The 263,496-nt window shown below is 45.3% G+C and overlaps 18 protein-coding genes and 3 long non-coding RNA genes across 38 annotated transcripts in view; 10 read left to right on the forward strand and 11 right to left on the reverse strand.

The window, feature by feature from the left end:
- Positions 1 to 3,292: 3,292 nt before the first annotated feature.
- LOC101156769 (nucleolin-like) lies at positions 3,293 to 12,746 on the reverse strand. 2 transcript variants are annotated; one of them, XM_004078635.3, is made up of 13 exons: positions 12,618 to 12,746; positions 12,417 to 12,453; positions 12,220 to 12,297; positions 11,097 to 11,165; positions 10,891 to 11,014; positions 10,657 to 10,814; positions 10,453 to 10,579; positions 9,644 to 9,795; positions 9,445 to 9,562; positions 9,241 to 9,380; positions 9,025 to 9,151; positions 6,374 to 6,540; positions 3,296 to 4,007 (listed from the first exon to the last, which is right to left on the reverse strand). In XM_004078635.3, the coding sequence occupies exons 1-13, from the start codon at positions 12,630 to 12,632 to the stop codon at positions 3,952 to 3,954; spliced, it is 1,368 nt and encodes a 455-aa protein (XP_004078683.1). In that variant the 5' UTR covers positions 12,633 to 12,746; the 3' UTR covers positions 3,296 to 3,951. The 2 variants fall into 2 exon arrangements, with proteins under 2 accessions (XP_020566427.1, XP_004078683.1); XM_020710768.1 differs by lacking the exons at positions 12,417 to 12,453; positions 12,618 to 12,746 and having other exon boundaries at positions 3,293 to 4,007; positions 11,097 to 11,244.
- Positions 12,747 to 12,765: 19 nt separating this feature from the next.
- On the forward strand, positions 12,766 to 25,731 carry gk5 (glycerol kinase 5 (putative)). The gene is made up of 16 exons (XM_004078636.2): positions 12,766 to 13,323; positions 13,391 to 13,484; positions 16,131 to 16,206; positions 16,278 to 16,371; positions 18,624 to 18,755; positions 18,912 to 18,987; positions 20,681 to 20,742; positions 20,817 to 20,890; positions 22,153 to 22,213; positions 23,499 to 23,625; positions 23,713 to 23,817; positions 23,968 to 24,062; positions 24,722 to 24,825; positions 24,889 to 24,948; positions 25,032 to 25,165; positions 25,375 to 25,731. Exons 1-16 carry the CDS (start codon positions 13,198 to 13,200, stop codon positions 25,533 to 25,535), a joined length of 1,581 nt encoding a protein of 526 aa, XP_004078684.1. The 5' UTR covers positions 12,766 to 13,197; the 3' UTR covers positions 25,536 to 25,731.
- A 4,705-nt stretch (positions 25,732 to 30,436) lies between these two features.
- Positions 30,437 to 31,875, reverse strand: LOC105356114. The gene is made up of 2 exons (XR_910364.2): positions 31,754 to 31,875; positions 30,437 to 30,861 (listed from the first exon to the last, which is right to left on the reverse strand). It is a non-coding gene; the product is annotated as an uncharacterized LOC105356114 (long non-coding RNA).
- A 139-nt stretch (positions 31,876 to 32,014) lies between these two features.
- Positions 32,015 to 36,001, forward strand: atp1b3 (ATPase Na+/K+ transporting subunit beta 3). The gene is made up of 7 exons (XM_004078637.2): positions 32,015 to 32,314; positions 33,298 to 33,426; positions 33,619 to 33,717; positions 33,797 to 33,990; positions 34,074 to 34,124; positions 34,468 to 34,554; positions 34,627 to 36,001. The coding sequence occupies exons 1-7, from the start codon at positions 32,203 to 32,205 to the stop codon at positions 34,792 to 34,794; spliced, it is 840 nt and encodes a 279-aa protein (XP_004078685.1). The 5' UTR covers positions 32,015 to 32,202; the 3' UTR covers positions 34,795 to 36,001.
- A 7,259-nt stretch (positions 36,002 to 43,260) lies between these two features.
- On the reverse strand, positions 43,261 to 48,764 carry grk7 (G protein-coupled receptor kinase 7). The gene is given in 4 exon segments (NM_001104661.1): positions 43,261 to 44,768; positions 44,953 to 45,233; positions 46,810 to 47,265; positions 48,065 to 48,764. Coding segments are annotated over 4 exon segments (1,674 nt in total). The 5' UTR covers positions 48,662 to 48,764; the 3' UTR covers positions 43,261 to 44,428.
- A 4,591-nt stretch (positions 48,765 to 53,355) lies between these two features.
- Positions 53,356 to 64,835, reverse strand: LOC101158304 (arf-GAP domain and FG repeat-containing protein 1). Of its 3 annotated transcripts, none has more exons than XM_004078723.3 (12): positions 64,506 to 64,835; positions 59,768 to 59,861; positions 59,476 to 59,591; positions 56,162 to 56,300; positions 55,942 to 56,098; positions 55,722 to 55,820; positions 55,424 to 55,568; positions 55,232 to 55,311; positions 55,072 to 55,164; positions 54,771 to 54,929; positions 54,367 to 54,461; positions 53,356 to 54,275 (listed from the first exon to the last, which is right to left on the reverse strand). In XM_004078723.3, the coding sequence occupies exons 1-12, from the start codon at positions 64,670 to 64,672 to the stop codon at positions 54,228 to 54,230; spliced, it is 1,392 nt and encodes a 463-aa protein (XP_004078771.3). In that variant the 5' UTR covers positions 64,673 to 64,835; the 3' UTR covers positions 53,356 to 54,227. The 3 variants fall into 3 exon arrangements, with proteins under 3 accessions (XP_004078771.3, XP_020566429.1, XP_011484412.2); XM_020710770.1 differs by having other exon boundaries at positions 56,171 to 56,300; positions 64,506 to 64,738; XM_011486110.2 differs by lacking the exon at positions 55,722 to 55,820.
- Positions 64,836 to 65,527: 692 nt separating this feature from the next.
- LOC101157486 (probable flap endonuclease 1 homolog) lies at positions 65,528 to 71,860 on the reverse strand. The gene is made up of 10 exons (XM_004078638.4): positions 71,718 to 71,860; positions 70,165 to 70,231; positions 68,329 to 68,431; positions 68,200 to 68,254; positions 67,911 to 68,109; positions 66,940 to 67,000; positions 66,654 to 66,785; positions 66,437 to 66,576; positions 66,201 to 66,345; positions 65,528 to 66,069 (listed from the first exon to the last, which is right to left on the reverse strand). Exons 1-10 carry the CDS (start codon positions 71,797 to 71,799, stop codon positions 66,022 to 66,024), a joined length of 1,032 nt encoding a protein of 343 aa, XP_004078686.1. The 5' UTR covers positions 71,800 to 71,860; the 3' UTR covers positions 65,528 to 66,021.
- A 127-nt stretch (positions 71,861 to 71,987) lies between these two features.
- Positions 71,988 to 83,224, reverse strand: LOC101158557 (mitochondrial fission factor homolog A). Of its 5 annotated transcripts, XR_002875049.1 has the most exons (9): positions 83,058 to 83,224; positions 82,027 to 82,087; positions 81,716 to 81,934; positions 80,800 to 80,978; positions 74,161 to 74,246; positions 73,899 to 74,069; positions 73,711 to 73,786; positions 73,414 to 73,607; positions 71,988 to 73,350 (listed from the first exon to the last, which is right to left on the reverse strand). XR_002875049.1 is itself a non-coding variant. In XM_023964831.1 (8 exons), the coding sequence occupies exons 3-8, from the start codon at positions 81,927 to 81,929 to the stop codon at positions 73,476 to 73,478; spliced, it is 858 nt and encodes a 285-aa protein (XP_023820599.1). In that variant the 5' UTR covers positions 81,930 to 81,934; positions 82,027 to 82,087; positions 83,058 to 83,224; the 3' UTR covers positions 71,988 to 73,475. The 5 variants fall into 5 exon arrangements, 4 of the variants coding, with proteins under 4 accessions (XP_023820599.1, XP_023820600.1, XP_023820601.1 ...); XM_023964831.1 differs by having other exon boundaries at positions 71,988 to 73,607; XM_023964832.1 differs by lacking the exon at positions 83,058 to 83,224 and adding an exon at positions 82,709 to 83,041 and having other exon boundaries at positions 71,988 to 73,607.
- A 114-nt stretch (positions 83,225 to 83,338) lies between these two features.
- On the forward strand, positions 83,339 to 90,851 carry stk25 (serine/threonine kinase 25). Its single transcript, XM_004078639.4, has 11 exons — positions 83,339 to 84,229; positions 85,805 to 86,035; positions 86,149 to 86,205; positions 86,329 to 86,437; positions 87,543 to 87,700; positions 87,848 to 88,033; positions 88,780 to 88,925; positions 89,110 to 89,215; positions 89,291 to 89,362; positions 89,432 to 89,568; positions 89,651 to 90,851. The coding sequence occupies exons 1-11, from the start codon at positions 84,200 to 84,202 to the stop codon at positions 89,688 to 89,690; spliced, it is 1,272 nt and encodes a 423-aa protein (XP_004078687.1). The 5' UTR covers positions 83,339 to 84,199; the 3' UTR covers positions 89,691 to 90,851.
- Positions 90,852 to 90,940: 89 nt separating this feature from the next.
- Positions 90,941 to 100,372, reverse strand: LOC101157973 (septin-2). Of its 3 annotated transcripts, none has more exons than XM_011486111.3 (13): positions 100,207 to 100,372; positions 99,442 to 99,484; positions 95,182 to 95,293; positions 94,244 to 94,330; positions 93,640 to 93,763; positions 93,419 to 93,553; positions 93,225 to 93,342; positions 93,051 to 93,152; positions 92,821 to 92,966; positions 92,614 to 92,736; positions 91,908 to 91,968; positions 91,708 to 91,799; positions 90,941 to 91,632 (listed from the first exon to the last, which is right to left on the reverse strand). In XM_011486111.3, exons 2-12 carry the CDS (start codon positions 99,463 to 99,465, stop codon positions 91,734 to 91,736), a joined length of 1,098 nt encoding a protein of 365 aa, XP_011484413.1. In that variant the 5' UTR covers positions 99,466 to 99,484; positions 100,207 to 100,372; the 3' UTR covers positions 90,941 to 91,632; positions 91,708 to 91,733. The 3 variants fall into 3 exon arrangements, with proteins under 3 accessions (XP_011484413.1, XP_011484414.1, XP_004078688.1); XM_011486112.3 differs by having other exon boundaries at positions 95,182 to 95,296; positions 100,207 to 100,371; XM_004078640.4 differs by having other exon boundaries at positions 92,653 to 92,736; positions 95,182 to 95,296; positions 100,207 to 100,369.
- Positions 100,373 to 105,707: 5,335 nt separating this feature from the next.
- LOC111949029 (transcription factor Sox-14-like) lies at positions 105,708 to 108,166 on the forward strand. Its single transcript, XM_023964836.1, has one exon. The coding sequence runs from the start codon at positions 105,867 to 105,869 to the stop codon at positions 106,539 to 106,541; it is 675 nt and encodes a 224-aa protein (XP_023820604.1). The 5' UTR covers positions 105,708 to 105,866; the 3' UTR covers positions 106,542 to 108,166.
- A 664-nt stretch (positions 108,167 to 108,830) lies between these two features.
- selenof (selenoprotein F) lies at positions 108,831 to 111,696 on the reverse strand. Its single transcript, XM_004078641.2, has 5 exons — positions 111,594 to 111,696; positions 110,768 to 110,935; positions 109,828 to 109,891; positions 109,573 to 109,622; positions 108,831 to 109,489 (listed from the first exon to the last, which is right to left on the reverse strand). The coding sequence occupies exons 1-5, from the start codon at positions 111,639 to 111,641 to the stop codon at positions 109,358 to 109,360; spliced, it is 462 nt and encodes a 153-aa protein (XP_004078689.2). The 5' UTR covers positions 111,642 to 111,696; the 3' UTR covers positions 108,831 to 109,357.
- A 259-nt stretch (positions 111,697 to 111,955) lies between these two features.
- On the forward strand, positions 111,956 to 135,731 carry hs2st1 (heparan sulfate 2-O-sulfotransferase 1). Its single transcript, XM_004078642.4, has 7 exons — positions 111,956 to 112,509; positions 127,102 to 127,346; positions 127,415 to 127,500; positions 127,864 to 128,002; positions 128,253 to 128,350; positions 130,246 to 130,403; positions 132,503 to 135,731. Exons 1-7 carry the CDS (start codon positions 112,386 to 112,388, stop codon positions 132,724 to 132,726), a joined length of 1,074 nt encoding a protein of 357 aa, XP_004078690.1. The 5' UTR covers positions 111,956 to 112,385; the 3' UTR covers positions 132,727 to 135,731.
- Positions 135,732 to 138,904: 3,173 nt separating this feature from the next.
- Positions 138,905 to 189,389, forward strand: pkn2 (protein kinase N2). 3 transcript variants are annotated; one of them, XM_020710772.2, is made up of 23 exons: positions 138,905 to 139,532; positions 158,024 to 158,188; positions 161,705 to 161,840; positions 167,960 to 168,114; positions 171,438 to 171,567; positions 173,214 to 173,359; positions 173,453 to 173,666; positions 174,275 to 174,460; positions 174,532 to 174,641; positions 174,776 to 174,919; positions 179,381 to 179,456; positions 179,559 to 179,715; positions 179,800 to 179,929; positions 180,018 to 180,154; positions 180,414 to 180,489; positions 180,576 to 180,667; positions 185,341 to 185,517; positions 185,636 to 185,698; positions 185,770 to 185,846; positions 186,722 to 186,864; positions 186,933 to 187,040; positions 188,031 to 188,111; positions 188,200 to 189,389. In XM_020710772.2, the coding sequence occupies exons 2-23, from the start codon at positions 158,093 to 158,095 to the stop codon at positions 188,401 to 188,403; spliced, it is 2,838 nt and encodes a 945-aa protein (XP_020566431.1). In that variant the 5' UTR covers positions 138,905 to 139,532; positions 158,024 to 158,092; the 3' UTR covers positions 188,404 to 189,389. The 3 variants fall into 3 exon arrangements, with proteins under 3 accessions (XP_020566431.1, XP_004078773.1, XP_011484421.1); XM_004078725.4 differs by lacking the exon at positions 138,905 to 139,532 and adding an exon at positions 139,552 to 139,884; XM_011486119.2 differs by lacking the exon at positions 138,905 to 139,532 and adding an exon at positions 156,439 to 156,675.
- On the reverse strand, positions 155,196 to 161,711 carry LOC105356115. The gene is made up of 4 exons (XR_910365.3): positions 161,572 to 161,711; positions 160,142 to 161,459; positions 157,999 to 158,179; positions 155,196 to 156,443 (listed from the first exon to the last, which is right to left on the reverse strand). It is a non-coding gene; the product is annotated as an uncharacterized LOC105356115 (long non-coding RNA).
- A 1,485-nt stretch (positions 189,390 to 190,874) lies between the features above and the next one.
- gtf2b (general transcription factor IIB) lies at positions 190,875 to 196,851 on the reverse strand. Its single transcript, XM_004078643.4, has 7 exons — positions 196,756 to 196,851; positions 195,996 to 196,108; positions 194,145 to 194,278; positions 192,899 to 193,045; positions 192,455 to 192,584; positions 191,743 to 192,024; positions 190,875 to 191,568 (listed from the first exon to the last, which is right to left on the reverse strand). The coding sequence occupies exons 1-7, from the start codon at positions 196,770 to 196,772 to the stop codon at positions 191,435 to 191,437; spliced, it is 957 nt and encodes a 318-aa protein (XP_004078691.1). The 5' UTR covers positions 196,773 to 196,851; the 3' UTR covers positions 190,875 to 191,434.
- Positions 196,852 to 198,918: 2,067 nt separating this feature from the next.
- On the forward strand, positions 198,919 to 200,428 carry LOC110016807. The gene is made up of 2 exons (XR_002292144.1): positions 198,919 to 199,993; positions 200,157 to 200,428. It is a non-coding gene; the product is annotated as an uncharacterized LOC110016807 (long non-coding RNA).
- A 522-nt stretch (positions 200,429 to 200,950) lies between these two features.
- Positions 200,951 to 207,562, forward strand: lrrc8d (leucine rich repeat containing 8 VRAC subunit D). Its single transcript, XM_004078644.3, has 2 exons — positions 200,951 to 201,287; positions 204,267 to 207,562. The coding sequence occupies exon 2, from the start codon at positions 204,269 to 204,271 to the stop codon at positions 206,819 to 206,821; it is 2,553 nt and encodes an 850-aa protein (XP_004078692.1). The 5' UTR covers positions 200,951 to 201,287; positions 204,267 to 204,268; the 3' UTR covers positions 206,822 to 207,562.
- A 4,323-nt stretch (positions 207,563 to 211,885) lies between these two features.
- On the forward strand, positions 211,886 to 227,213 carry znf326 (zinc finger protein 326). Of its 3 annotated transcripts, none has more exons than XM_023964827.1 (10): positions 211,886 to 212,070; positions 212,278 to 212,378; positions 215,730 to 215,823; positions 216,012 to 216,405; positions 216,473 to 216,539; positions 216,591 to 216,675; positions 223,189 to 223,336; positions 225,610 to 225,670; positions 225,733 to 225,863; positions 225,947 to 227,213. In XM_023964827.1, the coding sequence occupies exons 1-10, from the start codon at positions 211,988 to 211,990 to the stop codon at positions 226,061 to 226,063; spliced, it is 1,281 nt and encodes a 426-aa protein (XP_023820595.1). In that variant the 5' UTR covers positions 211,886 to 211,987; the 3' UTR covers positions 226,064 to 227,213. The 3 variants fall into 3 exon arrangements, with proteins under 3 accessions (XP_023820595.1, XP_023820596.1, XP_023820597.1); XM_023964828.1 differs by having other exon boundaries at positions 211,887 to 212,070; positions 216,606 to 216,675; XM_023964829.1 differs by having other exon boundaries at positions 211,888 to 212,070; positions 216,609 to 216,675.
- A 2,853-nt stretch (positions 227,214 to 230,066) lies between these two features.
- Positions 230,067 to 249,733, reverse strand: znf644 (zinc finger protein 644). 2 transcript variants are annotated; one of them, XM_011486123.3, is made up of 6 exons: positions 249,599 to 249,733; positions 236,875 to 239,254; positions 233,653 to 234,243; positions 231,369 to 231,494; positions 230,955 to 231,057; positions 230,067 to 230,873 (listed from the first exon to the last, which is right to left on the reverse strand). In XM_011486123.3, the coding sequence occupies exons 2-6, from the start codon at positions 239,243 to 239,245 to the stop codon at positions 230,678 to 230,680; spliced, it is 3,387 nt and encodes a 1,128-aa protein (XP_011484425.1). In that variant the 5' UTR covers positions 239,246 to 239,254; positions 249,599 to 249,733; the 3' UTR covers positions 230,067 to 230,677. The 2 variants fall into 2 exon arrangements, with proteins under 2 accessions (XP_011484425.1, XP_011484426.1); XM_011486124.1 differs by lacking the exons at positions 233,653 to 234,243; positions 236,875 to 239,254; positions 249,599 to 249,733 and having other exon boundaries at positions 230,955 to 231,432.
- A 243-nt stretch (positions 249,734 to 249,976) lies between these two features.
- The window catches only part of hfm1 (HFM1, ATP dependent DNA helicase homolog), a 33,254-nt gene continuing 19,734 nt past the window's right edge, over positions 249,977 to 263,496 (forward strand). For 2 of the 4 annotated variants that reach the window (XM_023964812.1, XM_023964813.1), the window contains exons 1-8: positions 249,977 to 250,286; positions 251,070 to 251,126; positions 251,201 to 251,316; positions 256,476 to 256,773; positions 259,032 to 259,360; positions 263,122 to 263,157; positions 263,243 to 263,313; positions 263,395 to 263,496. The exon at positions 263,395 to 263,496 is cut by the window's right edge and continues 31 nt beyond it. In XM_023964812.1, coding sequence (XP_023820580.1) covers positions 250,285 to 250,286; positions 251,070 to 251,126; positions 251,201 to 251,316; positions 256,476 to 256,773; positions 259,032 to 259,360; positions 263,122 to 263,157; positions 263,243 to 263,313; positions 263,395 to 263,496 — 1,011 coding nt within the window. In that variant the 5' untranslated portion in view covers positions 249,977 to 250,284. Of the gene's footprint in view, positions 250,287 to 250,319; positions 250,480 to 251,069; positions 251,127 to 251,200; positions 251,317 to 256,475; positions 256,774 to 259,031; positions 259,361 to 263,121; positions 263,158 to 263,242; positions 263,314 to 263,394 lie in introns of those variants that run through there. The other 2 variants (XM_023964815.1, XM_023964814.1) reach the window with 2 other exon arrangements.

A 263,496-nucleotide genomic window follows, 5' to 3' on the forward strand; every position in this document is an offset into this window, starting at 1 on the left:
TGTTTGTAACAGTCACATTCCGTATTCTGAGCTCCTCTGGGGGGCATTGGAATCTCACACATTTAAAACATGTATTTACAATCCAGATGCTTACTTTTTATAACACAAACAAAAAATGTGCTGCTCTCAGTGGTGATTACTTTATGTTATTGGTGCTAGAATGCACATTTCTAACAGTCAACATGTCTGGATCCCCCATCAGCATAATTTAAGAGCTTTTTAATAGCAAAGCCTGTTCAGATAGTTTTAATCAAACATGTCCTATGGGAGTTTCTTCACCAATAATTCAAATTAATAGGCAATTCTCAGCCAGCAATTCTGTTCAGCCATTTGAAAATTGACCGTTCTGCTAGCCGTCACAAAAATTAGTCACTTTAAAGTTGGGGTAAAGCAAACGCATCTAAATATTACAAACATCAGAAGCTGAATGTTCCTCTGAAGCTTGAGGGACAACATATAGGAGGAGTATATTTTAGTCCAAAAAGAGAAGTTTACAAGATGTATGGATGAGAAATTCAAATCCCCTGACTTGAAAATAAGTCCCAGGATTTTCCAGGACAAATACTGGTTTGTTATCTTAACTTGTCCTTTAGCGGAGTAAACATTAAAGTTAACATTAAATCATAACAGGATGTGACATCCCATAAACATTTAGTCACACCCCATCATGTCCCTGTTATGACTGAACCAGCAAACCAGATGAGAAGTCCTGGACTCCGCTCTCTGTCTGAGTTTTCAGAATAAAGAACTGTTAGACCAACACTAAACATCTTAGTGTTTCAAGAAAAAAGTGCTGGGAATTGTTTGTACAAATATGTCCCACTGAAATAAAGAACTTCACAAGGAACGCTTAATGCAGGGGTGTCAAACATACGGCCTGCGGGCCGCATCAGGCCCGCCAGGTGGTTCACGGCCCACACGTGAAGAGTAAAAATCAAAAGGATGTGGCGAGTTATGATTTTTTTAAAGAAACAACCGAAATGCGCAATTCCGCCACTAGGGGGAGCAAAGGAAAAGCAAAACAGATGAAACAGCAAATATCTGCATATGCCAAAAGGGAAACCTAACAGCTCTGTGTCTGGGTAAGATGTAGTTTGGTTCCTAGTGAGCCTCACCACTGTTACATTGCTATAAGAATGATCAGTAGTGACACAATAATGAACAAAATGTTGTCAGAAAGATAAAATAAGGTTGAAGTGGAGTGCTGAGCTTTCCAGGAAAAATGGAAAGAGTTTTATTTGTTCATGGAGCTGAATGCAAAACCTGTGTGATTGGTATGTCATCAACAGGTCGCAGTGCTCAAAGAAGATAGCATTCAGCACCACTGAGACTCACCATAAAGAAAAGATTCACCGTTTGCAGTAAAGAAAAGAGAAGATTTACCAACTTTCAGCTGGACTGATAAAATAACCGTCTGCATTTGCTGCAGCCGTGACGTCTGTGATGGAGGAGTGACAGCTACCTTATTGCAGACAAGTTGGAGCAAACATCCAAACCATTTTCTGATGGTGAACTCGTGAAAAGATGCTGAAGGCTGCAGAAGTCTTGTTCCCAAAGAGCAGTTGACCTTTGCCAACATGAGTCTATCAAGTATTACAATTACAGATACATCTCTGAGGAGACTTGGGTGCCAAATGAAGGAATCCAGCCATTTATTGCATTTTCAGTCGCTATTGATGAAAGCACCAACATCACAGATATGTACAGCTGTGCCAATTTTTTAGAGGTGTTGAACAGACTGTGACAGCGGACACAACAACAGCTGATGACATAGTGATCTCTCTAGTTACTGCACTGGACAATGTTGGAGTGAACTGGTCGCGTGACGTCAGACTGGTCACGGATGGCGCCCTTTAAAGCTCAGGAAGAAGGCAGGTGTTATCACAAAATTAAGGCGGTAAACCAGGAAAGATTCTTGGACATTTCATTGTGTTTTTGCACACTTGAATAACAGTAAATGTGTTGCTGATATTGATGGCGGGGTGAAGTTTCAGGAGAGAAAGGAGGTTAACTCTGAATTCCTATGTTCACAAATGTTTGCAAGTTTAACTTAGTTTAATTTTTCATCGATTTGCACATTTACATTCTAGGTATCATTTTTTTCCGTAGCCCCTCTTGAGTTTATTATTAAGATTTTAAGACTTGAGTAGATTTATTAAGATTTTAAAATTGAGTAGACCTTTTTTAAGTGAAATTAATTTTATTTAAGATATATTGGCCTCTGTGAATGAATGTGTAATCATAAATGATTAGGCTACCACGTTGGTTGAGGCATTTTTTCCAATTGAGTAAATTAATGAAAACAAAGCTGCTTTATTTTGCTATTATGTTACTGGTCCGGCCCACTTGAGAACAGACGGGTTGAATGTGGCCCTCGAAGCAAAATGAGTTTGACACCCATGGCTTAATGTATTTATTTAAAACCCCTTTAAATACACCTGAAGCTCTTTGGTAAAGGTGATAGTTTGCGTTAACGATAGTGACAGAAACACTATACGGGCTCGTCTAAAGGGGCTAAATCTGCGTCCCACTGTCCACACAGCACTGATTTATGATCACGTCCATCAGACAGACAAACCCTTCACAACGGATTCAGGAGCATTCTGAAAACCTGATCCATGGTGACACTTCCAGTCACTTCATAAACTGTTCATACATGTTCACTACATTTATGACAGGTACGTCCCACACTTTATTATTCTAATACCTACGTTTTTTGGCAGCACCGTCATGCAAGCCTTCTGTGACACTCCCTAGCTCATTTATAAAAGGTTTACTGTGAACAAAAAGTAAGTTGACAGTGAGGGCCACCTCTTCCAGGACTTGTGGAAATTATATATTTTTCTGTGAAATATGAAAAAACTCCATCTTCTAAACCCGTTTTTGCCCCCTTTCAGGGTCACAGGATGCCGGAGCCTATCCCAGCCAGGGGACATCCTGGACGGGTCGCCAGTCTGACGCAGTCGAAATCATGTGATTGCCAAACATGCCAAGGCACAACCAAACCAAAACACTACAGCAACAGATGGAACATTTACTGTCATTTGCATAAAAACGTGTGTTAATAAGTTTCTGTTCCATGGAATGAAATAGAAAAAAATGTTCATTTGCATATAACGTTGTTAAAATAATTCTACTCTCAAACATTTCCTCCTCACCAGATCTGGCCTCATTTCCAAAACGTTTTTGTCAACTATTACTTCTGAATTTAGGTTGACCTTAAATGTGGATGTGTGGAAAACTAACACCAGCAGTTATTTGAATGTTAAGTAAATGACAACTTAAGAAAGAGAAAGTGACAGACTGAGCACCTTTATGAGCTTTACGCATGTTTACATTTCTTAGTTATTCTAACCATCATAGGAAGTTCAGTATTTTTGTTTTAATAACAGGATTTTAACAAAAATCTTTGCAGAATATGAAAAGAAGTGCAGATATGCAGCATTTAACTCCAGGTACAGTTAAACTGCATGATCATCTGCCCTTTGTTAGGGTTCCTGAAGACACCCTCCTGGTTCCTCCGGGGCCAAAGGTCAGTCTTCACCGTGCAGCCAGACCTTCCTCTGTCGTCCGTCTCACTCAGTGTTTCAATATTGCAGGTTGATTTCCCAGAGCTGGTGTCTTGAGAATGGAGTGGGGTCTTGGTTCTGCTGGATTCCTCTGGTGCTGCCATCTGGGTCACCGCGCTTTGTTTGGATAACCATTTTAAACAGGTGGAAACTTCAGGATGTCCTGTCTATTTTTTCAGGCAGAAGTGTAGAGTTCTAACTCATCCAGATAGCATCCTGGATTAAAAAAAGGGCCTCTGGTTTAGTCTGAAATTTCTCAGTTAAAGACAAAAAAACTTTTGGGGCGTTCCACCGTTTGGTTTTATAACATGAGCATTGAAGTACAGCAAAAAGGTCCAACAACTGAGATTTCAGAGGAATTTTAAATGAATCCAGTGATGCTTCAGGAGGCCATGGATGGTTGAGGAGTTCCTTTGGGAGCAGACCGCTTTCTTCGTCCTGAAGGAAAACATTTCATTTTTTTAACAACTGGTGTCCAAACAGTTTCACCAATATTAGCATTAAAGAAGAAGAAAATCTATTACAACCTAGTGATGAACCCGATCTATCATGTGGACTTGAATTCGACAGATTGAATCTAAAAGTTCACTGGAATGTGAGTGAAGTTTAGCTTCGCCTGACTTAACATTCTCTGCTGCAAGAAGAAAACAGTTTTTGACAAGTTCATAGAGGAAAACAGGCAGAGTTTAGGACATCTCCTGGATGATGCTCCTTCCCTTTTGGAATCAGGATCAGAATCAGGTTTAGAATCAGAATCAGAATTAGGTTTAGAATCAGAATCGGGATCAGATTAAGGAATAGAATCAGGATCATAATCAGCTTCAGGTTTAGAATTAACATCAGAATCAGGATGAGGTTTAGAATCATAATCAGAATCGGGATCAAAATCAGGATCAAGTTTAGATTCATAATCAGGATCAGAATCAGAATAAGGAATAGAATCAGGTTCAGAATCAGGATCGGGTTTAAAATCATAATCAAGATCAGGATCAGGCATGGAATCAGAATTAGGATCGGGATCAGAATAAGGAATAGAATCAGGTTCAGGATCAGGTTTAGAATTACAATAAGGATCAGAATCAGGTTTAGAATTAGAATAAGGATCAGAATCAGGTTTAGAATCAGAATTAGGATCGGGCTCAGAATCAGAATAAGGAATATAATCAGGATCAGGTTTAGAATAAGAATCAGGATCAGGTTTAGAATAAGAATCGGGATCAGAATCAGGATCAGGTTTAGAATCAGGATCAGGTTTAGAATCAGGCTCAGAAACAGGTTTAGAATCAGAATCAGAGGTTGTAAAAGTTGAACGCTGTAGGAGCTTCTGAGAGCAAAAACCTTCAAGTTTTCATCCGCTTCGTCTGATTCACAGATAAGAAAAAGGTCTTCCAGGGTTTGATGCTGAATTCATGTGTAGCTCAAAGCTCAGGAAAGTCATTTCTACCAAAAAGTGTTAGCAGGTGAGCATATGTGTGTCTGCCCCCCCCCATGCCTTATTACACCTGGATCCCAGAAAAAAAAATTCTGTTTGATTTGTTTTGCTGTCTGTTCAGACGAGTGTTCAAAGGCTCCATATAATGATGCCAGCATGATTTGTTCATTTGTTTTTTTTTAACTCAACTTTAACCTACAGTTGAATTTTGTGTGAATATGTTATTAACAGGAGAAGGATGTCAGAACTGAATATGAATTTGGATCCAAAAAAAAAAAAGGGATACACACTAGAAATAAAACAGATTCAAAAATCTGTGAACTGCTTTTCCTTTTATAAAGATGTTACAGTTATGAAAGGATGTCCACCTATGTAAAGACATTTTACATCTGCAAACAAAAACGTGCAGCTGTAAGAAAAAATGCAAGTGCAGCATAATGTGCACTTGCAAAACCAAATTATGTTTATGTAAAAAACTATTGACGCACGTATGAATCTGTTTTTTGCACACTGGTTGAAGTCTTCTCTATTGTAAAATCCTCCTCAGTGGGTTATTTTAAGCTCAAATCAAAACAGACGTAGCTTCTCCAGAGCGGCAGGAGCTCATTAGAAATTCACTTTTGTGTTGTGGGTGAGACTGTTGGCACGGAAGTTAACCTAGCTAATTTCCCAGCATGCCCTGGTTTACACTCTCACGCTAAAGACAAGCGCCTCACAGGCCCAAGCTAACGTTAGCTGATTGATTAGTTAAGATGCTGCATGCTGATTGGCTCATCTGCGTACACCAAATATGTTAAAGTCACAGGTTGTAACGTATGTTTGTGTCCGGTGATCAAAAGCACACGTGTGCGTGTTTATGTGCTGTTGTGACGACCTGTTAAATATGTCTGAAGCCTGAAGACATTTTCACAACACAAATGCTTCCACGGTTTTTACTCATAGATTATGAGGTTTTCCTAAAGCACATCGTCATGCATGTGTGAAGTGTCTTGACACGTGTGGACGTCATTTTGCAACTGCATCGTGTTTTTAAAAGGAATGAAATCTAAAAACGGCTCCTACAGAAGCTGTGAGTAACTCCACAGAGCTGCAATGGGGACAATCTAACCTCATATGTGTTTGGCTGGAATTCCAGACCGACTGTTGTAGCAGGACGAACATGAATGATCTTCACGTAGACAGAGATGTTCAGCAGCTTCTGTGCTCAGATGTGGCTCACTCTTCATCTCTGACGTTGTTGTCTCAAAGAAAGTCTGCCGATTCTGATCAACGGCTGCTTACCTGATCATCTTCAACCCCTGACCTGGAGTTTGGTGCTATGGAACTGGATTAGGAATACATTGGACACAGAAAACTGTTCTGGTTCTCTCACCTACAGACGTTCCAGTGGAGCGGCCTACAGAACCTCCGTGATGTCCCCGTTCTCCTTTGGAGTTTGCAAAAGCAATCGTCACTTTGCTGCCGTCTATCTCACAATCCTCCATGGCCTCTTTGGCAGCTTTACAACTTTCTTGACTCTCAAAGTCCACAAAACCGAACCTGTTGGAATAAAAATCATGAGTAACAGAACAGGAGTTCCTTTCTGGCCGGCAGGACTCTGCCTGGGTTGATCTTTGTCGTCATGCTGGTCCAGAATTCCTGCACAGCTAAAAGGTTTAGCTTAGAGAAGTGGTCTCCAACTCTCAGAACGCGGACCAGTACCGGTCCATTGGACAGCTGGTCCCATACGACCTACGGCTCATTCTTGACGTGTGTCAAGTTACTCGGTCGTGTGTCTAAAATCCATCCGCTACTTTAAAGCGGCTGCACTGACCACTACATTACAACCCTTAAAGGGTTTATACCGTGCGAAATCAACTTTTTGAGCTTTTAAGTGTATAATAATGTTCATTCCTCACTATAAACAACCCCAAAGTGGTATTTGGATCCATTCATGCATTTCTGAGTATTCCTCTAAAAACCTGCTCTCTGAGCACCAGCCCCTCCCCATCCACCCAAAAAGGAGTGGGTTCTCACATTGTGATGTCACAAAGTGAGGAACCGCCTCTTCCAGGAAGAGTCTGCACTGCCAGCCCCGCCCCCAGACTAACACACACGTCCACTTTCACTGTGGAGCTAGCGTTGATCGGCTAACTGCTTTCATTTATATGAACAATATGAACATCCATATTCTCCCTAGGATGATTTCATGAAATGGGCGGCACCCACAATGAGAGAAAGGAGGAGCCACAGAGAACGAGTCATTTTACTTCCGGGTTGGAAAATGAGCTGCAAAAATAACTCATGTTTCATAAAAATTGTTTTTTAGTGTTCCAAAGGTAGTATATGATCATCTATATGGATATAGTTTACTCTGAAAGGCTTAAGAAAAGCAGGGTGTAGGCACTTTAAGCAACCGCCTGTCTAATGTTACGAGAATGCTGCTAATGAAGTTGTTCAAACGGTGGATTCACTTTTATTATTACATTTAGAAAATAGCCGTTTCAGTAACTCTTCTTCTTTTATGTTTATCCATCAGGTCAGATTTTTCAGCTTCCACTTGGACAGTTCTGGGGAAATCTAAATCACATCTAGGGCTGCAGCTATCGATTCTTTTTGTAATCGATTAATCTAGCACTTAATCGATCGATTAATCGAGTAATCGGATAAAACGACTTGTGTGTGTTTTTGAACGACCAAAACAAATAATGCATAACAAAAATGACGTGGTTGTAAAATGAACAAGCATTTGATTTTAAAGATCCGCTCTGATGCAAATGTTACTTTTGGTATTTTTAAGTTGGTCTTGAGAAGTGGAGGATGGGGGGGGGGGGGGGGGGGGGATGCAGAAGACTTTGAAAGGGTGGCACAACACCAAAGTGGAAAGCCATTAAAAATAAAAGAATCAGAAAAACATATTTGATCATTATCATTGTTTATATTTCGTGTAAAAATAATGCTTTTGTTATTTTTGGAATGCTTAAAGAAGCCTCGCGGTCCGCCGAAAGGCGAGCTACCGCCTGTCCCAGCCCCTGCCTCTCGGCGCCCCCTCGATGCTCTTAGCTGAGTATCCCGCGGAGTCCGAAGCCTTTACTTTGAAAAAATTAGAGTGTTCAAAGCAGGCCCGGTCGCCTGAATACCGCAGCTAGGGGCTCTCGCTGCCCGTCGAGGCGGCCCGCGTTGGTCGCCGCGGAGGGGGCGCGGAGCGGCTGACGCCGCCCCTTGCTCGCTGCCGGCGGCACGCGCGGGTCCCGCGCCTAAGGCGTCGAGGTTCCAGCGGTCGCGCAGATGTCTTCTGTTCAGATGCTGAATCATGGAAGATGTGCTGTTGTGGTATGCCAGCTCTATTTTGCAGTAGAGACACTGCACCTTGTTCTCTTCTTTATTAAGTGTGTAATGATCCCACACTTTAGACAATTTCTGCTGTTTATTTATAGATCTATTCACCGCCATCGCGCCAACTAAATTCAAAAGGTCCGTGTGAATAAACGGTCCGTGTGACACAATCAAATCCCTGCGCCGCGCGTATAGTGCCCGTTATAGGAATTTAACGAGGCTTCGAGGCAGAGTTTTTGCCTCGAGGAATTTTTGTAATCGAGTAACTCGAGTAACTCGACGAATCGTTTCAGCCCTAATCACATCTTAATGGTTCCTACACCAAATCTAGTGAACAAAGAAATGTTAAAGCAGATCCAGACATTTCCCAGGGGAGCCAAATAAACGTTAGCCTAAAAAGGGAAGGGAAGCTGAGAGCAAAAAAATAAAGAAAGAGGACTTTAGCCTCGTACAGACAACTATGGTCTGACATTAAACTGGTCTGAACTGGGTTGCCTTAGAAAACCTGCCGTTGGTGACGATGTGGTCTCTGTGGCTTCCTAAACATCTTAGAAGAGCAGTTTGGGTAGAAGTGTGAAGCAGATCATGGGATAATAACCAGCACTTCCAAAAGCAAAAGACTGAGCATCTAAATTACCAATAAATGAGCCCACCATGACCCAGCAGATAAGTGTTTCAGAAATAAAATCCCAGACTGCTGTTCCTGACCTTTTGGAGAGTCCAGTGGCCGGGTTGACGGGGACGTGTGCCCTCAGCGCTCCTTCAAAGGCGCTCTGCAGCGTCCGGGCTGTGGTCTTCTTAGCGAGACCCAACACCACCAGAGTTTTAGGCTCAGCTGAACCAGGAAATAATGATTTATTAATGAGATCATTCACACTAAAAGTAAATACACAGTTAAGTGAGAAACAGGAAGGGGCTCTGTACCGTTAACCGTTTCTGTGCTGCTGGTGCCGGGGCAGAACTCCGCTTTGGCTGTTTGTTGGCAGATCTTGATATTTTGGGATGCCCGGAACGCTTCCTCAGCCTCTTCCACCGACGGGACCTCGACGCGAGCATCCCTGAGCCTGCAGACAAACGCTGGTTCAGTTTTCAGACGCTCCGCTTCAGTGGGCGGATCAGAGGCCTCACCCTTTTCCCGTGCTGCCGGTTTGCTGCAAGCGGACGCTCACAGCTTTCTGGAGATGCTTTTCCTCCACTGCATCCGCCAGGCTGCTCACAACCAGGACACTGCTGGGAGAAGGTGCATCTGTGGGAAGGAAGAGGAATGGCTGTCAGATAAATGGAGATGTGACCAATGGCGGACTTCGTCTCCACGGACGCCACTCACTCTCTGCTCTTTGCTGGTCAGCTCCGGCTGGAGGCTTGCCGGCGTCTCCGGCTCGAGCCACGACCAGAACTCTGCCGCGGAACTTCACACCTTGTTTTTTATCTCCCGTCCTTTTAGCAATGCGCGTATTTTTAAACTCCACAAAGGCAATGCTGTCAAAAGGGAAGATTTGACTAAATACATCTAATAGAAGTTCCTTCTAACACAGAGCAGTGATGCGTCTTTAGGCTGACTGAGGGTAAATCTGACATTCCAGACCCTGGACCGCTGCTTTAAACGATTTAGAGAAGAATTGGAGCCAAACTGACTGACAGACCCTCTGAAAGCTTTCACTGGGGGTGTGCATCCCTGCCAAACTCCTGAATCAACTTTAATGTACAAGATCACAGATGGATGGGTTGGCTTGATTCAATTCAATAATTAATTCCTTTCAGCAAATCTGTTTGGTTATGAAAAAGATGTTTCTTTGTTGTGATTCTTTTCAATTAAAAAAAAGGCAAAACTTGTAAATTGTTGTAGAACTTGATAGTGAGGTACCAAAAATACCACATCTTTTGAATCAAGATCAATTTAACCATTAAAACCTGCTTTTGTTTTCTAGCTCTAATCACAATGAAAGATGGGAGATTTAAGGTTTGACTACTTTCTCACATGAAAACAATCGGTAGTTTTGAATTTTTTCTTTTTGTGATAAACATGATTTTCCCTCAAAAGTCTTTGTCTGTTCCGATTTCCTAAAAATGACCAATATTAATCTGAAATAAGACAGCATGGCGCTCCGGCCCGCCGTCAGGGCGCCGGCGTCTCACCCTCGACTCGGCCGTTTGCTTCGACCGGGAAAGCGAACAGCCACAGCATGCTTGAAGAATTTCAGGATGTCTTCTTTCTTTGCGTTGAAGGGCAGGTTCTTCAGGAACAAACTGCGAGCCTCTTTGACTGACAGACACAGGACAGACTTTGGTGATTTTCTGGCTCCTTCTCAGCCTGAAGCACATCAGATTGTGGCGTTTTACCTTTCTTGTCACGCGGGGCGGCTTTTTTCTGCACCCTTCCCTCACTTTTGACCTTGGCTGTGGCGATCTTCAGGGGCACGTCCAGAACCTTTTCTCCGTCCAGCATCAGACATTTCTGAAGGTCCATTTCTGAGGCCAAATCCACAAACGCGTGTTTTCTGCCACAGAAGCAGAGCAGACGTTTCGGTCTGCAGCAGGCTCCACACAGTTCTGTTACTTTCAGAACATACTCACTTGGACCGGTCTAAGCGGACGTCTTGAAACAATATGCTCTGCGTCATCAAGTACGCTGCTAAGGAGTCTCTGACCTCATCACAGGATTTGGAGCGGTTCAGGTTTCCAATGTAAGCACAAAATTCTGAAACAAAGAGGGACAAGTGAAGGCAGCACTCAGGTAGGAGCTCTAAAGATTCCTTCTGACCGGTCCCAGGACTGCTTACTGTGGCTGGCCAGCTTTGCCGTCTTTGACAGGGAGGCGTCTGTGCTGGGCTCTGCGCCCCTCTTCCGTTCTGCGGCGGAAGGCAGACCAAAACAAAAAGACACGTTTGATTGCAGACAGAGTCCTGGAGCCCCCATTCGTTAAGACCACTGCACATGGAGACATGTCAAAACCGAGACAGAAACAGAGAGGCGCACATTTGACGGCAAACATCCCTACCTGCAGAGCTAAATGCACAGAAAATTGCAGAGAAACTATGAAGGTTTTCCTCATGTGTTAGTAAAAACAAACACAGATTACATCATTTCTGGCGATTTAACATCATTAGTTAAGTTAGTATTGACTTATTACAGACATGTAAGTGAAAAACCTTTATTTTGTTATCAAAGGGCCTATATCATGCTATACTCAAGTCTTCAGAGTAAACTATATCCAGATATATGACCAAATATTACCTTTGGAACACTAAAGAACAATTTTTTTATGAAATAATAGTTATTTTTTCTGAGTTCCTTTTCCAAACCAGAAAGTAAGATGACTCGATCTCTGAGGCTCCGCCTTACTCTCCTTGTGGGTGCCGCCCATTTCATGACATCAACATTGATTCGGCCTCAGCAGCGTGTCTGAGTTTGTCCCACAAAAAGAAACAACATCCTAACTTTTACAAAGACTGATGTTTACAGAAAATGAAAGCGTTTAGCTGATCACTGCTAGCTCCACTGAGAAAGTGGGCGTGTCTATTAGCCTGGAGGCAGGGCTGGCATCAGACTCTTCCTGGAAGGGGCTGTTCCTCACTTTGTGACATCACAATGTGAGAACCCACTTGTTGTGGTGGGTTGGGAGGGGCTGTTGCTCATAGAGCAGGTGAGTGAGGATTGAACATTATACTAAACATTAACAGCTTAAAAGCTCAACACGTTGAGTTCACATGATTTAGGCCCTTTAATTCTAAAAATCTAGACGTGATTTTTTTTCCCAACAGAGCTGTTTTCGTAAGGGAGGCAGGAAATAGGTTTTATGTTGCTTTTAGTTTAAGCACATGATAGTGTTTAATTCTAAAACTCTAAAAACTCTTGAAGACCTTAGCATCTCAGACATCTGCTGCTATTCTGTGGCCTCTATACCTTCTTGTCCGCTTTCCTTCACGTCTTGTTGCATCTTCATGTCAGGGGGGAGGCTGGGGGCTTCCTCTGTGGCATCAGCTGCAGACATCAACCAGGAGGAGCATGTAGCAAACGGTAGGAAACTGTCCTGACATTTTTCTACATTAGAACAGAGTTCAAAAGGAGACGCATTCAGAGGGCTTCAGCAGAATACTTACTGCTGTTCGGGGTCTCCGCCTTCTGTTTTCTTGCACCCTGAATCAAAGAATCGGCATTAATCACGTGACCAACTTTACGTCTTAAGGACAGATGCGTGATCTAACCACGTGCTAGCTTGTCTGCCTTAAGGCCAATACTAACGTAAACTCTGATTTTATTAGTCTAAGGTTTATTAATCTAGAATCATAAAGTACTCTTACGTGTGACTTTACCATCTTCTGTGTGAAAATAAAAGTAAAAACTCCGCCGCAAACACTCTCCTCCACCTCACTGTGGTAAACACACGTGCACACAGCTACAATCAACACCACGCATGCGCCAAACAGAAACTACGGGTCCCCGCAGGGAGAAATTGTCCAAAGCGCATGAATTGAAACTTTAGCAGGAAGTTTGATTTTGTCTGTAGCGGCTCCAATGTTTAGATAAAGGCAATAATTGCGGAATAAAGTGAAATTAACTGTTTATTTTATGTCATTTTCAGCTGATCCGTTCAGTTTATTGGTGGTCTCGTGTTAGTTTGAGTGAAGCTAAACATTTAATGTGTGGGCGAGCTCTCGAGAGGGAATTAGCCCCCCAATAATCTTCAACTGATTGGTAGAATCTCAACCAGGCCAACCCTCGAAGCCGTCTTCTGCTCGCGATACAACCTAAAGCCGATCGGGAGGTTCGGGGAAACGCGGTCCAAGGGTCGAGCCGCCGTGTCAGCAGCCTAAAGTCCTCCGACCGACTCGAGGCGGAGCGACCATGAACCGCGCGGGATCTGCCTGAAGGAGACGCGTCATGGGGAGCCGCAGGAACGGCTTCAGAAACGAAAGGTTCGTCCTGTCGGTGGACGTTGGAACGACTTCCATCAGGTGTCACGTTTACGACAAGGAAGCCAAGATCCGCGGGTCCTGCTCGGAGAAGGTGAGGCGTTCACGGACACCTTGCGCGGCTCGTAAACATCTGGTCATGGTCTCCATTCGTCCTCCAGGTTGTCCCTCTGTTTCCGGAGGAAGGACACGTGGAGGTGGACCCAGAGGCTCTGTGGAAGAGTTTCATCTCTGTGGTCAGAGGAGCCGTGACAGGTACACCGTGACCGTGGGAGACCGTGCATGCATCTGCTGTAACTTCACAACCTGAAGCTGTTCTTCAGAGATGTGAGCTCTTCCCGAGAGCATCAGCATGTCAGAGTGTGGCAGAAGGTGTGGAGACCCCTGATCTCCTGCAGAGCCCTGATCTCCTGCAGAGCCCAGGTCTCTGAAGCACAGCGGCACTAGGAACCAAACTACCAACCTTTCAGAGGAAAATTTTCTCATCCAGCTGCTTCTCTCTACTAAATCTGATTTTCCTGCAGAAATCCACATTTCAACCCAGTTTTCCTAATCCTCTACATTTGATACACAAACAAGATTGATAGTTTCTCAGAGATGACTTGAGGAGGAAGATGGTTAGCATTTGGCCTCTTTGGTGCAGGTAACCCTCCCAGTGTCTGTCTCCAGATCTGGTCCATCTCCACATGTCCTTTTTATCTGGAAAGACATGAAACAATAAAGAGAAGAGGCTAACCAATGAACGTAAAAGACGTTAAATGTTTGCGTTTCCGTAAACATTTCTGATCTGGGTTTGAAGCGGAACAGAAACCATCAAACACTATCAAAGATTTTTCTATTCATGTTTTGGGGTCAGTTAAATAGCAGCCTTGCTCAGAGGAACTCAAGTCTCTGTAAGGTTAGAGTGAAAAGAGGAAAAGAAGGTTTGGCATCTGCTTGATTTGCCAAAAAAGGGAAACACGTCAGAGGAGGAGAGAACTGATGTATCTGCTCCAGGCTTTTAATTAAATCTTGTTGTCTGACTAACCAAGAAACCTGGTTTTCTGAAGGTCTTGGTAACGTTGTCAGTGTTTGCAAATAGGAATTCTGATGTGCAGTAATCAATGAACAGAGTTGACAAAATCCCTTGTAGCTTTGACAAAGAGAAGTCGATTCTTGGATGTGAGTGGAAAAAAAAGGAAAACATCAAGAAACATCTCAGCAAATCTGAAAGAAACACGACTAAAGAAAGAAGAACAAATGTATTTGAAACAAATGTCAAAAGGATCCAAACTAGCAGGTCTGACAGGAAAAGGGGAACCAGCCAATGTTCTTGAAGTTACTGAAATGTAACAGTTTAAAAAACTCTAAAGTTCTTTTTATATTTTTGTTAAATAGATTTGACTTTTGCATGTAAACGTGTCGCTGTTGCAGCAGCTTTAGCCGTTAGCTATTCTTTTACAGTCAATGCTATTAGCTCAGAGACGGTTGTTATTTTTAAATAAATGAAAATTCACAAGTTTTACAAGTCATTAGGCCACCAAGAATGCTGCAGCACTGCCAGCAGCATTTGTTGGCTCGGTGAAAGTGGAGCGACCGTGATCCCGGCGGCTGAACTTCATGCGTGCTCCTGTTTCCCAACCTGCTGCTGGTGTCTGCTGCGCCAAAGCCTGGGAGAAGGCGGCGGCAGCAGAGCCTCTGGCGAGGAGCAGCACGCCCTGAATGTGTATACATTTACAGGGTCTGTGCATTCCCATTCCTACGTCCATTTGTTTTGTTAGGGGAGCCAGAGGGAACTCCAAACCAAAGGTAAAGGTGATTTACAGAGGCGAAGCACTCTCACCAATCAGGAGAGAGCTTGTTGGAAGTCCACACCTCTACCCAGACTCCAGGAGGAGCTGTCAGTCAAACGTTTTGAATGCTTAACGTGAGACGGCATCTGATTGGTCCGTTTATCACGTTATATGAATAAAAGAGGATTATCCAGAAGATGTTAAAAAGGTATCAGATCCAGAACGGTTCCTCTGACCAATAGAATGAGTGACCAACAGCTGTTTATTTCTCTGTAGAGTCTCTGGGATTTTGACTTCTTGGAGCCACTTCCTGTTTGGAACGCCAGGGGGAGGAGTCACTCAGTCCAGTTCTCATTAACAGTGAATGGTTGTAACGACATTCATGTCATTGCTGCGGTTACGTTGGGTGGCCAACATCTTCACTTCCTCCCTGAGGCTGGTTTAAACCAAAAGTAAAAACGGATGCAAAACAAAAAAACCTGTAACCACTTGGTGGTTTGTTGCAAACTCAAGCTTGTAAAAAATAATAATAGACCGACTTCCCAACAGAAAGTTCAAACTGTGGGTAAGATCACTTTTTTATTTACTGTTGTTAGAATTGGAGGAATTCATTTGATGTTTCAAATCAAAGCTGATCAGAATTTGAGGCATTTGATTGGCGTGTCCAGTAATCGGGTCCAAACGGACCCGGTTGGGTGTTGGTTCTGCATGATTCCCCTTTGGTCCAGCAGCTGTCTGCAAAACTGTGGGTTGGGGGTTTGACCCCCAGGCCTGACAGCAGTTCTTCACTTAGAATAACTGCCCTCAACTTTAAAAATGAAGGCCCTGTTTTGAAACTTTATTGACAAACAACAAAGTAACAAATTACTGGGGGAAAAAGCATCATAACAGCATCTTTCATAAAGAATTCACATCCCACAAATGTTTCAATTTAGTTTAAAAAGAACATACTTTAAAAGTCCAGAGTCCCTCATCAGGCAGACACTGGTGAACATCGGTGAACTGATCTGACCAGTCGGCACGTTTGGAACGAGCCCTGGGGTTAAGTGGGAGGAGTCTCTTGATGCTGCGTATCCCCAGCTTTCCTCTTTGGCGTTCTGACCAAACCATTTCGGTCTTTGCGTTCCAGATGCAGGCATACGGATGCACCAGGTTGAAGCTCTTGGCATGTCCACCCAGAGAGCGACCTTCACCACCTGGGACAGGTAAATGCTGCAGACGCTCCATGCTGCAGGTTCCTGCTCTGGGTTTTTGCTCATTTCTACCCCTTTAACAGGAAAACGGGGGTTCCTTTTCATAACTTTATCAGCTGGCAGGACCAAAGAGCTGCAGACCTGGTGAGGTCCTGGAATGCATCCTGCACCATGAAAGTGAGTCAGCCCAGCATCATCGTGCACTTCTGCACATTTTCAAAGGAATGCGGTTGAGAGTCTGGACAAAGTCCTGCCTCGTGGTCGTTCAGGTCAGCTTCTGTGTACAGCAGCACCTTTAGTGAGGCTGATAACATCAAATATTCATAGGAACTATGCAAAAAAGGGATACAAGCATCACATTTGGCATAGCAATTTTCTATAGGACACTTGTCAAATCTGCCCGACTGGCCATTTAAAAATCCAAGATGGGGGTCATTTATCAAGATGGCCACCAGAATGAACTTTTGAAGCCAAGTCGTTCATAGAAATGCATCTATTTGGTCATTTTGAGGGATCTGGGTGTCTAGCCACTGCTTTTTGGCATGTTGAGTTGAACTTTTCTAGCTTTATCACCCTAAACTAAATGTTAATGTATGTTTTTACTAATAAATTAACATTTTTCCTGTATTTTGGCTGTATGAACAGCTTTTTGTACTGGTTGCTGGTGATTTTAAAGCATCACTTACAGAAGTTACGGTTTGTGTTTGGGTTTGGGTTGTAATACAGGTAGTACATTTGTTTTAGCAGTCACCTACACCCCCACCCCCCCATTAGCTCACAGCTTAAGTAGGTGAGAGGAGCACACAGTCCATGTGTGTCATGGAAGTAGTCCAGTGTTAAATAAAAAGTGTGTTAAGAGAAGGAATTACAGCTGCTGGATGGAAATTCAGATGCATAAAAAACAACAAACATGAGAAACCAAATTAATGTTACATTTTCAAAACTAGAAAAGATATTCGACATGTGAAGGAACATATAATTAGACACTAAGATCTCTCAAATGGACCAAGTAGGTGTATTTCTATGACAAAGATGTCTTTGGAAGGCCATTTCCGTGGCCTTGTGGAGAAATGGCTGCCATCTTTTCACATTTTCAAATGCCCAAACGGGCAAATTTGACAAGGATTCCCTACAGAATCATCGTGGTTGTTTCAGGATCAATACTGTTATCTGCCCTCTGTTTAACATCACCATCTCCATGCCAGGGGATGAAGAACCAGCTCAATGGCAGTGTCTGCCCTGAGACTGGGAGGTTGTGGGTTTGAATCCACAGACGCGTGATACTAAAGAGTAGGAATGTGTCCCTCCTGTCCGTCAGCATCAAAGGTTGGATTAGGTGCTAGACCCCTTGATGGGCAGCTGTACCTGCATGTTCCCTCGCCCTGGTCCAACGGGGGAGAACAAGGAGAAACTGGCTCCTCCTCCAGTTGCGGCTGTGGAACGCCATGGCTGTCTGTGAGGCCTTCACAGACGGTCCAGAACTTTGCCTGCTGGTCAGTGAGGTCAGAAAGGCTCCCGCTGGCCTTGAACTGTCCTGGTTGGGTCGTGCCAGAAGAAAGGAAGCTCAAGAGGAAAACGTTGTCGTCCTCAGTCGCGTTCCAACTTAAGGAGAGCAGATCCACAGGAAGTAAAAGCAACGAGGCCAACAGAACCAGAACCAGAGCTGACCTGTGATGGTTTTAATCAATCAATCCATCAATCAAGTTATTATTTTTACAGCACTTACAAAAGCAGAGGCAACCAAAGTGCTTAACATAAAATCAAATACAATCACAAACAATATGACACAATAAAGAAACAATAACGATAAAACATCCCTCCTTCATGTGGAAACCCCTGAAGTTTCTTCTGGGTTTTTTTCCAGAATCCGTATTTTTAAGGAGCTTTTCCTTACAGAGGAGGGGGTTCAAAAGGCAGGGATGCCCAGTTTAGTTTAGTTTAGTTTAGTTTAGTCATTACCTGTTGAATTTTATGACTTGATATTTTTTATGATTCATGTTTATTACAGTTACCGGCATGAAGCCCATTGAGACGACTGGTGTTGTAAATATTGGGCTATTGAAATCAAATTGAATTGAATCTTCAGATCTTAGGACTGGACACGGACAATAAACATGTAAAAGCTCAGAAAGATACTGAGCTGCCAGACCGTTCAAACATTTAAAAGCCAGCAGTAAAATCTTAAAAATGATTCCAAAAGACACAGGCCCAGGTTTTGAAGCCCAAGCAGGGCTGTTGTTTAGGCTGCTCAGGTCACATTTCACTTCCATTCACAGTTTGATCCAGTTCCCTTTTCCTTCAGAAAAGCGGCTGGACTTTAATCCACTATTGAGGTTCACCAAAGGGTTACAGTCCGTAGAAAATCCTTTGTTTGGGATTCAACAGCAGTTTTCTTCCAGAAACGTCTAACGGGTTTCTGGCCCTTGCAGGTCATCCATGGTCTGATGAAGGTGGCGTATTTCCTGACTCAGCAGAAGCGCTACCTGGCGGCGAGTCTGATCGTGTTTTCCCCCCAGCACGTCACCATGCGGTTGCTCTGGGTTCTGCAGCGCTGCGCACAGGTGAATGATGGGAGCTCAACCAGCAACCTGTCGGACCGCAACCGACTCCTCCTGAGCAGGACGGCCTCATGAAAAACTCCGTCATGTTCTGTTTTCAGAAGCTCCGGCTCAGAACTGATCGGATGAAACCTTGTTTGCTTCTCGGCCTTTCTGCAGGTGCGTCGAGCGTGTGATGAAGGCACCTGCTGCTTTGGGACTATAGACACCTGGCTGCTCTACAAACTCACTAAAGGTGAGAAAACAGGCCAGAGCAACTCTGACCTCCAGTTTATGATCAGAAGGAACACAATACCAGGCAGAATGTCACCAAATAGAGGTGAAATAGACTTTTGTTTTTCATCACATATCGGAGATATAGATCATTTCTGTCCTCTTCCTCCGCCGCCTGTTTACCTGCAGTCATGTGTGGCTCTTTGAGAGAAAGAAGGAGAAGAGATTTTTCAAGTTTTTACCAAAAACGGTCCAAAAACAATGTCCTTCCTTCTCCAAAAGCCACAGAGGTGAGACCTGCAGGAAAATCCACCCTTCTTTATCACAGTCAATGATTCAAAAGCCTAACATCGTCGTTTCATTCATGCTTTTTAAGAAAATGGTACCATATTTTAAAAACACACCCGTTCCTGTACCATTTTCATTGTTTTTCGTTTCATTTAGTGAATTTTGCAAACAAGTTAATCCGCCTGTAAAACAAGTTTTCTATACTTAAGATACATTTCCTAAAAAAAAGACCTTTTAATAGACTAACTAATAATAAACCTGAATCCTGTTCATTAATAAACCAAAATGAGGTGTAAAGTTCTTTACAGAGTACTTGAAAGGTTTTTCAGTGCATGCATGTGGTGTGTGTTTGTGTGTGTGTGTGTGCGCGCGTTTGTGTGTGGTGTATGTGTGTGTGTGTGTTTGTGTGTGTGCGCGCGTTTGTGTGTGGTGTATGTGTGTGTGTTTGTGTGGTGCCTGTGTGTGATGTGGTGTGCGTGTGTGTGTGATGTGCGTGTGTGTACCCGTGGTCTGCATGCGTGAGTACGTACCTGTGTGTGGGTGCGTGTGGTGCGTGTGATGTGTGTGTGTGTACGTGTGGTCTGCGTGCGTGCGTACGTACCTGTGTCCGTGTGTGTGTGTGTGTGTGTGTGTGTGCGTGTGATGTGTGTGTGTGTGTACGTGTGATCTGCGTGCGTGCGTACGTACCTGTGTCCGTGTGTGTGTGCGTGTGATGTGTGTGTGTGCCAGCGTGTGTACATACCTGTGTGCGTGTGGTGTGGTATGTGCGTGCGTTCGTGAGTACGTACCTGTGTGTGTGTGCGTGTCCGTGTGTGTGTGCGTGTGTGTGTGCGTGTGGTGCGTGTGATGTGTGTGTGTGTACGTGTGATCTGCGTGCGTGCGTACGTACCTGTGTCCGTGTGTGTGTGTGCCAGCGTGTGTACATACCTGTGTGCGTGTGGTGTGGTATGTGCGTGCGTTCGTGAGTACGTACCTGTGTGTGTGTGCGTGTCCGTGTGTGTGTGCGTGTGTGTGTGTGTGTGTGTGCGTGTCGTGCGTGTGATGTGTGTGTGTGTACGTGTGATCTGCGTGCGTGCGTACGTACCTGTGTCCGTGTGTGTGTGCGTGTGATGTGTGTGTGTGCCAGCGTGTGTACATACCTGTGTGCGTGTGGTGTGGTATGTGCGTGCATTCGTGTGTACGTATCTGTGTGTGTGTGGTGTGGTGTGCATGCGTGTGGTATGCGTATGTGCGTACGTACCTGTGTGTGTGGTGTGCGTACGTGCGTGCGAGCAGCTTGGACAGAGCTCTCTTTGTCTCTCTTGCATCACTGATTTGCTGCTATTGTTCAGGAATGCTGCTGCTCTGCAGGAGGGACACAAACTGCCTTCATGGGGCTTTTTCCTCTGTTTGCCATCACACTAACGATGCCCCCCTCCCTCCCCCAGGCCGTGTCCATGCCACTGATTACTCCAATGCCAGCTCCACTGGGATTTTTGACTCCTACCAGGTTTGCTGCAGCTCCACTGTGAGCTTTTCCTGTTTCCTGCCTGTTTCCTTTCTGAATCCATTCTCGTCTCTCAGATGTGTTGGAGTGGTTTTCTCTGCTCTCTCGTGTCCCTGCCGCTCTCCATTTTCCCCACAGTACAAAACACCAGGTGAGGATCATTTATGAACAGGTAAATATTTGGAGAAGAGTCCATGGGGTTAACAGCCCAGCAGCCCTGCGGCTGGGTCCAGAGGTGCAGATAAAGTCTAGAAAAAGACTTAAAGCTCCTCAGACAGTGAGGATGCACAATGGGGAGCATGAGTGTCAACATGCAGCTTTTCCTCTGCACCCCGCCTCCTCCTGCACCTCCTGTCTTATTCCCTTAAACTTTGACTTAACTAAACGGAGTCAAAGTTTATTTTTCTAAACTTTGTATCAGTGAATCTGGACTCCTGAACCCGGCTGGTCCGTGCGTCGGTCCTGACGTTCTCCGTTTGTTTCTACAGCTGATCATGAGTTTGTTTTGCTGCTTATCAGCGACTGAGTTTGGACGGATGGACTTGCTCTTTAAAAACTGGACTTCAGCTGTTTTCATGAGGACAGAGAAGCACAGACTGACATCAAGAACTCCTTTTCCCTCCTAAAAACTGTCGGGCTCGACATGCACTAAAGCTATCAGGCTAATATCAGGGGGACGAGATGATTTACAGTGGGAAGTCCAGGCCTGAGAATGAAGCATCCTGAGGGATTGTGAATCAGCCTGAAGTTCTCCTGAAGTATCCTAAAAACAGCCTAACAACAATCGTAAAGATCCTAAAGCATCCCAAAACGCTCTAAATCAGCCAGAATCAATCTGGAATATCCCTAAACAGCATCAAAAATGCCAAAACATCCCAAACTGCCTAAACAATCTTAAACCACTTGAAGCATCCCAAAACAACCCGAGACGCTATGAAACAGGCCTAAACATTCGGAAACACCTTGAGAGGCTCTGAAACATCCTAGCTGTGCTCCTCTTTGCGGATGTGTGAGCTACTGACCTCTGGTGGTGAGAAGTGGAAGTCCATCTCAGCTGGACAGCCAGACTCACTCAGGATGCTTTTCTGTAACGCTCCAGCTCCATGTGACCGTCCTACTGCGGGGAATCTGTAACATCAACCGTCCAAATGAAGAAGCGTTTTTTTTTAATAAGCAACAAGGGAAGAATGAGAGAGGATCAAACCGCAAAAATACATCTTGTTAAAGTAGTTATTCTGATGCAAGACAGTTTAGAAATGACTGTCAAATGTTTTATCTTTCACACTAAAACTGTTGTCCTTCCGTCTGCTGTAGTGTTGATCTTTCTTTCAGAGAAACCCTAAAGGTTGTTCTTCAGACTAGAGACCTGATGCATGCTGGGAGATAATGTGTGTGTGTCTTCTGATGCATTAGTCATAACTTTGGCTCCATCGACCCGTCCATCTTCGGAGAGCCCATTCCCATCATGTCTGTGGTGAGTCTCTGCATTAGACGCTCCATCACCTGCATGACTATGCAATTTAAACCCTGCTGATGTTATCGTCAGGACACAGTTTTCCAATCAGGATGTCCAAAAGTCCCAACAGATCCACAAGAATGATTGGAAAATCAAACTTTCTCTGTGTGTTTCAATTGTTTTTTTTTTTTACATATATCATCATTTTTTCCCAGTCTGACTCATGCTGACTACATAATAATGAAAAAGCAGAATGGCCTCATGTACAAACTGAAAAAACAACTCGGTTTCATTCTTTTTATTTCTTAAAGGCCAAATCCAAACCTGGTTTGTGTCAAAGTTCTGCAGAAAGCAGGAAGAACCAGACAAAATGGTTGAGAGTTGTGTGCATGAGTGTGTGTGTCCATGTATGCATGCGTGTGCGTCATTTAACCTTTGTTCCAATTTAAAGTCTGCTTCAGTTTGATTCACTCCAGATCCGTTAAAAGAGGACGGAGTGTCTCGTCTGGACTCGGCCCAGAGGGGACTGAGGGATTTTAGCCCCGCCTCCTTCAGCCGAAAAAGCCCAGAACAGAGTGTGTGAGAGTAGAGAGCAGTCGACTCAAACAAACGGTTAGATCAGGATGCTGTGGAAGAAGAGAGGCATTTGTGGGCTGTAGGTGATCAAGTGGATCCATCTGACGACACAGATGTGGAAGGTCACTGGAGACGGCGAGGGGCGGAGCTAAGGGCAGAAAAGCTCAGCTGAGACTGGATCTGCAAACCCGCAGAAGGAAAGACACGTGTGACTGAACGGGTGCATTGGTCCACACCTCAGACCGTATCTGAGCGCTTTCTGTGTTTGTGTGAACAGTGGCGTGCATGGAAGGCAAATGTGCATTCAAGTGGTTGCTGACCCCCCCCACCCAAAAACACCATTTAAAGACAAGAAAAATATTGTAAAAATGAAGAGAGGTCTTTGATAGAAAAACATTTCCATGAAGGACAAAAGATTCTTAAAAATATATAAATGTTCAAAAAATCCTTTATGAAAAACTTCTATTTGCATAAATCAAATTAAAATATTTCTCTAAATAAATTAAACAAAGTTTTTTTTTAAAATAAATGTCACTTTTTCCCTCATAACCTGTCATACAGACATACAAACAAGGAATGAAATAACTTTAAAAAGCTTTAAAATGCTAAAAATCTTTACCAAAGATTCAAGTATGAAACAGTTGATTTTTCATGTTCCTAAGAACCAAAAACTGTCTGCCTCCATCTGTCTCTCAGCATCACAATGTGGTTTTCATCCCGTTTCTAGATGGCGGACCAGCAGGCGGCCATGTTTGGAGAGTGCTGCTTCAACGTTGGGGATGTCAAGATCACCATGGGAACGGGAACCTTCATGGACATCAACACCGGCAGCAAGCCCCATACATCAGTGGCAGGTGACAGAGCCGTGCACGCACACGTGCACACACACACACCTGCATCCATCTTTCCTACAGGATGACCGCAGCTCCGCCTCCCTGCAGGTCTGTATCCTGTCGTGGGGTGGAAGATCGGCTCAGAGGTGGTGTACCTGGCGGAGGGAAATGCAGCCGACACAGGCACCGCCATCAGATGGGCGCAGGAGCTAGGTGAGCATCGAGCTTCTGTGGTCGCCGCTCTGTGGTCGCCGCTCTGTTTCTGGGCTCTCAGGCTTTTCCAGTTCAACCAGTAGCTGAGCAGAAGCCTGGAGATGGCAGAGCTCTCTGTGGTTTTTGTGTGAGACGCCTGTGTGGTTGCAGAGCTCTTCTCGGACGTCAGCCAGACCAGCTCCATGGCTTACAGCGTGCCCGACTCGGACGGGGTGTGCTTTGTCCCGTCTTTCAGCGGCCTGCAGGTCAGTGCAGCTTCTCCTGGGTAGGATGCCGGTGCTAAACGTCAGGACATGATGTGGGCAGCATCGGCTCCACGCTCGGTAACGCTGTTGTCTGTTTTGTGTTTTCCTGCTGTCCCGGCTCTGAAGCGGCCTGTGTAAGTCTTCCTCCTGAAAGTTTTGTGCAAAGATGTGATCCCAGAACCCCTTTTTTGCAGAACTCAGACTGTGGACGTTTTTATGCGTCATAATACATAGTAATATGCAATTCTCAAAAATAGGCAATTCAATTTGAAATGAAGGTTTAGAACGTGAAAATACATTTTGTAATTTAGAATTCTATATTAAAAAAGTGACATTTCAATGCTTGGTTTGCCCTAAATTCATTGTAAAGTTCCTTAAAATCTCTAACATTGTAAAATACGGTGCTGTCAGAATTCAAATGAAATGCAAACTGTCAGATTCTCATGCTAACGGAAATTTAAAATGCTATAGATCGGCTTTAAAATGAATCAAAGGCAAACCATGTATTGAAATTTCATTTTTTAATATTGCATATTGAATTAAAAGTGACGTTTTCTGCCCTAAATGACCTTAAATTATGACTGAAAAAAAGGTCACTAACAGACCGGGGAGCATCTCATCAGACGGTCGTCAGTCTGACACGAGTGCATCTGCTTTAGGCTCCTCTGAATGATCCCAAAGCTTGTGCCTCCTTGATGGGCCTCAGACCCTCTTCCACCAAGAGCCATCTGATCCGGGCCATTCTGGAGTCTGTCGCCTTCAGGTGAGTCGTGCTGGCGTCAGGATTTCTCTCCCTGCGGGTTTAATCTGACGTTCATTCCTGCAGGAATAAGCAGCTGTATGAGACGATGCTGCGAGAGACCAACATTCCCATCACCAACATCAGGTGAGTTCTCGGCCTCCTCGCCGTGTGCCGGCTCTCATCGTGGCGGACGTTACTGAACCTACGCTTCTCCCTGCGTGTCTCAGGGTGGACGGCGGCGTTTCCTCCAACGATTTCGTCATGCAGCTGACTGCAGACCTATTTGGCAGGAAGCTGGTCAGACTGCAGCACAGAGAGATGTCCTGTCTAGGAGCTGCTCTGGTGGCCGGACTTGGAACAGGTACGCCGGCGGCAGACTGAGGACGCATTCAAAGTAGCACAACTGAAGATGAGAAGCAGCAAAGTTTCCGTCTCTTCTTTAAATATCCTTAGCTCTGGCAGCTTTTGTTTCAAGTTTAGATCGAATGTGCTATTTCTGTTCATCTGCCAGAAGCTTCTTTGATAGGAAGCACCGCTCATCTGGATCCTGAAGTCTGGATCTGTCTGCAGGTTTCTGGAGGACACGCGATGAGCTGAGGAAGCTGCAGAGCACAGGTGAGGTGTTCCTTCCACGAGGAGCAGCCATGGGGGGTCCACAGGGGGAGTACGCCCCCGTCCTCCAGCGCTGGGAGAGGGCTCTGCAGCGCTCCATGAACTGGTACAAGTCCTGACGACAGACACATGGAGGAACGGCGAGGAAGCGAGACTGAGAACAGCTCCAGAGACGGCCGTGGAGGAAGACGTCTGAACGTCGGCGGGAATGCTCCCTCCAGGAAGAAGAGCAGTGCGGTGCTTCGGCCTGTGCGGCTGCTCCGTCTCTTACATTCCATCATCCATTATAGAATAAAAACATAAACACTCACTTGAGCACAGGTGTGAGCTCACCTTGGCACTAATAGTTTGCGTGATTGAATGAAACTAGTTGGTCTGAATGCATAGGTAAGGGTGTGTGAACGATATTTGTATTGTGTACATGTTGACATGTGAACATTTTTTGGAGCCAACAGGTATGTTTATAACATTTGAGTGTGTGTGTGGACAGGCCCTGCCCTTATAGACCTGTATTACATCTGAACCTCACTGTAATGAGTATAACCACCCAGAAACTTGTTGCTTTATGCTGCTTCATGCCCCCCCTTTCTAACATCCTTCTCTCTTCTTCCCTCCTTTCCTTTTCCGTCCGGTCCAACACAACAGACATACCTCTGGTTTGTCAGAAGATTCATAATCCCTGTTGTTAAAGTAAAATGTGTCCAACAAAAGAGGCCTTCAGCTCTCATCTGTTTGCCCAGCTGATGGACAGGAGAAGTTAAAAAAAAAACAGGATGAAAATAACTATTGGAAAGCATAAGCCACAGCCGGTAGAGACCAAACTGCACTAAACACCTTCACTTCCGTTTTCTTTTTTTTTTTCATTATTCCAAATTTTTGAAGGTGGTTTTACTTTCTTTTTAACTCTTTCTAAACCTCCTGTTTTTTTCTTGGGGGGGCTCCAGCCTCGTGCTGTGTTGGTTGGTGTTGATGGTGCTCACATCTTCTGAACAAGAGGCTATAGATTAATGTTAGGGGTGAGACGATTCATCGATTTATCCAACCAGATCTATTTGTCTGAGGCAGAATCGACCTAAACCACTAAAAATCCTTTCAAAATGAGATCCATTGATTATCGACCTGTGAAGGTCGAACCATTTGGATTGAGGTGCTGTAGGTTTATTTGACTCTAAGGTAGAAACCACCAATCAGAGCAGACAACACTCATGTGACGTCATTAACACGGATCAGTCCATCATTCCAGTCCAATGTGTGGAAAGACTTTGAATAAAGTCATGTGACCATCCAGTGTCTAGAATGTTCCCTTTGGATTCTCTGGATGTGGAAAAACAACAGTGGGCTGTTTTTATTCAGTTGGTTTTTGAGATGCAGATTCTGAAAGTTGAACATTAAGACATTTCCTGATCTGAGTTTTTGTGTAACTCCTGCTGACATGATCATCGTGAAAACTTTTGTGCGATTGAACCCGTGTGACTCAAATGACTGCAGCGCGTCCAGAATCGTCCTCAGTGGACGGCTGTGCCGCGCTGTCCTCAGGGGGGGGGGGCCTCCTGGCATGTCCTTCATTCACACTTTGTCCTAAACCTGTGGGAATAAAAGCGTTTCTGTGACAGTTCTCCAGGTTGGATGATGGCGCCTCACACTCCTCACGTGCACCGATGCGTGCACGGCGAGCTGTGCACGACACTGACCTCCTGCTAGACTCTGGGGGCGTCTGGGGCACGGTCAGGAACGATGACTGTCAGATGCGGCCACAGATTGAGTCCCGTTGATGTGACCAACAGTTGCCATGGCAACTTATGGACGGAGTGACTGAGAACAAACGGAGTGTGTGTGCTCCAGCTCTCGGTGCTGGGATGGTGAGGGGGGCTCTAATTGAGAGCAAAAACAGGGTGGGGGGTGAGGGGTTTCCCCAAAACAAAGGGAGGATTGTGGGTCCGCTCCCAGCCTGTGTCGGTCACAAAGCGCCATACATTACGTCTCTTCTGTATAACCCCTCACTAACACAAACACTTCCTCCAGCTCTTCATCTGTGTCTCACTCAGACAAGGGTGCCCCCCCCCCCACCGGCCTGCAGAGAAATACCCCCCCCACCAAAAGATCCTGCATGTGGGGCCTCCCACTCTTATCAGCATGCTGCTTTACAGGATGTGAGTTCAAACGTTCAGTAAATTGAAGGTGGCAGCAGGACCCCCACCCCCCCACCCCGTTATGAAACTTTGTTCACATGAACTGACATGAAATGTTCCCCTCAGTCGGTGCTGAAAGTATGTTTGACAGCCTCGACACAGATTTACTGTATTGACACATTCCATCGTCACGGCAACAGGGACAGCAATGAACCACAGATACCAAAATTATGGTCCAATGAAACCCTAGCGGCTCCAAAAAAAGGTGAAGCCTGTTTATGACACGGAGGTTGGGTCAGAATTCCCACCCTAACCCCTAACTACTGAAAAACTATATAGTGCGGCACTATGTAGTGCCCTGAAATGAAAAAGCAATTCGGACACCAAGCTCACTATTTATTTATTTTTAAAAAGTGGATATGACATCATCAATTTCACTAAGTTAAAATCTAATTGATATGAGCGTTTTGCGATGATTATTGATGAGTCCACTGTCTTGTGAAGATAAAACCCTTGATGGTTTATTAAAAAAATACATTTTCTTGGTAAAAATTGATCCGACGCAATGCATTGTAGTCCATATTTGCCGATCTAGTGAGCATCGATGTACACTGGTTTTTCGCAGAGACTTCTGGGAAATCTCTTGGGGACTGGATTTTGGAATTGTAGATTCAGACAGGACTAGAAAATGGCAAATGCGCTATTTAGGGGTTAGGGTGGGAATCAGACACAGCCTGAGATGGAAAACGAAACAAAAAAAACCTTAGTTGACTCTTAGTGACTGATCCCCGTTTCTGTTCGTTCAGAAAAACCTTTTGGCTGCTGATGTTTGCTAAGTGCATCCATGTTACTAACGGCTGCCTGTTCAGACTGGAAGCTCCGGTGTTTGTGTGATGCTGTGAGAGATCAGCTGTCTGTCTGTCAGCAGCTTCCATTACGTGGCGCTTAACCCTTGTGCTATCTTAGATGACCCCACCCTTACATTGACGTGTTCTCCCTACCATGACAAAGGTGGATAAAGGTGGAAAGATTTCATGTAATCCATGGACACCAGTGAAGATCACAAATCATTGAAGAAAAAAGGTTCAGAGCACTGTCTAGTGGGTCTAGATGACCCAACTACCAATGGTAAAGTGCCTAGGATAGCACAAGGGTTAATGCATCCTCCTCTTTCTGATTCATTTCATGCAAGCCATTTGACAAACTCAGTAATTCCTCAATTTCTACAATGATTCTTGATAATCCATTGCTGAATTTAAGAAAAAAAGGTCACTTTTTTTAACTATGGATTTCTTACTGCAAGGCAAAGGGTGCATCTCTAGGAAACAAATACCTATTTGTAAGTTAGAACTCATGGAGAGGTCTGACATTTTCATCTTATATGCCGTCCACCGCGAGAGACATCATCTAAAATAATCTGGAAATCACATTGCATGATCTTTAGAATAATTTGTGTATGCTACTGCTGCAAATAAGTATGTGAGCCCCGTCTACCTGCTAGAATTCTGACCCTCAAAGACGTCCGCCTCTAGTTAGTCCACCTCCACTTAGAAGCACCTGTTGGAGGTGGTTACCCGCATAAAGACACCTGTCCACCCCAAGCAATCAGTAAGACTCCAACCACTGATATGGTCCTGACCAAAGAGCGGTCCAAAGACACCAGGGACAACATTGTAGACCTCCACAGGGCTGGAAAGGGCTACGGGGCAAATGCCAAGTAGCTTGGTGCAAAAACATCCACTGTTGGAGCAATTCTTAGAAAATGGAAGAAGCTAAACATGAAGTCCTTTCAATCTCCCTCAGACTGGGGTTGCATGCAACATGTCACCTGGTGGGGTCTCTGATCCAAAGAAAGGGGAGGATTCAGCCTAGAACTGCACAGGAGGAGCTGGTCAATGACCTGGGAAGACCTGGGACCGCCGTTTCCAAGGTTACGGTTGACATCATATTTGAAATCATGCGGCACAGAAGGTTCCCCTGCTTAAACCAGCACATGTCCAGACCCGTCTCAAGTTTGGGGGGTGTTTTTCTGCACATGGGATAGGACGACTTCTGTTTTAACCCTTGTGCTATCTTAGATGACCCCACCCTTACATTGACGTGTTCTCCCTACCATGACAAAGGTGGATAAAGGTGGAAAGATTTCATGTAATCCATGGACACCAGTGAAGATCACAAATCATTGAAGAAAAAATGTTCAGCGCACTGTCTAATGGGTCTAGATGACCCAACTCCCAATGTTAAAGTGCCTAGGAAAGCACTAGGGTTACGGAGAGGATAAGCGGGCCATGGACAGCCAGATTTGGGGGAACAACTTCCTTCCCTCAGTTAGACTATTGGAGTAGGGGCGTGGCTGGGTCTTCCAACATGACAATGTCCTGAAGCACACAGCCAGGAGAACCAAGGAGGGGCTCCGTAAGAAGCAGATCAAAGTTCTGGAGAGTTCTAGCCAGTCTCCAGACCTCAACCCAATAGAAAGCCTTTGGAGGGAGACTGTTTCTCAGCAACAGCCCAGAAACCTGACTGATCTAGAGGAGATCTGTGCAGCAGTAATAAACAAATCATTAAAAAAAAACATGTAATGTGATTTCCAGATTTATTTATTTTTTATCATGTCTCTCAAAGTGGACATGCAGCTAAAATGTCAAATCCCTCCATGATTTCTAAATGGGAGAACTTGGAAAATCACAGGGGGTTCAAATACTTATTGGCCTCACTGTACATCTACCACATAAATGCACACGTGTTTTAACATTTATCCAAATAAACTATCAGATCACCACCGGGCTGTTTTCAGAAATGGCCAATCAAATTGAGCAGTTGAGTTTCTGTGTCGTAATTACTAAACATCCACTAAAATAAACTGTCAAGAAGAAAGAGGGCAGAGTTGGTGAGTGTCTACACATAATGTATTTATTAAGGTTAGAGCAGTTCTGTTCCATTGCAGGAGTTATGCTGGAGCTAATTTTGACAAATGTTGATGCCATTGAGGAGGGAGGCAGACAGGAAATACTCTGTTTTCACTTTATCACAGAAAAAGAAGAGGGAAACCCCTTGATGCTTGAATTTATTTCCAATGCATTTATGTATTTTTGCTGAAATACTGCTAAATTGTGGTAATTTTAGAGCCAAAGTGATTTGCTGCATATTTGCATCCAGGGGTCCAGACTATGAACTCAACAGGAACTGAATCAAAATGAATTCATAGTGGAACTCAAGTTACATCAAAACAGAAAAGAAGAGGTTTGGGTGTAAGAAAAGGATCTGAACAGCAATAATTCATCCTCCAACACCGGACCTTCAAAAGTGAAAACTCCTGAAAGAAGTAAACATAAAGGTTAGTAGACACAAGTTCATCAACGCTTTTCCAAGACATGAACACCAGTTTTTAAATTCAAAAACTGATTTAAACTCTTAAAAAAACCTCAAAGACATCTTTTAATCTGTTTTCAAAGCGTTCCCAGTGGTGTTTGATACATGATTATGTCGTTTTTAGAGAAATTCACCTGAGTAATGAGTTTATTTCCCATCATCCCTTTGTTCACCCTCTCTCCCTCTAGCTTACAGCCCCTCACACTCCCAACGTAACATTAGCAGTGCAACAAAAACAGCAGCCACATCAGATCTATCCAGCCGTTCAGTTCTGATCCAGATTCCAGCTCAGACCAGGAGAACAAAGACGTTCATGGATCTGTTTGTCTGCAGGTGGATGATCAGAATGGAGCAGAGCAGGGAGCACGTAGCCCTGGTTATTGCAGTTTGTACCTGAGAGTTTTTCATAACAGCATTTTTTTGGTCTGCTCCTGGTTCACTAGAATTTCAATAAAGAAACACTCAGAAATGCAGTGTCTTCATTTTCTTTATAAATATCATCCTTCATCAGAAAATACCACAATAACACATTTAAAACACCATTTTCTTTGAATGGGTCTTTAAAAAACGTAGGAATTCCCGAGTTTTAGTTTTATCCACAATTTTTTTAAATAAGAGTTTATGTGTCTAATTTAAAGTTTCCAACCATAAATGCATTTTTTCATCATTTTTTTTTTCTTCTGTCATTTTTTTAATCTTGTTTGAACATTAGATAGAGATGGTTTCTACTTGAGTTGACCTATTTTACAGTCACACTGCTGCAGTAACCGTCACGGATAGTTTTCATTGGTGTGTTTTGTTATTTGAGCTCCATTCCTGTTGGTTCAGTGACTCACCTGTTCGACTCCCACGCAGTCAGGGCATTCAGGACATCAGGCTGTTGGTTGCTCCCGGAGAGCTGCCCCCCAAAGCCCCCCAAAGCCCCCCGGGTTCTGACCAGAAACCTTCCGCTTTTCTGGGTCGGATTCCTGCGCGTGCTGGAGCGTCTCTCTGCGCGCGTCTGCGCTCTCGCATCAGCTGCTGTGGACGTCACACATTCTTCCTCTATCCTCACCTCCTCCCTCCCTCCCTCTCTCGGTTTTTCCGTTACGCCGGAGCATCTCTCCTGCTCCCTCTCTCCGCGCCGCCCACTCCCTCTCTAGCATCGATCCGCCGCCGCAGCAGCAGCCGGTTCCTCCGCTTCATCCCATTATCGTCTTGCTGCGCTTTCCTCGTTTTTTTAACGTTTTCCTCATTTCTGTGAAGCAACGGAGCAGTAGTGGGAGCGAACCCCCTCCCCATCAGCATGGCGAACACCGAGGATAAAGCGCCAAGCAAGGAGAACAAGTCCAGCTGGAAAGACTCCATCTACAACCCGCGGACCGGGGAGCTGATGGGGCGCACGGCCAGCAGCTGGGGTAAGGACCCCCACTCACGGGCGCTGCCGCGAGGCTTCCCCCTGTGCGTAGATGTGTGTGTGCGGGGGGAGGGGGGGTCCTGATTCTCACAAAGATAGGCTGCTTCCGTTTCCCTGCATGGATGGATTGAATGGGAGTGCGCTGAGGAGATGTCCCAGGCCTACATGACGGTGTGAAGGAGAAGCCTGCTGCTGCTGCTGCTGCTGCTGCTGCTGCTGCTGCTGCTGCTGCTGCAGGGGTGCAGAATCCGGCAGCTATGGGTCGGTTTAGAGTCCTTTAGGTGAGGGGATATTTGCTGCCCGCTTCCTGTCAGGGCAGCAGACAAAGCTGCTCGTTACCTAACCCTATAGGATGCTGCTGCATTCCTCAGCTAATCTGCCGATGAGGATGATGAGGATGATGATGGGGCCATACATTTATGTAATGGTCCCCCGGCGTGGTGGGGCTCCTGCTGCAATCTGCCGGCTGCCCAGGCCTCTGTGCTGCTATGCAGCGGGATGCTCCACTGCAGTTGCATGGCCGCCCACATTAGCATGTCTGTCAAGGTCAAATGGGATTCCCTCTCTCTTCTTTCTTTAGTGTACCAGGCAGGTGCATTGTGGGATATGGTAAGAGAGGGCTGAGGGGACAGAGTGGCATACAGCAGGAGGCTGAGGGGTTCATCCCAGCATTTCTTGTCCTCGTGGGTGTGAGTGCTGGACCGGCTGCATGGCGGTAAAACCGTTCTGAGTGCGTAGTTAGTGAAGTGCCACTCTCCTCCGGATGAAGGATGCAGCAGCTGCTCGGAGCTCAGGCGCCAGTCTGATCTGAAAGTGCAGCCGTCTCATCAAAAATCGCCTCGGTTCGGCGAGCAGCGGAAAGAATTTCCTCCTCTGCTCAAAATGGTTTCTGTCACAGTTCACCCAGACTTTAGACGCTGCTGCTCTGACAGAGGAAGGACCGGTCCGAACACTCGTCTTCATCCCTCTTCTCTGTCTTTCCAGCGCTCATCCTGCTCTTCTACCTGGTTTTCTACTGTTTTTTGGCTGGCTTGTTCGCCCTGACCATGTGGGTCCTGCTGTTCACTCTGGATGATTACGTGCCCAAATACAGAGACCGTGTTCCCTACCCAGGTGAGCTCCCTGAAAGCCGGGCAGACTTTCCCCCTGACATGCATTACTCATGCCGGCACCAATAAGAAACTGCCATGATGTTGTTTCTGCTTTCTGCATCGATCCAGCTAGATGTTCACAGCTGCACTAATGTTTGATGGCTGCTTTGGCTCCAGACAAACAAACTCCCATAATTCCACATCTCATTTCCAGGACTGGTGATTCGCCCAAATTCACTGGACATCTCATTTAACAAATCGGACCCCCTGAAGTACGCGCAGTACGTCCAGCACCTGGAGAAGTTCCTTGAGAGTAGGTGCAGTAGTGATTGCATGAGCACCAGTCTGCCTTTAACCAGTTCACTCATGGGATGTTTGCATCTCCCTGTCAGGGTACAACGACTCAGCGCAGGAGAAGAACGAGAACTGCATTTCAGGAGAGTTCTACCTGCAGGACGGCCCTATAAGTATGGTCAGGAGGGCGTGTCCCTTTAGGAGGGCGTTACTGAGCTTCTGCTCTGGTCTGTCCGACACCAACTATGGATACCAGGAAGGAAAGCCTTGTGTGATCCTGAAAATGAACAGGGTAACCCACCCCGCCCCTCCAGCACCCCCCGGGTTTCAGCTGGACTGAGCGGTACATTTACAGCCGTTTGTGTCTCTGCACAGATCATTGGCCTGAAGCCTGACGGAGAGCCTTACATTAACTGCACAGTCAAAGTAAAAACACACCTCTCGTGCTTGTTTGTATGATGTCGTCTTTGATTTCTGTCAGGAGATTCATCGAGGTTTCTTTTCTGTTGATCATTTTTCATTTCTTCCTTTTTTTGTTCTTTGTGTGTCTCGTATCTTTTTGCATGCTGTCTCTGACGTCTTTAGGGTAAGAAGAACCTGAATTATCTGGAGAAGGTCACTGAATCCATGCTGTGTTTCAATGAGGGGCTCATTTCCTTTCCTTTCACTGTCTGTCCTGTGTCAGGGTCTCCTGAAAACCCGTTCCAGTTCACTTTGAATGGAAATGCTCATTACTAAGTTCATGCTAAGATGGTAATTGTCCTTGCAGAAAGACCACCCAATCCAAATGTACTACTCCCCCAACAACGGCCAAATCGATAAGATGTTCTTCCCTTACTATGGCAAGAAGGCCCATGTAAGTATGTTTACCTGCTCAGGTGAGTGGGTGTGAGTCTGCAGCTGACTGACCCACTGCTCTGTGCTGCAGGAGAATTACCTGCAGCCCCTGGTGGCCGTAAAGCTGCTGATTACCAAGGAGGACTACAACAAGGAGCTGACCGTGGAGTGCCGGATCGACGGCTCCAACCTCCGCAACAACGACGAGAGGGACAAGTTCCTGGGTCGCGTGACCTTCAGGGTCAAAGTGGTGGAGTAGAGATGAGCATGGGAAGAAACCAGACAAGGCTGCCCACGTCTACTCAAAGGGGTCGTGTTTGAGGAAAAAAGTGTCACAAAGGTGTCATTTGGGAATTTTGACACAGGCTTTGAAGCAAATGAGATTTGGGATGTGGCTTTGTGTCCCTTCTTTCCTCCATGATTTCTTGCTGTCCTCATCAAAGGTCCCCAGAGCAGAGCCGTCCTTTCTGAGTTCATCCGTCGCATCATTATTTATCCAGTATGCTTTGTTTTGTTTTTAGCATTGGTGTGATTTGATCGATTATAGCCACTGTTGGAAGCTGTCTTGTAAACCGCTAAACCCTTTTTTTAGACCTTCTTTTGTGGTCCACCTGCCATTAGGACGAGTGGGTTTCAGTTTCGTAGCCTCTCTGAGCTGCAGTCTTATCACCGGGAGGATTTGTATCTTGCTGTATAGTAGAACCGAGAAGGTAGAAAACGTCCAACACATCTCCAGAGTATTCTCTCATCGAAAAGACTTAATAGTAACATTCCTAATATAGCCACTGTATCCTGTATATGAAATGCCAATTACAGAGTCCCTCCATGTATGAATACATTGTGATCTGTACCATATTTAGGGAATTATATGTAGGTCTTTGTGTTGTGACTTGCAGAGCCACAACCTAGTCTTGTGCCGTCTGTCTGTCTGTCTGCATGTCAGTCTGTCCGTCTGCCTGTCTTCCCGTTTACTGACCTTTCTGCGAATGAACCTCCGGGACGCTGGGTGTCGATGGCTGAGGTGTCAAAATTGCTGGTAGAGTGGAGAGGCGCTGAAAAGGCGTTGCAAAAACAACAACTTCACTGTAACTATGTACTGTATCTTTACGTGATCAGTATACTTATCTGGGTCTCAAAGATTGTTTGTCAGTTAACTCTTCTTCAGCCTGTTTATCTGATTGTCTGCCAATCTATTACTCTTCGTTGTATATATATATATGAAACACTATCTACCACATTTACTTAACTCACAGTGTATTTTTGTCACAAACATGCTGTCTGTGCACTGTAAAGAAATAATTTAAGCAAAGATTTACAGGAAATGATCTTATTCAGAACTCTGTTTACACTGTCGTTGAAGGAACCCACATTTCAAAGAACAACGTGTACCATCTCTTCAGGGTGCCTTAAGACCTGATGAAGCAACATGTGGAATAAAAGTGATTTTGGAAAAACATTCCAGCACATTTTTAATGTCACGTGAGCATTATTTCATTGAAAAGTCCCTCCAGTCAAAGGAAATCAAAGACTCCCTGAATTTAACGCGTGATCAATCACTGTTTCTAGGTCATCAAAAATCACCAAAAATTTCAGAAAGATTTCCCGAAAGAGATTCTTCCAGTAAATAACAAGCACAACACGCAAGGCAAAACAATTTTAAAGTTCTCTGTTTGCATTTGTACACAAAAACACCAACAAAAATGTAGATGATGTTGGTAAAACCAGAGGAGAATCAGAAAAGCCTCCCCTGTGATTTCATCCAGTCTAAAAGTTGAAGCAACTCCAACAATCGGTTTAGATCAATGCTACAATCTTCATTTTTATTGGCTCAGCCTTTTATTAAAACATCACTGTGGAGTCGGCTTCAGGAATGATGTTCAAAGAATTGGATTTGGGGTCAACTGATTAATCGAAAACATTTAAAACTAGAAGAAAAATTACAGTGATAAAGCAAGAAAGTCAAATATGTTAAACAGCATATCAATAATGTGTTTCACATTCATAAATTTGGTAGATTCCTATCTAGTGTGGTGCAAAAACCCAACAGCTCCGCCCCATGTCAGTCACCCACTGCTATGGAATGGCACCCTTACCCAGCATTCCTCCTCAACCAGCATGGTTGTGTTGCTCACTCTGACACGAAGGTCATGACTGCTGGCAGCTCCAACTATCCAAGTAAATTGGTTCTGTCACAATTGCACTGAGAAGGTTCTAAAAAAGTTCTCCTATTGTTGGACTTTCTGGATGCATTATCTAAGGCTTTTCAGAAATAAATGGTAAATTGTATTACACCGCTTACCAACCTTTCTACAAGTGGAAAGGTAATAGAGGAAAGTGCAACAACCACAGTAGCACAGTGGGGCAAAAAAGTATTCAGTCAGCCACCAGTTGTGCAAATTATCCCACTTAAAAAGATGAGAGAGGCCTGTAATTCTCATTTTAGGTAAACCTCAACTATGAGAGACAAAATGAGAAAATAAATTGAAAAAATCACGTCGTCTTATTTTTAAAAACGTATTTGTAAATTCTGTTGGAAAATAAGTATTTAGTCAATAACAAAAGTTCAACTCAACACTTTGTTCTGTATTGTTAGCAATTACAGCAGTCAAATGTTTTCTGTAAGTCTTCAAAAGGTTTTCATAAACTGTTCCTGGTATTTTGGCCCATTCCCCCACGCAGATCTCTTTGAGAGCAATGATGTTTTGGGGCTGTTGCTGGGCAACACAGACTTTCAACTTCCTCCAGAGATTTTCGTTGGGGTTGAGATCTGGAGACTGGCTAGGCCACTCCAGGACCTTGAAAGGCTGAAACCACTCCTTCGTAACCCGGGCAACGTGTGTTTGGGATTGTTGTCATGCTGAAAGACCCAGCCATGTTTCATTTTCAATGCTGATGGAAGGAGGTTTTCATTCCAAATCTGACCATACATGGCCCCATTCATTCTTTCCTTTACACAGATCAGTCGTCCTTGTCCCTTTGCTGAAAACAGCCCCAAAGCATGATGCTTCCACCCCCATGCTTTACAGTAGGTATGGTGTTCTTTGGATGCAGCTCAGCATTCTTTCTTCTCCTAACACGAGTAGAGTTCTTACCAAAAGGTTCTCTTCTGGTTTCATCTGACCATAGGACATTCTCCCAGTCCTCTTCTGGATCATCCAAATGCTCTCTAGCAGACCTTAGACGGGCCTGAACATGTGCTGGCTTTAGCAGGGGGACACGTTTAGCACTGCAGGGTTTGAGTCCCTGGTGGTGTAGTGTGTTACTGTTGGTAGCCTTTGGTACTTTGGTTCCAGCTCTCTGCAGGTCAGTCACTAGGTCCCCTGTGGGATTCTGGGATTTTGTGGGTCTTTGGGAAACCAAAGAATCGTGTGTGGAGAAACAGACATCTCACTAACAAGACCAAAGTGAGAGCATGTGAAGCTTTTGTATCACTTTTCTTGTTGGACAACTAATCGTCATCTGGAAAACCTTCTCAGTGCTTTTCATGCTGACTTAGACTCCAAGTCATCTTGCATGAAGTATGGTTCTAAGTCTTGGAGCCATACTTTGGATCTCCTGGACGGACAAAACAACCAAGGAAGAACTCTTTCGTGTTACCGACTTCCATGTTACAAACCTCTGTCATCCCAGTTGAAACTCACTTGACTAAGATGGGTGGGTCATGTCCACAGGATGCCCAAAAGTTGCCTTCTTCGCTGCATTCTGCACAGTGTCCTGAAAGATGGCAAAAGACCAAGTGGCTGAAAAAACAACAGTGCGGATCGCATGAGGTGCTCATGTCACGTGAGTAAACAGGAAGTGCTGCGATGCTGCTGTGCTACCAAACTGGCGTGGCTCAGGTAAAACCAGCTTTTCTTTTGATTCATTATCTGCCAACTTCAGAAAAATATTGTTACAGACATTGAAATTGTTCAGTCTGGAGGCTCTGGAAGATTACAAAGGTTACATTGACGAGTGTTTCGAGGGGATGGTTATGAGGAAGACGCAAGCCGCCTCAACCCCAACTTCAAAGCGCGGATGTCATGATGACTTGCTTGGTGTGCCAGTATGATCACTTCAAGATACATCCTATCAAAAAGTTACAAAAACAAGCATAACATGCAAGTGAAGCTCAGCATGTTCACCAGCAACATGTATGTATTTGTTCTGTGATGAAAGTTTTCCTCTTCCGCCAACTCTTGACCAGACCTTTGACTCATTTCCCCTCTGCACATTGACGTAGATGTAGATCATTGCTGGCCTGCTGTGATCTGCTTCTATTTACTGTATGGTCATTTTTACATTTTATGAAAAACTAACCGAAACTGCATTTAAACATAAAACATTTTTAATTGTTTTTTTTAGGAACAGGATGGAGATATTTACCATCAATGTAAAGTTTTAATAGATCTGTCGACTTTGTGGGACTCAGGGACAAAATTGCAGGGAGATTTGCAACATTTGAAAGGAAAACTTCTGTGAGATATCTTTTAAAAGAGATAATATGAGTGTTTCTTGCATTCAGCGTTTGTCGATGTGCACAGATGTCCGTTGAGGGTTTTGACCGATGGGTCTTTATGTAAATCTCACGGAGTTGTGCATGATTTTTTCGCAATGCTAACGTAAAGTTGTGACTTTCCACGACCGTTTCATGTATGTCTAATGGATATTTGTTGCATTCAGCACTGATGTATATCGCTTATGCGGCACACATATCATGTCCGTATTACATAAGTGATGCACACATCACTGATGAATTGCACATAAGCAGCGCAATAATCCCGCACGGTTCATGTTCTACATTAATTTACGTGTTCTTTGCGTGGTTTATTCATATTTCTTCAGTGGTTTTAATGTGGTTCATTCGTGATACATCTGTGAATATTTTACATAAATATCACTTTCTCACTTTCTCCACGTAGATTCCACATAGATTTTCATCCGTGCAATATGTACAAAAACATAGTCTACATAGTGGCTGTGTGTCATGGCTTTTTAAAAAAAGAAAGAACGTTTTAAAACCAGTTTTTCTTCGTGAAAGGATTCTTTTCAGATAGTCGGCTGAGAGATGTCCCACCTGCTTCCATGAAGGAATTCACTCAAACTGGTCTTCTTTCCAGACAGTGTTGTTGTTAGTTTGTTTGTTTGTTTATTTGTTTGTTATGGTATAATGTTTTTCTTGATCAAATGTCAAGTCACCATAATTCTGCACAACGTCTGTTTTGGGGGGGGGGGGTTTAGCTCCTGCTCCATGGCTGCTAAGCCAGGACACGATGTGATCCTTGTCCTCCTGCATTTACCACAAACGGGCATCATTTCAACACCAGGTACACTTGGTTATTACTTCCCTCTAGATTCCGCTATCAATTAAGTCTACACTCATCTTTCCAATATTTGGCCTTTTCTGGCCTTTAACCACCATTGGCATCAAGGCTCCAGGGTTTAGTTATTTATGGTCGGAGTTTATCCCAAGAATGCAAGACCTCATTGGCCCAGAACCTAATGGACCCACTTCATGCACATAAAACAAGTGAGGGATAATGGCCGCTTAGGTGTCCATTAAGTAAGAGATAATGGTCCACAATGTCTGCATCATTAGAAATGAACCCACGCCATGGAAGCCTGAACCGTTTCTGATAATGCACACTTCCAAGGCCATTCTCCCGCTTATACAAAGGTACTTATAGAATCAGTTTTTAGTACTTTCTTTCTGTTATTTTCTTGGTTGAGAATGCTTTTCTAACAAAAAGTGGACTATTTGTTACATGTTGCAGTGTGTTGTCATGGTAACATGTGTTAAATAAAGCATCAGTTCAGAGAGAAAGTTCAACTCTTACCACTTGTTTTTGTCCAGATGATGAAGCTAAAGTTTGTGTGGTTTTCAGTATGGATTATCACTTTTTAATATTCACCCAGACCATGGTATTAATGAATATTAACTTACATTCTTAAGATCTCTCCGCTTCTGTCCATCCATTTATCCATCCATCCGTCCATCTGTCCATCCATCCATCCATCCATCCATCCATCCATCCATCCATCCACCCATCATCCATCCATCCATCCATCCATCCATCCACCCATCATCCATCCATCCATCCATCCATCCACCCATCCATCCATCCATCCGTCCATCCATCCATCTATCCATTTATCCATCCATCCACCCATCCGTCCATCCATCCATCCATCCATCCGTCCATCCATCCATCTGTCCATCCATCCATCCATCCATTCATCCAATTGTCATTCCTTCCGTTCATTCATCCATTCATCCATCCATCCATCCATCTGTCCATCCATCCATCCATTCATCCAATTGTCACTCCTTCCGTTCATCCATCCATCCATCCATCCATCCGTCCATCCATCCATCCATTCATCCAATTTTCATTCCTTCCGTTCATCCATCCATCCATCCATCCATCCATCCATCCATCCATCCATCCATCCATCCATCCATCCATCCATCAATCCATCCATCTTCTTAAATCTCCTCCATCCCTTATGGGACACAGGGTTGCTGGAGCCTTTCCTCGCTATCTTCAAGTGAAGGTGAGGAACACCTTGGACAAGTCACCAGACTGTTGCAGTGCATTGGACATACTTTTCTGTTCCAGTCTCCAAAATATGTCAGTCTTCTGTGCCCCTCCTGAGCTTCTGTCTTTCGTTTATCCATCTGATGTGTGGAATTCTCTCCCTCCTAGCTTTTGACAGTGTATCTTAAAATCTGTTTTACAGCTCTGATTTATTTTGTTTCTTTGCTTTCACTGTTGTCATGCAGTCATGGGTAAAGCAGATTTCAGATCTGGACTGAAAATGGATGTTTGTAGGGATGCTTGAGTCTTTCCATCACTAAGGGTCACACTGTGACAGCAAACACAGCTGCAGCATCTCATGAACATTCTTCCAAACACATCCCTGAACCTTCTCATATACGTAATACCCTCATGTCAGTGAGATGAGCAGAGAACGAGTCAGTGGATTACCGTGGATAAGCTCCAGCAAGAGGACTGAACTTCTCCACACCACAGTTCCATTTTCATCATGTTCAATCAGAAACATTGCAAAAAGAATAAAACTGTTGGTATCTGTCTTGTCTTGTTTCTGATTTCAGCGTCTTTTTGATCCTTCTGTTTTTCCGTAATTACATTAGGTCTCATCTGCTGCATTCCTTCCCGTTTCTCCTTAACATAGTGCCTTGCTTCTTGGTTCCTGTTCCCTTTGTAAGGAGTCATGCGGATGGTATTCTTCTGGACCATGTTTGGTGTTCTGATTGTTGTGTTTGTGTATTTGGACCTTGTTTCTGTTGCAGGATTGGGGATTTGAACTGCTCTCTGAACATGTTTGGTAAAGCTCTGGCTGCTGAGCTGAAGAGAGGCGTGTGGAGTGGACTTTTGCCCTCCCCTGTGGATAAGAGTCCCTCCAGTCAGATTATTTCACTCACCTCTCTGGAGGTGCGAGGGTCTCCTGTGGCTGTCGGCATCATTTTGCTGCGGCTGCAGTCCCTCCACTCGGCCTCCGGAGCCTTTTAATGACATCTGCAAAAACACCCAAAAAGTCAACAGATAAATGTTGCTCCCAGAAAAACAAAGCAAAAGGATTTTTTTTATTTATATAAGTATATTTTTTCACCCACATTTCAGTTTTTGTGTTCATTTGAAAAAAATATTTTCTCTCTTTAAATAATCAATTTAAACTATTAAATACAAATGACCTAAACTTACTTTAGTGGCTCGTTTTTTAAGCTTTATATTAGCAGAGTTTCTTAAGACTACTGCCTGTTTTAGTTCAAAACTAATCCTTCAAAAAAAACCTTTTCCTGTATTTTGGCAAACTTGGGCCTCTCAATGTGGTCCTGCGTGACAGACGCACCCACAAAGTCAGAAAAAGTCCCAACTGCTCACGCTGTGATACAGATCTACTGCCACAAGAGAGAGACAGAAACGCCAATCTGTCGGGGGCGGAAGTTGCTGACAGAGGCGCGTGATGCTCGCGATGGCGCCTACCTCCCCGTAAACCCTCTGAAGGTGTCAAAAGTTGAGTCATCTGTTAGACCCAGTTCTTCACCTGAGACTGGAGCGACAGTCGGATCGCTCACAGATCCTGATAGAAAACCTCCGGTTTCAGAGCCTGTGCAGGATCTGTGCAGGCCTCAGGCTGCAGCTCTCCCACATGACCAGCAGCAGCTCCTGCTAAACGTGAGATAATCTCTTCTGAGTTTAACTGGAGAAAGAATCCATCTTAATGTCCACTAAGCTCCTGTAGTCCTTGGGTTTGACAGCTATAAACAGGTGTGTGTGGGGATGAAAGGAACCCACTGCAGCACCATTGATTGATGGCGCTTTCCACAAATCTTCCTTTTTCAAGACAGGGCACCTTGGAGTTCATTTTTACCACAGGAAACGCTCTTGATTCTCACATGTCAGCATTTTTCTTTATTTAGCATCAACTTTAAGATGCTTTAGAGCGACTGTGACGCTGGTTTAAGCAACGACAGCTAAAGGGTAATGCTGGTTATCATCTAATCAGCCAAGAGTGGAACTTGCCAAATTGCAGAGGCCTCCAGCTCAGCCTGGAAGCAATCATCATCCCAAGAGGGATTAATGCAACTGATATTTTTAGGCTTTACCCCACAGCCTTCAGCGGTGCCATCTTCGAGGTTAAAAATAGGCCTGAGCGTGCACGGCGTTCCACGGTTTGAAGACGGAAGCAAAAGAAAGACGGACTGAAAAACCTAAGGAAAAACATTTAAAAGACATCTTTTAATTTCATCACATCTTCAAGCTTCCGGACCATTTACATCTGACACTTCTATGCTTTCTTTCTTTATATTTACAGGCTTTTGATAAGATAACCATAGAACACGTAAAAACTGAACTCTTCTTGTCCATTTAAAAACTGAAGAGACAAGTAAACGAAAGCAACAAGCATTTTCTGTCATCTACACCGAGTCTCTACAGACTCAGACTCAGTCAACCTGAAGAACTGTTTCCTGTTTCTGGCTAGTTTGAGGTTTTCACACTCGTCTCTCTAAAAAAAACAAAAAAGCCCTCAAGATTCTCCGGTGGTTCAGGGCCGGACAGAGAACTCCTGGTACAGGATTTTGTAGCCCAACTCCTCCAGACGTTCCTCTGTCCTGAGCAGGGCTGAACGGCTGTTTCCTCTCTGCCAAACATCCCGGGGCTGAACTCTGCACGACTCTCAGGATTGAGCTTCAGAGCAGCAGCAGCAGAGGAGCTGCTGGGTTTTCTCATTCAATAATTCTAAATTTAACTTTAATTACATCCATTTATCCATTTCTTTCTGTTTAAATATATATATATACATATATATGTGGATACATTTCTGTATGTACAGTACTTACAGTTGTTGTGTTAAGTTTTAAGCAAACTTTAAACCCAGGCGGACAGACAACCACCTTGACGTAAATGCTGGGATCCGCTATCCTTTAGACATTTTGGACCTCAGCATTTGGTCTGAACTCTTCTGCCAAACGTGAGAAGAAGAAATTGAACATCTGGATGAAAACATCACCGGATAAAAGACAGAGGACTAAAAGCCTAAATAAGTCTTCAACAAGGAATTCAGGTGGCAGTTTGGACAGTTTCTTCAAAAAACATCAACAATGAAAAAATTGAAAACAATTTCTAGCAGTCACTTTTGGTAATTCCTGTCTACAAACTGATATACGTCTTCAGAAGAGGCTGTGGACCATGACTTCCTTTTCTTTGTTTTATTGAAATTCATCTCACAAGGAGCTGCTCTCTAAACAAGAAGCCTCCGAACGATGGAAGAGTCTTCCTCAGCGGAGCTGCTCATGCTCGCCTCCCGTGAGGTGTGGTCCTTTTTACACCAGTGTTACTGTGCGTGAGGCTTAGAAGACCATGAGTAGATGTCCAACACGTGCACGCTCACAGCAGAGCACATGTGCCGGACTTCTTCTCGTCGTCGCCGCCTCCTGCTCCCTCTTTCCTGTTGGGATCGTTGAGCTCGTCAAACAGTCCGGTTTCGATCATCTCCTGCTGCCACTGGATGGGCACGGCGCCAGTGCTGAACTCCTTGAAGAACTTGTCGTCCTTGGCGTCAAACTCGATGCCCTTGATCTCAGAGAACTCTGCGATGTCGCCCGTGTCCTTGGCGTACACCACGTTGGGTTTGGGCACCCAGGGCGGGTCCACAAGCCCTGCCTCCAGGCGCGGAAAATTGATGGACTTAAACCACTCGTGTTTCCTCGGATCCTCCATGTTGTTCCTGAGGAAAAAGCAGAAACGCAGCTGTGCATCACATGTTTCCAGGCCTACAACTGACGAGCAGCTCACAACTTTGATGTCATTTATGACATGTTATATGTCCGCAGAATTTTCCGTTACTTCAAAAGTCCTAAAGACATGGATGAAGCAGATCCGGTGTGTGTTGGAGAACAAGAAAATCTTACCTCATGCCCAGACGTTCATCTATCTTCTTCTTGAGGAACTGCTGGATGACGTCCTTGGTGGGAGCATCGAAGCACTTGTGCTCCCACTTTGGCTCCTCGTTGAGAATGCGGCGCTGCACCTCCTCCTTCTCCACTTTCTCCTTCTTGCTCTCAGGGCCTTTGAAAGGAGTGTATCCAGCCACCATCTCGTAGATACTGCAGCCCAGAGCCCACCAGTCCACAGACGTCCTGTACGGTGTTTTGCTCAGGATCTCAGGAGCCATGTATGCTCCGGTGCCAGCCTGCACGGGGCGAATGCGAAATTTTCAGACGCTGCTGTGCCTCTATTTGTCATGCAAGTCCATCTTTCATGATAAGCACAGAGCACATCACAATATTTGTATTTTTTGACCGTCGTCATTCACCTTCTCTGCCTAACTTTCAAGCCTCTCTTCACCTTCACTTCAACCCCATTCTTCCCTTCTTTTCCCCGAGTGACCCTACCTACAGGCTCAAACCTGGAGCTTAATCCCCATTACTAAGCCTGCTGGCTGTCAAAAGTTGTGTGTGTCTGCACACTGAGCACAGAGCTGCCTGTTATATAAGTTTGGGCCAATTCTGGATTCGATGATTGGAAGAGAAAAATCCAGACATACTGAGGCCGCATGCAGTGCACATTAGTATTGATTCAGTCATACTTGCATCGCGTGAGTATGCTGCGATGACGTCATCAGAGCACCAACAGACGAGCAGAAATCCGTGTGGATTAGGAATGGGACGGCCTTCAAGAGGCCGGACTGTCAGTCCTGTCTGACTGAAGGCCTGTTTCCAGCTTCCCTTAAAGTCCTGACAGAAATGCCGAAGAGCTGCTTCGACCCGCCTGACTCGGGTCGCTGTAAAAGCATCTGTGTGATGGACTTAGCTGTTCCAGATGTGTGTCCAGCACACAGACCTCCTGAGTGCCCTGCACATATAAAGACAGCATCTGTGGAAACGACCTCGATCCGTATTTCATTAAAGAAACAGCAATTTTGTTTGCAAACATGCAAATTATGTCTGAACCTTTTCATTGTAAGTTTAGCCCGGGTCTGTGGATCTAATCAGGGACAGACTTGTGTAATGCTCGATAAGAGGATTACAGGAGCAAAGCCAGGCTTGCCTGTAGGAGGTTAGCCCAGTCACTTCTGCTGGTTGAGGAGCATCAGAGCGCTGCCTAATGAGATTACTGGACTTTCACAGAGACCAGTTTGCTCTTTGCTCCCTCAAGTCCTCGCCAAAGGGAACCCTTTGGAAAATGTTTCTACTTCTTTAAAAGCAAACTTCGGTGCATTCATGAGATGTCTCTGCACCTGCGTGATCCACAGACAAGATTTTGCAGTCCTTCGAATTCACCTTCATAAAAACACAGTGGAAGGAAACTGCAGACGGACTCCCACCTGATAAGACGACCAGTTAAGTCTCTGCCCTCGTACAAACCTGCTTACATCTGCTGCTGCTGCTTTAACGGCCACCGGCTCTCTGAGGTCTTTCGTGTACCCCAGTGCAGAATGGCGGCCTATAAATGGCAGAGCTAAAGTGTGACTACTGTAGGATCAGATGAGTTACATAATGGATTCAGAGGCTCTCATTGCAAAGATCTTTAAACAAACCAGTAATCCCTGTCCGGATTTAAAACTCTGTCAGAGGATGACTCCATGCCCATAACCTTAGATCAGCTCAACCTTGCCTTCAGCTCAACCTGTCCCTCAACCAGTGATTCCACTGATCCCAGTGAGGGCCCAGTGAAGGATTCTGGCTCCATGATATAAAGTCTCACAGTCTCTCGACCACTGACTGGATAAAGAGAAACCGAAGGCATGCGTGCTTGCTTGTACTCACCATCTGAGTGACCGTCTTTCCTGGAGCAATCTCTATGGCCAGACCCAAATCTGAGAGTCGACACTGGCCTTGGCTGTCCAACAGCACGTTCTCCGGCTTCATGTCTCGATATATAATATCCATATCGTGGAGGTGCAGGATACCGGTGGTGATCTGTGCCGTGTAGTGGATGATGCGCTTCATCTCGATGCCTTTATCCACCCCCTTGCCGTCGTAGCCGATGTTGTAGATGTGGTACTTGAGGTCTCCTCCATTCATCAGGGTCATGACAAGGCACAGGTGGGTCTTGGTGTCATAAGCGTAGGCCAAGTTGACCAGAAAGAGGCTGTTAACCTTCTCCAAGATCTGCTTCTCCAAGAGGGCCATCTTCTCACCTCCCTTCTTCTTCAGTCGTTTCTTACACAACTTTTTGCAGGCGTACATCTGGCCTGTGTTCTTGACCTGCACTGCACATACCTGAGGAGAGACAGGTTGGGGAATGTGAACAGGTCTCTAGCAAATGTTCTTGTCAAATCACCAAACAGACGCAAATCTGGGTCTCCTGGCATGAGTGGATGCTGACAGGCTTCCATATTGCTCTGGAACTGCATCCATCAAAAAGGCCATCAGTTCTATGTTTGAAGGGTCATTACACAAATACTAAAGATAAGATCAAAGAATCATGTCACTATGTATCCCATCATGTGACCACGGTCCAACCAGAGGGAGGTCGTCTGACCTCCATACAAGAAAATTAGATCAAAGAGCTAACCTAGGCTGACCCACCCAGCTGTGCCTTGACATCCAATTTACCACCTGTCCCACTCAAATCTTTATCCAACATCCACTTGTCCACTCATCCGTGTTCTACATGTACTGGACTAAAGAAGAAGAGCTGCAGATTAGAAGAACCCTAGTACATTATTGCTCTGTTTTAAAGCAGGGGGGCTCATAGACCCTGACAGCAGGGTCAGCTGCTGATATTCACAATAGTTAGCACACAGAGTTGCAGTCCATGTCGTTGAGTCTGCAGCTTACACAGCAGTCTCTGTTTGAAAAACACCCAAGCTAGAGACATTCTGGACAGCTTCACAGTTAAATCAGATTTGAGAGGAGCAGAAGCTTCACAGAGGCCTTTTCTGCCACTTTACCAGAGAAACAGCACGCCTCAAGGCAAATGAAGGGCTTCATCACTGTTCAATTTTTTAGTAAAACACGTTTGCAAGAAATTGTTGATACGAGTTCATGGTTCACAGCTGATAGTTGTAATTCTTACCTCTCCAAAGCCTCCTTTTCCCAGAGTCCTGAACTCATAGAAATATTTGTCACTGATGGGCTGCTTCTCATACTCTTTCCACTGAAGAAATTTATCAAAGTATTGGCTTCCCTGGTATTCTGTGAAAGGTTTGCCCTTCAGGAATTCTCTCACTCCATCCTGGACCTTGTTCTTCATCACCTCTTCAAAAGTGGCATCCGTGACAGACTTGCATTTCTCAGCAGGTTCCCCGGAAAGAAAAGTGAGAAATGTCTTAGAATCAGGTTTGCAATATTTGTTGATGATGTTTTGGCGTGCTTTGTCTTTCGCTGCGCCTTCCGCCAGATCCCAGTCGTACAACTCATCCAAGAACTCGGCTGCCAGCTTAAACTCAGGGGTGTTCGCCAGAAAGTCGCGGAACAACCTTTTCCCTATGGGCTGCCTTTCGCAGAGGAGCGTGAAATCCTTTTCAATGGACTCTCGCAGGGCAACACATTGCTCTGGTTTGGGGAGAGACAAGCTGCGGCGGCGCTTCTTCATCTCCTTGTCATCTCCCCCCTGGGCCTTCAGGTAGGCCGTGTTGGCCACCAGGTTATCCAGTCCCCCCATGTCACACATCTTGACGGCTGTATCTGGTCTGTCCCCCCCAAGTGACTGTCTTCTTCACTGGCTTCCTGAGGATGCCTGCTCTCTCCGAGGATGTGTGAGAGTTCAATTCCCTCCAAAGCCAGTGTGCAAATGAGCTCCTTCAACGAGCCCACCTGCAAACCTAAGACACACTGACACACCCAGTGTTCACTCATTTAGAATTAAATACCAAGGAGGGATTTTGGCTTAAGGATCTTTGTGTGGTCTATTCAAGGAGGCTGTGCACGGAAAGGGAATCGTAAGCGGGCTCTGTCGTAAGAGGCTTTCCAGCCCTCTAAATTTGTTTAAAGAGAAGTTCGGTTAACGTAAAGATCCGTACTCATGACAAAGAGATCTGCAAATGGCACCATGCACTCGGAGTGTTGGACGCCGTGCCTGCCAGTCGTCAGCAGGCTGCAACTTTTGCAGGAAAAAAAGCGTGGCACAGTAACCTCTATCATCTTGGTGTCCCCCCACCCCTGGGTCTCAGCAGAGCAGGTACCTGAGAGAGCTTACCCCTAATCGGTCTGCTTCTTTATCTCTGCTCACACCCTCTTAGCTCTGGTCAATACTCTCATTTATCACTCACTCGGACCTGTCTGAACCCCGTCAACTTCCTTTGTTACTGTAGTTGTTCGTCACCTCAACTATTTCAATGAAACAGACTTTTGACAGGATGTAAACTGAACGGGGAGGTGTGTAAAGAAACCTGCAAAATGCATTTGACAAATGTTTGATTTCCGAGCTAAAGCAGGTTTGAACAAGAAAGTAGTTTTCTCTTTTCACAGACAAATCGTATTTCTCCTGGTCAGAGCTAAGAAATCTAAAGTTTGGTGAAGATTCAATTAAAGGCTTTTCTCCTCCTCAGGCAAACGGAGCCAGGAGTCAGAACAGAAACGGGATTAGTAGAGTGTGTCACGTCTTGATACTGGGCTCATTTTTAAAAACCTGAGTAGTAGGTCCTGGACGGACGGACGGACGGACGGACGGACTGACAGACAGACAGAATTACAAGAAGAAGTCCAGGTTTAATGTTTCCTGACCTCGTTTAACATGTTTGGATAAACACACATACGCGCACACACATTTTGCAAGGAAGGGGGGGACCTGGGTCCATCTGTCCCCTACCCCTTCCCTGGTGGGGGGTGCGGGCCCCTTGGCGATTGCGGCTGTGTCCCTTGGGTGCCGGCTCCCTGGGCCCGGCGGTGCTCTCTCCGCACGGTGGGGGGGTTCATATTACACCTGAGCCGGGGGTGTTCGTGTCCCTAGGGGGTGGGTCCTGGTCCTTGCCCCTGAGCTCTGGGCCCCGCCAAACTTCCAACATGGCCGAGCCTGGTCGGGCCATATTTATAACACCCCTTGTGGGCCACCCTTTTTTCCCCGGGGTTCCCCCCCTCCTGGGCGGGGGCGGCGGGCCCCTGCCTTGCTCCTCCCTGGGGGGTCCTGGCTCGTACCTGGGGTTGGGGCGGGGGGATGCCCGGAACTCCTGGGTGGTGGTGGGGTGCTCGTCTGGGGCTGTGGGCGTCGTTCTCCGGTGGGGCCCTGCGTTGGGCTCTTCCGGCGCGGCGGGGGGGCTGCTTTCCTGGTTGGGCTGGGGCGGCGCTCTCTTTCCCTCCGCGCCTCCCTGCTCTCTGGCTCTGGGGGCCTCGCGGCGGTCCTGCTGGCCCTGGCCTGGGTGGCGGTCTTGGTCGCCCGGGGGGCGGTTGTTCCCTGCCTGTTCCCGTGTGGCGTTGGGGGAATTCCGGCTGCCGCTGCTGCTGTGGCGGGGGTCTGGGTGTGGGGGTGGCTGGGCGCTCCTCCTCCTTCTTTTCATATTCCACCATCCATTTTAGAAGAACATAAACACTCACCTGAGCACAGGTGTTAGCTCACCTTTGCACTTATAGTTTGCATGATTGAATGAATGAAAGATTTCACACTAGTTGGTTTAAAGGCATAAGTATGCGTGTGTGAACACTATCTGTTTTGTGTACATGTTGACATGTGAACATTTCTTGCAGCTAGCAGGTGTGTTGATAATATTTGAGTGTGTGTGAACAGGCCCCGCCCTTTTTGTACTACATTTGAACTGTACCGTAACGATAAACAACCAGTAAACCTGTCTGCTCTATGCTGCTTCATGGTCTTACCCCCCCTCTCACTATCATCACCCCCCCCCCCCCCCCCTGACATCCCTCCCTCTTCTTCCCTTCTTTCCTTTTCCGTCCGGTCCAACACCAAAGATTTTCAATCATGGTTGAAATGAATAAAGTTTGGCCTCAATTACAAAAGGGGTTTGTTCAGTCACACCTTTGGTTTGTCAGAAGATTAATAACCCCTCTTGTTAAAGTAAAATATGTCCAACACAAGAGGCCCTCAGCTCTCATCTGCCTGCCTAGCTGTTGGACAGGACAAGTTAAAAAAAAATAACAAAAAATAACATGTTTGGATAAAAAAAAAAAAAAAAGAGTCTCAGAGTCTTTGTGTCTCTGCCTGACTTGGGGGGTGTTGATGACCCGCTGGAGAGCCTTCCTTTGAGCCGCTGTACAGCTGCTGAGGCACAAGTGCTGATGCAGTATGTTAGAACACTTTCTATGGTGGCATGCTAAAAGACCACCAGCAGTCTTCGGTTGATGTTATTTCTCCATAGGATCCTGAGGAAATCCAGTCTCTGCTGGGCTTTTTTCAGCGGTTCACTGGTGTTTGTACTCCAGGTCAGGCTCTCCTCCATGGGGACTCCCAGGAAGCGGAAGTCTGCCCCCCTCTGCACGCAGTCCCCGCTGATGAAGAATGGCAGTATTTCCTTCTTCTTCTTGTAGTCTATTCTCATTTCTTTGGTCTTTGATGTGTCGAGGAGGAAGTTGTTGGTTGAAAACCATGTTGACAGCCGTTCCACCTCATCTCAGAGATGAGCCCCACCACTGTGGTATCATCAGCGAACTTTACGATGGTGTTGGTCAAAGACTGAAGAAGGAAGGTTCGAACCCAAGACCTGGTGGTATTTTGACTCCTTCTATTGTCCCTTTGTGGTGTTTAGACCCCCCCCCCAAGCAAAATGCTTTTTCCTTCGCATTTCAGTACCATGTGACCTCACATAGTTCAGTAAACTCTTTAGATGGGCCTGAATGTGGGCTAAGGGGGGGGGGGCTCATGGACTGGAGGTCAGTCTTTTAGGTGTTGAACCGACGCTTTACCTGATAAATGTTCTGGGTTCTGGGTTGGTTCCTCATTAGTCCCATGATCACTACAAATCCATTAGATCAAATCTTACAATTATTATTCCTCTCAGAGGAGGAAATTATTTTAAATAAAGGTTAAATAATTTTGGCTTACAAGATGTGGAGAAGCCAAATCCATCAAAACAGAGTACACGTCCGAAAAGGCAGATCACAGAAATGTTTCAGAAGATTTACATTATGTCTGTTATTAATGCAACAAGTAAGAACACTATTGTTATGGGCATTGATAAGCGAGCCACAAAAGATGTTTTTTTATTTACACAAAGTGGTAACATGAAGAAATTTAGAAAATCACACTCTTGGGGAGTTAACTGAACTCAACTAAATACAAGACGTGAAAGAGAATCAACAAGAAAACAAAAGTGCACTGACCTGAAGAACCATCAGCAGGTTTGTGTCCTGGACGACCAAACCTTCAATAAACCTTCAATAAATCCATGTTCTGCACTATAAGGCGCCTTCAAAAGCCTTCATGTCTCAAAAACACGACAACGCGCCCTAAAATCTGGAGCACCTTTAGTCTGGATTAATCTTGGTTGGGTTTACCAAAGTAGAACAGGAGCTCTGTCAAAATGTTTGGTCAGGTGTTATCGTGAATACACGGCTCACGTGTAGCATGTTGGATGGTGTGTTTTTACCTGTGCCAAACAGGGCTGGGAGTTACAGGTATTGTGCATATCCTAAATAAAATAAAATCAGTATTTGAATGAAGGTTAGGTTTACTCAAAAAAAGAAAAAACTCATTGCTATTTGCTTAAGGGTTAGGTCAATAAATGAAAGCCAACACAAACGAACCCCCCCGTTTGCCCTCTTGCCCTTCCACAGGGGCCGGGTCCTTCCAATGAGCTTCAGCATTGAAGCAGCTCCGTCCTCACAGAAGAACCCACCCAACCAAAAGGCCAACAGTAATCTCTTGAATCCTTTTCAATCATTAATGCTGTATGTTGGAGATTTAGATGGATTAACTCCTTTAATGTGTGTCTTTGCCTTTTCAGTTTACTTTTTTAAAGAGGTTTTGATTAAAAAAAAGAGACACTTTAAAAGAAATAATCAAGTAATTCAAATGGTTGTAAGAAGTTCAATATAATAAAACGTTTCAGCCCTAAAAACCAGGGAGAAAAAGATCCTTCCTATAGTTTAAGGACTTTAGGGCGGAGCTCAGTGAACGTCACATGGCCTTGTTTTTTGTCAATTGCTTCTTCCAGATTGTCGTGGTTACTTTCCTAAAAATCAAGTCATCTTGATCAAGATTACTATTGGCTTTCAGCAATGGGCTCAAAATCCATGAGTAAGGAAAAGACGGGGAGGACTAGAGTGGATGAATGGATTTGTGATGTCTGTCACTGGTTAGTGATTCAACAGAAGACAGAAAAAAAAAGGCTTTGCTGATTTTTAGTGACCACAGTTCCAGCTAAAACTAAAAGAAGAGCAGCTGAGAGCACTGCAGGCAGCAGAAACGCAGAAAACTGAAGTTAAAAATCTTTATTTATTTATACATGTATTCATAAATGTACATGATGGGGTGGGGGTGGAGGGCAGCCGGGCTCCCCAGAACCACAGTCTGGTTCTGCTGCTCCTAAACGTTTTCTTCTTCTCTGAAGTGCTCAAAGCGAGTAAGAAGAACCGCATCATGAAGAACCGTGTGTGTTCTAGTCCTGGTCTAACGGGATGGATCACCTTCCTGATAAAAGCTCCGCCCTCAACTCTGTCTTTTATCCATAAATATCATCTGCTGACGCAACAACGTGAGACCTCTTCCTGGTTCCCAACAGAAACCCCCGTGCCCCCTTCCACCTCGCAATGACATTTTCTTCTCTGCCACAAACAGAAGATGAGTCCGGTTCATGCCGTTGTCCAGCTGAGAGCCTCACTCTGTGTGAAAATGTCACTTTCACTCAGGAATCCCTTTCTGACCCTGAAGCAGACAAACGTCTGCCTAAACGGTGGATGTGCATGGACCCTGTACAAACCTTCCCACGGGAACCCTCACCTATGTGGAGTTCTGTTTGTTTAAACACAAGGTGTGCATACTTACCCTTGTTAATTCAGTCCTCGTTATACGTTACATGACCTTATCTGTGATTACAAATAGTGATATGCCCAAAGCTTACAGTTATATATAAGAAAATAAAAAATCAAAAGCATCCAATGCTTTAACAAAACAGTACAGTTCTTCCATAACAGTCCCTCAGTCTTCAGGATGCGCCTTTGTGGTGCTGTAAACGTCTGTCAAGGACACAAATCCGTCTTTTAGAAAAGAAGCTGCTGCTTGCTGCACAAACAGGAGCGTGGAGGTTGTGCTGCATGCTGCCCTCTGCTGGCATAGCCTGGGAGCCACTTTACAGGAACGGGTTGGTGGATGAGCCTCCTGCAGGGAACGAACCCGCCTGATGGAAGAGAGCCGCCAGAGATCGTCAGAACAGCCCGGTTCTGTTTGAAAGCCTCAGGCAGAAAAGAAAACAGCCGGAGCATGCTCACCATGAACGGGTTATTGGACATCCCAGGAACCGCCATTGGCTGCCCGAAGGGCGTGATGGAGGGCTTGTTCTGTCCATAGACAGGGAAGGCGGGGCCTGAGGTGACAGCAGGAAACGGTACAGTGTGAGCAAAACGGTTTTTATTAGAAGGATTTGATCAGAGCTAAGTTTACAACAGACGGCGCATCCGGGGACATCAGCGAGCGTGTTGCATTTAGGTGCCAACAGAAATGTGTCTGTTTGACCTGACCGTTCGTGGACTCTGCATCCTAAATGCAACCTCCAGTCGCTGAGCAGCGTCTGCCACTGACCAGTCAGACCTCAGCAGCTTTCAGCCGCGGTTAAAAGGAGCCGGACGGAGGGCAGACTCTGCACGGGTGCCACAGGAGACAGGAAAGCACTAACCATTGGACTGAGGGTGGTAGGGCCCGGGCTGAGAGTAAGGGAGGGGTGCCTGGCCAGGGAACTGCTGCTGGAAGTTTCCGCTGAAACTGGTCGGGAGGCAGTACGAAGACGCGTTCCCAAAGCCCGTGGGCATGCTCATAGAGCCCGTACCGAAGGGAGCTACGAAACACACGCAGCACACGTGTGTGTGCACGCACAAACACAGAGTCAACTCGGTTCTGTGAGGAATTCAAAACTACAGAACTACTCTTCAGTGTAACCGGGTTACATGGAGGTTACATGCGGGAGGACATCTTCTGACCTGCAGGGGGAGCCCTACCGTTAGGTTGGAACGGGTTAGTCGCCATGTCTGGAGCCATCGCCGTGGCAACAAAGGGGTTTGTGGACGGCACTGCTAGAAAAGACAGAATCAGCCCAAAGTCCAGAAAGGTTATTGATCAAAGTCAGAAATGAAAGAGCACCTCCAAAACCAGATGGAATGCTGGGTAACACAGGTGGGTTCTGAGCTGGAGATGAACCAAGCACGGGTCCAAATATGTTCCTGTCAGGAAAACCTCAGGCATCAGTGTGGGCTCATAACCTATGCAGCTTCACGGTGGAGTACGGGACGCGCTGCTCTGGTCCGGTTCTGATGGACCCGCGCGTGTTCTCACCCCTTCACGCCGCCGCTGGTCACTGCAGAGGAGCTGAGCTCGTTGTCTAACTCGGCCAGCGCGGCGTAGCGGTCCTCCGAGCACGTCCCGGTCCTGGACTGAGCAGGAACGGCGCTGCACATGGATGGAACGGGAACTCCTCCACCTTCAAAACGGTTTGCATGCTTTCCGTCAGACTGCAGGAAATCCTCTGTTTGTCCTTTTTGATCACTTTAGAAACGTCATCCAGAAACAAACCCCAACGCTGGGCACCAGAGCAGGTGTGGGTGAGATGGGGGAGTGAAAGGTGGGGGGGTACCTGATGAAAGGGGAGGTGAGGAGCTCAGATGGGATGGAATTGCAGAGTTCCCAAAAGCTTCAAAATTGGCAAAGTTGGTGTTTAACTGATCCTGAGGTGCTGCAGCCGACAACAGAACGTGGACACAAAAGCATGGGGGAGGGGGGTGGGGGGTGTGCATGAGATCACCATCAACCACGGGGTGGAACCAATGAGAATGCAGTGAGAAGCAGCGCCTCACCTGTCTGGCTCGGGAACTGTGCAAAGTTGGCAAAGTTGGTGGAGCCGGCCGTCTGGGACGGGGGGGCAGCAAAAATGTCCCCCCCCAGGTCTGAGAGCAGGTCAAACTTCTTTTCCTGAGCAGCAGCGTGAGCCTGGGGGCGGCTCAGACCTGGAGACTGGGGGAAGGACAGCCTTAGAGATTCCTACTGAGGCCCCGCCCTCCCCTCGTCGAGGCTTACCTGACGCACCGGCGTCTTGTTGAGCTGCAGGCTTTTCAGGGGGTGGACTTCGGGGGGGCTTCCGGCGCTGCTCATGGAGGAGCCGGACACGGACGCATGAACACTGGCCACAGCCTTGGCCTGGTCCGGAGGCACGTACCTGAATGTCAGAGCAAAGAAGCGGTCCGGGTTTGGATCACATGGTTCAGAGAGGTCAAACAGACATGTTGGGTCTCTCCTCCAATAGAAGCCACAGTAGAATCAGAATAAGGGAAGAAACTGGAGGACACCCACAACAAAACTGGTTTAAGCAAAAGACGGCGGTTTACGGTTCTGAGACAGACGGACGGGGAAACAGATTCCAGCTTTCACTGATTCGCAGGCAGAGGTTTGAACCCCAGATGCCCTTCCTGACACACCCCTGTACAGGCACAGGGGGACCGACCCAGACGTGGGGCAGTGGCCTACAGTGGATGAAGCTCATCACGGGAATCGAATCCTGATTTCCCATGTCCCAGTCCTGCACCTTACCAAAGGTCAAATAATCTAAATGCATTTCCAACAACCTCTCTTTGGGGTCAAAGGGTGGAGTTCCCGGTCTGCGGTCCTTCTGCAGCCCTACAGACCAGCAGTCACACCAAACCCGACTCTGACCCAAAACTGATCCACCAGACACCTGAGCCACCACAGGAACACAAACACGTTAACACACAAACGGCAAATTAAGACTTCCCGACTGAAGCTCATTTGAAGAGCAAATGAATGAGGATATAGTTCAACAAGTCACCACTAGATGGCAGCTTTAGAACCTCCTTATCTTATCCCTCCAATATGAGAAGATTCAACTTTACAACAGAAGTAACCAGAAGCCTTTTTCCTCGCTCAGGACATTTCTTTCCCAATAAAGTTGCACTGAATTCTGTCTCTGTTTTAGAACAAAGTGATAGAAATCTCACTGCCCAGAAAAGGCTGTTTTCTTCCCTCATCAGTGGTAAGCTGAGCATCAGTGGTAAGCTGAGCACCAGTTTCCACGTCAGGACTTCAGAAATGATCCTAACAGTCATTTAGTTTTCTCATATGGTGATTGAAACACTGAGATCCGCATTCACTCTTCCTCGACTACATGTAAAATTCTCATGGACACCAATAAAACATCATAGCCAAGAGCTGCTGCTGTACAAACATCTCCAGAAATTCATCCATCTGTTACTGATACTGAGGAAGTTGGGAAAAAGTGGTCGGTTGTGTACATTTGAGTGTTTTGAATTGTTCTTGCAGATTAACCCTTTAAATTATATTAATGCAAATATGCATCAAACCACTTCTGCTCCAAATTGACCTTCATTTAACATCTACATGAAAGTAAAACCATGGCTGACCTTCTTGTTTTTTCATAGCTGGAGGTAAATTCAGGCGTTAAGGGATGCAGGATTCTTGTCCTGTTCCCCCTCAGACCCTGGACTGCTTTTACGTGTCGGATGATCCCCCTTTTAGCAGGAGGGCGACGTTCTTTAGTCGTGGTTTTTAACGTGATCATCAGGTTTTCTCAAAGCAAAAGGTCTTAAAACTTCAAAGCAGTAGTGAAAAAGACGTCCAGATTCTGCTCTCAGAGGCAGAGTCCAGAAGAATCTCAGAACTCTGCTGAATGCTGCTCTGATGTCAGTGGAGGCGATGTCATGGTCTGGGGTCTTTCCATCATGGGAGGTGTTGTCAAAGCAGACAATGTTGAGATCAAATTCTGCAGTGATCCCAGACTTGAACGTTATTCTACAGCAGGACTCTGACATCAACAGAGACTTCCACCAGAAAGTCCTGACCTGGACTCCACCGGTGAGACCAGAACCAGCAGCACGTTCTCACCACAGGGACCAACCCAACCGTCTGATTGGTAACATGCCGGCTGAAGAGTGGGACACGTGTGACCGGGCCGGTCCCCAGAACGAGGAGGACCCGTCACCCGACAGGCCCTGGTGGTCAGGGATGGTTCCTCCGCACACTGCTGAGCCTCCATGGTGGAATGTGGCTCCATTCCAGAAGAAACAAACATTTAATGACCTTTCATTGTTGGAATTGACAGCTCAAATCCTTCGCTCAAAAACGGCCTTACTGGGCACGCTGCAACCAATGACAGGCCAATTTAGCCATAACTGATGTAAAGATGGAAACCTCCATGGAGCAAAGAACTGGTCTTTAGATGGTGCCACACTTCATTCCTTAAACGTTGCCATGCTAACCTTCTCCTTTTGTCCATGACAGATTCATGTAGCAAACCAAAGATCTGCCCAGAACATTCTTCATTTAGGTCAGAGGTGGGGACTGAGGGCCACATTGCTTGTTTTCCTGCTCTGGGATGATTTAATTGGCTACAAAATTTGGGGAAGAAAACATGAAAATGGTGAAGATGGCATAGAAAACAGCAGAGTACAGGAACCGCTTAAGGTTTAATCGACGATGCAGACAAGAAAACTCGCTTCGGTAAGTCTACATCTCCATTTAAGATAGAAGACTTGAAATCCAGAGGCCACGACTCTTCTTTAAGTCAACATTACCTTAAAGCCGCGTCACACAGCCTCAACGTACATGTTGAATGTATGAAAACTGGTCATCTGTAAATTTATATGGGAAAAGTGAGAAAAGTTGAATGAACCACATAAAAACCAAAGAAGTATGAATTAACCACGCAAAGAACACGTAGATCAACATAGAATGTGAACCGTGTGATTATTGTGCTGTTTATTTGCAATTCACGAGTGATTCGTGCCTCAATTATGTAATATGAACGGGATATGTGCGCCGTTTACGTGATATAAAAGATATACATCGGTGGTTCATGCGTGAAAAGTCTGTTAGATAACGTGGAACGGTCATGGAAAGACATAAAGTTGCATTTGCATCTCACAAAAATTACACATAATCGCATAAGATTTACATAATAATAGCATATAAACTATATAAAATTCGTGTAAACTGCGTAATTCTCAACCGACCAAAAATTCTGAATAGTTTAAAACCGAATCCACGTAAAGACCCGTCGGCAGAAACCCTCGACAGACGTCTGTGCACAGCGACTAACGCAAGAAACACGTATGAATGATGTAAATCCTGCATGGATCACGAAAGAACGAAAGTTCATACATGGAAAATGCTCAACCTGTGGCTGTTTGACACGGCCTTAAAGGAATAAGGGCCTTCATCTGCATATTTGGCTGGACACACCTGATCCAGGTAATTCGCAGAGATGTCGGGAAAACCTGCAGACACTCCAGTCCTTGAGGCCTGGAGTCCCCCACCTCTGAATCAGGTCATGCTTTCTGGAAGTTCTAAAAACGCTTTACCATCTCTTCTTCTCATATTTTTCTTGCAGAAATTCCTTTACTTTCTGTGGTTCCCGGAAATCTGGAACAACTAATGTCCTGTCGTCATAAAGGCCCAGCCAGATTTGTTTACAGACCTGCAGGGGGCAAACAAGAGGGCGGGGAGGCAGCAGAGCAGGACGGAGGCGAGACGGTGGAGGGGAAGGACAGAAAACGGGGAAAGACAGACAGAAAGAGGAGCGTCAGTAAGCAGAAGAAGCGCAGTGAAACACACAACATCTGAACAACACGAAGAGCTTTGTGATCACTGCACCTCGTTGCTGTGTTTCTGGAGAAACTCGATTTCCTGCTGCGTGAAGGTGGTCATGGAGATGGATTTGACTCTGTGTGGGGGGTTCAGCCCTCGCCTGTGAGCACAGAAGGTGTATGTCAGTCAGGATGCCATTCACACACGCGAAAACAAGCAATCCAAGAGTTCCTCCTGATCAGAAGGTCAGAAACAGCAAACCTCCTGGTTCAGTAAAGGAGAACCAAAACACTGACACAGATGTTTTGGTCATGACAAATGCTTTAAATTCATTTTTTAAATGCCCTTCAGGTCTTTCAGACCCTCCGCTGACTCATTTGCCCAGCAGTTAATCTGCACAGCAGCTGGTTATGAAGGAGGATCTTCTTTCTGTTCCTGTAACAGAAACCTACAAGACATTCAAACTTTGTTCACTGAAGACAACTCTGCTGCAGATCCCCCCTGATGTGTTTAAAGGGGTTAGAGTGCTCTTATCTAGGAGCGGGGATAAAGGCTGCTCAGCCGTCATGGACCAAATGTCAAATGAAAATGTGAAAAAAAATATCCTTTGTCTTGATTGGAAAGGCTTCATCTGTGCAAAGATCATTTGTTCTCTAGAAAATCTTCAAATGCTTTTGTGATATGGCCTTGCATGGTAGGGATTTAGGGATTTTATTTTTTTTAATTCGATTTCCAAATTTTAAGATCTGACCTCAACGGCTCTGCTATCGGTACTGGAGAAGTCGCTTTTTTTGTGTCCCACAAGATATAAACTAGAGCTGTGACGGTGTGGGATTTTTGATCACTGCGGTGAAGAAGTAGCAGGAGTTGCGGTCAACCGCACCCCCCGCCGAACACAAAATCCCCTGGCAGCCCCGTCGCAAATGAATACAATTCATAATTACATTGCAGTATTCTTTATTAACAAATAACAGTAACAACTAACTATATTTAACTAATGAACTAACTATATAGGTGTTGAAGAATGAGTATGTGTATGCGTGTCAGCGGGCTGTGTGTGTAAGAGGAATGAGCACTTGCCGAGAGTGAGAGCCTGCACAAGTGTTGGGGGTGCACGCGCGGTCATGTTTGGAGTTACGGAGTGAAGTGAAGGAGAACAGTGATAAAAGGTTTCCCCCAGGTGTTGGAATAGGTTTGTGGTGCTGCTGCCTTTGTCTGTGATGGGCTTTAGGCAAATGTTGCAGCGTGGGGGGTGTCTCTTCCTCCACGTCTGTGGCAGCAAACTAACCAGTTCCAAACAACAGATGATTTTATTCCTTTCTTGGGAAAAAACTTCCCACCCTCACCGGTAGCCATCATGTTGTTGCTTCCTGTTTCATGTGTGCTATGATGTTGTTGTTTGTCACTTGCCATACTGCCATGTAAAACAAACGCTATGGAAGCTCTGGGGAACCAAAAATGCGCCATTACACAAAAACTCGATTTAGTTATTTTTTTTAATTGCCCGTAACAAAAAATTTGAATTAATTCAGTCGATTTTTCGCCCAGGCCTACTTCATGGTGGTGTTGGAACCATCACAGCTACAGGGTTCCTGTATGAATCCCACTTCATCTCTGCAAGGGACGTCAATGATCTTTTTGGGCTTTGAGATGTTTCATAGGTTGGTTGATGACAGAGTGAGCATATGCGGTCGGTTGTCTGTCTGCCAGCAAATGGCCCGGCGGCCTGCTCAGCAACCACAGCTGGGCTAGGAACCCATCACACACACAGGAGGATGTGGGTACAGATAATGGATGTGTAACTAGTCTTCACCCGCCTTGATTGATTATTTTACATTTATTTCACCAGGAAGTCCCTTGAGATAAAACCTCTTTTCTGATAGAGAGACCTTGCCAAGATGCATAGGCACAAACATGCAAACATACATAAAACATGAAAATAAAACTAATTTACAATCAACTCACAGATAACATGCACACCTTTCAGTCCCAACCTCAGAAAGCTCTGGTTTAAAGAAACTTAGGGACATGTGTTCCTGCAGTGGCAGAGTTCTATTCCACGACATACTGGAGGAGCAGCAGAGGAAAAGGCAGTTTTCCCGAGCTCCATGTGGATCCTGCACGGATAGGAGAACCGGTGCGAGGAGCGGCAGTCGTATCCGCTATTAGCAGGAGACAGAAGATGGCACAAGGATGAGTGCAGTTTTCCCAGAACAGCCTTGGAGATCAAATACAGCCAGTGTCTTTGTGGTCTGAGGTTGAGTGAAGGCCGTGAAACAGTGATGGGTCCTACAGGCAGAGCTGGTGATGAAGCCGAGGGCACTGGGATAAACTGAATCCAGGTGGTGGAGGTAGGAAGAGACAACAGTCATGTACACAGAATGTCCAAAACTGGGAGGAACACGTTTGTTTCACACCAGCATCCAGACAGGCTTTGTTTCTGTAACAAAAGCCCAGTATTGGAGCAGATTCACAGCAGACTAATGGAAGAGGTGCAGATGAAGGTATCATCTGCATATAGATGGAACTTAGCATGTAGGAACTGACTACCCAAGTTGTTCATAAAAATGGGGAAAAGCACAGGGGTCAAAAATCTAACCCTTGCGGGACTCCTCTGCCGATGTTATACAAACACACATTGGGTTTCCTCTAAGACGGGGGTTCTCAAAGTGCAGCCAGAGCAGGTACCTTTGAGAAAAAACGTTGTGTTGGCAAGGAGAAAAGGCGCTTTCAAGCTAAGTGGACAAATGCTTACTTTGTCGTTCCACATGGGCTGGATAAAGTCATGTGCCTGATTTGCAACCAGGTAAATGCAATGCTCAAAGGATTCAATATAAATTGTTACTATGTTACAAATCATAAAGACTATAACAAATTTACTGGCGAAGAGCACAACAATAAGCTCCAACAACTACAACGAGGCTAAGCTGCACAGCAGATGTTGACAAAAATGGCTAAATCCAGTGAAGCTGCGACAGAAGCAGCGTAGCAAGTCCTTCAGTGACGGGGAGTTTGGAAAAGAATGTAAGCTGAAAGTAGCTGACATTGTTTGTCCAGAGCAAAAGAAAAGTTTGAAGAAATAAGTCTGTCAGATGATACAATTAAATTACTAGACGAGTAGAAGATCTGGGCAGCAACCTCCAACCGCAACAGGGAAGACATCTGGAGGGCCTGGTTAACTGGTGCTGATACTTTTTAAATATTTTGTTGCCAATTCTATTTTTTTAATGATATTTTATCTTCATCGCAATTTAATGAAGTTGCAAAACTGGCCGATCAGACTCAATAAAAACATGCGGTGCCCGCTGGCCCCCACCTCAAATATTTGAAATGTTTGATGGACAGATTTTCCAGAGCCGCTTTCAGTGGAAGGGGTGTGGACTTCCAACAAGCTCACTCCTGATTGGCAAAAGTGGTTGCCATAGAAACGTTGACTCAGATCAACTTGGACCAATCACAACTTACTGTTGTCGTCTGGCTCAAAATGGCAACGCCTGTATCTCAGGACAACAGGCGAGTGATTTGGCTTCATTTTGCTGGAGTGGGAGGTAAGACGTTTTTTTATGGGTGACGTCGTACGCACTCAGTCCAGTTATTGAGGAGATGAAGGAGGAGCTACATGGTCTGGACCCGAGGCAGGAAAAGCAGAGATGCAGGGGACAAAAAAGCAGGTGTGTGTGTAAACTGTACTTTGTGTTTGTGTGTGCATAAGTGTGGTGTACTCTGTGAGTGTGTATAGTTTACTTTGTAGGTGTTTGTGTATATAGAGTGTACTTTGTGTGTGGGGGTGATGTACTGTGTGTACATGTGTGAGTAGTGTACTTTGTGTGTGTGTGTATAGTGTACTCTGTGTGTGTATATGGGTGTACAGTGTACTTTGTGTGTGGGGGGGTGATTTACTGTGTGTGTTTGCATAACAGTAGTGTACTCTACATGTGTGTGTGTGTGTATAGTGTAGTGTGTGTGTGTATTTACACTTTTTAGGTATGTGTATTGTATAATTTGTGTATTTGAGTGTGTATAGTGTACCCTGTATGTATGTGTGTGTATAGTGTACTATGCGTTGTATGGTATACACTGTTTGTGCGTGTATGCGCATAGGTGCATGTGTATTTAGTATACTTTGTAGGTATGTCGTGTATAGTGTACTGTGTGTGTGTTTGTATAGTGTACTGTGTGTGTGTGTGTGTGTGTGTGTGTGTGTGTGTGTGTGTGTGTGTGTGTGTGTGTGTAGTGTGTGTTGTTGCTAACTTCCGTTAGCTCTTCTTGACCATTTCCTCCATATGTTGTTGGTGTTGGTTCTGCCGGACCCTGAATGAAAACTGCGCCTCTCCAGAACTTTAAACCCGAACCAAGTCCAGAGTTCTGCGGGAGGCAGTGACCGAGCAGCAGCTTCCATCTCTGACGGAGAACGATGAGCGGCTCTCCGCGGGTTCGAACCCTCCGCCGCGGTACTGACTGACAGCCTGCGGATTAATTAAACTGTTTACGTCCGCGGACAGAAACGTGCTCGTTCTTGGGGAGGGAGTCCGTCCTCCACCCGGCCCCGTGGGACTGTTTGGAAAGCGACTAGTATACAGCCGGTTCGGTTCGGACCTTCCACGGCCGAGAAGCGACCGGTTACCATGGGTTTGGCGCTGGCAGGAGCCCAGCCCAGAGCCGGCCTCAGACTGACCCGAACTAGGCAGCGTAACGTAGCCGGTCCCGACTTATTTAACCACAGCTAACGGTACCGGACCGCCTTCCCGTTACCCAAAGAACCAGAGAAGCCAAATGAGGGTGTTGAGGTCGGAAGGAGACTCACAGGATCCCGGAGCAGGTGGTGCAGACGAAGGAGCCCACCGTCATGTTGACATAGGTCGGGCCGCGCTGGTCGCAGTCGAAGCATTTTCTGTTGGCAGGCAGGCTCGTCATTTCCCGGAGCATCTTTAGGTGAGTCTCCTCCTGCTTTCGCTTCGCATTCGTCGCCATGGCCGAGGACAACAGCTGGTTGCACCGGGGGAGGTTCGGTACCGGAACCCGACGCGCAGGGGCAGACTTGCCGGGAAACACAGCGGTGGCCAGGGAGACACCTTTCTGAAGCCCAGCGGGGAGAACGGGCTGCTGCCGCCGTCTTCCTCTGCACACAATCCCCGCAGACTCAGTCAGCGCGAGGGCGCTGGCGCCACCTTCCGGCGGGTGTTGATTGAGCAGTGTCGTCCTCTGGTTTGTTTGACTCGGGCGGGCAAATGCGGTCCTTAAAACTATCTGGCCCATCAAACCCCAATATATTATATTGATAATCCTTAATATTTTATTTTCCCTGCAATTCTGTTGTCTACTCATATAGACGACGCACTAAAAATACATTGACATTTTTTAGGTGCAGGAATAAAGAATTGCTGTTTCTTAGACATTCGTATGGTTTTTCGAGTTGGACAGTCATTTTTCCCATAATTCCAATACTACATAAACGCAGCATTTATTTTTTTCCTGAGGAACCCATCGTTGCATTTCGCACTAAATCGTGGCACTAAAATGAGAACAAAATCTACAGTTTTGAAATAAAAATTAAAAACCTTTTGTTAACATACAGTATATTGATTTTCCATCAAAACTAGAGCATGTTTTTGTCCAGACTCCATATTATTTCTTTCTCTTATGTGGTTGATTCCCAAAACACTCCACGCCTGTGCTGCTGGTCTGGCCTCTCTATCCAATTTTGGAACACTTTGTGGACCACAGGTCAAAAAGTTTGACCTCCCCTGGTTTAATTCCATCAAACTGGTTATTGATTTGAAAAGAAGTCCATGTTTAGTCTGAACGACACACAACAGAAACCAGACAGAGCACAAAATCCTAACCTTTTTATAAAAGCCAAACAAAATCAAAAACAAAATTTGACATGAATTTTCTCTTTTTTTTCTTTAAACATGTTAACATTCAGGTCTCCAGAGTCCGCCTTGGCTCTCCACCCACCAGGTGCTCTGTGAAAGTCCAGAGAGGAGACACAGCCTCCTCCCAGTTCCCAGACAAAGACAACGCTGTTCTCTTTCAGTCGTCCTCCTGCCTCCTCAGGATTTGATGCTCAGACTGCCGGGGAGGCGTCGAGCTGAAGATCACACAGCGTCTTTATGACGTTTGCACCATTCATGCTGTGAAAACCATGATTCACGTGAAGACTACATAAAAAGCAGGCAGGTGTCATCGTAATATTTCTGTCAACAAAATCCAGCCTGAAACTGCAGACGAAGACCATGAGGGCATTAGAGAGCGGAGACCCTGCTGGTTAAATGCTTGCACTGATTTAAAACCTGCTTGGTGTTCCACAGCAGAAACCATCACTTTGACCTGGTTTTTTTACTTCCCGAGGATGAGGGCTCCACAGGCTGACGAAGGAAAGAGGCAGAAAAGGTCAACAACAATCAGCATGACCAGCTTTTAATCAGTAAAAGAAATGAAACGTTTCCAAAAGAAACTGTTGTACGTTTTGACTGCTGCTTCATCGTTTGTGGCTCACCTGGTTTCTCTTCCTTGTGATTCTGAAGAAGTCGACCATGCGAGTCTGCCTGCAGTGTCCAGCGGCCTTCTCCTTCTCCCTTTCCTCTCGTAGGTCTCTTCGCTTTTCTCGAAACGTCTCCATTCGATGGCGGACCCTCTCCTCCCTGTGACCGTGCAGACACAGAACGCCAAAGCCTCAAACATCCAAGCGTCTGCTGCATGTGCTGAACGTGAAGGCGGGGGCCGAGTGCATACTTCATGATGGGACGGAGAAACTTCACCAGGGCTTCTTCATCGGGCTCGGTCCAGACGAGCTCCGGAGTCGGGGGGCCTGGTGGATCCAGGAAGATCTGCCTGGACTCTTTGAATTTCCAAAGGTGCGGCACAGGATGAGTCTGAAGGAGAGAACGTTTCACAGACGGCGGCTTTTGGTTGAACCTGCTTGTTCACCTGGTGACCGGTCATTCCATACCTCTCTGTTGATGTTCAGAAGCACATTTTCAATGGTGCGGTGCTTCTGGATCAGAGCCAGAGCTCTCTTCGGACCCAAACCAGGTATCTTGTCACAGTAGTCGCAGCCCAGCAAAATACAGAGATCCACAAGCTGGAGGGTTCAAGCAGACAAGGTTTGATGGTTTTATTGCATTTGTCGTGAATTTCTCTGACCGCTGCAGGATCTCTTTGTGGATTAATAAAGACATTTGGAGAAGATTCTGATTGTTTGTAGTCACAGACTTTGTTCGAGTGCTTCGCCGTACCTCCTCTAGACTGATGCGGAGTGCCTCCAGCAGCTTTGGTAAGGAATACTCAACGATTTCACTGTGGGGAAAAACGGCATCAAAATCAGCAACCAGGAAACATGTAAACATTCTGAGTGAAGAGGCACACTAGACGTCTGTGGTTGGGGAAAGAGCTTCCAGCCCGGTGGAGGCTCAGCTTCATCACAGCCCCATCAAGACTGTAGAACAAAGCTGCTCTCCCTCCAGAAGCCGTGAGTGAGCCAGTCCAAAGACCGCAGAATCAGCCGGCTTGTCCAGCAGAAGGAAGCCGACATGTCAAGCCTCGGGAGTTTGGTTTCGAACATTTCTGAAGGTGTACTGGACCGGCGTGCGCAGCAATGACATGTGGTGACGACTGTCAGCTGAGGAAAAAACTCTGTCTGCAAGGAAGAGCTTCAGAAATGTTGCTCTGGGGGTCCAGACGCTTGTTATCCCGGCAGCCGACCCGCTGCCATCATCATTAGGACCTGCAGGCTCTTCTTCCCGTTTCAGATCAGCTGGTTTAAACCCATGTTGAGATGGAATATTTTTCAATTCACGCCTTCATTTAAAAAGGCAGCGGCTCAACAGCCACAAGTCATCCATAACATTAAAAACCTTTTTAAAAACCCCACAGAACTGTTGCAGAATCCAAAGGTTCTTCCACGTCCTCAGTGGACAGCAGTCAGTGAAACGCTAACCCGTGTGCTATCTTGTGGGGTCCAGATGACCCCCACTGGGGTCATCTGGACCCCACAAGATAGCACAAGGGTTAAAGAAGCTCACAGTGTCTCTGAGGCGACGCTTTCCTAACATTTAAGCTGCGTTTTCTGCTGTGGAAGGTGACAGAAACATGGACGACGTGAACGCGTGAAAGCAGGGACAGGGGCTGAGGACCCCTGAAGACCCGTCACATGATCTGCTGCCAGCTTGGAAAACAGAAACGCGCCGGGAGTCTCCCCTCTCGTCACCTGTCCTTCTTGGCGTTCAGCTGGCGGATGAGGACGTTGGCTCCGAACGGCAGCGTGTCCATGTCCTCGGAGGCCACAGCGTGGGCCCTCCCCTCCCTCACTAGACTGGCGCACAGCCCCTCAGCGTCCCCTGGAGCCTGGACGACAGGTACGCCCAGATGCTTCAGGACCTCCAGACAGTCTCTGGTCTGGGATGAGGCTGCGGCAGGAACAGAGAAGGGAGAAAACCTGATTGCTTGTTTTCCAAAACATCACAGAGACCTCACACCACATGCTTCTGCATTCACACCTATGCCTGTGCGCAGCGGACGGCTCCAACCGGCTGCCTCTGCACGCTTCTCCAGCTGCAGGAACACAGAGCAGAACATCTGCATTCAGCCGGAACCCAGGAGACCAACGTCCCACGAGTCCTTCTTACCAGAGGAAGCTTCTCCACCGGAGGCTTTCCGTCAAACACAAAGACCGGCTTTATGTCATGTTCCAGGAAGGTAAGCGTTCGGAAGAAGAGACCTCTCAGAGGGCTGCGAAGGAGCGGGAAACATCCCAAACATCAAACCAGACTGTCTTTCTACAACACTTTGGATTCTCCACAGAGCTTTTGCATTTTAAAAAAATGTTTTTGCGTTTGCAAAACAAAAGTTTTCGCTTGCATTGTGTCTCATCTCACTTTCTTCATCAGACAGCTGCTGATTGGTCCACATTCTAACCAATCAGGTGTCTCTGTCTCATATTGACGGTGCTTGGAGGCAGACACGGACTTTGGATCGGTTCTGTTCAACCGGGATTCTGCAGTTTTCAACCATTCTGGCCCGTTTCTCTCAGAGTGAAACGCAGAAGGAGCAGCAAAGCAGCTAAAATCAAATCAAACAGAGTTCAGTATTTATTCATATCAGTGTAGTGACCAGCGTGGTTAAAATGTCTGCAGCAGAAAAAACGTCCACGCCCTCTATTTTATTACAAGTAAGACTTACATCTGAACTACAGTTTTATTGTTTTTATCCTGTGTGACCGTGAAATGACCCAGAAGTGACCCGCATGCGCAGAGGAGTACTCAACGGTGAACGACGACGTCACTGTTGTTTGCGAAGTAGCTACGTCGTCTCGCCATGCTGTGTCGTTAGATCTTGTCGTATTCTAACAACACTAGCAACGGTTGCTAAGGACTTTCCGGACGCCGTAGTGAGACGGCGTGGGGAAACAACAATAATAAAGACAAATGCAACGTTTTAAACATAAAGCAAGCATAAACATCACAAAGCAAATACAAAGTAATAAAGAAGCATGGGCACGGAGAAGATGTTGCTTAGTAGGACATAGACATGAACCAATGGTTAATGAACTCCTTCAATAGACATAGACAGTGGATCAAAGACATAGACAGTGGAAGCAAAAACACATTTTTGGCACAAACCGAACCTCATAGGGATGAGAATAATATGGAGCAGCACAGGAGGAACTTATGGGACAGATATACAGGACTGACACAGGTGGAAACAATGAGGGCAGATGGGGACCAAAAGTAAAACTCCAACCAACAACATAACAGGAAACCTTTCAAAATAAAACAGGAAACTGAAATGAAATGGAACCAAAAACAAACTCAAACCGTTACAACAGATCTTAAAGAAAATCCAACTTTTTACTAATAATTTGCTCTGCAGGATTCACAGATCACACACAGACCTGTTCATTTAATGTCAGCAGATAAACTTTACAGGTTTTTTACAGTTTCAGGAGGTCCTCAGCCATAAATTCACAAATCTGACTAAATTAAAATTAATCAATGCTAAAAAATAAAAATAAAGTATGAATTGTTTTTAAAAAATGAAATTTTCTTCATCCAAAGAGACGAGATTAAGGGTAAAAAGAAGCTAGTTCAGCTTCTGAGCCTCGGTAGCAGAACCATGTGAGATAAATACAGCGATTTGATTGGTTAATCTGGACCAATCAGCAGCTGTTTGAAACTTGTGTGAGCAAAATCATAGATAGGAAAAAAGCGAGATGAAACACAACACATGCAAAAACATTTGTTTTGCAAACATAAGAATATTTTTGGAAAGCATAAAAAAAATTTTTTTTAGAAACAAAATTTAAAGCAAAAAAAAATTTTTAAGCAAAAAATACATTTTAAGCAAAAAAAAGTATTCGAAAGCAAATGTTTAATATTTTCATTTGCAACTTAGAAAGTTTTGTTTGCAATGTGATGGCATAAACATCACTTCATACAAAGGGTTCATTTTTGCTCCAAACTCACCTGGACAAAGGTGTTGCAGCCCGAAACTGGTTCACGACCACAGAAGTATCCAGAGCAATGACTTTTCCTGTAGATTTAAAAAAAAGGTTTGTTCATATTTCAGGGTTTTCTTGTTTTTGTTTCTTCCAGATGTTTGAGAAATCGGCTTTGATTCAAATAGAAGACAGCTGTTTACTAGTATGTTTGATAATCCTTCATACACTTCCTAACAGAAATCAATGTGGCATTTTAGTGCGACGTCCAAGCAGCATGAGACTATAAAAAAACAAGAGTAAACAATAAACGCGTCAGACAGGAAGGACCTCGTTCTACAGACAGAAGAAGAATTTAATTCACTTTTATTTTACAGACTTTAAGCTGAAAGCTATGGAGTCCTATACTGTGGAAACTGCTGAAAAAGCTCTTCATGAAATAAGTCACTCTGAAAAACACCAACATGAAATAAAAACAAAGCTACTTTGGAAAATATTGAATTTGAAATCCGAGGTTCTGAAAAAAGACGTAGATTTATAATTATAATAATATTCAACATGATTTTAAAATGCTGTTTTAAAATAATGAACAGGTTTTTAAAGCAAAATGAAATATATTGAATATAATGGCTAATTTAAAATCAGTGTGCAGGTTTTTCACCATTTCATGATCTTTTTATATATTTATGAGAGATTTATTGGTTGATTGTGTATTTGCATGAGGTCACATTTATTTATTGAATTAAATATTTATTTATTTAATTATGAACAGTATAGGACTCCATAGAAAGCTGTGTGGGAAACATAAAAGTGTCGTTTACTTTGAAGAATCTACATTTATTCTAATCATTAACATGTTTTTTATGGTATTTTGCTCCTATTTTCCAATATGAAAAGTAGTGCTTGAATTTCATTCTATTTTTTAGTATTGACTGTATAAGAGAGCTGGACTGCGCGCCCCCTCCCCCTGGCGTTCCAAACAGGAAGTGGCTCCAAGAACACAGAATCAGTCCATCATTCCAGTCCAATGTGTGGAAATACTTTCAATAAAGTCATGTGACCATCCAGTGTCTAGAATGTTCTATTATTGTTCCCTTTAGATTCTTTGGATGTGGAAAAACAACAGTGGTGAACTTTAGTAAACTAAAATGTGAATGGATTTGACATTCATTCTAGTTTACTTGTTTGTTTGGACACATATTTCATTTCCACTTGATGATCTGGAAGAAATCCAATAATCTGGAAAACTTCACTGTTCAGTTGCAGGAATTTCTGTCTGAGTCTCACTGCTGGAAGTTTGGATGAAGATGATCTGGATGGATCCATGTTAGGTCAGAGGATCAGATCGATCAGAATGAACGAAATCGCCAATGAATCGGATGGTTGTTAAAATCGTTTCTCTTCCGTGAACTAAGAACAAACTCTTGAAAAAGTTCGCTCTGCATATGAACTTAACGCGAACACATGATGATGCTGCTGCGTCGAGTAGCACTAGCAGCAGCATGCTAACGCTACTTAAAGGGAACAGAGGATCCCAGGTGATTTCCACGCGCCGAGTGGGCGCGTGCGCAGACCTGTTACCTGCATAGTCGCTTATGTCCCTGTGGGAGATCGAGTCGGGAGCCTCCGCGCGGATCAGATCAGCCAGTTTGGTGATGCCCATGATCCCCGCGGGTTCCTGCGTCTCTCACACTTCCGGGTTCCCACGGGGGCGGGGCTAGAACTGTCACGCCTTCAACTATTCCTCAAAAAACGGAAAATCTCTCCCGAAAACAGGCGGGGTTTACCTGCAAGGATGCACTCTGACTAACGCCTTCCTCCACCCAATCACAGCACAAACCCCTTCATGAGTAGATCTGAGGAGCACATTTATTCAACAAAACACCCAAACTACAGTTTCAAACTTTACAAAAAATAAATATTCACACACAGATACAGCTTATAGGTCACAGGAAACGTTGCATCAAATGCGACGAACCGGCCTAAAACAAAAGTCACCATAAAGGCAATAAATATTTCATTTTTAACAGGAAGTTCACAAAAACCTCTGATCCAAAAGAAAACCTGATTTCTAGCAAAAGACGGAACAAACAGCAGCATTCTCAAGAAACCCAAATGTGAAGAATAATTTATTCAAGTACTTACACAAACGTTTAGGTAAGGAGGAAGTGACATTACATTCAGGCTAGCGTTATGGCATCTGTAGATTCAGGTCCATTTTTGACACTAGAGGGACTTTATTTACAGATCGAGTCAGCTGTGCAGCTGCAGCCGGAGCTCTCCAGACATGTCGCTTTGTTTTAAAGCATCAGCAAAGCCCCCCCAACGGGTTTTTACCGCGGTGCAGAGTGACGAGGGTCTGTGCAACAGAGGAGGAAGAGCATAAACAGGAAGCTGTGGAGCACCAGGGAGAAGAGATGATGCAGCTGCAGCAGCTGCATCATCTCTTCTCCCTGGTGCTCCAGCCGCATGCAGCCGCATGCCGCCGCATGCAGCCGCATGCCGGCTTCACTCATCCAGCCCAGTGACCTGCACGCTGCAGTCCAATTGGCAGTGGGAGCAGATTCACAGGATGGGATGCTGTAGTGAAACTCAGCTCCATCCAAACACCACAAACAAACTAACTAAACCCTGCTTTAGAAACCACCTCTAGCATGATCCGAGTGGTCTTTGTTTCTGCGTGTAGATGGTGAAAGTCAGCGTGTTTCCAGGAACCAAAACCCTGAGTGTGTCCAAACCCAACCAGACAGCCCTGCAGACTGAAGGTTAGCATCTCCTGCACCTGCTCACCATTTCAACCTGCTGCAAAACTTTACTGTCTCAGTCCAGTGTCGCTGAAAAATAAAAAGGTGAATCTTCATGTTTGCAGAAAGACAAGCAGACCTCCTTTAACCTGCTGTGGTGAGGCCCAGGAAGTTCAGCATCCATTCATCTCTGGTCTACAGCACACAGCAGCAGATCCGGGTTAGCTAGACTCCAGGAATGCCAGACCACACTAGACCTCCTCTAACTAGTGTTGAACAGCCTAAACTAGGACTGTGCATTATTTTGCTTTAAAACAACCAGGCGCTGGCAACCACGTCACAGGTGGCTTTGAGTCCAGCTCCCAACCTCAGCTCGCCAGATGTTGACCTGATGGTTTTAGCTCTTAAAGCTCAGTTCATGTTAAAACACTGAGGATCCGGTTTTATGTCCAGACTGGAAACGGCGGCAGCAGCAGCTCCTCAAACCCTCAAAGGTGGGTTTAAGGAGCTGCTGCTGCCGCCGCCGTTCTCAGTCTGGAGAGTTTGGAGGAGCTTTCCTCAAACGAGCCAGGACTCCTGCTGCCGTTTCTCTACTTTAGCGCCGTAACCAGATCCAAGTGTTGATGAGCCAGAACGCCACGGTGGCCGAGTACAGGATCATCTCTCGCTTGGAGCGCTCTTTGTTCTCCTCCTCCAGGAGCTGCAGACGCCGGTTCAGCTTCACAATCTGGGCAGAGGAGCAGACAGCACCAGAACCCCGCTTAGAAAAGTCTACAAGATTTTCTTTTTGTTTGCCATAGCAACAGGTACTCAGAAACGCATCGCAGCACCTGACGCCGGAGCGACGAAGCGTCAACCAATCCCGACTCATCTGGATTTATGTCCAAGGTGGAGTCCAGGTGTGTCCTGTGGACATAAACACATATTCACTGCAGACGAATGACAAACAGGGAGCAGAGCAGGTTCCTCCTGGCGTTCTCTGCATCCACGGCGCCAGCCCGGCTGAGCGAGAAGGTACCTGCGGTGGCCATCGTCCAGAACCTCCAGGACCTGCTGGTACGCACGGCGAGTGGTGGACTGGATGTAGGACAGCAGCCCGGCGGCGGTGAACAGGTTGATGTTGGCGTCTTCGGGTGAGTAGAGGGGAGGACACAAACGGAGAGGAGGCGCGTGAGGAGAGGAGGTCACGCTGGCAGCGGGAGGGGCGAGAGAGAAAGAGAGAGAGAGTTTAAAGTGTTTAAAACAATAGAAGACAGTCAAGACAGCAGGGTCGTCCTCACCTTACATCCCCTCTGCTGATCTGGTTGCCGTGGCGACTGGAGACATTGTCACTGCGTTCCCTTCTGGCCCGAGCATGGAGGCTGGTCTGTTATTAACAGTCAGAGTATTACTGTTCGCTATTAGTCTACAATTAATAAAAGTTAAGAAACAAAAATCACAGTTATGTTAGTTTATCAACCAAAAATAAATCAATAAGAATAGTAAAAAATTTCTTCCAAAATTTCCATCATAGAGAAAGGTGGACCTGCAGTCGTTAGTTTCCATCCGTTTCTCTCACCAATAACCTGAGGATGGATATTAACGGCCTTTGGCTTCATCAACACCGACTTCCTGTTTGGTCTGAGTTACATCAGGATGAACCGTCCGCACATACATGACCATGAGGTTTATCCCGTATTTTACCTGGAATTTCCCTGGAAATCGACGGTATTGAGATAGAAAGAGTGAAGGTAGGTAAATGTCTGGGTTCATCATTGATCACCTGGAAATCCCTGATCAATAATATCAAAACAAAAGCAGTAAAAAAAACTGCTGTGCTGGATAACAAAGCTCTGCATTTACTGCCGAACTCCTTCTTTGTTCCATTTCTATATTAGTGCATTCAAATCTGGGGAAACGCGTGAGAAACCCCCTTAAGTTGGATTTTTATTCTACAAAAAAGGCAATAAGACCGATCGCTGGCCGTAACAACAGAGATGCATCCAACACATCATTCTGTCTATTGAAATTCAAAGATTTCATGGATCAAAGTGTTTTTAAATTAAAACGCATCAGAATTCCCTGCTGTAAAGCATACAAAGCAGATTTTAAAAAACAAAGTGCTTTTTGTTAAAAAGAGGGGACATTCAAAAACACTAAAAAAAGATGTGTTTTTAATTCCAGGAGTCAAGATCTGGAACAATCTAAAACAATCGATTAAAGAACCCAAATGACCTTCAAAAAACAGGTTGCTTCAAAAATACAACAACTGAACCTCGTTGACTTAGAACATTAGAAATAAGAGTTACTCTAAGCAAAATGCTTTGATGTAAACCACAAACATACTGCATAGATGTATATAAATATGTTTGGTCATTTTTATCCAAAACTTGTAAAAGGTCATTTAACTAAGTTTCCTCGTTCCTGTCATTTCCCCTGATTTAGACGTCCTGATGAACGTACGGCCTCCTGAACCTGCTGCTGGAGTCACCCGGCTCTGACGTGACGCTGAAGCTGAAGGAGCAGCGTTGTCTCCTCCAGACTATGGAAGCGATTCTGGAGCATAATTAAAAATTTAACTCAAAACCAGAAATGCTTTTTCATTTTCAAAATGAAGCTGCATTTGTTGACTCAAAATTAAAAAGAAAAAGCAATCCACCACACCGCTGCCGGTCCGAAGACAAAGCTAGTCTGGGGGGAAGTTTTGACGAACAACGGTGCGTCCGAAGGAGGACCGCAGAAGGCGGAAATGCTGCTACGTAGTCCTGAGAAGCTGTGTACGATCATCAGGGGAGCACAACCGTCACAAAGCCCTCTCCTCTGCCGCTAACGCAATGCCACACTGCTCCTAGCATGAGTCTCTTAGCAGCCGGACACACAGAGATAGCAGTGACATCATCCTCCCACCTCCCCTCTGGAAATGCTGAGTGGGACTGAATTCAATTCAATTTTATTTGCATAGCCCAAAATCACAACAACAGTCGTCTAGATGGGCTTTGTGCAGATAAATGTAGGTTAAACATAAAATAAAAAGGATCATGAATACATAAAATTCAATAGAAACATTCTAAACAGAACTAACTGACCTGGACATCCCTGCCCTTAGACCCTCCTATAGAGGAGTTATGCAACACCTTTCACAGGGTGGATGTGAAAATGAAAATGCAATCCCCTCTTTGCATTTGCATTTTAATTATGACACAGAATAAGCGGTTTTAAAGTAGAAAATGAAAAAGCATTTTGAACTAGGGCTGCAGCTATCGATTCTTTTTGTAATCGATTAATCTAGCACTTAATCGATCGATTAATCGAGTAATCGGATAAAACGACTTGTGTGTGTTTTTGAACGACCAAAACAAATAATGCATAACAAAAATGATGTGTTTGTAAAATGAACAAGCATTTGATTTTAAAGATCCGCTCTGATGCAAATGTTACATTTGGTATTTTTAAGTTGGTCTTGAGAAATGGCGGAGCTAGAACATTTTGTATGGGGGGGGGACAGAAGACTTTGAAAGGGTGGCACAACACCAAAGTGGAAATTAAAAATAAAAGAATCAGAAAAACATATTTGATCATTATCATTGTTTATATTTCGTGTAAAAATAATGCTTTTGTTATTTTTGGAATGCTTAAAGAAGCCTCGCGGTCCGCCGAAAGGCGAGCTACCGCCTGTCCCAGCCCCTGCCTCTCGGCGCCCCCTCGATGCTCTTAGCTGAGTGTCCCGCGGAATCCGAAGCCTTTACTTTGAAAAAATTAGAGTGTTCAAAGCAGGCCCGGTCACCTGAATACCGCAGCTAGGTGCTCTCGCTGCCCGTCGAGGCGGCCCGCGTTGGTCGCCGCGGAGGGGGCGCGGAGCGGCTGACGCCGCCCCTTGCTCGCAGCCGGCGGCACGCGCGGGTCCCGCGCCTAAGGCGTCGAGGTTCCAGCGGTCGCGCAGATGTCTTCTGTTCAGATGCTGAATCATGGAAGATGTGCTGTTGTGGTATGCCAAGGTGCAGTGGAAGGCCCTTCTTCTTTATGTTCATGTTCTTGGTCGTTTTATTTCAGACATGCTTTTAGCTTTTGAACCCCCCAGAGCCCTCAGGTCCTCAGGCGCGGGCCTGCTGAAGGTCAGAACTAAAATCCATGAATAGGCCTTGTTTAGATACTACAGGCCTCGTCTGTGGACCAGCCTGCCTGAAGATGTAAGGGCCTCACCCACTGTTGAGGTTTTAAACAAAAAAAAAAAAAAAAAACAAAAAATGAAATGTTATATTATAATTTATCACATATTTACAGTATTTGTTTAATGCTAATGTTGTACTTTTTAAGTCTTACCTTGTTCCAATTTATATTTTAGGTGTTTTAGACATTTTAATGCACTTTTTAGCATTAATTTATTTTAATTTATATTTTCATATATAAGCTGTTTTTTATATTTTAGCTCTTTTACTTACTACTTCTCTTCTTTAAGCTTTTTATCTTAATTTCTCTTTTATTTTTGTTTGTTTTTGTGTATGTAATAAGGTTCTATAGAAATAAAATTTATTTTAATTTAAGATTAAATTAATGCAAAAACACAGAGCCATATGACAGCCCCTTACATTTTACTCCAAAAAGCTTGATCCTGTTGCCCAATCTCTACCACCATGTGTACAGGCAGTTTGTGCTGCATCGATGGCTGTAACCTCCTCGGCAGATGTAATATTATTTCATCCTTTACAACTTTTAGTCCCTCATGCCATTGACGTTTTACTTCTACAAAGCAAAATGAAGCTGAAAGTATAGCGTTAACCAGAGCATGTGAATTAGCCAAAGGAAAATACCTACAGTGTACACAGACAGCCAGTACACTTTCTCAACATTTTTTTATTTATTTATTTATTTTTACCAAACAATGGGAACGCAGAGGAATGAAAACTTCCACAGGCAAACCCATCACCCACTCACAACTTTTACTTAACCTCTTACAAGCCATAAAGGCCCCATCAAGGTTAGCAGTTTGTAAATGTGCCGCACACACTACAAACATGGACACAATCTCAATAGGGAACAGACTTGCTGATAAAATTGCAAAACAAGCGGCGGGAGGACACCACAACACAGAAACATACTCTGCACAAACAGAAAACACACAACTCATAGACACTAGCATCTTGCATGACACGAAAAGCTCAGCTCCACTGCACGAAAAGATATTGTGGTTATCAAAAGGAGCAGTAATTTCATGCCGTATGCTTCCCATAATACAGGTCTCCACCCAGGCAACAACCAGGAGACAAGATTGCCTGTACGAAAGCAGCACACATCCTGGCTACAACCGATCTAACGGAGACGCATCTTCATGAATAACTGTCCCTAACCCTCACCCCGCACGACGGAAACTGGCTGCACCGGAGTTCCACATGAACGCCCTACAAATGACTACCAATACTGGAGTCCCATGGGAGTTCCGCAATTCGGACAACCACTCTTTCCATGGATCAGGGTGGCAGAAGTAAGGGACCACATCGAGATCAACAGGTACTCATTGCTGAGACTCCTTAACACCACCTACAAGTTTTCCAATGCATCAGCAGCAGAAATGTCGGCCATAAGAACTATGGTTCTGCAAAATCGACTCGTGCTCGACCTCCTAACTGCATCATCAGGAGGTGTGTGCAGAATGGTTGGAGACACCTGCTGCACTTTCATCCCGGACAGCACCAGTGATGGACAGGACATTTCTACCGCACTGCACGACTTAACGGAGCTGCAAGCCTACGTTAAGTCTGCGACTCCTGGCGTCAGTCCCACCAGTGACATCTGGTCCTGGCTTACATCAGGCCCATGGTGGCACCTCCTGCTGAAGTTATTGACCTATATACTCATCGTTTTGTGCCTGTTTTGTCTTTTTACAACATGCGCTCTGCCTTGTGTCATGTCCATGATCGCAAAGGCTACCATGCAGGCTTTCATTCGTTACCAGCTTGTCCAACAAGCTGAAGAGGAACCCTCCCCACGTGAATGCTCCTACTCCAGAGGCATCGTATGAATCTCTCACACTGAAAGTGCAAAAGCAAATGGTGAAATGATGTTGTGATCCCCTGTTCTTATGATTAAAACCATGTTTCACGTTTGTACCTTCCCCTTATGGTGTTTACTTATGACGTGTTTGAAATGATAAAAAGGGAGGGATGTTAGAGTTATATAATTATCATTTTCCTGATTGTCTCATTTCTATCTTTCAGTAAGAAAACAATGACCTGAAAAGTTCTGATTATACGAGAATATGATGTTCTTGTTGTTTCTGATTAAATGACCCACATTCATGTCTGCAACCTTCAGTTTTCAATAAAAGAAGGCTTCATGCACTAGGATGGCAGAACTGCCGTAACTTTGCAGATGTTGTGGCTCCCTCAACAAGCCAGACTAGTGTCCGTAAATCTTTTGTTTGGTCACCTGAATGCCAGAATGCATTTAACTCTGTCAAAGCTCTTCTTTGCAGTGCCCCTGTCCTGGCTGCTCCTGATTTTGAGTGTCCCTTCAAATTGGAAGTCGATGCCAGTGATTGTGGTGCTGGGGCAGTTCTGCTGCAGGAAGATGAACATGGTGTTGAGCATCCCCTTTGTTATTTTTCAAAGAAGTTTACCATTCATCAAATACGGTACAGTATAATTGAGAAAGAAGCTCTTTCTTTGTTGCCGGCACTCCAGCACTTTGAAGTTTACATTGGTTCCAATTCCCATCTGGTTACAGTTTACACTGACCACAACCCTCTAGTTTTTTTGGAACAGGATGCAAAACTCGAACCAGAGACTAATGAGATGGTCACTGATGGTTCAGGATTTTAATCTTCATATTAAACACAAAAAGGGAGCTGAGAATTTGGTAGCGGATGCTCTTTCGCGCGGCATCCACTCAACCTAGGCGATGGCTTCTGGGGGGGCAGAAGTTTTCTCTTAGGTTGGGGGGTGTTACGGCTGTGGCCGTAATATTGTTTTGTTTGTATGTTTGGACTGCTTTTCCCTCCTCTATAGTGCCAATTAGATTCCATCGTGTCCGGACCACCTCATTGGCGGAGGACTTCCCTGCGGCAGCTTTAAAAACTGCCACCTCCTCTGTTGAAGCCCCTCCCCCTCCAACTGGCAGCAGCAGAGCATTAGATCAAACATTGTTAGAGCTTTTTGGTCCTGGTAATTTGGGTTGGTTATTTTTGTATGATTTTGAGTTGTCATTGTAAATACATTCCCAGCTTAATTTCAGTCTGGGTCTGGTGAGAGTTTTTCGAGTCATTGGTGAATTTGGTTTTTCTTTTTACCTTTATGTTACTCCCGTTTACAAACTCCTAGACAGGGGTGTAAGACTGTGACAGTTCTCGCTGTCACAGACCGATTCTCCTTCTGCAGAAGTCTAGCAAAAGTTCTCATCTCCTGTGTGGTTCTTCTCTTTATTAAGGAAAAAGTCAGAACCCTGACATTAAGTGTGTAATGATCCCCATCGCGCCAACTAAATTCAAAAGGTCCGTGTGAATAAACGGTCCGTGTGACACAATCAAATCCCTGCGCCGCGCGTATAGTGCGCGTCATAGGAATTTAACGAGGCTTCGAGGCAGAGATTTGCCTCGAGGAATTTTTGTAATCGAGTAACTCTTGTAATCGAGGAATCGTTTCATCCCTTTTTTGAAGGATTGATTTTTCATTTTAATTTTGAGTCAACAAATGCAGCTTCATTTTGAAAATGAAAAAGCATTTCTGGTTTTGACTTTTATTTTTAATTATGCTACACAATCGCTTCCATACGGGACCTCTAACCAAAGCTCGGCTCCACAGAAGGCTGACCTCCTCTAAAGAGAAGCTCTGACTTTAGCAGCAGGTGGAACCGACGGCCGTCTGACATTTCTGTCTGCCGTTTCCACTTGGTGTTGTTTGCAGAAGTTCTGACTGCACACAGCAGGAGCCTCTGTGGGTCTTACTTACCGCGTTACTGGAGTTTCTTTGGGCGTTGGCAGTTTGGTCTGTTTCCAGAGAGTCCAGGGGCTGTTCCGTTAGCGTGAGGACGTTAGGCGGCGCCTTCATGTTCAGGAGGTCTGCAGGGGGAACTGACTGGATCAGATCCAGGTCCCTGGGACGAGGAAACGTCAGGTCTCCATCGTCGCCTGCAGACAAAGTGGAAAAAGAAGGTCATGACCCCTGCTGAGCTCTACAGGCTAGCATGTTGCTCATTCAGCTGCTTCTCATACAGACCCACTGAAAATGTCAACATGTTCTTCTGGAATTTTTCTCATGATGGAGGAGACACATAAAGAACTTAAACCTACACTTCTGAGTACTTCTTTAATGAAATGGTTGTGAATCAGGAGCCCAAGATGAAAAAAAGCCGTTTGAAAAGGAGTTTATTTGTGGTGTGGAAAATACGCTGGGCGGGGCTATTAAGCTCCCAGCTCTGCTCCATTCTGATCATCCTCCTGCAGACCAATAGATCCATGGACGTCTTTGTTTTCCTGGTCTGAACAGGAATCTGGATCTAAACTGTACGGATGGATAGCTACGATGTTCCTGCCATTTGTGTTGCACTGGCACCATTAGTTTGGGGTTGTGAGGGGCTGTAAGCTTGTGGGAGAGACTGTTAACAAAGGGATGATGGGAAGTGAGGCCACGCCTATTCCCCACAAGCAGCCCCGCCCACAACTCAGAGGTGAATTTCGAATGAACTCCTGCCGCTCTGCAGAGACGGTCCTAGAAAGCAACACAGTTTTGGGATTTTTGCTAAAAACGACGTAATGATCAAGAAAAGACCACTAGGAACGTTTGAAAACTGATCAAAAGATGACCGGAGAGGCACTTTAATGACTTCCCAGGTGCGCTTCTCCTGCACAAAAAACTAACGACTCACCTGCAACAACAATTCTCTCAGGAACTTGCATCAAAGTGGAATGAGGCGGCGGCGGCTCCTGAGCTTGCATGCGCCCCGCGGAGCTCTCCGGGCCGACTTTGAGGGTTTCGGGTATCCGCATGCGCTGGCTGATGCCCTCCATGTATTCCAGGTCATAGTGGATGCGGCTTATTTCAGTCACCTCACCAGAGGACATGAAGGTCGGCCCACTCATCCGGCCTGCAAGCATCAAGGAAGAGCACTTGGTGACGTCACTGGAGCAAATAAACCCCCCCCTCATTATTGTGGTTCATTTCCGTCCCTCCCCTCACTTGTGTGTCTCCAGCCACAGGCAGCTTAGGAACTGATGCTGGGATGACGAGATGCTTAGAGCTAAAAGTAGTGGGAGAAAGAAGCAGCAAAGCTGATTTCACTCTTCAGAAAACAAGAAATATTTACTGTTTTTGAAGAAGCTAATTATACATTTTCATCAACAGTGAACCCTTTCTTTAAAAATATTTTGACCATAAGATAGGAAACATTGCTCATAATTTATCACCAAATGTTTGATTTAAAAAATTCGTTTGACAGCATAAAAGGCAGATTAAAACATCTAGATGTGTGATGTTTTCTGGCAATTCAATTTGTTTTCTTTCCTCTAAATAAAAGGAATTTATGTTGAAAAAAAATGTGTGGTTTATTCCATACATTTTAACTGTTACATATGTTTGGATAGTTCTACTTCAGCCAATAATGTCCGGATGTATTTTGTGCAAACTTGTACTTGTCTAGATCTAAAGAGCTCCGGAGGTTTTCCTAAATTCTGACCTGCTGATAACATTCCGTTACGTCTCTTTGAGGCTGATCTAAACCCATTTAAACCTACAGAGCCGCTCTGGCCAAGACACACCGAGCGGGTTCGTTTGATTTTCGTTTACATGGGTCCCGCTCATGCCAAACAAATCCTGATTATTATATCCGCTGTTGAATAAAGATCACCCAAGCGGGTCTAACCTGATGCAGGAGCAGCAAAAAACCCGAAGCGTGCGTGCTCGGACCGAAACGCGGCGCGGGCTAACTGCAGCTGAAGGTGCGTTTGTTAGCGGACACCGGCGGAACCAGGTTACAGGTTATTACGTAAGACAGCCGAGGCTGCTGTCACCGGCACGCGCCTCCAATGTCACTAAAACAAACGGAGAAAAGGCGCCATTTTGAGGTTTAAGCTAACACCCCGCTAATTAATAATAATTAAAAAAAGAACGGTCTGTCTGTGAGGCGCCGGTGGGGCGGTGTTACGTAATCACCGTGAGTTAGCTGGGTATAAACCGGCCTGGCCTCAGCCTGACACGCGTTGAAAGCTTACCGTCCCGGGTTTTAGCACCGCTGCCTCCGGCGCTGCTCCAAACGCTCCGCTCCAGCTACAGCAAACAACCGAAAAAGCCGCAAACGCCGCGAGAGTCGGTGTTGCTGCCAAACGATGTTCGAGTTTGACAACAGGGGCGGAGCTTAACAATCATTGCACGAGAGGCTCCGCAAGCAGGCCGGTCGGTTAAGCAAAACGACCGTACACAAGTTACCCGACATTTATGTAAGAGCTGCACGCGCGCGCTCACCCAGAAACTCCTCTCATCGTTTGATTTGCATGGCGGGTCTTTTTTTCCGCAGTCTTAACTTCCTTTAATGCATGTCGCTTTTTATTAGTCAGTGTTGATTTTTTTTATTTATGATTTGCATTGTTCTGCGTAAATGTATGCCAGAGGAACTGCTGAGGGAAATCCTGAGTTCATGACCGTCTCTCAATTTTGTCTAACTCTCCTTGTCCGCATAACTGCTCCAGCAACACGTTTGCGTCACAGTTTCTGCAACATCCCACTTTTTTATTACAATTTAGATGCTTTTTAATCGGTGCTGTTTTAATAACCGCGAGCTGCACTTTAAAAAGACCTTTATTTTTTAAATAATCTAGCATTGAAACTTAACAGTTTAACAGGAACAAACATGAATTTTTATTAATAATCACTCAACAAAACAAATCTCTTGTGTAAATTGCTGTGTGACAGGGACGCAAAATAAACTACATGTCCCATCATCCTGGCTACTTCCTGATCACTGCGCATGTGCAATCGCTGTGGGCCGTTATTGTGTCCTCCTCAAGCTTCAAATGAACAACAGGCTAAGCCCTCCTAAAAATAAATTAAATATTTATTCCGACGGAGCGGGTTCTTTTCGCCCGGCGTGTCTCGGCGGACATTCATGGAGCGTCTCGGTCTGTAGCTCGTCGTTTCGCCGGGCGGGGTGGTCCTCCGGTGAACTCGAAGGCCAAAAACGGTTTTCGGAGTGACAGCCCCGTTCGAGGCAGCAGGCTGGCTGTTCGTGTAGCTGCTTAGCCTCCTAGCTAGTTTCCCAGACAGCTGCGAGCTGAGGGGTAAAAGCTCGAAGGCCGTCTGAGTGTTGGCAGGGCAGAAGAGCCGGAGCTGGCGCTCTGCCCCCGCGACCGGCAGAACCATGGCACACCTTCGGGACATGCAGAACCAGGTAGGGAGAACCTATCACCTCACTTCCCTTCCTGTCCTAGACCCGAACCCCTCACAGTTGGGCTTTTCAGGAAAACCATGTAGCTCTGGCTCTGCGATCATAAATCACCTGTAATCGTGTTCTAACAGGTGATACAAGTGTAAAGTTCTCAAGTCCATGTTTTTTATAAATCAGTTTTTTATGCGGGATGACATCCCGGTTTGAATGCAGGTGTGTTGTGTAAACGGGCTGTTCCGTCCACCTGTGCACAGACTGTACAGTTCTCCTTCACGTCCGCATGGACTCTTTTTACCTGGACAGCACCTGTTGCCTTTAGCTTTGCAGTAAAGCCTCTTCCTGGAAACCGGAAGTGTCGTCACGCAGATGCAGGTTACTGATCTCATCTCACCTCGTTGATGATGAAGCAGCATGCAGCCCATTAAACGTTTTTACTGGAATAGATCATATAGATCATCCTAGTTGGTTGAACCCATTGTTTTCCTGTTTCACTTTCTTTATTCTAGTATCTTCCACCAGCTTTTGGTGCTTAACCCCAACACATTTTCAGCTATTTTAACCATTCAACTATTCAAATGTTCAGCTTTATCCACCTATCACTTTGGTCCTTAAAATCCTTGAACCTTTCAAGATATTCCAGGATTTCCAGGATCTTCCATTGAAATTCATGGGGAATCCTTGGTGCAGAAGCTCGCTGGTTCGATACCGGCTCTGGCATTTTTTTGAAAAATATATCTTTTGTTATTGTGCTGTTTTTACTTTATTTATGGTCAACTTTGATTATTTCTTTATTTCTTTTGCCAATTATTACCCTTTAATTTTCCTTTTCATTCAGTAATATAGACTCAAGCCTGCGTTTTCTTCTGGAAATGCAGCTCCTTTAGTTATTGGATGAGGCTCCCTGCTACACGCCGTCTCCCCATAAACGCTGCTCTACAGAGACGTCGACCTTGCTTTAAAAAGTTTGTGCATTCACGAGTTGTTGGAAGGTTTGCGGTTTTTCTGACGTCGATGCGTGTTTTTTTCTAAGTCGGACGGGCATTTTTCCGACCATCCCAACACTACATGAACGCAGCATTTCTCTGAGTTTGTCCCTGGGGGGCATCAACCCACTCGTGGAATTAGCATAAAATAAAATAAAAAGTCGCAGTTTTCAAATAAAAACCCCCAAGATATCATGGTTTAAAATATATACATTATTTTTGAATCCTAATTATAGCATGTTTTTGTCCAAATTCCATATTATTTCTCTTGTCTCATGGGGTGGATTACCTTATCCCCGCACTGATCTGCTCCTGGTCCGGCCTTCTGTTTGCTCACCCCTGGTGTAACGTGTGACCTGCGTGTTTTTATAAATACTTTGGGTTCTTTTCCGTGTTCTTGTCCAATTCTCGGTGCTGTCGCAGCAGTTGGCAGTGCTGAGGATCACACGCCTGAAAGCTGGTGTTGGAAAAGAAACGAAATGAACCGTGACGGAGGGAGCAGTGTTGTGTTGCAGGCAGCGTTTCTGTGTCTGCATGCTTGTTTGAAAGGAAGTGCTAACAGCCAGCGGTGCTGCTTCTGTCCACCCTCCACCAGAACACCCACCTGGACCCGGAGGAGTACTTCACCAAGCAGGAGCGCATCGGGAAGGGCTCCTTTGGAGAGGTCTACAAGGGCATCAACAACCGCACTAAGGAGGTGGTGGCCATCAAGATCATTGACCTGGAGGAGGCAGAGGATGAGATAGAGGACATCCAACAAGAGATCACAGTGCTGAGCCAGTGTGACAGTCCTTATGTTACCAAATACTACGGGTCCTACCTCAAGGTGAGAGAAAAGCTGCAACTGCCTGCTGTTTACCTGCAAGCAAGGCTTTTATTTCCCACAGTTGAACTACTGTGTATATCCCCCCCCCCCCCCCACCCCACCCCACCCCCCAGGGGACCAAGCTGTGGATTATCATGGAGTATTTAGGTGGAGGATCTGCTCTGGATCTGGTAAGAAGATTTCCATTTTTATGGAGATTACAAATTACACAAGACGCCGCCTTGCTTACTTTTAGAGCCTGCCGGTTCTCTCGCCCTACTTCTGATGTCTTGGTTTACCCGCCGTCATCGTAGCTCCGCCCAGGACCTCTGGAGGAGACGTACATCGCTACCATACTGCGGGAAATCCTGAAGGGGCTGGAGTATCTGCACTCCGAGAGGAAGATTCACAGAGACATCAAAGGTAAAACGGAAGACCACTTAGAGAATCTTCACCCAGGAAACTTGTCAGGAGGGGAAATGGACTCACCCAATGTGTGTGCTGGTTCTGGATTTGTAACCCATCCATTTTGTCTTTAACTGAGGGTACTTGCTGTTGTAAACGAATATCAAAAACGTTCAAATCCAAAATACAGTTTACGCAGGCACAGCTTGAAATGACATCAACTTCAGACTAAGTACAAATTCAAAAAGTCTCCCAAACATAAAAAAACCCTTAAATGGTACGCTCCAATCGCTTGATACACACACTCAAAACCACACCTACACACAGATCAGAGTCACAAGAACACCAGGATGGATGGATGGATGGATGGATCTTTATTTGTCAAAGTCATACATACAATGAAATTAAAAGTGCCTTCTGGTCAGTGCAACATTCATCCATTAAAAAAAAATGTAAACAACTTACTACTAAAATAATACATAAAACTACATAAAAACCTCTGGCACCACCCCCTCTGACACCGCCCCCTCTGACAGCTCCGCCCTCTGGCACCGCCCCCTCTCGCTGTGCCAGAATGATTGAAAGTTTGAGGGGGAAAAATGGAAGATTTGAAACTCGAATAAAAAAACTTTTAATTATTACCAAATGAAAAATATTCTTTATAAAGTTTGTAGTTCCAGTTTAGAGCTGAAAGCACCAGAAGCGCTTTCAGCTGATGGGAATCATGTCACGACAGCCAATGAGCTTCCTTAACTCAGGTTCAGCAGAAAAGACTGAACGTCTGAATTCAAACTCTAAACGTAAAACGGAAATTAAAGAATAAAAAAAGAAAACAAAAACAACAGCAGCTGTTATGAATAAACAATATTTTTCATTTAGTAACAGTTTAAGCTTTAAAGTTTTGTTTTTTAAATTGAAGGTTCAAAATTAAAAAAAAACATTTCTTTTCAAATGTTCAATATTTTTAGACTTGAATCATGCTTAAGCCTGTTTTGAAGTGTTGACTTTTTGTCTTCCAATTGATGTGACCCTCTAGTTGTGCCTCTTTAGCCGTCCTGACCCGAGGCTGCAGGTCTTTCTAGCTAGTTAGTGGACACGGCAGTGACTGACGTCTGTCTCCTAGCTGCCAACGTGCTCCTGTCAGAGCAAGGCGACGTGAAGCTGGCAGACTTCGGCGTGGCGGGACAGCTGACGGACACGCAGATCAAGAGGAACACGTTTGTGGGCACGCCGTTCTGGATGGCTCCAGAGGTCATCAAGCAGTCGGCCTACGACTTTAAGGTGAGGGAAGTCTGTTCCAGAGCTGAAGAGCGTCTGTGGTGCTGACCTGTCTGGGAGGGGGCGCAGGAATGCTGAGCTTTTGAAACAGCCATTGAATTCATTTCTGTTTGGAAAAGCTTCATTTGGTTCACCTTTCCTTACACTCAGGCGGACATCTGGTCTCTGGGAATCACTGCCATCGAGTTGGCCAAGGGGGAACCCCCCAACTCTGACCTACATCCCATGAGGGTCCTGTTCCTCATCCCTAAAAACACTCCTCCCACGTTGGAAGGGCCGTACAGCAAACCGTTTAAAGAGTTTGTGGAGGCCTGTTTAAACAAGGATCCCCGTTTTGTGAGTGAAGCTGCATTTTCACCTCCAACCTTCTGTCATGTGATGGCGCTCTAGTGAAACCTTGTTTGTTGTTTTAAACCATCAGCAGAAAAAACGGATCATTTATGTATGAATCCAAGTCATGTAGGAGGAAAAGAGAGACATTTGGTAAATGAGGGAGAATGGCCTTCAAGTGTGCATAATCTGAATTTAACGCACGCCGAGGAAGTCTGGACAGTAAAGTGTGTCGCTTATACCTTGGTCACTTTCAAAAGAAATAAATATTCAACCAGTTTTTAGTCCTTTAATCTTGTTATTTTTTCAGTCTAGATCACTTTTTTTCACAAAAAGCGGACTATTTGTTAGGTGGTGCGGCGGGTCGTCATGGTAACATGACGGCACCAACCTCGACTGCAGCCGCAAAGGAAAGTGATAAATATGCTGATCGTCACGATGGGTTGAATAAAGCATCAGTTCAGAGAGAAAGTTCACCTCTTACCGCTTGTTTTTGTCCAAATGATGAAGATGAAGGTTGTTTTAAAGCCAGCGCAGTGATACAGAACATCTAAGCTTTGTGACCGGAACTTCTTTTTTAGGCGTACATTAACAGTTTTTAATGCACACCCAGCAGCCAATCAGAATCGAGGATTCACCCGGACCGTGGTATAACTCCTCATGAGGACCATGCGCGTCTGATCTTAAGGAAAACCCAGCTGCAGGGTTCTTGTGTGCTGACCCGGTTCTGTCGGTGTTCTGGCTCTTCACAGAGGCCCACCGCGAAGGAGCTGCTGAAGCACAAGTTCATCACTCGCTACACCAAGAAGACGGCTTATCTGACGGAGCTGATAGACCGGTACCGCCGCTGGAAGTCGGAGGGACACGGAGAGGAGTCCAGCTCAGACGACTCGGACATGTCCGTTTCAAATTTCTCTCTTCATCAGCAGCATGGCAGAGCGTGCAGATGCTCCGGCGCTGAACCAAAGAGGGTTCTGCTGCATGTGCACGATTGCTTCCCTGAGTGACAACAGAGCTGGGATTTCTGTGTCTGGAGTCTTCACGTCTCCTCCTTAAACACCCCTCTCCTGTCATTCCTGCAGGGATGCTGATGGGGACGGAGAGCAGTGTCCCGTGTGGACCTTCCCCACCGTCAGGCCCAGTTCTATGAGCCAGTTACAGATGGACTACGCACATTTAGAGTCGGGGGTGAGAACCGCAGCACAGAGCCTCAGACCTGACAGGTTTGCCGTGACCCTCTGACCTCTGTTCCCCTGCTTCCAGTCAGGAGACTCCATGAAGAGACAGCCCAAGTCCCAGTGCCTGTCTGCTTTGGTAACGCCCATCTTCAGAGAAGTAAGCCGAACGCATCTCAGTTGTAGAGACCGTACCAGAGCGGGCTCAGAAAATGCTTTTCCCGTCCAGCTGAAGGACAAGCGGCGAGCGAGTGGCGGCGGGGCAGGAGCCATAGAGGAGCTGGAGAACGCCTTCAACCTGGCAGAGGAGTCGTGTCCGGGCATCTCCGACCGCCTCGTCACGCACATGATGGAGAGAGTGTGCAGGTGAGGCGGCGGCCCCTGTGCGGCCCGCGCTGGCCTGTGCAACACGCCGCCCGCATTAACCCGCCATCCTGCTGTCTTCCAGGTTTTCTTTAAACGGAAACACCGCTCCCTCCTCACGGTGAAACCAGCGGGATGTGATGAGCCAGCCGCCCCTTTTCCCGTCACCTGTTCAAGTTGTCAGATGAAATGTGCCCCACCCCCTCAGAGATCTTTTCATTAGCTATGACGACATATTTTTAAAGGTTTGCTTCCAGAGTGGAGAGTATTTAAGAGGAAAAGCCATGACCCTTAAGAGCGTCGTCTGCCCGTTAGACTGAGAACTGCTACAATAAACTCCACAGAAAATCTTTCCTTGTTTTGGTTTTTGAACGACATCAATAAGATTTTGAAAGCTGCTGACTGTCGTCCCACAAACTCCCCTCATGAGACGATGCAGAAGACCCCAACCATGCAGAAGGGGGAACATTGTGGAAGCTCGGCTGCTAACAAAGGGAAACCCGCAGCGGTCTTCACATGACGTCAACAAACACGGCGTTACACTGATTAATGAACCGTTTTCCAACTAAACGGGTGAAGCCGCCTGAACAGAACTGTTTCCTCCAACTCTGCCCTCAAAGCGTTTCGGAGTCGACGTCTGTCTGCACACCGCTGCAGATGGCCGAGCTCCTCCCACTAAGGATGTTATGAGGACCCTTAGAAGGCAACCTCCGTTTTTATGAGTGACAAAGAATCTGTGAAGCTCAGCAGCACACTTTGTGAGATTCTGTGCAGCAAAGCAGCACCAGACCATAAGCAAACCTCCTCCGTGCTTCACAGCCGAGTCCTTTTCTTGGTTTGCTTCATGTCCCCATAAAGCTCCGGATTAGTTTCCTCGTCTCGCAGGGGAACTTTGGGCCTTGGAACAAATGTCCGTCTTGTTTCTGTGACCTTCAGCTGGGATGCTCCTATTCTTCTCCTCTTGCAGACACGTCCACGGAGGTCTGCAGTCCCGTGGAGCTTCATCTTCTGCTGGAATGAGCTGCTGTCGTCTCAGAAACATCACACTTGTCCTAAGCTCCTGAGGCGGTTCTTTTTGTGGTCCACGTTTCCACTGAACGGGAATTCTAAGCTTTGAGGCCTTTCAGGCTCATCAGCTGAGCTCTGGGGCCACCGGTCTGCATAAACTGAAGCTCAGAACTTTCTAGCGGACCCATCTCCCTCCGGTTCTGTTCTGAGAGTTTATGGGCTGTTCTTTCTGCTTCTGTATGTTTTGCTTTGTGCAGATAAAGGAAGCTGCAGTCAGAGCAGTTCGGTGCTTCTTTCATTCGGCTCGACCGTTCTGTCATTTACATTTCTAAAAGAACATTTAGGAAGAAAAGACTCAAACTCTGGATCAAGTTGAATAAAACCTTTATTATAATAAATGCATAAGAACATTTGGTACTTCAATGTTGGATAAAAACAGCAGACAGGAATGTCAGGAAGTGGCGTCTGGGCTGGTGAGGGGAAACGTTTTCCTTTTGGGGTTGCAGCGCTGCGGCACCCATCCTTCAACACTTGGCATGCAGAGGAGGAGTCGGGGTACCTAAACCCCACAGGGACTGCTCCTCGCTCACCTCCCACTCAACTGGAAAGAGTTCTGGGAGCTCATCATCACTGGAAGGCAGTTTCACATCTGAACACTGATCTGGAAATGGCACAAGTGAACAGAGGAGGAAGAACCGGTAACAGCAATCTGCAGGTCTGTGGAAGAAAAGCTGCTACAGAGCAGATCAGGAGCTGCTGACAGCTGAAACTGTGCTCGAAACCACAAACATGTGGGGAAAGGTTTGCAGAACTGATTCTCCCAATGAAGCAGCAATGCTTTATATATATATAAAAAAAAAGAGAAGCTGCAGAATATCCCAGTAAACAATTCATATTCATAAGTGGGTCTCATAGTCTGGAAAGGTTTAATACAAAAAGAAACGCTGCTACGTCATGATAGAAACAATACTGTTTGAATGGAAGTAACTAGGTATTAAAAATAACTTCAAGCAAGAGCGATGAGCAGAACAGGTCGGCCTGGTCCATCAGCGGCGCCACCTGCCGAGAGAACAAAAGCTGCATGTGAGCACGCTCAGAGGAAGCGGGCGCTTCAGCCGTGAAGACGCGTCTTACCGAGGACGTCCCACGCGCACAGCTGCTCATTCCTCGCCAGTCTTCTGCATCTTAGCCTGCATCTGTGCGATCATTTCCTGCATCCTCCTCAGCTGAACGACAGAAAACAAGCGCAGTTCAACTCCTCAGCCTCATATCTTTAAACAGGAATGTCATCGTCTTGATAAAATGGGGTTCCTGGCGTCTCAGAAACGTCTCACCTCAGCCTCCTTCTCCTGGAGGATCATGTCCTTGTCCATCTCCTCCGGCTCTGGGGCTTTCCTGCACCGGAGACACACATCCAGTCATGACCGCGTTTTAATTCCTGCTGCAGCATCAGTGAGGTGCAAAGACAAGGATGTGAGCTTCTGCACTGCTGCGCCACTTCAAGCACCGTTAGGCCAACGGGGTGAAGAAAGAGGACAAAGCGGTTAGCAGGTTAGTGGCAAACAGACAGCTGGTGGTCTCCAACTACCAAGAGGAAAGCAGATTAGAGAGGAAGCTGTGAGGTCAGGAGAGCGGTGCGCCTCCCCCACATGGACAAGTGCAACCATAAAGAAGTACCTCCAGCAGTCGTGGCAGGGGGCAAACTGCAACCATCACCGGACAGATGGCGAGGCAGTGGGGTGAAGGGAAAGCCCTTCCCCCTTTCCAGGTTGGCTTTAGAACAAACTCAAACCATCTTCAGTGTAAAAGCGATGTTAAAGTCATCGTCATCCTAATCTACACAGGAACTTCAGCTACTCCTGCTCTGCGTGGAGCGAAACGTCTCCAAACGGGAAACGCCGTCCGTCTAAGGCTGTTGTGAAAGTCTGGCTGCGTCTTGCTCATGGGCACGACAGTAAAACATCAGCTCAACCGTCCAAAGGGACGGCCTGAGCTCTGCTGTCTGTGAGGGGGAGGAGCTGAAAGCAGACAGGTACGTACGCAGGAGACAGAGGCAGAACATAACCATGGGAGGACAACCTGCCACCCCGCTTGAGGCGGTCCGAGCGGAAGTTCTCGTAATGCAGGTCCTGGGTCACCTCCTGCAGATCCTGCATGTGGGTTCTGTGCCGGCAGGGAGAAGCAGGCCCGTTAATGCACCGTGAGACGTTCAGGCTCAGCTGGACGGATGGGTTTCCCCGCACTCACATCAGCATGGTCCGAAGCTTGAGGAAGTCGTTGTGCTCTGGGTTCTCCACCTCCACCACCCCCCACGGGTACAGACGGCCCCTCACCTTCTTGCCTTTGGCCTCAATCTGCTGGTTGGAACCGACCACTGCAAAGGGGATGCTAGCCTGGAGAGAGAAGCCGCCGTTAGCGTCGCTTCCATCTCACACGCCAAACGGCGCTAAGGCGGTCTGGCAAGTGGAGACGGCCACCTTGAGGATCCTGGTCTGCTCTTTGAAGTCTTCATCTTCATCCGACTCAGCATCAGGAAGGTGATAGATCTTGATCCCGTGCTCGTCAATCTCATCCAGAATCTGGGAAATGACAAGGTGAGAGAGCAAAGGCGACAACCATTTCAGAGAGCGGCGTTACGCCGAGCTCCTCACCCGTCGCTTCAGCCTCTCCCGCTCTCTGAGGGTGAGGGTGTCCGCCTTGGCGATGACCGGAACCACGTTCACCTTGTTGTGAATGGCCTTCATGAACTGGACGTCCAGAGGTTTCAGGCTGCGGACGGGAAGCAGACGAACAGTCAGGAGGTTCGTGGACGGCGTGTGGGGGGGCGGCGTGTGTGTGGACGGACCCGTGGCCGAGAGGCGAGATGAAGTAGAAGCAGCAGTGAACTCTGTTGTCGACGATGTGTCTGCGGTTCAGACCGCTCTCATCGTGGAGGTAGCGCTCAAACTGGTCATCGATGTAACTGATGATGGTGCTGAAACTGAAGCAGGTGTTCTCAGGTAACTGCCCCAGCGAGCCCCCTGCCCCCGCCCCGCCATCACCCACAACACGCCTCCAGAGACATACCAGTCCTGGCTGTTGATGGCATCTCCGTAGCCCGGAGTGTCCACCACCGTCAGGCGGAGCTTCACTCCTCTCTCCTCGATTTCTACCGTGGACGCCTCGATCTGCACCGTCCTCTCAATCTTCTCTGTCGGGGGCAAAGGGACAAAGTTCTCTGAGCGACTCCAATTAAACCCTCCAGTGTGCACGTCCACACAAATACTACAAGATCTGGATCTTAATGGAGGAAAACTGAGTGGATGACCCATCAGAGTGAGAATACTTCAGACGGAAGGTGGAAATATGAAGACGTCTGCGATTCTTTCAGATCTGACAGAGTTCTGTTGAGTTCAGCACATGAACCTCCTGATGAAGAGCAGCACTGAGGGTTTCAGCTTTTTCTCATTCCTAGTGTTTGTCACAGAGCACGTCAGAGGCTGGTTAGTTTGAATCAGCGGTTTTCATGTGAAACACAGAGTTCTGTCTCTGGACTCTCAGGAAATGTTGGAACGACGAGGATCTGAACGTGAACCCTGGTCTGCCTCCAGTCTGTGTCGCTCTCGTCATCCTCCAATCGGAGAGGTGCGTGTGGAAAGGAAGGAAGGAAGGAGGGAAGGAGTGTGCGTACCTGCAGCTCCAGGGATGACTCTCTCGGGGTAAAGGTCTGTGAGGAAGAGGCTGTTGATCAGGGTGGATTTCCCGAGTCCAGATTCACCTTCAAACAACAGAACCAATCAGTGACTAGAAAGCGAACGTCCTGAGATCAGCTCAGACTGAAGCACGCCGATAAAGCTGTCTGCAGAAACTCACACCTCCTGCCTGAGGGACCAACAGAGTCTTCGTCGATCGACAAAATCAAAATATAAAAATGTCTAATCGGTTTTAGAAGGAAAATTCAGACATTATAATGATACATAACCCAGTTTGGAAAAGTTTCATCAACATCTCATCCTTTACTGCACACTCTGCCTTCATCCTTCTGGAACTTTGAAAGGACATTTTCTATTCACATCTCATTTTTACACTTTGTGTTGTTAAAGTTCTGGCCTAAATGAGTCACAAAACCCTGTGTTTATTTTAGAGAGTTCCCAGCATGTAGCACAGCTGACAGAGGGGGGCAGAAGCAGCCTCAGCTGTGACCCCACCCCTCCAGCTGGGAGTTTCAACCGTTGAGCCTTAAATGGACGGCGTGGATGTGGTTCTTCCAAAACGCTCCTTTGTCAAAGAAAACAGAGTCTTCTGAATAAATGTACGAGCAGCATGAATTCTGTTTATTGTCTTCTTTAGCATCGGAAAACAGGAAGACGCCGACTGAAGATCCAGGTCAGAGGTCAGATCAACAGTCAGGATGTGAATCGGCCCCCGGGGCCACACAGCTGACATTCTTCCCCGGTTAATTTTAGAGCAGAAAGCTCTCTGCCTTTCCTTTTTCAAACCAGAACTGACATTCACACAGTTGACTGCCGGGAGCCCCGCCCCCACGCTGCCCGCTTCAGCTGAGACCCCCCCCCCATGTGACGATTCACACCAGGCGCACAGAAATCAAAACGAGGACCTTTAACTCACCAACAACCATGAGGGTGAACTCAAAGCCTTTCTTAACAGACTTGCGGTGAACCTGGTTTGGTAGGTTGGCGAACCCGACGTAACCTGGAGTCTCTGGGTTGGTAAACTGGCCCTGCTGAGAAACAGAAGAGAAGCAGAAGACTTAAAACATGGATGAGCATCAGTCTACATGTAAGCTGAGACCGTTATTGCCTTATTTAATTCGTTATTTATGACCTGTACTTTTTCTTCCACCTTGTATTATTACTATTTTTTATTCTTACTCATTGCTACTTTGTTTTTCGTACCTTTCCAACTGTTATTTTTCTTGTTTTTGGCTGCTGTGTTAATTACCTAATTTCCCTCCGCGATCAATAAAGTCCTATCTTATCTTATCTTATTATACAAGTGTGCGAGTAGATGTACAACCTTCACCGCAGAGAAATGCTTACAACACCTAAACGTAAACTCAGGACACCATTCTTCCTGATGAGAGCTTTCTGTTTCCATGGCCGACTGTGTTCCTTATAGTTCAGTAAAAATCCTAAAGCATGGCGGCGGTCGCCAGAGCTGTCACAACCAACATTTAATTAAAGCTGTAAGTGGCGTGTATGGCCCACAGGCGCTTGACGCACCCGCTGGCCGCCTCTATGCACCACCTTCCCCAACGCTTTCCACCTCTTCGCGGCACTGCCACAATCAGCACCCACCTTTGATCAAGGCTAGGCAAACCTACATATGCTAAATATGCTAGTTGTGCTTATTTTGCTAAAAGTGCTATCATAGCGATCAACATCATTAACTGTCTCAGAAAAACACATTCTTTCATTGGTGAGAGCTACATGTGATAAGTTGATCGAAAATCCACTTTATTCAAAATGGCGGCTTTTCTGTTGATTTTATCTCCATAGCAACCGTTTTATACTTTGGTCACTTGGGGATAATGAACCGATCGACGTCAGTTTCAGACGAATCGGTAAAAGTAAACTTTTGGATGTCCTTAGCAACCATGAGGGTGAACCGCGCCCACATTCCTTTTATGGCCATATTCAGTGTTTTAATGTGTTCAGTTCCATCAATGGATGCAGGCATTCAATTTTCACAGTATTCAAAAGTATGAGTTATAACAGTACGCCTCTTTTGCAAACTCGCCACGCGCACGCCGTTAATCTAAAACTTCTGATTGGAACATTTTTTCCACAGTAGCTTGCCATTGATGCCCGAAAAGTTACGAGATGATCGATCAAAACCGGGACGAATTTTGCGCGCGATTTTCGCCAACGTTTAACGCCTCGTGACTAAACAAAGGGCACCAATGTGAGTGTGCACACCAACGCAAAAAAACACCACGCGTAAAAGCGTCATTTTTTAAAAACCGCCTCGGGTTCGTTTTTTTGGTTTGACAAGCCGCGTCAAAAACTATACGACCAATGAGAATGGCACTTTTGCACACGTGTTTGGAGCTTCTGAAGTTACAGTAAAACACAACTTGGGGGCGCTCAAACACACAAACTGTCTTGCTGAGCACACATACTAGGGTTGTGCCGATGGACGATATCATCGTCCATCGTGATGGGTGACTGACATCCCGATGGAGGGACCACCATCGTGATGCCACGCCCCCGCCACGTTGCGCGTCGACACCATAAGCCGCGGTTACATGTACAAAATATCTTGATGGGATCAATGGTCAGATTAGAATCCAACCGTGTACATGGGCCCAGAAAAATGTTTTCAGAATATAAAAACGTTCACTAAGGTCACACTTTCCGTCGGAATAAATCATTCGCACATGCGCAGTAGGGTTTGAAAAACGGAAGGATATAAACTCCGCCGAGCGGCTTTTTTTTTTTTCAAACTTTATTGAATGTAACAATTCAATACAAAACATTGTTAAACAGCGCCGAGCGGCTATATACATTGACATGTCAGCTCGGTAAAATACGAGATGATCTTCTAAACGTGCTTTTAATAATGTTACGGTTATTATGAAACACCTGTTCGCTCATCATTTGAATTTTAATCCGTGTGGTCAGTGCTTTTTCTGAACGAAGCCAGGATTAGCAGTATGCTAACACGGGCTAACAACATTAGCTTTGGGTGGTGCTGCTTGCTGGCTGCACGTAAACATGTAAGAATAACATTAGCCTTTATTTAGTCGGGACACGACTGGAAACACAAATCTGCGTGATTGTTTGAATGTTTTCTAAGGACTGAGCGACATTTCTGCTTTGAAGCTCAAACCGCTGTGTGTGTGCTGACGATCCGAGCTGTGCTCAGACACACGTTTAGACCCGGTTCTGAGTTCGGTAGGTAGTACCCCTAGAGCTGCGGGACGGATCGCAGTCTTAAATCTCCCACACATAGCGCTCATGTAGCAAAGCACCCCCCCCCCCTTCCCCTCAAACACAAAGCTGTAAGTCCGCACTCCGCCGGTCCACTTCACTAGTGAAGTGCGGGAGCGGACTACTTCTTTTCTATTTTGTTTGTTACTTTTTTTGTTAAAGTCACTTCCCTCAGTTTATACTGGATCATCGCGGATTAGTCATTAGTTGGGAAATAAAATGAAAAAAGCAAAATAACGAATAGCAGTTATATAAGAACGAAAAATGTAAAAATAACCCCCCCCCCCCCCCCCCCCCCGACGATGTCATCGTCCATCCCGATGGTTGACAGCAAACATCGTCAACGGCCAATTTAAGGGACATCGCCCAACCCTAACACATACGTCACGGCGAACAAGATATACGCCAAGTAGAGTCTACACTACCGTGAAGAAATAGGATGAAGATGCACTCACTCATGGAAATTCGAAAATATCCCAGAAAACGCTCATGATACATTTTCAGCTCTTGTACCAGTCGATAAAACTCCCCATGTTCTTCTCTTCTCGTAACTATGGGATGTACCCAAAATCGACGTCTTTTCTGTCTTTCATCATTCAACAGAAAAATAATTTCTTCATCGCTGGAACTGGAGCTAGAGCTACTGGTGCTTGAAATATTTGTTTTCTTTGTATGATTCTGACAAGCGCGTAAATACTTGCTCTCTTCTTCTGAATGAAAAGCGACTTTAAGAAGCGTAAAGTTGCGCAGCGCCACCTTGTGTACAGGAGTATTTCAGTTTTACATTAAGCGCCATCTATTGTCAGGGAATGAAATTGCATGTTCGCTCGGCTCATCGTCAGCGAAAATCGCCTGGGTGTGAACACAAAAAACGTGTTGAAAAACGCTGGCGAATAACGTGCGCCAATATTCATCCCGGTGTGTACGGGCCGGTCCAAAGTAGTTTTTTTTTAGGGCTAATCCTCACGGCGGAGGGCATTTCCCGCATTTCTTCACGTGGACGTGCTGTGAAAGCACAAAAGTTGACATTTAAACACAAGTACTTTTTGTTTCAGCACAACCTTTTAAAGTTATAAAACTCATGTTGTGTATCTGCGAGCGCTATCAGCTCCGTGCTAACGTAACTGACCAGTGAATATTGATGACATCATCAAGTGGGAGTAACATCCAAATCGAGAAATAATATTTTTCCACAACTCTTTTCGTTTTGAGGGCTAAATGTAGGCATGGGGGGCGGGGATCGTAGGGGTGAGGGAAGAATCTGGATTAGGCCAAAATCCATGTGTATGATAATATAGTTCCTATGACACAAAGACAATTTCTTTTTCCTAACCAGAAGTAAGACAACTGGATCTCAAAGGCGTTTCACCCACGGACTTTTACAAAGATGGATGTGCATTTGCATTTAAACTGAAAGCTTCTTAGCCGATCACCGCTATAAAGTGGGCGTGTGTGTTAGCCTGGGGGGGCGGGGCTGGCAGCATAGACTCTTCCTGGAAGGGGCGGGTTCTCACTTTGTGACGTCACAATGTGAGGACCCTCTCGTTTTTGTGGATTGGGAGGGGCTGTTGCTCAGAGAGCAGGAGCGTGAATGGATCAAAATACCACTTTGGGGTTGTTCTTCTTGAGGAATTAACACTATAATACATGAAAAGCTCAAAAGTTTGCATGCTATGGGTCCTTTAAGAGAGATTTCAAAGTTGACAGACGGACTGGAGAACACCCCTGATGCCTGACGTTGTTACCTTGTTTGGAGAACCTGCGTTAAGATTCGGTTCTGCAAACAGAAGCCTCAGCGAGCGTTTCACTGAAGTCAGAGCACATGACCCAACCAGACAGGAACTGCATCACTTTCTCCACCCAGAAACCTCCTAAAGCCGAGGTTGACTAAGACGCAGGTCAGCTGAGTGAAAGGTTTGGTTCCTCAAAGACTCACCTTCATTTTCTCAGCTTGAGACATTTTCTTTTCCTTGTTGAACCTGAAACAACAACAGCAGCATCAGAAGATGTGACTCTGGAGGGAGGCTTGCTGGTTTCCTCCTCCTGTGACAGGAAGTCTGTTGTGCTCCTCTCACCGCAAAAGCGGCTTCCTTCGTTCAAACAGAGCGTCACAGTCACAGCAGCAGCAGCAGCAGCAGAGAGTCCAGCATTCCCTGCTGCTGCTGTCCTGCGATGCTCCCTCCTGTCGTTTGGATCATCATTACCATTACTGGTTAGCAGTTTGAAGTTGATGTACTTTATTCACGACAGGCAAAACTATGAACACACCCACACAGCAAGAGCGAAAACACCACCGAGCATCAATGCAGTTTACTGCAAGTTATTCACAAACTAGTTCTCAAACTGGCGCGGTTTGGGCTCATTTATTCTTCCTAAAAATCTGCTAGCAGCTACTAGCTGTTCAGCGTCACCGTCGAGGGTTCAGTGAGACTAAAACGCAGAACGGATGCGGCCAAAACAGCTAAATTCAGGACACAAAAGAAAGAAACTAAGTAGAACTAAACCAGCAGCTCGTTAAACTGTCTGGTGAAACTAGCTTAAACTAGCATTACTAGCCAGGTAGCTTTATCTTCTTCTTAGGATGTTAAATGAAACGGCTAATGCTAACTAGCACCTCCGCTTCAGGGGGGTAAACGGGATTATCGCCACACCTAGACGGGGGTAAATGACAGAGGAATCGCCCCACGGGGGCCGCACTTACCGTCTTCCACGAGCAGGGAGGCGAGCAGCTGAGAGGCAGGCGGGCGCCGTTCGCTGGGTGTGCGGGCAGAGCGGAGACGAGCAGCCGTCGGTCGGGCGGGCAGCGGACGCTCGGATTCCTCACATTCCGCTGCAGCTGCTCACTTCAGCGCCGCGCGCTCCCGGCGGCACGAGCGCGGCTTCAGCCGCCAATGAGGGCAATTATTCACATAGTGGTGGAGGGCAAAAACCTAACTTAAAAAAATAACGGATCAAGTGCTTGTGCTTGAAAGCAATTAAAAATATAACAACAAATCACATCGACTTACTGCAGTGATTTGTTATTAATACTATGAAGACTTAAATTCAGTCACTAATAACCGACTAGAAAAGGAGTTTTTACAAAAGTCATCTTCTGCTAACATACATGTCTCTGTCATAACAAGGACATGGATGCACCGACGTCCAGGATGCGGTGACCTTTTGAACTCACACCGTTTGGGATAAGTCGTGTACGGTGGCTCGTTAGTCTGCCGGTGTGAGCCGGAGGAGTCAGTTCCTCAGATGTCTCTATGCTCATCATTTAATCAATTTGCAATTTAATTTAATCAATATGTACCACATTCATCTAAAATAATAAAAAATAGATTTAAACAAAAGAAGATCCCAGTCCATCAGACCAGTTGTTCTCCTTGATATTTGGACACACAATTTTAGGTTTCATATTTTGATGATAATAAATCAGTCTATTCTACTCTGTAAGGTTTTTATCCTGTTTGATTCATTTGTTGCTACCTTCACACTGAAAAAATATTCAGTCTTGAATGCTATTCTGCTTGCTAATGATTATCTATGGATTCACATTTTTAAAACACCAACAGAGGAACTCTGAGCATATCTGTCCCGTTCACATTACAGCTGTTTGGGTCCCAGAATGCCGTGGCTTAAATAGAAAAGAAGCAGAAGTTCAGCAGTCCTATTAATAATAATAATTTTACTTTATTTATCCCACAATGGGGAAATTCTTCTCTGCATTTTGACCCATCCCCTGGGGGGAGCAGTGGGCTGTAAACTGGCCACGCTTGGGAGGGGACAACTGGCTGTGGGAGGGCAGGGATTGAACCACCAACACTTTGGTTAGTGGATGACCTGCTCTACCGCCTGAGCTAAACTGCAGCCCAAAACTAGCTTTTCTCTCACTCAGCCGTGTTCACCAGGCCACTCTTAGAATGACACAAACGATTGTCTGATTGCAAATTCAAGTAATAATTTTAAACTGAATACATCTTTATCAGAAAGCAGGGAGAACATCCTTTGCTGACCTTTCTGTTTCCTGAATCTCTGATCCTTCAGGAGGTTTGGCGATGAGCAGCAGCCTCATTGCTGTATCTTCACAGGAGCCACTCTTTCCATCATTTCCATGAGCGCCTTTGTGCTGTGATACATTTGACTTTCTATTTTAAAAACATCTTTTTGCCCCTAGAAGCTGCTTGAAAAAAACAGTCATTCATGGTTTTCATTTTACTTGAATGCAGGCAGGTTGAAGGATCAAAACCATTTCAACTCTTTTTTTTTCCTGAACAGACTTCCATTATTTGATCATTTCCTTTGATCAGAAAACATGTTTTTAATGAAAATGAATAACAAGTGTAAAATGAAACAGTCCAGTTGGTTCATTATGACCCAATGAATGGCAGACACGACTTTTTTCAGTTCTTTCTTACTTTACTTCTCATAAAAATGAAACAGAGCTACGAAGAGAGATGTTCTGGTCTTTTCTTTGTTTGTGAAGGTTTCCTTGCAGAGCAGACAAAAACTGGAGCTCTAACCTGACACTCTCTGTAAACGGATGAAGCGGATGGGGACAGTCACAGCTCTCCCCATCCCAGCCTCTCATCATTTAAAGTAAGCCTGCTTAGCCGGCACCTATCACTTTTCAAACGGCCTTCGTTTCCTTAATCTCCTGCTGCTGCGGCGGTGCGGCGTCCCTGACAAATGCCCGGTTGCAAATGCCTCTCCGGCTGCTGACTCGGACGCATTCTGGTTGGATGGATGGATGCAGGGGTGGGGGACGATGTGGCCCCTAAACTTTATCCTCACATGTTGCAAGTGTATTAATTTGGTTTAGATGAGACCTCAGGACAGTGATCTGGCTGGTAGGGATGAGAGGAAGCCCCCTCCACCCAATCAGACACCCTCCACCTCCGGCTGAAGCTATCTGTCACTGCTTGTCCATCGGTGTGTCAGCCTGTTAAAAACAGCTTTGCTTTTCCTAAGTATCCCAAGAATAAGCAGAAGATTTAGTGAAATCCTCCTCAGGGAAGTGAGAATCTGGGATTTTCCCTCTGAAATGTGTTCTAATGGACTTCTCAGAAGTGTCACAAACTTCTTTTTCACTCCTAAGTGTTTTGGGATTTCTGTGGATCTGCTCAGAGCTGAATGAACAAAAATGAAATTGTGGCTGCATTTGCACTTTGCAGATGACACAATCTTCAAAAGACATTATTTTGGGAGGGTTTGGTGGCAGAGGGGCCAGACTTCTGCCTCCTCGCAGTCCAGCTGTGAGGAACGAACATTTGAATTCTCAATTGTGTTACTGTAGAAGGAAGTTCTAGTTCTATTTGGGTCAAGCAGTATTTGGTACTTGGAATTGATTTGAGTTGCTAGTACTCTGGATATTTGTTTGTACTCATCCCATAACTTGAGGATAACGTTGGGAGGGGCGTAAACGTAGTATTCTGAATTATATGCTGAAACTGTTGGGTCCCTTTGTTCTTCATGCAGCGCTTATAGTCGCTGTCGAGCTGTTATTGTCATTTTAACAGTGGTCATTTGGGCCGATCTTTATTATTGTCTTCATATTCATTCATTCATTCGTTCGTTCGTTCGTTCATTCATAAAGCAGCTTCCGCCACCAGCAGAGGAGGCCCAAAGAGCTGCACACAGGGAAACACAAACGCAGAACATTTTCCAATCATCAAACATAAAACCAGATTAAAAGAGATTCAAACCAGCATGATAGCAGGGCTAGGCTGATGGGAAAACGCTGAAATGGAGGAACAATCCTTTCTAAAACTCTGTAAGAGCCTGACTTCTCTTGATTGCTGGGGGCAACTGATTCCGTATTTAGGAGCCATCACAGCAAAGTAACGGACCCCCCCCCAGAACTCAAGTTTGGTTTTGGGAACCATGAACATGAACTGGTCTGTGGAGCGTAAGGACTTTAGGGGGAATATTTGAAAAGCCTATGGGGGTAAGAAATATCAAACTAATGATAATGATGTTTTTATTCATTGTTAGTAATATTAAAGGGAATTTGTATTTTATTTAAATAAAATATAGACCAAACAGCAACAACATCCAGAATGTTGTGAGTGCTGTAATTTGGTTTTCAAGCTGGTTTCCAGCAGTAAGTCATTGGCTTTATTTAGACAAACAGGGGGGGGGGCAAGGTTTCCAGCAGAGCTGGGCATTAAGTCAGTAAGAACCGGGAGGGTTGTTTTTGATTCATGTAGGGTTGACCGATTCCTGCCTCTTCAACCGATGCTGGAGCTCCTTCAGTGTCCGTCTGCCTCCCTGCATCCCCTTTCATTCACTTTTCACCCCCCAGCTCTTTACGCACCTGTCAACTTCTCTCTGCAGTGCGTCTCTTTAATCCACCTGAGTGCACAGAGGATAGTTTTGACATAAGAAGAAAAGATAGACCCCCGAGTGAAGGCCCGGTATCTTTAGAGCCGGGGGGGATAACCGGATTACCACGCCCGTTTTGAGCTGCTGGCACTTTTTCTTATTACCAGTTTCCCTCCTCATCTCTGCAAAGTTAAAGCGCTGCCCTTTCTTAGTAGCTGAGCAAACACTGACACAAGTCCTCACAGCACAACAGCCGTCCTGAAAACTGAAACAAGCTCTGAGGATAAAAGATCAGCTCGTTTGCTTCGTCCAAACAGAAATCCACCAGAACACGGCCCCTGTGTGGAAGCCATAATTGCCTCTGTCTGTCTGGGTCTGTGTCCAGCATGGGGGCCCGTCTGCCCCCATGCTGGACACAGATAACAGCCCAGCTTCAGAGGCAGATCAGCTCTTACCCCCGCTGCATGTCATTTTAGCCCCAGCCTGGGCACAAAGACACAGCAAACACCGTATCCACTGGATCTCGGCACCGTTCATTTTGCTTTGGGAAGAGCCTGCAGGGCCTCTGTGGGAGGTAAATGAAATAAAGACACCCCCCCCCCCCCCCCCCCCCCCGCCGCCATGGTCTATGGTATTTATCACTGTTACTAACATCCTGATCACACTGCAGCCACAGACAAACTCAAACGCTTCATCTCAGACAGACTGTCAGAATCGTTTGAAGATGTTTGATTCCGTAACAGAGCAGCCACTGCAGCACAGACAGAGGAGGCTCAGTGCTGCAAAACTTCTGTTGATGTCTTCAGGGTCACACCTGCAGGCTGGTTCTGCCCATGGTGACCTTCATGACTGACGCTGCTGAGACTCTGCTCCCCTCTGCTTTCATGTCTCCCCGTTTTGGATGAAGACGGCTGCAGACGATGATGTTTCCTCAGACTCCACACGCTCCCACTGTGCACCCATGACGGCCAAATGAGTGTGTTTGCAGATGTGTGTGTGTGTGTGCTGGTGTGTGTGTGTGCAGATGTGTGAGTGTGCATATGTGTGAGTGTGTGTGCAGGTGTGTGTGTGCAGATGTGTGTGTGTGTGTGTGCAGATGTGTGTGTGTGCACATTTGTGTGTATGCGTGCGCAGATGTGTGTGTGCAGATGTGTGTGTACAGATGTGTGTTTGTGCAGATGTGTGTGTATGTTTGTGTGCGTGCAGATATGTGTGTATGTTTATATGTGTGTATGTTTATGTGTGTGTGTGCCCATGTGTGTGTATGCGTGCAGATGTGTATGTGTGCAGATGTGTTTGTGTGTATGTGTGCAGGTGTGCGTGTGCATATGCGCAGATGTGTGTTTGTGTGCAGTTGTGTGTGTGTATGTGTGCAGACGTGTGTGTACGTGTGTGCAGATATGTATGTATGTGTCCACATATGTGTGTATGTGTTTTAGTTGCTTTTGTTGGTTTGTTGTTGTTTTCAATCTTTTATTTTGTGTACTGTTGCTGATTTAAAAGACGTGAATCAGACCAAACAGGAACAGAAAGCCGTCACAGCGCTCTGTCTGCTGCATCTCTGCTGTTTTCAGAGGCGCTGCCTTTGCTGCTCCACTGTCTGAAATGAGAAGAACTGTTCTGGGTGAGGATGAAGGCTTCCTCCTCCTCCTCTAAACTCTCCTCAAACAGACTGTAACATCCCAAAGACTCCTCCTTTTCTCGGTTTGTCTTGTGAGGAGCAGTTTTCCATCCCATCCTGATCCTGCTCCTTTCTCAGCAGAAAGCTGCCCCCCCCCCCCCCCCTCCGAAAAAAGTGTCAGTCTTTAATAACGGGATTACAGCTCTGCCTCGCGTCCATTGGCCTGAGCCGCCGTGACAGTGACAGGGGGATGACACGCTTTCTCCTCCGGACTTGGTCCTCTGACTCGCAGCCGTGGACTCATTTCGGCTCTGCGTGGTCTGAAACACGCACGCGCGTCTCCTGAGCAGAAGTAATCCAGACCTGTTGGTTACCTTTTACGCACGTGCGCATGGGGTAGTCTACCTGTGAGGTTACCTTCCTGTCCTGCCATGGCAAAGCCTGTAGAGCACATAAAGAGGCCCATGAACGCCTTCATGGTCTGGTCCAGAGGCCAGAGGAGGAAGATGGCCCGCGAAAACCCAAAGATGCACAACTCCGAGATCAGCAAGCGGCTGGGCGCGGAGTGGAAGACGCTCTCCGACTCTGACAAGCGCCCGTTCATCGACGAGGCCAAGAGGCTGCGCGCGCAGCACCTGCGGGAGCACCCGGACTACAAGTACAGACCCCGGCGCAAGCCCCGCGCCCTCCTGAGGCGGCCCTGTCCTCTGCCGGCCGCGTTAGGGGAGGAGTGCGGGGAGGGCTTCTGCGGGGACCCCTTCCTCCTCGGGGACAAAGCCAGAGTCTTCCTCACCGCCGGACCCTCCTCTTCTCTCTCGTACCTGGAGCCCATCACGCACTTCAGCACCGGAGCTGTCCAGCGGCCGCCGGATGGGCCACACTCTCTGGCCTCGGGCGTGCTCCCCTACAGCGCGCACGCGCTCGGATACCAGGCTGCGGGGTTCGGGGGTCTGGCCTGCGGCGGCCAGCAGCCCCCTCCGCCCCCCGTGACCTGCAGCTGCGGCGCCTGGCCCCCCTCCGGGCTGCAGCCTCAGGTGGCTTACATCCTGTTCCCGGGAGGGGTGGGCAGGGGGGACGCGTTTAGCGCAGCGCGCACGGTGATGTGATGACGAGCACGAGCGGAACCAACACTTTGATGGACTTCAGTAGATGTGGACAAACCCGCGGAGTTTGAACCAAAACTCTGAAGGAGAAGTTGGAGAACGCTTTCTTCGGCGGGAAACCTTTTCACATTTTATGAAAGCTTTTCGTTTTGTCGTCTCTGTACATAATTGTCCTTTTTCTGTCAGTCATTGAACTGAATCTCTTGTATTTGAAAACTTCCTGGCGGGAACGTTTGTCTCTCTGTTGGAGTTCCTGTTCCAAAAGTCTTCACAGAATCGTGTCACATAGAAATGCTGATCAATGTTTAGGTAGATCCCTCGAAAAGCGACTACAGAGCAAAGGCAGACGTCGGTCAAATCAGCTTTTCTCATTTCTGGCCCTGCAACAGACGGGCGACCTTGACCTTTCCAGGTGAACCCTGCCCTCGTCCAACAGGAGCCGGGACCGGATGCAGTGACCCCGAGACCCCCAAAGACATTTTTCAGAAGGTCTGCTAAAACAAAACAGAGCATCAAATGCTTCTCCCTGTTTGGTTGCATGTTGAAAACGTGAAACATGTGTCTGTGAAGGATCTTCGTCTCATTTCACACTTGAAACGGTGAAAACGTTTCGACGGTGGCTCTACAGGGACAAAAGAAAGGATCCATGAAAGTCTGGGATCACATTTAAGCTACAGGATCTGCTCTCTGAACAGTAATCATTGTTGGCTCCTTTGTTTGGACACAAACCTTCACATTTAGCATCCAAAGGACTCTTTTAAAGAAGCCCCGCCCTCCTTCATCATCCTCAAACACAAGCCATGAACCTCTCCCCAGGTTTTCTGTACGTTTGATGACTTTAGTGTGTGGACGGCCTCACAAATGAAGGGGTCTTTCAAACACAGGGAGCCCCGTTCAGAAGACGGGTCTGGAAAATCCTTCGCTCTAGTTTGTCCAGGAGAGTCCTGCCAGAGAAGATGAGTCTGAGTTGTGTTTGTATTTGTGTGAATGCCACATTTGAGCTTTGGATCGTGTCCGAACTCAGCATGTAGATCAGGATTTCTGAAACATTTGCAGTTCAGACACGTCTGCAAAACCAAACATAGTCCATCCCAGATTTTCATACAAACACACGCATGACCACATGTGAGTAGAAGAGTCTGCAGTAAAGTGCAAACCTTAAACGAAAGCCTGATGCCATCACATTCCTGTGTGAACACCTTTTCTCACACACTCCTCCCTGCTCAGCTGACCAAACAAGCCCGTCCTTTAGCCAATAACAGCAGACTTTGATAGCAGCTGCACGCCGCTCACACTTCTGTCATGACGGTTTCTTCTGAAAATAAGAAACAACCGAGTCCAGCGGACGGGATGCTCCCTCATCCAGCTCAGAGTAACGTGACCTTTTCTGAAGAAGCAGCTCATATTTATGAGAAGCTTTTCATCCAAAACACCCAAGATGTGTCAATAAGAAAATAAGGGGGCTTAAATATTTATTATATTTTATATATTTACAAGGATTAACCACTGCACGGTGGCGCAGTGGGTAGCGCTCTTGCCTCGCAGCAAGAAGGGCCCCGGTTCAAGTCCCGGCTGGGGACATGAAAAACACAACATCAATGGGGGACCTTTCTGTGTGGAGTTTGCATGTTCTCCCCGCATGCGTGGGTTTTCTCTGTGATCTCCGGCTTCCTCCCACCGTCCAAAAACATGCTACATAGGTTGATTGGCAATTCTAAATTGTCCATAAGTGTGAGAGTGAATGGATGTGTGATTGAGGATATTCCACACTGCGACAGACTGGCGACCAGTCCAGGGTATCCCTTGCCTACGCCCAAGTGGCCGGGATAGGCTCCGGCAACCCTGTGACCCCGAAAGGGAATAAACGGTTAAGAAGATGAATGAATGAACATATTACATCGTCTCCTATTGTTTTTGACAGTTGCGTTGATAACCTCCTTAAGCACTTGGAGATGCATTTAGTTTTCTCAGAATTTAAAACCAGCTTTGAATCAAGCAGATGGTTGAATTCCTCGTAGCTCACAGAACTATAAATGATCCCTGGTTCGGTTTCCTTCTAGCAGAAACAAAACATTTCATTGGCTGAATTAAAGTTATCTAAATTAAATATAATGCTGCAGAAAAGTGACAAAAATACGTTCCAATAGTCTTTGGTCAGATGTCAAATGAGTGAATTCTGGTTTAATCTGAAAACAGCTGAGGCGAGCTGGGCTGTAATACCAGTGACGGCCACCAGATGTCAGCAAAACCCCGTGGTCCTGAGAAGCTACAGTTTAACGAAAGCAAACGACGTTAAGAGAGAACAGTTTTATTTTTGCATATTTATGCCATCAATCAACTTCGGGAATATCAGCAATAATCCAGTTTCTCTTCAAAGCAGACCGAGCAGAAAGGCACAAAGTAAACATCAGAGTTCACACTCCATCAGGGTTCTTGTGAAGTCTTCACACATGTGTGCCCCTGCAGAGGCCTGCGTTTGCGGAGGAACAGGACGGAGCGTTACGTCTCCACCTGCTGAGCGTTACAAAAATGATCAGACAAGAAAATTAAACACTGCTTCTCCAGAACTGCATTGAAAATGATCTCCTGAGAGGACGCGTCAGGCCCCCACTAAACTAATTTGGTCAAATTTTCACAAAAATATAACATGGATAAATTCATATGGAGCAGAGACTTTAGAGACATCGTTCCACATTGGACAAAAACGTAAGAAAACAGTCGGCTGATCGGAAAGAAAATCCAGAGTTTTCCTCTTTGGGACATTTTTGTAATTCATGAAAACAAACAAACTAGGTGACAAAAAAAAAGTTTGTTTTTGTTTATATGCGTTCCAACTTTTCACCCAGAAACTCCTCGACGCTGTCGGTGTTCCACTTGAGGATGCTGAGCTCCTCAGCAATGTTCCCGTTATCGTCCAGGAGCTTGAGAACAGGATCGGAGCCTCTCACATACTGAGGAGAGGAAGCAGGAGAACATCAGAGGCAGATCTGCCATCGGAAACCAGAATCATAGTTTAATGTGTAGGGAAGACTACCTTGATCTGCAGACCCTTGAAGATCTTAGGCTTCTCGCTCCTGACAAAAGCTGCGGATAAGCAGAAGAGAATCAGGAGGGCCCAGTGCATGCTGGGGCTGCAGAATGCAGAGGAACCTCCAGAGACTGTGGAGAAAAGTCCTGAGGCAGCAGAAAGCTTCAACAAAGCACAGATGCAGAACATCCGCAGAACGGCAGCAGAACGCCCGTCTCTAAGAGATGAAGATGAGGAACCTCCTGGGTTCTAGGAGCTCACCTTGGACTTGAGGGAACCTCCCCAATTTTCATCCACACACCTCAAGGATGGCGCCTGGGTAGAGCTGCAAGACACCAGACAACCCATGAGTGGACCAGAACCAGGTTCAAACGCAAAGCAGCAGGTCCACGTTTTCCCCCCCCGTCACAAAAAAAAACATGGACTTCAACGGACCACCAGCTGAAGCTGGAACCTGAATTCCACCGAAAACTCCTCTGAAAGCAGCAGCAGCTCCTGATCGAACCGGTTCTTTGGCTGTTCTTTGAAGCTCAAACCCAGAAACAAAGAGGCTGAAGATGAAAACTCCTTTAACAAACTTCCTGTTTTTGGGAATAAAAACTAAAAGAAAACATAGAATTCCTCTTGTAGTAGCATCACACTGATGCTAAATTCAGCAGTTGGTAGAAAAGTGTGCTGAAGGTCAGAGTGTAAAGCTGTCAGGACTCCAGTCCAGCAGCAGAGGGAACCTCAGCACACAAAAACACGGATCAGAGCTTTTCCTGACATCAATCTGAAGAACGACAGTCTTCTGAGGGAGACAAGAACATCAGGGAACAGATGTCTCTGATCATGCACCAAGTCTGTACGACCAACTCAACTGGGTCCAGTTTGAAGTATTTTCTAAAGTACTCCGATTACTACTATAAAGGCAAACTACTTCACTGTTTTTAATATAGCAATAAAAATGAACTTTTCCACATTTCTATTCATAAAGCTGTTTAACAGAGTTAAAGAGAGCTGGTGACGGGTCACAGATGTTTTTAGAAGCAGCCCAGGACCCTGACCCTGCAGGGCCCGTCTCTGATGGACAGGTCCCCCCCCACACACACACACAAACAAACCACTACTACAATGAGAGCATGTTCCTGGTTAACCTTTCCAGCATTCGTCCGGAACGCTCCCCACTGTGAATTCATCTGAACTGTTCCCGCCCCCTCACCTTGCGTCCCTCCATCTGTGCTTCTTGCTGGCAGCACCGCCCGCAGTCTGGCTGCAGCTTCGTCAGGCTGAACTCCCCGAGGAGGTCGCAGGAGCTGCACAGCAGGTTGCTGGAGAAACCCAGGTCCCTGCAGGCCTCAGACGACAGCTCGGCTCCACAGGAGAGGAGCTGCTCATGAGGAGGAGGAGGAGACATATCACACACAGGTGTCGACTAAACAGTGAGGAAGGGGTTCAAGTGAACCAGACCTCACTCTCTGCAGCTAAACTTGCTTTGTGTGACGTTTAGTTCCTCCTGCTGAGGTGACTGAAAAACACTGAAACTGCACAGAAGGTTCCGTTTGTACATTAAAGCGCCTTAGCATCAGTGTTTGATCAGAACACAACAATTTCTGCTTTTACATGAAACGTTTTTAACTGAGACAGCCTCGACGGCAACTATTCTGCAACTTTATTATTTGTTTCTGACTAAACCAGAAAATGTAATGTCAGATGAGCTTCGTTATGGGTTCAACATTTCACGACACCGGGAAATTCATGATCAGCTTGGCTTGACTCTAATACATCCCTATTATTGAGTAATTTATTTATTTATTTATATATTTTTTTGCTGAATCTAAATCTGAACAAAAGGTCGGCGTTTAGCTTAGCTTAGCTAAGCCACGTCATTTATAGCCTACCGGCTGCCTGAAAAACAGCAACATCCGGCTTTAAAAGCCGAGCAAAAACCGCAGAAACGAGCATCCCGACAACCTACCAAGCGGTTCAAAATGCAAACAAAGTTTTAGAAAGACCTATAAAGGTTCAGAGTTTAATGTAGAAGTTACCGTTTGGAATAGTGAAAGAAGCCACAGCAGATACACTTCACCCGACATCTTGCAGTCTCCTTTGTGACAGCTTTTTTATTTTTTTAAATTTTTTTTTTGAAAGACAACTCCAACCCGCCTGAACAGGAAGGAACTCTAATTATAGTTACAATTATTTATTTATATGAAAGGATACAAATAAAGTGTAATTTAAATGTATTCCGGTTATTGTGAAATGATTATATATATATATATAAATGTATATACGTATTATTGTTGGTTTATTACATTCCGGCGATATCCAAGGACACCTAAATGTCTTCCTCTACACCGCAGTTCCCAATAAAGTGCGACACCTGCTGTTGAACTCAGAAAAAAAACGGTCCAATCAGGATTGAGCAGAGGTCGGAGAGGACCAATAATGGATCTCCGTGCCACAGCGGCTTGGTTTTCCATCCAATGAGCTGCGTGGAGGAAAAATGCTGTCCACTGTGCGGCGCATAACACAGTACATGGAACAAGGCAGTGGTACAGTGGGTGACCGTGATCAGAGGGGCTTGTACCACCTCTCGGAGATCTAAATCCGCCCCGTGAAATCCGTTACGGCCGTAGTGGCTGGCGCAACCATCAGTCGGATTATGGGCGTATCGCGGTAGAGTCAGCCGGACGCTGGGATCATCCAGGAGCGGGTTCTGGACTGGACGCGGGCCGAGGGCCGCCTGCACCGCCTCCTAACCAGCTGTCGTCGGCCCTGTGCTTCTCAGAGATCTCCCCCGCGAGCATGGACTGACCCATCCCGCCGCGGATGATTTGATGGGGCTGCTCAGAGTCATGATGCCGCCCAAGTTGCAGCTGCTGGCGCTGCTGGCGTTCGCAGTGGCCATGTTTTTCCTGGAGAACCAGATCCAGAAGCTGGAGGAGTCCCGTGGAAAGCTGGGTGAGTTGAATGGCTGCAGCTGCCGGGGCTCGGGGTTCCGTCTGGGTCATAATCTGCTGAATTTGCTCCCTTGGAAGAAGCAGATCGTCTCCTGTCTGACAGACGCTTGGCCCTTGGTTCTTTGTCAAAATGTCAGAAATCTGCACAGAAAATCGACCCCAGAGATCTGTTAAGTGCTGTTTGTGAACCGGTCTAGGTGGAGGTCAGCAGTGCAGGTTCTGAGTGGGGCCTTCAGGGACACCGTCCTCTTTTCAACGTCTCATAGCGACTATCAGGAGATGGTCCCACCAAAGATCTGGGACATCCCACTCTGGTTCAGGTTGTCTGAGGATGCAGGGCGCCATGGGCCTCGCCGCGTCCTTAGAGGAGCCGGCTGGAGTGAAGCAAAGCCGTGCAGAGCGGTGCCTCAGGAGGCCACAGATCTGTCTAAGCAAATTAAAACCCAGATTCTGACCTTTCCAGTCAGGAGTCATTAACACACATTTGATGTTTCCGTCTTTTAGTTTGAGGTGCAGTCCAAAAAAAAAAAAAAAACCTCAAATGAAGGAAAATGTGTTGACAGAATCTGCTGGCTCCAAAACGATGAACTCAGGTTTGAGTCATTTCATCGACGTGGACAGATTTGAAAATAAAGTTAACTGAAATCTTTTTTGTACCAGTTTAACCCAGTTTGAGCTTCAGAACCTCATATCATTGAGTCTTCAACCCGGTCTTATGGCGACAGTAGTTGCCATGGAAACGTTGACTCAGACAGACTCAGACCAATCACTGCCGTCTGGCTCCAACGTGGCCAGAAAACCGGCGACTGAATTGGCTTCATTTGGCTGAAGCCAGAAGTAAGGCGTTTCTACGGGTGACATCACACCCGCTCAGTCCAGGTCTATATGCAGTGAATGGTCCTGTCCAGACTGACAGGAGAGCAGGTTCATGATCCGTCAGAGATTTGATGTAATCTGATTACTGTCATGTGCAGCAGCTGTCAGCAGGTGGTGTACAGGGTCACAAAGGCTGTGGTGTTTCAACACACAGAGGTTCAAAGTGTGCCAGGACCACCATGAAACCTCCACCGCATGCCTGAACTGTTCAGACCGGCAGCTTGGATCCATCATTTCACGTAGTTTTCATATGTCTTCTGCCCAATGCTGAAGTCCAGACTTCCGGTCTGGCTCTACCCGACTGGTGATCTGGAGTGAACTGCACCATCACCCCTAATGGCGGTTTGACCTTCAGCAGGTCGTCTTCAGCTCCTCTGAAGGCCTGAAGACAGTTGCTGCCATGTGGCAGACTGACTACGTTTGTGTTAACAAGCAGAGAAACAGGTGCAGCAAATAAAGGGACCGCAGAGGGTGAAAATCAGTAAGAAAAACCTGCTGCAGAAAAAACGTGTAACATTTCTGTTTGCTGTGTTTTTCTGACCTCTGTCTTGGTTTGTGGGACTTCAGTGTTGACCTGGTATTGTGTCTACCAACCAGAGCTGCTGTCCCTTCTTATGGTTTCTGTAAAGTTCTTTTAGGAGTCTTCAACTGTGCGTTTGGATGAAGGTGCGGATCGGCTGTTGATCTAGTGCAGATGCTGATCGGCAAGCGGAGCAGAACAGCTCCTGGATCAGTCGGGGTTGGATGGCTTCATTGGTCAGCGATCAACTGCTGCTGCGTGTGCACCGCCAGTCAGGCAGTCAGGAACCCGTCTGCCCCGGGTCGTGTTTACGTAGATGTTCACATGCTGAAACAGAACCTCAGAGGCCACCCCCACCCCACCCCACCCCCACGCTCCAGGAATCTGTTGACTTGGCAAAATTCCTCATGATGGATGAGTGGAGGAGCAGACGTGCTGTAGATGTGGATCAGGAGCTGTGAAGCTCCGTCTGTGAGTCTCACAGCCACCATGCTGACTGTCAGAACGTCCAGGTACGTCTGCTGTCAGTCAGCACGGACCAGCACAGCACAGGACCGGGAAAGGGGCTGTCCAAAGCCGGACTTCAGTAATATTGTAAAGAAAATGAAAGTCTTGCTTGTACTCAGCTGATGTTCTTGAACTGAGACCCACACAAAACTCTTTGTCTTTCAAAGATATCCAGGCAGTCTCTCTCAGAGTGGTGCGGTCCACTGCCAGACTGATCCTTTATTCTGACTAGGGATGGGCCGCTATCATTTTTTCCATCCGATACCAATAACTGATATTTCCCCTGCAACTGTGGTCGATACCGATACTTAAGTGTCTACAGTAACACAAAGCTGAGATTTGCTTTTTTGTTTCTTTATCATAAATGCACAACTTTTCTTTTACTGGACAATCACATCGACCTTTTTAACAAACAGTAAAGGATCTCAGAGGAACACGTTTCACTTTAAAACTCTCATTTAAATACATCTGACAGCACTCAGACCATTTATTGAATATTGGACATAACTGTACGACATGTATCTCTGTCAAAAAGAACTTTAACCTGAAAACGGTCCATTACTGACCAGGACTGGAAACATTATCTTCCCAATCTGTTAGGAACAAGTTTACATTTCAAAAATAAAGTCTTTCTGAAAACAACCATGTGTCAAAGTGTCCTTGGGCAAGACACTGACTGAACCCCACCTTGCCTCTGGTGGAAGGTTGGCGCCAGCGTTCGGCAGCGAAGCCGCCACCAGCGTGTGAATGAGACTGTGGCGGTAAAGCACTTTGGGCCTTCCAGGAAGGTAGAAAGCGCTACAGAAGTATACGCCATTTCCCATATGCAACTCTGATGAAGTTTTGTTGAAAAATGCTTTCAGGAAACCTTCAGTTTCGCCCGCGGATGGGGAGTTCTTTGGCTGTTTTCAGCACAACAATGGCTCCAGTTTTCAAAAAGGTTTTTTCATTGGATGGATCAGTTTTGGTGATCCCTCAGCTTGTGCGGGAAGCATGAAGGTATTTGCGTGAATTTTCCCTGTAGCTCAGAGAAACAGAATGTTTGATAAGAAGCTGTTCTGCTAAACTCAATGAGGCTCACCCAGATCTAACACCCCACTTAATTCCCAGAAATCCTTGCTTCACGCACCGCTGATTGGCTTGATCAAGTGATTCCTGATTCTGATCGACTGAACACACCTGAACCAGGCAATGAGCAGCAAACAGGGTGGGGGTTCCCAAGAGCCAGGGTTGGGCAGCCCCGTGCTTAACTCCTTAGAGTAATTAAAGCATCTTAGCTGTTATTCAGGGCTGAACTGGTGACCATGGTAGATGGTGGAGACATGAGATCTCTATGGGAGAGCTGGTTAAGACTCTAGCAGATGAAGTAGTTTAAGATGATTTAGTAATCCACATAAAATAGCGTTTCAACCATCTGTTCTGAAAGTAAAAACGTCACAGACGTGTTCCTGACTTTGGCACAAATGACAGAAAATAAACCTGGAGAGGTTTAACATGTGACCCAAAAGATAGAAGTTAGTCAACATTGATTCCTGAGTCCTTACAGAGGGACCTGGGACCTTGAGGGCAGTTATAATCACTTTGGTTTTTCTGGTCATGGTTAGGAAGACGCTCTGGTTTGTCCTCGCCTCGATGTCTGACCCATCATGTGGATCTTTTTTTTTGTGGTTCATTTGAAAGACCTGCTGCCATCAACATAAATCTGTGTACCATCTGCATGAAAGTGAAAAGGACCAGGACACCTCTGGAAAACGGTACCTACAGGAAGCTTTGACCCATGAATAAAACACTTCCAGGTCCAGAAACACCAGAACTGGTGCTGGTGTCTGAGGAGACACCAGTCATATGAACTTTAAACTAACCAGTCATTGTTTTAAAAGCATTTTTATATTTTGAACGTTTGGTGATGGGTCGGTAATGAGATCAATCAATGGTTTGATTTCAGCCACAATGAAGTAAACATGGTCTGAATGGTGAAAAGGAGTTAGAAATCTGGTCAAGCTGAGGAACCGATCAGTGGAGGAACGTGGAACAGTCTGGTAGGAATCTGGGTCAACATCCACCAAGACATGAACTCTGACACCTTTTCTTGACTGAAGACTTGGTTACACCAGGCGGTCCGTTCTGATCCCGCGGTTGTTTGACTCTCCGTTCCAGGCTCAGGCGGGGATTAAATGAAGCAAGAGAGGCGTTCAGAGGACTCTAGTGCAGATGGATCTGTTGTGATTGATGGGTCACAAGCAGTTGATAGTGGGACATCCTGTAGCCCCAAAGGAAAGCAGTGCATAATTCCATGTACTGTGTTGTGTGTGTGGGATTCCTGCCCACACCCAGAGGATTATGGGAAACGCGAGCACTGACTGCAGATTGCTGGCGCTCCAGAACAGTTTGTTGTGATTTGGTTGGTTGACTAAATCATGGTTTGACTAGAGGAAACCTCTGATTCACTTGACTGACTCTTCCCTTTTTTTCTTAAATAGAAATTTTCTTCTAACAACTTCCACCTTTATGACCCTCTGTAACTGCAGACAGAAAGACTTCTTCATCTCTGTGCCTGCAGGCAAATCTGAGGGCAAAGACGTTCCATCTGCAACAGAAAAACACTCGGAACACTGAGCATCAATGCCTTGCGAGTGTTCAGCATGATTAAAGGAATTCAATTTCCATCTGTTGCATGGGGTTATCAGCTTCCACACAGAGGAGTCTCTGTGATGGGCTCCAAGGGAGAAGAGAGATGCTCTTGAACACAGGACAAAGGAGATGCATGCGTGCAGAGGGGAGTGTTTGCAGAGCTGACCAGAAGCCTTCAGGCATTCATCTGTGGCTGCAGCCGCTGGGATTGTCATGCAAGGCTCAACCAGCCCTAACACATGCGCAGACACATATGCACAGACATGCATACATGTGCAGACACACATGCGCAGACACATATGCACAGACATGCATACATGTGCAGACACACATGCGCAGACACATATGCACAGACATGCATACATGTGCAGACACACATGCGCAGACACATATGCACAGACATGCATACATGTGCAGACACACAGGCACGCAGAAATATGCACATACAAACACACACATGTATCGCATCCAGAAACACACGCACAGACTCAGACACATGCAAACATGTGCAGACATGCACACACATACACGCAGATACACGCAGACATGCAAAAACAGGAATGCAAAAACACAAGCACAGGCTCACCCACATGCACACATGCGCACACACACGTTATCGCACACACGCGTGCAGACACATGCACACGTGTAGACACATGCAGACATGCGCAGACACATGCACACGTGCACACGTGCAGATACACACGCAGACCCATGCACATGTACACAGACATATGCACACATGTGCAGGTACACACACACGCAGACACATGCACACGTGTGCAGATACACACACACACACACACGCAGACACATGCACACATGCAAAAACACAAGCACAGTCTCACCCACATGCACACATGGGCAGACACACATTATCGCACACACGCGCGCAGACACATGCACACGTGTAGACGCATTCAGACATGCGCAGACACATGCACACATGTGCAGATGCACACAGACACATGCACACATACACAGACACATGCACACATGTGCAGATACACACAGACATGCACACAGACACATACGCCGTAGACAGATATGTGCAGACTTCCTCTCAGGGATCTTCTCGAGCCTTGTTTCAGAGTTCTGCCCACTAAAGAGGAACAGCTGAATGTGTGGGTGCTGTGGACATTCCTGGCCACTCATCCACTTCTTCATCGATGTGTTCCGTCTGACCCCCCGCAGAACCCCCGTATCTGTTTTTAGATCCCTGTAAAGCCTGAGTCCATTGTTCGCACTCGGCACCTTTGCAGCTGTTGTCAGAAGCAGCTGGTGAACATTGGGTCTGAACAGCTGATGGAGGCATCACTGAGGAGGCGGGTGTACATTAAATTGTCATGAGATGGGGGGGGGGGGGTGTTCATGGGGCTAATGGTCATTCTGGGCTTCTGCAGCATTGTTTGACGAAGGCTTTGAGGATTTATGGCCTCTTGCACACGTGTCTGACACCAAATGTTTTCCTGTTAGGTGGTTGGCGGCGCAGCAACTGGAGCCGGCTGAGTCTGCCGCTGCAGCAGGATCCTAGCCGGGTTAATTGAAGGGTTGCGGACGGTTTTACAGCCCAGCTGTAATGTGAAGCTGTTCACGAAGAGCAGGCAGTTCTGTGCCACCGTTCAAATCCCAGACAGGATCCACACTCTTTATGGCTCCTCCTTTGGAGGACAGTGATGATGGTTTACTTTGAATGAAGATGAACTTCATCACCATCTGAGCTTCACACAGTTCTCTGACAGCAAAAAGCAAAAATGTTCTGTGTTTTCCCATTTGGAACAAAAGTGAAAAAGTCATTTAATGAAAGTGTGATTTAGGAAAAGCAGGTACAAACGTGAAAACATGAAGAGAAGACAATAATGTAGATGAACAAAGTGGAAACCGCATTCCTCCTCTGCAGAATAAATCTAACATAATCTGAAGGGTTGATGCTTTTAGTTAAAAAAAACGTGTATTTAGAGAAATCAAAATATGTGTAAACGTCCTTACCATGACTAAGACCTTCATTGTGAAATCCCACCAAGGAGATTTGCCTTATTTCTAGTCAAAATAACATTTGATATTTGACACAGAGTTACTAGAATCTACTGCGTGAACCGGCTTCTTGTTTTACTTGTAATGGAAAAATGCCACCAATTTACCAGATTTGAGACATTTAGAGTCTAGCTCAAAGGAGTGTTGCTTGTTAAGTGAATGAGTGTGTAAGTCTGTGTATGAATGTGTGTGTTTGTGCGTCTGGGTGTGTGTATTGCTATTATAAACTGGACAGGTATTCTTGGTAACATGGAGGAAATGTGCAGTCGTGTCACACAGCTTCTACATACATTTTATGCATTTCCCACGTATGAAATGTTGGTCTTTCGTGATCCATGTGTGATAAACGTCATCCATACGTGTTATGCGATCGTCATTCGTCGATGTAATCAGATGTCCATCGAGGGTTTCTGACGGGTCTTTACGTGAATTTGGTTTTGAGTTATTCAAAGTTTTTTGTCGGTTTAGAATTAGGCAGTTTACGTGTATTTTATGTCGTTTGTGTGCAATTATTACGTAAATCTTACACAATTGTGTGTAGTTTTTGAGAGATCTGTGTCTTTCCACCAGCGTTCCATGTATGTCAAACAGACTTTTCACGCATGAAGCACTGATGAATAACTTTTATATCAGGTAAACGCCGCAAATTTCATGTCCAAACTACGTAATTGACGCATGAATCACTAATGAATTGCAGATAAACAGCACAATAACGGTTCATGTTCCGTGTTGGTTTATGTGTTCTTGCGTGATTCATTCATGATACATCTGTGAAAATGTGCCGTAAAGACCCCAACGTTTCTCACTTTTTCCACGTGTGTTCACGTATGACCAATATTCATCTGTATAAAATGCGCAAAAGACGTGTGACGTGCGACACATGAAGACCTTCAGTGTGTGGGTAAAAGCAGCAGCTGGTCAGGAGGACTGCAGTGGTTGCTTTGGATATTTTTAAAAATTTGCTGACAGACATATTCAATTCAGTTCAATTTAATTTGTATAACCCAAATTCACAACAACAGTCGTCTCGATGGGCTTCTTATCGGTAATTGAAAAAGTAAAACATAAAATCAACTAACAAACTGACTAAACTAAACTGGACATCCCTGCCCTTAGACCCCCCTTTACGGTAAGGAAAAACTCCTTAAAAAAAACGGATTCCGGAAAAAACTAATAAACCTCAAGGGTGCCCACATGAAGGAGGGATCCTCCCCCAGGACGGACAAGTGATTTATCAGAACTCATAGAGAAGAATTAACTTATCTAACCCTACAACTACACATTTAAAGTCCAGCAGACGAGCTTCATCCAGCCGGAGTTGGGGGACAGTCAGGGGCGCGAGTCGAGCCGGAGACAGGATCCAGAGCCAGGTGTAGGAGCAGGAGCAGAGGCAAAGTACTGTCCCTCTTTCCCACTCCCCAGGAGGGGAGAGGGAAAGAGGGACAGTACATAAATCGCACTGCACGAAACAGAGGCATGGAGAACTAAATGATGAATAATAATCAAGAATAGAGGAGAGGAAGGGTAGAAGTAGATGAGAAAAGAGGACAGAACCCCAGTGCACCATAGTTACCCCAGCTTCAACTTCTAGCAGCCTACTAACAACTAATTGTTATTGTTATTAAATTTAATTTAAACACTAAGTTAAACACACATTAAGTTAAGTAATCTCAGATTACTAACTAGTCTGACAATAAGCCTGTCCAAAGAGGAATGTTTTCAGTCTAACTTTGAATGTAGAAACTGAGTCGGCCTCTCTTCCATGAGCTGGGAGTTTATTCCATAAAACAGGGGCTTGGTGGCTAAATGCTCTACCTCCAACTGTACTTTTACTAATTCTAGGAACCACAAGCAGTCCTGCATTTTGCAGGAGACGTATGAGACCCGCTTCAGACCCGCTGTTCAACTAAAAGACTGAATAAAACTAAAAGTCCACTTTCTTTCCTCTCTGCCCATTATTCTGTTGCACTGCTGTTTGTCACATTTCTGACTCGCTGTGTCCTGTAGACGTTCAGCCTGTTTCTAAATACATTTGTGAAAAATTTCATTTATTTATGTTTATAATAATCTTCAATTGACGAAGTTCTATGTTTAAAGGGTTGAGATATTGAAGATAAACAACAAGTGAACACGTGGACACACTAAACCAAACTTTAAAGCCTTTCAGTTTAAACAAACACATTGGAATCAGAGAATTTGAAGTTCTAATGATAGATGTGGTTTGCTGAAAGCAAAAATGGATGCTCCTAAAATAGCTGTGGCTAATGGACAGGTCAAGTGTAACCCTTGTGCTATCCTAGGCACTTTAACATTGGGATTTGGGTCATCTAGACCAGTGTTTTTCAACCTTTTTGGAGCCACGGCACACTTTAACCTTGACCAAAATCCCGCGGCACACCAGCATCCCAAAACAAAACAAAAAAGCAGAAACTCAGTCTGTTGGTCTGTTTTGATCTACACCCCCCCCCCCCCCGGCAATCTGACGTGCATTTTTGTGATAATTGTGGCAGAAAAAGCAGAAAGTTGCAGATGTTTTTTTCTAAAAGATGTAATAAAAGTTAAGTTACATACAAACTGTATGTTCGTTGTGGTTTCAAGAAGTGTAACAAGAATGACTCATTGTACGCTGAGGCGCTGTCCCTTTAAGCCAATGCATCATGGGAGATGTAGTGTGAATACTGCGAGAAAACGGCAGAAAGACTTGTGTCTCTGAGCTTCATTGTTTTGTTCACTTGTTCCAGTCTGATACCGGATTCTGTGGAAAGCTACACCGCTAAAGACGAGCTTTAGCTGGTGTTTTTGTTGGAACTGAGACTTTATGAGAAGAATCGGAACAAGGAAGTGAAGACTTTAAACACTTCTGATTGGTCAGACTGATGACATGTGATTTAGCCTTCAAGAATGATTGGTGGAGTCGTGGAGACGGTGAAAGCTGCGGGACTTTTCAGAAAACAGTTATAGCTGCAGCTAAATCGCGTTACCGTCATTCTTATCAAAATGTTTTTAATAGAATCAAATAAACACAAAGAAAAAAGTATTTTATGATCTTTCATATTCCTAACTACTCAGTGTTTCACTGACCTGTTTGGATGAACAAAGAGCTGATTTCCTGGAGATGGTAATTGTTTTTAGATCAGTTAATGAGGGCAGTTTTCCACGGCACACTTGACCATCTCCCACGGCACACTAGTGTGCCGCGGCACACTGGTTGAAAAACACTGATCTAGACCTACTAGACAGTGCTCTGAACCTTTTTTCTTCAATGATTTGTAATCTTCACTGGTGTCCATGGATTACATGAAATCTTTCCACCTTTCTCATAGTAGGGAGAACACGTCAAAGTAAGGGTGGGGTCATCTAAGATAGCACAAGGGTTAAAGATGGACAATTTTAGCAAAGATTTGTCTATGCATCTTGCAAAACTCACACACAATTGTGTATGATTTATGTAATAATTGTGTATAAATTACGTAAAATGCACGTAAACAACGTAATTCTTGACCGACGAAAAACCTTGAACAGCTGAAAACCGAATTCAAATTAAGACCCGTTGGCCAAAAATCAGGACAGACCGAAAATTTAATACATAGCAAATGCGTATTTTACATTTTGAATTAAGAATTCTTAATTTGAAACCGATTTCAACTTTCATGCATGTAGGATGTTCAGCTTCATTTGTTCTTCGTCCTTTCTAACCACATAACTTGCAGGTTTCCAGCACCTGTAGCTTCTTCAGGACTTGTGTCTGAGAAATGCACCTCACTAAACTAGGTTTCAGTAAACCCCACCCTAACTACCTATGTTCTTCTGTTCTCAGACACAGTTGGGTGTATGTGGGAAACACCCGACCGTGTCTGAAGAACATAATAAGTCGGTTAATAATACAGAGACTATGAACGTTAATGAACTAAACTCTACCCTGATTACATGAACCAGGTTAATGTGACATCCATCCATCCATCCATCTGGACCTGCAAAATCAATCAGGGCCACTGGACTGCTGGAGCCAACCCGTCCAGCGTTGGGTGAAGGCGGGGTTCGCCCTGACCAGGTCGCCAGTCTGTCAGAGGTTTCTGTGATATTTAAGGTGTAATAAAAGTCATGTTTACCAATGTCTGGCTCTGGATCCTGGATGGTCATCAACCTTCTTCTGTGGTTTGTGTAAAAGCCACAGCAGTGACTAAGGCTGTGTCTGAATTCATTCCCCTACATAGTGCACTAAATAGGGCGTTCGCCATTTTCTAGTGCTGTCTGAATCTACAATTCCAAAATCCACCACCCTAGAAATTTCCCAGAAGTCTCTGCGAAAAACTAGTGTGCATTGATGCTCACTAGATCGGCAAATATAGACCACAATGCATTGCGTCGGAACAAATTTTGCCAAAGAAAATGTATTCAAACATTTCTTTTAAAATAAATTATCAGCATTGTTATCTTCAGAAGACAGTGGACTCATAAATAATCATCACAAAACGCTCATATTATTAGATTTCAACTTTGTGAAATCGATGACTTCATATCCGCTGTTTATAAAAAAAAAGTAGTGAGCATGCTGTCTGAATTGCTTTTAAAATCCAGGACACTACAAAGTAGCACTATCTAGTTTTTTTTAGTAGCTAGGGGTTAGGGTGGGAATTCAGACACAACCAAAGTTTGTGAGTGTTGATGAACCCTCGCACATTGTTGTTACTCAGGAAATCTCCTGCTGCCGTTAGGACCTCCTCTAAGGACCAATCAGACCTGAGCTTTTCTACCTCCAGCTATCAAAAAGTCTGTAGGCCTTTCTGAGAAAGGTCCATGCATGTTTGTCTTCATCCAACCCCAACCCTCCAGACGTTGATGCTTACAGCTGGTGGATTATTATTACCACGTTTGTGGAAGTCTTCTCATCCAATCAAGTGCTTATTCCCTGACTGACCTAAATAGTGAAGTTCTGTTAAGTCCTCCTGGAATTTTTTAGTTTTCCATAACCACACTTTTCTATACGTCTAGTTTATCTGATATCTGTTTGTTGCGACTGATGTTCAAGTCTGACTCCATGCCACAGCGCCTCCTACAGTTACAGGTCTTCAGAGTCACAGATTTCAGTGCAGCAGCGGAGACACCAAAGCTGACAGACCTGGAGGCCTGAACGTCAGTCTGCTTTGAACCTACAGCCAAACCTGCTGCAGCATGAGAACTGGACCAAATCTGAGGATTATGAAAACTGCCAGCTCAGCAGCCTTATGGTAGAGTGTCTGCAGTGTGAGTTCAAATCCAGGTCAAGTCAAACCAAAGACTAAAAATGGGACCCAGTGCTCCCCTGCTTCTCACTTAGCATTAAGGGGTTGGATTGGGGGAATCAAACCACCAAATGTTTCCTGGGTGTGACTCACTGCTCCCCCAGGGGAGGGGTCAAATGCGGAATTTCACACACGGAGATGCATAACGGCTAATGGGACTTTAACTGGATGCACTGTTTGTGTCGTTTCAGCCTCCCATGATGGATGGATAGATGGGTTGGTGGGTGGATAGATGAGTGGGTGGTTGGATGAATGGTTGGGTTAATGGGTGGGTGGATGGATAGGTTGGGCTGATGGATGAATGGGTGGATGGATGGATAGATGAATGGGTTGGTGGATGGATGGATAGATGAATGGGTTGGTGGTTGGATGGATGAATGAATGGACAGATGGGTGGGTGGTTAGATGGATGGGTGGATAGATTGATGGGATGGTGGATGAATGGATGAATGGATGGATGGATGGATGGATGGGTGGATGGATGGGTGGGTGGACGGTTGGGTGGTTGGATGGATGAGTGGGTTGGTGGGTGGATGGGTGGGTGGGTGGATGGATGGGTTGGTGGGTGGATGGATGGATGAGTGGGTTGGTGGGTGGATGAGTGGGTTGGTGGGTGGATGGGTGGATGGATGAAAGGGAGAATGAAAAAACTAGATGAAGTCTTGACAGCAGGAACAGATGAAGTTGTATGTCGTGTTCTGTTTTTTTACACCACTGGATCCTGACGCGTGTTCTTCTGATAATTATATCAGCTTTTTCTCCCTGCGTGTTCCTCTGTTTGTCCATCAGCTGCTGTAAATGTTCTTCAGTGCCTCATTGTCTCCATGATGCCAGGTTTCAGCTCAGAGGTCGACGGTTTCTGTGTCCTCTCCTCATCTGCATGTCCAACATGTTGGACCAGACTGGTCCTTATGTGTCTTTTCTACTGTACCCCCCATCCTGCCCCCCTAAGCTGTCCTGTGAATGAGAGAGGGTTCCAAGAGAGCGAAGACACATCTATAGAGAGCTGATCATCCTCTGGTTTATCAGGTTTGACTCCACAGCAGCGATGGACGAAGGCCCGTCACGGCACGGAGACCTGTCTTAGAGATTGACTGATGCTTCCCGAAGCTGGATTCTAATCGGCATGAAATTGCTGCAGTAAAAACAAGTCCACGCCGAGCGGTCATCCTGCTGCCGCGCCGTGAATGAAACAGGAGTAACAGGCTTGTAGTTGTCACAGTTTAAGAACTGTGTTAGCGTCACGCCTCATAATTAGCTTTGAAGCACAGAGACGCTGGAAGGAAGTGAGGAAGAGGAGGAGTGTGGTGAAAGGAACCCTGCTGTGAGGCCACGGCCACTCTCCTCCCATGAAACAACCGCAAAAGGAGCCTGCGGCTTGAATGTGTGTGTGTGTGGGTGTGTGTGTGGGTGTGTATACCCTTTGGTTTGAAAGTTGGAGCCAAGTGTGTTGGGTCTGGTACTGGGGGGGGGTCTGCAAAGCCTCAGCAGCTTTCTCTTTGCTCCCTTCAGCTCCTTGTTGGTTGTTGGAAATTGTCCCAAAACTCTTTAGTCTCTGAGCCTTTTCAGAGTCAGGACCTCACAGTTCAGCCCCCCACACCCCCCACAGTGTTTTCTCTACCTCCGTCCCCTCTGATGTGGGGCAAAAAGAACGCCTGGAGGTTTCCTCTGAACAGAACCTGCGTCTGAAGACTTTTATCAGTTGAAAACCTTCACTTGCGTTAGCTGTGACTCTACGGAAGCCTGTGGCGTTCAGACTGTGTCCTCAACGGGTCTCTGAGAGTCACGTTGATGGTATGGGAACAGTTTGGATGCTGTTGTTTGTCTGAAGTGAGCAGACAGAGGCTGAAACCTTCTCCTGCAGAAACCCTCTGAACGTCCCAGGAAAAGATGACCAAACACTCCGCGTGTGTATCGATGACTCCTGTTGTAGTCCAGTCCATGAACGGTTCAGACGTTACTCAGTACCATCATGTCACAGTTACCTCGTGCACATTTAGGATTTCCTCTGCTGTTTCTGCCCTCGTGTGGTGAAGGTCTGTGGAGCGCAGCAGCTGTGCGTGTTGTTGTTGTGGAACAGCTGTTCTGCATGTCGCCAGCTTTCGCCCGTCGCTCGCCTCTGCTGTCGGTCCGGAGCGGCAGATGCAGCCTCAGCCGGCCTCCTGATCCGGTTTGAGGGACGGTGAGGCGGCAGAGAGCTGCTTCCTCTCTGATACAAAGCCTGGTGGTGGATGGAGATGTGGTAACCTCTGACCTTCTGACCTCACCTGCTCTCCTGGGGACGACTTTTGAATGATAACTGTGATGATACATTTGCATTTAGAATCGATTTACTTTATGAAATGAAAACAGGTGAACATGGATGCTCAGTTTGATCTAACTTCAGAGGATTAGTCATCATTTAAGTGGAAAATAAAGATGTTTAAGTAAAAGAGATACATCTCCATATGTATCCATATATTATAACTACTCTAAATCCTAAATTGACATACTTGTTCTTATACATTTATCCCAATTTATCCCAAACTATCATTCATGAGCAGGAAGAAATGACCTTATATAATCCCTCCTCTTATGCTTAACTTAACTATTTTACTTAGTTTTGTCCAATGTGGTTCAGAACAAAGGCAAAGTGCAGATCGAGGTCACATCTGGTCACAGACGGCGAGGAGGCGGAGCTTCAGCAGTGATGGGTTGGGGTTGCATTTTTCACTCATGGTCAATGTTCCCTTCGTCGAACCAGAGCGAGCCATCGCCCGGCACGAGGTGCGAGAGATCGAGCAGAGGCACATCCAGGACGGCCTGCGCGAGTCTGCGGCCGCGCCGCCCGACGGCGAGGACGACGTGGTCATCATCTACAACCGTGTCCCCAAGACGGCCAGCACCTCCTTCACCAACATCGCTTACGATCTGTGCGGGAAGAACCACTACCACGTGCTGCACATCAACACCACCAAGAACAACCCGGTCATGTCCATGCAGGACCAGGTAAGCGCCGCCAGAGCGCCCCAGGACGACCACGCCTCAGACCTTCATGACCACATGTCCTTGCTCAGGTTCGCTTTGTGAAGAACGTGACGGAATGGAGGGAAATGAAGCCGGCCTTCTACCACGGACATGTGTCCTTCCTGGATTTCACCAGGTATGTTCAGATTTATGCAGCTCCTCCTGTTTGCCCCCCACCTCAGTTCTGATCTGCTTACACCCCCCGGTGGTTGCTGAGAGCCGCATTCATGAGACGGAGAACAAAACTGTGATCAAACGGTGGAGGAAAGGAAGAGGCGTCGGCGGTAAGGAATGATCAGACCACTATTTGAAAGAAGACTAGCAGAGTTACTTTCTAAACTGTCTTTGACTCCTGGACTGTTGGCTCTCAGGTGAAATTAGCAGCACCAGTGGTTCTAATCCATCACCTCACTGCTCAGATCAAGCGAGCACCCGTAGAAACGCCTCACCAGCAGATGATGCTCATCCGTTCTGTGATTTCTGACCTGCTGCTCCTCAGGTTCGGGGTGAAGAAGAAGCCCATCTACATAAACGTCATCCGAGACCCCATTGAGAGGCTGGTGTCCTACTACTACTTTTTACGTTTCGGGGACGACTACAGGCCCGGTTTGAGGCGACGGAAGCAAGGAGACAAAAAGGTGATGGGGGGGGAAGGGGATGATGGGGGGGGAGTGATGGGGGGAAAAATGGGTGACTCTGCAGATGTTGCTCTGCATTTGAAGTAATTTCTCCCGTTGGGCTGAACCCCTCATGCCGTCACTACGTCCCATTAAATCCAGGACTGAAGATTTGTTTTGATATAACTGGGAATGAGGGGGGAGGGATAGTTGACCCACACGGAGGCTGCAAAGGAAAAAAAGTCTGACCTGGGATTTGTCTTTTTCTCAGACGTTTGATGAATGCGTGTCCGCGGGGGGCTCGGACTGCGCTCCGGAGAAGCTCTGGCTGCAGATCCCGTTTTTCTGTGGTCACTATTCTGAATGTTGGTAAGTTGCTTTTATCTGGACTATATGATCCTCCAGTGAAAATATTGTTTCTTTCGCATATTTGTTGTAGTTTCTTCCTTAAGCCTTCATTTGTTTATAAACCTCCAACAGACAAAAAGCTCCAAACGTGAAGCCTAAACTAGAGTTTTTCGCTCAGAGAAAGTGTCCTGGAGCCACAGAAGGTTCTGTTTGGACCTGTCCTCAGTGGAAGTCTGTTGTTAGTCTCAGGTGTTTGCCAATTGTTCCTGATAAATAGTTTAGGACCAGCAAGTTGACCCCACGCCCTCCATTTGGGTCTGGATCTCCTGCAGACGTTTGTTAGAGTAAAACCGGCCTGAAATCTCCACCTTGTGATGCTCTCCCAAGGAGGAGGGCCCTTTGAGTGGTTTCTCACGTTGAAACAGTATGAAGGTACTAGTAAACCCTTGTTTTTCGCGGGGGTTACGTTCCATAAAGAACCCGTGATAGGCAAAATCCTTGAAGTAGAAACCTTTATTTTTTTTACAATTACTATACACTTAAAAACTCTATTATACATTGAAAAGAAAGAACAAACGATTTTACAGGCTCAAGCATTTGTTTCACAAATAAAAGTACTTTAGAAACAAATAACTTCTGTACTGTACTGTCACATAATAATTTTAATCATCAATGTGAACAGAAGACTTCAAATTGCGGAGATTAGCCCCGCCCATCGCGAGCCGAGTCATTGGATTAAACAGGAGTAAATTTCAAATGATTATGAAAAAAATACAAAGTACAGTGGGACAAATAGTGACTCAGGTGTATTTCACTGATCTTCAGACTGAGCCGCTGCATCCTGACTCCGCTCTGCAGTGTTTTGTCCTATTGAAGCCCGCAGTGCAGGTGTGTTTGTTCAGGAGAAGAACATAGTGATAGGCAGTTGTTGTCGCTCTTTCTTCTATGGGTTTTAGAGAAACTCGAAACTGCAAGAGAATTTGCAGTATGTAATGTAAATTTGGCAAGCTGTTTTACATACGTGTACATATTAAACTGCAGCGTTATTGACGCACAAGTAGAGAAGAAGCGGATTGACTTTTTAGCCAATCAGAAGGCAGAACACAATGCACGACGCAAATCCGTGAAGTAGCAAAACCGTGAAAAGTAAACTGCGTTATAGCGAGGGATCGCTGTACACAAAACACACAATAATTGTTCTCAACTTACACACATTCTGTTGACTCAAACACTCCTTTACACTGTAAACAACTCAGGATCATCTGTCTCTGCCTGATCTCTGAGTGTAGCAACGGCGGATCATCGTTTGTAACTCATAGAACCACAAAATGTCCTACAGGTCTTACATTTGTTTTTGAGGATGTACAACATCTTAATAAAACCGAAAAAAGCTAATTTTTTAAGGTTCTTCAATGGTTAATGTTTAATGATGCGGTCAACAAAAAAATCCCAGGCCCTGCCCCGCCTCTCCATGCACAAACCACCACAAAGAACCAACCTACAGGTGGACAGGTGCACTCATTCAAAGCAGTCATGTGACCGGTGAAATCACAGCCACCTGATCCCGGTTAGGGGGGGGCTAAAGGATTGACGCGAGTGCAGAAGTGACGGGGGATGAAAAACCTTCGCTCATTCCTTTACTCTTTAGGGGGGGGAGCAATGACTCCCTGCTATGATGTCATCTTCTCATTGTTAGAAAGTCTTCATGACCTCTGATGATGACGCTAGAGGTCGTCCAAAACTGTTTCAGGTTCAACCAAGTCCCATCAGTTCCTGCAGTCTGTTCTGCTGCCCCACAGTCTGACTTGATGCAGGCTCGGGGGCAAAAACAGTCCCTGCTCCCTCAGGTCCCTGGACCATAGGTCTCCAGCCACCCCAAAGAAAAGAGGATGATCCAAACTGTCCTCTGTCTGCAGGAATGTGGGCAGCCAGTGGGCGTTGGAGCAGGCCAAGTACAACCTGGTGAACGAGTACATGCTGGTGGGGGTGACGGAGGAGCTGGAGGACTTCATCATGATGCTGGAAGCATCGCTGCCGCGCTTCTTCAAAGGAGCCACGGAGCTGTATAAGACAGGTCTGCTCCCGAAGGGTGGGATTCTTTCAACAGGAGGAATGTGCAGCTTCTGCATCCGTGCCTTTGTTGTTTTCCCAGAATCCAGGCGTCGGTGCTTGGAGCATGCTGCTCGTTTGAAAAACAAATGAGTCTCACATTTCTTTAAAAAAACAACAGCATGTGTTTCTGGAGCCTCCTCCTTTGGACCCATAACTGCCTGCTGCTTTTATGAGACGTGTTTGAGGTTTACACATCACTCTATATGAGTACGGTGGCCCTGAAGTCCAAATCACCAACTAATCACTCAATGCAAAAACATGCTACAGATCACAACAATTGAAACGTAAAACAAAAAAACACATTTAAATTTTAGAAATCAGAACAGAATTCCAAAACACAACTCCACAAAAAGGAAACAAATTAAAAATTAAACCTTTCAGAAAAACAAAATTACCTTGCAGGAATCAAAATGAAATGTTTAAAAAGGAAACAAAAAAGAAACCAATAACATTTTCTGTTCTTTTTTTTTCGTTTGATTCATTTGGATTTCTAGAAATTACTTTTGTTTCCTGAAACTTTTCTTTTTTTTTCTTTTTTTATAATTTGTGTTTTGGTTTCAGGAGTGTTGTTCTGATTTCTAAAATGTGTCATTTTTTGATTTCTTTTCCTTTTTTCCTGTTGTCGTTGTGATCTCGAATGATTTGTTGATGTGATTTGTCCTTCAGGGCCACCGTAGTTTAGAGATGTTTTGATGAAAAGCAAAGACCCTCTTTGGAAGTCCAAGGGAACCTTAAGCCAAAAAAAATCTTCTTTCATGAGGGGGATGTTTTCCTGCTCTTAAACCTAGGGTTGGGTTGATAAAATCAATTAATCGATCCAAGCTCAATAAATCAATAATCGATCCATAAAAGTAGAGACGATCTTTTATGCCTTTCCTTTCCCGGTGACCTAAAGAATAACAGCAATAAACCCTAAGTCCACTAGCTTGATGCTAACGGATAATGGAATTTCCCATAGGATGGCTAATGCTAACGCTCAGTCGCCCAAACATACATTGCTGACAGCTTTATAAACTCACAGGCAGGAATTCTCCAAACTCTTTTAAGGAAACATTTATTAAAAGTTAATAATTGTGGTCTAAATCAAATTTTTGTTCCAATTGTCTGGAATAAAGTGTAATGCTGGACCGCGAGCTCCACCTAGTGGACAAACGGAAACAAAATTGACATCAAAATTGAATAGATTGATCCAGGTGTAGGTACCGTAACCGTTCGGCCTGAAACAACCATTCGGGGTCCTTTCGACCGAAGGTAACGTCACACTACAGTAGCCCCACTTGGACAGACTACGCAGCGTCGAGATCTGCTTGGGCTCTACAAAGTTTCATTTCACGTTCCCTTTTGTAACCTAAAGTTATTTTCCCTCTTAAACTGTGTCTGACAATCTTCTTTGTAATTTTTATAAAGAGATTTTGCCACAATCCGCTTGTTATTCCAGTTTAAGTTCAGCCGTGGCTGAAAATGTTGTCAGCCTGGCTAAATGTTTTTCCTTCTGGTCCGTTCTGCCAATAATAAAGCACTGGGCACACGGATTAAAAAAACTATAAGCGAACAAGCATTCAATAATAATCATAACAGTAATAAAGGCACGTTTAGAAGACAATCTCTGTCTGTGTCGGAGCTGTGTTTGTTTACAACAGACTTTATAATATCCTGTTCTACGGTAGTGTAGTAATTTGTCCAGACCAATCACTATCTGACACGTCATCGGACCAACAGACAGCCAATCACATAATGTGACGTCAGCATTAGTCCCAGGACCCCAAACGGAAGTTCCAGGCCAAACGGTTATGCTACCTACCCCGGCTCTGATGAAACGAATCGATTCTGGAAATTGTTGATGATATTCAGCCATACTGACACCACATCGTTCTGTTCTTTGCATTGAATATATTCCGTTTCCTGATCTGACCTTCCTTTGGTGGCGATGGGCTGTCATCCTGTGTTGTGATGTGTAAATGAGTGAAGCTTGTGTGTTTGGAGTCTGCAGACCTCGTCTCTCCATGGTCACCACTGCAGGAACGACTCTGTTTGCCCTCTCAAGCTTCTTCTCTGCTACAGGAAAGAAGTCCCACCTGAGGAAGACCAGCGAGAAGAAGCCGCCAACGAAGGAGTCCGTTACCAAACTGCAGCAGTCCAACATCTGGAAGATGGAGAACGACTTCTATGAGTTTGCTCTGGAGCAGTTCCAGTTCGTCAGGGCTCACGCTGTCCGGGAAAAGGACGGGGAGCTCTACCTGCTGGCTCAGAATTTCTTCTACGAGAAAATCTACCCCAAAAACTGAAGGGGGCTTTTCAGAACGGTCTGACTACAGCTGCACAATGGGCCCCCCTCCAGCCTTTTAGAGCGAGCTAAAGTGCGACTTGGAGCGGCAGACTGGAGTTCTTTCTGATTTTACCAGCCAGCTGAATGTGGGGTTTGTGTTTCCCTGCAGAAGGGGGGGGGGGGGGGGTGGTGCAACTTGTGTAGTCTGTGCACTGTGTGCCAAAAGCTGCCTGGGGGGGCCTGAAAGACGAGCCCCCCCCAGCATCGGACTCCTGTTGGGCCTCAGGAGAAAACAAACAGGTCCTGAACAGGAACGAGAGGCTTTTCCTGAAACCAGCTGGATACTTTTTGGAATAATTTTCTTGAGTGACTGAACCTTTTCTGTAATAAAGATGGTGTGGTGTTTGATCCTTTCCCGAGTAAGAATGTGTGATTTATACTGATGATGTCGTCTGAAGCCCAGACGAACACGCTGCTTTTTGTCAATACTTACTAGGATGGAAAGAATCTCAACTTTTACCGTTGAAGTCCCTTTTGTGTCGTTGTCTGTCAAACGTGACTTCTGCAAACATTGTGTTTATGTTAACTACATTTAAGGCTGGAGACAGCAAACACATTTTTTTTTTACGCTGTAAAGTCACAAACCCGCCTTCATCTTCTTCCTGTTGTGACGTGTTTCCTGCTGAGGACTTTCTAGGTCGTGTCACACAGTCTTTATGTACATTTTGCTCATTTTCCACGTATGAAATGTCGGAATTTCATTAGCCACGCGTGATTTACGTCTTTCATGAGTTCTTGTGTACGATATTCGTCAATGTCCGTCAAGGGTTTCGGCTGACGGGTCTTTACGTTAATTTGGTTTTGAACTGTTCAGAATTTTTACAGAATTATGCAGTTTACATATTTTACGTACATATTTTACATATTTTATGTAGTTTATACGCAATCATTACATAATCTTATGAAATTGTGTGATTTTGTGATATGCAGATGCAAATTTATGTCTCTCCACGACTGTTCCACAGATGCCTAACAGACATTTCACCCATGAACCACCGATGTATAACTTTATATCACGTATACGGCGCACATTTCATGTTAAAATTACGTAATTGACACACGAACCACTAATAACTTGTCTATTAGTAATGCAATATTCACACACAGTTTATGTTCTATGTTGATTTACGTGTTCTTTGCGTGGTTCATTCCTACTTCTTCCGTGGTTTTAACATTGTTCATTACTGAGACGTGTGAAAATTTAATGCAAAGACCACAACTTTTCTCTCTTTTTTCACGTTGATTCACGTTTGACCAATTTACATCTGTGCAAAATGCATGTAGTGGCTGTGTGACATGGCCTTAAAGAAAGCTCATCTGCCGAAGCATCCTCCGCCCCTCTTCCTGTTCATGGAGCCAGTCCCTGCTCCTCTCAGACTCCAGAAGATTTCAGCCCTTTAAGGCATCAACTCAGTCATTCTTGGAGCATTAAAATAAGGTGGAAATATTTTTTTTGAAAAGTTATTTTTGGGCAGTAACGCACACATCCACTTCAGTGGAAACCATGCGTTTTAGGCTAACTTGGTAACACAAAAAAGGTCATGTAAAAAGGATTTACTATTTGGTCCATGGTTTATTCATCATCAGTTATATCTATGAGAAATGTGACGGAGAAAAGAAATCACCTTCTCACTTATTTCAACAATGCTAAGGCCACAGTTTTAGGTTTATTTAAGTCGGTGCACTTATAAAGTTCAAGGTTGGTTCTGCAAAAAGAAACCATGAAACTCACCTCTAAAGACCTTGACTGCTATAAACCCAGTTCATTTAAACACTGCAGATGGTTGTATTCCCGTTCAGCCCACATTTTAAAGAGCAGCAGGGGAAGTTGAGGATTTTTGGAGTCTGTGCTGTGCAGGTCAAATGTGACGATCATCATTAGACCAGCAGGATCAGACTCAGAGGGGGTGACCATCCGCCCTGACCAGACCCTCATTGCATCTGGATGAGTTGGGCCTTTGTTTTTTGAGCCAAACCTGAGCTCATGCTGCTTTGGTGGCTGCAAAGTGCTGTGCTGTGTCCTTCATCACCATCAGCATCCTTCCTCTGCACTGAAGCTCCAGTATCATGAGCTGCTGGGTTTCTGTTGTCCTCTGGCAGCCTTTCCTCCTGGTTTGAACCTCAGTAAAATCCTGGGCTTTAAGGTGACGTGTCCGCCTTGAGACGGGTACCCTGTGGTGCTTGGTCATCTGTCATATTTGCTGTTTCCACAACAACCAGTATGGAGCAGCAGAGAACGTCCCGGTGGAAACGACTGCCTTGAGAGGACAAACATCTCTACACAGCTGGAGGCTGCACTGTGTTTGCTGGAAGGCTAGAAGACAGGACCTCACAATCTTCTGATGGTACAAGTCCAGGAGCCTGAAAAACCAGCCAAATCATTATCCCTCCACCACCGTGCCTGAGAGTGCTCTGAGCTCTGTTGTGATGAGTGTGTACGTGAAGGCAGAGCATCTCCTTTTTGCTCTCATCTGTCCAGAGGACAGTTAGTTGAGTCTCATGCTCTCTTTCAGTCTGTCTTCTCTGCCGTCGTTCTTTGTTCCGTCTTTTTCGGTGTTTCAGCAAGTAAACTCAGGTCCATAAAGTCAAACTGTTTTCATTTTCCAGGCTGTTGGGATGTCCTGTCCTGGGACAGAAGGACTGACTGTGTCATCTCTGACCTTTGATCTAAGAGAGCCCTGCTGACCACTTGTGTAGAAATGTACATTTGAATACCTTTGTTTTTACACGCTGCTGTTTATCACATGTTTTTTTTATTCAATGATCTTATGTCTTCATAGGAAAAGTCATTTCTGCTAAAAGAAGACTCTTTTTGTTTTCACCACTTCTCTTTTCTTCATGACTGTTATCCTTTTGTTGGTTTCTAATGGTTGTTTTTCCTAAATATTTTTCCTTTTCTTGTTAGACATGAATTCTTATGGTGGATGAACAGTCGGACTTGAATAAAAGCAGATTTTCCCTCTCCGCCGCTGAAATGTTGCGCTCTCTCTTCAGCTTCTTGTTTTCTAGGGTGGACCGGAAAGGCGTCACATCCGTTTTAAAAAACTCAGATTAAAAATGTAAAAACTGTCATACAGTTGTCCCTGTGTGCTTTATTTTAGCATGAACATTCGTGCAGTGGCAGCCAAGCTGTTCAAAGGCACTCAGGTCTTCAGTTTTGCATCACAAAGTTAATACACTGAGAATTCAACCAGCATCTCCTCAACCCTTCAGGAGGTACTGCTGGATGTAGGAACGCCTCTGGAGAGGTGTTCCGGGCATGTCCCACTGGCCAGACGCCCCGGGGCGTCTGCCCAGTGGGGAGACTATGTCTCTCGGCTGGTCTGGGAACGTCTTTGGGTTCTCCCAGAGGAGCTGGAGGAAGTAGGATAGAGGTGGACTATATCACCAAAAGTATTGGCTCAGCCATCCAAATGATCAGACTCAGGTGTACTTGGTCTGGCCACAGGTGTTTAAAATCATCACTCAGACATGCAGACTCTTTCAGGAATCAGTGAATTCCAGCCTGGAACTGTCACAGGATGCCATCTGTGCAACAGATCCAGTGGTGAAATGTCCTTACTCCTAAATATTCCACAGTCAGCTCTATCAGCTCTATCAGAACAAAATGGAAGAGTTTGGGAACAACAGCAGCTAAGACACCAAGTGGTAGACTATGTGAACTGATGCAGAGGGGTCAGAGGATGGTGAAGCACAAAGAGGTCACAGACTTTCTGCAGTCAGTAGCCACAGAGCTCCAAACGTCATGTGACCTTCAGATTACAAGTCCAGCACGCAGAGAGCTTCATGGAATGGGTTTCCATGGTGAGCAGCTGCATCAGAGCCACACATCACCAAGTGCAATGCATAGCATTGATGCAATGGTGGAAAGCACGCCGCCACTGGACTCTAGAGCAGTGCAGACGCCTTCTCTGGAGGGATGGATCACACTGTTACATTTGGCAATTTGATGGACGAGTCTGGGTTTGGAGGTTGCCAGGACAACGGTACATTTGGGGCCCCATTGTGCAGAGTGTGAAATTTGGTGGAGGAGGTGTTATGGTGTGGGCTTGTTTATCAGGACTTGGCCCCTTAGTTCCAGTGAAAGGAACTCTGAATGCTTCAGGATACCAAAACATTTTGGACAATTCCATGCTCCCAAACCTGTGGGAACCGTTTGGAGCATCTCCTTCCTCTTTCAACATGACTGTGCACCAGTGACCAAAGCAAGGTCCATGAAGACATGGAGGACAGACTGGTGTGGGTGAACTGGACTGATCTGCACAGAGTCCTGACCTGAACCCCATAGAACCCCATTGGGATGAATTAGAGCAGAGACTGAGAGTCAGGTCTTCTCCACCAACATCAGTCTGTGACCTCACCAATGACCTTTTGGAAGAATGGTCCAAAACTATTAGAAACTCTCCTCAACCTCATGGACAGCCTTCCCAAAGAGTTGAAGCTGTAATAAACTATGTTACAAAAGTTTCGGCTCACCTGCCTTGACTGACACATGAACAGAAGTGCCGTCCCATTCCTAGATGTGGCTCCACCTTTTGCAGCGATTACAGCTCCAACTCTTCCTCAGCTTTGGCACTTCAGTTCATATGCGAGTCGAGGTGAGCCAATACATTTGGTGATATAGTGTATGAGTCTTCACTGCTGCATGAAACTGAACTTGATAGGAACCAAAACCTTTGGAACCGAGCAGTTCAGGATGGACGGACTCCAACCTGCAGGGGGAGACAGAGCTCCTCCCTTTTCCCAGGATCTCAGAGTGACGTAAGCATTTCTCACAGACAGTCTTTAGCATGGAACTGTAAACCGGGTTTGTTTGTCAGGTCATTGCTGTCTGTCCCTCACACTGATGCTGGGAGGGACCGACAGCATTGGGCAGAGGCTGGAGCAGATGATCATCAGCATCTTCAGGTGCTGGACTCACCCCAGTCATCTCTGATGGTTCTGTTCACAGCTGGACCACAATCTGGACCACAAACACCGACTCAACACCTCCACTGCTTACCCTGTTAAGGAGTTTGTTTGCATTTTTCTGAACAAAAACATACATTTGCTATATAACACATGAAAACGATGATGAATATTCAAGAAAATAAAATTTAAAAGTATTTTACTTGACATGACACATATTTTAAGGTAACTGATTATTGTTGCTCTACTACATTTATGTAAGTCTTCTCTCTACTTGGACTCCAAAGTCAGCTAATGAGCATTAGTCTACTTATTCATAATTGACATTTTTGTTCTGATTTATTAGCCTGAGTTTGCCAGAGGTAAAAACTCTGGCCAGTGTCTTTGTGGCCTCTGCTGTGGTCTGTTTGGTTCCTGCATCTGTTCATCTCCACGACAAACATGAAAGAATTGTGGGGAAAACATAAAAGGAAAGACATTCTCGTGCTTGAGTTCCTTTAAACTTTTTTGAAAAGTAATGACCCTTATTAAGGAAAAGTGGCTTGGAAGTTACTGCTCGTCTCCTCTGAGAAGGATCTTTGTTCATCTATCCATTTCCCAAACTCTCTTGGTCCCTTTTGGGGTCACATGGTTACCCAGCCGTTGTAGGGAGAAGGCGGAGCTTCAACTGAACAGTTCTCCAGTCCATCCCAGGATCACACAAACTCTCACATTCACACTTGGAGACAATTAAGACTCACCAGAGCGTGGTTTTGGACTTGGAGAAAAGCACGTGTGCATAATGAGAACATGCAAGCACCACACAGAAAGGACTGATTGGAACCAGGGCCTTCTCACTGTGCGTGCTGGAAAACACTCAAATTCATCAAATCAGAAAGGAGAGGAGGTCCTGCGCTTCCTTTATGGTCCCCTTTACTGACCATCCTCTCTGAAAGGACTCATCTTAATCCTGTCTTTTTGTGATCACAACACTAAACACAAAGACATAACATTTTAAACCCAAGCTGCACGTACACAACGCTTGAGCAAGATTATCAAACATGCTGTGATTATATATTTGTTCAAAAATTGCTCTTGCACAAACATAAAATAATATTTAAATATAAGTAACCGTTTATTCGTTTTTTTTGTGAGGTTACATGAAATTGTCTTTTAATAAACTGGAGGGAAAAACAACTACCAAGGCAAGTTTTTAAAATAGAGTGTAGTTTATTTTGAAAACTGAGAAGTACATGGTGATTTTCTAAAATCCTCTTTTCATGGGCCAATTTGTGTAAAAGTGGTTGGAATCAAACAGTGGGCCCTGAATCTTCATTCTAATGTTTGATTTTTGAATGGAAAAGTGGAAATTCAATCTTCCATGCTGTTGTTTTTTTTTTATTTGTAATTGGGAAAGGGTCTGAAGGTCATCACCTTTCAGGTGTCATCACCTGTTTTTAACAGGTGGGCTTGTCTGGAGACGTTAAACATTTAGCATCACGTTCAAATACTTAAACATAAACCTGTGAGGTTAATCTGAAAGTTGAATGTCACTAAATGATGAACTTTCAGCCTTTGGGGAGGCAGGACGCCGCTGTTGGTTCCCCCAGACCACCAACTGGACCTCAGAATCAGAACTTTCTGAGGGTCCAGATAAGGATCCAAACAAACGTCGCGTGAAAGTTTCTCCGCGTGGGTTTTCAGCCTCTGATGTGGACTCGCGCGTGACAGTTCCACACCTTTTGACTTGAATCAATCCAATGCGCCTTCGATCCGTGATCGATACTCGATCCGAAACGGGCCACGGAGGACCCGGACGGCTTTTCTGGACCGGCAGGCAAAGCTGGATCCCAGCACGGGAATGATTTCAGTCGGAAGGTATGAGCTCGGTTCTGGTCACGTGCGCGGTTCCGCGGGGCCGGGCCCGGAGCAGTGCAGCAGTGGGAGCCTCCGCGGCGCTGCTGCTCTGGGCGGACTCTAACCAACGCCTCTTTCTCCTGTCGGGACACATTCTCGGCTGACTTTTTCCGAGCCCGCGCGGGCGGCGTGATGTGAGCGCGCGGCGGGAGGCAATGCTCGGGACGTGGCCGCTGCTTCGCTCGGAATAGCTGCGTGTTTTCGGGGAACCTTAAAGCCAGGCTGGTCGTCGGACTCCCGCCGCCCCCCTCCTGCTTCCCCGTAGGATTTGATTCAAAGGCGAAAAAGCAAGATGGCCGCCGACTCCGTGCAGGTAGGAAAAGTTGACAACTGTTGCGAAAAGTGCGCAAACTTGTCCCGCGCGGTCACGGCGGGGTTCTGGCACTGGTTCCGTGGTTAAACTGGGTCTCCGGTCGCTTCTGGAGCAGTTCTTGAGTCCAGGTTCTGAAAACGATCCCACAGACGGTCGGGGATCTTCCCGGGATCGGGGCCTGGGAAAAACAGTCCTCCCAAATTCTGGAGTTTCCTCTCAAACTCCCGGTCCCAGCAGCGGAACATCCGAACCATGCCGCGTGCATCGGGTAAACGTAGTCACTAGTTTAACATGGGTTCAGACAGTCTGAATTACAATTTATAAATGTGTGTGGAAAAGAAAACGGTGCAACCGAAAAAGCGATGCGGACCAGATGTGTTTGGAAAAGTTCTGGTCCCCAAAGAACCGGGTTCTGCTGTCCCGGAGAAGCTGGTCACGTTTACGCACGCAGAGTCCCAGTCCATGTGGGTTAACGTGGGTCAAGCTGAGCCTCGAAGCATGTCCCGTCTGAGGAGCTGCAGTCAGTCAGGTGTGGAGGTTGTTGTGGTCCTGGTCCAGCCAAAGACAGCAGGATTTTCCATGTGGTCTTGGTCCAGTCAGAGGCGGCAGGATCTTCTGTGTGGTCCTGGTCCAGTCAGAGGCGGCAGGATCTTCTGTATGGTCCTGGTCCAGTCAGAGGCAGCAGGATCTTCTGTGTGGTCCTGGTCCGGTCAGAGGCGGCAGGATCTTCTGTGTGGTCCTGGTCCGGTCAGAAGCGGCAGGATCCTCCGTGTGGTCGTGGTCCGGTCAGAGGCAGCAGGTCCTCCGTTTGGTCCTGGTCCGGTCAGAGGCAGCAGGATCCTCCATGTGGTCTTAGTCCGGTCAGAGGGGGTAGGATCCTCCATGAGGTCTTGGTTCGGTCAGAGGAGCCTGGATCCTCCACGTGGTCTTAGTCCGGTCAGAGGCAGCAGGTCCTCCATGTGGTCTTAGTCCGGTCAGAGGGGGTAGGATCCTCCATGAGGTCTTGGTTCGGTCAGAGGAGCCTGGATCCTCCACGTGGTCTTAGTCTGGTCAGAGGAGCCAGGATCCTCCATGTGGCTCCTCTCTCTGACCGGACGGGCATTCTTCAAGTTTTACAGTCATCAGCTGACCTCTGCTTCAAACCCTTTGACCTTTTCCGTTTTTACCTGCTGAAACAGGTAAACGCACACCTGAGGTGGCCTTACCTGAAGCTGCAGGCCTCTCAGCTGTCACTTCCCTCATTCAGAACTCTGGGGCTCATTTTTGGACTGGTGGTGTTCTGTGTTCATAGGATGTATCAGACCTTTTTGGTTAGGAATGTCTGAATCTTCCCTTGGTTGATCTCACTGCAGGTCATTTGATAAGGTGGCTTATTTCGCATATACTGAACTTAAGAATATTCTTAGCGATTATCTTCCCGGGTAAAATCATTTCGTCTCTCAGTACCTCATTCAGACGAGTCTCCATGTTTCTGAAGGCTGGTAGAGTCACCACCCCAGACCATCCCTGACTTCCTATATTTGACCTCCACTTGTCCTGCAGTCTCTCGCTGGGTTCTGACCCACCTCCAGCCTTTCTTTAGACATCAGGGCCATTCTGGCAGGCCTACTGTTAGCCCTGATGCAGTCCTGACGGCCTCCAGAGGATGTGGAGCTGGTCTGTGGAGAACTTCTGTCCTCAGACGTAGACTCTTTTGTTTTCTAATCTTTTGCCAGTCAGTGTTCAGTGGGTGACAAGCAAACAATGACAGAGAGAAATTGATCTAAAAGTGGTGGAGGAAAGGGTGTGGATTAAAAAACACTCACAGGAAAACTTGACAGGCTTTTGAAAAGCTCGGAGAGTGGCTGCTCTACTCTGCTCTACTACTATTTTAAAAAGCAGTTTGGCCCTGTGAAAACGAGATGTTGTGAATCACGCGTGACCAAAGATTTTGGTTGAGTACCTCCGGCATCAGGCTGTTTGTACCTCAGTGCAGTGGTAGTGATGCTGGGGGGTTTATTGGCTGCACTCGACAAAATCCCATTAGAAGACAGAAATTCCACTTGAATGTAACAATTTCGTCTTTTGTTTTCACTGCACTGGTGAAGGACAGAGAATCATATTTTATACCTGCGTTTTACACCCACATTAGTTGGCAGTAAGGCTGAATCATTTAAAAGAATGCAATATCAATTCATCAAATCTATAAAGAGTCTCTTGTTAAAGGGCCTATATCATACAAAATCAACTTTTTGAGCTTTTAAGTGTATAATAATGTTCATTCCTCACTATAAACAACCCCAAAGTGGTATTTTGATCCATTCATGCATTTCTTAGTATTCCTCTAAAAACCTGCTCTCTGAGCACAAGCTCCTCCCCATCCACCCAAAAAGGAGTGGGTTCTCACATTGTGATGTCACAATGTGAGGACCCGCCCCTTCCAGGAAGAGTCTGTGCTGCAAGCCCCGCCCCCAGGCTAACACACACACATACACTTTCTCAGTGGAGCTAGCTGTGATCGATTAAAAGCTTTAATATTCTTTAAACAATATGAACACCCATCTTTGTAAAAGTTCGGATGATGTTTGTTTTCATGGGAGAAACACAGACATACTGCTGAGGCCGACTATGTGATGTCATAAAAGGGCGGCACCCACAAGGAGAGAAAGGCGGAGCCTCAGAGATTGAGGGATTTTATTTCAGGGTAGGAAAAAAGTCTGTGAGAATAACTCATGTTTCATGAAAAAATTGTTCTTTAGTGCGCCAAAGGTAATATATGATAATATATATGGATATAGTTAACTGTTTAAGAAAAGCAGGATATTGGCCCTTTAATTTAAATACTACTAAAGTTTTGAGAAAAATATTTTTCGAATGGAAATGCCAAAAATGAAGAAATTGAATTGTGTTGACACAAATAGAATAGTGTAAATGTGAATTGAAACCAGATCAATTGGTGTTAGTGTTTGGGGTATCATGGCGGACCATGAAGTGTAATGCTGAATTCATGCTGAACGCCATTGAGGCGGCGGGTTATACAGTTAAATTAATATATAGATGTAGCGAGATGTCCTGTGGTGTGGTGGGAGCTGCCTGTGCAGCCCAATCTGTGGACAAATGGCACGTTTCGGGCGGCGTTATGAAATGTATACAGTACAAATTTTCCTAAATTAGAAAATCTGCTTTAAGGCCCGCACACACCGGGACGAATTTCGCTCGCGATATTCGCCGACGTTTAACGCCTGGTCACTAAACAAAGGGCACCAATGTGAGTGTGCACACCGACGCGAAAAACGCCACGCGTAAAAGCGTCATTTTTAAAAAAAACGCTCGGGTTTGTTTTTTTGGTTTGACGCGCCGCGTCAAAATCTATACGACCAATGAGAACGGCGCTTTTGCACACGTGTCTGGAGCTTCTGAAGTTACAGTAAAACACAACTTGGGGGCGCTCAAACACACAAACTGTCTTGCTGAGCACACATACGTCACGGCGAAGAAGATATTTGCCAAGTAGCGTCTACACTAGGGTTGGCCGATGTCCCCTAAATTGGCCGTTGACGATGTTTGCTGTCAACCATCGGGATGGACGATGACATCGTCGGGGGGGGGGGGGGGGGGGGGGGGGATTAATGACTAATCCGCGATGATCCAGTATAAACTGAGGGAAGTGACTTTACAAAAAAAGTAACAAACAAAATAGAAAAGAAGTAGTCCGCTCCCGCACTTAACTAGTGAAGTGGACCGGCGGAGCGCGGTCTTACAGCTTTGTGTTTGATGAGAAGGGAGGGGGGGTGCTTTGTTACATGAGCGGTATGTGTGGAAGATTTAAGACTGTGATCCGTCCCGCAGCTCTAGGGGGTACGAGCTACCGAACTCAAAACCGGGTCTAAAAGTGTGTGTCTGAGCACAGCTCGGATCGTCAGCACACACAGGGGTTTGAGCTTCAAAGCAGAAATGTCGGTCAGTCCTTAGAAAACATTCAAACAATGACGTGGATTTGTGTTTCCAGTTGTGTCCCGACTAAATAAAGGCTGATGTTATTCCCACATGTTTACGTGCAGCGCCACCCAAAGCTAACGTTGTTAGCCCGTGTTAGCATACTGCTAATCCTGGCTTCTTTCCAACTCTGTTCAGAAAAAGCACTGACCACACGGATTAAAATTCAAATGATGAGGGAACAGGTGTTTTCAAACCCTACTGCGCATGTGCGAATGATTTATTTTGACCGAAAGTGTGACCTTAGTGAACGTTTTTATATTCTGAAAACATTTTTCTGGGCCCATGTACACGGTTGGATTCTAATCCGATCATTGATCCCATCAAGAAATTTTGTACATGTAACCGCGGCTTATGGTGTTGACTCGCAACGTGGCGGGGCGTGGCATCACGATGGTGTCTCTCCTTCGGGATGTCAGTCACCCATCACGATGGACGATGATATTGTCCATCGGCACAACCCTAGTCTACACTGCCGCGAAGACATAAGACGAAGAAGATGCACTCACTGACGGACATTCTAAAATATCCCCGAAAACGATCATGATACATTTTCAGCTCTTCTACCAGACGATAAAACTCCCCATGTTCTTCTCTTCTCGTAACTATGGGATGTACCCAAAATCTGCGTCTTTTCCGGCGTCTTTCATCATTCAACAGAACAATAATTTCTTCATCGCTGGAACTGGAGCTGGAGCTACTGGTGCTGGAAATATTCATGTTTTCTTTGTATGATTCTGACAAGCGCGTAAATACCTGCTCTCTTCTTCTGAGTGAAAAGCGACTTTAAGAAGCGTAAAGTTGCGCAGCGCCACCTTGTGTACAGGGGTATTTCTGTTTTACATTAAGCGCCATCTAATGTCAGGGAATGAAATTGCATGTTCGCTCGGCTCATCGTCAGCGAAAATCGCCTGGGTGTGAACACAAAAAACGTGTTGAAAAACGCTGGCGAATAGCGGCTGGCGAATATTCGTCCTGGTGTGTACGGGTCTTTACAACAGCCATTCAGGAACTTTGTAGTGACGTGCTGATGATGTGATCAGTGGGTGGAGTCCAAAACCAACATGTAGGAGAAGCCCTCTATTCTTGTTTTGTGGTGAAATCTGCAGACCAAAGTCATCAAACTGGACCGCAGTCAGATTGAAATGCCGTTCAAAGCGGTGACAGGAGGCACCAGCAAGTTCGTCCTCATTCATTTCAATGTAAAACACTCATGAAAAACATTCCAGTCTGATTTCAAACAGCCTGTTTCAGCTCTATCACTACCGGATTGCAAGGACATTTGAATAAAGCTCCTCATTTTATTTAGTTTGACTTGAAATGTGCTCTCCATCAGGGGCATTCTCTTTAAATTGACAGGTAAAACCATCCATTTAGATCTAGTGTTGGGCGTGTTCCAACTACTAACAGGCTTGTTAGTCCTGCCTACCTGCGCACTTTCACAATTAAGTTGATCTCAAATCCAACAGAGATGGCATTTTAAATGTGTTTCAAAACAAACCAGAAGGTCACTTTCCCCTTGCGTAAATTACCCGTGTTGGCATGGTCTGTGTTTTTGATTTTTCACATTTTTAGACTTTTATTTACACAGATAAACTCCACTGAGGGTTGTCTTGTGCAGCTACACACTCACGTGTTGATTCTGTGCTCTTCCACTGAAACAAATAGATCAAGGGCCTTGCTCAAGGGCAGTTCCATGAAAGAACCGGGGTGGGACAAATTCTGCAGGGCATCATGTCAGCAGACACCCTTCAGCTGTGGGATCGTATCACTAACCTCTCGTGGTTTTATTCTGCTTGTTATTGATTCTCATTTTAAGGTGCATAAAAAAACCTGTTTAAGTCTTGTTTATTGGAATAAATGGATGAAGTTGTCTGTGATCCTACCTTAAAATATAGTTGAAAAGCTTCAGTTGTTTTAAAAAAAAATTAAGACTTTACCTATGCTAATGATGCTTGTAACGTATTAAATAAAATCCGGCTGTTCTTCTGCTGCAGGTTTTAAACGACTCCTAACAAGCATTTAGTTTTAAAAAAATATATAAATATAAACTTTGTACTAATATAAAGAAGCAGCATGTTGTCATGACTAGACAGTTTTTTTTCTTTTCTTCTTATTTTGCTGTGGGTACATTTGGCCACTTAGTGTCCTCACTTTTTGTTTTTCTTTAATAGCAGAAAGCCTTAAGCTCTGAATTTTGGTCATCAAATTTCACCAACACAGAACTGTCCGTTTCTCATTCTTCTGTTGATTTTCAAACATCTTTTATGCTGTAGTGTCTGCAGGTGGTAGTCCACCGTTGATTTGCCTGCATATTAACGAGTCACGACAATAGTTCCACTAATAAATGTAAAACGATTAGTTATTGAATTTTTTGCTTCAATAATGCATGTCGTGTTCACAGTTGGGCTGGGTTTATCTTTATCGTCCATGTTATGCGAGAAGTTTAGGGGTTTCTGGAGCGGTGTTGTTCAGTTCAATTCAATTTTATTTTATAGCCCAAATTCACACAACAGTCGTCTCAATGGGCTTCGTACTGGTAATTGTAAAGTGAACATAAAATCATAAGGATGATGAATACATATAATTCAATAGGAACATTTTAAACTGAACTAACACTAGACAGACTAAACTAAACTGGCATCCCTGCCCTTAGATCCTCCTCTGTAAAGAAAAACTCCTAAAAGAACAGAATCCAGAAAAAACTAAGAAACCTTAGGGGTGTCCACATGAAGGAGGGATCCTCCCCCAGGATGGACAGGTGATGTACCTGAACTCTTAGAGAAGAATTAACTTATCTAACTCTACAACGACATGTTTAAAAAGTCCAGCAGATGAGCTTCATCCAGATGAAGTTGGGGGACGGCTGAGGTCACCAGACAAGCCAGAGGCTCAACTGTGTATCATCAGTATAACAGTGAAAATTAATGCTGTGTTTCCTAAGGGTAGCATGTAAAGCATATACAGGATGGGTCCTAAAACTAAGCCCTGTGGGACTCCGTAGCTAAGGTTTGATATTGGTCTATAGTTGGCCAGGTTGCTGGGATCTAAACTGGGATTTTTCAGAAGAGGTTTAACAGCTGCATGTTTAAAAGACTGTGGCACATAACCCGTTTTCCAGAGAGGTACTTATCGTTAATACGGAACCATTAATTAGGGGGAAGGTTTCTTTAAAAGGCCTAGTGGGAATTGGGTCTAACAGACAATTTGAGGTTTTAGAGGACATAACTGATTTTATTTCCGCTAGATCCACAGCAGTGAAGCAGTCCAACATTATAGAAGTTTCTATGGATGCTTTCACTTCTACCACTTCAGTCTGCTCTGGGCTGATAGTAGGAATACCTTGATTCGGCTTATGTCTAATATTTGAGATTTTACTATCAAAAAATGTAAGAAAATCATCAGAGCTGAGAAAAGCAGGAATATGTGGTTCTACCGAGCTCTGACTGCAAGTTAATCTAGCAATTGTACTAAAAAGAAATCTTGGATTATTTCCATTCTCTGATATTAAGGTTGAATAGTACTGGGTTCTAGCTCTACGCAGAATCCTTTTTTATAATTTAATAGGCTATGTTTCCAGGTATTCAGAGACTGCTCTGAACCAGAGCAGCGCCATTCTCTTTCCAACTTACGGGTTACTTGTTTAAGAGAACGTGTTTTTAGGAAGGACACTCAGCTGGCTGATCTCTATACCATGGGTTAAAACAAGGTCCAGGGTGTGCTTATGACAGTGAGTGGGTTCATTTACATTTTGGGTGAAACCAACATGATCTAATAAGCATTTCCTTGACAGTCACTGGGGTCATCAACATGAATATTAAAATCCCCTAATATTATAGTTTGATCAGAATCTAAAACAGTAGTCGATAGGAAGTCTGAAAACTCAGTTAAAAATACTGAATACGGACCAGGGGGGGGGAAATAAATAATTACAAATAAAACAGGTTTTTGAGTCTTCCTGTTTGGGGGATTTATAAACAATATGATGCTTTCGAAGGTATTATAAACATGTTTAACTTTAGTGCAGAGAAGTAAGCTGGACTTTGATATTACTGCCAGACCACCTCCTTTCCTTGCAATCCTGGATTTCTGATAGTTAGCATAGGTTGGGGGGGGGGGGGGGGGGGTGCTTCATTCAGTCTAACATAGTCATCCTGTTGGAGCCAAGTTTCTGTTAAGGCTAGCAAAATAAGTTTGTCATCATTAATTAACTCATTGACTAAGAGGGACTTAGAGGAAATGGATCGAATGTTCAATAAACCACATTTAATGACATTATAATTCTGCTTGTTACTGAGAGTACTGGTGTCTGTCACTTTAAGGTTTCTGTGTCTCACTCCTTTCACTTGTCTTTCAGCACATACGGTGAAGCTATGGACTGCTTGACTTTCCCTGCATGGGTTTTGCACCGGCACTAACCCTAAGGGAGGCTCAGAGGACAGTTTTACACTGCTGCTCTGCGCCCGGGTCTCGTCTCTGGGTTGTCAGGCACGACTAAAGCTAGCAGAAATGTTCCTAGAAAGAAGAGCGGCACCGTCCAGAGTAGGATGGACGCCTTCTCTCCGCATGAGACCGGGCTTCCCCCAAGACGCGCTCCAAATATCCACAAAACCAACAGTTAACCCAGTTAAACCAGCGGTTAAATGATGAAAACCGGCTGAACATTTCATCACTGACTAAGTTCGGCAGGGGACCAGAGACAATTACAGTCTCTGACATCGACTTAGCAAGTTTACACACCGAAGCTACATTTAACTTAAAAACCTCTGATTGTCTCCGTCGGGCGTCGTTACCGCCTGCGTGAATCACGACTCAATGGAACCTGGACTTGAGTTAACAGAGCTAACATCCTAAGGTTTCCCTCGATGTCACCAACTCTGCCCCCGGATAACACCTGACTGTAGCCGCTGGGAGCTCCACGTGTCTAACTATAGAGGAGCCGATAACCAGAGTTGAGGGTTCAGCGGGTGTGTCCCTGAGGGGGGAGAACCTATTACTAACGTGAAGTCTCGGGTGCTCTAAGTTTTTGCGTTTATCTACTATGCTTACTCCCCACCAGTACAAACCCGTTCTGTGTGTTTCCCGGCTTTTGGAAAGGTACTGGAGTGCTAACTGGGTTAGCACTGGTAGCGCGGCCCGCTTTACAAGTAACGACCTGGCTAGTCGGCTTAGCTTCCACTGTGCTGAGCCGCGACTCTAACTGCTCTAGCCTGGCCTCCAAGTCTAACATAAGACTACACTTTACACACCTACCGCTATCTTCATTGAAGGAGGCAGGATCCTTACTAAACATATGGCACATGGGGCAGGAGAGAGGGGTGAAATCAGAAGTAATAATAGCGTTGCTAAATGCTAAGCTAAGGATAGCGGTGTTTAGCCACATGGAAGCGGTTTACTTTGCAAACTTAGAATAAAGTGAACAACAAGCGGTTGATACAATAGTGTATTTACTACTTACTGTATACTAAAGATGCTAAATGTGAATGTGAATACTAAACCAGATAACACTCAAGTTATAGTAATCAGGCTAATACCAAACAGGAGCAAACAGTCAGGCAACGATCAGGCACTGGATTACGCTCACCTGGAAATGACGTCACAGGAAGTCTTTGTTGTTGGGAGATTTTTGGTTTGGTCAGTAAAATTCTTATAAAAGACTGTTGGCTACCTTTAATGCGATAAGCACCAGTATAATTCAGGTTCCACTTGAAGAACTTAGACCAAATTCATTCTGTTTTGTCCACTCATTAAGAAGAGGATTAATAATGCAGTGGTCACTGCTGGTAATAATTATATAAGTGACTACATCTGAAGCATTGAGGAAACTGTCATTATGTAGAGACTGATAGTTAAGAATGACCAGATAGCTGCTGCTCCAACAGAGGAGGCGTCATTAATCTAGTGTCTCACAGCGATGTATGTTTGTGATCTCGTGCTGCTATTTTTGACCACAGTGGCACACGAGGCCACAGCCCACGCTTTCTGCCGGCAAAGAAAGGCTCAGTGTCAGGTTGTAAACAGAGATAAGTCTTACTCTAAAAAAGCAAAGGGCTTGGCCTTTTAAAGCTGGAGCTTGGCAAAAGGCCTCTGCTTTTCCATTGTCTTACTGTCTGAATGTGGGGTACTTGATGCCTTCTCTCAGCACAGCCGTTGGCCGTTCTGTGCTGACAGCACCACCAAGGCTTTGGCTGCCTGTTGTTCCATTCATGAACTCTTTTTACTGTGAGTGCCCAGGTACAGACGGGGGAGCTGTGCACTCCTGTTGGCTGTGAGATCAGTCATGACTTACAGAACCACTGTTCTGCTACGAGTCCAGGGACCAGCGCCGTGGCTGTCAGGCTGGACCGTACTAGAGGAATCCCAGCTACCACACTTCTACTATGGAGCAGGGTGGACTCTGCTACGCCCAACCTAGCCTAGCTTCTTTGAAAAAACTCTACACCCCCATGGAAACTTTGGGGGTGAAGGTTGCTTTGCTGTGACAAATCAACAGGTATTTTGGTAGAGATTTTAATGCCAGATGCCCACACAACCCTGTATTTTATCCAGGCTGGGGACCAGCACAGGGAGACTCAGACTTGAGACCTCTTCTGGCTACAAAGTTAGGTCTTGCCCAACAACCCACACTGGAAACTCTTATCGCTTTAGTCAAATTGTTGTGAATCAGGAGCAGAAAACTTGTCATTGTTTGGATCTAAACTGAACTGCTGGATAGCTACGATATTGCTGCTGTTTTTGTTGCACTGCTAATGTTAGGTTGGGGTTGTGAGGGTCTGTAAGCTAGCAAGAGAGTCTAAATGAAGAGATGATGGGAAAGGAAAGAAGACTTACTCCGCACCAACAGTCCCATCCATAACTCAGAGGTGAATTTCTAATGAAGTCCTGCTGCTCTTCAGAAACTATGTCCTAGGAAACGAAACAAATTTTTGATTCAGTCTAAAACAGCATCATTATGATTAAAAAAAGCACTGGAAACACTTCTACAAAACAGCAAAAGATGATCGGAGTGGGACTTAAACCAAAAATCCTTTTAAGAAAAAAAACTGTTACCTCGGTTATTGCAGGAGTTGCGTTCTAAAAATAACCTAGGGTAGGTGAATTTATGTTTTACTTTGATTATAAAAGTGTTAAGACTGTAACCCATCAGTCACTACACACTTTACACTTTCCTCAGACATTTTCACACTTCTTTTTTTTTAACTTTCAAAATTCCAACTTTAATAAAAAACAAATCCAGTAACCAAAGATCCGCTCACGACTGAAGATCTATGTACGTACACTTGAATGCATTCTGTGGCATGAGGAACATTGACTGACAATAGCCAATCAGAACGCAGAGCACAATGCACTGTGAAAACAAAGCATGCACAGTTGCACTAACAAAATTCAAACAGCAAATGTGCAGAATGTAACAGCGACACAGCGAGGGAACACTGTATTCAACTAAACATCCTCCGACAAAGTTGCATTCCCTCTTTCTCTGTAGTGAACTTTGAACTGAGTGGAGGCACAGAAACAAGCATGCCATCATTTGTTGGGTCTTTTTTAGTGGGAGGGGAAACATTTGCTTACAATTCTTGGTCGTTTGTTCTCTGAACCTAATAAGTCAAGTTCTTGGCATGACGTCTTTCCCCACAGGAACCAAAACATTCAGGAATAGAATTAGACCTGTGAGTGAAGGAGCGACTGTCGCATGTACGGCTGCAACAAGCAGTGTTCCAGAGGAACGTAAGATATGCAATTAAAAAAATTTGTCAAATTAACCATACTATTTTAGTTTGCAGATGACAAGTTTGTGTTCTGTGCCACAGTCATTCAAATATCCTCTTACTGTTTAACCCGTTTGTTCATGTTGAATGAAGGCAAAGTTCTGGCAGGTCTTTAAACCTTTTCATATTCATTGCTCAGACCGGCCTTTCTTGGAATTGGTTGAACAGGTTCGACGGTGAAGTAGAAGCTTTTCCATGTTCTTGTGCCGCTATTGCAACACTGCGTGAACACATCTACAGTGCAAACAGGTTTGTAGGGCAGTGAGATGAGGGGCAGACGGCCCTCCCAAACCCTCCCCCACCCACCAAAGGATGACCTCTTTCCTACCCATGAATCATCGGGGGAGCCTCTGGAGCAGGATGTGTGCAGAAGGGGGATTGGTTTTTAAAGGGCTCCAGGAGAAAAAGACTCTTCTTGGGAAATCCTTAAAAAATTATGTTCAATGTTGATGCAAATTATGCATTTGTGCCTTTGAGGCCATGTTCTAGTTTATGGAACACAAAGACAGTAATGTACGTGAACCAATGTGATGAAACTCCCCGGGTTTGACGATAGTTTCTGTTGAGGTGGAGCGACTGATCCTGCTATCTGTGGTATCAGACAGTCCCTCCTATACTAGAGGAGGAGCTTTGACCTCAAAGGATGGCTCCTTTGACCTCACTTTGGGTGGACTGAGTGAGCCAGGCCCAAGCTGGGTTACAGAGGTGGTCCAGGGCTCAGTTTGGTCGACTCTGGAGCGGTATGATTGCTGACCGTGCTCAGGCACGTTTTTCTGACAGAATGGAAGCTAAAACGTCTAATCTTGACTCTGAAAGGCTTCTGTTTTCTAAATGTCCACAATTTTTTTTCATTTATTGGTTTATATCATTTTTATTCATAATGGTAAATGGCGTGTATACTTATATAGCCCTTTTCTACCTTCCTCCCAAAGCGCTTAACAGTCACAGTCCCATTCACCCATTCCCACACTTGAGAAACGCTGGCGCCAACCTTCCACCAGGTTCCTTGTCTTGCCCAAGGACACGTGCGATAGGTGGAAGATGGGAATCGAACCTGCAACCTTACGATCAGGGGTCGACCGCCCTACCACTGCACCACGGCCTCCCTTAATAATGAATGTATTAATATTGGAACGCATTTTAATCTTCTGGGCACACTGAGAAGCAATGCCTAGTGTCTCGTTTTTACACAGACTTGACTGTAACATGAGGTTAGGTTGAAAAAGATAGGAAGCATTGTGAGAAGTGGATTAATGAGGGTAAAAGGGGACTGATTGAACCAAAGTGCCACTTTGGTGAATTGTCTGTCATTCATAAAATGAGGTGGTGGGGGGGAGGTTGAGGATCAGGTTCTACTATAAAGCCTTTTCATTTTCAATAGAAATCTTAAACGACGGGAGCCTGCAGGGACACAGCAACAACCATAGACCCAAGAAAATACCTCCTTTTTTTATTTTTGATCTCTCTTTTTATTAAATATTTTTTATTAAAAAGCTACAAAGTAATTTTACTGCACTATCATTTTAACCAGGACAAGAAAGTAAACTGGTTTATCTTTCTGTATCACAGACATGTTTGATACTTTACACAATTTCAAGGCATTCAAAGTCAGAAAGCCTAAAGCTGTTGCCGCGCTCCTCCCAAATACTGTGGAGTTCACTTAAGGTCAGCATCACTTTCTTTCTCAACTCTAGCTTGTAGTTTTTCATTTTCAAAGTGGTTCTGCACTAAAAACACAAAAACCTTTACTTCTACATCTATTTGCGACTCCTTCAGGGGTAACAAACTGCTTTACAATTAAAGAAGGGTCAAAATTAGGCAAATGAACAACAAATATTCAAAAACTGTAAAATTACAAGACGCAACCAGCAGTAAAATACATACAAGATTAGAACACAAGAACATGAATACAAGAAAATAAAAATGCCAACAACTACTGAGTTTTAAAGCCGTTCTAAAAAGGTAAGTTTTTAGTTTAAATTTGTTCAGGTCAGATTTCAGGCGCAGTGCTGGAGGAATATTATTCCATAATGTAGGGTCGGCGGTGGAAAAGGCGGGTCACCCTGATGTTCCTGTGGTGACCCGGCACATCCAGCAGATATTGGTTGACAGTTAAGAGCTCGGTCAAGTAAACTGGAACAAGACCATGAAGAGCTTTAAACACAGACAGTCACATTTAAACAGAATTCTAAAATGAACAGGGAGCCGGTGAAGTGAACCGAGTACCGGAGTGGTGTTCATGCTTGTCGCAGTTGACCAACTGGATTACTGTGATGTTGCGGGCTGAGGGGCAGTACTGCAAGTTCTTTCTCTTGCATATTCAGCGACCTAGCTTGATTTTAGATTATGGATGACATAACTCTGACTTTGCTCTGTGTCTGTGGGAAACAGACAGGTGCAGCGGTAGGGCGGTCGACCCATGATTGTAAGATTGCAGGTTCGATTCCCGCCTTGCACGCCCATGTGTCGAAGTGTCCTTGGGCAAGACACTGAACCCCACCCTGCCTCTGGTGGGAGGTTGGCGCCAGTGTTCGGCAGCGGAGCCGCCATCAGTGTGTGAATGTGTGTGTGCACGGGTGAATGGAACTGTTACTGTAAAGCGCTTTGGGCCTTCAGAAGAAGGTAGAAAGCGCTATATAAGCATACGCCATTTACCATTCTCTGCAAGCACCACAGGTGAACCAGCTAAGCAACGAAGCTCACACTGAACTGGGTCTTTCTATATCAGAAAAACACAAGTGGGAGCAGTGGCCGAGCAAACGCCACTCTTCCCGTCTCCTACCCGTGTTTTTTTTCAAGATGAGAGGGAAGCACAGGCATGTTTTTAGTGAGAAGTTTAGAGAGAATTTCCCCAGAAGAAGGGAAAGGGAAATTTGTTTTAGAAAATTCCAACATGGTGTCACATAGTAATGGGCGGAGCCTGTTTAAAAGCTCCAGGGGATCAGCAATTACTCACAAGGTAACGCTCAACTGTTTAAACTGCAAAAACCTGATTTAAGTAACCGCATAATAATGCTTAAGAGTGGGTTGTGGCTGGAGATTTGTACTTTCAGCTGTTGTCGTTTTAGAGCTCTTGAGCTTAAAGTCCTACTCTGACTATCTTTTGATCTATTTCCAAAGCGTTTCCAGTGGTCTCTTCTTTATCATGATGCCGTTTTTAGGCAAAAAGTTTTAAAAACTTGTGTCATTTTCTAGGACAAAGTTTCTGCAGAGCAGCAGGAGTTCATTAGAAATTCACCTCTGAGTTGGTGGTGGGACTGCTGGTGCAAAGTAAACTTTCCTGCATTTCCCATCATCCCGTTGTTTATCCTCTCTCTTGCTATCTTACAGCCCTCACAACCCACACTTAACATTAGTGGTGCAACAAAAACAGCAGCAATTTCAGATCTATCCATCCGTCCAGTTCTGATCCAGATTCCAGCTCAGACCAGGAACACAAAGACCTTCATGGATCTGTTTGTCTGCAGGTGGATGATCAGTATGGAGCAGAGCAGGGAGACTTTGGCCCCGCCCATTGCAGTTTTAAACTGCAGCTTTTTATCTGTTCATGATTTGAATAAAGAAAAACTCAGAAATTAGGTTTTAATCTTAATTTTCATTACAGATGTCCTCTTATTATCAGAAAAAGGCTACAAGAACATGTTAAAAACACTAAAAACACCATTTTCATTGGAGTGGGTCTTTAAGATGAAGGAACATGTTGCAGCTCCGTCTATTTTCCAGTTTCTACACAACCTCCTCAGAAGCTTAACTGGAAAACCTGTTTCCGTTTTTGCTAATTGGGGGTAGCATTACATACTGGAAGGCCACTTTGAAAAGCAGTTTTTATGAAAATTCTTCGGGATTAGTTTGGGGCGCTCCAGATAGGTTAGAAACAAATTAAGTAAAGATTGTATAGATTACATTAGATATCCAACCAAAAGTTTGTTTTGCAAAATATCCCTGACATCCAATGGCGTCATGGTGAAGTAGGCATTTTGAGGGGATTATTAGCAATAAGGAGAAAATACAGTGTGATGTTATAATTCAGAAGACACAGCCCAACTGTTAATCTTATAAGTAACCACAAGGTGGCAGTACAGTTTTGTTATCTTTTTGTTAGTAGAAAATGTCGAACGAAGGAAGTGTGTGGTCTGGTTAAAATAATTTCTACCGGATCCAAGAAATCACTAATAGGAGTTCTGTTTCTACGACTTGCGGTAAAAGAAGCAAAGACTTCAACGTGTTATGTGCTATACCTGGCCACGTGGTGGCGCTATTGAGCTGATTTTGCTTTAGTTGAAGTAGAATATTTCAAAGTTACTGGTCACCAAATGACATAACATTGGCTTCAGTAGTTTTTTAGATACAGACAATCAAAATTTGGTCCCATTTTTCTCCTCTTGAGGGAGAAGATTTTTTTAAAACGTATAAATAATAACCCGTAATGACAGATGGTACATAAAGTTATGACACAATTTTAACAACAAGCTTTTTAAACTGGCTGGTTGCATGTTGATGGTTGACGTAACAATGAATCCAACAATCAGGTAAAATACTGGTTTCTTCCTGAAATCCATCTGAAAGTCTGGGTGGATTTGTCGTGTCCGATACTTCGGCGTGTCTCCTCCTTGGACTGTGAGTTGTGGTGATAAGAGAGCAGGTAGTAGTTTTGTGTGGGCGTTGTTTTTAACCTGCCGGTAATTTTAGCCCGCTCTCTCCTTGGAGCGAGATTAGGTCCCATTCTGGACCGCTCTGACCTCACAGGGGGGAGAGGCTAAGAGGGATTTGGCTGTCGCTGCTCAGACGGTTTATCTTCCTGTTTGTGTCAATGGTCTGTGGGAGAAAAAGGCAGGACACGAAAGCCATTAGCGAGCAGAAGGAAGGACTGAGACTTTGGAGCGAGCTTTGGCTGGCGGCGCTGCAGCCTCATCTTCCTGATGAAGGACACAGTTTCTTCTGTGGGAGCATTCGGTGTAAAAACAGGACAGCTTGCTAGCAGAACATGCGAGGACTTGTTTGTTCAACTGATTTAGAGATGGATTTGGCTGAAACGGAGGAAGTTGTGGTACGAAATAGCAGTTAGTGAAATCTAGAGCTTTATCCTGCGTGTCATGAGGAAAGCCGGATAATTTGAACCTAAATGTGGCTTTGGGTTGGCCCATTGCCGCGTCTGCAATGAACCTAGACGGCTCTCGTGTTTTCGAAGTGTTGCTATGACTTGTTTGTATGATTAGGAAATAGTTTCCATAGAGTTTCCTGGTTCATGTTGATCCTCTAAGTTGAACAGAAAATGACATTTAAAAACGTGAATTTCATCAGGATATTTCAGAAAGTGAAAGCCTCCGTGTGGTGAATGTGAACTCTTGCATGGAATCAGTTTCAACCCAATGAACATGCTGATCCATGTTCTAATGACATGGAGTGTTGTCCTAAAGGTCTAGCCAGAGGTAAAGCTGACATCTTTCTCAACATGTTATTCTATCAGACTGTGTTAAAACAAAGAACCGCCGTGAATTCCGGATGAGCTCTAAAGCTCCGGCGTTCAGGAAGTGTCTCCTAATCCCTCTTAAATGAAGGTGATGGCTTTAATGATGCAGGTCAGTGACTGACAGCTCCAGTGAAACCAGCATGTGAGGATTCAGGCTCAGGTTTTTAACACGCAACTATGCTGGAAACACGCACAAGACACGGACCGCCCAATCAGTCTCATTATCTCCAGATCTCTTTGTTTGTTTGTTTTTGGCAAATTTACAGTCCGAATTTGTATTTCCTTAAGTCCAAATGGTAGAAAGGAAGAAGTAGGATGATTTAAGATGCTATGATTATATTATGGTCTGGAACGTACAGTGAATAGTTTGCTTTATTCTAAATAAATGTGTAAACTTAAAGGCAGCTCTGCGGCTGCAGGAGCACGTCTCCCTCAGCTGCTTTAAAGCGAAGCTTTCTGAGTGTCACTGAAGAGTTCACGTCATTTCTCCAGCTGATGGGACTGATTTGGATGTTTTGTCGGCGGCTCTTGGCCAGGTCTCTCTTGAAAAAGAGATCTGATCTCTTCTTGACTTCATGCCCAGATAAAAGTTCCACTTAAAAGCCGGTATTCAGACAGAATGATGATTGACAGGACACTAGAAGGACAATCCTGGCCCGTCTTTAGGTTGACCAGCTTATCACTAAACATTTAATATAGAATTTTTTGTCATTGTTTTTACTGCAAAAACGTACTCTAACCATGTTATTTAGTGTTCATTTATTGAATGCAGCTCTGGGTTTGGCGTATACAAAAAAAGAAGCTGAAGATGAGTTTGCTCATCTGGATGTAACTCCAGCTTACAGCCGCTCCAGTGGAGGACTCACATTCACCACAGGAGTCAATGAACGAAGGACTTACCCTCTACTGTCATGCTGTCCTCCAGGGGGATGCCAGGGGCCAGCTGGTGGCAGAGCGACTCGGCCTGGGTCAGAACCTGGACTTGTCTGACTCCATGGTCCAGCAGAAGCTGGACGAGATCAAAGAGCAGATCCGCCGGGAGATCCGCAAAGAGCTCAAAATCAAAGAAGGTGCTGAGAACCTGCGCAAGGTAAGAAGATGAACATTTATTTGTTTTGAAAATCTATTTTGAAAAGCGATTTACAGGTTTGTTCCTTGTAACGACTGTGATAAATGCACTGTTCAGCTCCTCCAGGACTCCTGCGACAAGCTGGCGATCGGTGCAAGGTGTACCCACCTGCACCTGTTTGGATACACCTGGGTGCACCCAGCAGGTGCCAGGTTAGACTCCAGCAGCCCCATGACTGTCTATGGAAGCAATTCTGTTGCATAATTAAAAATAAAAGTCAAAACCAGAAATGCTTTTTCATTTTCAAAATGTAACTGCATCAAAGGACTCAAAATTCAAATGAAAAAGCAATCCGCCAAAATGCTTTTCATTTCTACTTAAAAACCGCTTATTCTTTGTCATAATTAAACGAAAATGCAAAGAGGGGATTGCATTTTAATTTCAACATCCACCCTGCGAACATTGTCTCAATATTCATTTCGAGAAAGCATTTCCAGCGAGGAGGCGGGGCGATGACGTCACTGCTTTCTCTGTGTGTCCGTCTGGTAAGAGACACACCAGGAGCAGTGGAGCTTTGTGTTAGCGCCAGAGACGAGAGCTTTGTGATGGTTGTGAACTTCTGATGATTTTACACAGTTTCTCAGGACTACGCAGCAGCATGTCTGCCTTCTGTGGTCCTCCTTGGGACGCACCGCGGACAAGGTTTTGTTCTTCGGACTGGCAGCAGCCGCATTCGTTCGCATAGCGGAGCGCGAAGCTCCAGATCATGATCGCCGAAGGCCGAAATGCTGCCACGATCTGAGAAACCATCATATGAATTTGTGTTTCCAGTGGTGTCCAGAACAAAATAAATGCTGATGTAATTCACACAAATTTACAAATTTATTTGCAGCTTTGCGCTGATTTTGCTGTTTATGACAGCTGGAGCCCCATCAACAGACAGCAGATTTCACCGTGCTAACGTTTGCTGGTTGGACCAACACTCACTCAGCATGAAGCTGCAGGAGACTATCTTCATAATGTGCTTTTATTACAGTTATGATTATATTTAAGGGTCTGCTCTGCTCGATCATAATGTTTTAAAATCCGTGCGGCAGACGACGCTGAAGTTGGCCTCCGATTCACAGCTTCTGCTTCGCAAGGGCACTGAAGGAACATTCCGCTGCATTAAGATCACCTAAAACCGAGTCCTGTTCTCAAACCGCTGGACCTGGACTGCTCAAACCTGGATTCCTGGATCTTAATGCGAAAAATGCAGCACGAATCTTCCTTTATAAGTGCCCTCGCGAATCGGAAGCTTTGGGAATATGTGGGAATTACATCAGCATTTATTTTTGTTCTGGACACCACTGGAAACACAAATTCATTTGATGGTCTCTCAGATCGCAGCAGCATTTCCGCCTTCAGCGATCATGATCAAGTGCTTCGCGCTCCGCTATGCAAAGGCAGCTGGCGGTCCGAAGAACAAAACTTTGTCCGCGGTGCGTCAGGAGGAGGACCACAGAAGGCAGACGTGCTGCTACGTAGTCGCTGGAAATGCTTTCTCCAAATGAATATTGAGACAATGTTCGCAGGGTGGATGTTGAAATTAAAATGCAATCCCCTCTTTGCATTTTCATTTTAATTATGACACAGAGTAAGCGGTTTTTAAGTATAAAATGAAAAAGCATTTTGAAGGATTGCTTTTTCATTTTAATTTTGAGTCAAAAAATGCAGCTTCATTTTGAAAGTGAAAAAGCATTTCTGGTTTTGACTTTTATTTTTAATTATGCTACAAAATCGCTTCCATAACAGTCAGAGGAATGAAGCGGGTTAAGAAAATGGATGGATGGAGTTCCTCCAGGATTTTATGAGACAGTGGTCCCTCATTTATGGGGCGCTACATTCTTACATTGCCACCTCAAACTGTCAAAGGTCAAACCTTCATCGAAAAATAAGTCCAGTTTTAAAGAATGAAAACAAAGATCCGCTCACTTTTGAAGATTCGTAGTTACTTGGAAAACAGAACGCATCCTGTATAGGAGACACCAGCCAATCAGAGTGCAGAACACAACGCACTGTAAAAAGAATCATGTAAAGATGCACAAAAAAATTCAGTGAAGTAGCAATAATGCTAAAGGTGAACTTTTACATTTACAGTTTATGCAATTATGTTATAATAATGACTTTATTAACAGGTGGAGTTATAAGTGTTTAGTCCAAGTGATTTTTCTATTTGACACAGTTTTTTTTTCATCATTTTCTTCTGTGTTGAATGATACGTTTAATTTCAGACTCAAAGCACCGAAGAGAAAACTGGACGTTGAGATGAAATACAATTAGATAAATAAATAATAAAAGAAAACAGAATTAATGCTAAGTATATTTACATTTTTGGTTCAAACATAAGAAAAATGAATCAATCCTCAGTGTGTCAACATCTTTTTTTATAGTTACAATTGATCTTTTCAACCTATAATGTTGGTAATTTAGGTGTAAATGCATTAAGAACGCTGCTATTGGGATCATGCTGTAGATTTACAGATGCTGTTAACCAATCATGAAGAAAGAGATCACTGAGATCAATGAGGAGTTTTGTCAGTGCTGCTTACTACCTCAGAAATCCTAAAAACACCCCAAAAATCGTGAAGGAACGGAACTATTGTCAGCCATCATCTTCCCACAGTCTTTATAATGAATGCAGTACATAATATTATGGGGTGTTCTGTATCTGAGCAGGGAAACTGGTCATAAATAAACCCCCAGTGCTTCCATATACTTGATGAAAATGTCAGCTAAAGTGTCACTTTTGGTTTAATCATCAGCCTCACAGGGATTTGTTTTTTTTTAATGCCGCAGTGCCAACATAAATGTAATATTGTATTAGGTCTGTTCTACTCACCTGAACGCCTTTCTGATTTTGTAAAAACGAAAATAAAATAAAGGAAAAATAAATAAATAAACATAATTTGAGAAAAAAAAACGAGTTTGTTTTTAAAAAAAATAAAAAAAGTTCATCCTGTTAAGCTGTCATCAAGCAGAGGCTTCCAACCTGTTGGAATCTGACAGAAAGTTTAGTTGTCGTTCACTTGAAACAGGTGCTTGTGTCGAATGAAAGCATCAAACTGTATTCACCTTAGTTGGAGCAGACCCCTGTGTCCGCTCATGAACGCTCACGTTTTCCCTGCGGTGCGTTCAGAACCACTGACAGAACCTTATTGGCTCAGCACTCCTCCTTTACGTTTGGGCTCCTCCAATAACCACCAGTTTAGTGGGAGGATTAGCATTTTCCGGGGTTTTATCTTCTGGGTGGCTGAAAAGATGAACTGCATCAGATTGCTGACGCCACAGTGCCGCTGGCTGCTTCTGGACCGCCTCTGTTTCAGCGCCGCCAGCACTCTGAATGGGTCAGGGCCTAAACTCACCAGCCTTTAAAGGAATGTGACGGACACATCATTTGTGGTCCTCCGAGTCAGCAGCCAGACAGTTGTGTATCGATGAGTCCTTCCCACTAGAAGCTGTTCTTCTCTCATGTCCACATTTCTCTGCCCCCCTCAGGTCACCACAGACAAGAAGAGTCTGGCTTATGTCGACAACATGCTGAAAAAGTCTAACAAGAAGGTTGAGGAGCTTCATCAGGAGCTCCAGGAGCTGAACGCCCATATTGTGGTCAAAGACCCAGAAGAACGACTAGGTAACTACAGAACCAGGAGGACTGAGTCCGTGTGTGTGTGTGGTGGGGGGGGGGTCATTTCTGTCCGCTCAGTAAACTCCCAGCGGCTCAGTGTGGCACAGTGCACCCCCATAATCTTCTGATCGGTTTCTCAAGCGTTCCCAGTCGTCTTTTGATAAAGATGATGATGTTGTTTTTAGCCAAAATCTGAAAAACCTCTGTAATTTATTTTAGGATAGTTTCTACAGAGCGGCAGGAATTCCTTAGAAATTCACCTCTAACTTGTGGACGTTGGCGAGGAAATAAACCTCTGCTGATATCCCATCATTTCTTTTAACACTCTCTCCCACTAGCTTACAGCCCCTCCCAACACCAACCTGACATTACTGATGCAACACAAATGGCAGCAACGTCAGATCTATCCATCCGTCCAGTTTCGGACGGAGATTCCAGCTCAGACCAGGAAAACAAAGCTCTGTTTGTCTGCAGGTGGAGGATCAGAATGGAGCAGAGCAGGGAGACTTTGGCCTGACGGTTGTAGTTCATACAAAACAACCACAAGCTTTTCAAACAACATGTTTTCATCTGATTCACAGCAAAGAAGTAAAGACAAATGCTATTTTATTGTTGGTTTACTTTAAAATCGTCCATCAGAAAAATTCTACAAGAACACGTTAAAAACACCAAAAACAAATTTTTCATTGGAGTGAGTCTTTAAATCAAAATTATTTAGAGATTTTCATAATCAATCATTTGCTTTCAAAGCGTCCGGACGGCTCACTCAGCTGCGTGTAGGACTGGCGCGTAGGAGATCAGGGTTTGATTCCCAGGGTGGAGCGATGAGCTCCTTTCAGTATGGGTCCTTGGGCAAGACTCTTCACGCTGCTGCCTCACTATGGGGCCCAAGTCTGGCCCCCCACAGTGGTGTGGAATTTTAAGGCTGGAAGTCTGTTATACTAAGAAAACATCATAAAGCCACTTTGAAAATACCTCAAATTGAGGCTTTTCACAGCAATTAGTAGGTTTGATTGGAAATAGATGAATTATTTACAGATCATGATTAATTAATCTCACAAAAATTAATCGATTGACCGCATTAGTAAAATCTTTGACAAAACCACCTGTGTGAATCAGTGAAAGCTGATGGCGACCCTGAAGGGAGGAGCCGAAAGGTGAACAACAACAACAACAATAGAAAAGTTCAGTGATACAAAGACACACACTGACTTGGGTAATGGCCCCAGAATCTGAATAGTTTCAGAAGAGTGCCCGTCATTTGCAGCCTTATAGGACTGTGTTTGTGTCGACCACATGATGACAGGTTGATGAATTTGGTAGGTTTGGTAAAAGTGTTGCTTCTTGGCTGTAAACCCGGCAGGTGTGGGTTCCAGTAGGGATGGGCCGCTATCATTTTTTCCATCCGATGAGACTGATATTTCCCCTGCAACTGTGGTCGATACCGATACTTAAGTGTCTACAGTAACACAAAGCTGAGATTTGCTTTTTTTGTTTCTTTATCAGAAATGCACAACTTTTCTTTTACTGGACAATCGCATCGACCTTTTTAACAAACAGTAAAGGATCTCAGAGGAACACGTTTCACTTTAAAACTCTCATTTAAATACATCTGACAGCACTCAGACTAGGCCTGCACAATATACCGCAAATTTATCGTTATTGCAATATCCACCTGTGCAATATCCATATTGCAAAAGTCAGCAAAAATCACGATAAATGGTTACCTTAAATGTGCTAAATCAATCTTATGGCAGCTTGAACTATTTAACGAATCAAATAAATCCATTTATGCATTTGACCAATTGGATGGACCCTTTCACGTTGTTGACCAATCAGATGGAGCTCTTTTATGTTAGATGTTTGCCTCCTATGTCAACGAGAGTCATTTGGATTATAATTCTTAAATTGTTGCAATGAAATGGTAATGATGTTTTTGGTTGTTTTGCTATTTGTACATATACTGCAAATTATATCGTTATCGCAACAATGATCACTCATATCGCAAGTTTTGCTCATATCGTGCAATCCTAACTCAGACCATTTATTGAATATTGGACATGACTCTAACCATAATCTCCCCATTACCAGATGAGGAATGACATGTATCTCTGTCAAAAAGAACATTTACCTGAAAACGGTCCATTACTGACCAGGACTGGAAACATTAGCTTCCCAATCTATGAGGAACAAGTTAACATTTCAAATATAACGTCTTTCTGAAAACAGTCAGAAGAATATCGGTAGACTTTTAAAGATGGGGCAGATACAGATACTTGCACTAGGTTACGGGTTGAAGGTGCTATAACCATCTAGCTGGTTTCACCTCATCCAGGCTCCCAGCTGCTGCTGCTGCTCTGTGTAAACCCATGAGGATGACTCTGCATGCAGCTTCCTCACAGGTGTGCCTCAGGCGGCAGACAGCCTGTGTGTGACCTGCAGGCTCCCGGCGGGCTTTAGGAAGGACGCAGGACCAACCTGAGACGCAGAAGCAAACAACGGCGTGTTTGGAGGTGGCGTGGTTGCGTTGCACATTCCTGGAATGGTTCTGTGAATGGCCGCTGAAAGCTCGCTCCTGTGCATTTGTCAACAATGGAATCTGGAGTTGCGCACGCTCTCTGTTCCGAAGCGAGGGGCAATGCCGTCTGCAGCCATGTTCTCCTGCCTCATCTGACATGAGGAGGAAGATGAGGGGAGGAGGAAGAGAGGCTGTCTCGGAGAGCGGTTATCTTAAGTGGAGACAAATTTAGCCGGACTTTTTGACCTATCTGGGGAGCGACGGCTTTCGGTCTGAATGACACAACCTTCTGGAATGTCAGTGACCATGGTAATGGCCATGATGACACACGGAAACTGAATGTTGCTCAGCTTTTTCAGCAGGAAAAAGATTCTTGTGGAATTTCCAGCTCTCTGAGCCTCAAGAGGCGAAACTTTTTCCTGAACTCCCACCAGAGTTTCTTTGTCTCTGGCTGAATGGGAGCTCCTTTTGTTCTGGGGAAGGTTATTCCTGGACTCTCAGCTGATTTCTCTAAAGCGCTGCTCGCTGTGTTTGGAGGTCAGGATCAGCAGCCGTTACGGCTGAGGTTATTTGGCGAGCACCGCTGGCCGCGTCTGTTTTCTCTCCCCGTTCCCCCGCCAAGCCTCCAGCGGTGACATCAGCCCACGGCGTTCAGGAGCTCAGGATCTCCTCCTGCCGCTCCACATGTGCCTAACTGCTCACTGAGGGTGGGGGGCCTGGAATTCCTTTGAGTTCAACAAACCTGCAGCTCTCAGTCAGTCACATAAATGAACTCACACCGTTCCAGTGGAAGCTTGTTTACTGTCTGGGCTCCAGCGCGACCTTCTGCTGCTGACCTCACATGGTTTAGATGTCATTGGATCATTCTCATTATCTAACTACCCCCCCTCCCTCCTGAAGTACAGAATCGGCTTTGCCCCCACTCCTCTGTGGAGTTCCCACCTAGTTCCACAGGCTTTTCAACAGGTTTATGACTGTTTTTCCTGTTTAGGCTTGTCTGCTTCACTGCCCCCCCCCCCCAGTGACAGCTCTGGCAGTGATACTCTCAGCTTCTTAAAGCCCATTAGATGAGTCACTGCTGGTTCACTGCTTAGGTTTGCTCTGGTTTGTCAGATGGGAGGTGTCTTCACAGCTACAGCGCTTTTTCTGTGTGGGTGACCGGTTGGTGCTCATTTCTGTGGCTGGTCGTTGAACTCTGCAGGTCTGTTTGTGTGCGACGGGCACATCCTGCTTGTATTCTTAGAACAATGCTGAGGAACAGAGATGAGCCACTGATCCAGGCAGAATCTTGACAGTCTGTTCACAGGAAGAGCCAAAGCCCAACAACAGACGGCCTCCCTGTCTGACATCATTTAAACACAAGCGGGGAGGCGGCGGCAGCTGTCTTCCCCCCCCCAGCAGACAGCTGCCGCCTCAGTATTCATAGCTATGAAAAGGAATCAGTTCAGGAGGTTTGTTAGAGAAAAACAAAAAAAAGACGTTAAACCTGCCAATAAAATGACACGAAACAAAGACTTGTTGCGTTCCAACAACATTCTAAAACCGAGATCTTTGAACAGAGTCTGTCATTTAAAATCCCCTGAATGTAAACCGATCCCATCCGTGTTCATGCCACGCATCACACCATCCAGAAAAACCTCAGTGTAAAAGTTAACGGCGGACACACCACACATTGCAGACCATCATACTTCCACCACCGGTGACTGTTTGAGCCGTATGAATGCTGGAGGTGGTGGATGTCCTCTGGATCTCTTAGATCAGTGTTTTTCAACCTTTTTTGAGCCAACGCACACTTTATCCTTGACAAAAATCCCGCGGCACTCCAGCATCCAAAAATTTAAAAAGGAGAAACTCTATAGTCTGTTTTGACAAATATATACACATATATACACAAAAAACCAAATATATTCTTTCTAAATAGGGATTTATTTATTTTCTTACTGTTTGATGTGTGTTCGTTGTGGTTTCAAGACGTTTAACAGGGAAGACTCATTGTGTGCTGAGACGCTGTCACTTAAACCCAATGCATCATGGGAGATGTAGTGCGATTGCAGATAGACTCGCATGTTGTCTGTTGAATGTTTTGTTCACTTGTTCCGCAGTCTGACACCGGTTTCTGTGGAGAGCTACACCGCTAAAGACGAGCTTTAGCTAGTATTATTGGTAGAACTGAGAGACTTTATGAGCAGAATCTGAACAAGGAAGTAAAGACTTTAACCACTTCTGATTGGTCACACTGATGTGTATGATGAAGCCTCCACGAATGATTGGTGGAGACAATTGAAGGGGCGGGACTTTTCAGAAAACAGAGTTGAAGTTGCAGCTAAATCGCAGTACCGTCATTCTTATCAAAATGATTTTAATAGAATCAAAGAAACACAAAGAAAAAAGTATTTTATGATCTTTCATATTCCTAACTACTCAGTGTTTTATCAGGGCCTGTTTGGATGAACACAGACCTTATATCCTGGAGATGGAAAATGTTTTTAGAGCAGTGAAAATGGGTAATTTCCCACGGCACACCTGACCATCTCATGGCACACTGGTTGAAAAACACTGTGTTAGGGTGTATTCAGACTGGAGGAGTCCGTTGGTCTGGACCAAGTCCTGAGTATTCAGACTGCCGTTAAGCGGTCTATTCAGTTAAAAACCAAAGCTTTCAAACAAAACCAAGTGACTAAAGATCTCTTCAGCCAGCCAAGTCCTGTGTTTTGCAGTCCTTGTCAGGATAGTTCACTGATTCATACTTTATATTTCGCTCATCAGTTTTGAACGTCTGGATCAACGTCGGGTTCAACACTTTTTACTTTGACATAAGTCATGTTGCAGGGCGGTTACTCAGGAGACAGCGTCTAAGAAAGTAAACTGACAAATGTTTATGACGTATAGATTGTCAGGAAAACAGTCAGAAGCAATGTGGATCACGTCAAAAGTTGTTTTAATCAACCTGCATTCTTCTGACCACATTTCATTGACTTGCTGTGTCTCATCGTTGCTCTGCTACTCCGTTTACATCCCATAATGACCGGCTGTGTTGGTCCAGTTGTTCCGTCTTGAGCACAGAGCCTATTCAGACTGAGGAATCCCAGAGAGAACCAAAGCTCAGTCCGATTAGAAACAAACCAAGACCACCTCCAAAGATGGGTCAGACAACGGTTCCTGGTCCCGGATCAGAGTCCACTTAGATGGAAATTTGTGCTGGATTATCGAGAGAAATGAACTCTGGTTCACTTCAAGAAACAAATGTGTCCAGGTTCTATTCAGCTTTTATATTTCTCTCAGTGTGGAGTGATATTTCTGCCACTATGTTGCACACAAATCTTTTTTAAGTTGCAAATGGAAATATTAAATATTTGCTTTTCAATTATTTTTTATTTTGCTTTCAAATTTGTTTTTTTGCTTTCAAAAAGGTGGGGGTTCTGTATGTGTTCAAGTTGGGACATGACTGTTTTTCCTAAGCCATGGTCTAGCTTCTACCTTTTACTGTGGCGTGCGTACATGTGTGTGTGCGTGCATGCGTCCATGCGTGCGTACATGTATTACAGGTGAACTGTTCATTCAGAGAAGCAGCAAAATGACAGAATTTGAACCTTTTGTTTCCTCCCAGAATCCCCAGTGACCCCGGACACGCCAAACAGCGAAGCCCGGATGACCAGCAGCAGCAGCCGCCTGGCGGCCCTAAAGCGCCAAAATGATATCGAGCTGAAGGTGAAGCAGGGAGCCGAAAACATGATTCACATGTACTCCAACGGGTCTTCCAAGGTAAGCCAACATTCACCTGACTTTCCAGTTCTGACTGCTTCCGTTCAGGCGGCCAAAAATAACAAATCCGCGTCAGCGCATGGACAGGTGATTAGCAGTCACTCAGCTGATGTTCAGTCATAGTCCCTCTCAGGAAGGGCCTGCTCCACGCTGGGGCACGCCTCCGTCCTGTCTTCCTGCTTTCTTGACACGAGCGTGTGGTGTGAAGGAGAATCCAGATGGAGATGTTTGCAGAGACCTTCTCCCAGTCTCTCAGTTCCATAGCTGCTGTGTTTATGCTCCAATAAACAGACAGAATTCCCGTCGTTCAGGTTCAGTTAGTCACACAGGTGGATCTCTTCAACTGCAGCTAAGCAGGTCAGGCTTGTTGCTGTGGCTTTGATCATAAGGTTGTGCGGGTGATGCTGTCACATTACCGCAACAAAAATGTTGACCTTTAGTTGATCGGAGCCTCGTTATGTTTCACTTCTCTTTGCGTCTCATTTCCTCCTCTTTCTGTGCTTTTTCTTCTTAAAATGAGATTTAAAATGGATAAACGGCGCTCTTACTTCCTGCATGAAAGACGTTCCATTTAGTGACAAATCGTAAATGTGAGCTTTGATCGTCCAGAGACTGATCATAGGATGGGAAAAGGATGGAAGCAGGAAGCAGATCTGGATTTTGTACAGCTGGGTTCCTGTAGATTCTGATGTGATCCTGGGTCTCTATAGCAACCGTCTTCCAGCCTGTGTACGGTGGAAAAAGGCTGAGCGGCCCGAGTTGCATGGTTTTAAAAAGGCTGTCGTTTTCATTGAGCCGTTTCGAACACATCGTCTGCACTGAAGACGATGCAGGCGGCCGTCACGTCTGCATCACGTCTGCATCAACGGATCCATCGCTCGGCTCTTCTTGATCTTTATTTGCATTTCTCGTTTGACTTTTTTTTGTCTTATCTTAGTCTTCAAACAGCAAAAACTCTGGTCTCAACAGGTTTTAGTTTTTATTATAAAATATAATTTTATTGTCTAGTTCACGCAAAATGTTTCCGTTTGAAACATGTTACGTGTTTAACTGGACGCCACAAACCTGAGGCACATTTGTTACAGAAATGTCAACAGCTCTGGCAGACTCTTCCTGGAAGGGGCGGTTCCTCACTTTGTGATGTCACAATGTGAGCACCCACTTGTTTTCATTGGTTGGGAGGGGCTGGTGCTCAGAGAGCAGGTATTTGGAGGAATACTCAGAGATGTGTGAATGGATCACAATACCACTTTGGGGATGTTTTTAGTGAAAGATAAACATGAAACACTTCAAAGCTAAAAAAAAAAAAGTTCATTTGACCCTTGACCATTTGACCAATGGGACCCTTTAAGTCCCATTGGCTGTCACTCACACTGGGTGTGTGACATCACTTTACCTCATTTGACCCTCTGCTGAGGAAACGGTGAGTAACCTCCCCAGCTGGGCCCGTTAACCTTTTAGCGGTTAAAACTGCTGCACCTTAATGCGGAAGCAGGAAGGCATCCGGTAACGTTTTTATAGTCTGTTGCAGTGTTACAGTTTCTCCTCTGAGGACAGACACTGTACCACTAGGCCACTGAGTTCTGGATTCTAAATGTGGACAGTGTATAGCCGTTTCTTACTCAAATCCGTAAATTGAATCAGAATCTGAGTCCAAACAAGTGGGTTCACCAGACAGAAAGCCAGCCGGCTGAATGGTTAGAGTCTGTTTAGGTGATCGTCATGTCAGACAGACGGAGACTAGTTCCAGTCTGGATCAGGTTTCCTGCTGTCTGTCAGGAGGAAACGTCCGCTGGTCAGACGGGTTTCCGTCAGCGGCTCGGCTGAACCGTCACAGGAAGTGGCGTTTGCTATCTGACCTGCTTCTGTGAGAAGAGCCAGAAGGGCATCAATGATGAACGCAGCGCTCCACCTGATCCAATGCGTTTGATCCAGCTGAGAAGCTGAGCTGCTACACAACCACACATTTAAACACACACAGACACACAACCACACATTTATACACACATTTAAACACACATAAACACACAACCACACATTTATACACACATTTAAACACACACAAACACACAACCACACATTTATACACACATTTATACACACAGACCACACATTTATACACACATTTAAACACACACAGACACACAACTGTACATTTATGTACAGACTCAACCACACATTTATACACACATTTATACACACATTTAAACACACAGACCACACATTTATACACACATTTAAACACACAGACCACACATTTATACACACATTTAAACACACACAGACACACAACTGTACATTTATGTACAGACTCAACCACACATTTATACACACATTTATACACACAGACCACACATTTATACACACATTTAAACACACACAGACACACAACTGTACATTTATGTACAGACTCAACCACACATTTATACACACATTTATACACACATTTAAACACACTTTGAAATTCACATTTAAACACACACAGACACACAACCACATATTTATGTACACATTTAAACACACACAAACGCACAACCACACATTTATGTACAGACTTAAACACACATTTAAAAACACATTTAAACACACATTGAAATTCACATTTAAACACACACAACCACATATTTATGTACACATTTAAACACACACAAACGCACAACCACACATTTATGTACAGACTTAAACACACATTTAAAAACACATTTAAACACACATTGAAATTCACATTTAAACACACACAGACACACAACCACATATTTATGTACACATTTAAACACACACAAACGCACAACCACACATTTATACACACATTTAAACACACATAAATACACAACCACACATTTATACACACATTTAAACACACACAAACACACAACCACACATTTATACACACATTTATACACACAGACCACACATTTATACACACATTTAAACACACACAGACACACAACCGTACATTTATGTACAGACTCAAACACACATTTATGCACACATTTATACACACATTTAAGCACACTTTGAAATTCACATTTAAACACACACAGACACACAACCACATATTTATTTACACATTTAAACACACACAAACGCACAACCACACATTTATGTACAGACTTAAACACACATTTAAAAACACATTTAAACACACATTTATGCACACATTTAAACACACTTTTAAATTCACATTTAAACACACTATTGCACACACTTAAACACAAACGCACACACATTCACCTGCAGGTAGTTGCAGAGAGAGTCTTGTTCAAAGCTGTCGATTGGTGATGTCAGAAACAAATGGAAATCCTCTCGGCTTCTTTTCACAGGATCGTAAGTTACTCGCCACGGCTCAGCAGATGCTTCAGGACAGCAAGACCAAGATCGAGTTCATCAGGATGCAGATCCTCAAGGCCAGTCAGGAGACCGAGCTGAGCTTTGAGACCAGCGAAGTGATGGGTGAGCTCACTTCTCCGCAGACGCTCCACCTTCCCACATTCACAGCTTAATGGAACAGAATGAGCAGACAGTAAAGCAGGAAAATCCTCATGGAAACCGATTTCAGATCAAAAGTTTATTCCAAAGGATGTTTGGTGTTGATGTCTTCTGGAAGAATCCCATGCAGTGACATCACTGCTGCAGAAAGGTCCTCTGTAGCACAAAGTATATCAACCAACCTGAACTTACAGAAAATAAAGACCATTTTAAAATAAAAGGATGAAACAACCTGTGCTGTTATTACACGCCCTACAGGTGAAACTTTCCACTGAGGTGCCATCTGGAAGTTATCAAGAAAAGCTTGATGATTGGAGAGGGAACTCCATGTTCTAAATATAGAACTTAATTTGATAGTTAATCTTCAGAAATATCTTCATGTTTGTTACAGCACAAAAACGTTAAACAGGAAGATGTTACAGAGCTGGGTCTGCATAAAGCACAGTAGGCTGAACGTGAACACATGAACACAGACTAAAACGCTTTAGTTCGTCTACAGGAGGAGCTGTAGAGCTCAATAACTGTTTGGATCAGAAATTGAAATGCTTTCAGCTGCAGGAAAAAGTCACACAATTGTCAGAAAATGCTGTGATTGTGCTTTTATTGGTTAAACAGTTGTTACCATGACAGAAGGCTCTCAAAGAGATGGTCACATTTATCCTTAACCTGCTATCAGGAAAAAAGATGCAAAACTCAATCCCAAGTTTTTGTAAAAATGATACAAGTTATTTAAAAAAAATCACTCTTCAATTCCTTTACAATTGAATTATAACTATTTAATTTAACATCTCCATCAAAAAAGCTGTTCTGTTTGGCTATTAAAAACAAAGTATTCTGAGTCGTTTTATCAGATTAAGAAGAACCTGTTCACCAATGAAATGATAAAGTATTAAATTTATTAAACAGAAAACTGTCCTCATTAAAAATCTATACCTACTTTTGATTATTACAGCAAATGCGTTTTTTCTAAGTTGGTTCGGATTTGTACGTCTTTTTTTTTTGAGCAAAAAAGGTGTTTATTTTTACAGTTAAATTACTTTGTTTGCTGAAACTATGTCTGAGAGATGGATGGATGGAAGGATAGATGGAAATATGAATGGATGGAGATATGGATGGACAGACAGATTGATGGAAGGATATATGAGTGGATGGGATGGATGGATGGAGATATGGATGGACTTATGGACAGAAAGATGGATGGATGGATGGATGGATGGAGATATGGATGGATGGATGGATGGCTGGATGGATGGCTGGATGGATGGCTGGCATGGATGCATTATTTGGTATAATTGAAAAAGTGCTCATTGGTTAGTGCATCATTATTTTATTGCAGTATCTTTTCTGACTGAAGGAGAAAGAGTCCATCATTCATTACAAATAACAAGTAATTAATTACAACTAAATACAGTTTTTTTTATTAGGATAGTTTGGTAATATTAAGGAACTGTGGTTTTGCTTTCTTAGCACCCAATGGTTACCACTTCCCTCTCTCAGACATTAAAGCTCCAACCCATCTTCTGAATGAAATGATTCCATTTTGACTGAAATGAGCATCTTAAGAAAGTCTGTCTGGCTTTGAGACTAAGAACGGTGCATTTACCTTCCAGATAAGCCCATCATCAGCCCTTTAGATCTGCGGGTGGAGGAGCTGTGCCACCACGCCAGGATAGAGTCTGCTGTGGCTGAAGGAGCCAAGAACGTGATGAAACTGCTGGGCTCAGGGAAGGTCACAGAGAAGAAGGCTCACTTGGAGGTAAACGCCACGTTTTGGGAACTCTCCAAACAGAAGGGAGTGCTGAACGCCTCCAATTCCGGTCTCTCCCTTTTGGGACTCGTCTTTTTTCAGGCTCAGGCCCGGTTCAACGAGTCCAGTCAGAAGCTAGACCTCCTGCGGCATTCTCTGGAGCTGCGCCTCAACGAGTTGCCGAAAAGCGACCCTCGCAGCCACAGCATCATCGAGGAGCTGTCCCTGCTGTCCTCACCGGCCCTCAGTCCCAGATCCAGCTTCATCTCCACACAGAACCAGTACAGCACCGTCACCAAGCCCGCCGCGCTCACAGGCAAGCATCACCCACCCCACAAACCATAACCAACCAGTAAAGATTGACCTTTTAAAAGACCGGTGGTCCTTTTTTCAGGTTTCTATCAGAGAAAGTCTCAACCAGATTTTATATTATCAAAATAATAAGGATTTTCCCACCTTAAAACTGTAGTTCTGGATTTGATTTGCTGTGTGGGTCAGGGGGATGAACATTCCCAACATTTGGTTTGTTTCCTCGTAAATAAATGAGCTTTTGGACAAAAACGTTGCAGAAATGTGTGAAGGCAGATTTCAGCCTGAATATTTAGTAATAAATGATTTTCTGAAGACGTTCTGGCTGCAGAGCTCAGGTTGTTCATCATCATTTATAGTTTAAAAACAGGAAAATAACAAAGTAAAGCTGTTGGCGAAATGGAATAGATTTGTTTTTACTTCTTAAAATGTAAAACAGCAAAAGCAGAACCATAAGAATTCTGTGGCCTTCCTCCTCCTCATCATCATCAACACTCCTAACATGACAAACGCTCAGTGCCTGATGTTGTGACCTTATGACCTCTGGTTATATTTGTAGTCTTTGTACCAGAATGGTTTGAGTGAAATGAGTCTGTTGCCTTCCTGCTCCTTCAGGAACGTTGGATGTCAGGCTCATGGGCTGCCAGGATCTTTTGGAAAACATCCCAGGACGCCTTAAAACGGCGTCTGTGGTGCTTCCTGGGTGGAGCCCCAGCGAGACGCGCTCGTCCTTCATCAGCAGGGCGAACCGGAACCGCAGCGTGAGCTCCAGGAACCTGGCGAAGAGCGAGGAGCTCTCCAGTGAGTGTCCAGCCTCTTCCCGTCATTTGAAAATAAAACAAGAATAATCCTAATCCGTGTGCTTTCTGCAGATGAGATCAGTGCTGTACTGAAGCTGGACAACACCGTGGTTGGACAGACGAACTGGAGGCCTGCCAGCAACCAAGCCTGGGACCAGAAGTTCACACTGGAACTGGACCGGGTAACAGACCCTGAAGGCCCTGCAGTCAGCAGGCCGCGCTGTGCTGCTGTGCGGTGATGCTGTGTTGTGTTGCTGCGTTGTGGTGCTGCGTTGTGCTGCTGCGTACTGGTGCTACATGTGGCTTTGTCCTGCAGTCTCGGGAGCTGGAGATCTCCGTGTACTGGAGGGACTGGCGCTCGCTCTGTGCTGTCAAGTTCCTGCGGCTGGAGGACTTCCTGGATAACCAGCGTCACGGGATGTGTCTGTATCTGGAGCCGCAGGGGATGCTGTTTGCGGAGGTACACAACGCATTTACACAAACACACACACAGTGTGTACATGTTAGGAGACTAGCACGTGTGTAGCATGCTTTCTGTTCGTTTACTCATGTTTATCTCTAGAAAACATCTTGTTTGGTTTTATGGAGATTTAATAGAGGCCAAAACTAAATGAAGAAATTATTTCCTACATTTTTCACAAATGCATTGAAATTTAACACGAATGTGTCAACACTATCAATCATTTACCATGTTGTCTAGTTGGTCATTCATCTCCTTTAAACAAACAAAAAAACAACACCAAATACATCATTTCGATTGTATGAAATACTTTGACCAAGAAAAGAAAAGGACGGCGTGATCGCTGAGGGTCATTTCACTGGCCCTGCGGTTCACGGCCAGCCGATGGCGCTGTTTGACCGTATCAGAAGCCTTGACAGGTGTCCATACTCTGCAGTGCCAACTTGACTAAGATTCACGAAGCCTCATTTTAACATCCCTACAAGACCAAAGGAGCAGAAAAAAAATGACAGATGACCTGGTAATGAAGAGCAGACCCTTCTGTACACTGAGTAGGGATGGGTACCAAGCCCCGGTATTGAACGACCCTCGGAGCAACATTCTTCAAGACCGTACTGTCGTTAAGATCTGACCTCAACGGTTCTGCTATCGGTACTGGAGAAGTCGCATTTTTGTGTGTCCCACAAGATTTAAACGTTATCTGCCATATTTAACTCACCAAATCAGTAAATTGTCCGATAATTAATGATTATATTAATTTTGCTATTCTCGCTGAAGAGGAGAGGTCTGTCTGGCTATTTGTGTGCACGGGGGGCGGGGCTGTTATTCAGACTGTACGTGGCGCGCGCACAGGAACGCTACCAAAGATATACGATGGCGGAAAGAGCTAAATGGTCCAGAATGCGACTCTTTCCTCCCTGTGCTGTGGCTCTCTGTGGTTTAGTAAAATAACTATCATGTTCTCAGTTTGTCGTGGTGCCTTTAACACCGTCAGATAGGGCGAGCAGGCAGGAGGAAGAGAGCAGCGTGAACACGTGGAGGGGGCGTGTCTGCAGCCATGAACGCCGACCAGAGTCTGTTATGGGATGGAAAGTTTTTCTGGAAAGACAGTCAGTGGTGATCTTGTAGGGGACACATGAGCGCCCAAAAACAAAAAAATTGTTTTATCCCCCTAGACTAAAACCACCCATTTTCACGTAAAATTCATTACATTTTAAACACTATCCTGTCACCTTGCTGCTACGATGACCATGAACATTTAGAGAGGCGAGGGCGGGACTTAGACACACCGCTTATGATTCCAGACCCGCAACAAACTAACAGCTGCTTCCTAATAAAACATAGTTGTCATCCATGAAATTAATATAATTTATTGGGTTTACTGGATTTAAAGAGAAAAAATAAATAAAAATGAGTCTGCATCAAAGTGAATTTGTTTCCATCTTCTCACTCATCTTAACTCTGGGTGTTTGACAGATGGAAAAGTCTATTCAAGGTTGTGGAAAATGGATAAAAGATCAAAAGAAAAACACATCACGCTCATAAAGAATACAAATAATTAAAATAAATAATTATCCCTTGTGCTATCCTATGGGGTCAAGATGAACATTGACGTGTTCTCCCTACCATGACAAAGGTGGATAAAGGTGGAAAGATTTCATGTAATCCATGGACACCAGTGAAGATCACAAATCATTGAAGAAAAAAGGTTCAGAGCACTGTCTAGTGGGTCCAGATGACCCAACTCCCAACGTTAAAGTGCCTAGGATAGCACAAGGGTTAAATAAATATCCTGACAGCATTTTGAATCAATACAAGTATGGCCAAATGAACTATCGCGATATATCGGCAAAAACATTTTTTCTAACACACCATAGTGTTGCGGCTCCCTGTGCCTTCATCTCAGTGGAAACTGATCCAAATGACTCTTTGAGAGGTTCAGGTTGCTGACCCCTGGTCTAGCACATCCTCGTGCATTCCAGGTTTGTATTGTAACATCATGTATAAAGTAAAATGTTTTGTTAAAAAAACAATGCTGTTGTCTAATGAGTACCGTAAATTCCGGGTTATAAAGCGCACCCGATTACAAGCCGCACCCACCTATTTTAACCGCACCCACCTATTTTAACGTGCTTAAATATTTTTGTACATACACAAGCCGCATCAGTATACAAGCCGCTGCCTCGACAAAGCGCGTCCTGACTACCAGAGTGTGCATGGCTCATTACCACACTGTGGGCAGGTACTGGCCTTGTCTCAAGCTCATGTATCTAATTACACCCACATCTGAAACAGCATGGACCTCTATTCTGTTCACAAGTTCCTCAGTTATGGTTTTTTTTATTTGATTTATTTTTTATTTTTTTTAACTTATTGACAAACTAGGTATCATACATAAAATTACTAACAGTAACCATATAATCAACATTACATCCCTCAGTTATGATGAGGAAATTTACATCCGCGATCCCCCATTTCCCATGAGTCTTAGGGGCTAAACGCGGGGGCAACGCCCGGCTCGCCACACTGTTGTTCGTGTTTAAGAATGAGCAAGGAGCAGCAGTGCATGGAGGGGTGAAAAGGAACAGCTCTCCTTCCACTTGTGTCGCGGCAGCATTATGGTACTAACGGGGCTGGTTAAAAAACATCAGTAAAATAGCGCGCGCCTCAGCGCGGCGCGTTCGTCAGAAGCTTCCTTTCACAACAAACACTTGTTGCTCCCCGGACGCCTCTGCGCTCCGCGCTCGCCAAGCGGGCTCCTTGTCTCCCCTTCCTATCCGAAAAGCTCACACGGCGGCTGTGAGCTTTTCAATGCAAAATTCCGCTCAGTCAGAAACCGTAAAAACGACCAAATGGATTTGTGTTTCCAGTCGTGTCCCGACAAAATAAAGGCTGATGTTATTCCCACATATTTACGTGCAGCCAGCCGAGTCACTATGACTCAGAGGTAAATACACTTCTGAGCATGCGCTGTTCTCTCCGTCACGCAGCTGACCGGCATTTCCATTTACTGATGGGGGATTTTTTCACGCTGCTTTTTACGATTGCTTTTAATTTGAAAGCCTTATCATATTGTAGCGGCGATCAAGTGCACGTTGGGTCTAATGGCACCAAAGGATTCTGGGATGCGGCCGGGCATGCGTGTTTCTTTTTGTTGAACCATGACTGAAGTGTCTAAGACCTGAAGTGACCTCCATGCTGTTTGGCTGCTTAGAGGTGTGTTAAAAAAAATGACTTGTGCTTGGTGGTGGATGGCGCATACAAAACCATTCACCGAGCCCGAATGTACGTACATGGCGGCCGCCAATCAAATCCATAAATTAGCCGCGTCACAGAATAAGCCGCAGGGCTGTGAGCGCAGGAAAAAAGTAGCGGCTTGTAGTCCGGAAATTACGGTAAATAAAACACTTTATGCTCTTAATTTGTTATTTATTTATATATTTTTCATGCTCAAAAAGTATCGATAAGAGTATCGTTAAAATACTGATCTATAAGCAGTATCAATAAGAGTAGTAGTACCATTAAAACCTTAACGATACCCATCGCTAGCACTGAAGGTAATGAGCAGCAGCGAGGTTGATGCTGGTGAGGCACCGACTCCTCTAGAGTCACATTTACAATTGTAAGAACTGAATATTTCAGCATGCATCCAACAACAAGTAGCATATGAGATACACACAAGAACATATATGTTCTACATAGAATATTTCTACTTAAAGACATGCATAGAATTCTCTTGTTGTGTATAAATTATTCATAGATGAATGTAGACGAGATAAGATAATACTTTGAAACGCACAACGTTGTACATCGCACCGTGGTCATCATCCCCCCACACACACACACATGGTGTAAAAAAGAAGTATGAACAACAGGAAGAAATAATTACAGGTAAGCGTAAAAAATCCAGATGAAAGGAAACATAGGCTAAAGAAAAAGCCGTGCTCAACCCAACTTTGACTGTATCCCACAATCCCTGCGCTGGGAACGCACCAGTACAGCTACAAAGCAGCTGTTAGCTCAAATGTGTCTTTAGCACAGATCAGTGGAAAACAATATTTACTTCATGTACGTTTTTCTATTTGATCACGATGGCAGGTGAGGCCGAGCCTCACTGGTATTGAGCATGAATGAAGACAGCTGTGGAGGATCAACGTGAACCTGGTGTGACGCGGATCAGAACGGGAAATATCCCTACAAAGAGAACAACAGCGGCACCAGGCCTTCAGACTTGTTGTTTTTCCATGATTCGATGAAACCCCGGGGTTCTGAAGTGACCTGGGTGAAGCTAAAGCCCTAACTAAACCTTTAGATGTTAAATAAACCTCTGCTCCTCTTCCTCATCCTGTTGGGTCTCATGCGTGAAGCTTTCAGAACACCCCGGTTCATGAAGCCCACTCATCTCCCGTTTCCCAGTTCTTCTAGAGTTTTCTTCAGATCTCTGCTGCTTGTTCCACTTAGGTGACGTTTTTCAACCCCGTCATTGAGAGGAGGCCGCGGCTGCAAAGACAGAAGAAGATTTTCTCCAAACAACAGGGTGAGGTGATCCGCAGGCTGAGCACAGCTTGAGCGTCGGTTGAACTCCGCTCCGTTTCCGACAATCTTCTTGCCTCTAAATCTTCGTTTTTGTCTCCTCCAGGCAAAACCTTCCTGCGAGCCCCTCAGATGAACATCAACATCGCCACCTGGGGCCGGCTGGTGAGGAGAGCCATCCCCACCGTCAGCACCAACTCCTTCAGCCCGCAGGGAGCAGAGACGGGACACAGCAGCCTGCCCGGTTCTCCCACGCCCTGCAGGTACGGAACCCCCACCCCGGACCGTCAGATCACCCCGACCGTCAGAACACGGCTGGGTTCTCACGTCTCTTTCATCTCCTGCAGTGACCCGCTTGTGACCAAACTGGACTTTGACAAAGAACCCACTCCAGGACCCAAACACTACCCCGCATCTGAAGTAGCTGTAGAACCACCAGCGCTGCTCAATCTGCCCGACAACAAGGATGAAGTTCGGGTGTGGTTCTGTCGAGTTCTGTCAGCCAAAGCAGAGCCCCTTTCCTCTTATGGTTCCTTTGTCACATGTTTCTCCTCTCGTCCCTCAGAACGCTCTGTCCTCGTTTGACTTCCTGAGCAAGAGGAACAGCGTTGTGATGAACCCGGACATTCTGGACCAGAACTTCCAGGATCCAGAGCTGGAGCTTCCGGTCCACAAACCCAGAGACGTAGATCCAGAGATCAGGTCTGAAGGCTTCTCTGCTGCTGCCTTTCTTGGGGGGGGGGCTGTATAATTGCAAGGGTGGGAAGGTCGTTTCCAGTTCTTTTCTCCTGAGGTCAGAGGTCATGTGGTGCAGGCTGAAGTAACAGGGGCGCGTCGTCACATTTGTCTTCTTGTCCTCTGTTTGCTGTTGTACCGCGCTGGTGGGAGAGCGTAACGGTGCGGTGGACGGCTCTGTTAAGGTGCTCTGGGTGTTTAAACCAAACCCTGTGTGTCTCTGAAGGGACGACGAGCAGTTCCAGTTCAGTCTGCAGGACTTCAGGTGTGTGGCTGTGCTCGGGCGTGGTCACTTCGGAAAGGTTTGTTCTGCTTCTTGTCATCGAACACGACGTTTAAAGCTGGAATTAGTGACAGTTTGTTTGTTTGTTGTCGTCCCTCCTCTCAGGTGCTCCTGGCTGAATATAAAAGCACCGGAGAGATGTTTGCCATCAAAGCCTTGAAGAAAGGAGACATAGTGGCTCGAGATGAGGTGGACAGGTGAGCGGGTCGATGCAGGATCCTTGACTTCCTGTCAGACCGGAAAGATTAACTGTCTCACATTCAGATTAACTTTGTTTATGTCACAAATGATTCTCCTTATGCTACAAAATTTCTGTACACTAAAGGGTCTCTATCTTGCTTTTTTAAGCCTTCCAGAGTAAACTATATCCAAAAATATGATGATAACCTTTGGCACACTAAAGAATATTTTTTTATTAATGTTAGTTATTTTTCAAAGTTCATCTTCCGACCAGGAAGTAAGACTACTCAATCTCTGAGGCTCCGCCTTTCTGGCCTTGTGGGTGTCGCCCATTTCATGACATCATCCCAGAGTCGGCCTCAGCAGTGTGTCTGAGTTTCTCCCACGAAAACAAACAACATCTGAACTTTTGCAAAGATGGATGTTCATGTAGTTCATATAAAGCGTTTAGCCAATCACCGTTAGCTCTACTAAGAAAGTGGGCGTATCTGTTAGCCTGGGGGCGGGGCTGGCAATGCAGACTCTTCCTGGAAGGGGCGGTTCCTCGTTTTGTGACATAACAATGCGAGGACCCACTCGTTTTCATGGATTGGGAGGGGCTGGTGCTCAGAGCGCAGATTTTTAGAGGAATTCTCAGAAATGTCTCAATAGATCAAAGTACCAATACCGTTTTTTTGTGAGGAATGAATATAATAAAACAATTCAAAGCTCAAAAAGTTTATTTTTAATGAAATAGACCCTTTAAAATCAGGACTTGTTTGTATTCATGTTTAAACTCTTTTTGCTCCTTCTTTCTTCTCTTCTTCTTTCTCTTTCGGCTTTTCCCATCAGGGGTCGCCACAGCGAATCATCCTTTTCCACCTCACTCTATCATGGACATCTTCTACCCTAACATTAGCCAACTTCATGTCCTCTGTTAAGACATCCATGTATCTCCTCTTTGGCCGTCCTCTTGCCCTCCTGCCAGGCAGCTCCATCTCCAACATCCTTCTACCAATATATCCACTATCCCTCCTCTGAACATGTCCAAACCATCTCAGTCTGGCTTCTCTGACTTTGTCGCTAACACAGGCAACATGAGCCGTCCCTCTGATGTACTCGTTCCTTATCCTGTCTAACCTGGTCACTCCTAAGGAGAACCTCAACATCTTCATCTCCGCTACCTCCATCTCAGCCTCTTGTCTCTGTCTCACTGCTACCGTCTCTAACCCATAGAGCAGAGCTGGTCTCACCACTGTCTTGTACACCTTTCCTTTGAGTCTTGCTGGCACTCTTCTGTCACACAACACTCCTGACACTTTCCTCCAACCGCTCCAACCTGCCTGCACTCGCCTCTTCACCTCTTTTCCACACCCCCCATCACACTGAACTGTTGACCCCAAGTACTTAAACTCCTGCACCTTCTTCACCTCAGCCCCCTGTAACCTAACGCTTCTACCTTGATCCCTCTCGTTCAGACACATGTATTCTGTCTTACTACGACTGACCTTCATGCCTCTTCTTTCCAGAGCAAACCTCCACCTCTCTAGCTGTTCCTCCACCTGCTCTCTACTCTCACTGCAAATTACAATGTCATTCGCAAACATCATTGTCCAGGGAGATTCCTGTCTTACCTCATCTGTCAGCCTGTCCATCAGCATAGCAAACAAAAAAGGACTCAAAGCTGATCCTTGGTGTAGTCCCACCTCCACCTTGAACTCCTCTGTCTGACCTACAGCACATCTCACCACCGTCATACTTCTCTCATACATGTCCTGAACTACTCTGACATACTTCTCTGCCACTCCAGACGACCTCATACAGTACCACAGCTCCTCCCTCGGCACCCTGTCATACGCCTTCTCTAAATCTACGAACACACAATGCAGCTCCTTCTGACCTTCTCTGTACTTTTCCATCAACATTCTCAAAGCAAAAATGGCATCAGTGGTGCTCTTACGGGGCATGAAACCATACTGCTGCTCACAAATCTCCACCTTCTTCCTAAGCCTGGCTTCCACTACTCTTTCCCACAGCTTCATTGTGTGGCTCATCAACTTTATTCCTCTATAGTTGCTGCAGTTCTGCGTGTCACCCTTGTTCTTAAAGATCGGGACCAGAACGCTTCTCCTCCATTCCTCAGCCATCTTCTCACTCTCTAAAATCCTATTGAACAACCTCGTTAGAAATTCCACTGCTGTCTCTCCTAGGCACTTCCATACCTCCACAGGTACGTCATCAGGACCAACGGCCTTTCCGCTCTTCATCCTTTTCAGAGCCTTCCTAACCTCATCCTTTCCAATCTCTGCTACTTCCTGCTCCACAACAACCACATCTTCCTCCCTTCTTTCCCTGTCATTTTCCACGTTCATCAGCTCCTCAAAATACTCCTTCCATCTTTTCTGTACACTCTCCTGGGTTGTTAGCACCTTTCCATCTCTGTCCTTAATCACCCTTATCTGTTGCACGTCCTTCCCATCTCTGTCTCTCTGTCTGGCTAGCCTGTACAAGTCCTTCTCTCCTTCCTTTGTGTCTAACCTGTCATATAGCTCATCGTAAGCTTTCTGTTTGGCCTTTGCCACCTCTCTCTTCACTCTACGCTGCGCTTCCTTGTACTCCTGTCTACCTTCCTCAGTCCTTTCTACATCCCACTTCTTTTTAGCCAACCTCTTCCTCTGGACGCATTCCTGTACTTCCTCATTCCACCACCAAGTCTCTTTACCGTCTTTCCTCTTTCCAGATGACACACCTAGCACCTTCCTACCTGTTTCCCTGATAATCTCTGCTGTAGTTTCCCAGTCATCTGGAAGCTCATCCTGACCACCCAGGACCTGCCTCAACTTCTGCCTAAATTCCTCACAAGTTTCTTCATTCTGTAGCTTCCACCACTTGGTCTTCTTTTCTGTTTTCCCTCTCTTCTTCTTCCTGACCTCCAGAGTCATCTTACACACCACCATGCGGTGCTGTCTGGCTACACTCTCTCCTACCACCACTTTGCAGTCAATAACCTCTCTCAAATGACCTCGTCTACATAGGATGTAGTCCACCTGAGTACTCCTACCTCCACTTCTGTATGTCACTCTATGTTCCTCTCTCTTCTGGAAGTAAGTGTTGACTACAGCCATTTCCATCCTCTTCGCAAAGTCCACCACCATCTGTCCCTCCAGATTCCTTTCCTTCACACCAAACCTGCCCATCACCTCCTCATCACCTCTATTGCCCTCACCAACATGCCCATTAAAGTCTGCTCCAATAACAACTCTCTCTCCTCTGGGAAAACTCTCTATGACCTCATCCAACTCACTCCAGAATCTCTCCTTCACTTCTAACTCACAGCCAACCTGTGGCGCATACCCACTGACTACATTCACCATCACCCCTTCGATTTCTAACTTTAAGCTCATCATCCTGTCTGAGACTCTTTTCACCTCTAGAACACTGTTTACAAACTCCCCCTTCAGAATCACTCCTACCCCGTTTCTCTTCCTATCAACACCATGATAGAACAGTTTGTATCCTCCTCCAATACTACGTGCCTTGCTGCCCTTCCACCTTGTCTCCTGCACACACAGTACATCTACCTTCCTTCTCTCCATCATGTCTGCCAGCTCTCTGCCTTTCCCTGTCATTGTGCCAACGTTAAGAGTCCCTATTCTCAAACCTATGTTCCTGCCTTTTCCCTTCTCTCTCTGGCCATGGACCCTTCTGCCTCCCCTCTTTCTTCCACCAACAGTAGTCAAATTTCCACCGACACCCTGTAGGTTAACAGCATCGGTGGCGGTCGTTGTTAACCCGGGCCTCGACCGATCCGGTATGTCTAAAGTGTTGTGGATGATTCGCATGGTTATTTTGGCAATTTTTACGCCGGATGCCCTTCCTGACGCAACCCTCTCTATTTATCCGGGCTTGGGACCGGCACAGAGGCAACTGGCTTGCAACCCCTGTGGCTAGATTAAACTCTTTTTGCTCCTGAATTGTTTTAATTCCTCTCTTAATTTATTTCATAATTTAACCCCTCTTATTGATTTGCAAAACTTTTTTAGTTATATTTATGGAATAGCTTTTAGTTTGAATTGATCCCTTGAAGACAGCTGTCCGTCTCTCCTAAAATCCATGGAAACTGGACCAAACGGTTGAAGTCCTTTGTTCTCTGATGTCTGACATCGAGCACAAACACCTGCATGACAGGTGACCAACAGTTTCAGCCCCACATTGTCCTGAGGGGGCTTCATAAACAAACAGGTGTCATTAGGGTGGTCCCACATCTCAGCTCTGCCATGTGGACCTTCAGCTGCTTTCATCAGGTTCCTCTGACGCCAGCCGTGGGGTCTCACCAGTGCAGCGTTCGAGTCCCGGTGGAGCACCACTGCTGGACCTGCAGAGACGGTTCTGAGATGGTTTCTCAGGCCAAAGCAAGGAAGATGATTCCCTGTTTGGTCTTAGGACACACATCAGCATCCTCTCGCAGTCAAACCCAGAAATAATCAATCATAAATACTTCTGAAGCTTTCCGTGTTGTTTTTTCAGCTGCTGTGACGTTTTTCAGAAATGAAAGCTAAACTTGAGCGTTTGTCCTTCCGTTGATGAGCTCCTGGTAGATCTGCTGGATTACTGCAGGGGTTCTGAAAGCCTCCTGGGGTCCCGGCTCAGACCAAACGGGTCTTGACGGCGTTTCTCTGGGAATCATTCTGGTTTCTGTCTCTGTCCTCAGCCTGATGTGCGAGAAGAGGATCTTTGAGACGGTCAACAGCGTCCGCCACCCCTTCCTGGTCAACCTGTTTGCGTGCTTCCAGACTCCGGAGCACGTGTGTTTTGTGATGGAGTACGCGGCGGGAGGCGACCTGATGATGCACATTCACGCCGACGTGTTCTCAGAGCCGCGGGCTGTGTGAGTGGCCGCTCCGCCCCGCTCCTCCTCCTGGCGTGGCGTTGACAGTAAAGTGCATGAAAAGGTAGCCAGGCGAACGCTGGTCTGTCGAACTGACGCCTTCATCTGATCTCTGCAGGTTTTACGCTGCCTGCGTCGTGTTGGGGTTACAGTTCCTGCATGACCACAAGATCGTCTACAGGTAAAGTTTTAGCGTCGCTTTTGTGTGATGTGCCGCTTCGTTTGTGACGTTGACCTTGTAACTTTGCTCAGAGACCTGAAGCTGGACAACCTGCTCCTGGACACGGAGGGTTATGTGAAGATAGCAGACTTTGGGCTTTGTAAAGAAGGTGAGATGAGAATCTGTTCTAAAATGTAAAAGTTATGAGATGAAGTGTTATTTTAAACATGTTCTTTCTCTGTGAACTGTTTGCGTTTGGAGCTCAGACTGAAGAGCAACCAGTCGTCCATCACAGCAGTTGAAGCAGCCGTTAGCGTTCTAGCTGCTAAGTGCTAGCAGAGCGTGGCAGCAGAAGGCGCCACGTTCTGCGGGCACCGCCTCGCATCAGGTGGAGCGGCGGCTGGCGGTTCAATCAGACTGAAAAATGCTCTAAAAATATCGAATGGCGTGTATTTCTTTAACCTTCCTTAAAGGTCGTAAACGCTTTACAGCCACATAAACACACCGCTAGGCTCCGCTGCCGAATTCGGACGCCAACCTGAAACCACCAGGAGCAATGTGGGAGTCAGTGTCTTGCTCAAGGACACTTCAACACATGGGCGTGCAGAGCGGGAACCAAACCTGTGATGTTACGATCAGAGGTGGACCGCTGCACCCCAGCCGTCCCATAAATGAAATCCCGGCTGTATCAGAGCATCAGCTGAGTGCCGCTCACTGATTGGCTGAAGAGTTTTCACTTTGCTACCTGACACACGCAAACTGAAGGGGCAGCGGCCGACCAGGTGTTCAATGATCAGACATGGATGGACCCCGCAGAGGTGTGACCTGTCCCAGGTGAAAGTCCTGCAGTTCCAGCGGCTCCTGGTCGGGAGGCGCGGTCCACATTCCTGGCGATTTGGGTTTTTCCATTCATGCTTCATGTCCGAGTGAGCCTTTGGGGGGGGGGGCAGAGTTTCCCTGTGGATCAGAACCCTACTTCCTGTTCGGACCCAGAGCGTTCTGACGCGTCGGTCCTTCTTTTCTGAACGTCTCTGCTTCCTCTAGGAATGGGCTACAGGGACCGGACCAGCACCTTCTGTGGGACCCCTGAGTTTCTGGCCCCCGAGGTGTTGACAGAGACGTCGTACACGCGCGCCGTGGACTGGTGGGGGCTCGGCGTCCTGATCTTTGAAATGCTGGTTGGAGAGGTGAGCCGTGTGTCCTCAGGCCGCTCAAAGAGTCAACTCTTCATCACCAATCCCTCATTTGCTTTCAGTCTCCCTTCCCTGGTGATGATGAGGAGGAGGTGTTTGACAGCATCGTCAACGATGAAGTGCGCTACCCACGGTTTCTGTCCACAGAGGCCATCTCCATCATGAGGAGGGTACGCGGTCAGCATGAGGGAGGAGGGGGGTCACGGCTGAGCGTGTGCTGCACGCGCTCAGTCCACCGTCACGCACCAGAAATACTTGCTTACGAACGCAAAACAGACAAACGCGCTAAATCTGAACTCAACCCAACCTTCCATGCTGGGAGTCAAGCAGGAAGGCATTGGATTCAAACCTGCAACCTCCCAGTCAGGGTGCAGAAGTTACCACCTCTGCTAGAAAAACAGAGGAATTACTACAAAGTGTGTTAAAAGCTGGCTGAGGATCAAACAACACGTGTGTTTTTAGAGGAGCAACGCGTGTGTGGCATTCAGACAGGGAGGCCGATTGTGCAGGTTTGGTCTGTAATGTTCAAAGAAAGGACACAGTTCCAGAATCTGCATCGTGGATCAGAGCATTCAGTGGGAGAATCTGGGACTAAAATGGTTCTTCATCGTCCCGGGTTAAACTATATCCATAAAGATTTTCATATATGACCTTTGGAACACTAAAGAACCATTTTTAATAATGTTTTATTCCTGAGTTAATTTTCCTACCAGGAAGTAATACGACTCGATCCCTGAGGCTCCGCCTCTCTCTCTTTGTGTGTGCCGCCCATTTTATGACATCATCAACAGTGTGTCTGTGTTTCTCCCACGAAAAAAAACTTTTCCAAAGATGGATGTTCATATTGTTTATACATAAAAAAAGCGTTTAGCCGATCACCGCTAGCTCCTCTGAGAAAGTGGGCGTGTGCGTTAGCCTGGAGGCGGGGCTGGAAGCCCAGACTTTTCCTGGAAGGGGTGGATCTCAATTAGTGATGTCACAATATGAGAACCTGCTCCTTTGCATGGATTGGGCGGGGCTTTTTTAGGGAAATACTCAGATCAAAATACCACTTTGGAGTTGATTATAGTGAGGAATTAACATTCTAAAACACTTCAAAACTTAAAAAGTTGATTGTTGTATGATATCGGCCCTTTAAGTTTAACCTTTTGAACTCTCAGCTTCTGAGGAGGAGTCCAGAACGGCGTCTGGGAGCAGGAGAGAAGGATGCAGAGGAGGTGAAGAAACATCCCTTCTTCAGGGTGAGCTTGAGTCTAGTCCGTCTTGGTTTTAATCTGATTGATCCTCAAACTGAAACAGAAAGCTGAACTTCCCCTGCTCCCCGTACAGAACATGGACTGGGGCGGGCTGTTGGCCAAGAAGGTGAAGCCGCCGTTCGTGCCGACCATCCAGGACGCCAACGACGTCAGCAACTTTGATGAAGAGTTCACCTCAGAAGCTCCCATCCTGACCCCCCCCAGGGAGCCCCGGATGCTGAACTCGGAGGAGCAGGGCCTGTTTTCGGACTTCGACTACATTGCTGACTGGTGCTGATTTCACCCCAACGTACTGTGAAGAGCGCAGCCTTCTTCCGGAGCGCCTCCTCTTTCCTGCCGACATGGAGAAAGGAACCGTGTGCCATTACAGGAGTCCAGGAGAGGCCTGCAGAGGACAGCGGGCGTTTTAACCCACACGAAGAGCTGTTTTCTCTTTTAAAGAACAAATGAATGACAGTGACAGACTGACGGCGGCGGCGGCGTCCGCTGTCTGACCACTGAGAATGTTTTTACCCTGGAACGCTGAGGAGACGCTTCCACCACAACCACGTCTGTAGCCGTGTTCGTACCGGTTGTCCTGTGCCGACTGTTGCTCTGCAGACGACTTGGCCTCATCTGGGTTGAACAGAAGTCTCCCATCAGTCACTTACAGCAACCTTGACTACTACTTCTTCTTCTTGACTTGAAAACCAAGCGAGCCTGAACGCCACACTTCCCTCCTGGTTGTTGGAGTTCAGGTCGGTTAACCCATCAGGCCAGCCGGCTCTGCATCCCACGACTTCCTGCAGAAAGCAGAAACTTTTCAGTTCAAATGCCTTTGGCGCCCTCTAGTGGCTCCGCGTGTTTTCATTACCTCGACACAGTTAGCGGGCGGGACTGGACCCGGTCCAGCTGCCAAAACCAAAATGAGCTCAAGGGGAAGCGGCTCCATGAAGCCAGTGCAGACCGCTGCCGTGTTTCCATGGAGACCGTTTTAACGTGGCGTTGTTGAGAACAGCAGTCTTTCAACGTGACTCTGACCTGTTGACATGAATCACTTCGGGGAGGGGGGGGGGATATGTTATATACATACTGTATGTACACAGTTGAGCTGAAAGCACTAATTTTATCTGTAGTTAAAGTTTAGCAGTTCCTTCATGAGAATAGATTGTACAGTTGTTTTCTGTCTGAACGGTACACCCATCAGTCCCACCTGCTGCCGTTCGTCTCCTCTCACTGTTTGTTACCTATCATGAATGCACAAATTAAACCTTTGGAATAGTGGCTCTGCTTTCAGCCATGATCTGTAAACTCCTGAGGTCTGAAACATCGGCATCACCTCCTGCTGCTCTGCACTAAAACTCTCAAACCTTCTGTTTCAAATCATGATGCAAACCGATTTTATGTAACCCTTGTGCTATCCTGGGCACTTTAACATTGGGAGTTGGGTCATCTAGACCCACTAGACAGTGCTCTGAACCTTTTTTCTTCAATGATTTGTGATCCTCACTGGTGTCCATGGATTAAATGAAATCTTTCCACCTTTATCCACCTTTGTCATGGTAGGGAGAACACGTCAATGCAAGGCTGGGGTCATCTAAGATAGCACAAGGGTTAAGGGGTGTATGATTAATCCATTTTTGTGCCTACGACCCAATCAGATCCATCTGTCTGAGGCAAATCGATAATCAGGTTGACTTATTCCATTAGGAAATCCTTTCAAACTGAGAAATTGATCATCTGTAATGGAAGATACCATCTAGATTGAGGTGGGGTAGGTTTATGTTATTCTAAGATAAAAAACGACCAATCACAGCAGACAACACTCATGTGATGTCATTAACACGGATCAGTCCATCATTCCAGTCCAATGTGTGGAAAGACTTTGAATAAAGTCATGTGACCATCCAGTGTCTAGAATGTTCCCTTTGGATTCTCTGGATGTGGAAAAACAACAGTGGACTGAACTTTAGGAAACTAAAATTTGAATGGATTTAACATTCATTCTAGTTGATTTGTTTGTTTGTTTGGACACAGATTTCATTTCCACTTGATGATCTGGAAGAAATCCAATAATCTGGAAAACTTCACTGTTCAGTAGCAGGAATTTCTGTCTGAGTCTCACTGCTGGAAGTTTGGATGAAGATGATCTGGATCCACTTTAGGTCAGAGGATCAGAACGATCAACATAAAACCATGGTACCCGTAGAGTCAAACATCGACTGTTTTGTCTGCTAAACCACTGAATGCTTTTGAGGAAATTCCACCAGAAGTCACAGGTTCAAGGAGAAAGAACAGGTCCATGTTTATGTGCAACATTTGAAATGTTGATCCATGTCATGAAAACCTAAATCTTATTGTGGAACAGAAGGAATTGGTTAAATTTAAAAAATCTGATGGATTTTTGCAGAAATAAGAAATTTCAGATGAGATCAACAGAGATGCAGGAGACTCCAGGGGGTCCGGAAGAGACTCCAGGGGTCCACAGGAGTTTCTAGGGGTCCACAGGAGACTCCAGGGGTCCACAGGAGACTCCAGGGGTCCACAGGAGGCTCCAGGGGTCCACAGGAGACTCCAGGGGTCTGGAAGAGACTCCAGAGGTCTTCAGGCGTGCATAAGGAGTCCACCGCTCTGAACGGCTCAGGCCTTCCCAGAGGGTTTGGTGGAATGAGGCTCCAAATAACTGAAGGTAGGAAATATCTTTGGCAAAAGCTTTTGATATTTTTCAATAAAACGTAAGCAGAAACTTCTTAAAATTTACACAAAATGTAAGAATTCCAGTTTTATCAAAAGATTTTACATTTTGAACCTCTGGTTATACACAGGAATCTGAAAGTGTGAGTTACGTCTTTGGGGTAAAGAATCCATCAGTGAGAAACGTAATGCTGAAGACAAAGTTGCTCACAAATTTGTCAACATTTTACCGTCCTTCAGAAACATTTCAGCAGAATATTTGCAGAACTTTACAAGATGAAGATTTTTTTATTTTTTATAAAGAACCGTTTATTGTTATTCAAACCACGAGATGATTCATGAAAATCGTCATCTTAAATTACTAATTCAAACAAAATAGAAGCTGCTTCTTTTCTACAAAAACAGTCTTAGGGGTCGAGTCTGACACCAGCCTAAAACTGCGAGCATGGCCCCCCCCCTCCGGGACATTTACACATGGTACAGTCTGTACACACAACTGAAATACTAAACAACAGTCTGGAATGTGTGTCCACTTTATTCTGTCGAGGGATCCTTCCTGGCTGAAAAATCCTCCCACCTTCACAAATTCAAAAGCAGAACCAGAGACGGAGGAAGAGGTTGGAGGTTGGTCTTCCTCACAGCTGGGGAAGCTTGTCGACGGGGGTGTCAAACTTGAAGTCGGGAGGGAAAAGTTCAGCAGCGCGGGGGTAGATGAGCCTGTAGGACTGCCTGATGGTGACGTCCGCCACTCCAGCAATGTCTCCAATTTCTGTAGAACACAAGAACCCGGTCTGTAAACTATCCAGAACATCTGCTCCAACAGGAGAGGATGGACCCAAACGGTCCCCAGCCTCATGTTGCGTTTAGGTGCAGACGGACCTTCTCACCGGTCTCTAACATTGGTAACATTGACATTTGGGTCATTTCTGTCGTGTGGTCTCACCTTTCTGAGTCTTCTTCTCTGCAGACGCCTGAGACGCCATGTAGATGGCTGCTGCCGCCACGGAGATGGGGCTTCGACCCGGAACCAAGTCCAGCTCCACGGCCTTCCTCGCAATAAAGGTGGCCGCCATTTGAACCTGCTTGGGCAGGCCCAGGTTGGAGCAGAACCGGGACATGAAGTCCCCCGTGGTGATGAGGTCCACGCTGGTCTCCAGAGCCTTCAGGATCAGCTTGAAGCACCGACCAATCTCTTTCTTGGAGATTCTGGAGACGGCACAGATCTCTGCAGAGAAACGCTGCCGTTAGCTTGGACGTGTTGAAGAAATCTAGGGATGGCCAACATTTGCAGTTCAACGGTATCGGTCTGATATTAAAAAATCTACCGATATTTTTCTGACTGTTTTCAGGCAAATGTTCTTTTTGATAGAGATATGTGTTCTTAATAGATAGACCTAGTTGAGGGGGAGTTTATGGTTACAGTTATGTCCAATATTCAATAAATGCTCTGAATGCTGTCAAATATATTTACATGACGGTTTTAAAGTGAACCATGTTCCTATGAGATTCTGTGCTGTATGTTAAAAAAGTCAAAGTGATTGTCCAGCAACCTCTGCGTTGTTGTAGACACTTGAGTATCTGCAGACATCACCCATCAGCTGCAGGGGGAATATCTGTTGTCGGTATCGGATTATTATTATTATAAACTGGCTGACCTTTGAAGGTTCTGGGGACTCCTTCCTGTCTGCAGGCGATGTAAAGGCAGGCGGATGCGATGGCGTCGTTGGCTCGGCCCTTCAGGCTCTTCTGCTCATAAACTTGCTTGAATAAGTTGTTGGTTCTGTCCTGCAGAGCAAAGACGTTTGTGAAGCTCAGACTGGAAGTGTCATGGAGGCATGAGCAGTCAGGACCCATGCAGAATGTTTCAGGCCTCTGAAGAGGCCTCCTTCTTCCTAGGACCTGAACCTCAATGGTGTTCAGCTTACATGAAAACCTTTATCGTTGACCTGCTCTTAGGCTTCATGCGGTTTTTAGACATGAAGGAATATGAAATCTAACACGGCGTCAGCAGCAAAGAGGAGGGACAGGAACCGAAGTACGACCGCGCTCAGAGGGCGGGACTTAAACGGTCAGCTGATGTGCTCAGATGTTCCACTCACTACGATGTTCCGGGGCAGGTTGATGCGGTCGGCCATGGTGCTGATCTCTTTGAAGGCGTGGAGCATGGCCCGGTCCGAGCTGCTCATGGTCCGCCGGTTCTGATACTTGGAGTTCCCAAATTCATCAAAGCTTGCAGACCCGGTTCCCTGGAGAGAAGAACCCAGAACCCACATGTGGATGAGCCGTGTTTCACAAGAAAGTAACTTTACTGCAACATGAAAACCAGCAGCAACATGAAAAGCAGAAAACCATCAACTTCATGGTGAACGCACAGATGAAAGACATTCACCCACAAGAGGGGATACGTGCCATCCAACCCTCCCTCCCTCCCTCCATCCATCCCTACATCATCCAACCATCCACCCATCCATCCATCCATCCCTACATCATCCAACCATCCATCCATCCATCCCTCCCTCCATCCATCCATCCATCTATCCATCCATCCACCCACCCCTCCATCCATCCATCCATCCATCCATCATCCAACCATCCATCCATCTATCCATCCATCCATCCATCCATCCATCCATCCCTACATCATCCAACCATCCACCCCTCCATCCATCCATCCATCCATCCATCATCCAACCATCCATCCATCTATCCATCCATCCATCCATCCATCCATCCATCCCTACATCATCCAACCATCCACCCCTCCATCCATCCATCCATCCATCCATCTATCCATCCATCCATCTATCCATCCATCCATCCATCCATCCAACCATCCATCCATCTATCCATCCATCCACCCCTCCATCCATCCATCCATCCATCCATCTATCCATCCATCCACCCCTCCATCCATCCATCCAACCATCCATCCATCCATCCATCCATCCATCCAACCATCCATCCATCTATCCATCCATCCACCCCTACATCCATCCATCCATCCATCCATCCATCCATCCAACCATCCAACCATCCATCCATCTATCCATCCATCCACCCCTCCATCCATCCATCCCTCCATCCATCTATCCATCCATCCACCCCTCCATCCATCCATCTATCCATCCATCCAACCATCCACCCCTCCATCCATCACCTGAACCACAGCTGTCACTCTACCACTAGGGGTGCAATGGATCACAAAAGTCGTGCGAGGTGCACACGAGGAGGTGGGGGGGTTATCTGCAGTAGACATGTGTGCTGAACCGTGGCTAGAGATCCGTAGGAATCATCCGTGATCTGTTGGACCCCTATCTACAGCTAACCACAGGTCTGCTGTCCCACCTTGCCGATCATGGTAGTTAGATCTCCTCCGTTGAGCAGAGGGTTCTGGGCGTCTCCCACTCTGGATGGATCTTTCTGAGCTTTCTCGTTGGAGAAGGTTCTCCACTCTGAACCCACATCAATGACCCGGTCACCTAAGGACAGAAGGCGTGAAGAACCAGAACCGTGATGTTAGAAAGGCTGAGTGGAAACTTTGATTACACGCTGAATTACTTGTAATTGATTTGAGCAACAATCTCGTTTTTCTGTTTAAACCGTACTTTGACGGTTCTGGTGGATATTTGTTGATGTGCTTTTGGTTCTTCTTTGACGTTTCTGAGGGATAAATTGTGCTACACTGATCTGTGCACACACTGCAGACGTACTGCTTTGTACTGTTGTGTGTAAATGATGCAGATTCATCATCAACATTAAAATAAGACAATCAGATAAAGAAAATGAAAACTGTGGTCGTTCCAGATCAAAGTCCTGGAGCTTTGATCTTTCTTTGGAGGAAAAATGGCTGAAAATAGATCCGTGATGAGAATAAAATGGACTTCCTTTACAGGTGACATAATTACCATAATTTCCGGACTATAGAGCGCACCTGATTATAAGCCACACCCATTACATTTTTAAAGGATAAACCATTTTGTACATACATAAGCCGCACCTGTCTAAGCCGCCCGCATGTGCCCACATTGAACCATGTGTTGTAGAATGGATGTGTACGTGCTGAAACCGCTCGCCGGCGTGTGTGAGAAAGAGGGGGGAGCTCGTGCAGCGGGATAGGAAGAGGGAGCATTCTCATTCACTCACGCTCCTTCCCCCTACACACCCAGTGTGCTGACACAAACACATACTCATTCTACAACACCTATGTAGTTAGTTCATTAGGTAGATTTAGTTGTTACTGTTATTTGTTAAAGAATAATGCGTTGTAATTATTACTTATACCGGTATTTATTTGGAAACCGCGACACCGTGACTTCTCCTGCTTCTTCATCACCGCGGTGATCAAAAATCCCACACCGTCACAGCTCTATTCCAAACAGTGCCTGTGACACGGCAGTAACACGGCAGCAATACGGTAGTAACAGCACTAACAGGGCTGGTTAAAAAAAACATCGTGGTAGAAGTCACTGAGAGCAGCAGTAACTTATTGGCGCTCGCCTCTGCGCAGCACGAACTTCCTGTGCACTGAAACCATGGAAGTCTTCCTCCTCAGTGTCGGATTGGAAAAGCGTCAGATATTCTTCACCACACACGCTCTGTGTCTCTCCTTCGTTGTCGCTGTCAGTGTCACTCTCATCCTGAGGTAAATTCTCTCCTGAGTCTGCACTGTCCTCTCTGTCACGCAGCAGACCGGCTTTTCCAAACCCGTTGGTGATGGTGGATTTTTTCACACTGCTGTTAACCATTGCTTTTAACTTGAAAGCTGCCTCATATGCATTTCTTCTTGCATTTTCCATGATGAGGGTCTGTTCGTGCTATTCATTCAGAAAGCGGGAATTTACATTAAACTTGTGTCTTCCTCGACACATATACCTTATCCCCCGTCTCACTCTTTCCTTTTCTGCTCGAGCGCCCCTAGCAGCCGTTAGAAAAAATGCATAAATCAGCCGCATCATTGAATAAACCGCAGGGTTGAAAGCGTGTGACAAAAGTGGCGGTTTATAATCCGGAAATTACGGTAGCAGGGAAAAAAAAGCTTTTAGGTTTGTTCAAAGCGCATGTGAAGGTCTGACTGTGGAGGCCAGGTCACACAGAACTCTTTACAGCTTCAGCATCAAGACAAACCTCTCCAGCTATGGACCCATTTTACCTCCAACAAATGTAGGCCAAGTACAGGTTTATCATTGAAGTACTCACCTACAACAAGCCCACACTCGGGGCAAATCATGTCCCCAGCGCGGTAGTCCTCCACCAGGATGGCATCAGGATGGTTGGGACATGTCACTCTGGGTAAACTGAGAGCATCTCCGCTGCACAAGCAAAACACAAATGATAACAAAAATGTTAAAAAGGAGCACAAAAACAACAAATAAATGACGAACAAAGAAAATCCCTTAAAGTCGATGTTCCGCTACATTCTCCAAGGAAGAAGCCAGACACCTTGATAGGATTAACAAATATTTATTAAGTCTACAAACAGCCTATGTTTCCAGTATTTATCAGTCGCCTGGTTCTGTAGTTGCTTGTGTCATCTACCCACCAAAACAAAACGCGTTGAATTATGGGAAATACCCATTTCACGATCGCTTCAACTTTCCTAGCATAAAGAAATATTAACGAGTTTAAGTCCCGGTAAATGTGCGGACGTGCGCGTTTCCACGGAGTTTCAGGCTGATCCAGAACTCCTTCAGGCCAACGTTCAGATGTCAGAGAAACGACAAAACCGGGAGTTCTAACGGGCAGCCTCTTCCGTGAAGCTGCCCGCGAGCTAGCTGGCTGTCACGGACGGAGTACAAAAGACTGAACATTCCCGAGAAGAAAAATGGAGCCCGACACTTTCTACCGCCAGAGTCCCACGGTCAATCACAAGACGCGGTGGTTTTTTACCACGAGACACTTTGAGTCACATTAACAAAGAAAACCGGGCTTTGAACGGTTAGCAGCCATTGCAACTCACCGACTTGTCGAAGCCATCTTCCTCCGCTCTCTTCTCCCGGACGGATGCAGCACTTGTACTTATAGACTATTCTGATCACGTGACCAACTACGGGAAGTCAAGAAGGCCAAATAAGTTTAAAAATAAATAAATAAATAAAGTCAAAAATATTGTGTCACCTTTGGTGAAAAAAATAAACCTGTCCCTTTCTTTTACATTTCAGACCCAAAGCGAATAAATCATCAGACTACATTGCCTGCAATGTTGTTGCCGTTTACACATTTGACAGGTCTACTAGAAAGTTGAAGTTGGGTGATCTTCTTAGTCTTCATTCGTGTGTTCATGATGAATACACACGTTGTGTGTTGTTGTGTTTCAGCTTTTCAGGTTTATGTTGACCCCACAGAGACCTTCAGACACCTGATCGACCATGAGGGGCAGGCTTTGGCCCCTCGCGGGCCAAAGGGTTGATGTGTAAATGAGCTTAGTTAAGGTCGGGGTAAACTAGTCATGGTTAAATTTGGGTTGGGGAACTGTTCAAACCTGAGTGTGTGCTTCAGTGTCTTTTTTTCTCTTTACATTGTTTTTTTTCTTAAGCTTCTTTCATTTATTTTTAAGCTAGCATTACTAAAACATTTAACCAATAAAAACAAGTTAAAGACCCACTTTAATGGAAATCACGTTTTTGGTGTTTTTAATATGTTCTAATGGCATTTTTCTCATGATATGATATGATGACATATATAGAAAATTAATCTTAAAACTGCATTTCTGCCCCAAAAAATGTTTTTTTTAATGCATTACTGTTCACAACACATAGAACAAGTATGTATGACAAGAACAATAGTCATAAAAACGGGACTGCCAGGGGATGGCATATATTACAATAGAAATATTGTAAAACACATCACAATACATTGAATATGTTCAAAGACAGAGAATTTTCATAAATACGTATTCCCTTTTTTGTTTGTGCTATTAGAAATAGTACATAAATACGATTCTAATTCTTTAATAAATACAGGGGGGAAAAGTTGTGAAATTTTGATTTGTTGATGTCTAACTTACTTTATATTATGATTGGATTAATTTTCAATTTTATGTTTGATTTTATGTTCTTTTTATGTAGGCCAAATATGATTCATTCAAATTTCATCTGAAATTGTGAGTCAAATTTGTGATTTATAAAACAAGTACATTCTTTCCAAAACTTTTTTGTAATATTACAGTTCCAAAATAGGTGGCTGATTGTTTCTGGGTGTTCTTAACAAAGAGTACAGTTAGGATTTGAAAAAGCTTGTAGCAGTGACGTAGAACTTGCAACGGCAAACCAGAAGCTACCTGCTCCATTCTGATCATCACCTGCAGACAAATAGATCCATGAACATCTTTGTTTTCCTGGTGTCAGATAAATGCATCTAGACATTAAAGAAAAACACAATTAGAAAAAACAGACCACAACAATAATCAAGTTTGTCATCCACGAGGGAGAAAAGCAAATGTGGCAGAAAATGTCCACCACATTTCTCTTCTCAAATGACTGCTTCTCCCCGTGCTCCTTTTATTAAGAATTCAAGTAGGAGGTAACAATTTCCAGACAAATAGAAAAGTTCATTAGGGGGTGTCGTATAATGACCCATTTGGGTGGATTCTAAGTTCAAACAGTATTCTTTATCAGCTCAGGACAGTGTGTCGTTAAAGCCCCTCATCCTAGCTGGGGATGAGAAACAGATGAACAAACACAGAACTGTTTTCTAAAAAGGTAAAAAGGTAGCTCTGAGTTAACATTTAAACATACATTTAACCAAATACACTTAAACAATGATAATAATAAAACAATTTCGTTCACACCTGGTCTGAGCTGGAATCTGGATCTAAACTGTACGGATGGATAGGTACGATATTTCTGCCATTTTAGTTGCACTGATAATAGATGTGTACATCCATATGTGGTCTTATCACCCTCTCACGGTGGAAAAATTATTATCTGAGCTTCTTCATCCACTAAATCATCTTCAAATGGACACGCCATGCTGCTTCACCTCTCTGAAAACAAACTAACCTTCAACTAAACCTGCTCCAGACCAGGTTATGTTCAGAGCATGAGTTTCTATGAACTAAGCATACCCTGAAACATACCACTGTTTTTGGAACCGAAAGCTGAGGTTATCCACTTCCTTAGCCTCAAACTTACTGTGGTAACTAGCATAACCTGCTTTCTGGAATACCCCCCTGGTTTTCCTCCTTCAGAGCAGCCTAAAGCAAAAGGTCAGCATTACTTGAACACCGCCATGTGCAACAGCAGATGGAGCTATAACCGAAAGAAACTTATTTGGCTATCCAGTTTCCCAAGCTCACTGTTTTCAGAAGAAGACTGTGTTCTCCTTTTAACGGACAGAGCTGCTCGCCGCCATCATTTAGCAGTCAATTGAATTTAAAGGCTCACCGCTGATGTCAGCTTGGATCAGTGACACGACAGCGAGTCACAGTCTATTGTCACACACGGCATCAGCAGAGCTGAGCAGCCATTTATGACTCGATTTGTTTTGATGGATTCAAAAGACATGCATTCTAGGAATTCTGAGTCAGTCAAAAAGTCAAAAGAGTTCCTGCCGCATCTGTGCTTGTCTCAGAAACAAGTCATGACATGATGGCGAGCATGTGCAACAGGCAGACTTAAGGAAAACAATTTTTTCTTCAGGTTTTCTTATCTTCCTTCAGAAATATGAATCATTTCCTGAAGGCAGCATGCCACCTAAACTCAAATATTAACATTTTTGCAGTTCCTGATGTTTTAATTAAGCAAACCTCATGCAGCTACTGCATTCCTTCAGCCTACCACAAGACCACACATGCAGCCCTTCAGCGCAGAGCCGATGCGAGCTGAAAGCAGAGGTCTGTGCTGGGTAATTTACAACAGCGTCTCATGGGATAACTCGGTAAACTGGTTGCCAGGACCATTTCAGCAGCTTTCATTTAAAGGCCAACCCAGACAGGAAAACCACAGTGATTAACCATTAAACCACATACCTCACATGCACCTCTTCTTCTTCAACCACTAGCATGCCATTGCACCACACAAAAAAGCTAAAAACCACTTAATAATGAATCAAAACATCTCCATTACATTCGTTTCTGTCTAAGATTAACTATTTGGCACAAATGAGACGGTCCGTTTTCATGTGGAGTTTTTAGTTCAATACGTTCTTGCCTGAAAGCACGTTTTGGAGGATAACATAGAAGAAGATGACACCCAGCCGTGAGTAAACATTCTTGTGTCTCACTCACACAATGTAGTTTCTGCAATGCAGATGAAACTAGAGAGAAAAAAATGAATAATCTGTTTATTAGTCTGCCGTGATCCTGGTGGTTAATTTCAGATGGTTTATCCCCCACTTTGGTCATTTTCTCTTCTCCATCAGTCACCGTGCAGAACAGTCTGAGTGGTAACAGGCTGGCAGCAGCCAGCAGGTCAGGACCGGTTGAAACCTGTACGGATCGACTGCAACTGACACTTCCTCCCTCCACCCAGCAGTGCAGCATCGGGCAGGTCCAGGAAGAGCTGGGCGGTTATCTTCAGACACAGTTAGACACAAGGAGAGACTGACAGAAACACACAAGTCCTCATGAGTCAGCTAAATTATTACCAAGTCTCACAAGATTGTGCTGCATTAAAGGACTGTTGGAAATACGACACCAAGATGGAAATTTGACTCTGTTTTGTTTAGTTCTATGTGAACACATTTCCTTTTGCTTTAAAATAGTAACTATTGTAACTGCACTACTGAAGCTACTACTACTAAATTTGCGGCTGTTAACTCGTCCTTAAAAACAGATTATTTTCAGAAGATATTTATTGTATACATACAGATTAAATGTATACAGATAGAGAAGACGGTCAATTAACCAGGGGGGTTACTTCACAGTCCTGTTTTTGTTTCTATTTCTAGCCTGATCTTGGCCAAGAAGCAAAATCCTTTGTGGGACTATCCTAACATTATTCCGTTTTGGAGGAAACATCACTTTTTTCCCCGTCTAGTTGACAATACATTTACTGTATTCAGATTAATAATCAGAATGTTGTTGTTTCCGCGCCTTTGCGGGGTTTGATAGTTGAATGTTAATTTCAAAAGTATCCGTTTTTCCAAGCCGAACGTGAATGCAGCGGCAGATAAAAGTGCAGGCGGGCGTCTACAGGAAGTGGCTCCTCCGTCCTCGTCCAATGAGAGGCGCTGTGCTGGACTCCACCAGCGCAGACTGCGGGGTCCATGTTGGTTCTGTCTGCCCTCCCCAACACTCCTCAGGATGGAAGTCTACCTGGAAAAACGGCACCACGCGCGCACTGAGGTATGGGGGTAACCGTTCGGAAAGCCCCGCGACCACGAGCGCCCCCCTCCCACACGCAGGCGCGCGCGCGTCTCCAAACTGAGCTCCTCCAGTTTCAAAGGCGCCGACAAATGAGGTTGAAGACGCACCTGATGAGCGGCTGAGAAAGAAAGTGGCATGTGGCGGGAAGAGGACAGCACCTGCACCGAGATAACCCTACTGTGACGGTGAGGACACGGGGTCATGCTCCCCTCCTGGAAATGTATAGATTAGTCATTACAGATGAGGTCAAAGCACTTCTTTCTCCCGCTAAGTGAAGGAGGTAACGCCGGATCAATGCTGTTGTACCGGGTAAACAGTTTTCTCTTTGCTGATTCTCTCATCCATGTCTGTATGTCACCTGACCCACAAACTGAAAAAAAGCATTACATGATGAACGAAAATCCTTTTAGTTCCTCTTTTGAAGACCTCGTTGTGTTTTGTTTATAACGTAAGTTTAACCACCACGGCCGTTTTCCTCTGATTTAGCCTCACTTGATTCTATCGGTTAATTCATTTCAGGTTTTTTTTCGTAACTCCGCGGTCACGTGGGAGCATCACTGCGCGTCAACTTACAACTTTTCAAAGCAGGCTGAGACTCCGCCCCCCCCCCCCCCCCCAGGTGACCCCGCCCCCGCTAACGTGAAGCTTTTCTTAACCGTTGAGGTTAAAGGCGACACAAGCCTTTCGGTAAAGTGCGTGTTTTTGTCGAGCAGCTGCAGCGGATGAACACAGGGAGGCGCTGCGTCTGCTGTCCCCCACCAAAGGTCTTTGGTTTATTCTAGGACAGGCGGCGCAGGTTGGAAACTAAGACCTACAAACCTTCAGTTAGACACTCAAGTCTCTGGTTGTCCATTCACGTCTGTAAACTCTTGGGGTTTGACTCGTTCACGTGTTTTTATGAAACTTCGGCTCTATTTTTTTAAAAACATTCCAATCCCCTGAATGGCTCATGTTTCATGCATCCCATAATGCTGCAGTCCAAACAAAGGCTCTCACACAGCTTTCAGGGCTCTGTGAATGAAATGTGTGCCTCACGCCTGCAGTGTCAGGAGAAGAAACCCACGAAAGTCTTCGCTCTGTTCGCTGTAACCGGAGCAGCATGTCCAGACTCGGTGCGGACTTGTTGTGCTCTAGTAAATGAAGCGTCTGAGGTTTAAATGTGGCAGAAAGTGAGACCTCCGCCAGGTGAAAGTCAGCAGTTTTCTCAGTTACACATTTACAGCCTGATGAGGCCTCAGCAGAGAGAACACGGCGCTTTTAGGGGCCTGATCCGGTTAGGCTCCAGCAGGGTCTGTCGGCCCAAACGAGGATTATAATCCTCAATGTTCCTCTTGTCATTTTACCAAAGCTTACTCAGGGTGAAGGGAGGAAAAGCTCTTTTTTCTTTTGTGCAACATTTGTGCGACATTTCTCCCCCAACTGGTCCTCTTTAAGAACCATTGGGGTCTCCAACAATTCTCTTTCAGTTCAAACCTCCATAATTGGGTCAACCAAAGCCACCTTTTGGTTCCATGTGTGTTTGAGGTTTACTTAACAACAACAAACAAAAACATTCAGAAACAACTGTTTTTAAATTTGCCAATAAGAACGTAACACCTTTGAGTTGGCTCATCCTAAGCCTGGCGTAATGTAAAGAATGCAGTAATACACAATCCTTCTTACATTTGGCACAGTGATTGTGTGACACTCTCACCGTAAACATGCTGGTGTTCAGTAGTGATGCAACCGTTCACTTTACCTACGATTCCATTAAACCGTGTAACATATGGCTCGATTTTTGATCCAGAATTGTGGCGTCCCTACTGCTCACAGCTGCCCTGACTGTACCGGGCCCGAGCGCAATGGTTTGTCTGACGGCATCCTGACATGGAGTCCCACTGCTTCCACAGTGGAAGCTGGTGATTCCTCTCTTCCTGGGTTCACCATCCACCACAGATTCTGGACTCAACCTGTCAGAATTTTCTATGTGTTATGGGGGTTTCCATGTAACGGATGTCATATCTTTAGGGAATCTGATTGGTCAGTTTTTAACTAGAAATAAAGAAAAAATATCAGGAAGAAAAAAAAGATGTATCAGATTCAGAATGGTTCTTGTGACCAATAGAATGGCTAACAGCTGTTTATTTCTCTTTAGAAGTCTTTGGGATTCTGGCTTCTTGCAGCCACTTCCTGTTTGGAACACCAGGGGGGAGGAGTCACTCAATCCAGTTCTCTTTATACAGTCAATGGTTTTGAGTCAAAGTTAAATAAAATAATTTTAAAGAAAAGAAGACCCATAACAATAGAAGCTCAGAGAGAAAAAAAGCGTAATGAAAACAGAAACTCTAAACGCTAAAGATCAGAGTCTAGGACTGGATTAAAAGGAAAGGAGTTTGATTGGATTTTATTTTGAATGGTTTATTTCAAGCAATCAAATAAGAATAATACACAAAAACAATACAATGATTAGTTATACATTCATACAATGACATATCAAACTTAGGATAATTAGACATATTAATAAATATTGTTTGAAAGGGAGTGGAAGGAAGCGAAATTATATAATTCCACCCCCGTTATACCATAACCATTTTATTACATGATTTATCCTTATCCGGTTCCAAAATTTTATCAGACAGAATTAAGAATCCTTAAATATCAATAATTCACATGAAAAAGATGAATTACTTGATATATTATGTAAAAAATAACTTTTAGAAATCAACATGGCTAATGCAGATCATTTATCCAAAATATAAGCAGATTATGTTACTTATAAAAGTCATATATATGATTAAAAAATACTATATCAGTAAAATAGACATAAATCTTCATAGCAACATTTAATCAAGTATCAAAAGTTAAAATATGTGCAAAATTATGTTACATTAAGAAAAATCACAAATCAAATTTTCGATTTTTGGAGCAAGTGAAGTAATACCATTAGAAATCAATCAATTTAACCATTTTCAATAATTGAGTTAAAGTGCTTTGGTGGTGAAATCTCCTCACATTAACAATGAGAGTAAAAATGGATGAATAATTGATGAGATAACATCCACAAGCTTTCCTCCAATACATAATTGAGCAGAGAAGAACCGACTTCCAGCGGGTGACTGTTGCTTTCTCTCTATGGGGTAAACATAAGGGATGTTTCTCTAAAACTGGAACTCTGTTTGTTGCAGCAATGTTCACACTCACTGAAGTTGCGTCCCTGAACGACATCAAGCCCACGTACCGCATCCTAAAGCCATGGTGGGACGTCTTCATGGACTACCTAGGGCTGGTCATGCTCATGCTGGCCATCTTTGGGACAACCATGCAGATCTCCAAGGATCAGGTGTCCTGTCTTCCGTGTCTGGGACAGCCAGAAGATGCCTCTGGAGGTAAAGCCAACTCCTTTCCCCAGAAGTGCTCTGGGAAGGCTGGGTCATCGGCACCCATTGGTGACTCCATTGCAACTGCTGTCCCACTGGTCAGCAAGGATCTTCCAGATGAGGCTGTTAATGAGATTCACTCGGTACTACATACCTCTGCAGAACAATACCCAAATCAGCCTCCACCAACAGGTATCAAGACAAACCTGGACTTTCAACAGTATGTCTTTATCAACCAAATGTGCTACCATATTGCCTTGCCTTGGTACTCCAAATACTTCCCATACCTCGCACTCATCCACACCCTCATTCTCATGGTCAGTAGCAATTTCTGGTTTAAATACCCCAAAACCAGTTCAAAGATTGAGCACTTTGTTTCCATCCTGGGCCGCTGTTTTGAGTCACCATGGACGACCAAGGCCTTGTCTGAAACGGCATGCGAGGACTCAGAGGAGCACAAGCAGAGGCTGACTGGGGCCTCGTCGACTCCACACCAAATGTCTTTGGAGGAAAACAACGAAGGGGCCAGTCCCAGCCAGGCCACCCCCATGCTCGGGGTCAAGATTTCGGCAGACAAGCCTGTTGCAGAAGTGCCGAGCAGCATGACAATCCTGGACAAGAAGGATGGGGAGCAGGCCAAAGCTCTTTTTGAGAAGGTGAGAAAATTCAGAGCCCACGTGGAGGATAGCGACTTCATCTACAAGCTCTACGTTGCTCAGACTGCTGTCAAAACGGTCAAGTTTATCTTGATATTGTCGTACACTTCGACCTTTTTGGCTGAAATCAAGTTTTACCATGTTTGTGAACCCGACATCAAACAGCTGACGGGGTACAAGACTTTCTTCTGTACCCACAACATGGCTTACATGCTGCGGAAGCTGCTCCTCACCTACGTGGCTCTGATTCTCATCTATGGAATGACCTGCCTCTACTCTCTGTACTGGGTGTTCCGACGGCCTCTGAAGGAATACTCCTTTGAGAAAGTCCGGGAGGAGAGCAGCTTCAGCGACATTCCTGATGTCAAAAATGACTTTGCATTTCTCCTGCACATGGTGGATCAGTACGATCAGCTTCATTCCAAGCGTTTTGGTGTCTTCTTGTCAGAGGTCAGTGAAAACAAGCTGAGGGAGATCAGCCTCAACCACGAGTGGACCTTTGAAAAGCTGAGGCAGCTGGTCTTTCGTAACGCACAGGACCAGCAGGAGTTGCATCTCTTCATGCTCTCTGGTCTCCCAAATGCAGTCTTTGACCTGACTGACCTGGAGGTGCTGAAACTTGAGCTGATTCCAGAGGTCAGGTTCTCGCCAAAGGTGTCCCAGATGACCACCCTGCGGGAGCTTCATCTCTGCCACTGTCCCGCCAAGGTGGATCAGACAGCTTTCGCTTTCCTTCGAGATCATCTGCGCTGCCTTCACGTAAAGTTCACCGACGTTGCTGAGATCCCTCCGTGGGTGTATTTGCTAAGGAGTCTGAGGGAGCTTAACCTAACTGGAAACTTGAACTCCGAGAACAACAAAATGATCGGACTAGAGTCCATGCGAGATTTGAGGCATTTAAATACATTGTGCCTAAAGAGCAACCTTACAAAAATGCCCACAAACATCACAGATCTTTCCCCACACTTGATCCGTTTACTGGTCCACAATGACGGATCCAAACTGCTGGTGCTGAACAGTTTAAAGAAGATGTCCAGCTTGATCGAGCTGGAGCTGTACAACTGCGAGCTGGAGCGAATCCCCCACGCCGTGTTCAGTTTAACCAACCTGCAGGAGCTCGACCTGAAGTCCAACAACATCAGAACCATAGAGGAAATCATTAGTTTCCAGCACCTGAAGAGGCTGACGTGCCTGAAGCTGTGGCACAATAAAATCATCAGTATCCCAGCATCCATTGGCCAGATCAGATCCCTGGAGTCTCTGCACCTCTGTCACAACAAGCTGGAGGCCTTGCCCCCGGCCCTGTTCACCCTGCCGAAACTGCGACACTTGGATGTAAGCCACAACTCCATCACAGTCCTTCCTCCAGACGTGGGACTGCTTCCCAACCTCCAGCACCTGGCCATCAACTCCAACAAGCTGGAGGTGCTGCCCAAGCCTCTGTTCAGGTGCACCAAGCTGAAGGTGCTGTGTCTGGGAAACAACGGGCTGACCACCATCCCCGAGACGGTGGGCCAGCTGGTCCAGCTCACTCAGCTGGAGCTGCGGGGCAACTGTCTGGAGAGACTCCCCGCCCAGCTGGGAAGCTGCCGCCTGTTGCACAAAAACGGCCTCATTGTGGAGGACCACCTGTTTGACACTCTGCCTGTGGAGGTGAAGGAGACCATTAGCCGAGAGACCAACGTGTCCTTCACCAGTGGCTTGTAGTCCAGAATGTAACCTGATGACGAACCAAACCAGAACTCTGTTTTTAAAACAAAAAAAAAAAACAAAGCATTGTATTGATTCTTTTAATGGATTTTTAGAAGAACTTACTAACTATTATGGCTGAATAGATTGAAATGGCTTTTTCTAAATGCATAATCACTCAGCTCTGTGCTTTTGTACTGCTTTGTAAAGTCCAAACGGAGCTTTCTCTGCTTGTTTCCTTCACTTCAGTAGTTTGTGCCGCTGACGGTGTATTAGACTCCTTGTCCTCTTAGTGCTCAGGTATAAATGAAACCACAAATAATGTTTGCCTTAACTGCTGCTACTTTTGTTTTAAAGGACTTTTACTACCAAAGCGCCAAAAATGAATGAAACCTTTTCTTTTTCATGCAGTCTCATAGAGACAGATTCAATGTAAAGTTTAGTTTTTGTTTCATCTCCAAAGGAAAAAAAAGATGTAGAAGTTTGTCTGCAACGGCCTGTACCATGTCATTTTATGTGTAAGAATCTAAAGACTGAATAAATCTTCTTTTCTGATGACCTATGCAGCGAGCAGCCCGCTTCCCAAAGGATCTCAGTAGGTTAGGTGATGTGCTTTAATATATTGCATGCGTCTGAATCTGATGATGATTTTAGAGCAAAGTAGAACCTGCCTCGGTTCTTTGAGTGTTCTCAGAGCGTCTGTACCACCTCTGTGCTAAAGGGTCACAGATTTATGGGACAATAAAACAAGATTCCAGACGGCTGTGTATTCTATATTTGTCTGGCTCGCGTGCACACGGGTGAGCACGGAGCTGCACACAGGATGTTGCTGCAGCGTCTCAGGTTACTGCGCTGCGCCACAAACCCATTAGTGCTGCAGTTGAAAACAACAACCCTTAAGGTTCTTGTTTTTTCTCCAGTGGGCCTTCTTCTCCCTGTGGAGCCGTTTTGATGCTTTTTCTGTCTTCATTTGAGGGCGGATCACGGAAGCTGCGAGGACGTCATGTTTCATCTTCAGTGTGGTTTCAGCTTCTCGTCACTTCCTTTTTCTGGCTTTACTTGATTTTTTTCTGAATGTCAGTGAAAAAGCTGCTTGACTTGCTGTGATGCTGAGGATAAGTCCTGCAATCTTTCATTTCTGCTTTAACTGCAGATTCTCCTTTTACTTGCAACCAATTATGTAGATGTTAGAAATGGAGATCCATGTGAACTTTTCACTGGAATTTCAGATTTTTTTTGTCACTATGTTCACATCCCAGTTCGGTGGGGGAGGGGCTTATCTTTAGTAATAACTGATATGCTCTAGGTGGAGCTCAGGAAAAAGCCTTGCTGGCTGAATACAATGTTCTGTTTCTTAATCTTCAGGGACAAATAACTGTTGGAGCATGCACACATTATGTGAGGGCAACACAAAGCGTTGGGCTGTTTGCTTCACTTCCTGAGAAGAACATTTAACGTGTTGTTGCCAGTCAACACCCAGACATGGCGGCTCTAACCGGGAGCTGTGAGGAGGCAAGGGGAGGCCTGCAGGGGCTTCAGTGGGCCGTGAAAGAAGGAGCCTTGCAGTTTTACAGTGAAATGTTAAATCACACCCTGGAGTCAGTTTAACCCTTTACTGAGTTTGGAACATCTTGTGTAAACTCCACAAAAAAAGCAGTAAAAAAGCGGAAGGGTTGGGAAAAAAGTTTAAAATGTTGAATTTTCAGGTGTTGCAGTTGTCTCCATCTTAAGAGTTAAAGATGTAAAGCAGTTGGAAGTGGTTTGTGTCGTCCTGATCACCACGGCAACACGCCGTCTCTGGAGCAGTTCCAGTCCAGGTTCCGCGTAGAACTACAGCTTTGCTGACTGTTGCTGTTTTTCAGAATGAACATGAGATTTCATTCTAAGAACTTCCAGTTGTCAGCAGCATGCAGTGTTTACGTCAGCGTGTAGACCCAAGGAGAAGGGAAGCACTTCAGGACTGAGGGCCTCTCATACATCACTGCTGTGAACAAAAACAAGATGCTTTTTGGTTCAGCATTGTGATTTAGTTGGTTAAAATGAACAAAAACTAGCTTTGAATGGTGATTATTCCCTCCAACAGCATCTGGACAGCAGCCACAGCTGGATGTATTGTTCCGAAGTTGAAGGTCCTCAGAACTTCAACCAACTTCACTGGATGTGGTTGCAAAGGAACAATTGTGACAAATGACAGGACTGAGGAACTCAAATGGTATTGTGGAGCCAGAAAAATCTCCAAAGACCTTCAATGTGCAAAAAAAAGGTAAAGGTGAGTCGGTTTGAGGGTGCAGCAGTCACCGTTTGGAGCAAAGTGGGCGTCAATCCGACACACTTTTGTCTGGAGCTTCTTGACATTTCAGTTCCAGTCATGCAGATGCAAAAATAAAAGATGCAAAAAGAAGATCAGCTTTTACTATGAATCAGAAAGGAGGCTCTCTTTTGTTCTGTAGCTTTTCTGCATCTAGAACGGTTTAATCAGTTGTTACAGAAATAGTTTGGAATAATTGCTGCAGAAGGATCCAGATGTTTTCCAGACCTGCTTACTCCTGTTTGTGGTCATGGGGTTGCTGGAGCCTGCCCTGCTGCTGTTGGGCAAGGGTGGGGAATGCCCTGGATGGGTTGCCGGTTCATAGCAGAGCCACACAGATGATGAACACGCACACATACCCAAATCTAAGGGGCAAATATAGAGTCACCCTGAAAGCATGTTTTTGTTGGGAAAACCAACACTCATTGGCTACTTTATCAGGCACATCTGTCCAACTGTTCCTTAACGCCAATTTCCAATCAGTCAATCACATGGCCGCATCTCAATGCATGTAGACACGGCCCAGACGATCTGCTGCAGTTTAAACCAGCATCAGAAAGCGGAAGAAAGGTGACTGAAGTGACTTTGAATGTGTCAAAACTAAACAACAGAAGATTGGAAAAATGTTGTCTAGTCTGATGAGTCTCCATTTCTGCTGCCACATTCGAATGGTATGGTCCAAATATGCCCTCATCAACATGAAAGCATGGATCCATCCTGCCTAGAATCAACGTTTCAGGCTGGTGGTGGTGGTGTCATGGTGTGGGGGATATTTTCTTGGCACACTTTGAGCCCCTTTGTACTAATTTAGCATGGTTCCAGCACCACAGCCTACCTGAGTATTGTTGCTGACAATTAAGGCAGTACTGAAGGCAAAGGGGGGTCCAACCCAGTACCAGCAAGGTGGACCTAATAAAGGGGCTGGGGATTGCGTGTGTGCAGAGGGAGAAGATGCAAACTCCACACAGAAAGGATTTGACTTAAAATTGAACCATGGTCTTCTTGCTGTGGGCTAAGGGTAATAACCACTACCCCACCTACAGCCCCTGGGAAAGATTTTGCAACAAAACCTTGAGAGCACGGTATTTGTTCAAGCCTGTTTTATTAGTTTGATTCTAACCCTTTTGATGCCTATTGGTGCAAATATTTATCAAACCACTTCAGCTCCGAGTTGCTTGAATGTAGTATCTACTAAAAAGCAAAAAGATAAGGGATTTTTTTCATAGCTGGAAATAAATTCAGACATAAGATGGTTAAAATGATTCAAGCAACGTCTGACTCTCATTGGTTGATTTTTAAAAGTAAATTTATATGTATTTTGTTAGTTTTAAGGTCTTTATTGTATTTTTTCCCCAATAAACCAACATACTTTCCCCTGCTGGAACATTTATTCAGACTTTCATAACCCAGGTATTTCTTTATGATGTGAACATCACTGAAACAGTAAATCCATTGTTGATCTTTTGTTCTTCGTAATATAGTTAGTTTGCCAAATGAGTTAAACTGGAACCAAACTGTAAATGTCTTTGTCAGCTTTTCTTCTTGTGGTTCACTGTGCTGTAACCGCTCTAACGTCCTTTAGCTGTAATTCCCCTGAAACAGTCATCCATCTTTTTTTACTATTTTTATCAAGTTAAAGCAGGGTACACCAACCTTTTTGAGACCGAGGGCTATTTCATGGGCACCAAGTGGTATGAAGGGCGCCACTAAAAACCTCCTAGCCCCCCCCCCCCCCCCCCCCAAAAAAAAAAACCCAACACAATTTGAGGACTTCCTTTTGTGTGCCCTATTTTTATTTGCTCATTTTACACACAAAAACATGCATGAATTTTCTAGACTTGTATTACAGGGGGGGGGGGGGGGTCAAACTCAGTTGCAGAGGGAGCCTGAATTCAAAACAGACTTTAGGTTGCAGCCGAACAAGATAAATATTTATTGAACACACTAAAGCTAAACTTTTAAACCTTTAAAACTTTAACTTAATTTTAACTTTTTAAACATAAATGTAAATAAAAACAGACAGGAATATTAATCCTCACATTAATGGATTACTCAACCACCTCAACCTATTCTCAAAATCTTTACATTACATGAATCATAAGAATGTCCAGAAATTATGTAATTTATTTGATCTATTTAAACTTTTGTAATAGACCCTTACTTTTATTGATTATTTTTTAAGTTATATTTGTTTACATATTTGGGTTTTCTTTGTCTACCTTTATCTCAGAATTGATATTGTTGTCATTGACAGACATGCCGTGGTTGTTTGTTGAATATTTGCTTCAATAAAAAAAATAAAAAAAAAATTGGGTGCATTCCCTGCTGCCGCCACAAGGGGTGCTCGCGGGCGCACTGGCGCCCGCGGGCACAGGGTTGGTGACCCCTGAGTTAAAGTGTTTGGGCAGAAGATTTTATTCATGACAAAAGTGGAGCTGGTTTTATTTTGCTTTGGAAGCATATCTTGTTGGGTCTCATATCAAAGAATATGCTAAAGGACTTAATCAACTTTTGCTCATCTTGGCCAACTTTCATGTCCTCAAATGTAAATTCTCTGAAAACCATATTTTGTTGTTTTCTTTTCTAGGTTCAATCTATGTAAAATAGTATCTGTAGTATGTGGGTTTGAATTTTGCATTTGTTACTTTTTTGCATAACTGAATGTAAATCTCTGTAATTTTAAACGATGTACAATAAAGTTTAATGAGAAAAAACAGCGTTGTAATGCCCAATAAAGTTTGACAGTTTTGAATGGTTGGATGTTTTTCCGATCCCTCCGCCGCGGCTCTGCTGCCCCTTGGTGGTCATCCGGCGGAAAGGCAGCTGTGGAAGTAGGTCGCGCGCTGCTCCTCCGTCGGTACACTTCTGCAGAAACGATGAAGAAACGGCATTTAAACCCAACGCCCCCGGTTGTTCCCTACAGAGCGGCGTTAGGATACAACCCGCCGCCCCCCATGAGGTCCGGTCCGGCTTTCGTGAAGCTAACATCATGTACAGCCTTTGCTAGCTTTCGCTGCTTCTTCGGCCGGGTCGAACTGGGAACGTTCGCAGAGTCGTCCCGGTTCTTAACTGGATGTTTTCGTTGTTTACCCCCGGAAACTCCGGGCACTGCTGCTGGTCGAGTGTTGCTGAGCTAATGGCTGCTTTCTGTCGGGGTTTGTGACAGAGTTCCGCCGCGGTTCATCGAGGCCATGCGGCGCATCACCGGGACGGAGCCGGCAGTTAACCCGGCAGAACCGAAGCGGAGCGAGCCCACGAGAACTGCAGGTTCGAGCTGCACTCAAACACAAGAGCCGCCACGTCGGTGCTGGACCGGAAAAACTCCCCCCAGGCGGCACCTAGGGGACTTCGGCCAGCACCACACCCGCTACTCCTCTGCAGAAATGCCCTGCAGAGGAGCGGCCGGTGTGGTGCTGGCTAAAGCCCCCCTAGGTGCCGCCTGGGGTTTTTTTTTCCGGTCGAACACAGGCTGCCGGGGGGTGGGGTGGGGGGTTACTTTTTTGATTTTGAGAAATCTGATTGAGATAAAATATTTCATCCCTCCCTAACAGGATTTCCTCCTAACTTTGTTTGGTCTCATATTTGGTGGCTTCTTAATCACACTTAATGATTAAACCGAACTTTTCAACCATAAAACAAATAGTGAAGACAAAGTTGAATTAACCAAAGCAAACAGAGCGGGGAAAGTAACCCTAAAGCAAGGGGCCCCTGAGCCAAATGGGGCTCTTTCATCCCTCTATGTGGCTCCTAAAATTCTTATTTCTGCTTCATGTCAGATAAATGAGCAAAAAGATGCACATATTGATGCACATGCAGCTCACATTCTTCTCTTCAGTGTGTATGAGCTGTTCACAGACCAACTTCTACTAGATCTACCAAAACCTGCATTCCCACACCATTGTTCTCATGTTTATATGCAGTATTCAAAGAAAAAAAGACCAAAGTCACGTTTGACTCGACGTTCTTGCAGAGTTAATTCAGTAAATGTGCTACAGCAGCTCTGTGTTGTATTTGACATGAGGTGTTTTTTACTTTGAAAGGACACACAAATCTCTTCATCACTACAGTCTGCCCCAGGGCAGCTGTGGCTACAACAGTAGCTACCATCACCAAGTATGAATGAGGAGTGAATGAATAAAGGACACACTGTAAGCGCTTTGAGTGTCTTGAAAAGCGCAGATAAATCCAATCCATTATTATTACTATTATTATTAAATGTACTTATTACTATAAATCAATGTTTGTAAATATTCAAAGTCATATTTTATGACTGAGGGGCTTAATGGTCACAAAGACATAAAAAAGGATTGTTTTCAGATGGGGACTTGTGGTTATGGCTGGGTTCTAGTCGCTAAGACACTGGATCAATTGGATCTCTTGGTGTTTAAAGGTGCAGACCCCTCCCTATAGTGAAAACAGAGGAGCACACCCCTCCCTATAGTGAAATCAGAGGTGCAGACCCCTCCCTATAGTGAGAACAGAGGTGCAGACCCCTCCCTGTATTAAAAACAGAGGAGCACACCCCTCCCTATTGTGAAAACAGAGGAGCACACCCCTCCCTATGGTTAAAACAGAGGTGCAGACCCCTCCCAAAGTGAAAACAGAGGTGCAGACCCCTCCCAAAGTGAAAACAGAGGTGCAGACCCCTCCCAAAGTGAAAACAGAGGTGCAGACCCCTCCCTATGGTGAAAACAGAGGTGCAGACCCCTCCCTATATTGAAAAAAGAGGTACAGACCACTCCCTATGGTGAAAGCAGAGGTGCAGACCCCTCCCTATGGTGAAAACAGAGGTGAACACCCCTCCCTATATTGAAAACAGGGGTGCAGACCACTCCCTATGGTGAAAACAGAGGTGCAGACCCCTCCCTATGGTGAAAACAGAGGTGCACATCCCTCCCTATATTGAAAACAGGGGTGCAGACCACTCCCTATGGTGAAAACAGAGGTGCAGGCCCCTCCCTATGGTGAAAACAGAGGTGCAGGCCCCTCCCTATGGTGAAAACAGAGGTGCAGACCCCTCCCTATGGTGAAAACAGAGGTGCAGACCCCTCCCTATGGTGAAAACAGAGGTGCAGACCCCTCCCTATGGTGAAAACAGAGGTGCACATCCCTCCCTATATTGAAAACAGGGGTGCAGACCACTCCCTATGGTGAAAACAGGGGTGCAGACCACTCCCTATGGTGAAAACAGAGGTGCAGGCCCCTCCCTATGGTGAAAACAGAGGTGCAGACCCCTCCCTATATTGAAAACAGAGGTGCAGACCCCTCCCTATGGTGAAAACAGAGGTGCAGACCCCTCCCTATGGTGAAAACAGAGGTGCAGACCCCTCCCTATGGTGAAAACAGAGGTGCACATCCCTCCCTATATTGAAAACAGGGGTGCAGACCACTCCCTATGGTGAAAACAGGGGTGCAGACCACTCCCTATGGTGAAAACAGAGGTGCAGGCCCCTCCCTATGGTGAAAACAGAGGTGCAGACCCCTCCCTATATTGAAAACAGAGGTGCAGACCCCTCCCTATGGTGAAAACAGAGGTGCAGACCCCTCCCTATGGTGAAAACAGAGGTGCAGACCACTCCCTATGGTGAAAACAGGGGTGCAGACCACTCCCTATGGTGAAAACAGAGGTGCAGACCCCTCCCTATGGTGAAAACAGAGGTGCACATCCCTCCCTATATTGAAAACAGGGGTGCAGACCACTCCCTATGGTGAAAACAGAGGTGCAGGCCCCTCCCTATGGTGAAAACAGAGGTGCAGACCCCTCCCTATATTGAAAACAGAGGTGCAGACCCCTCCCTATATTGAAAACAGAGGTGCAGACCCCTCCCTATGGTGAAAACAGAGGTGCACACCCCTCCCCTATATTGAAAACAGAGGTGCAGACCCATACCTATAGTCGAAACAGAGGTGCAGACCCCTCCCTATGGTGAAAACAGAGTTGCAGACCCCTCCCTGTAGTGAAAACAGAGGAGCACAACCCTCCCTATTGTGAAAACAGAGGAGCACACCCCTACCTATAGTGAAAACAGAGGTGCAGACCCCTCCCTATGGTGAAAGCAGAGGTGCAGACCCCTCCCTATATTGAAAACAGAGGTGCAGACCCCTCCCTATATTGAAAACAGAGGTGCAGACCCCTCCCTATGGTGAAAACAGAGGTGCAGACCCCTCCCTATATTGAAAACAGAGGTGCAGACCCCTCCCTATATTGAAAACAGGGGTGCAGACCACTCCCTGTGGTGAAAACAGAGGTGCAGGCCCCTACCTATAGTGAAAAAAGGGGTGCACACCCCTACATATGATGAAAACAGAGGTGCACACCCCTCCCTATGGTGAAAACAGAGGTGCAGACCCCTACCTATGGTTAAAACAGGGGTGCAGACCCCTCCCTATGGTGAAAACAGAGGTGCAGACCCCTCCCTATGGTGAAAACAGAGGCGCAGACCCCTCCCTATAGTGAAAACAGAGGTGCAGACCCCTCCCTATAGTGAAAACAGAGGTGCACAGGTTTACAGACGTGGCGAATATCAAAAACACAAAGTCTGAAAGTTTGCTAGTGTTGACGTGAAGATGACGGAATCACACCTGAGTTCTGAAGACCCGCCTCCTTCTCCATTTCAGCGCCACCTTCAGTCAACAAATGGAAGTCCTCGTTCAAAGTCCTGGGTGATCAGGAGGACAGTCCTCAGATGCAAACCGCTAACAGTCCAGAGAGGTACAGTCCTTTGTGCCGCTTCAACACCAAAGTCTGGAATGTTTTTTGGCATATTTTCAGGAAGAAACTCTGCAGATGTGACGACTCTCATCGTCCGCCACTGCTTCAGCTTCCAGATGCGTTTGTCAGAGATCCTCTGTCTTTCGCCGTCATCTCCAACAGTCCATCCTCTCCTCATTTCCTCACAGGACGGAGCTTTACGATCCCAGCAGTCCTCTGTCGTCAGACTCCGAGCCCGAGGGGCCGCGGGCCCCGCCTCCCACCCACTCCCCGCCCAATCTGGAGGTCATCCTGCCCCGTCAGCATCACGACAGCGGAAGGTGGGACCGCGAGAGCCGACTCCCGGACAGACTGGACTTGGTCCCTGGAAGCAGCCCTGCCGGGAGCAGAGGGCTCAGTCCAGGTTTTCGGCCGGCCCAAAGACCAGCATACAGCGCCGAGGCGGAGCCGCTCGGATGCACGGGTTTTGGGTTCAACTCCCTGGACAAACATAACCACCTTCCTCCTGACAGAACCCCCTTACAGCAGCTAGGGGCCTCTGCGGAGGAGGAGGGGAGGATTGTGCCTGAATGCAGGAGAGAGGTAGTTCTGACAGCAGGAACCAAAGCATGTGTGATGTGACTGAGTGCTGACGGCTGTCTACCTGCAGGCAGCAGCTCCACCCACAACATCTCCACCCAGATTCAAGAGAGACTACCTCAGACCTCTGGAAGCAGGTAAACCAGGACAGACGGCAGAGAGGAGACTCTTTCAATGTGTAACTGAAGACGTTCTCTTGACAGTAGAAGTGGATCAGGACTTACCTCGGACTAAAGTGACCAAAACGGAGGAAACCGCTGCGGCACAGAGCAGGTACGCCGCCTATAGGAGGTGCAGAGCAGGTACGCCGCCTTAAGGAGGTGCAGGGCAGGTACGCCGCCTATAGGAAATGCAGAGCAGATACGCCGCCTTAAGGAGGTGCAGAGCAGGTACGCCGCCTTAAGGAGGTGCAGGGCAGGTACGCCGACTTAAGGAGGTGCAGAGCAGGTACGCCGCCTTAAGGAGGTGCAGAGCAGGTACAACCGCCTTAAGGAGGTGCAGAGCAGGTACGCCGCCTATAGGAGGTGCAGAGCAGGTACGCCGCCTTAAGGAGGTGCAGAGCAGGTACGCCCCCTATAGGAGGTGCAGAGCAGGTACGCCCCCTATAGGAGGTGCAGAGCAGGTACGCCGCCTTAAAGAGGTGCAGAGCAGGCACGCCGCCTATAGGAGGTGCAGAGCAGGCACGCCGCCTATAGGAGGTGCAGAGCAGGTACGCCGCCTTAAGGAGGTGCAGGGCAGGTACGCCGCCTATAGGAGGTGCAGAGCAGATACGCCGCCTTAAGGAGGTGCAGAGCAGGTACGCCGCCTTAAGGAGGTGCAGGGCAGGTACGCCGACTTAAGGAGGTGCAGAGCAGGTACGCCGCCTTAAAGAGGTGCAGAGCAGGTACAACCGCCTTAAGGAGGTGCAGAGCAGGTACGCCGCCTAAAGGAGGTGCAGAGCAGGTACGCCGCCTTAAGGAGGTGCAGAGCAGGTACGCCGCCTATAGGAGGTGCAGAGCAGGTACGCCGCCTTAAGGAGGTGCAGAGCAGGCACGCCGCCTATAGGAGGTGCAGAGCAGGCACGCCGCCTATAGGAGGTGCAGAGCAGGCACGCCGCCTATAGGAGGTGCAGAGCAGGCACGCCGCCTTAAGGAGGTAAAGAGCAGGTACGCCGCCTATAGGAGGTGCAGAGCAGGCACCCCGCCTTAAGGAGGTGCAAAGCAGGTACGCCGCCTTAAGGAGGTGCAGAGCAGGTACGCCGCCTATAGGAGGTGCAGAGCAGGCACGCCGCCTATAGGAGGTGCAGAGCAGGCACGCCGCCTATAGGAGGTGCAGAGCAGGTACGCCGCCTTAAGGAGGTGCAGGGCAGGTACGCCGCCTATAGGAGGTGCAGAGCAGATACGCCGCCTTAAGGAGGTGCAGAGCAGGTACGCCGCCTTAAGGAGGTGCAGGGCAGGTACGCCGACTTAAGGAGGTGCAGAGCAGTTACGCCGCCTTAAAGAGGTGCAGAGCAGGTACAACTGCCTTAAGGAGGTGCAGAGCAGGTACGCCGCCTATAGGAGGTGCAGAGCAGGTACGCCGCCTTAAGGAGGTGCAGAGCAGGTACGCCGCCTATAGGAGGTGCAGAGCAGGTACGCCGCCTTAAGGAGGTGCAGAGCAGGCACGCCGCCTATAGGAGGTGCAGAGCAGGCACGCCGCCTATAGGAGGTGCAGAGCAGGCACGCCGCCTATAGGAGGTGCAGAGCAGGTACGCCGCCTATAGGAGGTGCAGAGCAGGCACCCCGCCTTAAGGAGGTGCAAAGCAGGTACGCCGCCTTAAGGAGGTGCAGAGCAGGTACACCGCCTATAGGAGGTGCAGAGCAGGCACGCCGCCTATAGGAGGTGCAGAGCAGGCACGCCGCCTATAGGAGGTGCAGAGCAGTCACGCCGCCTATAGGAGGTGCAGAGCAGGCACGCCGCCTTAAGGAGGTTCAGAGCAGGTACCCCGCCTTAAGGAGGTGCAGAGCAGGCACGCCGCCTATAGGAGGTGCAGAGCAGGTACGCTGGCTTAAGGAAGTGCAGAGCAGGTATGCCGCCTTAAGGAGGTGCAGGGCAGGTACGCCGACTTAAGGAGGTGCAGGGCAGGTACACCGCCTTTAGGAGGTGCAGAGCAGATACGCCGCCTTAAGGAGGTGCAGAGCAGGTACGCCGCCTTAAGGAGGTGCAGGGCAGGTACGCCGACTTAAGGAGGTGCAGAGCAGGCACGCCGCCTATAGGAGGTGCAGAGCAGGTACGCCGCCTTAAGGAGGTGCAGGGCAGGTACGCCGCCTTAAGGAGGTGCAGAGCAGGCACGCCGCCTTAAGGAGGTGCATAGGAAGTACGCCGCCTATAGGAGGTGCAGAGCAGGCACCCCGCCTTAAGGAGGTGCAGAGCAGGTACGCCGCCTTAAGGAGGTGCAGAGCAGGTACACCGCCTATAGGAGGTGCAGAGCAGGTACGCCGCCTATAGGAGGTGCAAAGCAGATACGCCGCCTTAAGGAGGTTCAGAGCAGGTACGCCGCCTTAAGGAGGTGCAGAGCAGGTAGGCGCCTATAGGAGGTGCAGAGCAGGCACGCCGCCTATAGGAGGTGCAGAGCAGGCACGCCGCCTTAAGGAGGTTCAGAACAGGTACCCCGCCTTAAGGAGGTGCAGAGCAGGCACGCCGCCTTAAGGAGGTGCAGAGCAGGTACGCCGCCTATAGGAGGTGCAGAGCAGGTACGCCGCCTTAAAGAGGTGCAGAGCAGGTACGCCGCCTTAAGGAGGTGCAGAGCAGGTACGCCGCCTTAAGGAGGTGCAGCGCAGGTACGCCGCCTATAGGAGGTGCAGAGCAGGTACGCCGCCTATAGGAGGTGCAGAGCAGGTACGCCGCCTATAGGACGTGCAGAGCAGGTACGCCGCCTATAGGAGGTGCAGAGCAGTCACGCCGCCTATGGGAGGTGCAGAGCAGGTACGCCGCCTATAGGAGGTGCAGAGCAGGTACGCCGCCTATAGGACGTGCAGAGCAGGTACGCCGCCTATAGGAGGTGCAGGGCAGATACGCCGCCTTAAGGAGGTGCAGAGCAGGTACGCCGACTTAAGGAGGTGCAGAGCAGGTACGCCGCCTTAAAGAGGTGCAGAGCAGGTACAACCGCCTTAAGGAGGTGCAGAGCAGGTACGCCGCCTATAGGAGGTGCAGAGCAGGTACGCCGCCTTAAGGAGGTGCAGAGCAGGTACGCCGCCTATAGGAGGTGTAGAGCAGGTACGCCGCCTTAAGGAGGTGCAGAGCAGGCACGCCGCCTATAGTAGGTGCAGAGCAGGCACGCCGCCTATAGGAGGTGCAGAGCAGGCACGCCGCCTTAAGGATGTGCAGAGCAGGTACGCCGCCTATAGGAGGTGCAGAGCAGGCACCCCGCCTTAAGGAGGTGCAAAGCAGGTACGCCGCCTTAAGGAGGTGCAGAGCAGGCACGCCGCCTTAAGGAGGTTCAGAGCAGGTACCCCGCCTTAAGGAGGTGCAGAGCAGGCACGCCGCCTATAGGAGGTGCAGAGCAGGTACGCTGGCTTAAGGAAGTGCAGAGCAGGTATGCCGCCTTAAGGAGGTGCAGGGCAGGTACACCGCCTATAGGAGGTGCAGAGCAGATACGCCGCCTTAAGGAGGTGCAGAGCAGGTACGCCGCCTTAAGGAGGTGCAGGGCAGGTACGCCGACTTAAAGAGGTGCAGAGCAGGCACGCCGCCTATAGGAGGTGCAGAGCAGGTACGCCGCCTTAAGGAGGTGCAGAGCAGGCACGCCGCCTTAAGGAGGTGCAGAGCAGGTACGCCGCCTATAGGAGGTGCAGAGCAGGCACCCCGCCTTAAGGAGGTGCAGAGCAGGTACGCCGCCTTAAGGAGGTACAGAGCAGGTACCCCGCTTATAGGAGGTGCAGAGCAGGTACGCCGCCTATAGGAGGTGCAGAGCAGGTAGGCCGCCTATAGGAGGTGCAGAGCAGGCACGCCGCCTATAGGAGGTGCAGAGCAGGCACGCCGCCTTAAGGAGGTTCAGAGCAGGTACCCCGCCTTAAGGAGGTGCAGAGCAGGCACGCCGCCTATAGGAGGTGCAGAGCAGGTATGCTGGCTTAAGGAGGTGCAGAGCAGGTATGCCGCCTTAAGGAGGTGCAGAGCAGGTACGCCGCCTATAGGAGGTGCAGAGCAGGCACGCCGCCTATAGGAGGTGCAGAGCAGGTACGCTGGCTTAAGGAGGTGCAGAGCAGGTACGCCGCCTATAGGAGGTGCAGAGCAGGCACGCCGCCTATAGGAGGTGCAGAGCAGGTACGCTGGCTTAAGGAGGTGCAGAGCAGGTACGCCGCCTTAAGGAGGTGCAGAGCAGGTACGCCGCCTTAAGGAGGTGCAGAGCAGGTACGCCGCCTATAGGAGGTGCAGAGCAGGTACGCCGCCTATAGGAGGTGCAGAGCAGGTACGCCGCCTATAGGACGTGCAGAGCAGGTACGCCGCCTATAGGAGGTGCAGAGCAGGCACGCCGCCTATAGGAGGTGCAGAGCAGGTACGCCGCCTTAAGGAGGTGCAGAGCAGGCACGCCGCCTATAGGAGGTGCAGAGCAGGTACGCTGGCTTAAGGAAGTGCAGAGCAGGTACGCCGCCTATAGGAGGTGCAGGGCAGATACGCCGCCTTAAGGAGGTGCAGAGCAGGTATGCCGCCTTAAGGAGGTGCAGGGCAGGTACGCCGACTTAAGGAGGTGCAGAGCAGGTACGCCGCATTAAAGAGGTGCAGAGCAGGTACAACCGCCTTAAGGAGGTGCAGAGCAGGTACGCCGCCTATAGGAGGTGCAGAGCAGGTACGCCGCCTTAAGGAGGTGCAGAGCAGGTACGCCGCCTATAGGAGGTGCAGAGCAGGTACGCCGCCTTAAGGAGGTGCAGAGCAGGTACGCCGCCTTAAGGAGGTGCAGAGCAGGTACGCCGCCTTAAGGAGGTGCAGAGCAGGCACGCCGCCTATAGGAGGTGCAGAGCAGGCACGCCGCCTTAAGGAGGTGCAGAGCAGGTACGCCGCCTTAAGGAGGTGCAGAGCAGGTACGCCGCCTTAAGGAGGTGCAGAGCAGGTACGCCGCCTTAAGGAGGTGCAGAGTGGCCTCATTCTGCTTACATTACCTGCATGAGGGTAATACATGCCTGAAACATTTACCGTAAATTCCGGACTACAAAGCGCACCCGATTATTAGCCGCACCCACCCATTTTCACGTGTTTAACTAATTTTATACATACACAAGCCGCGTCGGGGTACAAGCCGCATGAATTAGGCAACATTGTCATCCTGACGGATCACTTCCTGACTCAGAGTGTAAGTGTGATTTATTAGCACACAGTGGGTGGAGTCAGTTTTGCCTCAGGCTCATGTCTTTGAATCTATCTGCATCTGCCAAACAGTATGCACGTCTATTCTGTTCACAAGTTCCTCAGTTATGGTATTTATTTTATTTTTATTTTTTAACTTATTGACAATCTAGGTATCACACATAAAATTACAAACAGTAACCATATAATCAACATTACATCCCTCAGTTATGATGAGGAAATTTACATCCCCGATCCCCCATTTCCCATGAGTCTTAGGGGCTAAAGGCGGGGCCAACGCCCGGCTCGCCATTCTGTTGTACGTGTTTAAGAATGAGCAAGTATCAGCAGTGCATGGAGGGGTGAACGGGTAAAGCTCTCCTTCCGCTTGTGTCGCGGCAGGGTTATGGGAGTAACAGGGCTGGTTAAAAACACGCTAGTAAAATAAATCAGCGACGACTGAAAAGCGCGCGCCTCAGCGCGATACGCGCGCCTCCTCGCGGCGCGTCAGAAGTTTCCTTCCACAACAAACACTTGCTCCGCGGACGCCTCGAGTAAGCCCTGGCTGCAGCCTGCAGAATGTCTCGACGCCTCTGCGCTCCGCGCTCCCGCGCGCTCCTTGTCTCCCCTTCTTATCTACTCCGACAGCTCTGGCCATGGCGGCTTCAAGGAGGAGCGCTTCGTCCCCATTGCGCCGGTGGACGGAGCAAATCGTGTCTGTGCAGAGCAATCGGACTTAATACTGTACGTTTTTTGTATGAGGGGCGGATGCGTTGTTACGTGTGGGAGCCTTCAGACTGCCATCGGCCCCGCAGCTCACACGACACGCAGTCTCCAGCTCACACGGAGGCTGTGAGCGTTTCAATGCAAAACTCCGCTCAGTCCTTAATAACCGTTAAAACGATCACGTCAATTTGTGTTTCCAGTCGTGTCCCGACAAAATAAAGGCTGATGTTATTCCCACATGCGCTGTTCTCTCCGTCACGCAGCTGACCGGCTTTTCCAAACCCGTTGGTGATGGTGGATTTTTTCACGCTGCTTTTAAGGATTGCTTTTAACTTGAAAGCTTCATCATATTGTAGCGGCGATCACGTGCACGTTGGGTCTAATGGCACCAAAGGATTCTGGGATGCGGCTGGGCATGCGTGTTTCGTTTTGTTGAACCATGACTGAAGTGTCTAAGACCTGAAGTGAGGTCCATGCTGTTTGGCTGCTTAGAGGTGTGTTGAAAAATAAATGACTTGTGTTTGATGTTAGAGAATACAAACCATTCACTGTGTCCGAAAATACGTACACGGCGGCCGCCAATAAAATCCAATAATTAGCCCCGTCACTGAATAAGCCGCACGGCTGTAAGCGCAGGAAAAAAGTAGCGGCTTGTAGTCCGGAAATTACGGTACTTCTGCGAGTTTTCAGCTCGTTTGGGTGTTTTGGATGCATGAAGATGCAGCTCTGCTCCGTCCTCTGGATCTCTGAATGTTTCTCTCTCAGGTGTCCCATCACCTGTGACCTCTGTGATGTGGGAGTGGCCAATGCGCAGGAGCTGCAGGCTCATTTAGACTGCAAGAGCCACTGGGACACTATGCAGTACATCCAGGAGCACAACAGCTACGACGATGTGACTGCGGCTTTTCTTCAGGTAAGAAAAGGAGCTTCAGGTGACCGAACACCTGGGAAAACAGGTTCATTGTTCAGAAAGCAGTCGGCTGTGTTCAGCAGATCCGATACTAAATGTCAGCTACCAGCACACAGGAATGCGCCGGGCGCTCTGGGCAAACTGTCACAAAAGAGGACAATCTACTCAGCTTTAGAGAATTAAAAATTACATTTAGACTGGAAAATCAAGATTTATTTAGATTCCTACAAATTCAAGACTTTTATATAAAGGAACTTAAACCTGATCTAGAACCAAAAAAAATGAGACAGCATAACTAAAGTGATATCAGACGCTTATAAAAACAGTAAAACAAAGGTTATTTCAACATTTTACCGTTCTTTTACTGACAACAGGAAAAGTTCATCACTCTACATTAAAAGTAAATGTGAATCTGAGCTCAATCATAAACCTACTAGGGCTGAAACGATTCCTCGAGTTACTCAATTACAAAAATTCCTCGAGGCAAAATCTCTGCCTCGAAGCCTCGTCAAATTCCTATGACGCGCACTATACGCGCGGCACAGGGATTAGATTGTGTCACACGGACCGTTTATTCACACGGACCTTTTGAATTTAGTTGGCGCGATGGCGGAGAATAGATCTATAAATAAACGGCAGAAATTGTCTAAAGTGTGGGATCATTACACACTTAATAAAGAAGAGAACAAGGTGCAGTGTCTCTACTGCAAAATAGAGCTGGCATACCACAACACCACATCTTCCATGATTCAGCATCTGAACAGAAGACATCCACTCTATGCTGTTTCACCAAGCATCGCTGAAACAAGGTAAATTAACATAGTCTAAGCCTATTGATGTTCGCGGATTTTAATCCCATACTGCATTTGTAGCGATGTCGTGATGCGGACTAGATATGATGTTTAACTTTGATGACGTTTTAAAGTAGTAAACGTAACTATCACGTTCAATTGCAAGAGAGTATAGCCTAAAAAAAGAACCTTTTCACACACAAACACACGCACGCACGCACACACGCACACACAAACACATACATTTGGATGTTTGTTTTGAGATTACAGCTTATTATTTTTAATTGTATTATTTGCATAATTTTTTTATACATTTTATACATTGTGTACCTGTTTGGCTTGATATTTTATGTTCATTTTTTGTTCCCAGGTTAACTAAACTAAATTTGCAGAAGGTGCAATCCTTTTTTTGTAATGTTGTGTATTAAGAAGACAAAAAACCAAGTTTATATTCATATTAGTTTTACAATACATGTTATACATGTTACAGTAAGTTCACTTAACTGTACATTGTTCTATAATTGTTGGCACTTAACTTTTGGCACTTAACTTTTAGAGCCAAACTTTTGGACTTGGAAGTAAATACCTCTGTTGAGAAATAAAAGCCAAATGCTTGTTCATTTTACAGCCACATCATTTTTGTTATGCATTATTTGTTTTGGTTGTTCAAAAACACACACGAATCGTTTTATCCGATTACTCGATTAATCGATCGATTAAGTGCTAGATTAATCGATTACAAAAAGAATCGATAGCTGCAGCCCTAAAACTTACGGAGGAAGACTGGTTTAAAATGTGTCTCAATGCTCTACTACCAGCTCTCAAATATGGAAGGAATTAGCATGAAAGGATCCTATACGGTATTTTAGAACGCCCAAAATCAAAAGAAAACGACTGAAAACTCCCCAGTCTTGTTGGAGACACTATGGGAGTCAGGAAGGAAGACCATTTACTCCATGGAAAATAATGACAGTTCAACTAAAACATTTAGTTAGACATTTACAACAACAAAAAAGAGAAAAAAGGTTGTGGAAAATCACTAAAATTCTGAGAGGATTTTGAAAAAGAAAAATAAAAAACAGCCCAATTATCGTGTATTATGTTTATTTTTGTTGTAGTTGCTGATCCATGTTTGTAAACACTGACAACTGGAAAACACTCAATAAAAAAAAAAGAAAACTCATTTGGATATAAGAATAGAATAAAATAAAATATAAAAACATTCCGTTTTTATGACATATTTCATGTCAAGTTGGTGTTTGGCACAGAGGAATAAACTGGACTTCTTCACCATCTGGAGTTGAAACAGCGAAACGTTTCCATCAGACTTTTTGAAGCTCAGTCGTTTGGAAAGGACTGAGGCCTTCAGGGAACGATGCAGCTCTGTAACCGGGGGTTTGAAACCCGATGGACAGAATCCAGTTTTCCAGCCAGGAGGCAGAAAACGGTTTCAAATGGCTCCACTGTCTTGTTTTGTCTTTGAAGGAGGTGATGCTCTCCAAGAGTCTTCAGTGCAGCCGAGCCATCGAGGACAGCGCGCTGACCGGTAAGTCCCGCTGGAGGAGCTGCCCGCTTCAGATACTCGGTCATTCAGCCCTTCGCCTTCAGCTCTGCAGGAGAACGACCACATGACCAAGGTGGAAATGTTTCACTGCGCCGCCTGCAAACTGTTGGTCCCCACGTCTGGAGCCGACGTGAAAGCTCACATCACGTCTGTGGATCACCTGCGCAACACCAAGGTCCAGCTGACGGCCTTCAGCGGCTGCACGCCGCTCCCTGTGACGGCTGCCTTAGTTTCTGAACTGTTCTTGTTTCCTTGCAGGAGTTCGAGGAGCAGCAAAGACGTGCATGCCTCAGCAAAGCAGAGACCCTCATGAAGGAGTTAAAACCACAGTTTGAACACTTCCTGAATGTTCTGAAACTCAATGGACAGACTTGAGAGAATGGAAAGACAGGTCAGGAGTTTGGGACATCGTGGTGTGAAAACCACACCGGATGATGTGAAACGTTGACTTGAATTGATCTGCCAAGCAAAGCCACGCCCTCTCCCATTTCTGTTGATGTAGTTTGAAATAAAATAACAGCCCTGGACTGTGTTGCTGCTGTCTGTGAGGGTTTAACATGCATCTCTGCACCAAGCCCCCGCCTCACCACAGAGCCAGAGACCTAGACCCAGCAGCCCCCTGGCTGAGGAACAGAGAGCGCGCAGAGCCGGAGCCCCACCCCACCCCACCCCAATGCGCTCCGGGCCCATACCCAATGCCCCAACCGCTTGAGACCTACGCCTTCACACAGACGGGAGGCTCTATGAAAAATATTTTCATGAAATCAAACATTCTTCAACAAGATAGTGTTATCCAACCAAACTCTTCACTCACCCAGAAACATCTGTAGGGTTTGTTCTTTTGTACAGGTTACACACACTGATTCACCCAAACCCAGCATCTGATCAGCCTTCAGAAACCCTGCAGGTCTGGTCTCCAGCGTTTGTGCAGAAACACAAGACTCCAGGATCCACTCACAACTGGCAGTCTGTTCTTTCTCCGCTTCCCTCTGGTGTGGAGGATCCTTAAACAAAAGAAGCCGTCTGCTCAGCGACTGACACCATTTAGCTAAATTCAAGTTCTGCCTGGAAGTCAGAAGCAGACCAGTGATCCCAGAGGCATGGAACGTTTTCTGGCTGAACTCGGCCTCTCTGGCTGGTAGAAGGTGTGACGGACAAATACTGACTGACCTTTTGCTTCTGCAACAATGTGAGGATTCTGTTCTGCTCACTGACAGGTTTTCAGGCCAGCCAGCCTCGCTGACCGTTCCCAGCTGGTACCGACTTTGAGCTGAGAGCTGGGGGCTACTTTTTCTGTCCAGGATCTACATTTATTGTTTCTGCCAGTGGCTTCAACAGTCCTGTGTTGTGTTGGTCACACAGTCACATGGACATGTGTGCAGCATCACTTGAAAGCCCTGGAAGTTGTACTCCAGCATAACTATGTATGACCACCATAAGCTTTTGTTAGTTCACAACCCTAAAATAATGTTGGTGCTTTTTGTGTTTGTCCCACAAACATGTTAAAGACCCATTCTGACAGAAACGCTGTTTGTGGTGTTTTTAACTTGTAGCATTTTTCTCATGACGGAGGACAAAGAGAAAGAAAATTATGATTCAAATTGTGTTTCTGAGGTTTTTTTGTGAATCAGATGCAGTTTGAAGAAGCTTAAATTTGTTAAGTACAAACTGCAATGGGCGGGGCCACAGTCTCCTTGCCCCTCCCCTTTCTGATCATCCACCTGCAGACCCACAGATCCATGAAGGTCTTTGTTTCCTGGTCTGAGCTGGAATCTGGATCAGAACTGGACGGATGGATAGATCTGATGTTGATCCTCAGCTTGGGGGTGTGAGGGCTGTAAGCTAGAAGGAGCGACTGTAAACAAAGGGATGATGGGAAATAAGTGCTGGCTTCCTCCCCGCACAAATGTGAAAAACACCAAATGTGACAGCAGCTCATTGCCCCCCCCCAGGGCAAATACAGAGAACAAATTTCCAGTACTTGGGTTTGAAGACACTGATGAGACGGTAAGTTTCTAAATCAAGATTTTGTCTGTTCACAAGTGAAGCTGCACGTTTACAGAAACATGGGTCCCCCGACAGCCCACCAGTGAGAGCCAAGCTAGCATTCGCCAAGAATGTCCACTGTGCACAAAGAGTTCTTTCCTCAGAACCAGCATGAGCTCCTTTATCCTCTTTAGCTTTTCACATTCTGCTAAAAGGTCTGACAGAACCAGAGAAACCGAAGGCTGTGAATGAAATGAAGGCAGCAGAAGACTCAAGCAAGTCCTGGTAAAATAATCTGAAATGTTGGAGTCCAGAAACAAGGAAAGCACAGAAAAAGATTCGAAAGACTTGATTTCGTTCACTCCCAGGTCATTATTTTACCACAACAACCTCCGAAAGCTGCCATCAAACTCTCAGTCCAACCGCAACTTTCTGTGTGTGTGTGTGTATTTGTGTGTGCAGGGGTGTATTTGTGTGTCTGTGTGTGCAGGTGTTTGTATGTGTGGACAGGTGTTTGTATGTATGTGTGTGTGTGTGCAGGTGTGTATTTGTGTGTGGACAGGGGCCTGTTTCAGAAAGGAGGTTCAACCAACTCTGAGGTTGAACTTGAACTCTGAGTTGGTCAATCGAGAGATTAACAACTCTGAGTTTTCTGTTTCAGAGAAGCTGATCCGCGTTAGGTCAATCAACTCTGAGTGGACTGATTCGGAGGTAAGCGTGCGCACCGCGACTATAAGAAGCCATTATCAATGGAGCGCAGATATCACGAGTCACCATGGCAACCGTGAAAAAAAGAGGTCTGCGTATTTTTCGCCAGCTGAACTTGACGTGCTGCTGCAGAGTTACAGTGAATATGAGCAGATATTCCAGAAGAAAAGCAACACCGCTGCATCTGCAAAACAGAGACAGTTAGCGTGGGAAAACATAGCTGCTCAAGTTAATGCGTAAGTTTGCATTTAAATCATTGTTATAAAATATTGGCTGTAATAACTTTTTAAATAGCGTAAGGAGTGAAATAAAAAATGGGGATATTTAGGTGGTCTTTTGAAGTGTTATTCCTGGTGTAATTGCATGAAATGCTGCATAGTGTACAGAACCAATCTGGGGGAAAATGCATTTAACATCAGTAATGTTTAAAGGACTTTTTTGTTAACCTTCCCCTCTTGCAAACGTTGGTCAGTTTAATATTAATACATGCAATTGTGTTTTTAAAAGTGAACTTTTGTCTACTGTTGAACCTTTCTCTGCGCGAAGACTTCTCATTTCTTTTCTCTCGTCTTTCCGACCGTGGTCAGAAGCGCAGAGGAGATTTCCTTCAGGGCCGAAGGGAATTCTCCTTCGGGGTTCACTTCCCGTTCGAAACCCTCAACCTCCAGAGCGGATTAAGAATGACTCCAAAACAGTTATTCTGGGAATGACACCTTCTCTTTATGTAACTAAGTGCTCCGTCCTCCGAACACCCCCCCCCCCCCCATCTGCACCTGCACTCGCCCCTCCCCTTCTCTCTCGTGGCTCGCACCCCGCTCAGCACACACACACTGCAACACTACCCTTGTATTGATCAAGTGGTATAGGTTTATACGGGATTAAGAAAGTAAGCAGTGCTAGCAAATTGTGTTTCCAAAAAGTAATTGTTACATTAATCTAATTCAATGTCCCTGATTTCATTCTCACGTAGATGCAATCCTGCAGGAATTAAAAGAACATGGCAGCAGCTAAAAATGAAAAAAAATTGAGTCTTCTCAAAATCCTCGTACGAGGTAAAAATAATTCTCTACAAATTAATGCAGCCTCCTTGTCTATTGGGTCCTCCAAAAAAGAACAAGCCATTCTTGTCACTTAGACCGTCTCTGTGTGACGGACATTTGGGCAATGAAGGTTAAAGCGAAAAATACCGCTTCGTCTTTAAAAAGGGGAGGGGACCGGCAGGAACTTTGAGTTTAGGGAATAAAACCTGCTCCCGACCAGGTTAGGTTCACAGCATAAGTAACCATGGATACTGACTCCGAGTAAAAGTTACCTCTCTTTCAGAAACGGGTTTGACTTACTCTGCTTTCTCTGGTTTAACAAACCTCCCATTCTGAAACGGAAAACCCAGGGTTTCCCTGATTTCAGGGTTAACGCACTCAGAGTTTACACTTAACCTCCTTTCTGAAACAGGCCCCAGGTGTTTGTATGTATTTGTGTGTGGACAGGTGTTTGTATGTATTTTGTGTGTGCGGGTGTGTCAAATAATCCCATAAATTTCAATCTTTAAACTCCTCATCCATTATATTTGCTAAACCTCTGATTGTTTATCAGTGATCGTCTAAAAAATGAAGTTTAAATATTTTTTAGTTTTCTTGTTTAACTGGATTTTTTACAACCTTGAATATAAAAATAATAAGTCAACTTGTATTTTGTTTTGTTGTTTTATTTAGAGCCACACAAACGTTTTACGCATTTCTCTAAGTGATAAAGTACAATTCAAATTAAATTATCTTAAAACAGTATATCTGAACATAAAATATAGGTGACATGGAGGGCGTGGTCAGCACAGACCGCCCTCATCCACTTTCAGTTTTATTCTCTATTAGAAACAACACGTTGACTGAAATTCTATAAAAACATTTCTATGCAAACAGGGTTTTATTTTTTTTTGCATCTTCGGGGGAAAGCGCCTCTGTGGGCGCCGCGTTTCTGCAGAGCATCACGGCTGCTGCTCAGAGGAAACCAAAGGAAAAGTGATCAACCGTGAGCAGTCTGAGGTAAAGGTTGCTTCATCTGGAATGGATTCAACACCACTGCAGAAAGCCAGGAGACGGTAGAAAGAATTCAGTGGTGACATGATCCAAAAGAAGAGTGGAACCGTCCAGATGCTCCAACGTGTACGTGTACACGGGCCAGTACTGTACTGATTATAAAGAAAAAGGTGAAAGAACGTCACATGTACATACACATACACTCTAGTGATCTAAAAAAGGTTCCCGTGGGGGAACCGGTTCCCAAAGACCCCCTCTGCCCTCACGAGGCCACATTAGTGACTGCCAGAGAGCTGTCTTCATCAGTCTTGAGAATTGGGGGTTCTGTGATCAGTGGGGGGACGTCCACCATACCCAGCCCCGTGTGAGGGACACCAGTGTTCATGATGTGTCTCTGTAGATGTTTGATCCAGTCCTCCTGGACGGACAGCGGGCCCTGGAAGACCAGGTCGCAGAACCTTCAGAGGAGAAACCAGAGCAGCATTTAGGTTGATGAGCACACAGAAGGAAAGCTTTCTGAGCTGTTGCTTTCCACATACCTGCAGGTCAGTCTGTACATCTCCTCCGGCGTTTGGTTCAACATCGGCGTCTTCTTTTTTGAGCCCGGCCTGGAGCGCTGTCTCACGGCTTTACAGTCAATGGCTGAAAATCACATTCCAGTAATGTAATTCATTGACGTTTCTGATGCTCAATCTGTGATGACAAATGTCAGGTTCGCTCAGGCAGTAGCTGTCACTCAGCCTAAAGATTCCCGCCTTTGGCGTGGCTTTCCTCGTGTCTGCCTCTTTCGTTTGGTGTTTTACGTGTGTGAGCGCCTGAACCTGGAGCAGAAGCAAACGGCTGTCCAACGTGTCACTTCCATGACTCCGCCCACCGTCAGCCAGGGTTGGATGGTGCATCGAGGGGCTCTGTCACTGTTTCATCAACACTTTATTTCATAAAACAAAACTTACTTGTTCCCTCAAGCAAGGCGATCCTCTGTCTCTTTGCATACGCCCGCAGGTGATTGGACAAGCTCACTCCACTGTGGAAGGTGGCATTGCAGTGAATGCACACCTTCCTGTTGAATTCCCCTTTCTCTGTAAGAAAACAGGGAAAACCGTCTTCATTCAGTGTCAGAATTAAGCTGCAAATCTAGCCTTGGAAGAGGTTTTTATTCAAACATCAAGAATTGTTGGTAGCAGAAACTGTCATGTCGCTTTTGAAGGTTTCTTTTCAATAAATGAATGCTTAAAGAAAAGGGTTTCTGAGAAACGAAAAGACTGAAGTCACTGGTATGAAATGCAGTGATTTTTTTCCCATTTGGATGAAGACTTTTTTGGATTTGCTTGCTCTTCATCTCCATCCTAATCAATCCCTATTGGGATCCCTATCCCGCCATCTTGTTCTCACTGCATGTTCCATCCTGTCCACATTTATCGTGCATGTCATGACCTTTGGGTTGGGCCATGATCTCTAGTGTCTGTGCTTGATTCTCCGACCCCCCTGGACTTGAAATGACCTGACATGTTTGTCTGTTAACTTTATGAGTATCCGAGTATTTCTTTGTCCCCACTGTCCTTACAGGTGTCTGTGGGGGAAAAATGCTCAGACCTGTGTGGGGTATGGAGGTGGCCCACAGGGGGGTCAGAATCCAGGCATCGAGGGTCAGTGTCCAAGATGTTTCCAACCAACCTGCCATTGAAGCTCCTTATTGGCTAAACACACCTGATCTGGGTAATCAGCTGTAGATAAGGCCGGCCCTCGAGGCCTGGAGTTTGACACCCCTGATCTATGTCATAGGCCATCGGTGGACCCGTAAAGGGAAAAATGTTTCTGTACATTATTACATGCTGCGAGTGACAGCTCATGGTAAACACTTATACGATTCGCAAGGGTGAGTAAAGGTGAAGTAGGAGGGACACAGGCATGTCATACAGACTATTTTTTTTCTTCAACCACAAATTATGCAGACGGCACAAAGAGCCTGTTGGAGCTGTTCACGGAATACGTGTGCGCTTCTTTGCTGCAGGCTGACTGTTAAAAATGAGGCAATTGGACAATCAGAGTTTAGTTTGTGTGGACGTCCCACAGATGTCCCCCGGGTACTTGTGTATCACCCCGCACACATGGACACTCAGACCTGAGTGTCCATGTGTCATGCACAGTGTTGACTACACACTAGAGGTTCAAGGGATCATGGCTGATTCATACGTATCACTAGACAGGGTTTGGCACACACGTGTAAAATGGATTGCCCCCCAACATGTATTAAAGTCGCTGCTAGATGCATAAGTGTGCTAATAAACCCGACGGTACGGCCACATGTAGGAGGAGGAGCTACCATCAAAGTTTTTCTCGAGCTCATCATGGACGACGTGCTGATGAGGGATCAGGTGGATTTATTTTGAAGAGCTGCACAAAAGACTGGATGAGCAGTGCACGTCTACACGTCTAGGTTCACAAGAGCATTCAGAGACTCTCCCAGACAGGAGCAGCAACTGCGTCTAAATGACAACAGCTTTCAGCCGTCTCTCTGCCGTCTCTCTGTGACTCAATTTGACGACTTGCTGTCCGGCACTGTGGCAGGAGAAAGACTTTACAGCAGCAGGGGACGCAGTAAAGGAGTTTGATGTAAATTCTGACATGCCCTGTGTCAGGTACGTGGGTTGGTGAAAGACCCAAAATGCAGAGTCGGGAGGCAGGCGGTTCCAAGTAAAAGGGGTTTAATTTCCAAACAAAAGACACTGTCGAGCAGGGAAACCAAAAACAAAACCCAACTGTCGCCGTAAACAGGAAGACAGGGAAGCAGATGGTATGGACCAGCACAGAGAAAGGCAATGACAAGACATATATACTAACAAGACTGACGAGACACAGGGGAAAAAGATCACGGGAGATTGGAACAAGTAAAACTCAGAACTGCGACATGCAGGAAACCAAGGATTAAAACAACAACTTTGTAATCTAAAGGGATGTAATGCCATGTAATCTGATATTTTATAAAGGCTGTTATTAATACCGTTTAAAGAATTTGGCCTTTCTGAACTGAGCTGGATTACACTGATGAGTCTAGCTTTGGTTGATGATGCTTCTTGCTTTTGCTTTTGTGTTGGTGCTTCACAAATAAACTGAGTTAAGTTTTCTTAAGAACAGTGGATCCAAGTGTAATGCCAAACTTTGGATGGTTTTCTTTGAAACCACATCAACATCTGTAAGAAATAAAAATTTTACAAGAAGAAAGTTACAGGTACTTACCGGCTCCTGTGGTTGGCAGTGTTGCAACCCTTGATCCTGAACTGAGCTCGCCGTTTGAGGAAACTTTTAACACGTTTCTAGACGCTTGAGAAGACGCCTTGAGTCTGGCTTCTTCCTGGCACTTCCTCCTCTTTAGAATTCCTATCAAATCATTGGTGCCTGTGAGGGAATTTTTGACTTCCAAATCTGTCTCCCGGTGCCCATTTTCAGCCTCACTTTCATCTAATGAAAATGAAGTTGTCAGGGGTTTGGTGTCTGTGTTAACCCTTGTAAAAGAATTGTTTTTAGGGAATTCCGTCAATGAAGATGTGAAGCGATTCGCAGTGTGCAGCTTTGGTGAAGCACCATAGTGGAAATGGTTCCGCCTTTTTCCTAAAATCTGAAGAGCTCGTTGGCACTCCTTCTTGTCGCGCATCAGCTCTCGAAGTAAAACTATTGGGGACTTGCTCTTTGTAGAAAAGCTTCTGCCAAGTTTCTTCAGGTGGCCTCTTATGTGATTGGATTGCCCAGTTCTGTTGTCAAAGGAGTCCCCACATAACGGACAAGCATGAACACCCTTCACAGTCTCAGAATCTGACTCCAGCTGTATCGCTGAGGAGGGGAGGAGAACAAAAGGAAACACAAACATTTGATCATAATGTGCATGAGCATAAACCAATATAAAAACATGACACCATAAATGTAGCACCACAAGCATGGTATGACCCATTGACTGTATATGAGAGCTGGACAGAGTGAGTGTGACGTCACCCATAGAAAATATAGGATCTGCAGATAAATTGGTGTTTTTGGACCAAAAAAGGTTCTGGACTTTTAGTTCCGGCTTATCATCTCTGTCTGGGCACCATGTTGTTGTCTGCAGCCCGGTCCTCTTGAGTCAATTCAGTACCTATTTTGTTGCAGTACGGACACCATCGTGTTGGAACCAGACGTTGTTAGTAAACAGTGATTGGTCCGAGTCAGACTGAGTCAATGTTTCTATGGCGACCGCTCTCACAGATCAGGAGTGAGGTTGGGATGTTGGCATCTTGGCTACTTGGGATTCGGGGGAGGGGGGGTATCAAGCTGGATACACTCACACAATAATGACATTTAGTAGCAGTCCTCACTGCAACTACATTTGCTATCATTGTAGTTGTAGTGAGACATGGTATGTCCTGAGACTGAGCAAATACATCCCACTTTCTTAAGTATTATTAGTGTAACCTTCAAAGTTCTCCAAATAAAGTCCTCCTTTTGATCGAAATGGTGGGGCTCCTGGTGGTTATACATAATGCTAGACCAGGAAGTGTCATTCTCGCAGGCTCTACAAACCACTTTCTGTTGTGAAGAACAACTTGAAGAACAACATTGTAGAGCTTCTCTGGAGGAACAAGCTGCTCACCCTATTTCTGAGGTAGACCCAAGCCACCTCATGTGTGATCCCCACTCACAGCTTAGGGCTATAGATTTGTAAGCATACAGGCTCATTTCTAACTAAACCCTGTTTACCACAATGGACTAGAACAAAGTAAACATTAGTCCAGATGCAAAGGTTATTTTCCATTGCATTTGAAAAGTATGCTCGGATACCTAAAACTACTTTTAGGTACCAAAGCAACTGAATCTCCAGAGGACATTTTACCCTTTCTCTGCTAAAACATGTTGTTGCAGACTTGGACTGCTGATCGTCATTGAGACCACATCACACTTAATTGCTAACCACGTCAACCTAAGTTTATGGTCTGGTTAAACTAAAAAAAAGATTGCGGCATTTGCAAAATAAGAATTACAATTTCTTTTTTGGCTTCCAAAAGTAACTACATGACAGGAAGATTTCTTTATCCAAACAAAAGGTGATAAAGAAATGACTTAAACTCTGACCAGCATTAAATCAATCACTAGCTAGGAGAAACAAGTGCCGTCTCTGTTTGTACAGGCTTAAGAAAGAAATCACCTCAAACTGCTCACTGAAAACCCACCACTTACATACAGCAAGACAAGGTTGAAAACCTTTAAATCTTAAGTACAGTAATGGGCCTGATGTTTCCAAGATTCTCCAGAGTCTCTAGTGAAGATCTGGTGCAGTTTATTATGGATGTCACTGTTCTTCCTGAATCTGTGATTTCACTGATAACCAGATTTTACGATTATCAAAAACAGTCTACAATTATTGTTGAGCTGAGCTTTTTTCCTCTACCGTCATTCACAAACTAACTTCTGACTAATGTTAACTTGTTGTCCTTAACTGTCCTATCGTCAAAATCTTATCTAGATGGGCTTTAGGACAATAGGACAACTTCAAGGAGAAGATTTGCAAAACCAAGTTACAACAATCTCTAATCTCATAGAATTGCCACAAGAGACACAATGCCTCCCTAACTGAAAAATCAAGGTTTTCAACCGCTGGAGGGAAATCCTATGAAGAGAACTATAAAAAAAAGAGATTCTGAAACTAGTGACAATCCCACACAGTCACTGCCTGGAAGTAAACTCAAATCTACAAGGTAGCAATTCTCCCCCAATAGAGCGGGGTCTATCAGATATATTCTCCAAAATTTTGGAATAGCCCACTAAGAATCTTGGAATCCAGCTTGAGAAGCTGTTTGCAGGTAAGACCATCTCAACCATTTAAACTGACTTGTGGCAAATCCTGGTTGAAGTTTGGAACATTTTAGGACATTTTCATGGCACTGTAACTAGCATGAGGACAAGGTTTTTGTAACTTCAGTCATCCAATCCATCAACCACCAAACAAATAAATGACAGAGCAAGTTATTTGGCACTGGAAGAGACGAGGCAATTTTTTCATGGAAGCAACCCATAACCTCTTCTTTGGTCATCCCACAAAAACATACCCTTTACAAACATGGTACTGACTGTTAAAATGATAAGAATGATTAACAGCCATTACAACAATAAACTTTTTTTTGTGCAGAATCATTGCTACAACAAAAGAATTATCTATGGAAACAAATGCTTACTTTTCATGCTTCGTTGAAAAAGAAGTGTATTGGTTTGGCTCTTAATAAAGATGGTAACAAGTACAGAAATGTTGTACTTCTAATAATCAAACTGCTTCTACTAAACAATGTTGGTAAACTGCAGATAATGATTCTTAGTTACTTATCATCAGATCTTCTTTGTTTTATTCAGTGTTATTTCAGATCATCCACATTTCGTTTAATCGTGTTACTTTCTGCGTTCAGATATACGTCTTGTGTTTTTGTGTGTAATGGGTACCTTTTCTCAGTCGACGGAAGGCTGCAATCTTCCTTCGAATACGCGGCCTCCTGTCTTGTGATGCCACCTGCTCAGCAGAAACAATATGGCGTGCATTGTAGCTTAATCCAACCCTATGAAGGTGTCCTCGTATATGATTGGAAAGTCCAACACCAGACTCAAACACAGCCGGACAGTATGGACAATTCTTCTGGCCGGATTCTAATTCTGACAGATCATCTTCAAGGGATTCCCCCAATGGTATTTGGTGGGACTCAAAGGTCTCTTGAAAAACCTCTGTTTCAATGGATTCTTCTTTAATATCTGGGATGCTTTGTTCTTCATCTTCTGTCTTTATCTTTTCAAACAGCCGTTTAGAAGTATGTAGAGCGTCTCTCATGGACATCCTTCTACTATAAGTATAAATGATACTTTTTCTTTCTTTTTCAATACTATTTTCAAAAAGGGTACTACTGGCGTGTGACTCATTGATCTGAAAAATGTTGTTTTCCTCACAGTCAGAAAACTCTTCCTCTAGGTTTACTTTATTGTTACCTGCTAAATGTTTTGGTAAGATGAAGTATGAGTCTTGATCAGAGGTGTTGCGATATGGGGTGGACATCTTCCGTTTTGACTGTGACTTCTTGAAGGAATTTTCAACATTAAGCTTTAGGCCGTTTTCAGACGTAGCAGAATCTTCCACTTTGCTAGACAACATTTCTAGAGAATCACAATCATCAAAGTTGTCAATTGTGGAATCCTGAGCTTTTGCACTACAATTATTGCCTTCTTTCTGATCTGGACATTTTTTTCCCTGGCTTTGTCGAGACAAGAGAACATTAATCGATCTATCAAGTTTTGATTCTGTTGACGGAGTCTTGGGACCTTTCTGAAGCTTGCTGCTAAACAAGTCTGAAATGTCAGTGGACTCATCAGGAGTTCCTTTAGAGAAGTTTTGATTTTGTTTCGTGAAATTAGTTGTAAACTCTTTTTGTGCAGTAGAAGCCTTATGAGATGTGACCTTGTGGCCATGAGATTGAGTGACCTTGCCATTGTTCTGTGCTTCCATATATTCCGTCAAAGTCATCTGATGACGTAGAACTAGGTGGTTATGAAAAACATGTTCAGCAAAAGCTTTATAGGAACAAAGGGTACAGGGGAAGCTTTTGGAATCTTTGCTCTGTAGCTGCTTTTTACCTGTAACAGTAGGGTGCTTCGTAGTCTCGTGTTTTCTGAGTTCATTGTAACTTAGTGTCTTAAAACTACATCTGTCACATCCAAAATTCCTCTTTTCTTTTTCATGTGTTTTTGCGTGTTGGACAAATGTGTTTGGGCAATTCGTTACGAATGGACACTGAGGACAGAAAAGCTTCTTATTATATTTTTTCCTATTGCCTTTGATGTCTTCTGTGTGTCTTGTTTTCTTTACCTGGTGGGTTGCTATGTGATCAGCAAGTGCATTGCTTTGTTTGAAAGACTGCCCACATTCTTCACAGGTAAAAGGCTTTGGTGAAATACCAGGAGGGTCAACATGAGATTTCAAATGACGAAACAAGTGTTCTTGTTTCTTGAATACAAGCTTACATTTTGAACATGAGTAAGATGGAGGCTTCTCCTTAAATTGAGAAAGTCCACAATTTAAACTGTTTTCATGTGAAATTCTCGCAGGTGCTTTATGTAGCATTTCTTTAATGGCAGTTGCAGATCCATTGGGATACTTGGAAGGCTTCCCTGTTGGTGATGTTGGGGGTTTGAAAAGCTTTGGTGTCTTTCTGATAGGACTTGTATCAACCTGTCCTTCAATATCAGATGATTCATCAAATGACTTAGAGCCCAGAGCAGGGTACAAGTCTTCTGATGGATCCACCATAACAACCATGTCCATTTTCCGTTTCCTTCTTTGTCTGTCTGTTGGACTGGTTTGCTCTTTAGTTTCCTCTTCAGGGGAATCGCTATGATTCTCCCACAGAAACTCCATAAAATCTTTGTGAGGGCCCCAACTAAGGGCACTGACACTACCAAAATCATCCAATGAGTCATCTGGAGACTCCGCATCAAAGTTCCAGATTCCTGCAGTGTCTATCTCCTGCACAGTTTTTAGTGTGGTGATGCTTTTTTCCTCATCTTTCTCAACAGATAAGCTATTGTGTTCAATGGCTTGTGAGGCCTGATGCATAGAAGGTCCATTTCCCTGGTCATCAGAAGACAACACTTCCACGTTAGAGAGAACATCAAGGCCACTTTTGTGATGCGTAGCAGGCGTGTTTAAAGAATCAGTGCAAGATGATTGGTGTGCCATTCTCTCTGGCTCCTGCAGTGGCATGAGAGCACTGATTTCAGAATCTGCGTCTTTGTCATCTTCATCAACACCAGACTGACATGACATTTCCATTGCAATAACCTGAAAAAGAAAAGTAAAGCTTTGTGAAACATCGCCTAATCATAAAACTGTAATCATCAGAGTTCCTATGCAAATGATAAAATATCAACTTTTTTTGGTTCACACAAATTGGCTGCAAAAGGAATCAGTCCTTATCAGAAAGAAAAGAGAAATGTAGAACTATATTAAGGGCAAGATAAACATGTGGTGGGCTGGTTTCATTTGGCATGTAGTGCTGAAAATCTTCACACATTCCTAGCATAATCCCATGGAGTTGCTTCAGATGAGGGAGGAATGCTTATTATTTTCACACCAACATTTAGGTTTGATTGCTGATAGCTCTCTAAAAATAAGAAAATTATTGAAAACTAGAAAAATCATGTTTTGCCAAAAGAAATCCTGATAAGGAAAGAAAAAGATGGTCTAAAAAGTTAAATGGGGAATCCTCAAGCCTCTGACTACCAACTATTGGGTTCCTTTCACAAAGGAATTGTACTGTTGTACTCTGTTGAAATGGAAGGGACATGCTAAAAATGTTATCCCTTCATCTGAAGTGATTTTCTTTACAATGCTATCTATAACAAAAAGGATGGTCTCATTTGGGGGTGGTAATAAACCCTGACAAGGAAACAGGAAAAGGCACAAAAATGAAAACCAGCATTCACACTCAAATTAATCGCACCGGACACTGTTTACAACGATCACTGTATGAACAAGTGACCGTTTTAAATAATGGCACAACACTCAATATCCTCTAAGACAGTGCTTTTCAACCAGTGTGCCACGGCACACCAGTGTGCCCTAAGATATGGTCAGGTGTGCCGTGGGAAATTACCCATTCACCGATCTCAAAACATTTACCATCTCCAGGATATCAGCTCTGTGTTCATCCAAACAGGCCCTGACTGACTGCACTGAGTAGTTAGGAATATGAAAGATCATAAAATACTACTTTCTTTCTGTTTATTTGATTCTATTAAAGACATTTTGATAAGAATGACGGCATACCACGATTTAGCCGCAGCTTCAGCTCTGTTATCGGAAAAGTCCCGCCCCTTCAACTGTCTCTGTCAATCACTAGCCGCGTTTACATGGGCAAAAGTAATCGGAAAGAACGCCTGATCGGAAAGAAAATGCGTCATGTAAACACGCCGTTCGGAATACTCTGCCCCGATCAGACTCATTCGGATCAAAATTTCTTTCCGATCGAGATAGGTGGGTTATACCGATCGTTTATCCGATCGTGGAGCATGTAAACGGTCATTCCGATCGTGTGTCACTACTGCTCTGGGTTACGTCACGCATAGATGGTGTTTCGCTGAGAGAAAGCTTTGGAGCACATAGGGGACCGACCAGCTGCTTGGCGGAGGCCCCGTGAAAAGCGCCGCTCTGCTCTCACCCCGCTGGCTCTCTGCCTCTCCCCCCTTCACGAGGGGTATGCGGGGCAGCAGCGCTTCGGTCCACTGGCACCCGAGCCCCGGTGAGCGAGCAGGCGCTTCATAATATTCATAACATTAATAAAAGCACGTTTGGAAGATCGCCTCGTCTCGTGTTACAGAGCTGCTGCAAAAGTCTGTGGCAGCGGTCTGTTTACAACGGGACGCATCTCTTCTTCCGGTTTTTTTTTTTTACCACTACTGCGCATGCCCAAATGATTAATTCCGACCAAAGGTGTGCGCCATGGGAACGTTTGTTCTAATCGGAAAAAGGTTTTCTGATCCCATGTGCACGGGTGAACTTTAACCCGAACATTGATCCGATCAAGATATTCTGCCCATGTAACCGCGGCTACTGTTGGAGGCTTAATCATACATCATCAGTGTGACCAATCATAAGTGGTTAAAGTCTTCACTTCCTTGTTCCAATTTAGCTCGTTAAGTCTCTCAGTTCCACCAAAAATACCAGCTATAGCTCATATTTAGCGGTGTAGCTTTCTACAGAATCCAGTGTCGGACCGTGGAACAAGTGAACAAAACAATGAAGCTCAGAGAAGAGAGTCTGTCTGCCATTGGCGGCAGTTTTTAGCACTACATCTCCCATGATGCATTGTGTTTAAGTAACAGCGTCTCAGCATATAATGAGTCTTCCCTGTTAAACGTCTTGAAACCACAATGAACACACAAACAGTTTTTGAATGTTCTTGATGAAATCAGAGGTCAGCAGTTTAGTTCTCCTTCAAGGTTTGTGTTTATTAACAGCCAAAAATTCCAGAGTTTGGTCCAAGTCATCATTCTAACTGAAACACTTTTCTAATAACGTCTGGATTATTTTATATGTTAAACGTAAGAAGAAGTAATAACAGCATTTAAGAAACAAGATTAAGGTGAACCATTCAATCATCTAAAAAGAGATGAAACATTTTGTTAAAGTTTTCAAAGACTTCCTCTTTGATTAAGACAAAAGAAAAACACAATAAAACTTCAACATGTTCACTTTTTGTGTAGCTACAGAAAACATAAATATAATGTCAGTCTTTTTGTGTAAATTTGATCAAACATATTGTGATCATATAATTGTTCAAAAATTATAGTTGCCTTTCCACTAACATATAAAAAACTAATCACTATTTAGATAGAATATATTTGTTTTTTTGTGAGGTTACATAAAACTGCATGTTAATAAACTAGAGGAAAAAACAACTATCAAGGTAAAATGTCAAATGATTTAGTTGAAAATTATTACTGAAAACTAACTTAACTTTTATTACAACTTTTAGAAAAAAATAGCTGCAACTTCCAGGTTATTCTGCTACAATTATCACAAAAATGCATGTGAGATTGCAGAGGGACTGTAGATCAATACAGACTATAGAGGTTCTCAATTTTTCAATTTTTGTATGCTGGTGTGCCGTGAGATTTTTGTCAAGGACAAAGTGTTCCTTGGAAAAACACCCTAAGACTACGTTCACACTGCAGGCTGAAACAACCCAATTCCGATTTTTTTCCCAGAAACCAGACACAGATCCGATCTTTTCAAATGCGACCCAGGCCACTTGGGTTTTTAGTCCTAAATCCGATACGTATCCGATCTTTTGAAATGCGACCTCCGTCTGAATGGCCAGGCCACAGGTATCCGACCCGTACGTTATTGATACGCTACAAAGGTCATAATTCTGCGTTGAAGTAGGCGGGAATGAGAACATAAACATCAACTATGGCGGACGATGCTGTTGAAACCAGTCAGTGGAAGGGAAGCAAGGTCACCGATTTGATTAAAATTTGGGGTTACAGATCGATTCAGGCCAAACTCAAGGGCTCTTATCGCAACCAGGCAGTTTTTGAAAAAATTTCCAGCGAAATTGCCTAGCGTGGTGTTGAACCTTTCCCGCGATTCCTTATTTTTCCCTTACCGACCGTGGTCAGAAGCGCGGGGGACCGAAAGCAGATCCTCCTTCGGGGTTCATCTCCCCGAATTTTGTTAAATAAATATCCCCCACAGTGCAATTTATACTCTGGAGTGACATAGTGCAGATTTTACGGTAAACATACGACAAAAAAGTAATGCAGTTTGTGGTCAGGTTGAGTCTGGAAACTTAAGGTACTCTGGGTAAACTTAATCCATTCCCGCTGATTTACCACTGAGGTGCTCAGTGATTACCTCCGTGACTTCAGCTTGAGTGATGGACAGCCCCCACCCCAAAGTCCTCAGCCTCTGAGGAGAACCTCAAAGTATTCCTTCCACAACTCGATAAAGTACCCAGTTACGATCACTAGCTCTCCATCTATACTGAAAATGGTGCATGCAGAAAACTACAGTAACCCTTCGAGAGACACCAAGAAGACCTGTTATTCCAAACTCCTATTCAGCCCGTAAGCTGAGACCACAGTCAGAGAACTATCCTCTCCTTACAGAGAATGGTCTGAAAACGACAAAAATATCCAGTGAGCGGCAGTTTTCTGGGCAGAAATGTCTTGTTGATGCCAGAGGTCGGAGGAGAATGGCCAGATTGGTCCCAGATGATAGAAAGACAACAGGAACTCAAAAAAACCATTGGTTACAACCAAGGTCTGCAGAAGAGCATCTGTGAAAGCTAAACACGTCCAACCAGGAGGCAGATGGGCTACAGCTGCAGAAAACCACTCCAGGTACCACTCCTGTCAGCTAAGAACAGGAAACTGAGGCTACAATTCACACAAGCTCACCAAAACTGGATATTAGCACATGGAAGAATGTTCCCTGGTCTGATGAGTCTCTATTTCTGCTGTCACATTCAGATGGTGGGGGCAGAATTTGGTGTCAACAACATGAAAACATGGATCCATCCTGCCTTGTATCAGTGGTTTAGGCTGGTGGTGGTGTCATGGTATGGGGGATATTTTATTGGCATACTTTGTATTTGTATTTATTTATTTAAGGGACAATGCATACAACAAACAGTGTAGAATACTCTAAAGGTAATGAGACACTGTAAATATGCAGGATTGTAGCCTAGGCTAATTTCCATCCTCTGTCCCGTTCTGACCATGGCCAGCCACCTTGGGGCCCCTTAATACCAACTTAGCATGGTTCCAACACCATAGTCAACCATGAGTATTGTATCTGACCATGTCCATCCCTTTCTGACTACAGTGTATCATTTTCTGAGGGCCACCTCCAGCAGGATAAGGCAACAAGTCATAAAGCTGGAATCATCTCAGAATGGTTTTTAGAACATGACATGAGATGTCTGGACTCAAATGGCCTCTATAATCACCAGATCTTGTCATGGTTTGGGTGTCTTTGCCTTTGTTTCTGTCATGTTTAACCCTTGTGCTATCTTAGATGACCCCACCCTTGCATTGACGTGTTCTCCCTACCATGACAAAGGTGGATAAAGGTTGAAAGATTTCATGTAATCCATGGACACCAGTGAAGATCCCAAATCATTGAAGAAAAAAGGTTCAGCGCACTGTCTAGTGGGTCTAGATGACCCAACTCCCAATGTTAAAGTGCCTAGGATAGCAGAAGGGTTACATTCTGTTTCCTGTGTTATTTTGGAAGGTTTCTGTTTTGTCATGCTTTTTGAGTTTTACTTCCCTGGTCCCAATCTGTCCTGATTATGTTCACCTGTGTCTTGTCAGTCCTCTTTTGTATTTAAGTCTTGTCTCTGCTTTCCTCTTGTGCTGGTAAATACCTTCTCTTCCCTGACCGTCTCCTGTCCTGTTTTCCTGTTTAGCCCACAGTAAGTTTAGTTTTGTTTCCCTGCTCTGCAGCGCTTTTTGTTATTATAATAAACCCCTTTCCCTGAAACCGTGTGCCTCCCGTCTGCATTTTGGGGGTCCCTTATGCTCACCAGCCCCCCCTTACATGACAGAATGGACCAGCCATACTTCTTCCTGGACCCAGCAGAGTGGGACATGCGGTTGCTGGAGACCTACTGCCTGGAAGCAGAGAGGACCAGGGCATTCTAGGATTTTGACCTACTTCAGTTGTCCGCTGGAGGGGAGTCATCTTGCCATTAGGGGAGGTCGTCGTTGCTCCCTTCGACATCCCATCCCTGTTCCGGTGATGGTCCTGGACGCACTACAGCCCATTACTGTTCCGGCGGTGGTCCCGGAAAAACCACAGCCTGTCCCTGTTTCAGTGGGGGTCACGCATGCACCCCAGCCCGTTCCTAATCCAGTGGTGGTTCCCAACGCACCCCGGCCCGACACGCCTACCCTCTTCACCGACGACTCCATCAACTGACCCGACCCACCGGAGCTCGGCGACTGGCCCGACCCCCAGGAGCTCGACGACTGGCCGAACCCTGACTTTGCCACGCCGGTCCCAGACTCCATGCCTGACCCGCCAGCTGACTCCATGCCTGACCCGCCAGCTGAATGCTGGCCTGACCCACCAGCTGAATGCTGGCCTGACCTGCCAACTGACTGCTGGCCTGACCTACCTGCCTGGACTCCAAGCCAGCAACTGAACCACCGACGCATCCTGACTTGGCCACGCCAGCCCCAGAGTTTATGCCTGAGCCACCAGTTCCATGTTTGCCTGATCTCCTAGACCTGCATTGTCTGCTTCGCCAGACAGCGCAGCTTCCCGTCCGTCCTCTGGACCAACCTCGCCAGACAGCACGGCCGTCCTCCGGACCCGCTTCGCCGGACAGCGTGGCCTCCCGGCCGTCCTCCAGACCCAATTCGTCTGCCTCATCGGACTGCACGGCCTCCCAGCCGTCCTCCGGACGGAAGCTCTACCTCCTCCTTTGTTAAATTTTGGAACCTTTGTGCGGTTCCTTGATGGGGAGGAGGATACTGTCATGGTTTGGCTGACTTTGCCTTAGTTTTTGCTTCCCTTTGTTTCTGTCATGCTTAAATTCTGTTTCCTGTCTTATTTGGAAGGTTCCATGTTTTGTTATGCTTTTGAGTAAGTTGAGTTTTGTTTCCCTGCTCTGCAGCGCTTTTTGTTAGTTGATAAACCCCTTGCCCTGGAACCGTGTGCCTCCTGTCTCTGCATTTTGGCTCCTTCATGCTCACCAACCTTCCTTACTACTTGATCTTAACCTAACAGAGGACCTTTGGAATGTGGCGGAACGGGAGATTGGCATCAGCAAATCTGTGTATTGCTATCATGTCCATATGGACCAAATCTATGAGGATTCATTCATTTTCTTCTGTTTGTTTCCTTTCGGAGTCACCGGCTGCCGGAGCCTATCCCACCCACTTATGGCCGAAGGCAGGGGACACCATGAACAGGTCTCCAGTCTGTCGCAGGGTCATAATCACACACCCATTCACACTCACAGGTCACAATCACACACCCATTCACACTCACATTCACACCTATGGCCAATTTAGAGTTGCCAATTAACCTATGAAGAATGTTTTTGGATGGTGGAAGGAAGCCAGAGAACCCACGCATGCACAGGGAGAACATGCAAACTCCACACAGAAAAGTCCCCCGTTGATGTTCTGTTTCAGGTCCCCCAGCCGGGACTTGAACCAGGGGCCTTCTTGCTGTGCAGCAAGAGCGCTAACCACTGTGCCACCGTGCAGCCCAAACCTATGAGGAATATTTCCAATACCTTGTTTGCATCTATGCCACAAAGAATTAAGTGAGTGCATGTGCAACAGAATGGCAAAAGCCAGTCAGTTTATAAAATATGAAAAAAACAAAATGAGGGTTTTTCCCAACCAGTAAATGGAACAATTCTGAACAATTCTCGTGTCTTCAAACAGCAGGGTCTCTTATTCTCCATTCAAACTAAAGTATACGTCTGTTGAATTGTTTGGCTGGTAGAAAATTCCTCATTTGGCCGCCATGGTGCAGAGGTAGGACGGTCGACCTCGGATCAGAAGATCACAGGTTCGGTACCCACCCTGCCCTATGTGTTGAACATAGGGACAGGGAAAGACACAGACCCCATATTGCTCCTGGTGGTAATAGGTTGGGGCCAGTGTTAGAGGAGCTGCTATCAGTAGCCGCTGTTACATGGGCAGAATATCTTGATTGGATCAATGGTCGGGTTAAAATTCACCCGTGCACATGGGATCAGAAAACCTTTTTCCGATTAGAAGAAACGTTCACATGGGTCACACTTTCGGTCGGAATGAATCATTTGGGCATGCGCAGTAGTGTCGAAAATACCGGAAGGAAATGTGTCCCGTTGTAAACAAACCTTTGCTGTCACATATATTTATGCAGCAGCTGGGTAAAAGAGGCGATCTTCCAAACGGGCTTTTATTAATGTTATGAATATTATGAGGTGCCTGTTCGCTCATCATTTTATACTTGATCCGTGTGGTCAGTGCTTTTTTTGTTGAAGAATTGAGCTGGAAGAAGAACCCAGTGTTAGGACAGGCTAACAAGCGCTCACAACATTAGCCTTTTGATGGACACAAAATCCAGGACCATGCGGGAAACGCTGCAATCTGCATCTTGGCTGCACGTAAATGTCTGGGAATAACATCAGCCTTTATTTTGTCGGGGCACAACTTTCAACATAACAAAGCACCCTCCCCTCAAACACATTAATAAATCCGGCTGCTCTGCTCAGAGAGGTTCACTCGGTCCACTGGCACCGGAGCCCGAACGCAGAGCTCGGGTGCTGGGTCCAGACGTCAGTGGACACGCATCCCCCCCGCATCTCCCTCGTGAGGGGTTAAAGAGAGGGGAGAGCCAGCGGGGCTAGAGCGGGGCGAGAGCGGGGCGAGAGCGATCGGTCCCGTATGCGCTCCAAAGCTTTCTTTCAGCGAAACACCATCTATGCATGACGTAAACCAGAGCAGTAGTGACACACGATCGGAATGAACCGTTTACATGCTCCACGATCGGATAAACGAACGGAAAGAAATTTTGATCCGAACGAGTCTGACCGGGGCAGAGTATTCCGAACGGCGCGTTTACATGACGCATTTTATTTCCGATCAGGCGTTCTTTCCAATTACTTTTGCCCATGTAAAAGCGGCTAGTGTGTAAACATGTGCATTAATGAATGAATGGGACTGTGAATAGGACTGTGACTGTCCCATGACGCTTTGAGCCTTCTAAGAAGGTAGTTAAGTGCTATGTAAATATACGTCATTTATCATTTAATGTTAATTAACCATTAACCATTGATTAGACATTAACCAGTTAATGCTACATTCACATTGAACTTAGAAATGACCAATCAAGTGACCACTTTCAATGAAAAGTTTGTGTAAAAGCCTGTATGTGAAGATGTTGGGGTTTTGCGTTCTATACTCTTGCATTCACACGTTGCTACATAAGTTTTTAAATCTGCTTTTAGGCTCTTAGTCCAATCAAGGACTCGGATTTGGTGGTGAAGTACAGGCAACATCCTTTTCATATTACATTATTGCCAGCTGTTTGAAAATTGATCACAGAGAGGAAATCTTTTTCAGCAGTTTGTGCCTGGTCAGACTTATTTGACACCAAGTCTTTCATATATGGGAATAGATCTGTGAAAGAAAACGCCAGTAACAAGGTTCGTAAGATTTGAATCGCTTTGACATTTTGCACCAAGCCTCCTCCAACTGTGAGTACATGTATTAGAATTGGGTGGCAACAGTCCAGTGTAAACTATAATGCTAAAAACCCATAAAGAATGCCCGTTTAGCGTATAGAATGCATATTACGTACACGGTCTAGCTTTTTAATGCAGAGAAATTTATAAAAAAGTCGTTTTGTGTACTTTCAATTGGGATAGTTCAATAGTGCTAACATCTTAGAGGTAAAGAAAATCCTTGCAAGAGTGATGGCGAGTAGTTAAAGTTCATGCTAGTTATTAAACAGATATTGGTACTTGTGATTCAGGGCTAGTTGTTCTAGTGTGATTCTTGTGATTCTATTCCATTTTTATGTCATTGTCATCTTCTTGTTTATTGCCACAAAGCTTATGCATCTCGCAAAAATTTCGCACAATTTCTTAAGACTGACGTATCGATTGCATATAAACTCTGTAAAAAACGAATAAAATGCATTATTCTCAACCGACCAAAATTTTTGAACTGCTCAAAACCATATTCACGGAAAGACCACTAGGCTGAAACCCTCGATGGACATTTGCACACATCGACAAATGACGAATGCAAGAAACATTTATGAAAGACGTATATCACACATGTATCACGAAAGACTGATATTTCATATGTGGAAAAAGCACAAAATAGAGTAGTTGCCAGTTGCATGTGTAAAATTACGTCTTCTACTACTAAAAAGTGGAAACAGTCCGATTTGTTGTAATTTAAAGATAAAAACAAACCTCCTAAATCATTAAATGATCTTAGTTCCAAGTTTGACGTCTAATGGAAACACTGCTATTTTTGCTGGATAACATAAGCTGTTCTGCACAGTGTCTTTTTTTGGTGTGTTTTTATGTTAGTGTTGGTTTTTTTTTTGTTACCTAAATTCACAGAACACTCAATGACTAAAGATAACAAATCTTTCGTGACTGCTTACATTTCAAAAGGTATTTGTGTTACAATTTAGAAGAAATGAGAAGTCTTAATTGTGAAGTGCAATAATAAAGCTGTCACTACCCGCAGAGTGTCCTTGTGTCAAACAGAAGCGACCGGAATAGGGCAGAAGGGAGAGAGACTCGGTAAACAGCTTTTCAGGCTTTTTAGGTTTTTAACTGAGCTCAAACTTTCAGCTCAGGACTTCAGTAATATGTCAAACCACTGCAAAAGAACAAAAGTTACAGGAAAAAACGTACTGTTGGAACAAAGCAGACGACTGTTACTGCTGTTCAGTCCTGGTATTGTTAGATTTTTTTGACGTGTATTTCCCGGTGTGTTGTTGGATGCTGTTTGCAGGAGCTGCAGACCATCCATGAAGGCAGTTCCATAGCAAAACCAATTCCTCAGGCTAAACTGTGGCTAAAAGCTATTTCACAAGCTACATACCGTACGCAAGACGAACATCATGTAATGTTTAGGAAAGATACCTTACCTTCTAACGTCGTAGATCGAAGCAGAGAACAAATAAAACGCCACATTTAACAATTTCCTACTTTCGTCTTCCATCTATTTCACAGTCGCCATTTTCCGTGGTGGTCTGGTGTGGGACGGATCATTTGTTTTGTAAGGGCTTTCGTAATTTCCAAGAGCCTTGCTGTTAGAAAATAAATAGTTTCTCAAAAACCTGTTCAATTGTCGACACTGTTTAATAGAGCATTTACAGCCCACATAACTCTCTAGTTACAGTCTTGTAGTCTTATGTGTCGTATTTTGAGCCGTCAGCACCATACTCCCCTAAAAAATTGAAATGGTACATTCCAGATAGGAGCCATAAAACCCGGAGTTAATGTGCAGTTCTTTGGGGTGGCAGATTTTCTCTCTTTTGAGGGGTGATGGCGGCCAGTCGCCGTTTTCTTTGATATAATACATTTATCGTCCAATTCCTGTTCAACTCAAACATTTAAAACATTTGATATTGTCGTGTTGAAATGTCAGCTTGATCCAGGCAGGAGATGTTTGTAACACAGAGTACCCTCCTGTCCCTCCCCACTGTCGCCTTTCATTGGTCTTTGTTGCTTTTGTGCCCGCTGACTTGCCCGTTCTTTCGCTGATCTGGCCTGTTTTCTTAATAACGCCAGTGTTACAACAAACAACCAATAATGACACGTATTTGCTACAATGTAAGAAAGTGTTTATGTCCATTTTGTAAGCGTGCTGTTTGTCAACATTACAAGTGTTAATAAAGTTGTGAAAAATGGTTCAGACCATTGGTTCACACAGTTTCGAGCTGATCGTTCCTTTCTATAAAGCTGGGTCAGAGGTTAAACATTGGAACGTCTAATGTAAATGAACACAGAGTTTGTATATTTTCAGGTGGGTACTTTAAGATAACTCAAAATACAAAAAAATGAAATATTTACTGAATTGAAGTTAAATTGCTAAAAATAAAAATAAAAGTGGGCGAACGCTACTCTGTTAGTTGTGGGCTTTCGTGAAGCTAACAGGTAAAATGGTAAAAACCGGCTAGCATACAGAACCCGGTAAAATGTTACAGGTTTTCTTTCTTTTACAACATATATTTAAATGTTATATTTTTATTATTTTGATAACATTCTTTTCCTCCTAAATAAGATTAGTAGATGGGGCTCCTGTGTTTTTCAGTCCGTTTTAAATCCTCATATTAAGTTAAAAAAACAAAAACTAGTACAACTCTGTTTCATCTGATACCAAATGTAAAACCAATATTTACAAAGATAGTAGGTCCACTTTTAAATTTAATTTTACATGATCATTGATGCTCTAAAATGGTAATACCATTAACAATAACAATGAAATTACAATCATATGCTGAAATACTCGTTTTTATATTGTTATACCTTTATTATTTACATAATATCATACTTGGTTGGTGCAGTGCAACATGAAATCTCTCTGTCTTTAACTGTGTGGTAATTATTTTGAAGGATGCTGGACTCTGACGACTTCACCTTATTTTTTGATAAACCAATTGTGCATCAAGTGTAAGTAATATAACATTTATTGCAGTGCTCCCAGCTCTTTTAAATAAATAAATGCTTTTTATCTGAATTGGCAGGAAACCACTTCAACAGGAGGCTAAGCCATGCCAGCTGAAGGCTCCTCCACCTCTTACTGACTTTCCTGATAGTCAAGATGCAGAGAAGCAGGCAGACACTCTCTCCTCACTATACAGTAGGTTTTTCTCTGAACTGATGCCCATTGACATGCTTACAGTTTAGATCAGTTTGATAGCTTTCTTAAGTACTTAAACATAATTTTAAGAACATGACAAAAAGGTCCAAATAATCAAATATTTGGAGTATTTAAATAGGATTTTTTTAACTTGCACTTTCAGAAATATAATTTAAAAAAATAAAATAAAAAAGAATTTTTTGTGCTCCTTAAAACACAAAAAAATGTATTAGATAAATAAGTATACCTGCAGGAAGATTTCAGATTGTATCTTGGGTTGTTAATAAAATTTCTCATAATAAGGCCAAAGCCATTGTCTTGTAAACAGATCAGATTATGCAGTTTGAATAATTGCCTAAATACTTCTGATAACTTGAAAAGAAAAAGAAAAGAAAACCATATATATATATATATATATATATATATATATATATATATATATATATATATATATATATATATATATATATATATAGATAGATATAGATATAGATATAGATATAGATATATATATATATATAGATATAGATATAGATATATATATATATAGATATATACATATATATATATATTTGTCATTTGTTCGGTTTGGATAGCTTTTTTCAAAAAGTGTAATAATTGTTACGTGGTGCTGGTGCGGCGCCTTGCCGTGTTACCGTGACAACATGAGCTGGCATCGACCTTGACTGCAGCGGCAAAGGAAAGCGATATCTATGCTGATGGTCACGATGGGTTAAAAAAAGCATCAGTTCAGAGAGAAAGTTCACCTCTTACCGCTCTTTTTTGTCCAGATTGACAAGGACCACAGAATGGCGAGGACTCAGATGCAGAGTTCTTGGAAAACGTTTATTCCTGAGAACCTGAGATAGGCGTAGGGTTTGGTAAACATCTACACATGATAATCAGGCACAGGACAGAGGGAGACACAGACCATAAATACATATGAGGAGGGACAGCACAGGTGGGAACGATCAGGGATGATTAGGACTACAGCTGTGGGGAAAACAGACATGAACAGGAAAGGGAGGAACTTTCAAAAGAAAACAGGAAGCGACACACGAGGACACAAATGTCAGACAGGAACTTGACGAAACATGACAGTACCCCCTCCCTAAGGACCGACACCAGATGGTCCTGGAGCCCCGGACCTGAAGAAGTCCGTCAGGAGGGACCTGTCCTCGATGAAACGCTCCGGAATCCACTGGCGGTCCTCTGGACCATAGCCCAGCCAGTCCACTAGGAACTGCCGACCATGACCCCATTTCCTGACGGCCAGGATCTTCCGCACCGTGTACACCAGTCCACCCCCCACCATCCTGGGCGGCGGCGGGGGCTCTGAGGGAGGTACCAGAGGACTGTCCACCACCGGCTTCACCTTGCTGACATGGAACGTAGGATGAACCCGGAGGGACCGGGGCAGACGAAGGCGAACCGCAGCTGGGTTGATGACCTTGGCGACAGGAAACTGCCCCACAAACCGGGGAGCCAGTTTTCTACACGGAACGTGTAGGTTGAGATCCCTGGTCGAGAGCCAAACCTTCTGTCCGGGTTGGTAGATGGGAGCGGGACGCATCCTGCGGTCCGCAGCCCTCTTGACCCGATCCTGTTGTCGAGCCAGGATCTGTCGAGCGGCCGCCCAGATGTGATGGCAGCGACAAACCAGGGCGTGAGCAGACGGGACGGCGACCTCGGTTTCCGCCTCCGCGAACAGAGAAGGATCGTAGCCATGCACTAACTTGAAGGGTGAGAAGCCAGTGGCCGAGGTAGGTAGAGTGTTGTGGGCGAACTCCACCCACACCAGGAGTCTGCTCCATGTCGAGGGGTTCTGGGAGACCAAGCACCGGAGGCCAATTTCCAGCTGCTGATTGAGGCGCTCAGTCTGGCCGTTGGATTCAGGGTGATGTCCCGAGGATAGGCTGACCGTGGCGCCAATGAGCCGGCAGAACTCCTTCCAGAACCAGGACACGAACTGCGGTCCCCGATCCGACACAACATCCCTTGGGAACCCATGGTATCGCACGATTTGGTGCATGACGATCTCAGCCGTGGCCTTGGCCGATGGCAATCTTGGCAGGGCGATGAACCGGACCATCTTGGAGAACCGGTCCACGACAGTTAGGACGGTGGTGTGACCCCGTGAGGGGGGAAGACCAGTGACAAAGTCCATAGAGATGTCAGCCCATGGTCTGGAAGGGATGGGAAGGGGCTGAAGGAGTCCCATGCGACGTCCGGTGGAAGATTTATTCCGGGCACAGACTGAACACGCCGCAACGTACTCCCGGACCTCCGACCCCATGCTTGGCCACCAGAACCTCCGAGAGATGGCGTGCATCGTCCGCCGAACTCCCGGATGACAGGAAAGCAGCGAGGCGTGGGCCCAGTGAATCACCCTAGAGCGTAGCGACTGAGGAACGAACAGACGGTTCTTCGGGCATCCACTGGGCATCTGCACCCCGCCGTTAGCCTGCTTCACCTCAGATTCTATTTGCCAAGAAAACAGGAAGCGACACACGAGGACACAAATGTCAGACAGGAACTTGACGAAACATGACACAGATGATGAAGATAAAGTTTGTTTGAAAGAAGCCAGAATATTTAAGCTATGTGACAGGAACTACTCTTTTAGGCGTGCATTATCACTTTTTAATGCACGCCCAGCAGCCAATCAGAATCGAGTATTCACTCGGACCGTGGTATAAATATATATATATATATCACATGTAGTCTGGAGAACTCGGGGCAGTAACCCCCAAGCTGGAGGAGTGTCTACAGCAGGGGTCGGGAACCTTTTTGGCCAAGAGAGCCATAAATGCCACATATTTTGAAATGTAATTTCGAAAGAGCCATACAATAATGTAGTGTCCCTTCCCCACACTGAGGCACGGAGACTTAACCTCTTTTAAAGTTCTTTATTCCGATTACTGCAGACCACAACAAACGCCGTTCAATTAATTCAGCAACTCCTGAATCTCTCCCGCCGAGACGAGAGCGCGTCTCCCAACTTCATATTCCCCTGCTCCCGCTGCAGCCCTCCCATTTCCCTTATTCGGCCCATAGCTGAACCCCATTGGTCCAAACTACCTAACAACAGGCTGAGCGACAGAACTGAGGGCCAATCAGATCTCTGCTTGACGCGTTCAATGAACTCCAGAACTTTTAACGCGGCCCAACAGCCAAGTTAAACTCAGTCCGCGACAATTTGTTTAAAACTAAATATACAAATGAATGTGTGCATTTGATTTAATTTCAAAATTTTTAAAGTACAATAAGTCTGTGGATTCTTTTTAATAACATTGTTATTCTGTTGCTAATAAATGATGAGTATTTCTCGTGGTAGTTTTGCTGATGGTCTAGTCTGGTTGATACGTGGTGAGTTTCTGCTTCGTGCAGGCGTTGAGACTCTAAACGTGATCGTAGGTCTGAATGTTCTGTAGATGTGAGAAAGACTGCTCACATGCAGACGGGGAGCCAAACCTATACTCACACGCTGCAGTGAGTGACAGGCAGCGGGTTTTACGTTTTTACAATCCCTGCGCGATTCACCTGCTGCCTGTCCCCACAACCCCTCACCCCCACCCTCTGCTTTCTCCCTCACACATCCCGTCCCCGCATCTGCGCGCTCTTTCTCAGAGACGGGAGCGCGCAGTTTTAGGCACGTCAATTCACAGGTTTCCAGCTGGTACAAACTCTGTGAAATAATAGATAATAGTAAATGATAGCGCTGGCGCAGATTTCTCTCTCTAAGCACTGCTACTACTGCGCGCCTCTGGCATCGCATCGCGCCCGAGAAGGACTGGTCTAATGAAAAAAAAAAACTATAATTAAAGATTTGTCTGCGAGCCACATGTGACCATCAAAAGAGCCATAGGTTCCCGACCCCTGGTCTACAGCAAATCTCAGGAAAGACCTCAGACTTTTTAGTCCAGAAAAGTGCTAGGAACAGACGGCCAAACAAGGTCTGGGTCAGGTGCTGGGCAACCAGTGCACCTCGATGGAAAGTGGGTCACTGAAACAAGACGGAAGTGGACTAGATGTGAGAACAAGGTTCTTTTGGAACGCTACACAAGTAATCCTTCTCAGGTTACATGCAGAGAATGTGGAGAGAATGGATGCTTCAAAACCCACAATCAAGGCTAACTGCCAAGTAATTAGTAGCTCAATGTTCCAACATCCACAAACAGCAACTCCCATCACAACTTGACATTGAAGCGGTACAACAACCGCTCTAATCGCTTGCGGTTAGAGTGTACACCCTGTGACTGGAAGGTCGTGGGTTCAAACCCAGGCCGAGTCGTACCAAAGACTTTAAAAATGGGACCCAATGCCTCCCTGCTTGACACTCAAAAATCCACCAAAATGGTTCCCGAGTGCGGCTGTGTCTGCAGCTCACTGCTCCCCCAGGGGATGGGTCAAATGTGGAGAAAAAATTTCACATACCTAAGTGAGTGAAAGATAGTGTGATTTAATTTAATTCAATTAATTTAATTGAACACAATTGCAATACCATGGGAGACCCAGAACACCAGGTCAGAGACAAGGCTATACCACACTACCAACCTATACTGGGGTACACAGCCCCAATAACTACAGTTACACTGAGTGAGGCAGCAACTGACCGTAAAGACAAGATCATGTTTAGAATGAACACCCGGCAACCCTGACACCAGCTACAACGGTTAAGTGATGTACCACCTGAAACTTTCCTGGAAACTGTGAATGAACCATTGAGGGCAATCCCATCCACAACAATCACAGAAACCAATAAACTGGTTGACAATTCAGCAGCAGTGATCCTAGAGTTGCTTGGTTATAAGAGCAACCATGGGAGAAAACAATACCCACCGTGGAAGAAACAGTTGGAGGGTAAAATCAAGGCAACTTGGGGAGATGTGAGTCAGCTGACAGAGGCCCAAGGAGGTACGATGAGAAAGCAAGACATGTGGCTGGACAAGTGGCTGGAATAATATACAGGAACATGTGTATATATATATATATATATATATATATATATATATATATATATATACACCAGTGTTTGGCAGAGAGACCATCAGTGTGTCAATAGGTGAATAGCATTATACAGGTATTCCCCATAAGCAGAAAGTGCATAAAACACTAGCAAAAGATTTGACTCTTTTTTCCTTTTATACTTCACACAGGTTTCTCCCATGAACAAACAGTTCTCCAACCTCTTTCAAAGGGATCGGATGGTTACAACATCTATTCATCAAATGTCAACAGTTCGAGCTTTTTCAGTGAGCAGATCGGACATGAGGAGCTCCCAGGTTTTAGCAACCCAAGAGGATGTGGCAGTTTTTGGATGAGTTCAAGCTACAGCCATTGCTCTCTGGAGGAATTCCACAGTGGCAGAGATGGAGATGAAACTTTTCAGGACTTTAATCAGAAAGCCATGAGCAAATATTCGCCTTTTGACTGTGTCCCATCCTTGCGCAAAAGGCAGGTGTCCTGTCATATGCTAATGATGTTTGTTACAACACAAGTCACACCTCACTTAAACAAGTCTTCCACATGATGTTGTTGCGTTGGAGGTGTGTCACCAAAGCAGCAGGTTGATACAAGTGTAACAGAAAGTCCAAAGCGCCCTGTGATAAATTGGCAACCTGTCCAGGGTGTACCCCGCCTTCGGCCAACAGTAGCCAGGACGGGCTTCGGGAATCTCAGATGTTGGGGGTTCAATATAGTGGATGGAACAAAATTTCAAAGCAAATGTGACAGTTTCTTGATTTAAAATGGTAGATGATTGATAGATGGTTGGAGAAAGCTAGACTAAGAGCAGAAGGGAACATTTGTGACCAGCAGGATGGTTTCATGCCAAGAAAGAGCACTACAGATTGCTTTGAGGATTTTATAGAGAAGGTCAGAGAGAGACACACTGTCTCTGTAGACCTGGAGAAAGCCTATGAAAGGATGTCCAGAGAGGAATTGAATCGGTTAGTTCAAAAGGGGCCCAAGTTCAAGAGGTTTGTTTTTCCAGGAAATGATTTGAATTGCATAGCTTAAAGGGAAGCTACACCAAATGATTACTACTTTACCCAGATTTAGCACCAGTTCATAGCTTACAAATGCTAGAACATGAAGCACCTCACTTTTATAATTTCAGAAGACTTGCAAACTTAAGTCTCAGGACTTGGGCCCTAATTGAATTAAACGGGGGCGCTGCCATATTGGCTAACTTGTGCTGACATCTATGGGATAAAGCTAAACCCATGCAAGAGAAACCCAAGTCCAGGAATTTGCAGTAACCCTTGTGCTATCCTTGACACTTTAACATTGGGAGTTGGGTCATCTAGACCCACTAGACAGTGCGCTGAACCTTCTTTCTTCAATGATTTGTGATCTTCACTGGTGTCCATGGATTACATGAAATCTTTCCACCTTTATCCACCTTTGTCATGGTAGGGAGAACATGTCAATGCAAGGGTGGGGTCATCTAGGATAGCACAAGGGTTAAAGCATTTTAAATGTCAAGCATAGTCAATAGATTACAACAGACTTGGAACTTTTTTGTACATAATCAGATAGCTTTTCCCTTAAGACCATAGAACATATAATATCTATTTTGAAAAATTGTGGACTTGGGCCCCTTTTGAACTAACCGATTCAATTGTGGACAGAGAAGTATGTTAGACTTGTCAGGACATGTATGAGGGTTGGAAGACAGTGGTGAGGTGTGCTGTAGGGGTGACAAAGGAGTTCAAGGTGGAGGTGGGATTACATCAGGAATCAGCTCTGAGCCTCTTCCTGTTTGCAATGATAATGAACAGGCTGACATATGAGGTTAGACAGGAACCACCATGGACTATGATGTCTGCAGATAGTCTAGAATGGAGCGGGTAGAGAAGAACTGAAGAAGCAAGTGCAGGCAGGTTGGAAAGGGTGGAGAAAAGTGTTAGGTTGGATGTGTGATAGAAGAGTTTCATCTCAAATGAAAGGAAAGGTGTAGAAAACTGTGCTGAGAGCAGCCATGTTGTTTGGGCTAGAGACACTGAAGAAAAGACAGGAAGCAGAGCTAGAGATGAAGATGCTGACGTTCTCTTTGGGAGGGACCAGGATGGATCAGGAATGAGGACATCAGAGGGACAGCACATGTTAGAGGTTCTGGAGATAAAGTCAGAGAGGCTAGATGGCTGAGATGGTTCCGACATGTCCAAAGGAGAGACGGTGAATCTACCGGTGGAAGGATGCTGAGTCCAGGACTGCCAGGAAAGAGGTCTAGAGAAGGATCAAAGAGGAGGTTTCTGGATCAGTGAAGGAAGACATGAAGGTAGCTGCTGTTACAGTAAGCAGGGATGGGCAACTCCAGGCCAGTCATGAGTGGGGATTAGATATCTGGACAGAATGCAGACACACCGGCCCACAACACCTGAAGTTGTTCATCCCTGGAGTAGAGGATGCAGAAGACAGGGTTAGATGGAAGAAGCTGATTCGCTGTTTGAAAAGAAGGATTGGTAGATTGTGGATGTGACCACCTTTCCAGCAGGAAAATGCAGAACTTTATCCCAGCAAGACCAAAAGGTATTAACAATGTAAAACCTGCACTTTAAGTGTTACTATTTCATTTCACATTAGGTATTCCTTGATTAGAACCTCAGAGATGATGCTAAGCATTGAGTTAGACCATAGCCCCTTCTCCTTAGAACAGCTTCAGGTCTGCTGAACAGTTAATCTGACCCCCTTTTCTCTCCACACCACAGGTCATTCAAGATGCCAGAGATGACCACCAGAAATGACTCATCCCCCAAAAATGACCCCGGGAACCGCGGCAGCAACCAGACAGCAACCACACCTGAAGCTTGTCTTAGTCAGGTTACCATGACAACAGTCCCTCTTCCTCCTCAGCCACTAAAGGCGACAGTTGGCCACAAGGCTCCTGCTTTCACTCCTAAGCCCTTTCTTCCACAGCCTCTTCTGGGTTTATCTGCACCAAGTGGCCGACTCCCGCAGGCAGCGCAACACGCAGAAACACACAGCGCAAGGAGAGCTGTAGTTCCCCCCATGACGCCTCAGCCGCTGCACATTCAAGGTTTCACACAGCACTGTCACAGCCATGGAGGTTCACTGCAGCCTCTGTTTTAAGTCATACCACTGCTGTAGCTGCTGTACAGTGTTATTATCATCAAAACATAAAATCATAACAAATGTGTTGGATCGGTGCAAAAAGTCTCCATTTAACCTATTAAACATCGTAAAAATCACCACGGACTGTTACTACACAGCGCATGCGCTGTCAACCGAAAAACAACATATTATATATTTTTTTAAAATACAAACTGACCCATGAAAACCAAATGTATTCATATTCTGCATGGTTTCGCTATGAATTTACCTTGATTCCCACAGATTGTTCATTTGGTTAAAGTCATTTCATTTGAGGCAGAAAACGCTTCTTCTGTCATCCTCCTTGAGCAAAATGTGATTCTCCAGGCATCCTCCAAGTGTGTCGCTACAGACTAACATTTAACTTGTTCCGTCAAAGTTGTTGAGTCCGAGGCGAAAATTGTTTTTACATCAAGTCTTTTTATTGGTATTTCGCATTTAAACAGAGGGTGCAAAGCGTACAAAACTGATAACATACCTCCAAACACCCTCTCCTCCCTCCTATTACTGTACCACTCTTTCAAACTGCACATATTTAGTAAAATATACATTTTCAAAAGAAAATAAACCTCTCACTTGCACATTTCCAAAACCCAAGTTCTTCATATATTTTAAGAAGGGATTCCAAGTGGTATAAAAATCTTGTGTACAACCTCTAGCAGAAAAGCGATTTATTTCCAAAACCAATTAATGTAAGAGATCCTTTATCCACATGTTGAAAGTTGGAGGAAATTGATCCTTCCGTTTGAGAAGAATACAAGGCGACATTTTTTAATTACTTTATTCAGTCTTCAGAGGAAGTAACCTGTTTGGTTTGGGAGAAAAAATCTTTTTGACTGTAAAACTTTTAAATCCAGATAGTTTGACTGTTTTGACCAACCCACTGACTACATCACCTTTCTATGAAAGTATCTACAAACCAAACCATCTTTTAATGCATACTTTACTTTTAGCAGTGGATCTGGCCTTGGCTTTCTATTTAAGCTATGCAGTCAGTACAATGACGGCCGCCTGCTGGATGAGTCATACAAGTGCTAGAAGTTTCTGGCATGTCTCCTTCACCTGCAGAAGGAGAGCGTTAGGATTAAAGGGAAAACATAAACCCGCCAATGCAGAAGTACAGTTTAATGTAGTCGTGATGCTGTTCGTTCCTCTACATTAATACTGCAGGCTCTTTTATTTTACATAACTGCTTCGCTTCCTTTTGGTTGATCGATAGTTGTTGGTCATAAAGCGGAACTTTCAAAGTAAATACATGTAGATGTATTTCTTTACATGAGGATTAAACAGGCACCAACCCTAATTAAAAATGACTTTAAAAACATCAGAATTTGAACTAAGCGCTGGACAGTTAGCCCACTTGAAAACACTTAAATACAATTAAAAGTTTACAAAAACGGGAATAAGAACACAAACATAAAGGATAATACAACTGATAAAACCAGTAAAGTGTAAAGTCAAGATCTCAAACTCAGTGTTAGCCTAAAATGGAAGATTTAAAAGTGGACCAAAAAGCATGTCTCATCTACCAGGGGTCCACTGGTAGCACTATGCTTCCTACCTTTTTTCAGAAGAAACTGCTGGATTTATAAACTGAGTGGCCAGTGAATGCACTAAACTGCCATCCCTCTTTTTTTTACTTGGTTTAGTTTAGATATTTGTTTGCAGAAAAAAATGAAAAACACATGAATGTCTTGAGAGAATAAACCAAACAGGACCTAATTTAGAGGGAAAAAAAGTAGAGGCCTCAGAAGGGAGAGCTGGGGGGGGACCCCACATAAGGGAGGAGCAACTGTCCACACTGTCCTCGGTCACATGTTTGCACTGTGACCAACGGCATCAGACAGTGCAGTGAGCCCAGTAATACAAGGAGCACATTATGCCCAGCATCTGAGTCATTAAACAATGAAAGAGATGACCAGTTGCTGTGAGGAAACTGATGGGACGAAAACACCCAATGTGTAAAAATGAAGGGATCTAGCATTTTTAACCAGTGACAAGATTTGAGTGTGTTTGCAGTTCACCAAAGGTAGACTGCTGTCAAACAACAGAAAAATTGAAGTTGGACATCATCTGCAGGAGAATCTGATGGCTTCATGAAGGATGTGTAGGTCATTGCCTGAAACTGTAGAGTAACAGTAATGCCTAGCTGAAGAGTTTTAGGATCCACAAAGGCACTATGAAGGTCCAAGTTTGAGTTCAGCTCTTGATTTAGCAGCAGTCTCTGTCCCCCGCGTCCTGAAATGACCACATCTTATTTTAGGAACATCTGATAACGCTGATGTTAGGAACCCCCAGACTATGATTAACCCTTGTGCTATCATAGATGACCCCACCCTTACAGTGACGTGTTCTCCCTACCATGACAAAGGTGGATGAAGGTGGAAAGATTTCATGCAATCCATGGACAACAGTGAAGATCACAAATCACTGAAGAAAAAAGGTTCAGAGCACTGTCTAGTGGGTCTAGATGACCCAACGTTAAAGTGCCTAGGATAGCACAAGGGATAAGCAAGCAGGCAGCAGGATGCTGAAGCATTCACCTGGTGAAGTTTGTTCCTGCTGGGCTGCTCCTGAGCTTTTCCATGACTGAAGATGCCCGAAAAACAGCTTTTGTGGAAAAAAGCAGAACATTTAAGCATTTTCACAGGATGCTTTTATCGGGCAGTGTTGAATTCAATTCTTATTTTGGGATAGAAAGAGTTTCTCTGTGTCTTTATAGTGAGCAGAGTTCAATGTGGAATCAAAGTACTGGTATATTTTGGGATTTAGAAGGGATTTTTTTCTTTGTTGTTAATCAGCTCAATGAAGCAATAATCAGGTTTTACTTTAGAATGCTAATTTATGAGCAAAATTACTCCATTGTGATATGTAACAATGATATGTAAAGGTTTTTCAACATCAATGCACACAGAGATTGTGAAAACATATGTAAAATGTAAACATGGGTTTTACTCCACATGACCGTGTCAAGGCCGTGTCTCACAGCCACAACTTCCTTTTGGGCACATTGCACGGATGAAAATTGGTCATACGTGGAAAAAGTGAGAAAAGTTGTGGTCTTTATGTTAAATTTTCACAGATGGATCAGGAATAAACCACACAAAGAAACCATAAACCAACATAGAACATAAACCGTGTGATTATTGTGTTGTTTAGACGTAATTCATTAGTGATTCATGCAACAATTACGTCATTTTAACGAGAAATGTGGACCGTAAACGCAATATAAAAGTTATATATCGGTGGTTCATGCGTGAAAACTTCATTTGGCAAACGTGGAACGGTTGTGGAAAGACAGATTTGTGTCTGCATCTCGCAAAAATTACACACAATTGCAGAAGATTTACGTAAGAATTGCGTATAAACTATGCCAAATTTGTGTAAACTGCACAATTCTCAACCAACCAAAAATTTTGAACGTCTCAATACCGATTTCACAAAAAGACCCGTCGGCCGAAACCCTCGACGGACGTCTGAGCTCATCGACAAACTGCTGTCTTCAGTTGAAGACTTAGAGTTCGGTTTTTGTGTGAGCTCACTCAGAATGGAGCAGCTAGATGGAAGCTATGGCTTATTTGCTGTAGAAACCCTTCGCAGAGCATGATATTTATGCTTTTACACAAATGTTTCTTTACGCAACCGTAAGCAAAAGTCTAAATGTTTGTGTTTTTCCCCACATTTTAGGATCTGCGGGAGTTTTGCGTCCTGTTTCTGAAATTCGTATCCTTTCGGCAAAGGCTTTTTTAAAATCTGGACTGTTTCCCATTCAGTAATGGAGTTTGCTGACTTGACACCCGCCACACAGCCATCAAATTCAGATCCGTCTTTAGTGAATTCCCCTTTTTCAATTATGTCCAGTCCCAGGCCCTGGATGATGTAAGCACACCTGCAGGAGCTGAATGACTCATAAGTTCCTAGAAATGTGCTTCTGGAAATCTGCTTGTGAATTCTTCCCAGGTTCTGTACACAAACAAGAACTTTGTGGCGTGTGCTCCTACTGGATCGGGTAAAACGGTGCTGTTTGAGCTCGCCATCATTCGCCTGTTGATGGAGACACAG

Source organism: Oryzias latipes, chromosome 17 (assembly GCF_002234675.1).
Source record: "Oryzias latipes chromosome 17, ASM223467v1".
Classification (NCBI taxonomy): domain Eukaryota; kingdom Metazoa; phylum Chordata; class Actinopteri; order Beloniformes; family Adrianichthyidae; genus Oryzias; species Oryzias latipes.

Bases quoted from the DNA above. Each gene is read 5' to 3' on its own strand.
- LOC101156769 (XM_004078635.3), bottom strand. The intron at 11,166-12,219 runs GTATAGAGGCCA...CTTCCGCCGCAG, and splicing joins GAAGGAAAGCGGACAAGAAG to AACGGAAGAGGGGCGCAGAG. The intron at 9,796-10,452 runs GTGAGACGCCGG...CCCTTTTGACAG, and splicing joins AGCAAACGGCCGAGTCGAGG to CATTGCCTTTGTGGAGTTTA.
- gk5 (XM_004078636.2), top strand. From the start codon at position 13,198: ATGGGGAGCCGCAGGAACGGCTTCAGAAACGAAAGGTTCGTCCTGTCG. The intron at 20,891-22,152 runs GTGAGGATCATT...CTGATGCATTAG, and splicing joins CCCACAGTACAAAACACCAG to TCATAACTTTGGCTCCATCG. The intron at 24,949-25,031 runs GTGAGTTCTCGG...TGCGTGTCTCAG, and splicing joins ATTCCCATCACCAACATCAG to GGTGGACGGCGGCGTTTCCT.
- atp1b3 (XM_004078637.2), top strand. From the start codon at position 32,203: ATGGCGAACACCGAGGATAAAGCGCCAAGCAAGGAGAACAAGTCCAGC. The intron at 32,315-33,297 runs GTAAGGACCCCC...CTGTCTTTCCAG, and splicing joins GCGCACGGCCAGCAGCTGGG to CGCTCATCCTGCTCTTCTAC. The intron at 33,427-33,618 runs GTGAGCTCCCTG...TCTCATTTCCAG, and splicing joins AGACCGTGTTCCCTACCCAG to GACTGGTGATTCGCCCAAAT.
- LOC101158304 (XM_004078723.3), bottom strand. From the start codon at position 64,672: ATGGCGACGAATGCGAAGCGAAAGCAGGAGGAGACTCACCTAAAGATG. The intron at 55,569-55,721 runs GTACCCCCCCAC...ACCGTTTTGAAG, and splicing joins CTCACCTCCCCTTTCATCAG to GTGGAGGAGTTCCCGTTCCA. The intron at 54,930-55,071 runs GTCAGAAGATGT...TGTGTTTCGTAG, and splicing joins CGGTAGGGCTCCCCCTGCAG to CTCCCTTCGGTACGGGCTCT.
- LOC101157486 (XM_004078638.4), bottom strand. From the start codon at position 71,799: ATGGGCATCACCAAACTGGCTGATCTGATCCGCGCGGAGGCTCCCGAC. The intron at 68,432-70,164 runs GTGAGTTTGGAG...GCTCCTTCGCAG, and splicing joins GCTGCAACACCTTTGTCCAG to CCCTCTGAGAGGTCTCTTCT. The intron at 68,110-68,199 runs GTGTGAATGCAG...TTCCTGCCGCAG, and splicing joins TCCGCTGCGCACAGGCATAG to CCTCATCCCAGACCAGAGAC.
- LOC101158557 (XM_023964833.1), bottom strand. From the start codon at position 81,929: ATGAGTGGGCCGACCTTCATGTCCTCTGGTGAGGTGACTGAAATAAGC. The intron at 80,979-81,715 runs GTGAGTCGTTAG...CTTTGTCTGCAG, and splicing joins TGAGAGAATTGTTGTTGCAG to GCGACGATGGAGACCTGACG. The intron at 73,608-73,710 runs GTGCTGCGATGC...TCCTCTGCCCAG, and splicing joins CTTCGTCGCTCCGGCGTCAG to ATTGTGAAGCTGAACCGGCG.
- stk25 (XM_004078639.4), top strand. From the start codon at position 84,200: ATGGCACACCTTCGGGACATGCAGAACCAG. The intron at 87,701-87,847 runs GTGAGGGAAGTC...CCTTACACTCAG, and splicing joins AGTCGGCCTACGACTTTAAG to GCGGACATCTGGTCTCTGGG. The intron at 89,363-89,431 runs GTAAGCCGAACG...TTTCCCGTCCAG, and splicing joins TAACGCCCATCTTCAGAGAA to CTGAAGGACAAGCGGCGAGC.
- LOC101157973 (XM_011486112.3), bottom strand. From the start codon at position 99,465: ATGTCTCAAGCTGAGAAAATGAAG. The intron at 93,343-93,418 runs GTCCGTCCACAC...TCCCGTCCGCAG, and splicing joins ATCTCGCCTCTCGGCCACGG to CCTGAAACCTCTGGACGTCC. The intron at 91,969-92,613 runs GTACGTACCTGT...TCTCCGGTGCAG, and splicing joins GTTCTGCCTCTGTCTCCTGC to GAAAGCCCCAGAGCCGGAGG.
- LOC111949029 (XM_023964836.1), top strand. From the start codon at position 105,867: ATGGCAAAGCCTGTAGAGCACATAAAGAGGCCCATGAACGCCTTCATG.
- hs2st1 (XM_004078642.4), top strand. From the start codon at position 112,386: ATGGGGCTGCTCAGAGTCATGATGCCGCCCAAGTTGCAGCTGCTGGCG. The intron at 127,501-127,863 runs GTATGTTCAGAT...GCTGCTCCTCAG, and splicing joins TCCTTCCTGGATTTCACCAG to GTTCGGGGTGAAGAAGAAGC. The intron at 128,351-130,245 runs GTAAGTTGCTTT...CTCTGTCTGCAG, and splicing joins GGTCACTATTCTGAATGTTG to GAATGTGGGCAGCCAGTGGG.
- pkn2 (XM_011486119.2), top strand. From the start codon at position 156,613: ATGCGAGGACTTGTTTGTTCAACTGATTTAGAGATGGATTTGGCTGAA. The intron at 171,568-173,213 runs GTGAGCTCACTT...TTTACCTTCCAG, and splicing joins TGAGACCAGCGAAGTGATGG to ATAAGCCCATCATCAGCCCT. The intron at 179,457-179,558 runs GTGAGGTGATCC...TGTCTCCTCCAG, and splicing joins GATTTTCTCCAAACAACAGG to GCAAAACCTTCCTGCGAGCC.
- gtf2b (XM_004078643.4), bottom strand. The intron at 192,585-192,898 runs GTGAGTGGAACA...TTTGCTCTGCAG, and splicing joins ACCTGCCCCGGAACATCGTA to GACAGAACCAACAACTTATT. The intron at 192,025-192,454 runs GTCAGCCAGTTT...GTTTCTCTGCAG, and splicing joins AGTCCCCAGAACCTTCAAAG to AGATCTGTGCCGTCTCCAGA.
- lrrc8d (XM_004078644.3), top strand. From the start codon at position 204,269: ATGTTCACACTCACTGAAGTTGCGTCCCTGAACGACATCAAGCCCACG.
- znf326 (XM_023964827.1), top strand. From the start codon at position 211,988: ATGAAGAAACGGCATTTAAACCCAACGCCCCCGGTTGTTCCCTACAGA. The intron at 212,071-212,277 runs GTCCGGTCCGGC...GGTTTGTGACAG, and splicing joins AACCCGCCGCCCCCCATGAG to AGTTCCGCCGCGGTTCATCG. The intron at 215,824-216,011 runs GTACAGTCCTTT...ATTTCCTCACAG, and splicing joins ACCGCTAACAGTCCAGAGAG to GACGGAGCTTTACGATCCCA.
- znf644 (XM_011486123.3), bottom strand. From the start codon at position 239,245: ATGGAAATGTCATGTCAGTCTGGTGTTGATGAAGATGACAAAGACGCA. The intron at 234,244-236,874 runs GTACCCATTACA...TCCCCTCCTCAG, and splicing joins CTTCCGTCGACTGAGAAAAG to CGATACAGCTGGAGTCAGAT. The intron at 231,495-233,652 runs GTAAGTACCTGT...GTTTTCTTACAG, and splicing joins ACTGCCAACCACAGGAGCCG to AGAAAGGGGAATTCAACAGG.